Consider the following 288,358-nt stretch of genomic DNA (forward strand, 5'->3'; position numbering starts at 1 on the left):
AAACTTTATTATGATAATTGGGAAAGAAAGATTTCAGTGTATTACAATTATCCAAATTTCTCCTTCTTATGGACTACAAGTTGTCAAGAATAGTGAAGGGTCTGATATTTCACTCTAATTTCAAGCCATCAAGATAGGTTGCCAGTTTCATGGAAGATGGCAGAAGACACAAGACCACTTAGTCAGAGAAAAGAATTGCCTCATGCACAGTACAACAAGCAGCATGAATACATGCAAAAATAATTCTGTCAGCTCTCTTTGCCCCAACTTTCACAGAGTCCATGTGGCTAAACCTGGGTGTAAGTAAGACTACAAAAAGAATGGGGCCCCAGTGGAGTTAGAGAACCTAAATATTTTATAATATTAAGAGTAAGCAAATAGCTCTTTGTTCTGGAGGGAGACACTATCTTTACCTTTCAAGATGTTCTTCTGTACAAATATCTTTGAAAGACAGACCGCAAGAAAGGCAACCAATGCCAATACATGCACATGTATAAGAGACCACAAAGTACATTCTCCCAGTACAGGTGCTTTTTGCTCTGACACCAGATTCAGTCCCCAAACACGGGGCAACTAAAGTGGTTTCCTGAGAAGAGCTCTTTCTTCTCCACCTGTTCTCTCCTTTTTACCTTGGTACCACTTTTGTTTTAAATTTTATTTATTGGGGTGATATTTGTTCACCAAACCATACCGATTTCAAATACAGGTCAGTACAATATTATCTGCATACTGCATTGTACTCCCATCACCCCAAACAGAATCTCTTTCCATTGCTATCTCCCACCATTGCCCACCTGCATTTCCCTCATCTCCTTTTCCTCTGGTTATTGCCACACTGTTGTCTGTGTCTATGTTTTATGTATATGTGTTTTTTGGTTAAACCCTTCACCTTCTTTCACCCAGTCCCCCAACTCCCTCCTCTCTTGACAGCTGTCAGCCTACTCCATATATCCATGAGTTTGTTTCCATTTTGTTCCTCAGCTAAATTCCACATATAAGTGATATCATGTGGTACTTATCTCTCTCTGACTGGCTTATTTCACTTGTCACAATAATCTCCAGGTCCATCTGTGCTGTTCCAAAAGGTAAGATTTACATTTTTTTCTTTTTTCTTAATGGCCAAGTAGTATTCCATTGTGTAAATGTACCACATCTTGTTATCCACTCATCTACTGGTGGGAACTTACCACTTTTTAATTTCACTTAAGTATCCTCACTGCTATTGAGTAACGCTTGTTGCATGTCTTCTGTAACGGTCACATTGGGAATATTACTGGGAGAGAAACACACATTTGGAACAGAACAAGTGCATGCTGGGCAGAACAGAAGCCTCAACAGGCTGTTGAAAGAGCTCAGCCATGCTCAGACACAGACATTATAAGAAGGGCCAAGCGTGGCGCCCGTGTGTGCTGTATGTCTCATAAAAGCCAAACGCTTCTGAATTATACTTGTTCCTGCACAAATTTGGACTTGGATATGAGCTAAAATGTATTTGAATTTGGTGTAATTTAAGTGTATTTAAATGCTCCTTTAAAACAAAATTGAGGCTATTCTAGGTGGGGTTTTTTTTTCCTCTCAACAACCAAAGTGGATTTGATGCCTGAGGGCCGAAACCATCCAAACGCTCATTCATTCACATAACTCTTGGTAGATGCTCTCAGCTGGAAACTCTGCTTAGACTGCTGGTGAGAACACACTTGTAGCCTTTCCGTGTGGCTGCCTGGGCTTCTTCACAATGTGGTTCCTGCCTTTAAACAGCAAGAACATAAATGTTGCTGGAAGCAGCTGAATTGCCTTTAGACTCTCGCCTCAGATGTTGCATAGCATTACTTCTGCTGTAGTCATGAAACCACAGATAATAGGGATCCCCAGTCTTCAAAGGGAAGACTATCAAAGTTGCATTATAAAAATAACATGTGGAAGAGGTGGCATTATCTTGGCAATCTTTGGAGAATGTAATCTACAAAGTTCCATGTACGCTGTTGTGTTGGAGCTGCCTTGCACTGGCTTACAACGGTTGATTTTTTGCATCGCTTGCCAACTCTGCATTCAGTGGATCACACTCAAACCTGAAAACCAAAGTACTGAAGTTGTGTAAATCCAAAAAAAAGTTGCAAATGTCTTTTCTTCTTTTAAATCAGAGCTGATTCTTAAATATTTACCTACAGGTTGTTGCCCATATGTAACTTCACCCATCTTTGAGATATTGTCATTCCTCTTCAACATCACTTTCTGTTTGATTTCCTATAACTTAAACACTAAGATACAAAAAAATAAACTTCTAACACATTTTTATAACTCAGATAGTAACAGAATGAAGTAGGAAAAAAAGACTATTCATAGATGATAGACCTAAAATAATATCAAATTAAGGAAGAACATTATATAACTATTGAATTCTTCATATTTGCATTAGATAACATAGTCTTTACTGGTACTTATAAGTGTCTTCTTCTATCATCCAATTCATATTCACTTTACCCTGGGCAAGAACTTGGTTGGTCATGGTGACTGGCTGGCTTGGATAACCTAAAGCTTCTTTCCAAAAGTGTCAGAGCAATAAGTACTTCTTTTTGTTTTAAGTACTTGATGTGATTTCCCATAAAGGCATATCAAAGTAAATAAGGGTAAAAATAGGTGTCCCACAAAATCTTCCTCTTATCCCATTTAGGGTTAATAATTAATCAGCCTAGCCAGTATTGTAACTGTGTTCTTTTTTCTCTTGTCCTATTCACTTCAAAATGGCCATGTGGCACATCCAACTAAGTTCTCTAAGCCAGCAGATCCCATCTGTGAAGGTAAAGAAAGAAAACATTTTATTGGTAGATTGTAAGAGTTTGTACAGAGAGGAGCTCTTCATGTTTTCTCCCTTTGATTGCCAGATGCATGAATCCTGGTGCTGGGAGAACAGCAGCTTACACTGATTCAAAACAAATGTCACATAAAGAGTGCCACAAACTGTATTGACAACTCAGTGACTGAGTCTCAATGCATGCTGTTCTATCAGGTATAAGTTATGCTATTTTAGAGTGATAAGAAGTAAGACCAGTGAATTCCAAAAGTAGGAGCTGATAGTTGCATTTCACACACTGTAAAGGGATTCACTACTTAGAAGCAATATTCCGTTGCTTCTGGGCTGGTCCTCAGTTTTGGCTCCAATAAACTTTTATAAAACTTTTTTGATAGGTTTGAATTTTCATTGCTAATGGCTTTGAAAAATGGAGTCATGTAACCATGACCACATCAGTGTAGAGAATATTTTCGTGGTTGTGAAAGTTTGTCCTCAGGTCTCCAGTGGGGGACACACGGGAGGCAACCACACATTGATGTTTCTCTCCCTCTCTTTCTCTCTTCCTTCCCCTCTGTCTATAAAAAAATAAAAAATCTTAAAAAATTAGAAGTTTAATTAGTAGCAAAAATACAATTAAATGGTCATTTTTTAATATTTAAATTAGATTAAAAACTGTGCCAATGTAGGCTTGGGAATATATTCTTGATCTGAATATACTGATCTAATTTTAAAACTACAATAATTAAACAAGAAATCATTTAGGTCCAATAAGTCAGACAATTTCATTACATTAGAAATATGCATTTAAAAAATTGGGGCATTTACTTAAGTTTATTAAATGTATTTTCTTATTTCTCATTTTTTATTTATTAAATGTATTTGTTAAATTATTGATGGTCTCAAATTCATAAATCTATATCTCCTCCCATATACATCATTTCCTTTTATTGTCTCTGTTGTGCTGCTCTAGATAAATAAGATTCTTTCTGGCAAATGTGCCTCAATCAATATATACAACTTATTTCCAATCTAAAATCAAGTGTAAAAGTATGTAATGATTTAATATTATTGCTCATTTAAAAATATACAAACATACAAGTCAACAGTCAACCTTTGGCATTTAAATATTTGTTAAAGCATTAAAGAACTATGGAAAACCTTTGCCAAATAGAGGCTCTTAGTGTTAGTCTTCCAATTTTCTTTAGATTTTGATGTTATAATTGAAAATGCTTCATCATCTCAACTTCCAACAATGCTAAGTTTTGCCTTCACTGTCCAAATTTAATGGACACAAAAGAAATATTTTACCCTTGAAAACATATTTTGTACTTTTAACATCGTATACAATTCAATATTTTATAACTTAGTTACCATCTAAAGATCCACCTTCTTCAGAACAAATCACATTTTTATAATGCTTGTGTGTGTGTTGTTATTTAATTTGGCTGTATACATACAGTCTGTAGGAATAATCCTAGAAATAGAGAAATAGTCACTTTAAATTATCCACATTTTCTGCTACTTAAATTATGTGCATACCTTGAAAAAATTATGATAATTTACTCCTGAGATTCCATAGCCTAAAACAGTATGCATACTATTAATTTAATCAAAAATACTTCACTGGAAGAGATACCAATATCATAGACAAAGTCAAGGTTATATCTCACCATATAATTATATCTTTTATTCATGATATTATTTTGAGTTCATGAGGAGGCATACATAACCAAATCTCTTAATTTGTGAACCCAGTATCGATATTGAAATTTATATTGGCTTTGAGATTTATATTGGTTACGAGATTTATTTTTAACTCAGTTTTTGTATGTTAATGCATACAAATATGTACTAAAGAGATGATCTACAATACATACATGTACTATGGATGTCATAAATTAATGAGTTAATATTATTTGCAAATTGACTACTAACTAACATTGGGTGAGGGAAATTATATCATGGGATACTAAGTGAGCGAGGCCTTCCAGCCTCCTGTATGATTAGTTACCACACAGAACATTTTCTCAAGGGAATTCTATATCTTGTCCACTAAAATCTGATTTTTCATAGCAGAGAAATATAAGAGCAACATAGAATATAAATCACCTAAAATCAATCTATTGCATATATACATATACATATACCTATACATATATATATATATATACATATGCAATAGATATATATTTGTCTAGTTTGGCACATCATCTAACTTTTTCTATAAAAGATAACAAAAATGCATACTGTAAAACTAAAATTTTTATAAAGGCGACAATGTCTATGCTTTTCATGATAAGTTTAAATTGTCTTTGAAGATCTCTTTGTTCCGCTGCTGGTAGCGAGTTTTTGTACCAATTGCTACACAATCAAACCGAATCTCAGACAGTGAGGAAAAGCATTCACTTTGACTTTGATCTGTTTCCCAGAAGATTTAGCTGCAGGAAATGTCAGACCGAAATTGTTGCAGGTGTGTAGAATGCTTCCGGGAAGGCCCCTTTTTCCTTCCTCACTGTATAATTCACTCTGTAGTACCGGGGAAACGTAGGTTTCTGGAGACTAATCTGTTTGAGTGAGGGTATGGGGAAACAACATACTCTTTTTGGCCTTTCTTTTACTCTTTCTGACTTTATTTATTTTGTATTTGTTTATTTATTATAACAGTGATTCCAAGAGCAGATCTCGAGTAATATTCAACTTGGCAAAAACAGTCAAATAAACTCCCTAGTTCCATTTCTGATTTAACCTCAGAGAATATTAATGCAGACTTTTAAGTTTCCCTTAGCAATTTTTCTTCTATTTCCTTGACTCTAACAACTGAACTTCCCTTCTATTTCACTAATCAAACCATAGGGTTTAAAATCCTGACAAAATATCTTTTCAATATCTGTCTCTACTCATCACAGTTCAGGCTTTAGCTTTTGTTGGACAAAATCAAATAGGGGTAGGTCCAAGGGTGGGAGGTGGGAATGGCTGGGGTAGGGGCAGAGTCGTGGGGGGAAATGGAGACAACTGTACTTGAACAGCAATCAAAAAAAGTTAAAAAAACACCTTGGGGCCATTCAAATACCATTTTTTTATTTTAGCTACTGAGAATAAAAATACTATTCTGAGCTATTTGAAATATATTAGATTTGTAATTTATTTTATTGAAATTGAAACAAAATTTATCTGATTACCATTTGAACAGAAAGTCACTTACCATCTTCAGTTCAGGGAAATTACACATTAGTTCTTTTTTTCTTTTACTCATTAGTATAATTACTCCAGTGACCCCAAGCGTGGTGAGAAAAATTTTATTTATAAATATCATTAAGCATGACTGAAAAACAGCAGAAGATTATACCACATTTCCTCAAGCAAATGAAAGCATCCTTCTTTATGATTATATAGTGCATTACTTTTCTCTGTTTAAACCAAACACCTAAATGCATGCGAGAGAAAATGTGTCATTTTATGTCAAATACCATTCACATGTCTGTGCAATAAGATTTTAAAAATTATGAAACAGTGGAAATAGGAAAAACAAACTATTATTTTCTTACTTGAATCTGATAGGGGACTCAAAAGTTGGAAAATTTTAGTTTAAGGTAAAAAGTCATAAGCCTAACAAGTAATGTAGATGTTAAAGCTTTTGTTTCAGAAACTACAGATAAGGCCCATCTGGGGCTCCTGGGAAAACAGCCGACCTCCTGGGGCACTGCTAAAGATTACCACCTGGGGACAAGTGGAGGCCATTGTGTCCAGGGAGAGACAGGTGACCACCCACCCCTGGGAACAGCTAACCACCTAGGGCAGGATATTTCAGTTTCTTTTACCTAATCCTCCCTGAATTTCAAAAGTCCTCACAGCACCTTGTTTATTCCCTGTTATAAAAAGCCTGGCCTGGAAAGAAAAGGGAAGAGGTTTCTTTTGCATTCTTTTGGGTTCTTTTTGGGTCTTCTCAGATCACTGGCCATCTGAATAAAGCACCCATAAAGATTCAATCACTGTCATTGCTTATTGGGTTTGGCAGTGACAGGCAGCCTGAACGCTGATGCTTTTTCTGATTTCAAATCCATAGGATATTATTTTTCCTCATGAAAGCTGTAAAATTCTTTTCAATGTGTTTTATTTTGACTGTTACTATTACCATAAGAAATCTCTTATTTTGTAGCTATAATTAATATATGGTGGTCACAGTATATGGCTTTCAGCACCTTCAAAATACTTTTAGCACACTTGTCCATGTCAAACTCTTAATGGCCTATAAATAGTGGCTAATAAATTATGTTTAACCAGAGGAAATTATACTTGACTCTTGAAAATGTGGTTATTATGATTTTGAGTAGTTAAAATTCTAATGGAGGATTATTTATACTAACTAAAATAGAGATACTGTTGTTATATAATATTTTTCTGTTTTTTTATTGAAATGTATATGTACTTGAAAATTTGAAGGACCTAATAAAAATGAGAAACGTCTGTTTCTCTTTTTAGATTAAAAATTGTTCTACCGGTGATTGTATAAATTCTACCTATTTTATTTACTTATTTTTATTGTTGTTCAATTATAACTGTTCCCATTTTCCTCCATTATCTCCCCCACCCTACCCACCCCCTATCTTCCACATTCAATTTCATCCCCACCTTGTCTTTGTCCTTGGGTCCTTTATACATGTTCCTTGATGAACATCCCCCTTCTTTCCCCCAAAACTCCCTTCTCCCCTCCCCTCTGGTTACTGTCAGTTTGTTCTTTATTTCCATGTCTCTGGTTATATTTTGCTTGCTTGTTTATTTTGTTGATTAGGTCCCACTTATAGGCAAGATCATATGGTATTTGTCTTTCACTGCCTGGCTTATTCCACTTATTCCACTAATGCTCTCCAGACCATCCAGTTCCCTCCAGACCATCATGAAGGGTAGGAGTTCCTTTCTGCTTTCTGCTGTGTAGTAGTATTTCATTGTGTAATTGTACCACAATTTTTTGATCCACTCATTTATGGATGGATACTTATGCTGTTCTCAGCACTTGGCTATTGTAAATTGTGCTGCCATGAACATTGGGTGCATAGGTTCTTTCAAATTGGTATTTCAGGATTCTTAGGGTATAATCTCAGCAGTGGGATTTCAAAGTCAAAAGGAAGGGTTTAATTTCCAAAATATATAAAGAACTCACAGGACTCCACACCAGGAAGACAAACAATCCCATTAAAACTTGGGCAAAGGACCTGAACAGACACTTCCCCAAGGAAGACACACAGAAGACCTGGAGACTATGAAAGGATGTTTAGCATCACTAGTCATCAGAGAGATGCAAATTAAAACCACAATGACATACCACTTCACACCCATCAGAATGGCCATCATTAGCAAATCAATAAGTGCTGGAAAGGTTGTGGAGAAAAAGGAGCCCTAGTAAATTGTTGGTGCACAGACTGGTGCAGACACTGAAGAAAACAGCATGAAATATCCTCAAAAATCTAAATAGAAATACTATCTATTTTATAATATATTTCACAGTTTACAAATCCATGAAATCCAACTTTTTGGAACTAGATAATATTATTTGGAAACTGTCATTTATTAAAAGTCACAGAAAAATATATTATCTTTGTAAAGGTGTTATTTCAAAATATTGGGAATGCTGGGAATAGTAAAATTCCAGTGCCAATATTTTATTTTAGAGATTGGGTTATCCTGGGTTGTTCATGTGAGCAAGTACTGCCAAATTTTTACAATGTCCTAAGATTTTAATATTTTTATTCTTTCTTTAACACTCTTGATTACTGTGAGGTAAAACAAAAATAATGGGTAATAATATAAAAAGAGAAATAAAATGGAAAAAATAATCTCTTAACTTTTTACATTTAATGTACAACCTTGAATACTAGCTTAGCAACCAACAATTTTGACTATTCATTGCATGTAGTCAAACTATATATTTGGCAGTGTGCATACTGTAGCTGCTAGTAACTGACTAAACAGATAAATATGTGAATATACTTATAACTCTTGATTTCTAAGTGTTAAGGACAAAAGGGCTGCTTTATAGGAGCATAATAAAATCAATTATTTATCAAAGTCTTCAATAATGAGGGGTTATAAATATACACAAAATTGCTTTCAGCTTTTAAAAGAAAATCATTTAGTTAAGAAAAATAGTTTGGTAATGGCCAATATTTAATGTGTGAAAACTGAAATATTTTTTCAAAAGTGTTTGGATATAAGTAGTTTCAAACATTTTTTTAAGGAAGATTTGCAAAGAATTAATGTCTTTTAAAAATACATGAATTAGTAACATATATTACATTATAATCTACTTCATTTTTCTCACTATGTTAAGAGGAGAAAATGAAAATGACTTTGGCATTAAAAACAAAATAAAACAAAAATTAAGCTGAAAACTTTATTTTTGAACAAGGTTTCCCTAGTTCTGTTGAAACATTGTTGATTCAAGTAGTATATAAAAATAACTTTGGTTAAAAGTAATTTTTTATAACTAGTAAAATATGTTAGCTTTCACTTTTTTTTAAGAAAGCCTTTAAGATTTTATTTATTTATTTTAGAGATGGGGAAGGGAGGGACAAAAAGAGGGAGTGAAACATCAATGTGTGGTTGCCTCTAGCACACCCCATACTGGAAATATGGCCTGCAACCCAGGCATGTGCCCTGACTGGGAATCAAACTGGTGATGCTTGGTTCACAGGCCTGCGCTCAATCCACTCAGCTACACCAGCCAGGGCCAGCTTTCACTTTTTAAAGTATAACTTCATATAATTTTCCTTTCTCTTTTTGATAATTATTTGTTGATTAAATATAGAGAAAATATGAACTATAATTTCTATGATGCAACAATAATATTTATGTACATGAATTTATTTTGTTAACATTTATTGAATTTATAGAGGTGGCATTCATTAACCAAATTACACAGGTTTCAAATGTACAACTATATACTAATACTTCAACTGTCTACATTATGTGTTCACCACCCAAAGTCAAGATCCCTTCCATCATCATTCATTCCCCACTTTACCCCCTTCTACCTCCCCCTACTGCCTTTCCCTATGCAATTTCTCAAAACATTGATAAACAATGCGTATAACTAGAAGAACTTAAGGTTAGATATCCAATGTTAGATTCCTAGTTTAGATAATAATGACTACCAATATTTATAGATTACAGGGAACCTACTATGTATGAGGAAATTTTTTGAAGTTTCTAACCTTTTTACAGATACATGATATTTTTCCCCATTTTACAGATGAGTCAATTCACTTACAGATGGATAAAGTCAATTACCCAAGATTACTCAGTTAAGAAATATGGAAACTTTGATCTCAATATGCTCCTATAATAACCATCCATTATTTAATTGACTTTTATCAAATTAAAAACCATGGTGTTAATTAGTCGTTGGGCAGACTTCCAATTTCTTCTCAAGATGTAAAGTGCTAGAAAGAATGTTTCTCCTCTCCATATTAAAAATGAATAAATACATAAAAGTCTGTACAGTCTGCAAATATATGACCATTCTTGACCTTATTTGTCAAAGCCAGGTTACAGGGCAAAAACAAATTATATATAAAATACATAGTGGAATACGAGTAATTTATAGGGTGAGGTAAGGCACAAGTGTTGGCTTACATGAGGTACACACAGCTATACACAGTTAACATAACTCAGGAAGAACATTTTGATAAATATATGGATAGTGAATGTGCACTGACAAATATACATGTAACCCCCATGGATAACTGATACTTGGGTAATCTATACCTATTCATAGGTTTTTCTCTCTATCTTTTTAAATAAAACCAACCATGTGCTAACAAAAAAAGACTGGTAAGTGCAGCAAGAAAGTTTCACTTGTAGTTCAGATATAGCAAACAGCAGCTTCAGGAAAGGAATGAGAACACAATTGGAGGTTTTTCCTCTACTACTGTGTGAGAGAGAGTGTTTTATCTGTAGAAAAAGGACAATAAAATTCTGTTGAAATAAAAAACCATTGAATTTGCCAAAAGGAAGTCAGGGACACACATATATTCTCTCTATCTCTATCTACCTCTACCTCCACCTCTACCCCTACCTCTACCTCTATCTCTTATCTCTGTTTCTCTATCATCACTTTCTCTTTCTATCTCCCCATGCCCCAGAGTAGGAACCACACCAGCCAGCATGGTGTCTGCCCAACATAGAATTTTAACTAGAGCAACAAAATTCTCTTGGTACTGCTCCCCTCACTGGAAGGCTAACTGGTATCTACAAGTAACAGCAAAATACTTTAGGGACAGGATAAGAGGAGTGTAAGTGAGAAGAAGGTATACTCCGAGGCCCAACCTAAAGCTGAAGGAAGTACAGACAGTGAAATAAACCCCCTAGAAAACCCATAATTGATATGTAAAAGGATCTAGTAGAAAACATAGAACAAATGTAAGATAATATAGGTCGTTTCATCAGAGAGATAGAAAAGAAACTGTCAGAGTAAGTTAAATATAGATGTTGGAAAAGAAAAATGTAACAGAGATGAAGAATGCTCCCGATGGCCTCATTAGGAAACCAATCACAGCTGAGGAAATAAATCGGTGAACTAGAGATAAAACAGCAAAAATTAATCAAACTAAAACACAAAACATAAGAAGAACAAAGAGCACTCAAGTACTGTCAGGCACTATCATATGTTCTAACATGTGTATAAATGGAATTTCATAGATATAAGTGAACAAGGAGAAGTAGCATTTAAAGAAGTGGTGGACAAGTCTCCTTCAGAATGAATGACTCTCAACCACATATCCAGAAAACTCAGGCAACAGTAGATAGGCAGAACATACACACAGGCACTACAGCTAAACAAAACACAACAATGAATGATAAAAACAGCACCTAGGCATATCTTATGCATGCTGGGATTCGGGGGTACCATAAAGAGTAGCTTTAAGTCAAAGGAAAAGATATCCTCCATACTAAAGAATCTAAATAAAATTTACAGATTTCTCATCAAATTTCAAGCAAGTTGGAAGACAGTGGAAACACAACTTTGGAGTGCTGAAAGGTAAAAGAGAATATTATAATTTATTATTTTTTACTACTGTTAGGAAAATCGACTGGGTAAAGCCAAAATGAGAGCAATGCATTATATGTACAGTGGGACAAAAGTAGGTTTGTGGTTGTTTGCATAAAAACAATACAATAATTAATAATAATACAAGAATAAGTTGTCCTTCACATTCTCACAACTGTAAACCTCCTTTTACCTGCATTTACTCACTATGAGTGTATAGTTTATGTAAAAGTAAAATGAGGCAAAAACAGAACAACTAAAGAGAGAAAGCAATTGATAATAGACTGATAATGCCTTTATGCAACATACAATGTGGTATCATGTTATTTGAAGGTAGATTCTAATTAGTTATGTATTATAACTTTAAGATCCCACTAAAATTATTTCACAGAAAGCCTAAATACTCAACAGAGCGTGGAGAAAATTTCATGCATACAACCATTTGAAATTGCATTTTAGAACATTAAAACAGATCATGCATTTAATTTTAAATAGGCACTACTTCATGGAATTTTTCAAGGAAACTCCAATCCCTAAGAGCAAAAGAAAAAAAGATTATCTACCCCTTAAATTATGAAAGGTTGAGGAGAAGGAACGTGGGCTTTGCTCACGTCTTAGTACATCCTAGCTTATAAAGATTGATAGTTTTTAATTCTTATATAAAATGTAGAGAAAATTAAGTTAGCAAAAATTCCTTTGAATTGCATTAGTAAAGATTCCACACTATTAGCCTTGGCTGGGCAGTCCAATTGGTTAGAGCATTGTCCCCATTGTCAAGGTATTAGCTTTAATCCTGAGTCAGGACCATACCTGATTCAACCAATGGGGGCATGGAAGGATTGAGCAATGGGTCACTGTTTCTCTTTCACCCTCTCCCTTCCTCTCTTTCTCTAAAATCATTAAATAAAATGTTTTTTAAAGATTTCACACTATTGTCAATTCTATGTACCTACAGATTATTTTTTAAAGTTAGTGAAGTGAGTAAAGATTACACATTTTGATATCTGTTTGGAAAAGGGTAGAAAAGCTTTTGTTTCATGTTATTCCTTGATAGCATTTAGGCTAGCCAGTTACCAGAAATTTATTTTAAGGATGTGTTGCTGTTTTTCCATTAAATCATATCTATAGTAGCAAATATGGGCAAAGTTACTAGTTAAGAATATAAGTTCTAGTGACACCACAAATTGCACTCCCCAATTTTTTTCAAACCTTCTTTTGTCTCTGTTTTTCTTGTATGCTATTTCCCCTCCACTTAATGTCTTTTCTTTTCTCTCTCATATATACACAAAAACTACACACATTGTATTTTACATACACATACAAATTCACACTGCTTTTCATGAAGTGCATCAGGTCATTAAGCTCATCTTATTAATTAATTTATGCTGTGTTAAACAATGACTATATATGCCATAATATGGAAAGATATGCAAGGTATGTATGAGCTAAAAGAGTCTACACAAACTGACTTTTTTGGAAAGAAAATATTTTCATAGATATACTTTTTGTTATTTCATAAATAAATTAATATTTGGGTGAGAGGCTTGGATGGAAGTAAGCATGTATCCTTCTACAAAAAAAGAAAAGAAAAAGTAACAAAAAAAGAAATTACACATTTGCATTATATTATATCTTGGTTGAATAACAAATGAATAGAAATTATAACATATATCATCCCCTAATCCTATTAGAAACTTAGAAAGCTTCGAGTCTATTTTATATGGAATATGAAATTAATATGGTAAAGACTTTACCCCTAATAGGACTGTCTTTGGAAATACGGACTTGAAAGAATAATTAAGTTTAAGTGAAATCATGAGGGTAGGGTCCTAATGCAATAAAAGTGGAGCCCTTGGAAGAAGAGGAAGAGGTGCCAGGAGCACACATGCAAGGGGAAAGGCCAAATGAGCGCACAAAGAGAAGGTGGCGACCTGTGAGCCACAGAGAGATGCCTCAGGAGAAACCAAGCCGCAGACACTGCGACTTGGACTTCCAGCCTCCAAAACTGAGAAAGACTTTTTTGTTACTGAAGCCACACAGTCTGTGGGACTGTTATGGCAGCCCTAGCAGTCTGATACATAAATGTATGGGCACCTAAATGAAAAAGTTTATATTCATGAAAATAGATAAGAAAAAAACTAGTTTTTTGACCTGGGGTGACTTACAGTGTTTTGAGGATGGGTCTCAAGTGAGTAAGACAGAGAAAGGAGGAGAGCCATACAAGAAGAATGTTAACTTTGCAATAAAAGGTGCACATTAGGAATCATATTTACAGAGAATTATGTGTAAATAATGTGCATTTCTGAAACTATGAGGAATCAAGTATATGTGCATATATGTGTGTGTGGTTTTTATATATGTATGTATTTGTGTGTTCTGACATTTTCTTTATTGAGATATAAATAGCAGTATATATTGCACAATATAAATCATAGAATAACATACTCCAAAGTGCTACTATAATATTATACTTTAATTTTTGCCTGGCTTTCAAAATCTTTCTGCAAATTTTTCTACAGCGGCTAATGTCTATAACTCACATCAGGATCCTTATGTGAAGCAGAATGTCTGGCATGAAAAAGCATTCTGCAGAAGTACTTAACTTGTTAAACAACTGAACGAGTGAACAAGTGGATAAATAAAGGTTAATGATATATTGTATTAATGATCATTAGCCCGCTTGCTAACTATTTATGCACCTATATACTTCTGTATTTATTTACAAAAAGACCTTTGTCATTGATGGCAGATTCCAATTTAAATTTCTGATCTTTTAATGCATGGTTCTTCAAAATCTGACATCAACCTGTTCTCTATTTTTCCTTTTCTAACTTGCGAATGTTAATCAAAAATATGTTTTTAACTTCTATATTGCCATGGTGATGTCCTTTTGATTTCCCGGAGTGTTCAAACAATGGAGCAGTGTGGTTTGGAAAGCGGGCTCAGATGTTAGTCCGTCTTTGAATTCTGGATCTAACACTTAATAGCTCTATGACTTAGAGAAGCCATTTAACCCCAGGCTTCTGCTTACTTACCTTAAAAATACAAGAATAATGGCCCATGCCTGTAATAATGTTGGAAATATTAATGATGAAAGTAAAAGCAAAGTGCTTACAGTAGCAACTGACACAATGAACACACAATATATTTGTTTATTTTATTTTAGTCACCTCTCTGTACATTTTTCTTATTGTAATTTAAATTTGTATTCAAAGGCCACTTCAGATGAAACAATTTCATGTGTCTTTTTTTCCTATTTTTGAATGGCTTATTTACCTCCTTAAAACTATTCCTCTTTCTGTTGTTGTAAAATTACTTATACATTTCATAAACATTCATATTTTATCTTTTAAAAATATGTATATTTCTCATCATGCTTAAGCCTCGAGGAGGCCCTAAATGTCAAGGACAAAAGGCATCTCTGATACATCGTCCTGTCCTTCACAGCACAGAGCCAAGTTTCTTCCATCAAACATTTCTGAATGTTTTTATTCATTTTTAAACCTCAATATATACATTTGTTTCTTTTAAATTTTTAATTAGGTTATGTTTTATATTTGATTTCAGTCTTGACTTCTAATTTTTAGTATTATTATTATCATAACTAATCGAGATTCTCTTGAGATTTACAATGTCATCAGTGAGAAAAACAAAAGGTGGTATCCATGTCCCTTTACCTCAGTAATAATGATGTGTAATATAATAGAGAACCTACAACATAATTAGTTTAGTTGAATTGTTACCAAGTCTTAGGGATGTACCACAGAGCATATTTATTAAAATAGTAACAGAAAAAAATTTTAATGATATTTTAAGAATATGTAAAGAATCAACACATATTTTTCTGGCCAAATCAGAGATAATGACAAGTTATATTTTGAGTTATGGAGCCATGTAATAGTTTATCTGCTTATTGTTAATTTAATACTTTCAAAAGAATTGTTTCTGTATATGTACTTTCAAATTTTGCATTAAAGTTGAAAGAGAAATTTATTAAGTAATATATCAATATCTTTCAATCACTGAATATTTTAAGCATTCAAATAGAATGTAGCCATATCTCTAAGATAAAACACGGCTTGGTTTAAAACATATAAATCATCATATTTGTCACAAAGAAAAGCCAACTTGGTCAACAATTCTATTGCATTTCATGTATATTTGTTCCTGATAAAGAAAGAAATAAATAGTTCCATAACAACTAAATATAGTTTAAAATGAGTTTTCTGATTTCCTTTGGAGTGTGAAGGAGTATAATTTTTCATCAACAAAGAATGTCTTAGCAAGTAGAAGTATTGCTTGCGTAGTAAAACTCTATGAAATATTGCAACCATCTTACCGTGCACATCAATATTTAATTTTTCTCATATATTTTTGTCATGAGTAAGTGTCCAACAAACATAATACATCAAGAGCCACTGTATTAAAAAACAGATACAGAACTTAGAGACTTAAATAGTGAAAGACACGGAGCTTTGTTTTCATTTCCAAATACGTTGATATTGGTTATTGCTTTGCAATTTGTCTCTATCATCAATTGCAAATGTAGACAACTAAAGACATACATTTTTCATCCACATACAGTTAAACAGAAGCAGATTAAACAGTTCTAAACTTGTCACAAATATTAAGTATTTTGTATTATGTATACTTTTGGAACATTGAACAAAAATGAAATTGACGTACAAATAAGTTGATTATTTTTGACAATATAATACCCATTTAAAAGGTTTATTTATACCAATTAATTTATTCTAGCAGATTAAAAATAACAGTACACTTAAAGACAGAAGAAAAAGAAAGTGTATATTTATATAGATGATGATAGGTAGAGAGATATAGTTGGGTAGAGATATAAAGATACAGTCTTAGAAATAGATAGAAATATACACATGGCTCTAGATATGCATACCTAACTGTTGAATTTGAAAGAAAAAACTAACTCAGAACATATACCATATGTATTTCAGAAGAATATATATATGAATATGTGTATATGTGTGTGTGTGTGTGTGTATGAACTAAATTGTCAGAATTAGATAAGCATGTTGGGGTGTGGATTTGTATGATTGTATGTATTGTATGTATTTTTATTTTTTATTGCTACCATAGAAAGTAATCATAAGGAAAATGATCTGTTGGTGACATACATACGAGGAGAGATTGTGAGAAAGCAAGAAAACTAAAAGATAAATAACATGTTTAAAAGCCATATTTATTATACTTGTATATTTAGAAAGGCCATTACAGTTGATGTATAAATTAACTACAAGTGACACTTAAGAGAAGACAAAAACTTCGTAAGATCAAATCAAAATAATTGTCCTAGTGGATTTCTGTTGAACTCAGGATCCACACTCAGGCAGGTGCAGCCTGGCCTCTGAGCTCTCCTCACCCATGGCCTTCAGACTGTGGCCAATATGAACTGGAAGGAGATGTCAGCGGGAGAGTATGGTTGGGGGTCATTATTCTTCTGATTCCTATCCTTATGGTCTCTCAGGGGTGGCTCCCATCCCTTACTAATGCTCAGGTTCTGCACTATCCTTTATGGTTTGTTTGACTGAACACTGCCCATACTTTGTTAACTTCCCTTTTATTCAATTTTATTTGAATTTTCATCTAGGACACGTCCTCTGTTTCAGTCTAGGGCACTAACAAGACTTAGTTTTACAAATGAGGAAAAGCATAACATATAAAGGTTTACTTTAACTAATAATCATATAGTCAAACACAGTAAATTAATTGTATAAATTATTTCACTTTAAAATGGTTTATGTTAGCCAGTGTTGCTGATAAAACAGGGAACCCATCTCCTGGTAGGTGCATAAATTATTATAAGTTCTTTTTTAGTGTACTTTTGGCAGCACTTGTTAAAATATGTAAATATATGCTAAACATATACACAGAAAATCTACATGCAGTACACAATGCTAATTGTATTAGAGAAGTTAGATTACCACAAGGACATTTACTATGTTTATTATTCAATCATAAATGTTTAGAAAGTTTTAACATATTAATCATAATGGTAAATTGGAAATAACCTAAAAAGTTTTCTCTATTGACATGATACTATGTAGTTAAAATATAATTGTAAGAAATATTGACTGGCATGTAAATGTATAAGAAGCAGTGTAACATGAAAAATTAGGTTACAAAGTACCTCACCAACACACATATGATATGACATTGTCTAATGAACATGCAAATAGCATGGGAATGAAGACTACAAATGCGAATGGTCAATTTCCCTTTCATTGAGCTTTTCTGAGTCCATGTGTTTTTATGTTTTCAGAACTGAGCATGTGCTAAATAGTAGTTTTAAAAATGTTTCACAAATGCTGATATATTCTAATATAGAACTCTAAGAATTAATCAGAAAAAATCATGACAGGAAATGTCAGCAGGAGAGTATGGTTGGGGGTAAAAAGTCATACATCACTGTTTACAAAGCAGTTGACATGTGGGAATAAGAATGTTCACTACTAAGATTTATTGCATATCATGTAAATATTCATAAAGTGGAATACATTAAAACTTTTATATTTAAATTAAGTTATTTGAATTGTATAAATTCAAGTTACAATATTTATTTGATCTTTTAGAAGTGAGCCCTGGCTGGTGTGGCTGAGTGGATTGAGTGCAGGCCTGTGGACCAAAGGGTCACCAGTTCTATTCCCAGTCAGGGCACATGCCTGGATTGCAGCCCAGGTCCACAGAAGGGAGTGTGTGAGAAGCAACCATGCATTGATGTTTCTCTCCCTCTCTTACTCCCTTCCTTCCCTTCTCTGCAAAAATAAAATAAAAATTTTAAAAAAAGAAGTAAGATAGATTTACAGATGAGAGCAAGAAGCCAAAAACATGCAAGCATCCAGAACAATACTTAAATCAATGTTACAAAGAGAATAGATCATTTTTATTTTGTCTTAAATGCTAAGCTTTTTATACTTAACAAACATTTGTTTTCAACTAAAAAATGCTATATAAAATTTTACTGGATTCATGAAGCATTCAGTCTATAGGACATCAAAGAAACAAGTACTAGAGGACTTTTCAGGCACACTAGGGCCAGAAGCCTGAGCTTGGCTGGAGACTGAGCTTAAAGCCACTGAAAAATCAGGAACATAGGAGTAACAAATTACAAAAGAAATGGACAGACGTAAGCACAAGTATATATGCATAAACGACTGAGTTATTTGACAGGAGGAAATTCAGCTGTGAATCAGGTGATTGAAAAAGATAAGCCTAAACTCATTTTGTGAACTTACCATATATGTACAACAATAACTAGTTTCTAGATAGCTGAACAGAAATCTTTAATATTCAATTTTACTAGCAACCTAGGGAGAGCTTGTTATCATTGAAACATCTGACTTTTAATATAACATTTTAAAAATATTTATTCAGTCTATGAGGTGATTGCACATGTATGATTTTATACCTAATACTGAATCAGATAATAGAAAGTAGTCATTCAATTAATAGTTAAATAAATTAGTTACTTAATTAATTGCCTAAATACTAACATTTTCAGTTTACTTTGCCTATTTTTAAGTAGTTATTTACTTTTTAAAGTACTTTAAACTTTTATTTACTACTTAAAGTAGTTGTTTACTTTTGCTCCCAAATAGTAAGGGATTAAATCAAAACAATTTTTTATAGTTCAAAGGTTTTTTTTTTTTTTTTTTTAAAGATTTTATTTATTTATTTTTAGAGAGGGAAGGGAGGGAGGGGGGGGAGAGAGAGAGAAAGAGAGAGAGAAACATCAATGTGTGGTTGCTGGGGATTATGGCCTGCAACCCAGGAATGTACCCTGGCTGGGAATTGAACCTGGGACACTTTGGTTCCCAGCCCGCGCTCAATCCACTGAGCTACGCCAGCCAGGGTAGTTCAGAGGTTTTAAAAATATTTTCACAAATTATAGCATATCTCACAAAGATATTTCAAGTTTCTAGGCTTTTGTGAAAATCTTAAGATGAGCATATGAAAAATTAATAATATGTACCATTTTCAACTTTAAGAAAATTATCATTAGTTCGATAAACAATTGATTTTACAGAATCTCAAAAATTTTTTGTAGAAAACTTAATAACCTGATTTAGATATTAAAATGCCTTTTTAATGTGATGTTTTTGCAATTATATCTTCTTAAAATTATTACATATTTTTTATAATCAAAGAAAAATTTGATTCAAAAAATTTGAATCAAAGCAATTGATAAAGGAATTTTTTTTATATCTTGTGGTTAATTAGTCTTACACATCATAAAAAAGCAGCCTTTTCTTTTCATTTAAGTTTGAAGTAGCAATTGCAATTTATTTTTAACATTCTATTTAAAAAATTGTGAGACAAAGAAGAATTAGTATCTCCACCATAAAAAAATTCATGTCTACCAACACAGGTTGGATGTGTTTACTATAGAATTTTCATGCAAAATTATTTCATTAGAAAAATCATAAATTATCTTGGCATAATCTTCTTAAAATGAATACTATACTATCTTCCTAAAACAAACATTTACTTTTATAAAAATTACTACCAAGCTGAAGGATTTTTTGTTTGTTTGTTTGTTTTATATATTACAACAAAATTAATATTGGAAGAAATATTTCATAAATCACACTCTAAACCTATTGCCAACTTATTATAAAGTTCAGATGAATCTCAAAATTTCTCATAGAGTCAACTTATTCAATAATGAATGGTCTATGTAGTATAAGTAATCTATTGACGTCAATTTAAAGATTTTATAAGTTAATGTGTAATGGACAACCATTCTTGAGACAAATGATGAATAGTTTTAAATTATTGGTTAAACACCTGTCATCTAAAAGTAGTTTTAGTATTCAAACTCTGTAGGCCATTGCCAAATAATGTGTGAAAGATAGATTTGAAATCTAAATATCCACTTCAGCTTTGTGTGTGTATGTGTTTTGGGTTCATGTTTAGTTTTGATTGAATATGAGGGAATGATGAAGGACAGTAATGGCCTCTCAACTCTTGGCATGGATTGGCATTCATCTGCTCATACACTTTGGTTTATATGGAAGTTGGTCTGAGGCAGGAACAGAAGGGCTATTGCCCTGTGGCCCCTGCTACTGGGACTTTATTTGTAGTTTTTTTTTTTTAGATGTATTGTGCCTCTAACACCATCGATTGTAAAGCTGCTATAAGAAAGGAAAAATATTCATATCTTCCAAGAAACCAAAGGAATAAACTAATATTGCATTATATCCTATATTTGTTAACCTTTGAGGGTTAGAATAAACAAAGAAGCCAACAAAAATTTTTCTGTCATGTTTGTGAACACTTTATCATCCTATGCAAAAACATTACATCCTATGCAATGTTTTGTATTTTAAACTTTTAAAACAATGTCATTTATTATTTTAGGTCTTTGTTTCTTGACTTAGAAGCAGAACCAAGAGATAGCACATATGTAGCCACAATGGGGACACTTTTGCATCCAAATATCAGATAAATATCTGGTGATAATTTATCTTCCTTCACAACTGAGTATTTCAGCTCATTAATTAGTTCAATGCACTTACTAGAGGAGTATTTTTCTTTCAGGTCCAGATAAACCCATGTTTAAATAACACCATTCAGAAATGATAAACTATAAGACTCTGCTTACATAGAAACCTGACACTAAGTTTATTACCAAGATTGGAATAACAAAGAAAAAGAACTGAATTTAATAGACATGTTTTCACTAAAGGAGTTTTACATCTCTCATCCTCAACCTTGTATTATTATCTTTCTATATGTGAATTTCAAGATCTTTGTGAAAAGAGCAAAGAAGTCAGCTCTTCACAGTCTTAACCCAGATTCTATACCTTCTCTTTGCTCACTCTCCATTGGCCAGAACTAATGACGTGACTCCAAGCTAGTTGCAAGGGTGATTTAAAACAAATCATCCATAGACAATTTATGGGGTGATTCATGAGAATGAAATGCCTCTTCAATGGCCACTGAGAAAGATAACAGTTGCAAGTCAATATTGAGAAAGAATCTCAAAACAATGTCTTAACAGATGTGCTTTTACAAGGTAGCATTGCTTTGAATTATTTGATTAGCATTTTTGTGAGGGGATGAAGAACACTATTATGCATTATTTCAGTAATTGAATGACACATTTTGTCACACTTCAACATTTCTGAAAACAAGTTCATCTTACAATCACAGTGGACTACTGACAGGCATTATGTAGATGTTATGACTTGTTTGTATGCACAAGAACTTGTAAAATGGGTGTGACTATTGATAAGAAACCTCCAGAGCAGTAAGTAAACCCTCTTTTAAGAATGTTTCATCAAGGACACTCTTGAAAGCAGAGGGGATGATGTTATATGAAAGCTACAAATATTAATAACTCTGAGTCAAAAAGTTAGATTCAGCAGAATTTAACTTCTAACGTGAAGAACTTTAGGAATATGTTAGCTAATTAATTTCACTCATCATTTCCTTCTTTAAACTCTCAGGAGTAAAATATGTTGAAATTTTCCTAATTAAGGCTGAGCTGGATATTTTAACAAGTATACAATTATTAGAATGTTATTAAAAATGCTATTTTGGTGATTGGAAGCATCTGTTTTTTTCACTCATAATGTATAAAATAATAGTGTGTCTTAAAATGACTGAAATCATAGATTTGAAGAAATATTACTTCTTAGATGTTTAAAAAAAGAAAAAAAGGCAATCAAACCAAATGCATTAATTTCTGAAATCATAGATTTGAAGATTATTACTCCTTCTTAGAGGTTTAAAAAAAAAAGAAAAAAAAGCAATCAAATCAAATGAATTAATTTCTCCCAGGACAACACTTAATTTGTTTTTTACATTAAAAATCATTTATCATATTGAGTTAAGAACAATCAAGACAGTTCCAAGTTGCTTGTATATAGCATCACTAATATTGTGCACTACGCATTATCAGTAAAACCTTTTATGCTGCCATGAGTTTACAATTGTCACTCTTTTTTACAGTTTAAAATCAAATTTCAAATATTTTATAGTAAGACATGAAAACACTGTTATTGAAAGTTTTGTTACTGAAAGCATGAATCTCTACTAAATTGTGAAATGTAACTCGAAGTGCAAATATTCTTTGTAATATCACAGATGATTCATTTCTAGGCCAATACATTTGGCTCAGATCACAAGGATTCAGTAATATTAATGTCACAAAAATTTCTAGATAAAGAATTTTGCACATATATTTTGATTGATAGCTGTGAACTCATTCAAAGCCCATGGATAAGCTGAGTGATGTCAAGCAGTTGGCAACTATGCAGATCTATCAGAGTAATACCTCATTGCTCCAGAGACAATGACAGGAACTCATGTTGAATCTGACAGGTTCACTGACATTAGCTCTAATAAGACCACATTTCAGTGCCGTTGCATTAGCCTGCAAACTGAACTGCTCCCTGCTCGTAGTCCTTGAGGAGGAATCTGATTCATGCCATCAGATACTGCACAGACAGGCAATGAGTGGTTGCAGATTAACTGTGATGGAGTAGACATGCTTTATTCCCTCCATCATCTCTTTTAAATTACATTTTGTCTAAAACATCCCACTTTTTCAAGGAAATAAAAACAGAGTCCAAAATATGTTTTCTGCACTGGAACGGATTCTACAAGGGAAATAAAAAATATGTGTGTGATTTTCCTACCTTCATGGAGCTTGGGAAAATGTATGTACAATAGGTCTCCCTTACTCCGTAGTCTTGGCCTCTGTACCCACAGTCTAACTTAGAAAGATGCACACAACAAACCATACAGTTGTATACAGTTTATATGCTTAAGTGAGGGAGGCTTCCAAGAGCTACAGTAAGGGTTTTATAATGTAAATATTCCAATGATATTTTTAAGGAGGCTTGACTTTAAGTTCAGACATAATTGATGAGATGGTTGGAAGGAGAATGTTAAGGGGGAATGTCAAGGGGGAATGTCAAGCAGCAGGAAGTGAAAAAGTTGTGAAAATATAGAAAGCCATTGCATATTATGTATTCTAAGAGACAACTCTTATAAAAGTAGTTGTTTGTAACTTAGGACTGGATACATGGCAAAAAATGTAGTGGAATAGTGTACGGTGAACAGACTGATAAGGACCATCAAAGACCTTAAAATGAAGGCAGAAAATTGAGACCTAGCAATGCCTTTTATTAAAATTAATGAATGTTTTAAACTGTGGTGTTGGCACAATAAGAATTTCTGAATTTTAGGGAAGTTTAATCATTTAGCATGAGGGGCAAAAACTCGTAGTTCAAGTGATCATTGGTGAGCCAGCATACCAATCTGACTCTGAATAAATGTGAAGGAATAGGTGAACACAATACCCATTAGATGAGACAGGAAGAGGCAGACATAAAGGCCATTTCAGCAGATGAGTATGATTTATTTTCATTACGAATGGTAACTTCATTATTCCAGCAAAATATTAGATTTCTTAGCATGGAAAATAAATGCTTATAATGCAATAATTATTATAAGAAAATGGTTATTTTTGATAATGGCTATTACCAAGAAAAAAATGAAATTCTTGCTTTTAGAACACAATTTGTGAGTTTTGGTCATAGGTGCCACCTCTTACAAGGATGACCCTATCCGAGTACCATCAGAGCTAAGAAAATTGACTGTCAGACTGATGGAGTTGTGGTTATGGGAGAAACTCCCAGAAACTTGGTTCTTCTCACCAGCACAGTAAAGAATTACAGATCAGCAAGTCTATTAGCATGCAAGCAGGTTTATTGGTGGTCCGTTCTCGAGGAAGAGAACAGCCTAGCTACAGTGAGTCTGGGGTAAAAGGCATAGGTTCAGGGCAAAGCAGGGTGAGGGTGGTGAAAGTAAGGACTGGCAAAGGCCGAGTGGCGAGTGCATGCTTGGCCAGAGGCCAGATGGCCTGAGGCAAGGTGGCCAGAGAGCCAAGAGCAGCAAGCCAAGAGTATTTTGTTCTGAGGACCTATATAGTTGGTGGAATTGCTGTGAAGAAGTTACCTACTGATTGACAGGTAAAGGTCCTGTCAACTTTGCATGGGGGGAGGTTGGTGTGAATTCCCAAAGGTGTTAATGGGCTTATTTCTTTGGGCACTATGGGCCCTTTTCAGCCTTTTTAGGCCTTGGAATGAAAGCACAGTTTCAAAGGCTTGCTTTCCAGATGGGGGAGATGATTCATGGAATCTCAAGAGCTGCCCTCCTCGTGTGTTAGCTTGGTGTTTCCTGTGGTGTTGGAATGAACACCTGGCAATATTATCTGACCAGGCTTAGCACTGCTGAGTTAGTGGGTGAGACATGTCTCCCTCCTCCTCTCTGCCTTGGTTTGCTAGCTACCCTACCTAATACCATTTCATTTAAAGAAAGCTACACAAGTTTTCCCTAAGCCTTTTAGCAAGCTTTCTTCAAATAAAAACAATGCCTGTCTCAACACCTTCAATCTGTAATACCTACATCTTTCAGACAATGAGTATTTGGAAGAAGCTCAGAAGCTTAGTATACATTATGAAAGCCAAATAAACTTTCTTCTAATGTTTGTCTGTTTGTTTTAGAAAATGATCACAAACTCCCATAAGAAAAGTTGACACTGAAGCATTGTTGTGAGTTGAGCTCCAGTCAAAGGATGCAAGGTTACCTAAGCTATTTCAAAGAAGTTTTCAAGAATCACTTCAGTTTCAAATAGAAGGGCGTGCTGGTCTTAATAAGAGCTTATTAAGTGAGAAAGAAGAAAGAAAGAAGAAAGAAAGAAAGAAAGAAAGAAAGAAAGAAAGAAAGAAAGAAAGAAAGAAAGAAAGAAAGAAAGAAAGAAAGAAAGAAAGAAAGAAAGAAAGAAAGAAAGAAAGAAAGAAAGAAAGAAAGAAAGAAAGAAAGAAAGAAAGACACTTTATTCCTCCTTGACTTATTTGATCTTAGTTGTTAGAGGTGACATGTTTTTCTCTTAATTTGTGTGAAGAATCTGGTATGTAGAAGAATACAAGATGCTTAAAATGGGATATAAGTTTAAGTGGATTAGTAGTAAAGCCTAGGTTAATTTTAAACTTTTATCTTCTTTTCTACTCCATCCTGCCATTATGAAGATTATCTTCTGAGAGGCAGAAGAAGTTGGATGTTTGTGAATAAACAAATGTATTGGAACTTAATTAAAATACGTATCAGTGGCACTGGTGATCAGCAAACAATGCCAGAGATGTCTGAGGAATTTCCCCAAACTCATTTCCATACACAAATACTTGTACAATTTTATTTCTTTGTAGGATAACATAATGCCAAAGTGTCTGTACTTTGCATATCATGTTTTATCTTAACCTTCTGTTCATTATCTTTTCCGACAAACTAGTCTTTGATTGATTTTGCCTAGAAAATGACAGTATACTGATAAGGGTTAGATACTTGCGGGACACAAAGTTCTTGTTTAACTTATCTTTATCTGTCCTGGAGATAAACTGTAGAGTTGGGGTTTCCCCCCCTTTTTTCCTTGCTCTGTCCTCTGTATTACATCCTTTCTTTCATCCAATTTTTTAATTTGTTATTTTCAATTATTTGTACCAGCAATTTACAATCAACTTTACCCACATTGCCTGGTTTAAAATCTTAGCTTTTAAATGTCAGGGTTTGTAAACCTTGTAAACCCTGTTTGGAGAAGACCTAGTTCAATAAACCTCTATCAGTGTTTAATAAACCCTACATGTCGATGATAAAAATTCAAAGGGCAATTTTTCCCCACAATAACATCAGCACTTGGCTCGCAGGAGAGCGGAGGGCACACTGCATCTTAATATCAGTGCTGATTTATATGAGGACCTTGGTTGTTCTGGCATGACTTTTTGCAGGTTAAGATAGTTTCTTTTCCATATCAGTGGGAGCAGCAGAATGAATTTACCAATGTTTAATTAATTACTCAGCTATGAAATGGAAGGTTTTTGTGTTGCCTGTAGATTGCAGGATGATTACTAGCTAGATGCACAGCATTTTGGAGAAACTGTTTGCTAACCCTGGCCTCTGCCTGTCTGTGGACGTCGGCAAAGGGAAGGACGGAGAGGAATACACACAGAGATAAGTGTGGTTGTCAAAACGTCGGGCACGCATGAGGCAACTTCCACGAGAAAAGTGTTCTATAGTGACCTCAGTACATTTGCCAACCTAATTTTATTCATGCATTATTTTTGGAATTGTTTTTGAAGAGAAGAAAATAAGTTCCTCAAATAGGTTAGCAAATGATGAGATCGCAACTCATATTTTAAATCACATGGAAAAAAACATCTCTTTCCATTATTTTACTTGAAAAAAGTTTGTTATGTTAAGTAGTAGTAACATAATTTGGAAATAATATCAGCCCAGGAGCATTTTGCAATTGAAATGGAAATAACAACATTAAAGTGCCTGGAATTCTCTTTTCCTGACCAGTTTGCCTCCTATTTCCCCTTCTTTTCTGCCATCAATCCCCGTGACTGTGCTCTTTGGCAGCATTCAATGCCTAGAAATAGTATTGTTCCTTTTAGTATGTAACTGTACCGACTATCCCTCATACTGATGATTTTCTCCTTTATCACGTTTTCCTACTTTTTGTCTGTTCCCTTTGCTATGGATCATTCTTCCTTTTCCCCACTCCAAAATGTTATTTGAAGCCTGTCTTTGAGGCTCTTTTCTTTTCATTTTCCTTTTTTTTTCCCTTTTCATTTCTTCCTCCATTAGTGATTAAACAGCTTCTCAGTTCAGCTATTCTAAACTGGTGACATCCAAATCCGCTTGTTTGATTTTCCACGCCAAGAGAGATATAAAGCCAATGTTTCTGTACGTAAGCTGAAACTGACCTAGTGAGGGTCCCTGCCATTTGGTAGGTTATGGCGTGGAGATATGGATCAGTTTACAAGGTGCAGAGGAGGAGATTCATTTACGCAGCACAAAAGGCGTTGTTGTTTATTCTCTTGCATAAATATATCACAGTGCATAAGAGTTTAGGGGTGATGCTAACCCAGAAATACTTATTATCCAATTTCATGATCTACAGTTTCTTTATAATAATTTCAGACCATCACACCCCCCATGATCCTATCCTCAATACAATGAAAAGACACATATAATAAACAAGTAAATGAAATATTAACCTTTGTTTAAATAACATACTGAACTATCTCTATTTTTTTAAATTATGATCATGGCCCTATTTTGCCTAAAAATGATTGACTTCCTATTTCATAACATATTGCTGGATTCAAAGCATTCTATGTTATGCACACTTGTTCCATTTGTAACTCTTTGTTCCTGGATATTTGAGTCAAACTGAACTACTCACTCATTCTAAACTTACCCTGTAATATCAAACACTGAACCTTGGTTTACGTGGATGGGTATCTTTGGAGCCCAGTTATTTCAATCCCAAGTCTGGTTTTCAGAATGCTGTGTATTCTTCACATCACGGTTCAATGTAAGTTTCCACAGGAAATTATCATTCTCCTTAGATTCCATGTAATATTTTACCCACTCATGTTATATACTCTTACAATTACAGGAGAGATTAGATTCCTTGAAAGAAAAGCTGTGAACAAGAAAAACAATGAATGATAATAACTATGGAACTAAGTTCATGCTCATTAAGTTCACTAAGGCATTATTACATTGTATTCAGAGAATATGTTGAGACTCAATTTTTTTTCATACTTTTTAGAAAAACTATAGTATACCTTCCCAAGGTTTGGCTTTTTATATACTTTACAAGTTGTGTAATCCCACTATTTAAATGTCAATAATCTAGAGAGCCCATATCATGGAGATATTACATGAATTTACATGGAGTTTATCACTGACAATTAAAACCCTGAGAATTACCAGATAAACAATGGAAAACAGTTTATTGGAACCCTAATTTCAGAAAATAAATCAGAATTAACCAATGTTAAGAGAACAGTGAGTTAGATAAGTCAAGCAGGGGGTTGGGCAGGGCAGAGGACAGCAAAAGGGGAAATTGGGACAAGTGTACTAGAACAATAGAAAAAAAACGGAAAAAAATATTTCCTGTATTAAGCACTGACACTGGGGCATACTTTACAACACTGGAGCTTCTTTGTGTCGATTTGGGCTGCTACAATGGAATTACCAAAGACTGGGGAACAGAAATTTACATTTCATACTTCCACAGGCTGGGAAGCCCAAGTTAAAGATGTCAACACTTCTCTGTTTGATGAGAGTGCACTTCCCAGTTTTAATTTTGAATTTTGATTTTTCATGGCCTAGCTATATGCAATATAACACTCCTGTATGTTGCTTAGCAGTGGCAGGGAAACTCAGCTCCTAGGCAACCGCATGAACATGGCGGGCAACAATTGCTAAAGTGTAGTATCAAATATATTTTTAACTTACAGTACTTCCACATGTGATGAACTTATTGGGATCTAATATTAATTTTTTTCTAGATATACAAGCGGATATATTTATGAAATATATATGATGCGGCCACTGGCCTGCAGTGACCTCAGAATGCTGCAGATGGCTCATCGAAACACAAGAAAAACACACAGAGACAACCGAGTCTTGTGGGGAAATAGGGACGAAACAGCCACTCTCTCTAATGGAGAGTGCCATGGCCGCCCTCCCTAGTGGAGAGGGTCCTGAGCCCCCGTCTGACTAGTGCTTTTATTAAGAATACAGACACAGTTTGTGGATTCCAGTCTGGCAGAGAAGATCAAACAAGTAGGTAATTCTCAAAGGTGCTGACAGAACCCTTGCTGGGATTCTGGGCAGAGTTTGGGGTTTTATCACTACAGGACCTAAAAGGCTAGTCCCGTTTTCCTGCCCATGCCTTCATATTCTAATTCAACAGCATCCTCCAGCAACCAGATCTCACAGGATCTTGCATATTCTATGTTCTAGGCCTGATTACCCTGGGGGTCTGCCGACTCTGGTCTGGACTGCACCGCCCCTGTTATTTCCGCAGGCCTGCGTCAGGCAGAGGAGACAAAGGCAGTCAAGAGACTTGGAATTCTCACAACAAAGAACAAGGACTCAGGCTTTGACAAAGCCGAGGGGGTAGGGGTTGATGTCGATCACCCCTTCATTTCCACAGCCCCGAATCTCCTCCCTGAGGCCTCCACATGATCACGCCTATCTTAGGCGATTCCCCCCCCATGGGAAATCTTACCCGTCATTGGCTAACTGATAAAGCATAGGAGGCCAGGCACAGAACAGGCATCGTTCATGCCAGGAAAATAAGTTTTGTCTCCTTAGTGGCTCCTGGTTCAGAGGTCTCTCACTCAGCCTAAGTCACGGGGGGTTACAGCTTTCTGAGACCAGGCAGGGTGGACCCCAACATACATATAATGCATTACATTTCTATTTATATGTAACTTTATAATAGATATCACATGATATGTATTTATATCATATACACATAATATGGTATATAGTACATAATAATGTTATACAAATATAATGCATGTTATATTATATATTCTGTTACTATTCTATGTCACATTATAAATTACATATTATATATTATATTATATATTCTGTTCATCTGTTCTTCTATATATATATATAAGCATGCAGATGTAATGGAATATATTGTTGACCTCTTTTATTATATATGATATTTACTGTTGTCTTTATTTACTGTTTTTAAAATATCTTAAAATTTGTTACATCATACAATTGAAATAAGACCTATTGTATCATGTTATCCATTTGTTAAATATCATATTTTTTTAAAATTTAAGGCATAGATGTTCACAAGTCTTTTTTAAAAATTTTAACAATTTTCTCTTTTTTCTATCTTTTTTTTCTTGTTGTTCAGCTACAGTTTTCCCCATTTTCCCCTACCACTCTCCCCTGCCCAGCCACTGCCACCCTCCCACCCTCAATCCTTCCCCACTGCTGGCTTTGTCCATGGGTCCCTCAGGCATGTTTCCTAACCCTTCCTCTTCTTTCCTCTGTCATCCCCCTCTACCCTTCCCTCTGATCACTGTCAGTTTGTTCTTATTTCCATGTTTCTGGTTCCATTTTGCTCATTTGCTTGTTTTGATGACTCAGTTCCTCTCATAAGTGAGATCATATGGTATTTGTCTTTTACCACCTGGCATATTTCACTTAGCATAATGCTCTCCAGTTCTATCCATGCTGTCATGAAGGGTAGGAGTTCCAGTTGGAAGAGCCATTGGAAGAAGAGACATTAACTAGTTGAAACAGAGGTAGCATTGCTATTCAGAGGGTGTGTAAAATGGTAAAAGACCTGAAAAATCAAACGTCACTGGGGCTAAAATTTAAATAGGGAGAAAAAACAGCAAAAAAAAATGTGTCTGAAAGTTCAACTGGCATTTTCAAAGCCATGTTAGGGAAGTTTGAAAAGAAAGGGAGCACAAAATCTAGCTTTTATAGAATTAGAAAACTGTCAACAGTGGGGATAAAGAATTGGAAGAAGTACAATTAATAGGTGGTGGTAGTGAAGGTTAAGTGGAAAGAAAGCTTAAAAAGTAGATAAATTCGAACAAGTTTAGTAAATGTAATTTGAAAGATGTTATGGATTAAAAGAAGTCAGGAAGGAGGGGTTTTTAACAATGAGTTATTTTTTTTTTTAATTTTGTACAAATAGATGGTGGTGCTCTTGACTAATATTAGCACCACTAAATGGGAACAATTTTGGAAAAAAGAATATAAAACCTATGTTTTACAAATCTTTAGTTAATGGAATTGTCAGAATTTCTAAGTAGATTAAAAAGATTAGGTAACAATTATATATGTCTATGTATTTATATATGGATAAAGATACACAGAAGTTAATACAAATTAGGGAATCACTGACATATAGTCATTGAAGTCAAAGGTGTGGATGATATTGCCTAAGGCAAGACTAGAGTATAAAGTGTACTGGAAAGAGGAGAAGTATGACAGGGCATGCAGAGGAAATGGGCCCCAGTGTTCACTCTTCGGGAAATAATTAGGGGACGCTGACCTGATACGTGTAAAGAATCCAGTAGGAAAAACTTCTCCCTGGATAAAGTATGAAAACCTCTGAATAATATACTAACACAATACAATGGAAACAAGACATAATGGCATTTCCCAAGAAAGAAGTTGGAGAGGGGTCAAAGACCCAGCAAGGATAATACTGTTGACTTCATACTAAGGACCATGGAGAGTCATTGACTGCTGTATATTTGGTCATTCTGGTGTATTCTAATGCAGTATGTAGGTGTTATAAAGTAGGCATAAAGTGATTTGCCAGGCACACCGGTGATATTTTACAGTTCTTCTGATGAGAAGTTGGTAACTTATAATAAAGCCTTAGCAGTAAGAGGGATATTTACTATTTAACATCTAGGTAATTTGAATAGCACAAAAATAATAAAAAGAGAAAGGAATAGATGGAATATAGACAGAGCAGTAGAGGTATAATAAGCACCAAGAACAGCTGTAAGTAATCCATAATATGTACATTTTTGTAAATTTTTTCTTTGCCTTTGAAATGCCAGGAGTTTATCTGCGTATATCTAGCTCTCTGTTTCTTTTGTCATAACCTGGTTTGCAATAACTCCTTGTAATATACAAATTTAGATCTCCTGCGATCTCCTCCACAGCTCATAAATAACTTTTGTTTCTGTCTATTGCTTTTGTTCACTTTATTCTTGGATCTTTTTCAGAAAGAATATTCATTGTATGTTTTCTGTTCTATCTATCATCTTCCTACATTCATTTTCAGTTTTTGTCCTTTATGTCTGCATTCTGGAAGTTTGTACACACTGACCTGATTTAATTTTCTATAGTATTCTTGCCATAACATACCAATCTTCATCAATTTATAATCTCATCACCTCACTTTCAATGCCTTATATTTTTCTCGTTTTTGTTTACTAGAAATAATGGGTTTTGAGTTATTATTGAAATATAATCAATAAATTCTGCTGAGGGTGAATATTTTTTCTAAACTATGTTCTGTTCTATGTTAATGACATTTTCCCCTTACTAAAAAAATTTCAGAAGTTCCTAATTGATTTTGTCATAGTAAGTGTTTTTAATCTATCTTCTGTTAATAAGGGCGGGCTTATCTAGAATACAGAAATCAGAATTGTGGGGTTTCTTACCTGCTGTAGCTATGACTGTAGCTGAGGCCAGTTGAGTATTAGCAATGTGCAAGATATGCCACTAGAGTCATGAAAATGATTATGAATTCAGAGGGCTTTTTTTTTTTAGCAGAAAAGACACAGGAATGTACACATTGCTACCTTCTGTCACTCTTCTGAAATATTTTTTTGTGATTTTTACTTATATATAATTTCATTTAATTATACTATATAATTTTCAGTATCATACATTTCTCCTGAATTTTATTTTTTAGTATAACACAATCAATTATCTTAAAATCATTGGTTAAACTTTTCAAATATCACTGCAATATTTAATACCACCTTTACTAAAACAGAAAGAGAACTTCTAGTATGCCATTCACAGACAGTTTCTGGATAGCCCTGTTTTAAAACTATACATAAATAATAAATGTTTATTCAATTTGGGAAATGTACAGGAGTTGTATAGGTGGTATTTCATGAATAATAGATGCCTCAGGTATAACATAATGAATTAGAAGTGAATATGTATCTGGATTTTTTGTTTGTATTTCTATTCATTAATCTAATTACACAGGTGTTAACATTTAAAATTATTATAGCTTTATAAATAATTTTAATGTCTTAAAGTGCAATGCCTCTCCCTTACAAATATTTTATTATGTGTCACCCACTAACTTTTAGAGTAATATTCAAAATAACTTCCTGATTTTTTGCAAAAATAATTTTGAGGTTTTATTGTGAGTTTATCATTATATTTATATATAAATTTGTAAAAAAATGAACATATTTTAATATTTAGTACTTCCTGCCAGAAACATTCTATTTTTCCCATATATTTTAAATTTAGTGTTGCTTATAAATAAAAGTTTTATTGTCTTTTTAAAGAGCTTGCACAGGTTTTGTGAAATATTTATACATAGTTATTTTAATTTTAATGAGATTAAGTCACATTCTCTAATATTTATTTATTTGCAATGGCATTTAAGACAGTTGTAAAATTCTACCTATATTCAACATAAAATAATATATAACAAACATCATATTTGAATGCAATAATTTTAAATTGATTTTTTATTATATTATTCTTACCACACAAATACAGAAAAACACACACTGTATTCCATTATGATAGGAAAGTGGCATGCCTATTAATATCAAAACAGTTGACTTGAAAATCATATTCACCCTAACAATGAGTAACAATAAAAAAATAATGTAACTTTTAAACTGATTTCCCCTAGTAAAATAGTACAAACTTTTATCATGTTGTAAGCAAGTGTTTTCACTATAGTGTTATTTTTAAGTAAGTGTATTTTATTTCATTCCATATGGGGAAAAGGATGGTACTGATTATACACAGGACTCCATAAATAAATTATTTCTCAACCATAAGAGGGTATTCTAGAGATTAAAATCAATTCATTTTCATTAAAAACCAACTAAGATAATTATTTTCCTCATACAACATTATGAGATCAAGAATATTGGGTCCATTTCAAAGATATGAGCTATACTTCTGAATGTTTCTTTCAGTAATTGTATGACCTGATTAAGGAAAAGTGTTCTATCCACTTCTGTATTTCCAAAGTAGTACATACTAAACACAAATGTGCTCAGCAGTGCTTGAAAACATTGACTTGTTTCTCGTTATTTGCCTCACTTGTATCATGCAATATTTGAACAAGATAATTACACTTTAAGATCTTCTTTTTTTTAAAGATTTTATTTATTTATTTTTTAGAGAGGGAAGGGAGGGAGAAAGAGAGAGAAAGAGAAACATCAATGTGCGGTTGCTGGGGGCCATGGCCTGCAACCCAGGCATGTACCCTGACTAGGAATCGAACCTGCGACACTTTGGTTTGCAGCCCGCACTCCAAACCAGGGCAAGAGCTACCCCAGCCAGGGCAAGATCTTCTTAAGTTATAATAACATATTTGTATTCTACAAAATTAATACCCATATTCATGATAATATTTTGGAATTTGTCAGAGTTTATAAGATGTCACCTAATGGCTATTTTAAAGGAAACTTATAACTGATGATCTTACATCTTCTACTCTAACAGACAATCTTCTGTTCTAATCTCTATTAACTAATAAAATGCTTATATGCAATGTTATACAGCAATAAAACAGTTATAGCTATAATTTCTTCAAAGAATATGTTGTAGAAGAAACTATGTCAGGGCCTCAAAATACATTATTTAATCACATTATGCTCATTTTACTAATGAGAAACATGGGATTCGGCAAAATCAGAAGAGCTGGGTTTTTTTAATGTTAGCTGGCCTTGCTTTATAGTTTGTGACTGGTACAGGCTGTTAGTGACTTCTGCATTTTCTCTGATAGTCCATAGCAAGGAGGCGGGCAGGCTTGGAGAGAGAGTTTCACTGAAGTTGAGTCCTTAAGCACAATCATTAAACCTGATGTGAGCAGGGTGTTCAGGTTCTTACAGTACTCCATTTGAAAGTTGTTTTGTACTTTGGGAAGATAGAAGAACTTCAGCTGAATAGAATTCATCTTATGAATCGTGGCCTTTCAGACCACAAATGTGACCGATCATTGTTTGGAGTCTTACCAACTTCTTTATCGTAACATGAGAACTATGAAGATATTTAGAGGGTGATTGCCTGCAATAGATATTTGCACGGACATAATTGTTATGTGTGCATATATGTTGAGAGAAGCTTTGTTTTTCACAACAAAGGCAAAAGGAGAATTTGAAAAGCCTTGATTTTATGGAACAATTTTTTATAACTAACTCTACAAAACTCAGGTTATCATAAGAAGTCTGTTTGCTACAAGATCATTTAGGACATTCTCCTGTCTTTTCATTCACACATTTCTGTGGAAAGGCCACATTTCTTCCTGTTTGCACTGGGCACTGCAGAGATCATTGCAAAGGGAATGCCTAGAAATCAGCCATAGCATTAGCTTTCCTAATGGAAGACATTTCTTCAGCACCTGAACTTTCTGGTGGGGTTACCCATCTCTCTTAGCACCTTCTTATTCAGGTTCACCTGATAGCGCTGGTCAGGGACAAGTGCTCATACGTTTTACTCTGCCATCTTAGGTAGTTTAGAATTTTCTTTAGAATTTCCTTTCTCAAAATTGAAAATGTCTAAAGCTCTGCTACTTGTCACTGAAAAGAAATTTGTGGGAGGTGCAACTCAGTCATGCAAATGAACAATAACAATAATATTTCACCCTTGTTAAATATTAATTAATTGTATATGCTATTACCTTTAGAGCTGAATGAGTTTTTTTTGTTGTTAAGATTTTATTTATTTATTTTTAGAGAGGGGAAGGGATGGAGAAAGAGGGGAAGAGAAACATCAATGTGTGGTTGCCACTCTCTTGTCCCCTACTGGGAACCTGGCCCACAACCCAGGCATGTGCCCTGACTGGGAATTGAATTGATGACTCTGGTTTGTGGGCTGGCACTCAGTCCACTGAGCCACACCAGCGCGGGCTAGAGCCGAATGAGTTTTCATCTGCAGATTTTGGAGAACTTGCAAGCTTGGCCCAACTTGAATTATACAAACTCAGTACCGTGTCACCACAGTTACAAATATTCAGAGACATCAATACATGTGGTAGGAAATAAATAAAAGGACTTCCTCTAAACTGCCTATTTCACTCATTGTGAGAAATCTGAGACTCCTTTGCCTGAGTGCCCTGAGCACACTGAGGCTAAACATTTCAATGGCACACACCAGGGCCGTACAACAATTATATCAACATTGGATTTTCAAAAAACCCTACCAGTTCAGTGTATAATAAACATTTTTACTAAAAATATTTGCTGAGATAGATTTTTAAATTTCTTTTATTTTGCAACCTTTCCTCCTGCTACCCTCGTCCTACTACACTTTTCTTGCAATAGACTAGATATGGTGGATTAAATTCTGGTAAAAGTAAAAATGAGAGAAAAAATATGGGATTTAGATTCTGATGTGAGTGTCCTGATCCTACTCTTCTCAAAGTCCTGAAGTTTAGACAATAGATTTATCAGAAAAGATATGGAATCTAAGACCCTCTGGATTACTGTAGAATTAAAACTGTTTACTTTTCTATATCCTTTTCCTGCTGGTTGGAATAGTCTTTGATGTCTGAGACTCAGCAGCCATGTTGGACTATGATACAGAAGACATTGCTGAGGATGAGACTATTGCAGCATTGAGAAAAAGGGTTGTGGCTTTCTCACAACTTTTCCAAGCTGCTCTTCCAACTCTGGACTAGATTTCCTTTGTAAATGTAAGATAAAAATACACTGTAATTTTATTTAAGTCATATTATCTACAATTGGTATTGGTGAACCTAATACCAACACTTTATATAGAACACTTTAAAACAGTTAGTTGAGGAAGAAATTAGAGGGCATTTTTTGAGTAGGGCATTTTTCTGCACGTGCATGGATTAGAGCAGCTATGTCTAACACACAGAGTGCCAATGGCCCCGCATCACAACACGAATCGAAGAGCACAGTGCTCATGATTGGACCTGAGCAGAAGGGTGAACACAGTAACACATTCTGACTCAACCAGAATTCTCAGTGATGCTAGGAAGACTTTTTTTTTTAAGTTGGAGGAGAATGGAAGCAGTTTAAAGTCTTGTAATTTTCAAAATGAGAGATAATAAGCTAAAGAAATTCTGGTACTAATATCACATGCCATGAAAGGATAGATCTTTTAGAAAAATGCAACAGACAACAACATTAACAACCAAATCCATATGTCTTAGATTCAGTTCCCAGAAAGCAGAGCCTAAAGGGGGGAAAAGAAAACTTACGTAGAGAAGTAGAAAGACTAGGAAGTAAAAGTGAGGGAGAAGGCACAGTGAGAATTACTGGTTTATATGCACACTTTAAACTCAGTGCGATTTTTAATTTTGTTCATAGGTATCAAAAATGGAGACAGAGATGCAGAAGTCAGAGTGATGCTTCTTTGTGGGAGACAGAGATGAATGCAAGGTAGGGAGCACTGCATGCAATAGAGATTAAATTTCAGTTCATTTGATTCCTATAGGGAACAAAAGGGCAAGATTCTGTTGATTGAATATACACACAAAATAGTAACACTACAGCTTAATCTTATTAGTGTATATCATTTACCTTGTCTTCTAAAGCAGATGACTTCAAATAAAATCTTAAATGTCAAAATGCACAAAGTAAGGAATACTCTCTATATAAAATCTTTCCCATGTGGAATAAACTAAACTAAACTAAACTAAACTAAAGATAAAAGGCTTAGTAATAAATGTTTAGAACTATTACAGGCTTGACATGTTAACATTGTGTAAAATAATTTTACATTGATATGAAAACCCAACTTTTAGGATATAGGACTCAGTTTAGAGAAGTATTTGTATCCATGTATTATTTTGATTTTTTACCAAACTCAGTTTAGGCAGAGGCAGCCACAGGAATGACTTAGTTTGAACTCACCATCACCTTGTAGACATGTTCCCTTTAGAGCCAAAATAAAATCAACTATCAGAAAAAATAAAGTAAAAAAAGCACTCCATCTCACATCCTACAGCTTGTAAACTATGATTTGTACCCGTTTAATGAAGGGACTGCATCTGGGTTTGCTAAGAACTTACGCCAAGGAGGGTCTGCATAATGGGCCAACTAAAACTCTTGGAATTGTAGTCAGTTCATTTTGACAGATGGCTATCATCCTGTTGGAAGTGGTTTGATGCAGAGATGAGTGTAGAATTTTCACTGACTGTTCATTTTCCAAATTGCAATGGATGGTGATGGAGCCACTTTTGAAAGATAACTTCAGAATGTTTTTAAACACTCTATGTCCAGCAAAAGGAAGGAAAGAGTTTATGAATGTCGCCAGTTATGTTCTAGGGGCAATATTATAATCCCTATTAATGCTAAGGTACTTCTTAGAAAGGATAGATGAGAATGATAATTTTTTAAAGGTTTTATTTATTTATTTTTAGGGAGGGAGAAAGAGAGAGAAACATCAATGTGCAGTTGCTGGGGGTCATGGCCTGCGACCCAGGAATGTACCCTGACTGGGAATCGAACCTGCGATGCTTTGACTCGCAGCCCATGCTCAATCCACTGAGCTATGCCAGCCAGGGCTTAAGAATGATCATTTTAAGGGCCTGTATTAGACTCTGAATAGCCTCAAGAAAAACAAAACAAAATTAACTGTCCACAGAAACTGACTTTATTTCAGGAAAGGAGGTTCCACATAGTTCTAAACACAACCATAGCCTTGGACATGCTTGTCAAGGTGTCATCATGTCAGTGACCCGAGGAAGGAAGTTTTACATGAAGTAAGTGCTAACCCACCATGAGCAAAATATGAAAGGTTATTTTTAAAGATGCAGTTCTTCTTTCCCAAGGAAAAAGAAATTTGTATCTCAGCCAGACCAAAATGTGTTATTGTTTTAGAAAATATTGTAGCAACAACAAGTACCTGGTTCCAGGAAACTGGGTAGCCAAGTGAACACTAAAAACGAATAAACAAACAAACAAAAAACAAAAAAAAAAATCTCTGACTCCATTTGGAATCAAAACCCGGAAGGCTTTGGTGACTCTGGCTTAACGTCTGTGTCTTTGAAACATGTTTTTGGCAGCATTAAACATCCCTGAATATTCAGGATGAACTTTTTAAATGTACCCTGGAACATTGATGAAAGTATCCTGGAGTTTGTGTTAAAATTAGAGGTTTTGTTTCTCAGGGCACTGGCCCAAGGACTCTTACATCTAGGAAGCTGGGAAGGAACTCTTTAGAGCTGGCTGTATCAGACAGCGTCCCTCTTAGCTCCAAGCTTCATTCTATTCCAATTATTTGCCATCCACTGAAACTCTATAGTTTAGTGGGTGGGAGTATTAGTTTCTTATTGCTGCTGTGAAAAATCACCACACATTTAGTGGCTTAAACAGCATAAAATGATTATATTATAATTGCAGAGGTCAGAAGTCTGAAGTTGGTTTTCTGAGTTGCATTCTTTTTGAAGGTTCTAGGAGAGGATTTTTCTCCTTGTCTTGACTGAATCTAGAGGCCACTTGCATTCATTGATTTATATGCATACAATACATAATATATATTGCATATTACACATATACTTATATGCATATACAAATATACATCCACAAATATACAAAGATCTATGCCTAGTATCTATCTATCATATACCATTTCATTGTCACCTCTTTCCTCTGACTCTGATCCTGCTACCTACCTTTCATAAGGACCCTTGTGATTATATTGGACCCGCAGAGATAATCCAGGAAAATCTTACCATCTCAAGAACCTCAACTAAATCACATTTCCAAAGTCCTTTTTGTTTCCCATAAGGCAACTGATTCCCAGGTTTCTGTGGATTAGACTGTGGATAACTTTGGGGGGTTGTTATTCTGTCACAATGGTGATGTCAAGTTGGCTTTCATCTCAATGAGATGAGCAGCCAAGTACAGAGAGTGAAATTACTGTGGTTCCAGCACAGGACTTGACAGAAGAAAACACAGAGTATTAGCAGAGTGGTTTAACCCTCCAAGAAATATTTTGAAATCTGTGTAGGAATCTTCCTCAGGCTCATGAAAATCACCAGTTAAGGAAGGACGGAGTAGAATCTGGGTAATTAGCAATGTTCCTTTTGGTGAACAGAAAAATGTCTCCATCTCCCCAAATGCCCACATCATAACCTCCAAAACATCTGAATATTTTAGGTTACAAGGGAAAAGGAGAAGAGAATTAAGATTTCAGATGGAAAATGGAATTAAGGTTGCTAATCTGCAGGCTGGCGATAGGGGCGTTGACCTGGATCATCTGGGTGAGCCTGACGTAATCAGAAGGGGCCTGAAAGTGGTGGAAGGAAGCAAAAGAGGAGCCTTGCAAGGTGGTTTAATGTGAGAAGGAATTAAGTCACCATTACTGTCTTTGAAGATTTAAAAGAGGCGATAAATCACAAAATAGGAGACTGCTACCAATTGGAGAAATCCAGAGAATGGATTATCTTCTAGTCTTCAACAAGGAACATAGCCCTGCTGGAACCCTTATTGTAGCCTATTTAGATGTACTTTGGACTTTGACCTCTAGAACTGAAAATAATAAATTTGTGTTATTTAAGCCACTAGCTTTATAGCAATGTAAGACTGTAGCAGTAGAACACCAATACAGATTTTGATACTTTATCCTTTTTTTTTTACAGGCTTTTGTGTTTCTCAGTAATAAAACACCCAAAGAATTTTAATGTTTTTCTGTCAAGTTCATAGGTTGAATACTGTTTTAATAAGAAACAAACTCCTAAAACTCTGGGAAAATAATTAAAATGCAATTTAAAAACTCAACAAGACCCATTTCATGGGCTTAATGATCACTGCTTATGATTGGTGGGGTCACAATACTACACAAACCTGAATTTTTGCCAAAGGTATCCACTCAAATTGTGGAATCCTATACTCTTGTCATCAAGTCAAACTTTTAGCCAATAAATAAATAAATACGTAAAATTTTGTTATCCAGTGTGATTTGGTAAAATGCACACACAATTCCTAGATCTAAACCCTAACATATTTTTTTAGCCCTGTATTTTCAACTGATTTGGCTTAAATTAAGAATACATTTGTCTTGGTGCACACAGTACTGAGGAGGTGCAGATATGGGTGGGCTTACAACTCTGCATGTGGAAAAGAATTTGAGAAAATGAAATCTTATGTGCTAGATTGAACTCATGATATATATCTAATCCTCACGAGAAAAAAATTCTAAGAGCTGATCCATAAATAAACAACTTCAAAAGCTGATGTTCAATTATATAACTAATTGCATTATTAGAAAAGACAATTTAAATTCTCTGTTTTAAAAAAATTAATTGATCCTTGGGGTTCTGCAGTTTGCTCTAAGAAATTTTGTATTCTGTGTGGAGAGAAGGAACCCTTTAACAAAATTTAATTTATGATGAAAGTTATTTGAAAAAAACATCGTGATTTTTAAAATCCTCTAGCATAGTGCAGGACTTTCTCTTCAATATCCACTTTACTTCTACTCAAGTATACTCACAAATAAAGTTATTGTTAGGTAGCCAAGGTGGCCAAGAAAGGACCGGGAGCCAAAACCCAATTAAGAACTTTGATTCAAGGCCGGACAATGTGATCAGGCTGGCTGAGTCCAAGCAGACTACAGCGGCAAGGGAAGGGGTACAAGCGTTTTTAAAGGTGTGTAGCAAATCCCGCCTGGAGGGTGGGTCATGCTGCTGATCTGCCCCAGGTGTCCTGGGTACAGGTGTTGGCAAGACAATATCTTTTGATTGGGAATGTCTGATTAGGGAAGGAGTTAGAAAGCGTGATTTGTTTCTTGTCTTTAGAATTTTGTGAAAATTTGCTGAATTGTTTATCTATGACTCCTTGAAGTTCCCCAATGCTAAAGTAATACCCAGCTGTCAGCACCTTCATTACATGGAATTGCAAGTGAACTGGCCCCGCCAAGTTCTTACACAGTGTCATCCCTGGGGGTGAGGTCCTGCAGTTTGTGTTTGTAAAACCCCTAACTGGGAGGTTAACGCAGGCTTACACTGAAAATCACTTGCGTAGTAATGACTTCGTGTTCTCCCCAAATCCTTACTTCAGGGTCTGAACATCCATCCCTCAACTCTTGGGACTATCAGATGCTAAAGGTATCAACTGTCAGCCACATGAACATGGGGGACAACAATTGATACTTCAAAGTATAGAATTAAATACATTTTTAACTTACAGTATTTTTAACATGATAAGATTATTGGGATCTAATACTAATTTTTCTAGATATATAAAAAATATATTATATATTATACTTATATATTATATGTAACTATAATATATACTGTATAATATAATGTGTTGTGTAATGCATAAATATATAATATATAATAAATATAGTAAATTATCCATTCTATTATGTATATTATATAATATATATATTATATATTCTGTTAGTTTTATTCTCTCTATATAAGCATACAGGTCTATTGGAATATATGGTAAACCTCTTCATATATATAATATCTACTGTCAAATTTCATTTATTTTTTTAATATATCTTAAAATTTGGAAGTGATGCAATCGAAATAAGAGCTATTGTATCTTGCTATCCCTTTGTTAAATATCATAATATTTTAACATTTAAGACACAGATGTTAATAAGTCTTGTTAATTATGAACGTACATTATTATTTTTTAAATCACAATATTCATCACAATCTCAGTGAGTTAGTTTCACTCACTCCTTGAGCCTTTAATATGTCAACATAGGAGACACTGAAAATATTGTTTGGTCTGCTAGATCTGATAGGCAGCTGCTTTATAAATCTTACATAGAGCAATAAGAAGGAGTTATGAAGAGCTGTTTTCTTTCAAGGAAAGAAAATTAGAAGACATTTCCTTAAAGTAACATTATTATGCTAAATATCTATGAGAGAAAATAAGTAATATTAAATTTTTATTTTTATTATTTAAGGGAGTTTGCTTACAAGCAGTTGGAACTTGGATAACTTTTAGCAATTTGACAGAATAAATAGGCAAAATTCAATTTTTCTTGAAATATTTTAGAAGAAAAATGAGTTGAGAAGCATTAAAGAAAAATAATGAAAACTTGTCAAAGATGAGCAAACGCCATACTCACCAGCTAAATAATTTAACAGTTTTTAAAATATGGAGAATTGATTTATTAAAATACTCATGTATAAGATTGACTTCGTTTAGTGCATTTCTCAAAAATGACAACCTGCTGTAGTCCCCAGGCACTGCTGTGCATAATACAACCAGGTTAGGAAGCACGTTTGCTATTGGGACATTCACATGTGTCGAGTGTGTACAGAGTACTATTAATTTTTCTCTTACCATATATATGCTTACAGATATGATACGATGCATTACAGACCAGTTTTACCTAATGAGCAGAATATGTGTAACAAACAATAATAACTTCAATTATATGCTCTTTATTTCTCCACAATTCAATCACTGCTGTAGTTTGATTTCACCACTGTATATACATAGATTTGAAGTACATCATCCTTGACATAACTTTGTGGCCCTACGCCAGTATTGCTACTGTGAGATGGGTTCCATTTCAAAATGCCAAACCCGAATGTAGTTTCTCAGTACTCTTCCTTTCAGAAGAGACCCTGTTTCACCTATTTCTTTCTGAAAAGGTAGTTTTATAAGAATTGTATATATGCACATTTAATCAGACAGAATCCATTTTCATGTGATTTTAATAATGCATATGTAAAATAAAATTTTTACATGTGTTCTATAGGTTAGTATGCTAAAGAAATATGAATATTAAATCAGATTTTATTTAAAATAAAATCTACCATTAATTTCAAGGCCTCACATTCATATTAAAAGTGTAATACAAGCCCTGGCTGGCATAGCTCAGTGGATTAAGCGTGGGCTGTGAACCAAAGTGTCTCAGGTTCGATTCCCAGTCAGGGTACATGCCTGGGTTGCAGGCCATGACCCCCAGCAACTGCACATTGATGTTTCTCTCTCTCTCTTTCTCCCTCCATTCCCTCTCTAAAAAATAAATAAAGATAAAAATCTCAAAAAAAAAAGAATATCATCAATCTCCTATGGACAAACTCCAAAATATATTTTTTAAAAAAGCATAATACAAAATAAATCAGGCTTTTGTTTTAAAGTATAATTGAAAGTCTGTTGGTTAAAAATAAGTAGCTAAAACCCAGAAACACATAACTTGGGATTATCTTTCAGTTTAAAGTTAACATAAATGATTATGTTCTTTTAAAAGATGTGCCAAAAAAGGACAAATATGGGTTTGGTACATTAAAAAAAAACCTGTAGCAAATGTCATGTATAAAACACATATTTTATGAAATATATTAGCTAACAGTCTATTCTGAAATTTGAAGGTATTTGTCAAAGGGGATAAACAAAATTTTCAGGACTCCAGTAATAGTATTTGTGTTAGAGAAGACATCAATAAAAAATGGAAAAAAATGAAAGCAGTTTGCACCATGATAAGCACTGTAGAGAAAACACGCTAGGCAATATGAGACATGCGCTGTTTCACCTGTGAGGGGGAGATAGATGTACACGTGAGTAGGACAGGGTGCCGATCATGATGCCCTCCCTATGTAAATGGTACTTTAGAGGAGAATAAAAATTAAAAATGAGCCAACTAAAAGAGCATTCAGAAAAAAAATAGTGCTTCGGGGAGAAAAAATAGAAACCAAGGATATGAAATAGAAAGGAGTCCCCAAGTACTGGAAACAAAGACAAAATTATGAAAAGAAAAATCAAAATATGAATTTAGTTTAATGAAGCAGGAGAGGACCAGCTAATGTATGATTTTTTGAATGTCAAAGAGTTACAATTTTAATTAGAAAACAGGAAAATCATTATGTGTGGTGTTCTTTGCTCTGTTTCTTTTTTTTTTAATTTGTGGTTACAATGCATAGCATAAAAGGTCCCTTTCTTACCATTTTAAGTGTGTAGTTTGGTGGTATTAAGCACAGTAAAACTGTTGTGCAGCCATCATTACCATCCATCTCCAGAATTTTTTCATCTTCAGTGGAAACTCTGTACTTTTTATACACTGACTCCCTGTCGTCCCCTCCCTCGGCCCCTGAGAACCACTATGGCAGTTTACGTCTCTATGAATTTGTGTGTTCCGTGTACCTTGTATGAGAGGGACCAACATTTGTCCTTTTTGCACCTGGCTTATTTCACTCAGCATCATGTCTCTGAGGTTCATCGATGTTGTGACATGTATCAGACTTTTGTTCATTTTTAAGGCTGAGTAATGTTCTATAGGAAACATGTACCTTATTGTGTTTATCCATTCATCCATTGATGGACACTTAGGCTGCTTCCACTTAATACTGTTGTGAAGTAGGTTTCTATCAGTATAGAAGTACAAATATCTATTTAAATCCGGGCTTTCAAATATTTGTGATATATAAGGTCTTCTGGGAAAAAGCCTGGCATTGTTAATATAATGAGAATGGTTTGCACAACATTGATGTAACCTGGCAGCCGAGGAGAGTAGACTGGAATCAGCTTGCATGAACAATGACAACTTCACGGTACTAGTCTGTGGGGGTGGCAGGTGTCATTGAGTGAGCATGTGTACTGTGTGGCTGTCACACTCAAAATAACTGAGTGCGTAGAGCAAAAAATCTGCTTCAGATTGTATGGTAAGCTTCAATATTCTTCCATGGAAACTATTCAGATGATTCAGAAGGCTGCAGCTATGGGCAACTGGTGTGGCAGCTTCCTCACAACATGCCTGCTCATTCATCACATCTCATGCAGATATTTTTGGCAAAACATCAGTTCATCCAAGTGCCTCAGCCCCACCACAGCCCAGATTTGGCACCCTGCAACTTCTGGCTTTCCCTAAACTAAAATCACCTTTGAAAGGGATGAGATTTCAGGCCATAGATGAGGTTTAAGAAAATACTGTGGGGCTGGTGATGGTGACTGGGAGAACGGGGTGAGGTCCCAAGGCCTACTTTGAAGGGGACTGAGGTGTCATTATCCTATGTACAATGTTTCTTATATTTTGTATCTTTGCCGATAAATATTTCTTTTTTAAGATTTCATTTACTTATTTTTAGAGAGGGAAGGGAGGGAGAAAGAGAGAGAGAGAGAGAGAAATATCATTGTGCGGTTGCTGGGGGTTATGGCCTGCAACCCAGGCATGTGCCCTGACTGGGAATCGAACCTACGATGCTTTGGTTTCCAGCCCACGCTCAATCCACTGAGCTACACCAGCCAGGCAATAAATGTTTCTATTTTTCATATTACATGGTTGGATATCTTCTGGACAGACCTCGTATACCCAGAAGTGGAATTTCTATATCATATGATAGTTCAATGTTTAATATTTTGAGGAACCAACATATCAATCTTCACTGTGGCTACATCATTTTTTCATTCTAAAAATAGACACCTTAGCGTGTATGAAGTAGTGTTTCATTGTGTGTTTGATTTCCTTCTCCCTTACTGGAGAAGACAGACTATCAACATTTTTGTATTACCAACTATGTAGAGACTTCTAATTATTCACTCACTATCAAATATGCAATATATTTATTCCATTTAATTGTTTTTAATGATCATTGTTGAAAGTGGTACCTGTTTCCTATGATAATTTCCCTCCATCATTGATATAATGTTAAATATTTCATGATTTGATTGGTTATAACTGATGACAAATGTGTTGTTAGTGAGTCCTCTAGTGAGTCCTCATATTAGGTGTTAGGTGTTCTATACTGTCACCATCACCACCATCCTATCCCTACAACATATATTCTTGTACATGGAAAAAGTTCTGCCTCTCTGTGATCCCTCTCATCAATCAGTTCTATTAAAGATTATGTTATGTTTCCTTTTGGCTCTTTGATCTCTAAGAAATATTATGAGAAAACAGTGGGAGATGGATTAATGACTTTCAATTCAAGTGTTTTATCTTATATATAAACTATATTTAATAAATAGAAATAATCAATTTCAATGCAGAGAGTTCAGTGACTATTAAAATATTATCCTTTCTCTGATTGGTGTGGGTCAGTGGATTGAGTCCCAGCCTGTGAACCAAAGGGCCACCAGTTCAATTCCCAGTAAAGGCACATGCCTGGGTTGTGGGCCAGGTCCCCAGTAGGTGGTGCTCGAGAGGCAACCATACATTGATGTTTCTCTCCCTCTATTTCTCCCTCCCTTCCCTGTTGTCTAAAATATAAATAAATAAAATCTTTTAAAATGTAAAAAAATAGAATAAAATGAAGTATCATCCATGATGCATGTGTTGAAAACAATATGTGCTCTATGTGTACATCCAGACACGTTTTTGTTGTTTATCCTACTTTTTATTGAGAGAAACTCATAAAATGCATTCCCTAAGTCATTTCACTATGTAGCTTATTATTATTTAGTTACATTTTCTATTCCAATGGAAAGCATTTACCAGAACAATATTCATAAATATGCTTTTAAAAACATTTCAGAGCCAAACTAATTGAAAAGAATGTTATGGAATTATTATTGGTAAAAAATTTCAACACAACTAAAATTGGCTCACTCATATATTAATTTTAATTCATTTTTCTCAATTATTTCTCTAGCATTAAGCAATATAACATTTTTTGTTTTCTTTTTGAAAAGTCAAATATATACTTTTTATGATAGGGTAATGAGAAGTCCTCTTGGGGTAGAAGCAGAGAAAGCAAACAGAATAAAACATAAATGAAATCTTTTATGCATTAGACCTTATAATTTAGAGAAAATTGTTTGTCCTGGCAATTTGTTTTTATATAATATGATTCTTAAGTTTAACATTCAAACTTAAAGACTAATTAGAAAATATTCTATTATAAACATAATCAAATTTATGTGAGAATTTTTTTTTACCTTCATATAACAGATTATTGATCTGGCTGTACAGTCTGACTGAGAAGTCATGAGATGTGACATATATGGTATATGATATATGTTAGGAAATCTAAGAAATCTAAGGAAAACTGAATTAACTCCATGCATCCTCCTCATAATCTATCGGTTGCCTGATGTTTAGATTTGGAGGTCCCTGAGTTCTATTTCCATACTTGAAACAATGGAAGATTTTAGAGAGGCCTGAACTGTATCAAAGGCATATATGACTGACAGAGCTATCAATTTTTAAGTATCACTAATGTGGGAACTGAGAAGCATTGCTTTTAGATTTAGCATTTTGCTTTAAGACCTTTAAAGGAAACTATAGAAGAACTTTTCACTCACATAAATTGAGAATTTCTGTTTAATTTTACAATGGTTCCTATAAAGGGTTTTATATTTTCATATATATGCATAGGTAATAATTATATTTAATATGTAACTATAGCTTTGTTGTGTGTGGGATTTGACACTATTTAGAACTCTTCTTTTTTGACTGATTAAAAATAAAATGCCCTATATTAAAAAAATGATTTACAATTGGTTATAGAATACTTTGTCTCAAAGTAATAACTGTAGAGTTCTCATTCCTCATTTGAGGTCATTTATTAACATTAAACTTTTACTTTATTTTCATGAAAACATAAGTAAAAGTAGTTTTCAATATTATTATGCACATTTATCAAGGCTGGCAAAACACAAGAGTACTAACATTGGCATTCTAGTGCAGGATAGTATCATCATTACTACGCGTTACCATTTGTTTACCACAGGTAAGTCATTCTAGTCTCTTAATTTGTAAAACAGGAGCAATGCATATTCTGCAGCATCTCTGTGATTAACACATCACAGAAAAAATTACCTAGCATGAGACCTGTATTATTAGAAAGACTCAGTAACAATAGTTCTGCATCGTTGCCATGATTCGCTGATCTAAATATAAAAATTAATATTCTTACAATATTAATTGTATAAATCGATCTGATGTTTTGGGGACACTTTCACTATCTTATATACTTCTTAAATATTTGTTCACTAATCTCAACAATTACTCTCTAAGGTAAGTAATATCATTGTCTACATTACACAGATATTTGGTGTTTATTTGTGATAAACTATGTTTTATAACACAATTTGTAAAGCAAGGCATTTACCACCAAGTTTGTAGTTTTGCTTTTTTACTTAAGGTTTGTGTTAACATCCTCCTCACTCTCAGCAATGAAGCAAAAAGGTCCCATCACAACATGGAGTTAACACTGCCTGTGGGCTCTAACAGTTAGTTACGCTCAAAATAATGGCCCACTATCCTCCATCAAGGTTAAAGGTACATTTGGAATTTTTAAGAGCCCGTCTTCCAGATTCTAATTAGGTCAAGATAGCAGGAGATGTTATTAGACTTTCTGCTTAAAAGATAATCCCATTGTATAAACTGCAAATATAAATGACCACAAAGGCACGATTTAATGAGACATTTTCACGAATTTTATTTTGGTCACAGCATGGTCTCCTCTTTAAAGTTACATCAAAGATGAGATGTTATGCCTTAGAATTATGGCTTTAAAAGGATATCTTTATGTAAAATACCAATTTTATAAGATTAAAATATTCTGCTTTTAAAGAATTCTGATAAGAAAATTCATATTGAAAAATGGTTACACTGAACTTGTTTCCAATATATAAATATAAACAGAATATGTATAAATGTAAATGCATTTTTGGCAATTTATCAATATATTAATTCCATAATGTAAATACAAGCAATGGCATATCAAATTTCTCAATGTTATAGTATACATTGTTATAAAAATAATACACATCCTATACTTATATTAGAAAAATATCATTAAGAACTAAAGTAGAAAAATGCTTCAGAAACTCCACACTCAGCTATAACCGGTGTGGCTCAGTTTGTTGGGTGTCATCTAGCAAAGCAAAAGATTGACAGTTTGATTTCCAGTCAAGGCAAATGCCTGGGTTTGGTCACTGGTCGGGGCATGTATAAGAGGCAACCAATCGATATTTTTCTCACATTGATGTTTTTCTTCCTCCTTTGCTTCTTTCCTTCTTCTCTCTCTAAAAATAAATATTTTTAAAACTCCACATACATCATTATAAACGAATTTCCAAAACGTAGGGAATTGAACAAAATTTAAGTTAAGGACTACTGCTTACTGTCCCACATGCAAAACTATTGCTCCAAATTCAGACCAGATATACCTCTATATTTTATTATATATATATATATATCTTTATATATATTATATATTTATTTTATATATATGGCTACTATTATTTAATTTTCAAACGCAGTATTCGGCACTGCTATAATTTTAATTAATAGGTAATTCATTTAAACATTTGCAAACGCTTATATCATTGCTTATTTAGAGAAGCTAACCAAAGCCTAGAGAGGACAATTTGTTGTTTGGAGTAAAAGATATAGATCAGCAGTGCGCTCAGAACTGACAGATTTCAGTGCCTGTCTTGTCATTATAGTTCTTTTTCTCTGCTATTTCAATGAAGTGTTAACATTAATGAATAAGATATTAAACTAGTTTATGAAGAAAATGATTTTTAAATGCTAATTATTTAGAAATTTTTAAACCATGAATGTGTATATTATAATATTTCCAAAGAGTAGAATACCAAATGAACAGAAGGTCTGTGTGCATTTTGAAGTAGTTACTAAGTTTTGATATCATGTGGAATAGGTGGGATTACATGATTTTGAAAACTTTAGACAAAACCAAAAATTATTTTATATATTACTAATTGCTTTATAAATTATATCTTTTGGCTGATATTAAGTATCACTAGGCTCAATATCCAAATAATCTTCCCATGTAAAAATCCAAATGGCACATGAAATATGAAAATCCTATATGCAACAATACAAAACGGGATTTTGAACATAAAAAGCTTTACTATGAATAAATGATTAAAATTAAAATTAAAGAGGTTATTTTTAGCTTGTTTTAAAATATGTTTCTTTTATTTTTTTAGCCTTCATATACTTGTTATTTTTGCCTCCTGTGATCTGTTTGTTCATACTTTTTGTCTCTTTTTCTTTAATTACCTTTTTTTTTCTTGTTGGTTTTTAGAAGTTTCTTGAATATTTTACTATTAATATCAAGATCATTTGGGTAGTGGATTTTAACCATCTTTATAGAAATAAAATTCATATCTAAAAAATTCAACTTTCAGTGTCCATATGGTAGTACTGTTGGAGGATTTTTTCCATTTAAGAGTGCAGGTCATGTCGTCTCCTTGTTAACGCACAAATGATGTAGTGACTGAGTTTGACGTGATGGTGAATATTGATTAGAATGGTAGCCTGTCCTTTTTCTTCAAAACCTTAGCATTTCCACCTTGAGGCAGCTGGTGTTAGAGAGAAAAATGAAATATGACATGAAAATATTCTAGGCATTATTGTTTAATTTTTAAACAATTTTATTGAGGTATGTGTTACATATCACACATAGCCATTTTTTTGAGCAATTCAAGAAGTTATTGTTATTTGACAGAGTGGTTAATCCATTATCAGGAATCAGTTTCAGAACATTTTTATCTAGCTTGCCTGAGTTCAGACCTAGGCAACCACTAACCTACATTTTGCCTCTTCCTTGCTTTTTGTGGATGTTTCTTATAAATGCATTTTTGTTTTGAATAGTGTTCTATGCTATGGATATCTATATATACATCATCTAAACATAAACCAGATGATAGACATTTATAGTTTTTCTTATTGTGTTTAGTTTTTCTCTTTTATGAATGAAGTTGCTGAAAACATTTCCATGCAGGTTTTTTATAGGCATATATTTTCATCTATCTCTGAGAAATACCTTAGAATGAAATTACAAGATCATGTGGTAGTTTTATTTTTAGGTTTTGGAGAAACTGAGAAAACTTTTTCTAGAGTGCTTACATTATTTTACACACTCATCAACAATGGATAAGCATTCTGGTTCCTTCAAATCCTCAACAACATATGCTATTGTTTGTCTTTTTGATTATAGCTGTACTTGTGGGTATGAAGTATCTTGTGGTTTAATTTGCATTTTCTCAATGACTAGCAATGTTGTTAAGGTTTTATTTTGAAATGTTATGATCAGTTGATGATTTATTGATGCATAAAACATATTGTTCATTTAAAACCTTACCTGATTAATTGACTAGGATAATTATTTTCATCTACAGTATGTCAGTGAATATAGTCAATAATGTGTATAATATTAATATAGATAATTTCAAAGTGCACCTGTGGCATGTTAAAAATGTTTAAAATTGATAAATAGTAACAGTTTTATAATCAAATATTAAATATTATGGACATTTCAGAAAGTACAATTCTAATTAAACAAGGTGAAATAAAGTGTTGGGAACTGCCCTGCCTAGTATCAGAAGCTGAAACCCCCGCCTAGGCTAAGGCTAAGGGAACGCCCTTGAAACCGTAAGCCAGCAAGGAGACAAAAGCTTATCTCCCTGGCAGGAGCGCTACTTTTGCTGCTTCATTCATAACTGAACCCCAAAGCTTGGTCGGTTAGCCAAAGACGGGTAAGATTCCCCAAGGAGGAACGACCTAAGACAGGCACAATCAGGTGGGAGGCCCCCAAAAGGACTTTGGGAGCTACAGCAAAAGGGGGTGATGGACCCTCGCTCCTCAGCTTTGACAAAGCCAGAGTCCACAGCGTCTGGGAAAAAATCTCCTTATCTTTTGGTTGCCTTAGTTCCCTTGCTCCACCTAAGCCTGAAACAATGACAGGGTGGTGCAGCTCTGTACTGAAAAGGTCGGATTTCCCGGGTGATCAGGCTTAAGAAAGAATATGTAAATTACTGTGAAACCTTCTTTGTTTAGAATGCTCTCAGTTGTATGAGAAGGGTCCAAGGAGGAAGTTAGTTTGTTCCTCAAACTCTTACAGTTCTTTTACCCTGACTCAAAATAGACCCGCAGAGTTCCTTGTAATCTATTGTTCCTTACTGCCTCGTAATGAGTAATGTACTTTACCTGAATTGTTATGCAAAACGAGCCCAATAAAAGCAGGTTTGGATGGTAAATCGGCGTGCTCCCCACTAGAGGGGGTGGCCATTCCGTCTCTACTTTTCCACAGAAACTAGTCTGTCTCTGTGCATGTTTTTTCTTGCATGTTTTCAACAAGCCATCTGCAGCATTCCGTGGTCACTGCTGGCCGGTGACCCACGCATCAATAAAGTTAAATTATTTAGTGTTCAGATAATATCAGTTTATATAAGTCAGAAAAAGAGTCTACAAAGTCTTCTTTACTTTTGGGTTCTAGGTTAGAATTGGCCAGAACAGAAATTTTGTAAAATGTTTGGAAGGCAAAGTGAAGTATCAGCTGTCACGTTTTGAAGTTTACATGGTTATGTGAAATTTTGATTTATAAGACATAATTTATAGTACCATAAACAATAACTTTTTGAAATATCTGTTCCAAAAGAAAAAAATTATTTGCATATACTGTGAACAAAAACCTATATGTCAACCTTTTACCCTACAGAGTAGTAAAACAGGGTTAGGGTTAGGGTTAGCATTATTTTAAAACAAAACCAGTGACCTCTTTGCCTATTTTCCTAAAACAAATCTGAATTTAATATCTAAATATCCTTAGCAAATAAGGAAACACACAATTTCTTTAATACACACTCAATTTTTTTGTCTTCCACTCCCAGATATTGGCCAATTGTTAGTATCGTGTGGAATTTCTGATTTTATGAATAAATTCATGCTCTCTCTTTTTGTCTCCCTTCTGCTTTCTCTGATAACCTTATCAAGGTAATCATACATTCCAATAAGAAAATATTTTCTCTTCCTTCCCATATCACATTGATGACTTCTCAGATTCATTTGCTCTTTTACTTAAATAATTTCTCTAAAGTCCACTCAGTAAATAACTCTTACATAAATTTTCTAAGTATTTCTTTTATTTTGAAGTCTTCACTGTCATTTTACGTGATTATTTCACTACAAAAGTAATTCTAAGTTTAACTTATCTTCTGTAACATACTTAGTATAATTCTCTGCTATGTGTTAGCATTGTGCATTGCTGTATTTATTCCTCACACTGCTTTTTAGGTGTTAAGCATTTTTCCCTCTGGAAATGTTTAAGATTTTCTCCACCACTGATGTGTGAAAACTCCCCGTAATGTGCGTGGCTCCCTGCAGGGTTGTGATCATTGCCCACATCAGAAAAAGTAAAATAAATAAATAAATAAAAGTAAGAGAAGGTTGTTTACAGATAATGTTTATGATTTCCTAAATTCAACAGTGATGTAAATGTTGGTTGGGAACATCTCAGGGAATGCCAAACCAAATCACTGAGATAAGTGAACACAGGTACATACCTACACACACACACCGACACACAAGTCCACCTGTTATCAAATATTTCCATTTTAGATATAGAGCCTGCCTTCCATTAAACTAATTAATTCATTAATACCACTAGGCATAAGAAGAAATCACAGGATGGTAAAAGAACATGACTTTGGCATTTCATACATTGTTGTCACAACACCTTCTTTTCTGCATCATATTTTAGGAGCAAATCAGTTTGGTATATTTTTTAAAAAGTATTTAATGATAATATGATAACATACAATGTTAGTGTGAGACATTTCAGAACTGAGGTTCCAAGGAAAAAGTGAAAGGTTTTTTACAGCTTGAGAGAATTCTAATTTTGGTCTTCTCAGTTTAATAGTTGACAAGTTAAATAAGCAGTAAACTGCTTTAGTAAATCCTTTCTCTTCCCAACAATACCTATATTTAGAGCTGTATAAATCATATGCCCTTTGTCCTGTCCCGGGGGGAACATGACATGAGGGTGGCTGGGCTGAGCCTGCCTTAAAGAGAGAAATGAACACAAGTCAGTTTAACAATGGCAGAAACATTCACGTCTCACTCATTTAAAAAGTCTCCAGTTCCTCGGCTGTATTTTTCTGAAATAATGAAAAATGTCATTTCTTCTATTGGGTTAAAGTTCCCCTGTTGTCTCTTCTTACACTCTGCTCACAAATTGTTCAGCTTTCTAGTACTTATCTACTGCCAGTCCTGGAGTGTGGCTTTTACCTTTTTCTTCTCCTCCTTCTTTCTAGACTTTGTTATATGGCTAGATTTGATTTTTTTTTAATTCAACACTTCCTTTAATTTTTTGGATTTCAAGATTCTATTCTTTTCCTTGCTATTTTCATTTTTTTAAATCACTGAAGCTCAAAATGTGCAGTCTGATAGAGCATCGCTTAGAGAATTGTGATGGGAAGACCCTTGTGGCAGTGTAACTGGGTGCAGAGCATGGGTCCCCTGATTAGGGGTACACCCCCACAGGACTGGTTGCAAGATGCAGAGCAGAAGGCACAGTATTTAAGACATGTTGCGCCCTGGCTGGCATAGCTCAGTGGATTGAGCTCGGGCTGGAAACCAAAGCATCGCAGGTTTGATTCCCAGTCAGGGCACATGCCTGGGTTGCAGGCCACGGCCCCCAGCAACAACACATTGATGTTTTTCTCTCTCTCTCTTTCTCCCTCCTTACCCTTTCTAAAAATAAATAAATAAAATCTTTAAAAAAAGATACATTGCATAACAAAGGCAAGTTATCAGGCCTTGCCTTCTTGAAAGGAAGAACTCTGAAACTCCAGACTTCTGTGCATTCACTGTGAGAACCTGCGGTGACCTGTGACATAGTAAGGAATAGCAGGGGTGGATGCCCGTGCATCACTAGGAACTCTTGCTCTGACTAAAGATGGCAGCCAAAAAAGGGTCAAATATACTGAGTAGCTGACAAAAATAGCAGGCAAGAGCACACCATAGGAAGAGCCAGATATTACATCACTCTGGAAGCTCTGAGCCAATCATTTAAATTAGAGTGGGCTTCCAAAAAGTTCCAAGGTCTTTCTGTTGGTCTTCCAGGGAGTCAGCCACAAGGTCCGAAGAGAGGTCTGCAAAGAAGGCAGCCATGAGTTTGGGAGGTCTGCCTGGGTGGTCTGCCTGGAAGTTTGCCAGCAGAAGACATTGGCAAAGCTGGAGGTGCTGCAGGAACCTGCTTGGCCATCAGGACTCCTGAGAGATGCTTGGAGCTGAACTGTGACTAAGAATGTTTGTTAGGCTGTAGAATTCTGCCTTTCTGAAAGAAGCTACTTCTGAGTGGCATAGTCTGAAACTAGCTTGATTTGACAGAGGGAGGCTGGACTATTTGTGGGTGTTTTTAAAGGGAGAGGGAACTTGATGGCAGAAATCTGCCATTATTCTAAATCTGTATAATCTTTAAATAAACAACCCTTTTCCTTTTTCACCAAACTCTTGCCTTGGGAGTCACATTTCTTGGAGACAGGCAATTAAACCCCACGACTCTTCCAGAACACCATTGGCTGGTTCTGTAACCATAGGGCACTTGTGAGCAGATAGTTGATCCATATTATAAACCAAGTATGACTTAACATATATATGTATATATATAAAATATATAAAGTGAATACAGAATTTAAATATATTTACAATAAGCTAAGCTATTTGTACTGTTGTAGCATAAATTACTTATCAGATAAGTAAATTTGATTATTAGCATTTATTAAACTTGTATTATCATCTTTAAAGAGAAAGGCCCATGATAACAGATCAATTCAATATTATATCTGCAATGTTATTTTATAGGATAATTCTACAGTGTACTAGGTAGGTTCTTGCTATAGTGAAATAAAATGACTAAACATCATTGACAGACCAGATACAAAAACAAAAAGACAAACAACTCATGAGATTCTTAACTGGTTGCCCAGGCTTAATCTCATTAATATATATTATAAAAGTATATAGTAAGAATCATATCAAGTTCTAATTAAGTAAACAATTGGGACAAAGTTTTCTTTAATAACTCATACTGTGAAATATACATTAGGAGAGGTCAGATCTTTGTACAGCTAAATGCAAAAGGGTAATACACAGAAAGAGACAAAAGTGAACATGGGGTGCAGAATAGAAACAGTAATGTACAAAGAACCTGCAAAGAAAAGAAAAGCCTAGTTGGTCTGCTTTGGTAAATGTTTAGCTTTTGTCTAAACAGGTTTGACACTTAAGAACCAGAACGGACTCACAGCTGTATTGAAGCTTCCTATATCTTTGATAATAGTATCCCTGCGCTCCTGACCCTAGAGTGTGAGGACAGGTTTGTTCTTCTCAAAGACCTTTGCCTCTTGTAAGGCTAATCAGCATTTCAAAGTTCTTTGGAAGTGTTGCCCTAGGAACATTGAACAGAAATGAATTATTTTGCCCTAACACACTTTATTGAGTGTGTGATTTCTGGATGTCTAAATTTCAATATTCAATGAGGAAAAAATATATATGAAACATTCTTCTAATCAAAAAAAGAAAAGCAGGAGAAGCAATTGTCACCTGTCCTCCTTCAGGGAATTAGTTTACTAGCAGATGGCGGCCATAAGCCTCAATGATGTTTTCAGGGATGTCAATGGTCAGGTAAAATGAGCATCAAAGTTGCAATTTAACACTCCTGGAAATTAGTTCAATGCATATCAAAGGAAAGAAAGCCACGTGGCATCCTACTACCAGTTCCCTAAACTTCCAGATTTACTGTACTTGTGTGCATGGAGAGAGATTATATAATACAGACTTCAAATAAACTAAATGTGCAGGCAGAGAAGGGGTGGAGGGAGAAAGGGGAGCAGAGGAGAGAGACTTAACATTTATACAAAGTCAGTAGATTTCTTCAATAAGCAAACCGACTAAGTTTTAGTGTAAGTAAAATGTGAAGCACATCAAGAAGCAACTGATGAATGCATATCTAAGTGGACAACAAATCGATGTTTCTTTCTCTCTCCAAGAAATCAATAAATACATTTTTTAAATGCCTGCTTTTATGTTGAAGTGGTTCTGCTACAAAAAAAATGTGTCAATGAGGTTTGAGCACCATGTGAAATTCCCATTTTTAATTACAGAGCACTTAGAAGAAATCATTTCACTCATTTATGACATGTGCCTTCTGAGAGAAGTCTAGGATCAATTACACTCAGTTTATTTCTGATAAAACAGAGCTTAATTCATTTTTTTCATACAAGGTCAAAAAGATCAAGCTACAGTTGTGTATCCGTACACATGTCAATGGAGTAATTGTATTACATTTTTAATCTCAGTAAAGACTAATGGGTTTCATTTTTATCATTTATTTTTTTTAATTTTTATTTATTTTTAGAGAGAGAGGAAAGGATAGAGAAAGAGGGAGAGAAACATCAATGTGTGGTTGCCTCTCACGAGCCCCATACTGGGGACCTGACCCACATCCTAGGCATGTGCCCTGACTGGGAATTGAAATGGAAGCCCTACGGTTCACAGAGGGGAGCTCAGTCCACTGAACCACACCAGCCAGGGCTCATTTTTATTCAGTTTTTATAATGAAACATCATTAACTATATGATGTTTAAATTGTCCCTAGTTTGGCCAATCGAAACCTCTTCAAGCTGCCTTATATATTGTTTTGACATTTTATATATGTGTATATTTATACACTATGATATATATAGGTATATATGTGCATACATAGCTATATATACATGCATGTGCATGTATGTATGTGTACATATAGGTAGTCATGTATATGCGTATGTGTATTTCCTTTATTAAATTTTAAATTTACTTTATACATCTAATTTCAATATAAACTTTCACAATTTCATATGTGTTCTCCTGTCACAGTGAAAAACTTGTCTCCAAAAGTATTAATATATTTACCCATTTGCTAAAAATTGATTCAGAAGTGTTACACCAATACTACTACAAATTCATGTTTAAATCAAAATATATATGAGGTTCTTTCCTTTTTTTTTGGTGAGGGAGTGCAACTGAGGTTCCCTATCAATGTTACATGTTTTAGCTAATTCATTTTTGCCTTGTGGTTATGTTACCATTAGATATACATTTGATTCATTTGTTTCTTTTTTCATTACATTTTAATTTTTTTTTATTATTTGTTAATTTGTATTACGTTAAAATCTATACATTAATGACAAGACTTCAATATTAGAAACTTTTTCACTTGTTTTATCTCCCACATTACTGTCCAGCACTCCCTGTAGATCTCCAATGTCATAACTTCTGGTTTATCGTTCCTGTGCTTATTTGTGCCAAAGCAGTTCTTTAAAATAAAGGACAGCATGCTGCTTAGACTGCTTTGCACTTTTCTCTTTGTTAGCTAAACACACACATTTTGTACATTTTATTTTTTGATTCTAGTTTATATTCAGTGTTCATTTGTATTAGTTTCAGGTGTACAGCATAGGGGTTAGGCAATCGTGCCTTACAAAGTGATCCCACCGATATTTCCAGTACCCACCAGGCAGCACACATAGTTATGACAGACTATTGACTACATTCTATATGCTGCACTTTGCCTGCTCATGACTGTTCTGCAACTACTAATTTGTTCTCCTTAATCCCTTCACCTCTTCTATGCAGTCCCTACAACCCCTCCCACCTGACCACCATCTGTCTGTTCTCTGTCTCCATGGGAGTATTTCAATTTTGTTCCTTTATTTTATTCTTTAGATTCCATACATAAGTGAGATCATATCATATTTTTTCTTTTTCTTGCTGACTTATTTCACTTACCATGACACCCTCTAGTCCCATTCATACTGTCACAAATGGTACCACAACAGTGTTATCCCCTGTCTGCTGATTCGCACTGGGTTTGTTTCCACATCTTGGCTACTGTAAATAATGTTGCAAGGAACACAGAGGTGCATATATTCTTTGAAATTAGTGTTTTGGGTTCCTTTGGATATATATCCAGAAGTGGAATTTTTTATTACATTTCTTATCAGTTATGAAAACCTTTCATTCTTTTAATAACTATATTGCACTAAGTTATGTGACTGTACCTTATCTTTTTTCAAGCTAATTTTTGTATGTAATATTATGGCTATTTCCAAGAGTTACACATTATATATGATGTTACAATGAATAACTGTGGTTTTATTTTATTTTGTTGAAGGTGTTATTTCCAGAGAATTCCTAGAAGTGGGCTTGCTGTGTCAATTTGATACTTACTACCATGTTCCCAACCATAGGAACTGCATTATTCCTTATTCCCATCAGCAATATATGAGTGGGTATTTATTTGAACCTAACCAACACAATATCCTACCAAATTTTGAATTTTCATAAATCTAGTGATTCTTTACCTAATTCCACTTCTTATCTGACATAACATATAGTAGTTAAATACTTGAAAAAAAAACAGATTTCTCTTTCTCATCCCTAAATAACACAAAAAACAGGGAATTTACCAAGATGCATTTTTTTTTTTTGCCTTGCTTATTTTGCCGAATAGCCTGAAGGAATTCAACGCTCCAATATCCACCATTTTCCTGCCACCTGTTCAGAATTGGTATCACCAGTGGAAAGAAGTAATCACAGGAGGTCCGGTCACTTCCACCCCATTCAGCCTCTCTTTAATTTCCCTTATTAAGAAAGCAGCCCATGGGTAGAAGTATGGAGGTATGTCCTCTACCAGATATGAGAAAACCAGTGTATCTTCAAAGAACAGCACATCTAAACTAGTTCCTATTAATAATATTTATTTTTTTAAGATGCTATTTATTTGTAAAGAGAGGGGAAGGGAGGGAGAAAGAGAGGGAGAGAAACATCAGTGTGTATTTGCCTCATGAATGCCCCTGCTGGGGACGTGGCCCACAACCCAGGCATGTGCCCAGAATGGGGATTGAACTGGAGACCCTTTGGTTCTCAGGCTGGCACTCAATCCACTGAGTCACACCAGCCAGGGCAATAATATTTCTTTTTACATATTTATCAAAGAGAGTTCTAGTAAACCTAGAGAGTTCATGATTAACATTTTGCTTGTCATCATCTGTCTTTCGATCATGTAATTTAGTTGAAAAGGTTAATTGACTATGATGCATTCATAGTGTATAACTTTAATCACCTGACTTTTCTGGTATACTTAGTTTTCTAAAACACATTACCTTTTATTTGTGTTTGTTTGTGTGATTCTAATTTACTAAGAGTAAGCTGACCAGTTGTAGCCAAGGTAACTCCCCACATAGCTGTTTACATTGATTTAATAATATGTTTATGCATTGATCAATGAAGCGCTCCACAATGTACTGACATACTCAAATGCATGACTTAGTGTAATTCTTACATGTACTGTCCCAGAATAACTTATGAATAATTGAATACTTCAGATATCTAAAGGATAGTTCTTTAAGTACAATAACATTTTACTATTTTAAAAATCTGTGATAAAATAATTCTAAAATGCACTCCATATATTAAAATTTCTCAAAGATAACATAGGCACCACAGCATTTTTCTTATTGAATAAGGTCTCCCTTTTGCTCATGTAATGAACTTCATTCCACATAGAGATTTCTTTTCTTCTCCTAGTAATGGAAAACAAAACTTTCATGTCTAAATTCTTCAGGCGATTCTTTCTTTTATATCTTTGCTGTTCTTTCTTGCAAAAACTAATGCTTATATTTGATACCTAAGACCTTGTAGAAAATCCTGGATGAGCAAAACAAAGCTCCAGAAATAAAGGGATTAAAATAGGTGTTACAGCACAGAGGTCATTCTCTGATACGGGATGAATGTAGGCTGCTTTGTGGTGAAGGCTGGGCTGGGAAATATTTGTGGAAATACACATGCAGAAAGGATGTTTTGAGGACTAAAGAGGACTTAATCATAAAATGAGTGAAATCCTTTTTTTTGTTGTTAATAATCTTTTTAGTCGCATGTGTTTTTTAAACATATAGTTCAAAGGGTTTGGGCAAATGCAGGTATCCATGCAACCATCACCTCAAAAATTCCTACCTACCAATTGAAGTCAGTCACTCCCATCCTATGCTCTAAACAATAACCCATCTACTTTCTGTGCATTTTTCTTCCTTTTTAGTTTTATGCTCTCAGAATTTCATATAAATAAAGTCTGTCTCCTTTCATTCATCATAATGTTTATTAGGTTCACTTATACTTTTGAGCATATCGGTATTTCTTCTTTTATATTGGTGAGTAGATTTTCATCAATATAAATATAATGCATTTTTGAAAGGTTCTAATCCCTTGCCATTTCAACCAGCTTCTTCTGTCTTCTTATTGCGGAGGTTAAAGAGTTCTTTTCACATTCTAAATCAATATAACAAATTACCTTCTTTCACTTTGTGGCTTGCCATTGCATTTTCTTAACAATGTTTGTAAAAAACAATTTTCATTGTCTAATTTCAGCATTAATTAATTGATTGTTTTTATGCCATCTGGGAAATCTTTGCCTACCCCCAGTTTGTGAGGATTTCTCTCCTATGAATTATCTAGGAGCCATAGCTTTTGAGTTATTGTGTGTACAGCACAGTATAAAGATCTAAGGGGTTTTTTGTTTGTTTTTTAGTTTGATTCTGATTTTGTTTATTTGAATATGCAGTTTTTCTAACACCATTTTTTGAAAAGACTATTTTTTTTCTTTCTCTCAACTTTTCTGTTCTAATAACCTATCTGTTTATTCTTCAGCTAAACGGAAGTACATTAATTACTACTTTATAATAGATCATGAAATTAAGCTGTGCAAATCCTGCTATTTTCATCTCTTTTTAAAAATTATTTTGTTATCTGATTTCATTTACATTTCCTTGTAAATATTAGAATCATCCTAACAACTTCTACAAAAAGTTAAAATTTGGGGTTTGATTGCATTGAATCACTAGGTTCATTGGGAAAAATTACATCTTAAAAATATTATCTGTTGTAATCCATCAATATACTGTATCTCTCTACTTATACCTTTAATCTATCTCAAATTTATCTGAGAGCATTAAACTCATAAGTATAATATTTGAATAGACTGTATTAAATTTTTCCTACTTATTTTTTCCTTTGGTAAAATGGATCTGGACAATGCAAATATTTTCCATTTGCCAGTTGTTACATTTTTAAGGTTGATCATTAAAAAGTACTGGCAGACATTGAACAAGAAAATAACTTTTGTACCCTGGTGCTATATTCTCCAGCATTCATCTCCTAATGTGTAGGGTTAGCTTCTCCAGTGCATAGAATGCCTCTTCCAGCACCTGGAGCATGGACAACTTCTCCAACACACATGTTGTGGTGTAGGATCTTGGTGCCAGAAATACAACCCTCACTGCAGGACAAGAGAAGCTTCACATGCACCAGATTTCTGCAATGCATGGCATTCTCAGCACCAATTTCCTAGCAGGTACATTCCCCTAGCATCTGGTTCTGCAGAAGTGATATTTCTAGCAGCAAACTTCTGTAGCACGTGCAGCTTCTATTGCACCAGTGTTTGGGAGCAAAGTTTGATTGTCCAGAATCTAGCTCCTGCAGCATTTGCATTTCCTGTTTCACTGCGGTCCTGTATCACTGACAGTAGTTCCAGCACTAAGTTCCTATAGAGTATGCAGATATTGTGGTACAGACTCCTAAGGTAAGAGATGTATTTCCAGCACCAAGTCCCTAGCATGTACCTTCTCTAGTGCTAACGTCCTATAGCATGGGTGATATATCCAGAACCCATCCTGTGCATTATCTCTTGATTCAGGGTTTTACACCCCGGCAAAGAGCATCCAAAAGTTCCCCTGATATCCCCTAAGGAGTTTTGTAGTGGAGTACTTCTGGAAATCTGACCCCATGTCCAGCTTTTGCTGGCCCCAGAGAGTGTGGATTTCCAGCACGCTCCTCAGGTAGAACACCACACACTTCTCTGTGAGGTGATGCACAGCAGTGCCCTACAAACAAAGTCTGCATGTCAGCACTAGCATGTGACACTAGGACAAAAGTGTCACGGGTGCTTTATTTTATCCCCAGAGCTATGGCTGCTTTATATATAAATGAATTTGGTAATAACATATCATCATGTATATATAGAGCTGGATTTGATTTTTTAATATTTGAAAAGATTCTCTGTGTTTATGTTTTCACAGTAGGTGACTCTGTTGTTTGTCTTCTTGTAGATTCTGTTTTTGGACTCAGTGTCCTCCTGGCTTCATAAAATGAACTGGATTTAATTCCTTATCTTCTCAGTTCTAGGGGTGTCTGTGTAGAATTGATAGTGTTACTTCCCTTAAACATTTGGTGCAATTTACCATTGATGCTTCTTGAGCTTCAGTTCTCATTGTTGTAATATTTTAAGTAAAAATTTGACTTCATCAACATACAGAAGAGTTTATATATCTTTTCTTCTTGAATAACTTTTGATATCTTGTATCTTTTAAGGCATGTGTCCATTTCATCAGAGTTGCTCAGTTTATTGGCATAAAGTTGTTTTTTTAATATTTTATTATTGTCCTTTTAATGTCTTTAGAATCTATAGTGACATTCCCCTTTCCATTACAGATATTGGTAGTTTGTGCCACCCTTCCGTTTTCTTGATCCATCTGTCTAAAGATTTATACCTTTTATTGACCTTTAAACAACTATGATTTGATTTGATAAATTTGTCTTATTATCTTTCTGTTTTTAGTTTCATGGGCTGGAGGTTTTAAAAATTATTTTCTCCTTTCTATTCTTATAACAGAACAAAATATACTTATTTAAATACTAATACTAATTTGTATATCAGTTTTTATTATAATTTTTTTAAAATTAAAAATATAACTAAGGATTTTTTATAAATTATGCTTAGGTAGTCCTATGTATATTATGATACCTCAAAGAGAAAAAGTGCTGATACAGTAGAGTTCCTGATCAAAAAGTCCTATGTAAGGAGATGTTAGGTTCTATTAGATCTTCAGTGATATCACAACTCTAGGTTGACAAATAAATAAATGTATGTTTCTTTAGACTTTCCTTCATTGCCTCAGGATGCCTGAAACAGTGCTAAATATCACATAATCTTGTGCCATTTCCCAAAGGATGGAAAGAAAATTGACTTTTATACTCAAGGACCTCATTTAAAATCAAAGTTGAGAATCATTCCTAGAAATCTCTTAACACATTTCCCTTTAAGTCTCAATGATGGTTTGATATCTTCTTTCCCATTCTGTATACATTTTCTTTTATTTTCTTTTCCATGGCATTAACTCTAACTTTCTGTATTATAACAACACAATGGTGGAAATACTGTGAAACATACTGTAATTGTGGCATATTTGTCCAAACCAATAGAATGCCCATCACCAAGAATAAACCTTAATGTAAACTATGAATTTAGGTGATTAAGATGTATCATTGTAGTTTCATCAATTTTAAGAAATCGGGGGGTTTGATAATGGGGGGGAGACTATGCATGAATATGTGAAAGGAAGTATATGGAAAAATCTCTGTACTTTCATTTAATGTTTTGTTAATCTAAAATTACTAAAAAAAAAAAAAAGTTTGAGGTGGCCAAGGCATGTCACTGCCACCTAGACAATAATTGTGCTCCCTTGATCTTTACCTTTCATTTTCTCTGATATCCTATTGAATCCGAACGTTCAAGTTTTATTTCCTGCAGAGTGTCAACTGAAGAGGTGATGCTATTAAGAAAGCTGGCATCGAAAACAGAACCCAGAGAACAAAACTGCCAAAAATATGTCTGTATGTTGTTAGTGAAAGTATTAAGCATGTTTCTATATAAGTTTGGGCTCTTCTAAATTCAGAAAATTGACACATGGATTTGTGTTTAAGTATTTTACTTGGGAGGTCACTTCAAAAAGTGGGAAAATGAGACAAGAATAAAGGAAAACAAATGAAGAAATCCATAATTGCAAGTTTCCTGTAAAGAAAACTGAGACTCAACCCCACTAACACACATTTTAGAAAAAATAATGACTTAGCCAGTGATGAAGTGAAAAAGCTGGGCTATCTATGTACCTACCAGCTCATGGATCACATTGGTTAAGAAACTTCCTTGGAGACTTAAATTCCTGCATGCACAGAACTGCAAGAACAATCTGCAAGTGCATTGCAATGGTCCAAAATCCCCTTGGGCAGACTATGCAGAAAGTCACATACATGTTTTATAGCATCTGTCCATATTCCACCTCCTAGTGGGAGAAGGGCCCACTCAGATCCACATGGGCTTGATATTAGGTTCTCTGTGTCCTGTCATGGATTCTTGCAAGTAGTAGCTAATTGTAGTCTAAAAAGAAAGGCATGGAACTGGAAAATTAGTAAGAAGATCTGTAACAAAAGGATAGCTTTGGCTAACACCAACCAGTGGACCTGGGTGCACTGCAAGGAAGCTGTCCATGTAGGGAAGCAGCGACTTGGTATTTGTGTATCCTTGCTCCTGAATACAAAACCTTGTTTGGAAACTGTGACAAAGGAAAGGAGACAAAGGAGAGCTCACACGTGACCTTGTGAACACAAGCCGGAAGTGAATTTATTTTTATTTCTGGACAAAGTCAATTTGCAACACAGAGTAACAAAGCTCTGTCTGACTCCGAGGAGCAGGAATGTAATCACAGGCCATCTCCATCTCACGACACTGGAGGGCGATTAGCATGGCGTCCAGAAAGCAGTTGGAATCTCCATCATGCAGATTTCTAGGTGATTTTATTTTCAGCAGGAAAGCTGTTCCAAAGTTCAATTGGAAGAGAAAATAGAGAGCTTCCTAAGAGAGACTTCTAAGGTAACAAAAAAGACATGGTATAGATCTACACAATGCCAAAATAAAACTTTTTGAAAAAATATCAAACTTACTTTTAAAATTTGAATCTGAAACAGACATTGGCAAGTAGGTAAGACACTAACATAAATAAAGATTATTCATGGGGCTTTATAATAGGATACAACTCTTACTTTAGATCAGGGAAGAAATTATATATTTTTAAATATATACAGGTAGATATTCATTGAAATCTGAAGAAAACATTAGATTTAAAGTACAATAGATTTCTCATTATTTAATTAATAAACATAGACACTATTAACACATATGAAACAAATGCATATATATCAATATTTTACTTTTGTAAAATAGAGAACTCACCTGAGACACAATCAAAAGAAGAAATTATAGCATTGACCCATCAATATAGAAATTTAACTAAGGAAAACAAAGGGAATGATTTTAAATGATGATTTAATGATTATATTCTTTTTAATTACTTTCTCATTTTTGTGCCTATTGCATGTATTTATTATACAACATATAAGTACTATTGTTTAAAATATAGAGAACTATAAAGCAATGGCTATTTACTTAGAGCACCTAGAACTTATTAAAGTGGATTTCTTAAAAACTGAGTATGCATGAAAGAGTTTCTAAGTTACTGAGTAATTAAAAATAACAAAGCTTAAAAATTAAGTAATGACATTTAAAATTTTCCTTGTGACACTAAATAGCATGCATATTCTGGCAATTCACTTAAATATTTCTATATCTCATTTTTTTTCTTCTTAAAGAGGACAATTAAATTGCCTTACAAGGTAAATTAAAATGACATTAAAACAAGTTTAATAAAATTATAGCATCTTATAGAAAAAGTAACTAATAACTACTAGCAGAAATAGAATAATCTTACTTAAGAATTATCAAGAGCTTTTCAAGAATCAGTAGAAATGAGCACTTTGCAATTTTTATGAAATTGCAAGTGTATAAAGTATATCCAAGCATTAGAAATATTCAAAACATGTCATGGAGAGAAAAATCATCTTTTTAAAACTAAAATTCTTGCTTTACTCTCTCTTTAACTGCCATAGAAACAATGATAAAAGAGTCATCTGTTATTATGTTCCAGGCTGATTTTCAATTAATTAAAAATGTTAATCTATTTTTTCATATGATCCTTTATTTCATATAAATTTACCTTTATTTTTCCCTAAAATTCAAACCATGAATTGAAAAAGTATTCAGAAAACTTCTTATGTGTATTACCACTTTTCTCTGAAGTGAGGGTAAGAATATGTCACATTTTAATGTTTCATGGACTCAGCAGTTTAGTGTTTATTTGTTTTGTAGTTAGAGACAAAGCAGAATCAACAGTTCTAAAAAATGACAGCAAATAATAGATAAAAATAATAAATATTCAAGGCTATTTAGAATAATTTTATACTGATCTTTTTTAAATGGTTTTTATTGATTGCTTTTTTAAAAGATTTCATTTATTTATTTTTAGAGAGAGGGGAAGGGAGGGAGAAAGAGAGGGAGAGAAACATCAATATGTGCTTGCCTCTTGAGAGCCCCCTACTGGGGAACTGGCCTGCAACCCAGGCATGTGCCCTGACTGGGAATCCATCCAGCAACCCTTTGGTTCACAGGCTGGCACTCAATCCACTGAATCACACCAGCTAGGGCTTATGCTGATCTTTTTTTAATAAGCTGTATAATTGAGTTTTGCCATGAATAGTTATAATCTGATTTTATTGATCTGACATTTATTCTAACATTTTCTGTTATCATTAGAAAAAATATTAAAATTTTTCACATTTTCTATAACTGAGAATATCTTTCCCTTAAAATAATAACTGCTGTTTTGAAGAAAGGTAATTTGGAAAAACAAAAGCAAAAGTGAATATGTCATTTATTGCTACATAACAAATTATTGTAACAAACTGTAGCTTAAAACAGCAAATCTTTACTATTTCCCAGTTTCTGATGGTCAGGAATCTAGCAGAAAATGAGCTGGATTATTTTTGCTGAGCTTGTAATAAGGTTGAGTTAAAGTCTTAGTTGGGCAGCAACCATCTCAAGGCTTAACTGGACCTTTGGAATCTGCCTCCAGGCTCACTCACCTCTGACTGTTGGCAGATTTGAGCTCCTCATTGGCTCTGCCTGCATATTTCAGTTCCTTAACACATGGGCTCTTCATTCATTTGCACAATTATGACAGCTTATTTTTGCCTGAGAGAGACAGGGATGGATGAAAGGAGTAAGGCAGGAGACAGGAGACAGATGAGAGCAACAGAGACGGACCGAGAAATATTCTGCCTTATGCTATGTGGCGTATTGACAAACCCTGGTATAATACGGGAGGGGACTATATAAGGATGTGAGACCAAAGGCCAGATGTTATTGGAGGCCAGGTTGGAAGCTGGCTACCACAGTTCTGTCTGGCCCTCAGTGATTATGTTCTTCCAACAAACAAACCACCTCACCTCCTCATAATCCCCCACTAAATTCTTATCCCAATAATTCAGATGAATTAAAATCCATATCTAAATCAAGTCCACTTATGGCTGTTTCTTCTTAGGTAAGTCTCCTTAAGTACAACCACTCACATGCAGTTCTCCACTTTTGAATCTAAAATGACAAGTTATCTGCGACCAACGCATCCTGTTTGTAATGGTGGAATTAGCATAGAAAACTTCTTTAAATAAAAGGAGAAAATAGAAAGAGACAAAGTAGACATTGTTCCAAAACAATTCCAAAACCAAGTTAGCAAATGCTGTAGATTCTCCCATCATGTCTCCAGGCTGACAAATATGTAATTGTTCTTGCCTTTTGGTTCCGGTCTGAGTCCTCCTACCTTTTTCATAAAAGATAGCATGTACTGCTTCTCAGTCTGCTTCCTGTCAGTAGAATTTTGAGTGAAAAGACCTCCTTTTACTTTATACTTTCTCTGGCCTTTTCGGTGAAAATTGGGAATGTATCTGAATACAGAATTCTTTTTTAAAGTGGTGAATTTCATTCAAATCCATACCATTACATGATACCCACATTTACAGTCTCTTGGAAATAAACCCTTCCTAACCTTCATTTCATCTGGGAAGACTGAGAGACATGGATTTAAGCTTTTTAAAGACTTTAATGTTTGACTGAAAAAATATGAGACAAGTGTTTCATCATTTTAGAGCATGTTTTGTCTGACATTGCCTTTGGTCTTTCTGAGGTCTCAACAAAAGATTTTCAACCACAATCTTCAGCTTTACCTTTGGCCTATGTTGTCTTAGCAGCATGGATTTGATCCTTCCTAAGGATCTTAGCATGCTTTGCCATCTAAAATGGCTGGGAACTTTCAAAGTAATCAAATGTTAATATTTTAACAATTTTTTTCTATTTTATATCCCTCCTCTAACACATTACTGTAAGCATTAAGAAGAAACCAGTTGGCCCTTCCAACATTATGGCTGGAAATCTGCTCCTTGGAAGGCAATTTTCCAGGGTGCTTGAGTGTTTCTGTCCCTCTGCCATTTTTTAAAGTCTGCATGGCATACAGAGTTAGAGGGCAAAGGGAGTATCTCCCTTCAGGATTTGTAGCTTAGACTAGTAAAGATAGCGTCTCTCCGTGGCTCAGAATTTGTAGATTTATGTTTTAGTTTTTAATGCTGTTGTAATCAGCTTGAATCATGGAACCGCCTATCCTTATTTTTCCTATTTAATTTTCTTTTTTTATTTATTTTAATTTTTTTATTATTGTTCAAGTACAGTTGTCTCCATTCCCCCCAATTCCCTCCCATCCCAGCCATTCCAACTTTCCACCCTTCATTCTACCCACTTCAGTTTTGTCCATGTGTCCTTTATAGATGTTCCTGAAGACCCTTCACACTTTTCTCCCCATTATCCACTCCTGCCTACCCTCTAGTTACTGTTTGTTTGTTCTTTTTTTACCTATATTATTTTATTTTTTTAAATATATTTTATTCATTATGCTATTACAGTTGTCCCATTTCCCCCCTTCATTCCCCTCCACCCTGCACACCCTCTCCCACCCACATTCTCCCCCTTTAGTTCATGTCCATGTGTCATAAGTTCTTTAGTTTCTACATTTCCCATACTATTCTTGCTCTCCCCCTATTTTCTACCTACCATCTATGCTGCTTATTCTCTGTACCTTTTCCCCCTCTCTCTTCCTCCCATTCCCCTGTTACTAACCCTCCATGTGATCTCCATTTCTGTGGTTCTGTTCCTGTTCTAGTTGTTTGCTTAGTTTCTTTTTGTTTTTGTTTTAGGTGTGGTTGTTAATAATTGTGAGTTTGCTGTCGTTTTACTATACATGTTTTTTTTTTATCTTCTTTTTGTTAGATAAGTCCCTTTAATATTTCATAAAATAAGGGTTTGGTGATGATGAACTTCTTTAACTTGACCTTATCTGAAAAGCACTTTATCTGCCCTTCCACTCTAGATGAAAGCTTTGCTGGATAAAGTAATCTTGGATGTTGGTCCTTGCCTTTCATGACTTGGAATACTTCTTTCCAGCCCCTTCTTGCCTGTAAGATCTCTTTTGAGAAATCAGCTGACAGTCTCATGGGAACTCCTTTGTAGGTTACTGTCTCCTTATCTCTTGCTGCTTCTAGGATTCTCTCCTTCATTTTTACCTTGGGTAATGTAATTATGATGTGCCTTGGTGTGTTCCTTCTTGGGTCCAACTTCTTTGGGACTCTCTGAGCTTCCTGGACTTCCTGGAAGTTGATTTCCTTTGCCAGAATGGGGAAGTTCTCCTTTATTATTTGTTCAAATAACTTTTCCACTTGTTGCTCTTCCTCTTCTCCTTCTGGTACCCCTATAATTAGGATGTTTGATCCTTTAATGATGTCCTGGAGGTTCCTAAGCCTATCCTCATTTTTTTAAAATTCTTATTTCTTCATTCTTTTCTGGTTGTTTGTTTTTTTCTTCCTTCTGGTCCACTCCATTGATGTGAGACCCAGCTTTCATTCCATCACTATTGGTTCCCTGTGCATTTTTCTTCATTTCACTTATTGTAGCCTTCATTTGTTCATCTAATTTGTGACCAATATCGACCAATTCTGTGAGCATCCTGATCACCAGTGCTTTGAACTGTGCATCTGATAGGTTGGCTATCTCTTGGTCACTTAAAAATACTGCTTGCAGAGCTTTCACTTCTGTTTGAGCTACCTTCCCCCCCGCCCCCTTTGGTCTGGTAGTGCCTGTTACGTATGAGGGGCAGAGCCTTAGGTATTCACCAGGGCGGGACACCCCAGTTGCTCGGTTGTGACATTGTATGTGGGGTGGGATCTGGGAGGGAACAACGGTGCTTGCTCTGCTCTCTGTGGGACCTCAGTCTCTTCCACTGCTTCCCCCGAGCAAACTGGGCCCCTCTGGTGCCAGTTACCATGTTGGTGGGCTTCTGCATGCTATGGGACCCTTCAAGAACCTCTCCTGAGAGGCTGGGAGTCCCTCCCTGCACCTCAACCCCCACAAGTGTTTTCAATCAGTGCCCTGAGGCTCTATTTGCCAGCGCTGTAATCCTGGGTTGCTCGCAGTGCCTTGCTTCACAATCACCGCCTGGCTGGGTCTGCCATTTGCCACCCCTTGTCTGGGGTCTTCCAGCTGCCTCCTGTACATTCAGGGTCCACCCGCTGTAGTCTTGCTCACCCCCATATGCCTCACATACCCAGTCCCAAGCTCTCTGCTCTCTGGGCCATGACCTGCACCCAGCTGCCCGACTCCTTCCCTCCTACTGGTCTGGATGAACACGTCTATTTTCTTGGGTGTCCGACTTTCATTCAGATCAATTTTCTGCCAGTTTTGGTTGTTATTCTATTTCTAAATTGTTGTTGTCTCTGTCTTGGTTGTGCGAGGAGGCACAGTATGTCCACCTATGCGTCCATCTTGGCTGGAAGTCCCATTTGTTCTTAATTTCAAAGTCTCTGGTTATGTTTTGCTTGCTTGTTTGTTTTGTTGATTAGGTTCCACTTACAGATGAGATCATATGGTATTTGTCTTTTACTGCCTGGCTTGTTTCACTTAGCAAAATGCTCTGCAGTTCCATCCATGCTGTCTCAAAGAGTAGGAGCTCCTTCTTTCTTTCTGTTGTGTGGTACTCCATTGTGTAAATGTACCATGGTTTTTTAATCCATTCATTTATGGACACTTCAGTTGCTTCTAGCACTTGGTGATTGTAAATTGTGCTGCTATGAATATTGGGGTGCATAGATTATATTGAACTAGTGTTTCAGGGTTCTTAGGGCATGATCCCAGCAGTGGAATTGCCGGGTTAAAAGGCAGTTCCATTTTTAGTTTTCTGAGGAAATTCCATACTTTTTTCTAAAGTAGCTGCACCAGTCTGCATTCCCACCAATAGTGCACTAAGGTTCCCTTTTCTCCACAACCTTCTCAACACTTGTTTGTTCATTTGTTTACGATGACCATTCTCACCAGTGTGATGTCTCATTGTGGTTAATTTTCTATACTATCATATTGTTTGTGGAATTATCTGAAAATAAATACATATAACTTAGATAGGAAAAAAAAAGCTGTTATTCAAAGGGAGAACCATAGAACATTCAGAATTTGTCATTAGCCGGAGACCTATGAGCACATAGCTGCATCTCCAGGACCTGGCCCCTTGTCATCCGTCTGACCTCTTCTGTTAGCATCTCCCCCCCACCACTGAAATCCTGCATTCTGGCCATTCAGGGCTCCTACTCTGATTAGTACCTCTGCCTGTAATGTCTTCCTCAGACATCTCCAGAGCTCATTCCTATACCTCTTTCAGGTGTTTACTCAAATGACATCTTCTTGGGGAGACCTTCCTGTATTGGAATTTGAATGAACTCATTAGGTGTGGCCAATTTCCAATTCCAGAATAATTTCTTTAAATGTCATGCCTCTATACTCTATGTAATTTTGTCATTTTTATTGTCTGACCCTAATATAAAAATATAGTTTCCATAAGGTAGAGATTTTTGTCTGTTTCCTTTTAGGTATCTCTGAGAGAAGTATTGAAAAATGTTGCAAGGAATCTAATAAAAACTCAAAGAATATGTGCTAAATGAATGAAAATATGAATATTTTGAAATAGCAGGGTAAAACTCATCTGAAGTTTGATTAGAGTATACTAAGATATGTTGTTAGTGCTAAAAATAAACTGTTATTTTGAAATACAAAAAAGCAGAATTAGAGACTAACATCATTACTGCCTATTTTGGAAATATGCTAATCTTCTCAGCTATTGTCACACTGGGAGCTACTAAGGGGTTTGAGCATTTTTGATTAACTATCATTGTTGTTCCAATACTGTTATTATCAATTAATGTCAAATGACTGTTGCTAAACTACACAAAATATTGTCGATTATTTTAATTTTTAAAAATTTTCATGGATCTTTTAGCACAACTTTAAAGCAATGGGTAAAGAGAAGTTACAGTCTTCAGTGACTTGAAAGACTATAATCCAGTCAGGTTTTAGCTTCCTTATAGAGGTTGTATTGTTATTAAGGTTATATGATAATAAATTCTTTTTTTTTTGCTATTGAGCATCATGCCAATATATAAATTTTTTTCATTTAATGGGATTGCTATTGTGTTTTATAGTAACATTTCCAATTCGATATCTCCTTTACTCAGGGAAAGATCAAAGGGCTGTTTGCTCTCTGATCTCTAGTTCTTCAAACACCCTTGAATGACAGTTCTCATTACTTTCTGAAAATACCTAAGGTGAGGTGGAATGCCTTCAATATAATACAGAATCATTTCATGACATAAAAGACAGAGAAGCTAAAATTATTAATTTTATGTTTTCAGGAACTGTTGTCAGCAATTCTGTTACTAGTTTAAAAGAAAATCTCAGTTTCTGCAATATTTTAGAATTATTTTCTCTTCCTTCTCAGATATATTTACTATTAATCCAATTAACCTATGGCATTCAAGCAAAGTTTTGTGTTTTTTTTTTTTTATTTTCTGCAACCTAAGTTACAAACTAAGTATCATTCTGTTTGTATAACTTTTAGAATAGACCACACTAATTTACAGTGATGGAAACTGTATCAGTCCTTTTCTGAACTTATGTGAACACTCACAGATGATTGCAAGTAATTCACATGAAAGCTAAAGGGACATAATATCTGGACCCCATGGTTTCTTATCAGCCAAAGCCTTCTTCAGAACAGAGGCTCTCAGTGATGAATAACTCTAAGAAAAAAAAAATGAGCAGAAAACAGTTAATGGAGCCAAAATATAAAGGTGGCCCAGATACAATTGTGAACAAACCAGTTCAGGAGAGTTAAAAAAAATTAAACTAATACTTTGAGCTCTTCACAAAGCTAGAAGTGGAAGAACTCCTGGAGCTCTGTAGTTAGAATGGCTACCTTAGCTTGCATGTCTTCTAGAATTCTTTTAGAATTTAAGAAAGCTAATTTCAGGTAATTTTTTTTAAAAAAAAAAACAGGCCCTGGCCAGGATGGCTTAGTTAGTCGGAACATCATCTTGTAAACTGAAAGGTCATGGGTTCAATTCCTGGTGAGCGCACATACAGGTTTGGCCCCCGGTGGGAGTGCATATGAGAGGCAGCCTATCAAGGTTTCTTTCTAACATACTAATTCTCACCTTCCCTCTCTTCCCTTCTCTCTAAAGTCAGTGGACCTGCCTTTGGGTGAGGATAAAAAAATTGGAGGGAGCTGTTAAAAATATCAAGGTGACTCTCTTGTAAACAGCATATGTGTGGGTCATGTGTTCTTATCCATTCAGCTACCATATATCTTATGATTGGAGCTTTTAATTCACTTACATATAAGGCTATTGTTAATAGGCACTCATCCATTGCCTTTTGTTTCTTTATACCTATGCTACTCTCTGTATTTCTTCTTCTTACTAACGCAATCCCTTTTATATCTCCTGCAACACTGGTTTGGTGGTAACAAACTCCTTTAGCATTTGTTTGTTTATTTGTTTGTTTTCCTGAGAAGGTGTTTATTTCACCTGTAATTTTAGATGATAGCCTTATTGCATAGAACAGTCTTGGTTGCAGGTCCTTGTTTTCTATTACTTTGAATATTTCATGTCAATATATTCTGACCTGAAGTGTTTTTGTTGTGAATTCAGCTGACAGACTTATGGGGACTCACTTGTACTTTGTATGTAAATGATTATTTCTCTCCTCCTGACAGTAAGAGTCTCTCTGTCTTTAAGCTTTGTTGTTTTAATTATGATGTGTCTTAGTGTGGGTCTCTTTGGGTTCATCTTGACTGGGAGTCTCTGTGCTTCCTGTACTTGGGTGACTTTTTCCTTCATATGATCTTACTTATATGTGGAATGTCATGAACACAATAAACTAAGGAGCAAAATAGAATCAGAGGCATAGAAACATGGAACAGACTGACAGCTATAAGAGGGAAGTGAAGAGATGGAGGCTGGCTGAAAGAAGGTGAAGGGATTAGTCAAAGAACAAGTATGCATGGACAAGGGCATGGGGATTGCCTGAAGGCGTGGAGGCAAAGAGGAAAAAACTTGAGACAACTGTAACAGCATAAAGAATAAAATAGAAAGGTGAAGTCTGAGCAAAGTTGATATTTAAAAAAGAAATAAACATAAAGATAACGTTCTATAAAACGTAAAAGTATACCTTAAAGTTATGACTATAAAACAGGTATTAAAAAAGGAAATGAGCATAAAATGGCATTCTATAACAAATAAAAACATACTTTAAATGTATGGTTGTAAAACAGATTGAAACTATAACATAGTATTGCAAAATATCTTTAAAAAGATTTTAAAAATTGATGACAGCTTTTAAAAAGCAACAAATTAGAAAAAGAACTCTAGAAAACAGTAGAAAATCATTTCCGGGGTGAAGATTTTACTACAAGTAACATATAAACAAATCAACATAATGTACATTTTAATAAAAAAAACAAAGAAAAAGCTTATGATTTGATAAAATCTTTAAACGTGAATGTAGAAAATGAAATGCTGGAAATATTTTCAATAAAATTCTTCAAAAATCACTGCATGTAAAGTATGATTTTCATCTTGTAAAGTATCATGTGTATACTGAAAATCAAATAAGAGAATTCAAAAATACATACAGTGAATAAAATATAATGGGGGATTTTTAAAGCTATTTTCCTAACCATTTCTGTTATGTTCTGAAGTCCTCACTGTGGAACTCCATACTTACCTAACAACCCCCTCTCTAGTTCTTACCCAGCCTGTGCTCTTTCTTCCTTTATTTGTTCTTGTTAGCAGTTACTATGTCCTTACTGATGTTTAATATGTTTATTTCTCTTAATTAAAAGTGTCTTTACAAATTACAAGAGAAGTTTTTTTCTACTTTGCCCACTGATGTACCTTCATGGTCTACAGCTGTGCCTGTCCTGTAGCAGAGCCTAGAAAATGTTTAAGTGATAAATAGTGATTGAACCGTTTTATTTTGGTAATGTGAAAATAGTAAATAATATGTTTAAATGTTTGTATAAAACCTCATGATGTAATCTTCACAGACATTACAAATACACTTAAACTTACATTAAACATTACTAAACTGATTACAGAAATGAAAGGCTTTTGCTCTCCTCTCAATTTTTTTTTTTTAACTTTCTAGTTGGCTTCTTATTTTAATATGAAAACCACTACACTAAAAAGGTTAGAGTGAGTGCTTTGATAATGTATTGTCCTTTCCTAACTCTGCTTTAATTCTCAAAGGAACTTTCTGGCCACCTGGTTTTTAAATGTTATCCACATGTAGAAAATTTATCATTGACATAAATACTTTTCATTGATTTTAAACTAAAATGGAATTGTATACAAAAAAAGCTCATGTTTCTAGCTTATGGCAGCAAGGTAATAGAATAAAAACCACTTGTCTAAAATGCTCTCTGGTTGTATTGTCCCACTAAATATATCAAAGTTGAAATCACAACAGTTTTTAACAGGAAAAATAAAAAATATGTTTTGTATTATTTGACAAGGACATAACATTATGTGTTCAGAGAAAGTTTGTGAATTGCATATTCTAAAATGAGTATATTTTATAATGATTACAATTCCCTTTCAAATATGTCTTTGCTTCTTGAATAATGTAACTACTGATATAGGAAATCACAGTTATTTTAGTAAAGAAAATTCAGCTATTATACAAGAATGGAGAAACACACTCCATTAACCTTCCTGTCTTTGGAAATCAGACTGACTTATTGTGCAATTTCAATTAGCTTGTCAAATAAATGCACTGCCACTACATTTCTTTTCTTTAGACGAATTTTAGGAAACAAGGTGTGGCAAGAACTGAATAAGCATTACAGTTTTCCTCTTGCGGAGAAACATCACACAAAGCATATTGAAATAATATGTAAAACTGAGTATATTTATTAACTAAAGCAACGTGAATGCTAACAGATGTGGCTTCCATCTTGATGTTCCATTCTCTTTTTTCTCTATATGATAGAGATCATTCAGCCCACTTAGAGTGGAATGGAGATGACATTGCATCGTGTTAGCTCTATATGAAGGAAAAAATTGAGTGATTTTTGTAGTTACATCACATGTATTTTTGGCCATGAGCATATAGGATAACAAAAACAACAAAAAAGAAATTTGAAAATAAAATTATTAATATTTATTTCAGATTGAGAGAGGATCAATGAGACTCCTAATTCTTCAAATGGCCACAGGCATTTAACTGACTAACCATCTTTCAAAGGTATCTAATTCTATGGAGGGAAGTCATCTTATTCTTTTTTCCTAGTATTTGTTGAATTTATTCGGATAACATCTGTCAATGAATTCCATAGGTTTCTGGTATACAGTTCTATAAAACATTGCCTGCACAATATATTTTGTGTTCACCACCCCAAGTGTCCTTTCATTACTTATCCCTCCTTATGCTCTTCTACCTCCCTCTTCCCCCAACTTCCCCTCCCGTAATCACCTTACTGTGAGCTGTGTCCCTGAGTTGCTTTTTTTTTCTTTGCTTACTCCCTTTGCCTTTTTCACCCAGGCCCCAATTCTCCTCCCCTCTGACATCTGTCAGTCTCTTCTCTACATCTATGAGTCTCTGTTGTTAGTTTATTTTGTTCATTAGATTCCACCTATAAGTGAAATCATATGGCACTTGTCTTTCCATGACTGGCTTACTTCATTTAGCATAATATTCTCCAGTTCTACCCATGCTGTGACAAAAATATTTCTTTTTTTACATCCAAGTAGTATTCTATTGTGTAAATGTACCACAGCTTTTTTATCTACTGATCTACTGATGAACGTTTGGGTTGTTTTGAACTCTGACTATTGCACATAATGATAGGGGTGCATACATTCTTTCAAGTGAGGGTTTTGGTTTTTTTGTTAATTCCCAGAATTGGAATTGCTGGATCATAATGCCATTCCATTTTTAATTTTTTTGAGGAAATTCCATACTGCTTTACACAGTGATTGTTGCACTAATCTGCATTCTCACCAACAGTGTACTAGGGTTCCCTTTTCTCACCAGCACTTGTTTGTTGATTTATCAATGCTAGTCATTCTAACAGGTGTGAGGCAATATTTCACTGTGATTTTAATTTTCATTTCTCTGATAATTAGCAATGTTGAGCATCTTTACATATATGTATTGGTCATCTTATGTCCTCATCAGCCAGGAGTCTATTCAGGCCCTTTGCCCATTTTTTAAATGGAATGTTTGGTTTTTTGGTGTTCAGGTGCATAAGTTCTTTATAAATTTTGGTTATTAACCCCTTATCAGATGTATTGGCAAATATGTTCCCCTATTCAGTAGGCTGTCTCTTCATTTTGTTGATGGCTCTCTTTGTTGTCAAAAACCTTTTTAGTTTGATGTAGTTTTATATGTTAATGTTTTCTTTTATTTTCCTCTCAAGATACCATGTATCAGAAAATATATTGCTATGAGAAATGTTTCAAATTTTATTGTCTATGCATTCTTCTGGGATTTTTACGATTTTGAGTTTAACATTTGTCTTTAATCCATTTTGAGTTTATTCTTGTGTGTAGTGTGAGAAAATTGTCTGGTTTATTTTTTTCCTTGCATCTATCTGTTCAATTTCCCCAACACCACTTATTGAATAAGACTATCCTTAACCCATTATATGTTTTTTGCCTCCTTTGTCAAATACAATTGACCATAAAGGTGCAGGTTGCTTTCTGGGCTGTACTCTGTCCCATTGATCTGTGTCTGTTTTTATGCTGGTACATTGCTCTTTTGATTACTATGGCCTTGTGATATAGTTTGCTATCCAGTCACATGGGTCCTTCAACTTTGTTCTTCTTTCTCAAGATTGCTGTGGCTATGTGAGGTCTTTTGTAGTTCCATAGAATTTTTTTATATATTCATTCTAGTTCTGTGAAATATTCCATTGGTATTTTGATAAAATTATCTTTGAATCTATAAATTGCTTTGGGTAGTATGGATATTTTAATGCTATTAGTTCCTGTCCATGAACATGTATATGCCGTGTTCATGGAAATAATTCTGTTCTTATTGTGACTTTACATAGAATACAAATAATGATAAATGCCTTCTTCTGCCTTTGTAATAAGATTGAAGCTTTTATAACTATCACTTACTTTCAAGAATGTATATGACAGAGGTAGAAATAAAATTTTTCTAATTTCTCAGGAAGAAAAAACAAATTATTTTAATAAATATTTCTCAGAATGTATTTATTTCTTTAAGCTATACCACCAAACAGTTATTAATTACATTGTAATAACCAATTATAATTGTGAAAAATATTTTTCAATTGAAAATATTTATAAATGAACAATACCATTTAAAATATGGACGAATATGCATATTTCAATAAATAAAAAGTATACAAGTTCAGGTTTTAAGACACAAGTACCATTTTGACATTTTTTTTTGTGATAAATGCACACTTCTTTTCAAAACCAAAGAATAGTCCTCTTCGTTGGCTAGAGTTCAGCAGAGTTTATTTTCTTACTTTATTTAATATGTCAATTACCTAAGTTAGTTTTCCACCTTTATTATTTACATTATACTCTACCCATTTCTTTTGATATTATATAATACATTTGTACAGTTCTCAATTTTTAGGTTAACTTGGTTCAATATAAAACCTTTCTTGTACAGTTCCTATTCTATAGAACAAAGAAATATTCAGATTGACCTGGCTGGCATAGTTCAGTGGATTGAGCGCAGGCTGGGAACCAAAGTGTCACAGGTTCAATTTCCAGTCAGGACACATGCCTGGGTTGCAGGCCACGGCCCCCAGCAACCGCACACTGATGTCTCTCTCTCTCTCTGCCTCTCTCTCTTTCTCCCTCCCTTCCTTTTCTAAAAATAAATAAATAAAATCTTAAAAAAAAATGGAATCTTTCGATTCCCTCACCAAAGCTTAAAAAAAAAGAAATATTCAGATTGAAATTGAAATCAAGGGGAATTGAGCAAAAAGGAGAAAGGACTCATGGACATGAACAACAGTGTGGTGATCGCTTGGAGGAGAGGGGTATGAGGGGACTAAATGGTAATGGAAAAATACAATAAAGATCGAACAAAAATCAGTCTGTAACACATGTTAGGAAAAAATGACAGGATGTAGATTTGTGATAGGCATACAGGCATACTGACATTTAAAAATATTTTTCTAACAACTCTTATGTTTACAGTTATAAAGTAAATAAAATTTCATGTTACTAGAAACATCCTTTCAAAATATTATAAATCTATTATAGAGGTGTATTTAATATATATTTCTAAATTTTCTCAAGAAAATCAGGACACTGGGGAAAAATGGGAAAAAAAAGAATAACTTCTGACAAAACTGTCAGAAAAATAAGTGCATTTTCTTGGTAATCAAGGAACATATTTGATACTTGACAATGAGAATACCTTTCTTACTTCAGTAAAGTATATCTACTTATCTATTTTTTCAACTGTCTTCTACATCATATTTTATTGGCGAGACAATCTACACATGATACTAAAAAAGAAAAAAATATCCTTGACTATCTCCATAAAATTCATCCATCATATTCCATAAAGTCAAAGCTTAAGGCGTTTGCGATAATTTAGACACTTAAAGATGCATTAATATGTAAAACAAAATAGGAAGTTGTTTTCTGTTTTATTACAAAGACACAGTAAAATTTCCAGAAGACTTACTTAGAATTACTTGTTTAAAAGGGAATTCTCATTCATGGAAAGAAAAATGTTAGTGTAGTAATTATTATACAGGTATCTTAAATAATATTATTAGGTAAAAACTTTACTTAGATATTCATAATTCTTATCATGCATATAGCTGAAAATGTTTTTGTGAAACTATGGCTGCAAAAATAAGAGTTAATCAAAGAAGTAGTTTTTCAATGTTGAGAGAAATGTTTCTTTAGTTCTATCAAAACTGTGTTATTTTCTTTCACATTAAGCAGAAATCACAACATACTGAAAACTCTATTATGTTATTTAATTAAATGCTTAGGTGAAGTGAGCATTACACTTAAAATATAACTTTATAATACATTTTTCTTGTTCTTATAGACATTAATAATAAAGTATAGAATGTTGAAGATAATCATATTTACTTAAGGGCCAAGAAAACAACTAATACAAATTCAAAATCACAAGGTTTGCAATAGCCAGGTGGTACTTAACAATTTTTTTCATGTGTTAAAACTACCTTACACTTTTGTTACTTAGGGTTCCCACAATTTTTAATTTACTTTTTAACCTGAAAAAGTCTTTATTTTGCCTCTATTTTTTAATAGACTTTCTTGAGCAATTTTAGATTGAAAGCAAATACCACTGAGGATAGAGAGATGTCCCATATACCCCTTGCCCACACACATGTAGTGCCTCCCCCATCCTGACAGTAGTACATTTGTAACAATTCACAAAGGTACGCTAACACATCACAATCACGGAAAAGTCCATAGTTTACATTAGGGGTCACCAAGGGTACATTCCATAGGTTTTGGACAATAGTATAATTAAACTAATATAATATATGTTAAGTGTTAGTGTTATCTCAATAAAGAAATCCCCTTGAAATAAATTAATGTGGCTAGTTGGACTCATTTCACTTCTTCCTGTGTTTTCTGCAAGTTCTGATGTATAATGGGGTAAAAGCACATATTACATTTTTATATTTGAACATAAGAAATCCTAAATGCAAATGCCATGAAATGCATTTAATGAACAACTTGTTTGTATGAGTTTGCATCAACTTCATTCTGGCCAGTATTATTATATTTTCAAAAGGATGAGTATGTAAGTGTAATGCTAATGAGCATGCAAGTTGTCTCTGTGTAGCGATTTGGAAAGACAGAAGCTCAGCAGCTGTGGCTAGGGAAGAACATGTACAAAGGATTGACAGCAGAAGTCAAGTAAATGAGGACTTTCTCAGAGTTAGAAGATTATGTTTTTATGTTTTTCTGAACAAGAAAAGCGAAATATGTCTATGCAGTACAGTGTCTGTTTGGCTGTGGCCTCAGCTGCTGCAGGAACACTGGCAGTGACAGTGGGTTTAAGGCTAGGAGAGAATCCTCCCATGGCTTGTAAAGCTCCCTGAATTCTCCATGTGACCGTCAGTTATAATATCCATAATTTTGTATTGAATTGTACCTTTTGCTATTTTTAAAACTAGTTAAAACTGGAAATTCACCAGATTTTATTAACTGTTAAATATGACAAATCAATATGTAACTCTATCTATCATCTATTTATCTTTTCTCCATTTCTATATCTCACCCTCTGAAATCTTCATTGGTGCCCAATATTTCTTTAGTCATAAGCAATATTTGAAAATAACATCTTTCAACTTATAAATAAAATACCATGAGTCACTTTTTATGATAAGATTGGTAACACTTACATTTTAAAATATTGTTAAAATATGTTCTGAATCACTTAAAATGAATGCATAACTCTGTATTTTAATATTTAGCATGATTATTACATTATATAAATCTATAAGTAAATCAGGTCCAAAATAGAATTAGTTTCAAAAATATAAAAATATTAGCAAATACTAATTATTCTATAATCAAAAACAACTCAAAGATATTTGTGTTCTAAAATAAACAGTAACATAAATTTTACACTAAACATGGTACTAATTCTTTTAAATTTCTTCTTTAGCTTTGTTATTTTTCAGAGGCAGTATCTATTGCATAGAACATTGCGATTTTTATTTATTTTTAAGTGTTTTATTCATTTATTTTTAGAGAGAAGAGAAGGGAGAGAGAAAGAGGGAGAGAAACATCAATGTGTGGCTGCCTCTCACGTGCTCCCCACTGGGACCTGGCTGGCAACCCAGGAGTGTGCCCTGACTGGGAATTGAACAGGCAACCCTTTGCTTCAGTCTGGTGCTCAATCCACTGTGTCACACCAGCCAGGGCAGAACATTACGATTTTTAACTGAATAGATTAATATTACACTAAATATATACATCATTATAATGGTTTTATAATGTCTTATAATTTAAAAACTATTCTGAACAATGTGTACCCTTTCATGCATGAGAATGGCATTTCTACTTCAGGGCCTTCCATTTCCACTAGTTGGATATAGAAGGTATTTTCTCAGATTCTTTAGGACTTATTTCTGGAATTCAATCAAATCTTTTGAAATACTGCCTTCTTATTTCTCATTGAAGTATGGGAAACATGATAAAAAAAATTTCTAGGTCTAACCTGCCCTTGACACCCTATTTGAAACTGTAGTCCCCACCACTTTTTTTTTCCTGATATATTTTTCATAACACATGTGAACACCTGACAATACATTACATATTTCCCTGTTCATTGTTTATTTCTTCCACATTCCTCAGAATTTTAATGCTTTAATTGTAGCCAAAGGCAGTGGCTCTGCTAATTAAGCAGAAAAATTGTTCATTAAAAAAAAAGCAACTCCCAAAATTGTTTATTGGGCCAGAGAACAAGTCTCAAAGCGGATCAACGTGATGGAAGAAAAAAACAATTGCCTGAGAAGGAAGGGCTGTGAGTGCCTTCATCTCACTGAGCGCTAGAGGCAGCGCTGGCATGGCCTGCGCTGCTGGCCTGCCTCACGGGTGCCCCTTCTGTGCCAGAACTGAAACCACAGCTGCTCCTGAAATTTAGATGCAGCTTGACTTAGCCAAAAATTAATTCCCTTCTTCTTAGAGCTTTCTTTCTAATTTGCTCACTTCCTATCAGGGCCTCATATAAATAAGTCTGAATGAAGGTGCTTAGCTCATTATGAATATTTGGCTTAATAAAAGTTAAATGCGTTTTATAGATTGTAAATTTTTTTGAGAACCTCACTTAGGAAACAAGTTAGTGTAATGGTTTCATACTTCTAAATGCCTTCAACTGAATTTTACAGCATGAGCCTTATCTTGGCATGCAAACAAATCACTGCTGAAATATGTTCAATTCCAATTTTTTTTCAAAAGGATGTCTCCTAAAATTGATTCAAATCTCTAAATAATTTTTTTATGTAGATCCAGAATTTTATGTATATCAATTATATACAGAGAAGGGCAAACATGGGTTTACATTTGTTGATATGAAAAATAACACAATATTAACAAGTAATAAGAATAAACTCTGTGTTTCATGTACTCACAAAAATAAACCTACTTTTGCCCTACCTGCATATTTTACTACCAAAAGAAATGTATTGTGTCTCTCTCTAATTATGTATATAATGAGAGAAAAATATTTATTTTATAGCATTGTATTAATACTTTCCTAAAAACATGTAATATTATGAAGTTTACTTGAAAAGTTGAATCAATCTGTGATTTAAGAAGTATGTACATTTTGTTACAGGATAACTGAGACAGATGTTGGTAGATAACAAAACAGATTCTAAATGATTCTCTTTTTACAAGGCATTTATAAAAGAGAAACAAAATTAAATGTCAAAATGATAGAACTACTCCCAGTTCAGAGATATAAACGTTCCCCAAACTCATTAAACTGGAAACAACAGCCAGAACAGGTGTTACATAAGTGAGAACTTAAAACTTTTATGTGGAAAAATATATATTCTTACTAAAATAATGTATATTTAGGTATGCTCATTTTTCTTTTTATATTTAAAATATTTTACAGGGATATTTTTATAGAGTCTACTTCATGGTTTTTATATGTAAGTGAGTTAAATGAATACAATTTTGACATCACACAATGCAAAACTCAAGAAAAGATGTCTATGCATAAAGCATACATATAAATAGAGCTATCAAAAGAGAAAACAACTACATTATCATTTAAAAAGTAACACTGTTTTCCTCAAAATAGCCAAACACATACACTTAATTATGACATTTAGAAACCAGCTTAAAGAAAACAATTTCTCGTGGAGCAGAGCAAGGTGTCGTATTTTATTATGAGATAAGGTGACTATTAGGGCACTTAAACACTAAAAAGAAAGATCATTTCATTTTTACGTATGTTTCTCGCTGCAATAATTAAGCAAGTTGATAAAAAAATTACTTGAGTTTAAAGTTATCTTCTTGTAAGATCAATTGCTTAGGTCACATTACACTGACTCCCTGTGTGGCAGAAAACTCCAGTGGCCTGAATATCACGATTCCTTCATCAAATACTCACAGAATTAAGATATATTAAAAGAAACCCTAGTGTATTTAGGTTCTAGGTATAGTCTGTGAAGGAAAATACTTGCTCAGCATCAATTCTCCTAACTATCAAGTATCCTTTGTCTAGTGATGGCTGTTACTAACCTTGAGACTCAGAGAAGTCAACCTGTCTCAGTTGACTCTATATGACCTTCAGAAGGAGCACAGAGGGGCCCCGAAGCTTCACTGGGCTACAGGGTGTATTCCTTTGCAAATGACCTCCTGACTCACAAAACCTGATTCTCAAAGACCTTATAAAATAATCATGAAGACTAACTGACTTGCTGAGTTTATAGAAACACTAAAATATGGAGCTTTATACATCTTCCATGATGTTCTCATGTTTTTCACATTACATCTCACTTTAATTCTTTTGATCCCAAGCACATTTATGTTTAAGGATAGGTAATACCTAATTTGTAAGACACAGTGAGGCCAATGGTTTCCAAACTCAAGCAATAAAAGATAGATTAATTTTTGTTTCTAAAATCTAACTTTTAAAATTCACTCACTTTCCTGACATGACATTCACTGAACTATGTTCTTAATCTAACAAGACATTTAAGGTAGTTTTGTGGCCTAATACTTATAGATGATGAAAAATTTCCTGGCATAACTGTTGAAATCATACTGGAATAAACATGATACTCTAGGTAGAAAAATAAATTAAAAATGCAGTAACTGAAGTTCAATATCCATAGTAAACTTATAAACCAAAATCCTTTGTGTAAATAAATCAATAGCAGCATTTTAAAGAATGAGTGTTAGGAGGAAATAAACTTTCTGTTTCACTTCATTATAATAAAAACACTGCTTCTCTGCACACACATTTACTGGAGTGTAGGTGTAAGGTCAATCTCACTTTAAAATATAATTTGTAGCACAAAAATACCCATATACATGATGAATGACATGGAATTAAAGTATAAGAGTGTGAAGCATTTGACTTGTTGGATAGTAACAAAGTAGTACACATTTTAGACAGGTTTGGAGAGAAAATAGTTTTCATTAAACCAAATGATAGAAAGATATTATCTAAAATGACTTTACTACTAAGATTAAATGAGCAAAGATAATACTTATGTTTTAGATAAAACAGACAATCATAAATAAGCCTCCCAATGAATTATTGCAAAAAAAAATCTCCTTTTAGGTTCATTTGTTGTTAGTTATGAGTTTGTTGTCATTTTATTGTTCATATTTTTTATCTTTTTTTCTTAGATAAGTTCCTTTAATATTTCATATAGTAAGGGCTTGGTGATGATGAATTCCTTTAACTTGACCTTATCTGGGAAGCACTTTATCTGCCCTTCCATTCTAAATGAAAGCTTTGCTGGATAGAGTAATCTTGGATGTAGGTCCTTGCCTTTCATGACTTGGAATATTTCTTTCCAGCCCCTTCTTGCCTGTAAGGTTTCCTTTGAGAAATCAGTTGATAGCCTTATGGGAGCTCCCTTGTAGGTAACTGTCTTCTTTTCTCTTGTTGCTCTTAGGATTTTCTCTTTGTCTTTAATCTTGGGTAACTAACAAACTCATAACTATCAACAAATGAACCTAAAAGAAAAGAAAAACAATGAAACCAAAAACTAAACACCAGCCCGAACAGGAACAGAATCAAAGAAATGGACATCACATAGAGGGAATTCGGTGGGGAGCGGGGAGGGAGGAACGGGGGGAAAAGGTACAGGGAAGAAGAAGCATAATTATCAGTCATAAAATAGATGGGGAAAGATAAAAAATGGTATAGGAAACTGAGGACTCAAAAAACTTATATGTACAACCCATGGACATGAACTAAGCGGGGGCATACAGGAGGGTTGGAAGGCAGGGTGGAGAGGGGGATAAAGGGGGACAATCGGGAAAACTGTAATAGCATAATCAATAAAAATACTTAAAAAATATTTCCTAAAACATGTACAAAACAAAAAGGAATTTTTCTATTTTTCTGAAATAAAATGAGCCTTTCTCATGTTTAAGTTTTTTGCTCATTCAGCTGGAGCTTTGGAACTGCCCAAGCTGGACATGGAAGGTCCTCCTTAAGGTGGCCTTCTTCTATCTGTAGACTAACTCCTGAGAGCCATCTCTAGCCTCACACTCTGGAGGCATGGTGACTTAAGGATAAGCTGCTCTCAGCATACTCTGATGGAACAGAATCTATCAGCATTGTACTCTGCTATCTCACCATGGTGTGGTGATATCTTTCTTAAATAGTCTAGCTCCTGGCCTAGAAACATATGTATACATTGTTCCCTGCTCACATGTAAATAGGGGTGAAGGCCAGCAAACAAGATGCAAAACCCACACGCACTATGTCCTACCTTTTTTTTGGAGTTTCTTTGAAACTCCCCATCCACCACAGACAGGTGTGCATGTGTGTATGTGTGTGTGTGTGTTGAAAATAAAGTTGTTGCAGAAAAATTGTAAAATTCCATATTTTTTCCCAAATCACCAGTATATGTCAAATCCTGGACCTCTTGAAACCTAAACAATATAAACTTTATTTTCTGGACTTGTCTTCCTTTCTGGTTGGCAGTGGTAATGGCAGTGTAATGTTAGTGGTAATGTTTCTGGTTGGTTGGTGGAAATTTTGGAGAAGAAAGGCTATGAATGAAGAGATTTTTAAGAGGAAATAGTAACATGCATATGCATATTAAGTGACCTTTAATATCACACACCATATATAAAGCATAGAATGAGGAATTATCTCCTAATATTTAGATGGTGTGCTCAACTATATGAATAAATTAACATTAAAATTAAAATAGGTCATTCTAAACATATTTTAATACATTACGAATTACATTTTATTGAAGAATGAGCTACATTTTATTTTAATAACTATTTTTTTCTCTTTTACTTTCTCTTAACTTTTTTTGATTTTGAGCATAACAGATTATTTTTGAGTTACTATTATTACAATTTTAATTTTTTTACACAGGGAAAATAGATTTTAAGCTGAGACTTATCTTTGGATCAATAAATGTAGGGAAAACAAAAAGAAATGTACATACAAAAACACCACTAAAATAGCCTACTTAACAATAAAAAATTTAACTTAATTATGTCCAGATCTGTTCAGCATTCAGTTATAATTATGTTTTCATTTTAATGGTTATTTGGCACATATGTGATGTATGACCATAAGTGAAAATATGCCTATATTTAGTTATGTGGTAGATTTACAAAAATGTGTATATGTATATCATACTTTCCCATACACAAATATATTCAATATATGGAAAACTATATTTTTCACAGAGAAATCATTGACTTCTCAAACTGTTAATCCTTATGTGCTTTGTTGATATTGTATCAAATTGACATAATATATCACAACAAACCCTGGGTTTATGTCAGGATACAGCAACCTAGGAGAAAATGTTTACTCAACTAATTTGGGGGCATGGGCAGGGATTTTACTCAACACTGGAAAAAGCAATGTGCACAACCTATTCCTTTCCCTGCTCCCTTAGCAACCTTTTATCTGGAACTTTCCTCTAGGCATGGATCAGATTAACATCCTACAGATCTCTTCCTACCTGTAGAACTGGGAGGCTGGCTGGAAACCAAGTTAAGAAGTTGTAAGTACAGAAGAGTAGGGGAGGCAGGGCAGGAGGAAGGGAAATGTCTGTGCTTGTCTCCTAATATCTGAATACCTAACATCTGAATATGCATATAACAGTATTCCTTTTTGTTTGATGTGCTTCCTTAATTCTGGACTGTCATATTCTGACTCTCCACATTCTGAGAATCAGGTATTTGCACTACACAGGATCCACTTTTCAACCCATCCCCAGGTCCATTGTAGTTAGGCTACAATTTTCAGTCTTTTGTACAAAAGTTGTCTCATTTTTTTCATATTTACCCATGAATTTGTGTATTTTCATCACGTCTGTGTTGATGATCTCAGGAAAGGAAATGACATTAGATTATTAGCTAATTTCAGAAACGTATTCATGTCTCTGGAATTTTTGATCATCAACCTCTTGTTTCTCTCTCACAACTCTCTGGTATAATTAAAATTATGATATTAGTAATTTATGTGTCTTCTTCAGTATGAAGTTGATGAGGGTGTATTAGAGTTAGGTATGAGATTAACTACCTTTCTGTAGAAAGCTGTTTAGGACTGATGAATTCTTAAGTGCCGAAGTGTAGCGTTAGGGAAGATGGAGAATCTCTCTAGATAACCCTTAATATTTCATGACTGTGGGGAACATAAGGAGTGTGTAATTAAAGCAGCATAGTGTCACTTCAAAGGTAATTTTCTCCAATTGTGTATTTGTAAAACTTTTTTTGCCTAAGAAAATTTGTCTCTGTGCTCCAATCCCAGTTCTATACAAACTAATTCTATATTAGAATGATTTAACATGTCAGACCCTAGCTTAGTTATCTGAAAAAAATTGAAATGGCCAACTTTTTTTCAACCTGCATTCATTTTCTATAACTGTGTAATAAATAACCTAAACATTTGGTGCAGGAGTGTCAAACGCATTTTCCCTGGGGACCACATCAGCCTTGAGGTTGCCTTCAAAGGGTCAAATGTAACTTTAGGGCTGTATAAATGTAATTACTCCCTAACAGTTAAGCAAGAGCTTGCCATTGCTCCTGGGGAGATACAAGGTGATGGGCCTTGTGTTTGCCACCTGTTATTTAGTGGCTTAAAACAAAAAGCTATGGGTAGTAATTAAGGTGCAGCCTAACTGTAAATCCAGTTTTCTCCTGGGGCTTCCTTCATGATATTGACTGAGGCTTCTCCCATCTAAAGGACTGTCTAGGACTGGAAAGTCCATTTCAGGATAGTTTGCTTGCATGTTTGGCAAGTTGATGGTGGCTATTTGTCAGGTTCCTCAATTACTGACTACAGATATGGGTTTCTTAACAGGCTGCTGAAGTGTCCGCATGATAACTGATTTCCCCAGAGTGAGTGGCCCAAGTTAATTCAAAGCAGAGGTATCTTTCATACCTTGGCCTTGGAAGTTTCATGTCATTATTTTCAACATCTCCTATTATTTATATGGGCAGATTCTAACTCTTAGGGGACCACCTCAGGCTTAGAATACCAGGAAGCAGGGCTCATTTGGGACCACACTGTTGAAACTCACATAACTTAGTGTTGTTAGACCTAAACGTAACAATGCACAGGGATCACTGTGAAAAGAATGAATTAGCCATGCCCATGAGGGCTGAGCTATAATAGGACTGTTCTATCCCATTCCGGTCCAGCTCTTTTCTCAGAAGCTGAATTCCTTTGGTGACAGTAGGAGTGACTGGATGAGAGCTATAGTCTCTGTCTTTGTGTGTTGTTGATCATAACTTATCTCACCTCAGATCTTTCCCGATTTCACTATAAACCTCTAGGACACAATCAAATAAATGAGGTAATGCCTAGCACTTGGCACAAACCAAACAACAACAACAACAAAACAAAACCCCTCAGATTTTTCCTCTCTGGGCAATCAGGATTATCAGATTTAGGGAAGATTTGTTCAGCAAAGCTGGTTTCACTGTCAGCATCAGAATAATGACTCATTAAGAAGTTAATTCTGCACTCAAGTCACAAGAAGTTAGACAATGAATTATTATTTTTTTCACAAATTCTCTGCTGACTTGAGAGATACTAGTTAGTGAACACTTTTAGATGGAAGTTAAAATAAATATTGAGACTCTAGTTCTCAAAAAAGATAGAAAGTTATATTAAATTTACTACTTAAACCTGATCACATTGTTGAGTTTCAAAGCTCACCCTCAAAACAGAAGATGTACTGGAAAATGTTCATACTGTTGTAAAATGTACATTTTGCTTCTGTGTTTGTTTTCTTTTTATTTTGTGAAAATAAGTCAATGTTATGATGTTGTACTTCCCTTCTTATATATATTATGAATAAGCTAATATTGGTAGTAATCAGTGCAGAAACATGTAGAGTACTGGAGTTTTACCTTTTAGATCAGTCTCAACAGTACTCAGGACTAAGTTAGATTTTAGGTGCCCTCTTCAGCTCAGTGTGTATTGGTCATTACACTAAGAGACATTAGAAGGACTGATCCAAGTGTAGCATATAAAGGGAAATAACTTTAAAAAAAATTCTTATAAGATCTTCACTATACAACAAATTTGTATCATGGGCCACACACATAAAAATCATTACAACATTCTAAATTCATTAAGAATAAATTTAATCTTGGCTGGTGTGGCTCAGTGGATTAAGTTCCAGCCTATGAACCAAAGGGTTGACAGTTTGATTCCCAGTCAGGGCACATGCTTGGGTTGCAGCTGGGTACCCGGTTAGGGAGTGCATGGATGGCAACCACACATTGATCTTTATTTGTCTTCCTCTCTTTCTTCCTCTATTCCCCTCTCTCTAAAAATAAACAAATAAATTTTTTGAAAAGAATAAATTTGAAGATATAATCTCACATCTGGCAGAATGACGATCATCAATAAAACAAGTATTGACTATCATCAATATAACAAAAAACAAGTGTGGCAAGATCGTGAAGAATGAGAAATAACTTCTCACTGTTGGTGGGAATACAGACTGGAAAAAATGCAATTATTTTTCCAAAAGCACATATGTAAAACATATGCATATTATATAAATATATATATATATATATATATATATATATATAAAAACTCTCATGAAAGTGCTGTTACTTATGAAATATCACAGTGCAGTGTGGTTGTGCAACACAGCAACCTCTTGTTAAATGACTACATAAACAAACAAGACTTAAAAACGTTCACATATTATTTGATGAAAGGTACACCAGATATAATAAAACTACAATTACAACAACAATAATAATTACTTAAAGTCATTGAGTGTTGCCTAAAAGATAAGTTGCTCTGTTTTACTTTAAAAATACATAATTTTATTAATACTTATAAATCTGAGAGTTAAGCTTTTACCCTCCATTCTTACAGGATGGAGTTTTCTTTAGGAAATTGAAATAATTTGTTATGGGCTAATCGCCATTTAGTTAAAAACAGGTACTAACACACTAGTATCATAACACAAAACCACACTCTTGTATTTTCTGTTTTAATTTTTGACATGTAACTATAAGACATTGTTCTAGGTTGTTAAAGAAAACCTAGTTAGTTTTGTAAATATACTAATTAAAGCTTTAATCACTTGTTTGTGTTAAAGCAAAGCACTTGGATTTTAATTTAGAAAATATTAAATTGTGAGCTGTTTCAGTAACAAACCATTTCAATACTGGAAGCATAGTGGTCCCCAAAGAAATCACTACAGCACCTTCAGTAAAACATGATAAGGGCATAGCCAGGAATAGTGACTTAGAGAATAATAATATCAATTGTGCATTATTCACCAAATTCTGTGTTCTAAATGCTTTGTGCATATTATTTTATCCATTCCTCATACTAATACAATAACATTGGTATTATCCTAATTCTGATCTTTGTTCTTATAAGGAAATAAAAGCACAAAGGATTTGAGTGATTGACCAAGTTTCATAGGCAGGAGTTCAAGCTATTTCGGTTGTAGACTATGAAATCTGGACAAAACACAAAAGTCACTTTCTAGATGCAAGAACAGTGGCATAGATCAAGATATAAAAACAGCTTGGTAATCACATGAGACGTGTTGTCAACATTTTCTAAAAGAATGTGTTGCTCCCAGATAAGAACAGTGCAGCATGTAGGAATAGATGGTAATTTTCACATAGGAAAAGAACCACATTACTTGTAACATACATCTATCATGCAAATGCTCCAACTGTAGGTTTCTACAAATCATAATTATATTTTCTGATTCATTTAAAAATTAAAACTCTGGCCCTGGCTGGCATAGCTCTGTGGATTGAGTGCAGACTGTGAAACAAAATGTTGCAGGTTTGATTCCCAGTCAGGGAACATGCTTAGGTTGTGGGCCAGGTCCCCAGTGGATGCCATGTGAGAGGCAACCACACATTGATGTTTCTCTCTCCTTTACCCTCCCTAAAAGTAAATAAATAAAATCTTTAAATAAATAAATAAATAAATAAATAAATAAATAAATAAATATTAAAACTCTGGCTCTGGCTAGTGTGTAGCTCAGTGGATTGAGTATGGGCCTGCAAACCAAAGGGTCACCAGTTCAATTCTCAGTCTGGGCCTGGGTTGTGGGTCAGATCCCCAGTAGGCAGTATACGAGAGGCAACCATACATTGATGTTTCTTTCCCTCTCTTTCTCCCTCCCTCCTCTCTCTCTAAAAACAAACAAACAAATAAGTAAATAAAACTCTGGAGTATTACGATATTAATTATAATGTTCATGTTTTGAATATTTGTTAGTGTGATATTAATTACCCACAAAATGAGTAGACTATGAAAATTCAGCAATAATTTTAAACATATTCTATTGACGTATTACAGGTGCTTATTATTACAAAGTCAACAAAAACAATACAAACATATTTTGGTGGCATAATTTTGCAAAACATTTTTTACAAAATATTTTATTAAATGTATTAAAGTACCAAAGCCATTTATATAGGTCACTCTTTAAACAAATTTAAGATTAACTATATATATATATTTTTATTTCAAAGTTTGAAAAAATCAGATACAAGAAAACAAATCAATTTTCAGAAAATTAAAAAAAGGCTTTCCATAAAGTTGTTTTCTAGCTGGCACATAAAACATCCAAACCATTATCATAAATACAGGTTCAACCCAATCCAAGAAAATTTGATTTGCTTTAACACACTTATTCTGCCAATACAATTTATGCTTCACTATAATCTGACTGTCTTTCCATGAAGTTAGTACGAATAGAATAAAACACTGAAGCTTTAATTATAGGGATATAAAAGAATATAGTCTAAGAGCTCCAAAATATCAGTTAAAAAGGAGGGGAAAAAATGCAATGCCAATGTTGGAGAAAATCATTTTTATATGTTGATTTTTCTTTCTGCCATTAACTTTTGATTACGATTATTACTCATTCATTTATTTATTCATTCGTTCATGCATAAACCTATTTATTTACAACTCTTCTTTAGTGCCAGTTGCTTTTGAAATGTGCTTGATGCCGCCTGTATAGTATAGTGAGACTTTGTTGGGACTTCCATAATGTTTAATGCCCTGGAATTATTCAATTATATATACTGCCAGTTCAGAAATGATTAATTTTTCAGAAGTTTTAAAATTGCCTTTAAATCAACGTGTGATATGTATTCATATTCTCTGTCTATATTTAATACATTACATATTATGTAAAAAGGGTAGACAGATGCCTGTATTCATGTGGATAAGTTGATTTATTCCCTAACAGTGAGTAAGCTAGGGGTTTGGATCAATGGGGTAAGACTCCTAAGGGTCCTAGACATAGAGCCAATCTTTTCCTTGGTAAATGAGATGAAGCAAACTCTTTGGAATTGGAGGAGTAAAAATTAACAGCCAAAAGCAAACCTCCTGTTTTTCTTATCTCTTTCCCCTTGCTAAATCCTTAGGTATAACAATAGGTTTCTTAATAACGTAGGTACTGTCACATGGTCAGGATGAAACTCAATGTGATTTCCCATAAGAGATGGAGAGAGGCACAGAACTAAGGCCTTTGGTCTTTGGACCCCAGAGAATAAAATATCCTGAGACACCATGAAGGAAGAGACTGTCCACACCATGGAAGCTGACGTGCTGAGGGAAAAGCAGACACAGTTGAATTTTTAAGGAGGGAAAATTGTTAGTTTCATCTGCTATATATTTATAACTGTGCTTTTAATACATTTATAAGGCAAAATACTTTTATTGAAAGAAGTAGCAAAAATAGTAAAATGGTTTTTTCTTCCATATTTAGATACCCTCAGGAGTGCTGAGAGAGAAGGGTATTCCAATAGAGACACTTGTCTACAAAATCTATCATCTGTGATTCAGGGTTTGGCCTGCAGGGTTGTGATGAAATAAAATTATACAAAATACAGTTTTTAAAAGTTATTTTTTACTGGGAAAAGTTTAAAAGGTAAGTAAAATGGGATTTTAGAAACAGAAATGAGTGTTGTACAGTTCCCCTCTGTTGGAAGTCCAAATTCCAAACAATCAAATAAAAACAACTGTTTATTTTTTCAAAACATTGTAATAAAAGATCCACAAACATATGTAAAAGGAAGGCTACAGTGAAAACCCAACAACTGTGCTTTTAGTTCTAAAATATGCAATTCTGACATCTTTTATGTTTTCCATTTTCTAATGATACCTGTAATTACAATACATCATCAAAACAATAGGTTTTGAAAATTCCACTGAGCTGGTACTTCTGTATACTGCCAGGGTCCAGCCTCGGCAGGGTCTCAGGGTCCCTGAAGGATGCACGGCTAAGGTGAAGTGACTGCAGCGAGACACCTGGTGGGGTGCCGGAGGACAGCCAGGATTTTGGGGCCCGACTGACTCACTGAGAAAAATCAATCTTTATTTTTATAGGGGAGGTTATGCATTCAATGCATAGTGTGATTATTAAAACAAAAACGGTTACCACAGAAATAATTTCTAAAAACACAGAAGGTTTTACAGATCAATCATGTTAAACAAAGACGTAATCGAAAAGTACAAGAGGTCCCACAGATCAACCATATTAAACAAAGGTTATTTTGACCAAGAGGGTCATTAATCAGATAGCCAACAAAGCTATACAGGCACAAACTTTCAGGTGCCAATTAGTAACTAGGTGTGTATTAAATTCTAGGGATTGGTCTAAATTAAAAGGGTGCAAGAGGTGATTTATAGGTATTTAGAAATCAACTATTATCCATTAAGGTTAAATTTATCTCAGTTAGGTAACTGGTCTTTTGCCTAGGTTTTTTGATTTACACATCTTGGGCAGGGGGCCATGTTTTGTGTTTGTTTCCATGTATTGAGATTATTATTTTCAACTAGAACTCCTTGCTTCTATACACTCCTGTCCAGGGTATGGGAGGGGTAGTGGCTCTAATAAATCTTAAGCTTTCAGGTGGTGACTCCCTAAGAAACGTCCCTAGCAACAGCTTCCTTCAGCGTTCTGGTAGTTGGTCTGCCCATAGTATAATTTTGTCTGTAACTTCCCAGGTGGGGGAAGCAGGCAGCATTAGGGTTGTTGGGGTCTCTATTCTGTGGTCAGCAAGTCATTTCGAGCAGAATCAGAGGCATCGTGCAGATTTTTTGTTATAACACACAGGTGTCTAAAAACCCCATCCCCTGTTGCCAGCAGGGACAGGCACACAGGAGGAGATAGACAGGAGATCCAGCCACAGTCGCCTCTGCTGTGCATGCATCTCACCCAACCCGACTGTGTCAAAGGTCAGCTGTTGGTCGGCTCCCGACAGTATACCATTAAAACATTATCTCTTGTAAATAATACTCTTATATTGAGTTTATTTTAAATTCTTTATTATAATTACTTAATTAGTGTTAATAAATTCTCCATATTAATTCCATTTAAACCATATAAATCACTTTACATTTGCATGCTTCATTTTGAACTTGGGAAAATGACGTGTTTGCTATTTTTTTGAATAGCAATATATTTTATTCTAGTTACAAATTGAACAATGTTGAAATTTTGGAAAATACAGAAAAGGGAAAGAACTAAAATCTCTTCTAGTACTATTACTATTCATATAATACTGTTCCCCAATGTTGAAATAAACTACCATGAGATTCAAGTGAAACTGGCTCAAGCTACAATTTTGTTATTTCTTCTTTTGAACCTCAAAACCGAGAGCCTTGACCACGTACTGCATGCCAGTACACAGCAAGGTTTTTCCAAAGCTACTGGGGCAATAAGAACTTACAGTAGCTGATCATCGCATGCAGAAAATAACCAGAACTGAATGTTAGACTCAAGTACTTCAGTTATTTTATAGGTCCAAAAGAGCATTCATTCTGTTAAAAACTGGTCATTTTTTTTCATACTTTGTGCTTTTGCAAGACTAAATAATTGGCAGAGTTATTGGAATTCTAGTCTTGCCTCTGGTTTTCATGCTGTATAGCATTGAGAGAGCAAGGGGCCAGGTAAGCTATTTGTATTGTCATCAATTTGTTATATCTCTATATAATTTACTCATTATTAATAAGAAGTATTTGACCTAAAATGGTAAAAATGACCATAGTTAGTTACATCATAAATACTTTTCCTGTGAGTCCTGTATCTCTTAGTATTTATAGTGATACATTTAGAGATGCAGAGTTATTTTAATGCATCTTATTGTAGAGCATGCAGTTTTATTTAAAAATGAAACTGCTTTTTCTTTGATTTTGTGCTTATAAAATAATTACAGTTTTGTATCATTAAAATATAATTTGTCCTCCTTTGCTTAATAGCTCTTACACTATTTAAAATAACTTTGTTACACATTCTAAAATAATTGATATCAAGCAAGGGTGAGGCTGAACTCCACAAATGACATGTTGCAGGTTCCCAAAAAAGGAAAAAAATAAAATGAAAAGAAAAAAATTGACAAGCATAGGCCCATCAGGATTCTAATATCCTGGTGTTTCCCAAGACTCTGGGCATCTCAAGGAGACCAGACTTGAACCAGCGAGATAGACGGGCTTGGTTTCAGGAGAGGGACAGCAAATCTCTGGTATAGGAAGGGAGCATGACTCCACTAAGTCAGAAGATGCTGAGCTTTATAGTCTAGATGGTGTGAAAATCATGCTGCTTTTAGATACTGAATACCTGGCAAATGCGCACACCAGCAAGGGGCCAGGCGGCCAGAGGTCAGGAAGCCCTAGCTGGTGAGGCACTTCATGGCTTCACTATATGAGGGGAGACATCCAGGGACCATGGAAGAAGATGTTGCTTTATCTCATGACACTGAATTAACGTGGGATTTCTTCCAGCACTTAACCAGTTTCCCCAGATCACTTACGTTTTTCTTTAAAGCAGTCATGTTTCTTGAAATGTGATTTAAAGTCACAACAAGTGCATGTATGTGCATTACTATGTGTATTAATATATTTGGGGAGGTGACAAAACTTCTATCTGACCCATACCTCTGTCACAGAGTCTTAAGTAATGCATGTTTATATTAAATGTCACTGCCCCATTGGGCATGCTCTCCCTTTATCCCTTTTGTTGTTCAGAAATTTTTGAAGTTATTGGTGCTCTTTAACAGATGGAATTACTTCCTTACAGAATATGTTAATCCACTTGAATATATTCTAGCAATAAAAGATGTATACTGGAGACTAATTTGAGTAGCATAATGGTGATTGAGGACAATGTGCTGAAGTTCAAATATTACAAGTAATTCACCTTTCACACTATATATATATATATGGTTTATATCCAGAAACATTGTGATAGTTTAACAAGTTAGAGTTGAAAACAAAAAGAAAATATAATTCCACTTAGTGAGAAAAAAACACAGGAAAGAACAGTTTAAAAGACTAATGAGTAGAGAAAGAAGAGCTAATAGTCCCAAATCATAGAGAATCCAGTTCAGGATTATAGGCTGGGTAAGTATGCTTACATTAACTTCCTTAAAGTACTTCACTGACATTCAGAAACAGAGAATGGTATTAACAATGGACCAAAAAGGAAGCCTATGTTTTATTATGAATGGAACAAAAGATTGAAAGGAAAAGCTGATGTCAATGTAATGTAGAAGGAGTGGCCGCTATAGAAATGATGATGTTGATGGTAATGATAGTGATGATAGTGATGGTAATAATGAAGATAATGATGAGAGTAATAACAATATTTTAAATAGAATCCTGAAAAAACTCATAAGCTCATTGAGCAGACTGATTTTACAAAAAGATCATGACACATTCAGGCAGTCTGTAACATTCCAATAACACAGAATACACCGTTGGTTTAGGATGGCTTGTTCCAAGCTTGCCTTGGAATGAGGCATCTTGTGGTACCACAAAAATTACCCCCTTATCACACACTAACAACTTATACTATATTGTGTACTGGCTATACACTTTTTCCAGTTACTTTTAAACAGTTATTTTTCCAGTTAAAAGAAAAAAACTGCAGCATAATGCAATGATAGTGACAAAGACAGGCAACCTTAGGTGATGAGGTCAAACATAGCCAAAGTCAGTGACAAATGAAGAGTTCAAGTTGAGACCTGACTGACAAGAAGTAGTCATTCCAGGGACCCCTGACCTTGAGGGAAGGGCTCTGAGCAAACAGCAACAGCAGATATCAACTGCAGATGTCAATACCCAGGTGCAGGGATAAGCTTGGGAACTTGAGTTTTCCTGAAGAAAACTCATATAACTGGCTCAGAATCAGGTGGATTAAATGTTGGTGGAGAGAAAAAGGGTTGCTCCAAGAGTTGCTCCAGCATCGTTGGCTCTGATCTGCCTGCTGCTTACTTCTCCAACCTTATGTCACACCACTCACCTTGCCATTGTTGTTTCTGTGCCTAACAGTCAGTCAGAATCTGTGGGAGCACCTTGAAATTCTCATGTTCTCTTCTCCCAGTCCTGTCAAGTAGTGAGTCATTTTCTCCACCAGGTCCTCCTACTCTCCTCTGTATGAACACTTCTAAAATCAACATCTTGGTTCTGGAACTGGAGCACTGTTGGGGACCGCCCTGCCTGGTATCTGAAGCTGTAACCCCCGCCAAGGCTAAGGCTGAGGGAGTGGCCTTGGACTGTAAACCAGCAAAGAGACAAAAGTTTATCTCCCTGGCAGGAGCACTGCTTCTGCTGCTTCACTCATAGCTGAATCCCAAAGCTTGGTCGGTTAGCCAATGACGGGTAAGATTCCCCAAGGGGGAAACGACCTAAGACAGGCACGATCTCGTGGGAGGCCCCCAAGGAAGGACTTTGGGTGCTACAGCAAAAGGGGGTGATGGACCCTTGCTCTTCGGCTTTGACAAAGCCTGAGTCCTCTTCGTCTGGGAGAAAATCTCCTTATCTCTTGGTTGCCTTAGTCCCCTTGCTCCACCTAAGACTGAAACAATGACGGGGTAGTGCCACCCTGTGCTGAAAAGGGCGGGTTCCCTGGGTGATCAGGCCTAAGAAAGAATATGTAAAATCCTGTGAAACCTGCTTTGTTTAGAATGCTCTCAGTTGAATGATAAGGGTCCAAGGAAGTAAGTTTGTTCCTCAAAGTTTTACAGCTCTTTGACCCTGACTCAAAATAGGCCCTCAGACTTCCTTGTTATCTATTGTTTGATCCTTACTGCCCAGCAATGAGTAATGAGCTTTACCTGAATTCTTATGCAAACGAAACCAATAAAAAGCCTCTCCGGAGGGGAAATGGGGTATTCTCCCCAGCAGAGAGGGTGGCCATTCCATTCCTACTTCCCCACAGGACCTGGTTGTTTCTGTGTATGTTTTTCTCATGTGTCCACAAGCCATCCACAGCGTTCCGTGGTCACTGCCAGTCGGTGATGATGACAGAACACGATTGTCCATAGGATCTATTATACTTCCTTGAAGAGGTCTGCTTAATTGAGGAGGGATCTTTTTTACCCCTCAGGCATCTTACACTTGGAACATCAACTTGAGGAGAGCTTATGGATTATTTGAAACTAAAAGCAATTTACTCTTACTAATATCTTTAATCTTTCTGATACGTCAATGTGTTAAGTGTAATTATTATACATATATCACAGGTGGGAATATGTATTACCAGGATGCTAACTTATTTTTTTTTTTTAATTCACACAAGGTAGGGATGCAATCAGGATTTAGAACAAGATGCCTTTCTCCAGGTTTTATGCTTTTAAACACTACAACTTTGTTTCCATTGATGCATGGTTCTACCTTATTGACAGGCAAAGTTTAGTCATAAAGCAAAGGAATTAAAATGTAAATAAATAATTAATCATAGTTTAGTATGTAACACGTTTATGGAGTTAGAGTTATTTTAATGACTGCTTCTCCTCGTTAAGCTCAGCAGCCAAGCTGTTCTTACATCTCCATGTGAAAAATACTTATCCATTCAGAACGGGGCTACACAATTTTCTTTACCAATACCAGAGGTGTGAGAGCCATTACATAGCAATTTGTCATAGGAAGTGAGCTCAACATATTCTAGTCACTTCAAAAAGAAGCTCCCACATCGGAATGATAGCTATATAATTTTTTTTGAGTACTTTAGCACAGGAGTCTCTAATTCAAAAGTAGCAAGTTGGGGAGAGGCAGAGAGGTTTTGTACATCCTGGAAGTTTCTTGATTTTCTCTGTTTTTAAAAACTTAGCTATGGTAAAGTTTAAATTTTTTTTAAGTGTTCTGATTTTGTAGTTAATTAAACTATATCCTAGAGTCTATGCATAGATTGAATGTAAACTTTAGTGTGTGTGTGTTGTGTTGCAAGTTTTTATCTAACAAAGTATTTGTAAATTTTAGTAGTCATTGGAATAATATTTTCTAGCTACTAGTAGTAATTACAATTCATAACCTGAAACTCATATTAAAAATTTCTAACCATACATTTGGTCAGTATTTAATATGAAACTGGATTATTATAGCTTTATAAGAATCTTTATCATTTGTCTTCATTATCCAGCCATTATTCATTCATTCTCAAGGAATGAATTATTATTCACTTTGGAAGAACATGAGAATATAATTAATTTATGGTAAAAACTCAGATGAAAAATCTTTTAACTAGACATATCTATTTCCTTTATTCATTATCTATCAATCTATCTGTCTATTCATCCTTCTATTTCTTCACCTGTCTCTCCATTCATCCATCTGTCAACCAAATTGTCTTGTAATAAACTTCTCAGTATTATGAACTTATAACATATACTTCCTACCCCCATGTTATAAACACGGTCATTGATGATAAAGGCACCACAACAGACAGTAATAGACTTTAGTTGTTGTTTCTTACAAAATAACTTTCTCATAGTAAAAATTTAAAAAATTTGTTCAATTAATTAATGTTAGGATGGTATTTTCTAACAAAATTACAAAGACAATCAAGTATTAATATATCTGACAAATTAGTTCATCTAAATGAACTCATGGAAAGGATGAGCTTCTGCATGGGAAATAGAAAATCTCATCTCATATTTCCATTTACACTGTATTTATTAGATTTTGGACTAGTTTTTTTTTTATTTAAAGATTTTTTTTCAAAGATTTTATTTTTTTATTTTTAGAGAGGGAAGGGAGGGAGAGAGAGAGAGAGAGAGAGAGAGAGAGAGAGAGAGAGAGAGAGACATCAATATGCAGTTGCTGGGGGTTATAGCCTGCAAACCAGGCATGTACCCTGGCTGGGAATCAAACCTGCGACACTTTGGTTCACAGCCCGCGCTCAATCCATTGAGCGATACCAGCCAGGGCTTTGGGCTAGTTTTTTATGGTATTTTAAAAAAAATTTAGTGTGTATTCAGTGCATAATAAATTTCTGCTAACCACTGTTGCAGTGACTGGACAAAAATGTGCCCTCCTAGAGTTTATTCTCTAGAATGATGAGAAGACAGTTTGGAAAATAGCATACATGTATGAGTGTGTATGTAAAGAAATAAAATATGGTACAGGGAAAGTTACAGCTGGGTGGTCAAAATCTTTAATAGAATCAGCTTAATGAATAAGTAAAGTCAGGAAAGACATGAGAAAATGGAGGAGCAGTTCAAGCAGGGCAGCGGAAAGAGGACTCGCACAGTCCACGAGGCAGCAGTGTGTTTGGCATATTTGCAAAAGGGCACAGAGGATGACAAGTGTCGGAGTGGCTTGAAAGACCTGGCGAACGATGACAGAGGATACCAGGGCCTGAGGCAGGTCCAGATTTTGTAAACTATTAAAAGCCACTGTAAATCCTATGGCTTTAAATCTGAAGAAAAAAAATTCTTAGATAGTTCTGAGCAACAACGTGACATATTCAAATAAGGGGAGCACTGTGAGGTGCAGACCATACTATATTTGATGAAGAAGATATTGGTGCGCCGGCTACTGGGGTACTGGTGACACACAGACAGCCTTTGCCTTTCAGGTACTTCAGAGTTTTCCACAGCTGCAGAGAGCGTCCTCGCCCACATCCGTGTTCTCTCAGGGTACAGCCCACAGGGATGGGCCACTGGGCTCAACTCAGGGCAATTCGGGACAGATCTTAAAAAGACCTTCCAGGAACAAAGCTGTTAGTGGAGTTGGCTGTCTGTCATTGTATCTCTTGACATCTTGCTTTCTCCCTCTGCCCATTCTGTTTCTTTCCTCTCCCACCAAGAGGTGTTAATGCAAAAAGTACTCCATAATAATCATACTACATAATGAATCATTTTAGAATCTGCTTACTAAGAATTCTGATACAATATATGTCTTAACGGGTTTATATGTTCACATTTTTAAATTATTATTTTGATTTGAAAGAGAGAGAGAATGAGAGAGAGGGAACATTGGTCTTTGTGTTCCACTCACTTATGTATTCATTAGTTGATTCTTAATGTGCCCTGACTGCGAATCAAACCCACAATCTGTGCATATTTGGAAAGCCATGCTAATTAATTGAGCTACCTGGCTAGGGCAGACTATCATCACTTTTTTTGAGAAGAAAAAATGAAGGTAGATAGAGGTAAGAAGACTAATTAGGAAACTATTGAGTTAATATAGACATTTTGAAATCTTGGACCTGACCAATAGCAGATGAAGTAGGAAAATATGGAAAACTTCAGGTGAATCATCACACTCATATAAAATATGGGATGTGAGAGGAAGATGAGCCTATCATGTCTCTAAAATTTTGAGGAGTAAGAATAAAAGTAAGAGTTATTATTAAATAAAATGGGGAAGACTGCAGAATAAGAAGGTTTTGGAGAAAGTTCATAGTGAAGTTTTGTCATTTGAGGTTGATATGTCTACGAGACACTCAAGTACAAAAGCACGAAAAGGAACTGGTCATGCTCATTGGAGCTGTGGGAAGGTTCCATACAAGGGGTAACTTTTGGGCATCATCTAAGTACAAATTATTTTTAAGAACTGTGAAACCAGTTGATATCACAAAAAGAGTGTATATAGAACAATAAAGGTTGCAAGGACTCAGCCTTGGAGACTTGCAAACATGAAGACATTGAAGTGGTGAGATGAAGCTGAAAATAAGGGACTAAAAGGAGCTGTTCATGAAAGAGGAGGGTGGTCCTCCTGAGATGGGGGAACAAAATGTATAGATGAGGAGAGACGGATGACGTGTGTTAAGTTCTGCTGATAGGATAAAGTGAAGAGGATGGAGCACTGACTAGTAAGTGTCAGAAACAGGCAGTCATTGGTGACATTGACATGAATGAACAGTTTTGGTGGAGTGTCGTGGCCAAAAGTCCAAGCAGAATTGGTTCAGGAGAGAACTGAAGTAAAGCAATAGTGAATAGCAAGTAAAGCAACCTATTTTCTGTAAAGGAATATAAATGCATAAATTAGTAATTAAAGGGGCACATGAAGTCAAATGAATGTCGTTGTTGTTCTTTTAAGATGGGAAAATAATGGCACGCTTACTGTTGGAAAGAGAAATAGAGAGAGGGAAGTTGTTGCTGCAACTATAGTAAAAAAAAATTGCCATGGCAATGGTCTTAATGACATGAAATGTTCTGAGCTCTAACATGAACAAAAGAGTGTAGATAGTCATGCCAAAGCAGCAGAGGGAAATCTAGTATACATAGGGACAGATATGTGTAGGTGGGTAAATGGACTAATGGGAGCTTGTAATAATGACCTTCTGTTTTATTTTCACAGTAAAATTAAAAAAAAAACAAGGTTGCTTGTTAGGAATGAAGAAAGGTGAGGAAATGTTGAAGGCTGGAGGAGAGAGCGGAAAGTATTAGGTACAAATGTAATCTGGTATTTATTTTTACCATCCAAGAGCTCACAGATTGTATTTGTAGCTGTGGCTTATTGTTGTATTCTATGAGATAATTTATGTCAGTAAAATAATAGATTTATAGAAATGATCTTGTATGGTAATGTGACAAGAAAATTGATTGTTTATCATCATAATTTTAAGGATAAAAAGATCTTTCACTTCCCCACCTGCTTTCCTTTTAACTTGATTTTATGCCTGAGGCAAAACACTACATTGACTTCCCCAAGCAAACTGCTTATACAGAACTGTGATGACAACTCTTTTAACAGTACTTAAATCAATGAAAACTAATAATCATTGTCTATGTTTTTTAAATTATTTGTTTACAAGCTACATAAACATATCAGGCCATCTTTATCTTTAGCAAAATAATTTATTGGAAAGTTTTGGGATAGCCATTAGAAAATCAAAGCAAAGGCTACATGAAGCAATTCTTGGACAGGACTGAAACAGGAGAACACTTGTAGTTTCTATAAATCAGTAGACACTCTCTAGAAAACAAAACAGAATGGGGTAACCTAAATGAATGACTCAACCCATGAATTATCTTTTATAGAAACTGTAAAACCAGTGGATAACTTGTTTACTCTCTCCTTCCAGTCAGGGCCACAACACTGTAACACCTACCTCATTAGCTTAAAGTTTGTGTAAATGCTAAACAATGAAAGATGGTTTTGCTGGAAAAGCTGAAATTAAGCTGCACATTTTGACTTCATAGATATTACATATTATGATGAAACAAATGGTGGTAGATTACGATGATGATAATCAGTGAGATTTAATAATTTAAATGGTTTATCTGTCTTTATGTCTGACTCCTATTAGGCTCATTATCAAATGGTAATATGTTACCCTAAGTAGCTCACTCATTCTTTTAAATTACACTATTAGATAACTGTAATCAAAACGATCTGAAATGAGCATAAGAATAGACACATAGGTCAATGGAATAGAACAGAGAGAGCCCAGAAATAAATACACATCTTCATGGTCAATTAATGTATGACAAAGTAGGCAAGAGCACACAATGGAGTAAAGACAGCCTCATCAGTAAATGGTGCTGGGGGAACTGGACAGGTACATGTAAAAAAAGTGAACTTAGACTACCAATTTACGCCATACATCAGAATAAACTCAGAATGGATGAAAGGCTCAAATATAAGTATGTAACACCATAAAAATCCTACTGGAAAGCATAGACAGTAAAATTGCAGATATCTCACACAGCAATAGTTTTGCCAATATACCTCCTAGGGCATGGAAAACAAAGAAAAAAATAAGAAAATGGGACTATATCAATTTAAAAGCTTCTGTACAGCTAAAGAAACTGTTATCTAAATGAAAAGGGAACCCACTGTATAGGACAATATATTTGCTAATGACACATCAGACAAGAGTTTAATCTCCAAAATATATAAAGAACACATATGACTCAACACCCAGGAAGACAAACAATCCAATCAAAAAATGGGCAAAAAGACCTGAATAGACACTTCTCCAAGGAGGACATACATACACGGGGTCCATAGGCATATGAAAGATGTTCAACATCATTAGCCACCAGAGAGATGCAAATCAAAATTATAAGGAGATATCCATTTCAAACCTGCCAAAATGGCTATCCTTAATAAATTAACAATATGGGGCAAGGATGTGGAGAAAAGGGAACCCTAGTGCCCTGTTGGTGGGAATGCAAACTAGTACAGTTGGTGGGAAACAGTATGGGATTTCCTCAAAAAATTAAAAGTGGACCTGCCTTTTGACACAGTGATTCCACAGTTGGTAATATATTATAAGAATCCTGAAACACCAATGCAAAAGAATATATACCCCGCTATGGTCATAGCAGTGCTGTTTGCAGCAGCCAAAATTTAGAAATAGCCTAAGTACTCATCAGTCAATGAGTGAATTAAAATAAAAAATACTGTGGTACATTTACACAATAGAATACTACACAGCAGAAAAAGAGAAGGAACTCCTACCTTTTGTGACAACATGGATGGAACTGGAGAGTATTATGCTAAGTGAAATAAGTTAGTCAGTGAAAGACAAATACCATGTAACCTCACTTATAAGAGCAAACTAATGAACAATATAAACTAAAAAGCAATACAGAACCAGAGTCATGTAAACATGAAGCCAACTGAGAGCTGTAAGTGGGTGGGGATGATGGGGACTGGATAAAAGGAGGTGAAGGGATTAGTCAAAGGACTTACATGAATGAATGGCCCACAGATTTGAACAATGGTGTGGGGGTTGACTGTGGGAGTGGAGAGAGGTCTAGGTGGGGGGGGAGGGAAAAATTGGGACAACTGTAATAGCATAAACAATAAAAAAATTAAAAAATTAAATTTGAATAAAATAACTAAAAATAAAAAACTGTTCAAAAATAGATATTACTTTCCTATCATCTCTTTCTACATTCTATGCATTACAGTTATCATACCAAGCTTATTATATTATTTTAGATCCTAAGGGTCACATTCAATTTCTTAAACACAATGTCAAGAATTGGGTCTATGCCAACAGAATTTGAATAATTACTTATTTGTAAATATTTATGGCATATAGTTGAATATGCTGAAGTGCATTTGTGTGTATTTGATGTGTATAAAATTTTTATATGAGTATCAATAACTTAACATTTCCTCTTTACTGGTATATTTAATCATACCATTCATAATTTTTAGTATAATACTGTAACTAAATGAAAATTTTTCTAACTTTTGCTTTTGATTTGATCATCCTAATCTCCTAATCTCTTAATAATGAGCCATATCAATATTCACCAGGAAAGCGTTATCTAGTCTGCACATTTGACATGATTATTATCACAACCTTAATATACCATCATGTCCTAGGTTCCTCATTGTCCAAATTTGATCCTGGTTCTTATGATTATTGGGAAAGAATTTGACATGAAGCAGAAAAAAGACAGAAAGAGAACTAGAACACAAGAATCAGACAATGAATAAGAAAAAGGCAGGAGAGAGAGAATAGAAGTAATAAAATGTCTCACTTGTTTAAAGTACACATAGAATGAGAATGATCAGTGGTATTTCAGTTAGGGATCAAGACCTTTTCCTTGTGCAAGTCAGAAACTTCTGGAAAATTAACTCTGAATTCAAGAACTCATAAAACTGAGAAGTCTATCAAACTCTTTCATTATTGTAGTTTTATATGACAATATGTTTTCTATCATATTTGTTTATTTTTAACTTGCATATTTTGACCCACATTCAATACTTTATTATATACTATTTAATTATATTTAAACATATGATCCCTGCATATAAAATTAAGAACTTTTTTCAAATAACACTTATCAATAGATATCTTAGTTCTAAGTTTTCTTTTACTCTTTAGCTTTCATTTCTTTTTTTTTATTTTCTCCTTTTACCTTTCCATTTTCCTTCTTAGCTCCTCTTTTTTTTTTCTTTGTCTCTATCTTTTTCACTTATTTGTTTTTTAAGAGGCTCTGATGTGGGCAAGAGAGAGAAAACTTTCCCATTCATTCTTCACCCATGAGATGAAATATGCCGTCGTATGACACTGGGTTGTCTCAGCAAAATAATCTGGAGAGAAGATGAAGAATCACATTTCCTACTGTCACTGTTTATGACGATGGCCTTGCCAAAGTAGTTTGTCGGATCCCGTATCTAAGGCAGACTACACACAGGCAAGGCTGTTTTTATTTTTATATCAGAGAGCTGGGAGAACTTCAATCTTCAGGTTTGCTTTGGAAATGCGTTTCTTTAAAAGTTCTTCCCACTTCTTTTTGATTAATGGTTAGGAAAGTAAATTCACTCTTCTACTTAAAAACAAGTGCTCAGGGACAATAATTTAATTTCTTTCACTAGACTTTTTGTAGGTAGAAAATGTTCAAATGCTGCCAGCTGAAAATAAATTGTGTCACATGTAGCCTTGATTTTTTCAATATATATAGAACTGTACTTTTTACGGTGTTTGTTTTTGTGAAGCGAAGTTGCTGCATTGGGGGGTGGATATGTGGGCTGTCACACGTGACCAAAATGTTTGACTCATCACTCACTGGCTAATAATATAATTTTGTTAATGTACCAAAATTTCTACAAATATAAAATACTGTGGTCTCTGTGTCATAGACATGAAGTAGTGCAACTAACAGAGCCATCAGGGAACAAAAATTTCCAGGCAATAAGGATCCAGGTATTTTTTTTTAAGAGAAAAAAATCAATTTGCCAACATACCTTGGTCATTACTTCCATTTTTTAAAGTTCTTTTTAAAAAACTAACATAACAGATTTAAAACATTTAATCACATTCTAACTTCAGGATAGCAATCAAATCCACTGTATTCTGTTTGTTTTCTGAAGTTTATTGTATTGATAAGATTGTCTGTATCATGTTTCTGTGACTTAGGTTTCTAGAGCCAGGTTCCTTGTTCTTGGAGCCTAGGGCAGCGGGATTTCAAAGAGTTGAAGGGTGGAATTGTATCCCAGGAAGGAGTTTACCCCTCCTCAGCATGTGCCTTGGAAACCATATGTTGGTGAAGCAGATGTCCTTCTTCGGAAAAGGTGGGAAAGGAAGTCCTGTACTTGGTGTCAGCAGGTACATTAACATTCTTCATTCAAGATTCAGTGACTTCACATCAGGATTGCTGTAGTCTAAAGTTCTATTCTGACATAAAAGCATAAAGATAAACACGATTTTAGGTGAGTGCAAGTATAGGGAACACTCAAATAGAAATGAGTAGTAGGAACTAGTTACTGTATTCACCCAGGAGATAATATGTGGGCCAATGTAGAGGAAGAGAAGTCTCATGGGACAGCTTCAAAATCTATTATAACTTCATATGCCACTCAAAATGAAATACAAAGTCTTTACTCCGGTCAAAAGACCTCGTACTTTCTGAATCACAGAAGATTGAATGATTGGTCTAATTCTGTTGTATAACAGGATAATATAGATATCTGCATGCCTTCTTTCTCATGTTAATTAGAAACATTTTCACAAATAATACCTCTAATTCTCCCCGATATTTTTAATCATTTTTATTTTTCTTCGTAGCACTTAAACATTGAATTGCATATTTAATTTGTATTTATTTTAATAGATTGGTTCCCTCTCTCAACCATTTAGATCTATAAAAACAGGAAATATACTTTTGGTTTTTGTCTGCTCACAGAATCCAGGATATTGTCTCTTTCTTATTGAAATTTAAATATATTGAATAGGTAAATGAAATATACGGTACTTAATGGTATGTTAACTAGATGTGAGCCTCCATCTGTATTTCTGTTCAGAGTGACAAGTGTACATCTAAAAACTGTTGAGCTATGTAAAGTAAAAAATAATAGGGACCTAAAATTGATGCTTTATTCTTCTTTGATGTGATTTCTGTTGGTTATAAAACATCAATAGCAGTAACAAGCAGTGCAATATAGAGACTATTTCTGTATAAGGTCAATTTATCCCGTGACTCTCCGGAGGGGATTAGCTCCAGAAATTATCAGAGGACCTCATTACAGTTTATCTTCACCTACATGGTAAACCCATGAAATGAACTTTAAAAGACAGGATTTTTATAAAGGTCCAGTTTATAAAATATTGTTTTCATTCCATTCCATTATAAATATTAAAACCAAGTAAAAACAGTTTTGAACATTTTAAAAGGATTATTGATTCAATAAAAAATTTTTCTATAACCATGAAAGGGAAATATGATTACATTAAAATCCTTTGTAATATCATGTATAGCAAAGTTTTATTACTTTTATTAAGTAAATCTCTCTGCTATCTGAGATTCCTACTTTTCTAGTCAACAAAATTTCAAAGGCAAAATACAAAATATACCTTTTAAAGATTTCCCTAGACTGAAACACCACATTATATATATATATATACACCACATTATATATATAAAAAATGGATAGATTTTTTGTGTAAAGTTGGATATCTTTTGAGGTATATATAAAACCTTATCATCAAGATGCATAATGTTTCACCCTAAAAATTTCTTTTTTCCCCCAAACATCACCATAGGAAAAGTTACCTTGATTTGGTGATAACTTTCATATAACTACTTAGAACTTAGCATGGGTTTTGCAGGTGTCTTCGCTGGGCTATGGTGAAGAATTAGACTGTGCACATCTGCATATTTATTTCATATATCCTCTAGTCAGGAGATGAAATCATAACTTCAGTATAAAGCTGACTAATTACTACACGCATCATATAAAATCTACTTTTAGATTTTATTTTGATGTTTTTACTACATTTATATTAAAACATAATTCTAGCTCCAGCCAAGATGGAGGCATAAGCAGATATGCTTTGCTTCCTTGGACAACCAAAAGAAGGATAACAACCAATTTAAAAACAAAAAGCAACCAGAACCACAAAAAAATTGAACTCCATGGGAGTCCAACAACCAAGGAGTTAAAGAGGAAACACTCACCCAGAGTGACAGGAGGGGCAGAGACAGGCAGTGGGTGTGGAGAGGATGAGCCGCAGGGCAGTGGCTGGCGGACCTGTTGGGTGAGGCGGAGGCTGACTGAGTGGGCAGTCCCACATTCACAGAATCTCAGAAATGGAGATCACATGGAGGGTTATCAGCAAGGAAGCGGGAGGAGGATGGGAAAAAAGTTACAGGCAATAAGAAGCATAATTTGTAGGTACAAAATACACAAGGGGAGGTTAAGAATAGTATAGGAAATAGAGAAGCCAAAAGCTTATATGTACAACCCATGGGCATGAATTAAGGGGTGGGGAACGCTGGAGGGAATGGGGGTGCCAGACAGAAGGGGATAGAGGGGAGAAAAAAATGAGACAACTGTAATAGCATAATCAATAAAATATACTTAAGAAATAAAAAAATAACTATATTTTGTAATGCTTCATATGATAATCAGTTGTACACTATTTTAGTCATTTTATAGTATCAGTTTAGAAAAATTGTCATGATTTTGAGACTCATACTGACTCATTTTGTCACCTTGAACAACCATATGAGCAAACATTTTTCAAGTTTATTACTTCTAAAATCTTATCCCTCTAACATCTTCTAATCCTCTGTGACATATATGTATTATTATAACATATTTCACAATATTTGTAATTTCTAAAGTAAGAGGCACATTAGGATTACTTTTAGTATTTTTGATTGAAAGGAAAATACATAATGATGGCTTAGTAGTATAATCCAGTACTTGATATTAAACTAATTCTGTTGAATTTTCATATGCATTACATGCAACTTGCTTTAGAATTTTCTCTGCTGGTTTTGATGTCTCAAAGATTGCTCATGTTCCCTTACTTTTACTTTCCCTCTTTGTGTTTCTTATATCAAGGCTTACATTTTATTTGCTTATTTTTTATTATGCATTCTTCTGTATTGTTATTTAGATTTGGAATTGGGAGGTACTAGTCACACTACTGTTTGGAAAAGTGAGATTATGCTCCACACCGTCTCTTGTGTTAGTTGTTAGATGTGACGCTGTGACCAGGACCTGGCCAGTGGTATCAAGAGATTGTACTATGGTTCACTTGCTGGCATTTCCCTTAGGAAGATTCAGTGCTTCCCTCACCTTTCTATACCTTACTACATGAGACTACAGCTGAGGTAACCTTGACTAGGCAGATGTAGGAAACTTTCTAGGGGTGACAGCAAACCCAGAGCAGGAGTGCAGGTCCCTGGCCAACCTTGTGTACTGTCACCTCCATAAAAGTCCTGGAATCTCCATGCTTAGATTAATGAGATAACTCAAGTATCAAGTTCAAGCACTCTTATTTTGGGTTCCTATATCAATCTACAAAAATAAGTCACAATTAATAAGCTGACCTTATCAACTATGAACTATTTCACTCAGTCATTTGTTTTCCAAAATAAGAATGTATAATTAAAATATTTTATTTTTTTACCAGGTGTCATTATTTATGATCCCCTTGGCAAATTAATTGACTTAGTCATTACTGGTTATTAGGTTTACAGCCTATATGATCCATTTATTATTTTATCAGAACTGATTTGTTGCAAGATTTTTTACTTACCATATTGTAAATGTTCATGAAATCAAATTTAGAAATACATTCCTGTCATGTTTAGTTTCATCAAATAACAACTAACATTGATCTGTTTGAGAGCATTAGTGACCTACAAAATATAGACATCAATAACAAGAATGTCTTAGGTGATAAGTACATTTAGTAAATAAAACTTAAAAAAGATTTTTTATACATATGTATTTTACTATTTCAACAATAAATGCAACATTCCTAAAAGGCTGTGAAGAGAAATGCCCATTAAAATCCCTGTCCTTGAACCTTGAATACTTCCTTGATTTACTTGTTTAAAGATAAAGAGAGAGACTTGGAAGGAGAGAACTGTGATTGAACATCTTTCTAGTTCAAACACAGTTATTTACGATGAAAATAGTAAAATAAATTATATTAATTTTAACATTCTAGCTATTTAATAAAGTAAAATGTGTGTTTCCTTTACAACATATATTCCACTCACACATGGAAAATAATATTGATTATTTGTATATATTATTGATTTTACGTCTAAAACTCAGTAACATGATCTCTATAATTGGGAAGTATTTTTTAAATCCATGAAGTTCTAATTATGCAATTACCAAATTCTTAAGTCTATGATCATAGCAAAATGTGTTTAGATTTCACAATTAGTTATTATCCGAAGTCTTGTAGTTGGCTTTTTTTTTTTGTTTTAAAAACTTTATATTTTTTATTGTCACCATGGTTCCTTGCCTTTTGTCTGCGAACATTAATTTCAAACCTCCATAATATTATCTCAACATAATAATAAAAGTGACAAATAATTACAATGGAAAGTCATGTCTCAAGTGATTTTACTTTGTCTTTTAGGAGGACATCACATCTGATGCCTTGGTTAACTGTGCACACTATTGTTAACAATGATACAGAAAACAAATATAAATTAGAAAAGTCACTATTACCCAGCTATTAAGAGAAAACGATATTTTCCTAGAGGTCTTGTTGTAACCCTGCAGCATAGAGTCCAGCTACTTGTTTTCTTATGCACACATGACCCAAAGATTTGTGAGGATGGAAACAGGTTTTATTAATAAGGTTCCAAATCTGAGGGGAGCTGAAAGTAACAGGGCACAGCCAGTGGGGGCCCCAAACAGGGATTTGTAATGGGGTCCAGAACTCAGGGTGTCCAGGAAATATTAAAATATAGGATATCCTCATCCCCACAAGTCTGGACTGGGGGACAGGACACTTGGAGCAGGGCCATTGCTAGTTGTTTTGCATAGCAACAGTTTTGTAGCTACCCACCCCCCATGGTCATTTAACATATCTATAACCTTTAACTGGTTTCCTAGATATGTTAAATAGCTATGGGCAGGCTTTGAGCCTGGGGGATGGGAGTGACTTCATCCTGGAACAGGGAGGCAACTCCCTCTGGTTATAGTGCCTGCATGAGAGAGAAAAGAAAGAAGGTTGGGGCCCATATGACTTTGGAGTAAGTGGGGAGCACAAGACTTTGGTGAGAGTCAGGACCATGCAGCTTTAGGGTGATCTCTTTTGCCACATGGCTTAGGAAGCAGGAGAGACGTTGCTGGGAAGAAAAGGGGTGAAAGAACTCTTGCTAGTGGGCCATGAGGAGGTGCCACATGGTTTTGGATTAACTGGAGATGCAGTGGCAATGCAGCTGATGGTGCCGGGAACCAAGGGGCTACCTGAGTCATGGACTTCTGCCTCTTTTCCTGAGATACTGTACCTTGGACTGGGCAGAGGGAGAAGGAAGGACTATTTGCGTTTGTGTGTATTCTAAAGGACTTTAGTATTTTAATGAGGATATTAAGTCATTACTCTAAGTATGTATAACTCTTTGAATAAATAATTTCTTTCCTTTTCACCAATGTCTGGCATTGAGAGATATCTTCCCCTGGCAGTGGGCAAGGTGAACCTAGTATGGGGGGTACCCCCAGAACAGAAAGGGTATCCATTCGGTAATAGTATATCATTCACCCCCCACCCTTGCCAGGTTCTATTCTGTAACAAAAGCACTCCTGTTTTGAGCTCTTCTCTCCCATGAGACCCAGAACTTCTCTCGCTACCCCAAAGATTACAGGCTAAAACTGTCAGACCCAGAAGTTCTCCATTTCCCTGTCTGTTCTTCAGCCAGCCGCACAAACAGATCCCCACCCTCTTTGGAGTGTGCGCTCCTGGGTTTCAGCTGCCATCTTCTCGCAGCAGCTCTCTCTTTCAGGATCTGGGGTGCACTGCTCTCAGCCTCCATGTTGCAGTTCGGGACCCACGTACCATGCTGCACTGGATTTTAGTGCCCCAGAGGCTGGAGCCTGGCAAGGCAGGAGCCTGGCAAGGCAGGCCGCTCAGTGCGGGACCCAATCTCGAGGAGTGGGCTTCCAGCGACATGGAGCCTAAGCCCCTGGTGGGCCCCACATCTGCCTAGTCCCACAAGTGCTCCTGTCTGTGCCTGAGACATGGGCCAGGGACTCAGAGCATCCAAGCACAGCTATGACCAAAAGTTCCAAGCCAAAGCACCACTAACCAAGTGCCAAAGCAAGATCCTAGAGCTCTGAGAGAGCCAAGATATAGAACTTCTTCCCGTCTCCTGATTAGAAAGTTTTTTTCTCCACAAATTCCTTGCACTCTAGAAGCCAGAGGGAGTGTCTAACCTTCCAACCAATGAGAACCAGTGTCAGCCATATTTGCGTTTGCTCCACTTCCAGCTGAGTAAGGAGCAAAGTCTCCACCCAAGGCCTCTCCGGGTGGGAAAGACACAGGTTGCAGGGCTGTCAGCAAGCTGGCTCCTTTACAGTTGACAGCTGCCTTTGTTATGCTGTGACCCTTAAGCACTGTGCTCTGGGTGGCACCTCCCTGCTTCAGAGAAGTGCTCTTAATCTGCAGCCTCTGCAGTTTTCCCTGCCCCCACCTTTTCTTGGTAGGAGAGGGAGAAAACTTCTGCTGGATTTGGAGTTCCCAGAATTAGTGGTCTACCCTACTTTCCAGCAAGCTCTGCCCTGACTTACCCCATCACACTGTGAATTATTACATTGTTACTATTAAGATATTTTATGTTTTTCCTCCAGGACATTGTCTTGATTCCATGAAACAATGTACTAAATAGAAAGTCATAGGCACCTTACTTAGGCTGATGCATATACAAATTCTAATAGTTCGACATTTGAAAGTCATGTTTTGGAAATATTTGAGACTCTGGAAATTCCCATAAGGAACAAATCCAGGAAATAAAAAAAAAAAGAAACTAACTCACCATTATTATGTCATAATGTCAATAACTTAAAGTAATCAGTAATTGTAAGTGTTGCAAAAAATATAATTAAAAACAAAATCTCCTAATCAACCACAATGCCTCTCTACAAAGGGAGAATAAAAATAAACATTTTATTTTTGAATAAGTAGTAAACTAGAATGTGATTTGCATCTCAGGTAGCCCTCTAAGGGACTACAAGGAAAGAGAAAAAACCCTTTGATGAGCCAAGCAGATCAACCCATTATATACATGCTGTCAAGATAAACAACTAGCTCTCTAGTAAAGGACCCTACAGTGTCATATGTGACAAAGAGTTAATTCTAAACTCACCTGAGTGACCACTTGTGCTAGCCAATGGTTTTCTTCTAAGGGGAACAAAATAGCATCTTGTTTATTTTATGACAGGATGTACTTTTCAAGTTGGAATAAGGCACCTGAGGAGGTTTAGGAGTCTTTGTTTATTTTGGGTAACTGTTCTTTATCTCATGTGTCTTTGGCACATATTTTCTCCCAGTCTGCGATTTGTCTTCTCATGCTGTTTTATCACAGTAGACGTTTTTAATTTTAATGATATCCACTTCTTGATTCTTGCATCTGTCCTGCCTTTGGTGTTGTAGTTAAAAAGTCATCACCGCATTCAATTTTATGTAGGTTTTCTCCTGTGTTTTCTTCTAGGAGTGTTATAGTTTTATGATTACATATAGTTTCTGTGACTTAAAAAACATGTACAGTGATTCTCATTTCTACCATATCTTTCCTTTGAGTGCAAGTGAGGTTTCACTCTTTGTAGATTCAATGCTAGAGCTTAGTCTTTAATTTTCCATGGCACTTAAAGGGGCATGTGACAGTGAGACACAGGGAATCTGGCCCAAATGACCAGGCTTTAAATCTTAGCCGCTCTGATCATCACAAGCACGATCTCCAGCAAGTCACTCTCTTCCTCTAAGCTGCTAATGACAGTATCACCTAACTTGTGAGGTTGTGAGGGATGGATGTGAAACCAGAAAAGCCGGAGTTAGGGCTGCCTGTCACCTGCCAGACCCAATAGGCAGACAGGGATTACATTTTTTACTGACACTTTATTCAGATGGCCAGCCATCTGAGAAGACAAAGTTTGTACCCTAACAGACCATCTTACCTTTCCTTTCAAAACACCCTTTTTATAAGGGGAGAAAAGTGTAGGTAAGGGATTTTGAACTCAGGAAAGAGACTAATCAGATAAAAACTGCAGACTAGCAATTTCCTTAACATCCTTCCACCTGCTGATTGGTGATTTCCTTTATCCGGGTCCTCTGTCCTGTGTCCTTGGCAGTTTTTTTTTTTTAATCTGTGTCCTGGGCAGCCTTCTGTCTCTCCCTGGAACACAGTGGCTCAGATACCACCTTGGTTGCTTATGGTCTCTTCTGGAACACAACGTTCACTCATTTGTGCTCTCCTGGAGTTAGACGGGCCGTATCTGCAGTTCCTGAAACAATAGCTTTTCACTTGTGTTAACTATGAGGCTTATTAACTATTATCAGAAACTAAAATTTTCCCAGTCTTGAATTCTCCCATCAGAAGGTTTCACATACTTATAGTACTTAGCACAATTATTCTTAGCAACAATACAAATGAAAGATGATGAGGAAAAGAATAAAGGAGAATGTCATGCCTCAAGTTTATATGAATAATAAACTTCCAGTCTAGTATTTCAGATTATTTAGGAAGAACACGCACATCTCAAATGTGTGTATTTTTCACTAAAATGGTCTCACTTTCATTAAAGTTTATTTTAATATTTTAATGCAAAATTATATTCTGAGTTATCATTAGATTACCTTACACATTATTTTATTTAAAAAAAACACTTTTTAAAATAACTTTATAATCACAAGTGAAAATAGAAAATTGATTAACTCACCTAGTATAAAGAAATGCATGCTAACTTTAAATAAGACTAATATAAATTTTATATTTGATCTTGTAGAAATTACACTAAAATGTTAGAGACAGAATTTCCTAAAAACTATTTTATATCCCACTAAAGCATTGGTGTTCTATTTTCTAAAATTGTGCTGAAGTACTGTATGTTAATACATAAAAGGTAAAATAACCATTAATATGATGATTCATAATCCCACCTAATAATTGTAGTCAAATATTAACATTAATTCTGGAAGTGTTGAATATTATTTTATCCTCCCCTGAAGACATGCTTATTGGTTTTATTTTATTTTCAAAGATTTTGTTTATTTTTTTAGAGAGGAGAAGGGAAGGAGAAAGAGAGGGAGAGAAACATCAGTGTGTGGTTGCCTCTCACGTGTCCTCCATTTGGGATCTGGCCCGCAATCCAGGCACGTGACCCGACTGGGAATCAAACCAGCAATCCTTTAGTTCATAGCCCACACTCAATCCACTGAGCTACACCAGCCAGGCATAATTCTTGAAGTGTTGAATATTAGAAAAGCTTAGAACTAAGTTAAAAAAAAAGTAATGAGGTTTAGATTTAGCAAAAATCATTTAATATTTAAACCTGATTGGGCAGTTATCAAAATATTCACATCATTCTGTATTTGTTCACATTTTGTTGTATTATTTTCAACAAATCTGTGTGACAATGTTATTACTCATTTATTAATCAGCTCTTATATTCATGTTGAGAATTTCCTTTGGCAAAAATAATATCTTAACTTGGTCATGTACTATGCTTCCACTGTCTCTTAATTGCCATAGCATCAGTGAATTTAGAGCTTATATACCTATTAAGTTATTTCCCATTTATGTAGCCACTGTTGCCCAGTTGCTACCTACCATTCCTTAAGAAATAAGTAGCTCCAAGAGGAGTAGTTGTGTGAAGTCCATTCTGAATGAAGCATGCGTAAGGGATCTCACAGGACCCAGCAAAGAGTGTCCTGTGGATCTAAAGCAAGTGGGAAAACACCGTTCCACATGGAAAGCAGCCAGGGACTGATGGTGTGTGAGTGCCGAGGGAGGAGGGCCTGGTTGCTGCAGGGATGTCCACATCCTCTGTGAGGAAACACATTGTCAAAAATGAAGAATACTGATATGTACAGCTATTTATTGGAAATATACCTGAGGACATTTCAAATTCAGTGAAACAGACTTTCAAATTCCATTAAACAGCAGTTTAAAGCTTATCTCCTGTGTACATATTCAAATGCATATAGCGGATATCATTGCTAATAACTGTAAAGTGTATACGTGCACTAAAGTTTAGGGTTATAATCTGGCACTGTATAGTTCTCCTAAAGCAGGCCTTTCATATCAGTACCTTATAAATGTTAGTTCTGTGTTTGTTATGTATCTCAACTAACCTACAATCATGTGATGGAATACTTTACATTTGAACTCTTTAACGGATGGTAAATGAGAAGGAAAAATGTCTATGATACCAATAAAAATGGCCAATTTTTATGTGTCAGATCCAAAGCTAATCTAGTAATAAATGAAAAAAATCATGTATTTCTTACAATGATCCCCTAATGTATGTACTATTATAATTATACATTTTTATTGATAAGTAAATTAATGCATAGAAAGAAAATAAGGCATTTAAAAAAAAACTTAAAAACATTTTCTTTCATTTGTAGGAATAAATTAGGGGATACATTTACTTTTTTCCATGAGCTTTTAAAAAAAGCTCAATTTTTAAGAACAAAAATATCAGTTTTTGATATCAGACTATGTATTGTTTCAAAAATATTTTGTTTCTTTGTGCTTACTGTTTTTGTTATGCCTCCATTTTTGGCTAGGCTGTTAGAACCAGATTCACACCACTTCTTCAGTAGCAGAAGCATATGGTACACAAATCTTTCTTCAGCCTTAGGATTTTTCTGTGCATTTCTGCATATCTCTCCTACATGCTGCCGTTATTATTATCATTCTTATTTACTGAATGCTAATTTTATAATCGATGTGGCATCTCTTGCAAATAAGGCAGTACCTTGACAAATGGCAAACCAGGTGAACCGATATATTCAATGTGGCAGAGTGTTGCCCCAACAAGGCTATACTGAGTAATGGCTAAATAGAGCCAGTGTCCATTCCCACCTGCAAGATATTTGTATCTTGGTGACATCCTGCACCGTACTAACTCAGGAAAAATAATGCCCAGCTCCATGCCATAACTTCTGGGCAGTCTCATCCAGGTTTCTGCTGTATTTCATTAGATGTAAATGTTCTGTCTGTTGTACAAGAAAATATCAAGACTAAATCAATTATACTACTTACCACTGTTGTTTTTGGTCAATGCACAATATGTATGTTTCTTACAAGTATGTTTGTAGTTTATTCTTATCTCTTTAGCACACTTCTAAATTTCCTTTTACTAATGAGCTTTCTTCTCCATTCCCCCATCCTCGAACACTGCTGCTATGAACAATGGATCTTTGGTTCCAATGTCAAAATCTTAAATTGTAGTCTTAAATTTTCTTGTCTGAAAGTTCCTTCTAACTTTATTTCTTAAATGAGTACATTACTTCTTTTTCAATGCCCTCAAATGGAGGCTTTTTATTCTTTCGTATTCCATTATAACTCATGTTGAAATATAAGATTACTCTGATCCTTATTTCAAAACTATTTCTCTCCTAGCCTCTTGCAAAATTCACTATTGATTGTGCCATCTTGATATACTTCTCTCTACAGTTCTTTATTCTGTAATGGTCCTCTTTTATGGATATTATCTTCATTTATCTATCATCTTATCTGATCTACAGGATTACTTCTCAATCTATTAGGCTGTCTTCATGTTCTGGATAAAAATTATCATCTTCTATAAATAACTTTATTATAATTTTGATATCCATCCTATGATCACATGCTGGATCATTGGGAAGCAAAACATCCTTGAAGTTTCAGTGTTAAGTATCCTAATTTCTAAGCATAGCTTTTTATTCATAGGCTATGTCTTTATATACAACTGAAATTTGTGGACCATTCCTTTTTAGTTATTTTAACTTCCTTGCCTTTCTATCATTTTGTAACTTATCAAGCAGTACCTATTCATGTATAAAATATCTCTATGTAACTTCCCTAAACCTGTCCCATACAATTAAGTGCTAATGAATAAAATCAAATAGATATTACTTTACTATACATTTATAGTCAATAATGAAAACAAGTTGGTATTCTCAGATTATTTTTTTCCAATCAAGAACTTGGTTCTTTGTTCACTACTCATAATTATTTTAAGTCATTTTAGACTAGATCTTTTTTTTCCCTTTCCTTTCTTCCCTTTAACCTGATGTACTTACTTCATATAGGAGAGCAAATAAAATCCATGAGATAGTAACTTCCCAAACATTCAATTTGATAATTTCAACTCTCTTCTCTTCCACAACAAGGAGGCAAGCGTTCCTCTGAATAAGGTACAACATTTCCATCTGCACTGTGATCCATCCAACCCCTTCTGTTTAGGGACCACTTATAGTCATTTCTCCTTGCTTAGACCATAAGATCCTTTATTTTTACTGAACTTAAAAAATTGTTAAAATTTACCTTCTAATTATCAAATTAAATAACAAGCTAGAATACAAACCTGCAGTGTAAACTTTAATTCAAAATCTAAGAAAGTTTTGTATGTAATAATTTCTAACTCAATGATCTCAAAATGAACCTCACATACTCTTCTATAATTATTGCCTTTTAATGTGGAAATAGGTTTTGAACAGTTTATTGAACATTTCTTAATTTAGAGATGAAAGTATGTTTTTTAAACTTCATAATTTTATAGTGATGCGGCTATGATTATAACACAGGCGTACGTTCCTTATTCTTAATTTTATTTCATTGCTAATTTAAAACTATATACCCAGCTTTGCCTTTCATTATTTGTCTAGCCTATTGTAGGAGTAGGAACACAGTCTTTGAAATCAGGAAACCCTGAGATTAAAATTCAGCTCGTCATTTTACAAGAGTTAGAGACATGGCACCATTAGTTAACATATCTAAGCTTTACCATGTTAATATGTATATTGAAATCAAACAATGGCTAACTGTGAAACTTGTGAGTATCAAGTATAATGATGCTTATTAAATACTGCATTTTTGGACTATAAGATGTGGGGAACCAAGCCCCCAGGAAGGGGTCAAGAGTTAGGGTCCTGCATTGTGAGAATGATGCTTGGGCCTGTTCCTTGGCCTCGGGGGAGGTGACCTGACATTACCCCGGCCTTGTTGGTTATCGGATTGTTCCCAAGAGAAGGACAGGGAGGTGCCGGAGCCTTGAGGCGATGCGTCGTGTCCTTGGAGTTAATCTAAACCAGAATGTTCGTCATGTCTCGGGATGTTCTGTACGTGACCTGGAGGGGTGTGTAAACTTTCTTGAACAAAGACTCTCTTCGCGTAGCAAGCATTCTATTTTTAGAACATCTCACTATATAATGACAAGAGTTTTCAATAAACTTGCCTTTTGCCACCAGAGCAACTGGTCGCTCTCTCTTTTCAGTCCGTCACTGCGCGTCTCGAACCCACTGCCTCGCTGGCCGCGGCAAGTGGCGCCCGAACAAGGGACCGGAACCAGAGGTCTTCGGGGGACCACCAGAGTCCTGAGATTGACGACAGCAGAGCCTGACAGGACCGCTGCTACAGGGGCCCAGTAAGTATACGAAACAAAAAAGAAAAACGAAAGTAGCAGGGAGCAGACGAAGAGAGCTAATAAAAATGGGGGTTTCACTTTCTACTGAGAGAGAACTTTTTGAGCAGGTATTATGTTCACTATTGAGGGGACGGGGAATTTCCACGTCGAAAGGGCAAATCCATCACTTTGTAGATTTCATTCAGCAGATCTGCCCGTGGTTTCCGGAAGAAGGGACTATAAATATAGATACGTGGAAGAAAGTGGGGGGAGCGCATCAAAGAGCATTATCAAACTAATGGTCCTGAGAAGACACCTGTAGATGCGTTCTCTCTTTGGTCTCTTGTTCGAGACTGCTTAAGGGGGGATTCTGAGCTTGCCAAGTGGGAGCGCAGCACGCGGGGCAGTCTCCGTGCTGCTCGCTCGGCGGAGAATCTATATTCCCCACCACCTCCGCCCGACCGCCCCTCCCCTAAAATGGGAACCGCCGAAGTATGATCAGTCAGAAGTGAACTTATCGGAGAAATCGCGGGTTCCCGGTCCAGCAGAAGTTGATTGGGGGGACCTTGCTGAGCAGACAGCATCGTATCACCCCCCTCAGGAGGTGTTCCTCGCCTCGGCTGAGGATAAGAAGCCGGCCGGCGAGGCGGATCCAACCCTGAAAGAATTATTGTCTGTGCTTAAAGAATTAAGGGATGAGCGAGTTCAAGAGGGCGTGAAACCGTTAAGAAGTAAAGCGGGTGCGGGTCCGCGCAGTCCGCACGGAGGATTCAACCCGGCGGCGGGTCCGGCCGTGCCGGGCGGCCCGGCGGATCTTTCCCGCTTCCCCGTGCCTCCCGGTCCCTCCCCCCGCCCTTCCCCCTCCCCCGCCACCCGGCGGGTGCGTGGGGCCGGGCAGGGCGGGGCCGGGGGTGGGGGTCGCCGGGGACCGCCCCCGGCCGGCGACCGGCCGCCGCAGGGCGCATTTCCGCCGCGGCGGTGCGCCGCGACCGGCTCCGGGACGGCTGGGAAGGCCGGGCGGGGAAGGTGGCTCGGGGGGGCCCCTGTCTCGTTCCCCCCTCGCGGGGGGGTCGGGCGGGGGCCCGCCCTCCCGAGTGTTACAGCCCCCCGGCAGCAGCGCTCGCCGCATCCCGGGGCCGAGGAAGCCGAGACCGTCGCCGCGCTCGGCCCTGGCAGTTAATTATCATTCCCACCTCGCTGACACCAACAGGCGTTCTCTACCAACAGGGTGTTTTGCAATGGCTCCATGGCTCTGCCACCCCGCGGAAAGCCCTTCTTTCCTACCCTACCCTGGTGGCGGAGCGCGTTCAGCAAGGCCGTAAATTATCTGTACAAGTCCTAGGCAGGGATCCTCCCACAATTATTATCCCCTATACTGCAGAGCAATATTCTTGGTTGATGAATTTTAATGACTCCTTTGCTCTTGCCTTTGAAGGGTTTGCAGGTGAAATAGCTCATCACCTCCCGCATGACAAGATTCTACAGTTCGCGCACGTTGCCTCTTTCACTTTTTCCTAAGGTTGTCGTCAGTGACCCCATCGCAGGAGCCATTTCTCTCTTCACTGACGGCTCCTCTAATGGCAGAGCATCTTTAGTTACTCCTGATAAAACTTTTGTATGGTCCACCTCCTTTTCATCTGCACAGGAAGTTGAGCTCTATGCAGTGTCCCGCGCGTTGGAGCTTTTTTCAGCAGGCAATCAATCTTTACACTGACAGTCAATATATCGTTCGTGCCTTATCTGTCCTTGAAACAGTCCCTCTGATCCATACTCACAACCCTACTATTTTCCAATTATTCCTTACAATTCAATCCCTCCTTCAATCTCGTTCTTCCCCTTGTTTTGTCGGACATATTCGAGGTCACTCCCGGCTCCCTGGTCCTCTTGCGCAAGGTAATCATTTTGCTGATCTTCATACACAAGTCTATCTGTCACAGGTACAGCAAGCTACGGATTCTCATGCCCTTCACCATCAGTCAGCCCGCTCATTACGATATCAATTCCGCTTGACCAGAGATGCCGCACGACAGATTGTCAAGTCATGCTCTTCCTGTGCTCCCTTATCCCCTGTTCCTCATTTTGGCGTCAACCCTAGGGGCCTTCGCCCTAACGATCTCTGGCAGATGGATGTAACCCACCTTCCCTCCTTCGGGAAACTTCAATATTTGCATGTTACGATTGACACCTGTTCTCATTTTTTTATGCGCTACACCCCTTCCCGCGAAAAATACCCGTAACGTTATTCTTCACCTCCTTTCCTGTTTTGCCATTTTAGGAACCCCTCGTGTACTGAAAACTGATAATGCTCCCGCCTATACCAGCCGTACTTTTCACAATTTTTGTCTCTCTTTTCGAATTATTCACAAAACCGGTATCCCTTATAATCCACAGGGCCAAGGACTTGTTGAACGCGCCCATCTTACTTTGAAACACCAGCTTACTAAATTAAAAAGGGGGGAGATGGTATGATCCTCGGTCCCCCGAAATTACTGTTAGCCCATTCTCTTTTCGTTTTAAATTTCCTCACTCTAGATACCGAGGGGCGCTCTGCAGCTGACCGCCATTGGAGCCCACGTATGAGTCAATACCCACAAGTTTATTGGAGAGATCCCATTGACGGGTCACGCCATGGCCCAGACCCAGTATTAATATGGGGGAAGAGGGTATGTGTGTGTTTTTCCCTACAGACGCTGAGACTCCTCGTTGGCTGCCTGAACGCTGTGTTCGTCATGCACCCAGTCACTTGGGAAGACAACGAGTTCATTCCAGTTTATGTCAACAACACCCAGGTACTGGGCACCCCTTCCGTCGGACACGTGATACCAGTGAGTGCGATGGTCAATTATTCAGGCATATCTACGACGCAGCCGCTTTGCTTCTCCACCTCTCTGGCAAACTGTACTCTTATTCAGAGGTATGAGGACTGGGACAGTGACTTTAGTAATGGGACTCACTGGGGTGTTGATATGCTGTATTTGAAACGCAACAATACCTCCGCCACGATTGGCGTAGGAACTCCCCCTGCTGACATTCCAACTTGCAGAAGTCGGACCCCATCGCCCAGCCAATGGGGACCGGCCTGGAGGATTTGCCATCTCAATCAAACAGTTTGCGACCAAGGGGTTTGTGACTGGAGTGACTTTCGCAACGGCTCGTTGCGGCCTCAAAATCTTCTCTACGGAATTTGGACCAAAAACAATAGAACCTATCAGACTATGTTGTGGAAAGCTGTGGCCTCTCTTCAGTATATTACCGTAGCAAAGAGAGCGGTCCAGTGGATGCACATAGGAGCCCAGGACGCCATCTCTTGGTCTGGAAATCAGAAGAATGTTTCTGTGATAGCTTGTGTACCCGACCCTTTTCAGCGTTCATTGCTGGAGACTTGCAGGTCTCTCATAATACTGTATATAACCTAACCTGTGATCAGTGCTATCTAACTAACTGCCTTAATTTATCTATGAATGTTAGTTCATTTGCTGTATTGAAACAACCTTCTTTTGCCTTTGTACCTGTTAACCTTTCCACCCCCTTGGTATGAGGACCCTGGTTTTGCTATCATCCAAAAAGGTTAATGACTTAATGTTGGCCCGCACAAAACGGTTCGTAGGAATGCTCATTGCAGGAATATCTGCCTTACTTGTCCTAAACAAGAAAGGGGGAGATGTGGGGAACCAAGCCCCCAGGAAGGGGTCAAGAGTTAGGGTCCTGCATTGTGAGAATGATGCTTGGGCCTGTTCCTTGGCCTCGGGGGAGGTGACCTGACATTACCCCGGCCTTGTTTGTTATCGGATTGTTCCCAAGAGAAGGACAGGGAGGTGCCGGAGCCTTGAGGCGATGCGTCGTGTCCTTGGAGTTAATCTAAACCAGAATGTTTCGTCATGTCTCGGGATGTTCTGTACGTGACCTGGAGGGGTGTGTAAACTTTCTTGAACAAAGACTCTCTTCGTGTAGCAAGCATTCTATTTTTAGAACATCTCACTATATAATGACAAGAGTTTTCAATAAACTTGCCTTTTGCCACCAGAGCAACTGGTCGCTCTCTCTTTTCAGTCCGTCACTGCGCGTCTCGAACCCACTGCCTCGCTGGCCGCGGCAATAAGACACACCATTTCCCCCCAAATTTGGGAGGAAAAGGGGGGGTGCATCTTGTAGTCCAAATGTAGCTTACCTGGCTCACTGTGGGGGGAGGAGGGCAGCAGCTTATGCTATTTATGTTATTAAATATTTTACCGCATTTTTGGCTTCAAAATTATTTTTCCTATTTTCCTCCTCTAAAACCTAGGTGCGTCTTATGGTCTAGTGTGTCTTACGGTCCAAAAAATTTTAACACTTGCTTATTACACACCCATAAGCAATACAAAGTAAATGTCAGCTCCTCTTGCACTAATTATTACCCCAAAGTAGTCACTCTTATAATCAATTATTCACCAAGTAATCTGTTATCCAGCAGTTCAGTATTATTGTTTTCTCTCATATATTCACTTATACTACCAATTTTTCATCATTTAGAAGTTATTTATAACATTTAGTGAAAATCTACTACATGCCATTCACTTTACACATTTCTGTGAATTCAAAGATTAAAAAATATATAAAATGTGGGGTCCTTTGGGGAAGAGATCTTTATTTTACCCTGATATCAGCATTCTCTCTAGCATTCATATTTTCTTTATTAATCACAGTCCCTTCTGTCTTCTAGATTACAAAAAATACTAATTCTGTCATTTGGAAGACTATCTTTTTTTATGCAACTCTTTGCATTGCTAGCCCATTGTTCATTACTTTATTAATGAACATATTATATTCATTATTAATGAACGTCTGTGTAACAGATTATCACAAACTTAGTGGCTTCGCTCAACACATTTGTTACTGCGGTCTCTGAAGTTTGGAATCCGAGTTTGAATCAGCTCGGCACTTTGCTTTAGCATCTCTGACGAGTCTGCGGTCAGGGAAGCAGGAAGAGCAGGAGTCTGCCAAAGATTAGACTGGAGAGGGATCCACTTCCAACTTCCCATCCTTGGAAGGATTCAGTTCCTCACCATCTTCTGGAGTAGGAGATTCATTATTTTGCTAGCTATTAGCCAGAGTTCTCCCTCACATCCTAGCTGGCAGTTGGACAGACATGACTCTTGATTCTTTACCACATGGACTTCTGCACTATGGCCATTTGCTTTCTCAAAACAGGCAAAACCAAAAAGCAATAAAGCTGAGTCCACTAACAATACAGAAGTTATAGTGTTATATAGAGCAATAATGGAAATTAAATGGCATCCACTTTGCCATGTTCTATTGGTTAGAATAAGTTACAGGTGCTTCCAGTACTCAAAGAGATGAAATCCCACAAGGCCATAGATACCAGGAGATGATGATACTTGGAGTGAAGGCAATTCAGAATCTGTCTCCCACACATACTAGCATGCATTCATTTATTCCTTTATGAAAATATTGGTGTACAAAACTTGAATATATGTTATTAGAGAGCATATTTTTAGTACAACTTGTGATATTTTTGATGATTAATTTTAAATTGAATGATTAATATGCCACAGTAGATTGGTAGTACATGAATTTAGCTTATTTAAGGAAAAATTATAGAAATGATGCTTTATAGGCTTTTCTTTTTAATTTATTTTTTTAAAGATTTTATTTATTTATTTTTAGAGAAAAGGGAAGGGAGGGAGATAGACAGGGAGAGAAACATCAATGTGTGGTTGCTTCTCGCACAGCCCCTACTGAGGACCTGGCCTTCAACCCAGGCATGTGCCCTGACTGGGAACCGAACTGGCGACCCTTTGGCAATCCACTGAGCCACACCAGCCAAAGCAATATAGACTTTTTATAGGGTTGCAATCATTTGCTTATTTAAAAAAATTACTAAACAGTAAGCCAGAGTAGTTTAGCGGAATCTTGAGAGCTGTTTGTGAATTAATTTACTAGAGCAAGAAACCTACTTAAAAAGAATAGACTACATGCAATTTACCTACAATTCCCACTCATTTTGTGTGACATATAATCCTTTTCAGGTTTTGTGCCTACAAAATAAATCATTTTACTTATTCCAGATGTAGGGCATATGCTATGAGTTCTATCGATTGCAATAAAATTCTCAGCCTGAGTTATCTAAATAATCGTATGAAAGCATAAGAACATAATCAATACAATAGAAGAAACAGACAGCTATCCCAATTAATATTATTTTGGAAGCTCTGGGCAGCCTGCTATTTGACCTTCTTAAATGAGCATCTTGCTTTCAACACCCACAACCGATGTACATACATGATCACTTGGCTGTCAATATCCATAGCCATCTGTTATGGTGGCAACATGCCTGTTCTCAAAACAGTGCTCCAGTATACACCGCAAGTGCCAGTGAAGTAGATTGGCAGCCCAGAATTCTGAAATGCTCTCTCTTGGTCCACATAAAGTGATGCCACATTAACATCCACATGACTTCTTACCTCCACACCACCTGTTCATTCTTTTTAGGTCAGAAATACCCATGAATCAGGCCAATGAACAGCTGATGAAACAACACAGAACACCAATGGGATATTACAAGGTCCTGCACGCTGTCTTGTTTTGAAAGGGACAGTTTGGATTCAAAAAGCACAAATACATGGGTGTAAAAACTGTAAGTCATTTTAAGAATAAGGATTCAAGGGTATTAGGTAGTCAATATAAAATTACCTTTATTATTTTTATAGTGGGTGAGGAATAACTAGCTGCCCAGTTCTGCATAACATCATTGGTCTTATGGAAATTCTCTGGCTCTGTGCAATGGTCCTCCTACTTTGTGTGTGTACCTGCATTTACATCTCTGCTGCAGAATTCCAAAGGAACTAGAGGAAAAGATGGCATGAGACTCAAATGCCTAGATTGACATTGGATGATTCTGTCATTATTTGGCTTTGGGAAGGAGAATATGTATCTGAAGTTAGCTCCTACATTCATTTTAATGTCTTCATCATACACCATATTGAAGGCCAAATAATAATGGGCTGTTATTAATTCATGAAACGTGAAAGTCCCAGGTTGTAGCATGGTTGAAGAAAAAAGAAACTGCTCTCTACTGCTGTAGATTTTATACCTTCTCACCAAAAATCGCCAAATTTACTTTTGTCCTCAGTGAATAACTTTTTCTCATGTTTCACACTGTACATACCCTTCATCCAGCAATAACCACTGCTTATCCCACCAGAAGAGCTACGGCTTTGCTTTAATTCTCCATTGCTTCCTTCCTCCTCTTGTACAAGATCAAAACCTCCACTTACGCTCTTTCTCTATTTTGCAGAAATGATTTTCATCGATTATTCTCTCCTGCGTATATGCATGCAACCCTCCTTTCCTTGGAATCGATCTATCAGAGTTTAGACATGCCAGAGGACCTCCCTTCCTAAAGCAAATTGAAATTGTCCTGGCACTATGCCAATTTTTTCCATGCGTGTATTTCCCCAACATATAGACTGCCTGGCGGAGCCATGTCCCCCCCACCCCCCAGTGTGTGTCTCCTTTGTCACCGTGTCTCTATCTCTCTCTCCATCTACTCTAATCTTGATTTGGTGTATATCACTTACACAGAACTGTTCTTATTAACATTTTTTAGCATTTCAAGTTTCTAAGAATAATATGTATTTTGCTTTTTTTGTTTCATTTTTCCTCCCACAGCATTGCACAGAGTTGCTCACTTTTACTTTTTAAACATACACGTCTGTTCTTTTTTTATTTCCCATTCACACTACTGCTATTGGCTCTTCTCCCACATCGCTGCCACCCCCTCTCAGATGCCTTAACTGGCCTCTGCTACTCTGTCTCTCCTTTAACTAGTAAAGTTCCTTAGGGCTGAGGACTGAGTGTTGTTTGTTTCACATGCTAAAATCTCACATTTTAAGCATTCCTATCATTTCTATGACCTCTGACACAAATTAGAGGTTAATTTTCAAATTTGTTTCTGTTTTACCATGAATCTCCTCTAAGCACCAGGTAAGCATGTTTACTTCGGATTGTCATTTCCGTGTGTGGGCCCATTTTTCTGGGAGCGGAGTGGAACCCTTGACCACGTAGTTAATACTTCTGCAGATGTAGGTCTGGAGAAAGCCACTACCTGGAACATACTTAGGATAAGTAAGAGCAAAGTAAAAAAACATATCTCATTATTTATCTACTCTTTTTAAGTGAAGAGTCAATTTAGCGAAGAAGTCATTATTTGATCCATTTTAAAATCATGTAAACAAAAGGCAGGTATCCTTTGACTGGTTAAAAAATAAGTGACTATTTTCATGAAAATGGGTTAGTGGTTATTCTTGTAACATCACTAAAAAAAGTTTCATGTTAATCATAAGTAACTCCAAATACAATTCAAATTGATAGAATTAAAATGTTTCAAAGTAATATTTGAAATCTCAGCCCCCATGGAAATGTAAACTCAGTATATTCAAATTTTTCTTAAAATATAAATGAAAGAAAATATAGCTTTATTCTATTTCCTGAATAAGCAGTACAGTAAAGGAAGAAATCATTATTTGAAAATTTTTTTGTTTGTTGTATTTTTCACTTTTTTGTAGTGCATCCAGAGTTATGAAGATGAGAAGTCCCTGGTCAAAGAATTGGAAGAATTATATGTTAACATTGACTTTGATTCTAACCAGTAATAGAATCGCAGCCAAACTACTGAAACATTGGATGTGTTCACATCCTCATCTATAAAATGAAACTGAAGTACTGACAATTGGCAACTAAAATTCCTCACTAGGTTAAAATCACAAACTTGCAGATACAACAAGCTAATGAAATGCTAACATTTTCCTAAAATGCTAAGGAAAAACTAACTGAGACTAGTGATTTTTCAACTGCTGTGCTGCAAGAATTTCTAAAACATGCAGATCTGACTAAATAGTCAGGGGCTCTGACCTCTTTTCTCTTAGATTGTCAAATAAAAAATGACAACAGCCAAAACACCAACAGACATCTGGTGTGAATGAATCAAAATGCTACTTACATATTTTTGACAGATTAGAAAAATGTATATTTAAATGTTCCACAAAGTTTAGTGATTAGTTCATGAGTACCATGAGATAAAAAGCCTTGAATATCTCTAGTCTAGACTGATAGAAAATAAATCAGTGATTGCCCAGAGCAGAGATGGGTGAGGTATTGTCTATAAACAGAGCAAGAGAGAATTGTCTATTAAATATTCTGAAACTTTATTGGACTATTCCTTAAAATGAATGCATTTGTCCAAATTTAATGAACTAATCACCTAAAATAGATACATCTTATTACATATTTGTTATACTTTGGTGAAGTTGATTCTAGCAGGTTGTATTAGTGAACCTGTAAGTAGTATATAAGGTCTCCAAAATGACATAATACCAAGAATTTCATGAATGTGACTTCTTTGTAGCTAAGGCTTGGTAACTTAGCATATTTCTCTAAATTCTTATATTCAAAATATATATTTTCACAAATAAATTAGTGCAGCTTTAAAACCAAGATTATTATGAATGTTACCATTCTTTTATAAATACAAAATGCTGTAATGTTCAATTTTCAAATGCCAAACAAATTTAGCAGGAATTAAGTGAGTTTATTGCCCATAACAATTTTTTCCCCCATTGGCTTAGTACTTCTCTCAAAGTTAATTAATCCTGCTGTATTACATTAGTTCTTATAATTAAATGGATGTTTAAAATATTTAAGATAAAGCTACGTGTTATAAAATTATAAAGAAAATATATGTGCAGAAGTTGATAAATAACACTCGATTGATCAAAGCCACCCTTTTAAGAATACTGTATACTGGAAGGGGCTATATGAATCTAAGCCAAATAAGACTGTGCTAAGATTTAATTTCTTCAAAGTCCACATATCTGAGAGCAAAATGTAAGTTTTCCTGAACTCAGCAAGTTTGCTGTAGTCCTATATAATTCAGTACTTTTGTGGTTGGGGTTCTAGTGTGAAAGGAAACAAGTTTTAGATGTTATTAGGAAAAAATACAAAAATGGAAGGTATGAAACCAAATGTTGGAAGAAAAAATTGAAGAACTATGAATATAACAATCCATCTTCAAGTATCTAAAAAGATATTTATTGAATGCATATAAAATGATCTTTAAAAATACCAAATAGTATAATTTCAATAAACTTAATAAATAATGATCAAAATGTGCAGGAAATAATTTTTATTAATTTTTAAAATTTAAATTTCAAAATAGATGCCTCTTGCCTGGGATTCCAGCCACAGTCGGCATTAAATTTGACATCTTGTGACTAGTGGTGTATGCACTAGTGGTGTATGCAGTTGCACTGGTGGAGGTTAAAAGTATCATCAGGATACCCCGTCCTGTTCTCTATCAGACCATGCATTCAGCGATTCTGCAGGTTTCCTTGTGCGCTACTACCCTGTGCTGAGTTGACATGTTTATCAAAGTGTCTGGGCACAGCAGTGACCTGTTCTGTAAAAACACACAGGCATAGATTAACTTGCCAAAGTCACGCAGCAGGTTTGTGACAAAACCAGGATTAAAACTCTCAGAGTTTCTGACCTGTCATGGGAATCTCGTAACATTCTTGTAAGTCTGTAGCCTGGATTTGTTAGATTGTTTATATTTGAACTCACACTCTTAGAATCAATGTGACTCAAGGCCATTTTAACCCTGAAAAGAAAAGAGTATTTTTAATTGAAAAATATTAGATAAGATGTTTTGAGTAAAGTGTACTAAAGCACTGATTTATAAACTAACTTTAGAAATTCTAATATAAATTTTATAATGTGCCAATATAAAAACTTTAAGGTTTGCCAAATTATAAGAAAGTAACATATATTTTTCTTAGTTTGGCTGGGCTGTTACAACATAACTTTATAGGCTGATTGCTTATAAATAACAGAAACTTATTTTTCACAGTCATGGAGAGTGGGAAGTCTAAGACTAAGGCACCCACAGATTCAGTGTCAGGTAAGGGACTGCTTCCTGGTTCATAAACAAATGTCTTTGTTCTGTGTCCTCACATGGCAGAACAGATGAGAGAGCTCTCTGGAGTGTTTTTTTTTTAAAGGATGTTAATTCTATTCACCAAGGCTTTAATCTCATTACCTCATCACTTCCCAAAGACTCCGCCCCCAAATATCATCACACTGGGGATTAAGTTTCATTACATGCACTTGGGGGAACATAGGTATTCAGAATATGTAAAAAGCAATTCTTATTTTATTTTTATTTTTTTAATATTTTATTTTTAGAGAGAGGAAAATGGAGGGAGAAAGAGAGGGAGAGAAACATCAAGTGTGGTTGCCTCTCACGTGGCACCTACTGGAGACCTGGCTCTCAATCTAGGCATGTGCTCTGACTGGGAATCCAACCAGCAACCCTTTGTTTCTCAACCTATGCTCAATCCACTGAGCTACACCAGCCAGGGCAGCAATACTTATTTTAAATAAATAAATAATTCCATATGCTTTAGACTCAATGATTATGAAAAGTTAAAAGAACATATATTTGTAAGCTGTTGAGAGATATACTTCATACATAGATATTATTTATTTAGCTCAACAGAAAAATGACTTGCATCAAAAATCCAGTCTATAGTTCATAAGCAATAGAAATTCTAAATATGCATGTGGGCTAATTGGATTTGCCAGCAGTATTAAGAGTAAAGTAGCAAGGCTAATTTTCAAGTATATAGGGAAAACAGTTAAGAAATTATTGTAATTATCCTGGTGAGGAATGCTAAAGACATACACAGAATTTGCAATATTAGCAGTAGGAGCTATAAGGGGTTTAGAATTCAGTGTGACATTTTAGAGACTAAGATATCTTTATGACTGAGAAAATAATAATTTTAAAGGAAAAAATGACTAGAAAATTATATTAAATGTTTTGGCTTGAATGCTTTGGAAAATCGTTACATAATGAGCCAAGTTAATGTCACATTAAAAAATGAAAAGACAAATTTATTTTGAGAAGAAGGCAATATGCTCAGTATTTAACAAGTTGAATTATAGTTTAGCATCATATTTATGTTAAATTTTGGCAGCATTTTGAGACATGGATTTATAGATTCAGAATAAATTTGGAGCTAAAGTAAGAATCATCCATATATTCTAAGCAAATGTGTAGTGATATAAATGAGGTATATATTATAAAATGATAGAGAACAAAAGGTAGAAAAAGAGAAGAAGAGGATGAAAAAGAGAAGAAAGAGAAAGGAAGAAGAGAAGTAATAAAGAAGAGGAAGAGAAGGAAGAAGAGGAGGAAGAGGAAGAAAAGAGGAAGTAGAAAAAGAACAAGGAGGAGATGAAAAAGAAAGAATAAGGAAGAAATAAGGAGAAAGAAGAGAAGGGGAAGAGGAAGAAGGGAGGGAAGGGGGAGGAGGAGGAGGTGAAGGAGAAGGAGGAGAAGGAGGAAGAAGAAGAAGGAAGAAGAAGAAAGAAGAAGAAGGAAGAAGAAGAAGAAGGAAGAAGAAGAAAGGAAGAAAAAAACAGAATGGAAACTGGACTCAAAGTATACACCCCAAATATTTAATAGAGTTTTGCTTAGTTAAAGTAAGACAGAAACTGCAGTGGAGCTGATCATGCAATTGAAAATCGTCAGAAGCATCATTACCTAAAACTGAAAAGCCAATAGGAATCACACTGGGTTTCCTCCTCTCTGTTGTAATAATCCTATTGGAAAACTTGAGAAGTCCTCAGTCCTAATCAATATTTCCTCTCTCTCTCTCCCTCCCCCCGCCCCTCTCTCTCTCATTCATGTGTTAGGAGCTGCACTAGGGAGGAGGAAAAATGTGAATTGGTATGGAGGTACCAGCATACAAATACTAAGTGACATCTATAAAGAATAAGAAAGAAAAGATTATATATATATAACAATACGATAGTACAATAACATTGCTCTCTTTGTTCTCTTATCCTTCAAACCACTCCTTTTCATTATTTGAACATTCATTATCACAACACACATTAGAACTGTAGTAGTTTTCAAAAAACCCCCCAAAAAACCATACATGCCATACTATTGGAAAAGGGACAAATGCATTGAGTTTTTGTCAAGCCAAACCCTCCTTAAATATAGCTATTAAGATATCCAAGGCAGAACCCACATTAACAGATTATTAAATGTATGGCTATGAAACAAGTATGAATAATGCATTTCAATAAAAATGTAAATCGGGTTATTTTAGATTATTTTACATTAAATGTTATCTTTCAACCAACCACACTTCTATTACTGAACTATTTTGCTGACATCTCTCAAACAAAAGCAGTTTAAGTACCCATCCATTCATTTAATAATCCACCAACTCACCATCCTTTTGCATATTCTTTCATCAATTATATCTTTAAATATTTGTTGAATCTTAATACTTAATTGCAAAGACCTATCATGGAGACAGGATTGCTGAGATAAAAAAAAAGTTTGATTTTGAGTGATCTCAGAAGTTTAACAATGAATTTTAAATGTGAGACTCTTACTTCAACTGCTTTGCAACCTAATTCTTGACAAATTCAAAATTTTAATTTCCATTAAGCAGTCCTGAAATACACCAAAACTGTTCTATATTTCACTAGTAAAATATTAACATTTCCAGGTGTATTCTGAGATTAATAAAAAATATAGCTTCTTCAGTTCATGACATATTTTTTGTTAATTAGAAGATACAGGTGTGATTAGACTAGATGTAAAATAAATCCCACTAACAGTTTTAAAATGTAGGTTTTATTATTTCACATAATAAAATTCTAGAGAGGAAGCTGCTGACATCTGTTTCAAGGTTCTGTTATATTAAGGCAAATAATTCTGTAATGTCTTTTTTCTCTTCATTCTTCTTGTCTTATAATAACATACATATGGCCCCTGGATGTGTACAAATGTTATGTTCAAGTCCCAGGACTGACAGATTTTATTCTGGGTTGAATTCTCTGTCTAGGACACATGCCTGGGTTGCAGACCAGGTCCCCAGTAAGGAGCATAAGAGGAGCAACCACACATTGACAATCCCTTCCCTTTCTTTCTCTCTCCCTCCCCTTTTCTCTATAAGTAAATAAATAAATAAAATCTTTTAAAACATTAAAAAGGGATGATAGAAACCTTTGGGCTAGCCAAGACTCTAGATGACATCAAACTAAACACTCTCATTTTAAAGATGAATACTAATGTTTAGAGTAGGGACTGAGAAATCACATTTCCAGACTCATAGCTTAATAGTTTATTAACCATAATAGTTATGTCACCTCTTGGCCTAGGCTTTGCATAGTTTCTGAGCCAATGAATAGTGTTAATTTGATTTCAGAAAAACAGCTAAAGAGCTAGAGCTGCTGGGAGGGAAATTCAAATTTAAGGATTTCATTAATGAGTCCTCAGTTTTCCAGTTATATTTTCAATGCTTCAGGAGTCTTGTACATGCTTATCAATTATGATTGTGTTTGTTTTCACTTTGATTTGATTTTGAGCTTTTCTTTTTGACATTTTAGAAGATGACTTCAGCCTCATGACTCAGCCACTTAGCTGATATTATTAATTAGCCCCATTGTGAAAAAGTAGACCACCTTCTGTCCTCCATGTCCTTGGGTGGCTATTTCATTGTTCTGCAGTCAACTTTACATAGAACAAAAGTCACAAAGCTAGCCTTGGTCATTAATTTTCTTGAATTACAGTTTCCCTGGCAAATGAAAATTACACATGCTCTGCACAACTCATATATTTGCTTTATTTTTACAAATATATATTAAAGTGTATTAAAATTTGAAAAAATCTGTTAATATTCTGAGGAATTGTATGCTGAGCTAACAGGCTGATTTATAGAAAACTTCTTGCAACTTTCTTCTTGATTAAAATTCAAAGACTTTGTTTGTTTGTTTGTTTGTTTGTTTTAAATAAGAATCTCTGTCTCTGATATGGGTCACTTTGTCTTTCCTATGAACTGACTTATCATGGGGCTGGATGGTTTCCATAGAAACATCCTTGATCAGAAATATGGTGTTCATCTCTGATATTTTTCTTCTTGAAATAATTTTTTCTAAGATAATTTGCTAGCTAAAAGGATATTGACATTTCTGATCTTTATTTTTGAAGCATATGTTTACTGGTTATAAATTCAATGCATAATAATTTTAGAAAATTTGGAAAATTCAGATAAATATTACCCATAAACTCAGCACACTTGAATCTTGTAGCTAGTTTTTGCTGATTACTTTTATGATTTGGGTTGATTAGGCAATATCCCACAATGTAAAATTCAATAAAAATATAAAATTCCACTGATTTTTGACTAAATAAGAGGACAAAACAGCAGATTTTGCAAGGGAAACATTACACTTAAGGTCAATGGTATGTCCTTTTTGGCACAGTAGATGAAAATGTATCCAATGTGCCTCAAGAAGGTAGAAATTTCAGGAGAGGAAAGAGACAAGACAGAAAAACAAAACAAAACAAAAAAACAAAAACCATAATATGTAAACAAAGGAGAAGGTTTTGGAGGAAGTACAGCAATATGAGTCTTCAAGGAGCTGTGGCATGTGGACAGGAGCAGCAGAAATTTTAAATAATGCAGTGCAATTTTTTTAGTTGGGAATCCTTTATAACATTGACTTTCTGCATGCCTGGTTTCGCATTGAATGAGACACTTCCTTATTTCTGAACTATGTGGGTCCCAAGTGTTATCACTAGTGGGAAGAATTAGTAATTTTTTTTTATTTTAAACATTTATAATTCTAAAAATTTCAAGTTTTTATCAGTAGAGATTTTTAATAAAAAATATAAATATATAAATTTAGAAAGTCACAGATTGTGTGAAATTTTATACCATAAAGACAGATTTGCAATAACCAAGGCTGCACTGAGGAGGCTTTTGATTTAGCAAAGATATATGCATACCTAAGTTCTGACAACCAAGCAGTAGCAGGGACAGCACTCCCATCCGATTTGACAGAACTCCAAAATCGTTGGTTTTATATACTATTCTGCACACCTAAATATAAAGAAACATGTGTCCATGAGTACTGAAATTTCACTGGGGCATTCAACCTTAATTTCACAGAGCAACATAAATGTGCAACCCATAAACTATGTAGGGTTTTGATGAATTATCAATAGGTAAACATATGATTTTGTTATAACTGAAAATCACTAGCCACATCCTTGGATTATATAGACTTCTGGATGAACACCTAAGTGATATTCAATTCAATGACAGCAATAGAGAGAATCAGAATGGTAACAACACAGCCAACAAACATTTATGGGTGTTTGTTAGATAATCAATGCTTTTTTTTTCCAACAGCTTTAAGTGATTTATTTCAATTACTCCCTACTGGAAACTGTTGTATTTCTATTATTTAGAAGAAAGAAAGTGAGGTTTATGGAAGTCCTACAGCTTGTCGGAGGACATAGAACTGTTTGGTGGCACAGTCAAGGCTCAAAGTCTTTTGCGATGCCAGACCCTGCTCCAGCAATGTGGTCATACTCTTTTGGCTTTGCTGACAGACAAAATTGTAACAGCAGAATACTTTCAGGATGCAAGAATTCAGAAAACTTACAATTTCTTTCGTATCTTCTCTATCATCTATTTTTATGTATCTATGCCTATATTCATATCTATATTTATATTTAGATAGTGATAAAGTAGTACATAATTTTTAACCTGACAGGATCTCAATTATTGTTTACTACGTTACTACTTAAAAAACATTTCACTTTAGAGTAAATAAGGTGGGTTTCTTATTTTGCTATGCTGAAAGCTTTTAGAGAAAAAAAATCATGAAAATTATTAATACATTCTTTCTAATGCAGTAATTCTTAATTTATTTTTTAAACTGCACATGAAATTTAACATCTATTTTTGGGCAAAGTCACTATTAATCTGGCTTTTAGACAAGCTGTTTGATGAATTTTACTTTAATTGACATTGACAGTGGAGTTTGATTGGAAAGTACTGGCAAGCTCATATCCAAACAACCTTCAGTATAAAGGAGAGTTTCTGGAAATATAATGGGGATTTATTATAGTCTTCAGCATGTACTCAAAGAGATATACTGAACAATAAAGCAAAAAGAAATAAGACCATCCATCACTTCCTCACAAAGGACCTAAATTCGTATGTCCATTAAGAATGCTACATTCTGTTACCAGTCAGTGGGAGGACATCACTGAAAAATTCTTGCAAAAGTGCTATGTTATAAATACGGCCATAACAAAGGCGTTTCCTGGGTTCTGATTGAACTTAGTCCAATACCATCTTACTTTGTACTGAAGAAATTTAAGTTAAGTATTCATAATTACTGCTACCTAGTCATTGAACTGTATTCTCTCTGTGAGATAAAGATACATTTTTATATACTTAAATAAATGAACTTTGCATTTTACCACTTAAAGAAGTTAATTCTGTAATGTTATACTTCAGAAAGTATATATTCTGTGAATGTTCATTTTCTAGGCACTGAAATAATAACTACATTAGAGTCTTCTGTGTCATGTTGAAAGGAGGGAATGTTGAGACAAGTGGAGTCTGTGGCGTGGTGACAAGCATGCTTCCCACTCGGTGTGTGTGACAATAATGGCACTTATTATTGTCTGTTGTAAATGTGTGCATGACCACATGCTGCTTTGTACAATCAGACTTGTCCTTTTCATCTTATACAGAAAGTCACAAAAAATAGACAAAATACGCAAACATGTGGACAGTTTTGCATCCTGTTCCTTGAAGTCCTAGTTGAGAGAGTCTGAATCACAAAGGACAGCAATGGAATGATTCATGAAATTGATTTGGGGATAGGCAATGTCCAGTCTACATCCCTGATCCTGCTTCAACAGAGCTAATTATATATTTTAAGGTTTCTCACTTGCAAAAATCCTTTGCCATGTATCAATATCTATATTAATTTGATCTCTTTGGGTTATAAGCAACTGAAACTAGAAATTTGAAATAGATCAATAAATCTTGACTAAATTTACTTGTCTTAGAAAATTAAAGGGAAAGAGAAAGAAATCCACAGGCCTCTGGTTTGTGTGTACATGTGTGCATGTCCTCAGGTGTGGCTAGATCTAGCGCCATGACAATGTAATCAGTTCTCCTTGTCATTATTGGTTTCTCATGCTAACTCTGCCTCCTTTTGTCACAATTTTCCTCATCTACTGTCCGATGCTATAGTGATATGTCTGGACGAGGTTAGCATTGGAATTTGTGCATACATATTATATTTTTATCTAGCACATTTAAAAATAATGAAATTTAATATTTTGATAGATTCAATAAAGAATTCATTAAGATTCCAATGTTCTAAAAATTGCTATAAGGGTCATTTGTTTAAAACTTGGACAGGAGAACCTAGCTGTAACCAAACCATGTGGCATAAGGTACAAATAGAGAGCATCTCTTTTATGGAACTATTAAGAAAAAGTGTGATGTTTCATTTTATAGTATTTCATATTGTATTTTTCTTTATTGATGTGCATCACTGAGGTTGTGGTATGATTTTAAAGTCATGACAGTCTACATACTGAGAAAACTATGGTGTGATCTGTGATTGGACCAATGTTATTTCACGGGCAGCCCCCTCCATCTTGACCACTGAAGACAGAGTGTGAGAGGGACCACAGGCTTCCCAAGTTAAATGCTCATTTAAATATGAGTTGTAAGTATTTGATAAAGTAGTTTAGATTTATTTAGAACTGAAATTTTGCTTTATCTTCTTTTCTAAATACTTAGAAAAGGCAAATCGTTGCTAAAAGAAACAGTTAGTTTAGAAGCTTTAGTTACCTACACTGTACTGAACTATTTCTATTGATCATATAGGTAAAAAGGAAACCATAGTCACTGTTGCAGTTTCCATATACATAATGATAGGGACAACTGCTGCTGCTATTTTCAAAATGTGGTCAATAGCCATATGTGACTGGAGACGACAAGCCTGTGAAACTGATTCAGCATTCATTCTAGGAACAGTCCGTTGTACTTATCTGTGTGTCTGTGTTCTCTTACATTTTTTAGCATAGTTTTCAATTTATTTCATCATTTCAGTAGACAAGGTGGTCAAAAGTAGGTTTACAGTTGTTCATATGGAAACTAATATAATAATTAGTAAATATTAATACAAGAATGAACTCTGTGTTTTGCCTACTCACAACTATAAAATTGCTTTGCCCACCCTTGTATTATCAGTGCTTTGCATTTGTTTTTACTTTCTTAAAAATATTAATAGTCAAAGTAATGAAATAAATGAAACTACAAACCAATGTTTCCCAATATGTTTGAAGTATCTCCCATATTTCAAAATATTAAATTACACTCAGCTCAGTAAGCAGTATGTTAGAATGCGTATGTTTCCAAAGAAACACTAAGCAGCAATATTGATGTGTATATTTCAAATAAACTTAATGGTTATAAAACTGGTGGTGATCTATTCATTTAACTTGGCTATAATCCTACTAACAAACTTTTGAATGATAAATTGATGAAATATGTACATATATATTTTCATATATTAACATGGATAAGATTACACCATACCCATTAATGCCTTCTAACGTCATATAATAATGTATCTTAATTATACACATCTAATTTTTATGAACCATATGTTGATAACCTAAAGTTCACCCTGATAGAATTCTCTTTCTTTCAGTTTATTTCTCTCTCCTCTCTCTCTCTCTCTCTACATACCCAGTAACATGCAAACACTTAGAATACTAGTAAGATAGCAGATCTAAAGCAGATCTAAGTGTTTAAAATAAAACAATAAAGACTTTTGTGAAAACTAAAGAAAAACTTAATGTCCTCAGAGTAGACAAATATATTTTAACAAAATTTAAAAAAAAGGAAGGCATTTTTTCATACCTTCCTTGTATGAAATTTATTAGTCATACAAGGAAGGGGCAATAATTAAATTATACTAAAATTAATAGCATATACAGTACAAGACACCAATGAAAATGACAAAAAAACATAAAGGTACCAACTGAATTGGAAATGATATCTGTAAACAACAGCTCTGACAAGCAATTAATATCCAAAATATATCATACAAGTCAACACCAAAGAAACACAATCTAATTAAAAAAATGGGCAAAGGACATGAGCAGATACCTCTCCCCAGAATACATGCAGTTGGCCAACAGATATATGAAAAGATGTTTAACCTCTCTAGCTGTTAGGGAAATGCAAGACAAAACTACAATCAGATACCATCTCACACTTATTAGAATGGCTATTATCAACAAGACATGTAAAACAAGTGTTGAGAGGTTGTATAGAAAAAAGAACACCTTTTCACTGCTGGTGAAAAAGTAAACTGGTACAGCCACAATGGAAAATGGTATGGCAATTTCTCAAAAAAATTAAGAATAGAATTACCCTATGACCCAGCAATCTTTCTTCTGGGTATCTATCCCCCCAAAACAAAACAAAACAAACAAAAAAAAACTTGAAAACATTTATTCACAAATATATATGCACTCCTATGTCCATTGCAACATTGTTTGTAGTGGCCAACACACAGAGACAACCAAAGTGTGTTTTGATAGAGGAGTGGACAAAGAAGATGTGGTGCATATATACTATGGAATATTAATAAGACCTAAAAAGAATGGAATATTGCTATTTGCAACAACATGGACGGACCTTGAGAATATGCCAAGCAAAATAAATCAGTCACAAAAAACTAAACATCATATGATTTCACTCACATGTGGAACATAACACTGCAGCTCACAGGCATGGAGAACAGTATAGGGGTTACCAGAGAGAAGGGGGTGCAGGTAGTAAAGGATGAAAGGGGACCAATTATATGGTGATGGAAGATGATTAGACTTTGGGTGCTGAGCACACATTGCAATAAAATACACAGATCATGTATCATGGAAATGTGCACTTGAAACCTATATAATCTGATAACCAATGTCATCCCAATTAATTTAATTACAAAAAGAGAGATTTGATCAGCTGAAGTGGGCTCTGAAAGAAGAATGTGCCCCTCCAAGTTTTGTAGGTCACGAGATCCTTACTTTAGTAAACTTACAATAAAATAAATTTAGAAGATGTCAGTGATGCAAATGTGGTCCAAAGTTGGTGTGGGGTAAATTTTAGGGAAAATGTACACAGATGTTTTGGAGCAAAAAACATATCATGCTAGAGACAAAGAAGTTGTTAATCTTTTAGATGGGGGCTAAATAGGCCTGTGTGCTTGAAAGTTTCCATGTTTCAGTAGATTCTTCTACTTAAAATGTTCAGAGTACAGGAGATGGCAGTGCATGTAAGTGAATGTCTATGTCCTATTGTTTTTATGCATTTTATTGGTTTTATGCATCTCTCACCCTAGAGGAAATCCTGAATAGGGATTGGGTGAAATAGGTGTAAATTCATTATCATGGTGACTTATTTGAACTATCAGGGAATTGTAGAAACGTTGTTATTCAGTTATAAAAAATACTACCTTTGTGGCTTTTCCTTGTCCTTTCTATTGCTTAGACACTTGATGACAATAAAGAAGGAGCCATAGGAGAAAGCAAAGCATTAATACAGAGTGTTCATATTTATTATCCCCCTTATGCACAAAGTCACTCCTAATTGCTATAATTTACATATAAAGTACTATTAATATTGGTTTATATCATGAGCATACACATGTTATATTCATTTCAGGAGTTTGCTTTCAATATTTGGAATCTTAACTGATATTAAGTCTTCAATCATTAAGTTACTGAAATCAACTAAATATAATTTTACTAAAATTTTTAATATTTTTTGAAAAATAGGAAAGTATCCTCTCTTCCTGAAATAAAAATAACAACATAAATATTGAAATGGAGATTGGCAAAATCCTGACATAACTATTCATATACACATTTCAAATTAAAATAAAGTATATTTGAAAATACTTATTAGCTTTATTACTTTTATAATAAGTGTCAACACACAAATGTGTTATGAATAGGATAAGCAAAAGTATTTCATGTTATTCCCATTTTATCAAATTCAACTTATCAGATAAGTTGCTTTAATTTTCAGCATTTGATTCGTGGTGTTCTGCATCAGCTGTGAAGCATCCTATAAGAGAGAGACGACAGACACAACATCTTTCCTGGAAAAGTGCCCAAGATCATGAGTCTCGATCAGTTCTGCATCTGATATGTGTTGGTGTTATTTGTATTTGCCAGAATTGTCTTCGAGTAAGAAAATTTTTGGTTTTCCTCAGCATGAATATCTTTAAAACTCTATTTCAATTAAATATTTAACCCCCAATTTTTTTGCTTAAAACTAAATAACAAAAATTAAAAAATCAAGCTAAGTATTTCTAATTATGTATTTAAAAGGAAATGTAATTTCTATTTTCAGTTAGTAAGAAAAGTAGTTTTTAAAAAATAACCATATAAAATATTTGGGTCTATTAAATACTATTGAGATAAATTATATTTTATAACATGTTTTGTCTAGTTAATATATTTTTAAATATTAATTTATTTTTGTCCATTGGATTTATTTTTAAATAGAAAAAGAATAAATTATAATTTATTCTCTTGGTGCATTATATGAACTTAAAATTATGATTGTTTACACTCAAATTTTCAGTGTTTTAGTCCTATTCTTAGGTATAGTTTTGAAAGATTTGAACTGAATTTATTAACCTTTCAAGTCTATAAAAAAAGTAACTTAAAATTACATTAGCCTAAAGCAGAAATATTGAAAGTATAATTGTGCTCTCATTCTTGATATTTTCTAAAATATTGTGGTATATAATTTTTTTCCTGGCATATGTTTTTAGGGATTTTATTGGTATCAGCTGTCTTCTCTGTAGTTCATTTATCGTTCACATATTCTCTCAATCGTCAGTCTTCTACTACATAAATTTTGTAAATAATAGATTTCTTAAATTTATTTAGAAACATTCTCATTTACTAACATCTAGTTCACAAAGGAAAAAAAAGAGTGAGTAAAAACAGAAAAGAAAATATTTGTCAGAATGTAGGATTCTTTTTCAAACTCATAGCAAAGGCTCTAAGAATTTATACAAAATATAAAATGCTTTGCATGTAACAGATTATGTCAAGGTCATGGTTCACTTTTTCTTGAATTAGAAGTAGGTGGTGACACATTAATGGCCATACCAATATTCTTCTAGTCCAAGGAATACTATCTGAAATACCTTCAAAATTAAGGACTCCTCGGTTTCAGTAACAGCCTTTTACTCCTAATTATATGAAGAACACTTTTAAGGGGCTCCCTGCATTTCTGTCCTGAAACTCATAAAGAGAATCTTTAAAGGAGAGGTTAACTCAGTGCCCTCCTTAGAGATTCATAAAGCAGTGGTTAAACAGGCAGGTACAGAGGATTCCTTAGATAAAAGATAAGATGACCACATTCACAAATCAGATTTGTTCTCATGAGACTGGATGTCCTGTGCTTTGGACAGGGCGAGGAAGTGGTAAATGGAGAGTTGGAAGCCTCACATTGGGAGGAAGAAAGTGTTGGCAAATGATGACAATATTTTCTTTATGAGTCAGTGTAAGAACATGGAAACAAGGATACACACACAGTTTTCAAAAGTTTGTGTTTTTTTTGGGGGGGTGTATTAGACAAACTCTGAAAAAAACAGGTATATTCATGGCTTCTTCTAGAGAAAACTAGAAGAATCATATAAAGGAAATACCATATCCTCCTTCCCCTAATATATGCTGCTTTTCCTTAAGCGTCATAGTTAAACCATCTGGAAGAAATCCCATTTTTGCCTTCCAAGAAGTTAGAACATGGTACTAATTGACTTAGGTCCAGGGTCCTGCTATGCTCACATTTTCAAAAAGAAATTAGATAAGAGAGTTGCCAAAGGTCACACAAGGTTTTATAGCTCCAAGTCCACAGAACTTGAAATTCCAGGTAGATTTGTTATTTCATAACCAACATGTAAGAACCGGTAGCAGTCTATCCAAAGAGACTTATGAGTGGTCTATCAAATTTACCAATAGTTTTTAATCAAATTAAAAAGACAACATACATTTTATGATTTGTAATCTATGTTTAAGGAGATGGAAAATGTTTTTTTCTAATTCAAATTAAACAGATTAATTCAAATTAATCTTCAAAAACAGAGAAGCTGAGATTTAAAATAAAGCTGATTATATTTTTTTAGTTTCAAATAACAGAAAACCTGGCTGAAAATTGTTTTAAAAACAAAGGCAACAACGCTACTGATGCATGTCTATACATGCACTAGAAATCAGAAAAGGCAATTATCTTAGAGTGTCTTAGTGGAACTGGCCTTCGATAAAATAAGTGTAAATTTATTTCTGTTCAAAATGACAGATTATTTAATATTTAGTAAAACCCATTACTGTAATGATACTGACAGGAGTATATTAACATATATTTATGTATAGCAAAATACAATACATTAAATACACATATGTTGTACAATTAGACATATTTAATGTACATTAAATGGACATATTTTGATTTGAATAAGTAATTTTAAATTTTCATAATAAAACTATCAATAAAGATTATGGTGTTATCTTATAAAATAAATAAGAACACATTTATAATATGTTTTTAATTAAGATGAAGCTGTTTTTGTAGGTCAGATGGATTTGAAAAACCCATATAGATATTTTTGTTAATTTCTTAATGCATTAATACAAAAGCCTCAATATTAGCTAAAAAACATAGTTTTGTTACCTATGTAAATTTCTTGGAGTTAGAAAAAGTAATATTTAACTTTTTGTTTTATTTGCGTGTTATATTTGCACATTATATTTATTTATTAAATATATATTTATTGATTTATTTAATAATAAATAAATATTTATTTTTTTTGGTGGATGGTACTTTGCATGTTTACTGCTTCCTGTATTGAGAACCTACTACACTATATTTTATGCTTTTCTGTTTGAGAGCTTTCTCTCAAGTCACAGCAACATTCTCACAAGGCACACAGATGCTACCTAGGATTTTGGGGTATATAATATCTCAGGATCAGTCCTCAGCCAATGTGTGACAGAAGTCACTAAGTAAACATTATAGTATCCTGGCCTCCAAGGGAAGTATTCTCAGGATGCATTTCACACAGTTCCTTAGTGGGTGCCCAATGGGACTGACAGCCACTGACACATAATCAGCTGAATCAACACACCATGCGCTGACTTTTTATCCTTTTTCATCTCACTCCTCTGGTCCCTCATTTCTACAGCTTGCACCATTTTCCAAATTAAAAAAAAAATTTATTCAAATCCTTGTCATTGTTTCTGCTTTTAGTAAACTCAATCTAATACTCTTAGCATTGAAAGAACTAGATACCAAACCCTTAGTAAGATATTCCATGACTGATCATTCATTAGACTGATGTCAATGAGAACTCCATTTCTGATACATGGATCAGTGACAACACAATGTATTGCACGATCATCACTACTAAGAATTTCACTTTCTATCAAGGTGATTACGTTCAAGTGAAGGGAAACCTTTGGGTTAAGCAGTAACCCTAGCACATGGTCAGTAAGCTGTGGTAGTCATATAAAAATTGTGACATTGGTCTGAAAGAAACGTGAGGTGACAGGTTCATCTTGGGCAATTATCAACTGAGAGGACAGTGCAATCTTCCATATTGCAATTTAAAAAGTCCTTATCTTCTAAGGCAGCCAGACAAATAATGTCAGAAATTAGACCCTGGAATTAATCATAACAACAGAAAAGTAAAACAGGTAACTGAATATATAATGTGGAGGCATCACTTACTCTAGAGCCGACCTACTGATGTGGAAAGAGAGGAAACCTAATATTGGGGGTGGAAAATCTGTGAGGATGCATTAGACAATCTTACAACCCCAGATTCTAACACTTCTGATCCAGAGAACACAGCTATCTCCTTGCTTGGAGACAATACAGACCGCACTGGGGTGGGTGTTCCCAGATGATGGCTGCATTTCTCAAGATCTTCCCCAGCTTACTTTATTACATCTAGACCAATAACTGTGGTCAGGTATCAGTAAACACTGATAGAATTCTGTTTTGCTCCAGGTGAAAATCACTTATTCCCTGAAACAGTTGCTAGACCAAGTATAATACATACTGATAAGAATGATACAAAATATATGAAAGCATATATTAAGTATGCCGAATCAGAAGGAGCAGATTATAAAGCTACATAAGAGATAATTAATTTACAGTCTTGGGAGCCCCTGTGAATGTCTCAGGATTTAAAATTCTACCAGTGATACACACATGACACGTGGAGCCAGTTCTGTGAGGCTCATCTGGTGTGGTCCCTTGACAGTTGCACTCCACCACACCCTGATGTCCTGAACTGGAAGTGACAGAACTCCTTTGTAAAAGTACTTACAAGTCTCAGAGAATTGAGTATGCTATATTTGCCAGAAAAGCCCAGAGAACACGCACTTCATGTATGACAAAATTCTTCTTGAAATATGACATTTGTTTACATATTTCTTCTAAGAGGCTATACCTCTAAATTCTCCAAGATATTTTAAGATATAGTATGGGCTTCATATTATTATTTTTATGTTGCCTTAGAAAATATGCCATATAGTCAAAGTCTCTAGTATCTTTTATTAATTACAATCATTCAAGAATTCTTATTGTAAGACATTATGAGGGAAAGCAAATGACAGAGCAAGATTATAGGTGAGGACAGATTTCTTCCATCAGCCAATACAAAGGAATTCTTAATACCCCTTTCAATTCCAAAGCAACACTATTTTTCTTAAAGGCAAGAGTCTTCAGAGGGGTAGAAAGTGGCTTAGGGAAGATGGAGATCTAATACATGGGCACTCAGCTCTAGCAAACCTTCTGTGTTAAAAGTATGGAACTGACACGGGCAGAATCATCAAACTTCAAACCAGAGGCCATTAAGAAAATGAATAATAACTACAAGTCCAGATGGCAGGGCACCAGTGGGCTGTTGCCCCTTAGACACCATGGGGGCATATTCAAATTCCAGGTGAGAAATTGGATGTTTAGAGTTAGAGCTGACTGAGAGTCTAGGTTCAACAAATAAAATAGTTCAGAAAAATTAGTTTGAATGCTCATTTTGACCACATTTATTTAATATTATTCATAGTATGAATGCTTATTTATTCACCTAAAGTTTCGCTATACATTGGTTGATATTAATGTTCTAACTCTATGTCTGCATGCACACTGACAATTAATGCGTCTAGGACTCAAAAAATGCTAGCTATAATTAATAAATTATTATTATATTAAATGTTTCTGTGAACAGTTCTCAAAAGAGATCACACACAAAAACAAACAAAAACTTAGATGTGAATGCCTGTGCTTTTCATATGATCTTGTAATTGCATAAACTTGGGGAAATCTCATTAAAAACAAACCAATAAACCAGAATTATAGACCCATATTTTATTGGCATTGTAGAAAATAGAACAAGGTTCTAATGACATAACAACTTGAAAAATGCTATGTGACAATGATAATGTACCATAAATCCTTGGTCGCTATTTTATATTTTATTGGAAATTGTGATCATCATGATGTTATATTTTATTCTTGAGGAAACAATTTGGTTTTAGTGTTCAATTTTTTTGTCATGGTTTCCTCTTTTTGTTATTATACTTTTTATGATCTGCTGTTTTCAATCTATTTTCCTTCCTGCCTGAAATCCGGAAGCCAACTCACTGACCTACAAACCTTATTAAGCTGCACATATCTTTTAATCATAAACCTAACAATTTTGTTGGAACACTATTTTCTCAGGAGCATAAATTACTCTCAGATGGTTTAAGAAACAGCTTTCACTAACACTGTTTGCTTTTGCATTTTTTCAAATGCAAAGTTGAGATGGCTGAGAAGTGTCACAACAGAAATCTATGCATCAGCACAGATTTAATGCTTTATTTACTACAGAAGAGCCAGAGGAATGAGCAAGAAAAATCCCCTACTTCCACTTCTCTTTTGTTGTTAAATAACTCATGTTCAAATAAACAACATATGTTGTTTTAGATATTTGTCATCTGCTAATGCAAAAGTAATATAGGGCATCATCCAAATTCTCACATCTAACTTCACTCTAGGAACTTAGAGAACCTAAAAGTGGTTTCTTGAGGATTTACAGTAAGGCAGGTTCACCCAATGGTGAAAATGGACTACTGATTTTTGAACCCTGCAGTGAGATGAAGGGACAATGACATTTCTAAGTTTGACACCAAGACACAGTCCTCTGCTGATGTTTGACCTTCTGATTTAATTAAACAATGTTCAGTGGCTGACAATCTAATTTCCTATTATGACATTGTATCTATCTCTGTAGTATATGTATGGAGTCTAAAACTACATGCAGTTGATACTTTGTTCAATGAGTAATTAAGTGTTTTAAGAATTATTCCTACCTGTTCTTGATTTTACTGTTCACTTTGTTGTTTATACACACACACACACACACACACACACACAGAGTCATATATATTTATGTATATATATCTACATCTATTAGTTGAGTAGGAAAAATTTTAATGGGGAAAGTAAGTAGGTAGATTTCCCCCATAAAATAGATCTCATAAGAGTTTTGGAAGCTCAGACCACTGGCTATGAAATATACTGAGTAGTTTTTACTTTTCTACATGCTAGTGCTATTGAACACCACTACTATATATGTTAACTCTGAAAGTTTACGGAAATAGGAGAAACATTTATGTGCTGACTATATTACATTAGGGACATTAATTCTAAACTTAAATATTTAACAATGTGAAGTGCTTAGCATGAGGACTTCTCATTATGTTTTTATTGTATTTTAATGATAACAGACATTCTTTAAACAAGTGAGAAAAATTGAGAAAACTCTATGTGAGTGTATAAAGCAGAGAATTTTGCACAAATAAATATAGTGTTTACCTGTTCTTTATACATGTTATAATATTTGAGTTTTAATTTTTTTAATTTACAGCATATATAACTTTTCTTACTTGGTTTAAAACTACTCATGTGCGCTAAAAAATGCATAATATGTGTTTCTATTCCACTGCTCCCCTATGTGTTTTTATTGTGCAGTCAAGGTTGAAAAGCACTGCTTTAAGCAGAGAATAGACCAAGGTAGAGAATCTAGCCTACAACTTTACTAAGTTATTTTATTAGTTCTAACAGTTTTTTGTTCAACTCTTTAGGATTTTCTATACATAATACCATGTTTTCTGCAAGTAATAAGAGTTTTACTTTCCTCTTTCCAATTTGGATATCATATATGTGCATTTACCCAATTGCTCTGGTTAGGACCTCCAATATAATATTGAATAGAAGTGGCAAAAGTGGGCACCCTTATTATTACTCTTAGATAAAAAGCTATCATCTTTTCACCATTGAGTATGATGTCAGCTGTAGGTTTGTTAGATATGACCTTTATGTTCAAATAAGTCCCTCTATACTCATTGTTAAGGGTTTTATCATAAATGGATATTAAGCCTTGTCCTTTTCTGTATGTATCAATATGATAATATGAGATTTTTATACTTAATTTTGTTAATGTGGTGTGTCACATTGATTGATTTGTAGTTGTTGAGCCATCCTTGCATTCATGGAATAAATTCTATGTAGTAACGGCATGTGACCCTTTAATGTATTGTCAACTTCAGTTCGCTAAAATTTTGTTGATGACTTTTGCATTTGTGTTCAACAGGGATATTGGAGTGTCATTTTTTTTCTTATTTCTCATGGTACCCTTGTCTGGGTTTGGAATCAACATAATGCTGGCCTCATATAATGAGTTTACAGTGTTCCTTCTTCTCAGAAGAGTTTATGAAAGATCGGATTCATTCTTCTTTGAGTGTTCTGTAGACCTCAATAGTGAAGTCATCTGGTCCTGACTTCTGTGCTGGGGGTGAGTGGTTGATCACTAATTCAATCTTCTTACTAGTAATCTGTCCGTTCAAATTTTCTACTCCATCATTATTCAGTCTTGGTAGTCTGTATGTCTCTAGGAACTTATCCATTTATTTTTCAACTTTTTTTACTGTTGTTCAAGTATAGTTGTCTCCATTTCCCCCACCACACCCTCCCCACCACAACCATCCATCCCCACTTTTCACCCTTGATCCTACCTCCTTTTGGTTTTGTTCATGTGTCCTTTTGAGATGTTCCTGAAAACCCTTACCCCTTTTATCCATTTCTTTTAGTCAAACTTTTAATGTCATTCAGAGTTACAATGCAGGACTTCTGGTGTTCTAGTTGATACATCTTTACAATATGGATCACATGATGTTATAATGTATTAAAATAGTTATTTCCATGCAACAAAACATTTGCTTGGACTTTTGCAGATAGGATGAAAAAAATAAGCAAAGTTGAGCTGATATCCTAAAAAAAAAATGATATATTTAAAGAGAAATAGCATTGGTCATGACTAAGGCAGAAAAATACAATTATTTCCATCTCCATTTATTTATTTTTATTTCTAAGTTTATTTGCCCTGAATATTAACAGGTGGTAACAAAGATAAGCCAGAAAATTGTTAAGGGGAATGGAAGTTTTAGGTACATAAGATTGTCAGAATATAACACATAACTCAAAGGCAATTGATGAATACATTCTTCTAATTGTTTCCACTTTTTAGATCAGGAGGGATGGAACATTTTTAATTGCTTTTTGGAGCACAATTTCACTTAGATAATAGACTTTAATTATAATATTCTTGAACATAAAAGAGAATGACAGTCACAACATCCTAATATAGCAGTCAAGACACAGCAGGTGGATAAGAAACACAACAGCCAGCATGCCAGCAAGAAACAACACTTCTGTGACCATGAAAGCATATGGAAAGTAAGATGAACACAATAATAGTGGAGTGTAGTAGTTTCAATGTGGTTGATTAGCTGCATTCATGCTTAAGTGATACAGCCATTACATCACAGCCTTCTTTTTTAACCAGTTGTGAACACGCTGCCATGATGTCCCTGGTAGAAGTAAAATTGTATATGACGTGTGCCACCAACTCAGAAATCGTTCCAGTACTGTCCATTTGGTATGGGAACTATAAAAACATACATTTATTTGACTTCATTAAAAACATTGGTCAAATTATTAGTCTTTTAAAGGTTAACCTAGTAATTTTCATATGATTTCATTGAAATAATGAAACAATATTTATATTGCTATTGAAGCTTGCATGCCTGAAATCATCTAATAACAATATTTTAATTTTTCCAAATTAAAGACACCTGATTTCTTTTTATGATTTTTTTCAGTTTCATTTTTTAATATATTAGTTTCAGAGAGAGAGAAGATGGATGGAGGGGAGAGAGAAAGATCACTTTGCTATTTCATTTATTTATGTATTCATTAGTTGTTTCTTGTATGAGGAGGTGTCCTGACCAGGGATTGGACCCTGATTCCATCCCAATCCCAGGGCTCTAACTACCTGAGCTAACTGGCTAGAGCCCATATACTATCTATTTTAACTTTGATCTTGATGGTTTCTTCTGTGGGGTCCAACAGAAGTAATGCCCACCTGAGTGTGGTTGGCAGGGTAATAATATGGGTATAATAATTTGTGGTTTTAATTTGAACATTTCACCTAAAACATTATATAGTATTCTTCAGTGTGATAGTGTTATGTTACAGAGTTGCATGCTTAGGATTTTATAATAAGAGATTTTGTAATAGAAAAGGGGTGTTATTTATGTTGGACCCTGTTCATTAATGATGATTCCAATGCACTTATCCCCAAGGAATTATAATATTTTATACCATACAAAAATAAAGATAATGCAATCAATGAATAAAAGTTACTGATTATGTTTATATTGTACAGTGCATGCACACAAACAATTCATTATTATATAGAATCAACAATTTGGTAATGAGCTTTTACCTTCAATGTACACACACAAACAACATAGATCTATTTATCTATATGAAATAGATTTTATAGCAATGGCATTACATTGTTTTGAGCGTCTAAAATTACTCTGTATTGTTATTAAGCTATTCTAACAAGGATTCAACTAAAACCATAATTGAAATCATGCCATTCTAATTTTGAATCAAAGTAATTTTAAAATAAAGTCAGCCTTTGGCTTGATGTTTGTTCTTTCTTACTATTGTCATCAATAATAATTCATCCCCAGTGAAAAGGATGCTATTAGTCACCTCTGCAAATGGGCCTCTCATTCAGTCTGATGGACTTTTTACAGAATTTTCAAGACCCATTTGTTTCTCCCTAGATTGAGCTGACTACTTTCTCAAACTTGAGTACCTACCACTTAGCGAAAACAATGGTAGCTAACAGCACAGCTTTTATTTGTTTCTCTGCCTTCTGGGATTAATGATTTTAAATTAGTTCTTAATTTTTTATTTCTTCCATTTTCTTTCCTGCACTCTGTAAGTGCCAAATCAATGTACCCTCTAGTTTAGCAGAAGAAAAGAGGGTCTTTCCTTCTTATTCCTTCGTTCTCAGAAAACTCTCCTGGGCTGACCACACAGTGACTGTGTATGACTCTACATGTTCTAGCCAGGGGGTGTGTTGTTTGAACACACTTCTCAAACCTTTACTACAATTTATTTTTTTTTTCTCCTCTCATAGTGCAGGACTCAAGGACAGGCTGAGAAGATGGTTAGGCGATAAGGGACTAGACATTTATAGTATTTCTGTGTCATAATGTGATTAGCACAGATCCAAGGGTTGGGAGTCATCTGGTATTATAACAGAATTTAGCTGTTACATTGAAATAAAAATTGTGGTCATTGATTTACCTAAAAATGCTCAGTCTACACACTTCCAGTTTTCTGGAATAAAGTGGCATAAATTGTTCAGATAAAATAAGATGAACAGGAAATAGTTCATTGGTTTTTCTTTTCTGATCCTGGACACGGACATTTTGGCCTGAAGGAGCAGCTGTCAGCCTGAGAACTTCTGTGATAATGAAATTCATTAAAAATGTGGGACTAAAATATTATTAAAATGAGAGTCTGTTTAGTTTTCTTTGAGTTATAGCCATTTGGGAAGACCAAAGGTTTTTGAAGTGTTCCAATGAAATAAAAAACAAAATAACAGAAACCCTGATAATAATCAGTTACAAAACCAATTCATTTTTTTTTTTTTGCTTTCTTACTATAGAAGGGCTGAATTTTCTATTTGGAAGTTGAGGGCAGTTTTAATATTTTATTACTTTTTTGATGTACATTAAGGGAAATAAAAATAAAGAATATAGCAGCAGCAAGAGATATTTAATGTGATATTAAAATCACAGCCTTTCTTCCACCTCAAAGCCTGTTCCAACTTCTGAAAATCATGTCTGCCTCCAGTCCACCTCCATGGGTCATAGGTTTCACTTCAAGCATTTATTTGGCAGTGCATGACAAAGGATCATTAAAAATATGTGTGTCCAGGAATGCCAAAATTGTTTAGTATGGGTTTGTGTGGATTTGTGAATATTATCTTAGTCATACATTGAAAAAGCTAAAACTCAGTTGTGAGAGCAATACTACTTTTCTCTTTGCACATTACAGTATCAATGTGGCAAGATGTGATGGAACAGTTGAACGTAAAATAGAGACAATAGTTTCATTACTTGTGTAGTGACACCATTAATATACAGTATTTAAAGGAAGAACCTGGGGAGTAGACTTAGAAATAGAATCTATGTAGCAGAAAAAAAATTGTAAATAAAGGACTAGGCTCAATGCCTGGAAAATAAAGAATGCTTAAAAATTTGTTTTTACCATCATGGCAGAAAATAATGTAAGAGAAGATTTGATTTGAATGTTTAGTAAGAATTTTAAACAAAGACGGTATGTCCACAGATTGAAATAAAAACATGAGAGATTATAGGACAACTTAAAAGGTACATGATAAGCAATCATTCAAAATGTACCAAGTGAGTCCCTGTATCTCGATATATGTGCAGAATAGTTACTTTGTTTGCTTTGGGTATGTCCAAACCTGAAACATGCACTGAAGACAAACAGTGACCCACTGGAAGGAAGACTTGAGCTATTATATTTGTTCCTGTAAACCCTTCCCTTCTGAAGGGAAATTCCCCTGAAATGGACAAAAACTAGGGGAGGGGATGGAAATGGGAGGGAGGTGGCAAGGGAGGGTCGATGGGCTGGGATGCGAGTAAAGGACAAAAAACTGTACTTGAACAATGATTAAAATAAAATTAAGTAAAAAAAAAGACTGGAGCTATTGGTATTTTATAGAGTTGATTATAAAGGATTAAATAACAAGAACCATTGTTTATTTTTGTGACATTATGGAAGGAAATCACAATTGGACTTCTTTTTATGGAGACCTGAGCATTTAGAAAGACTTATGAGAGGTAAGAGGATGTTGAGTAGAAGTGTTGCTTGAAAGAAAATCACTTACGTTGAAGCAGATGAAATTGCCAATGGGCTTAATTTGTAGCATAGGGAAAACAGGGATCATAGGGAACTGCAGATGCTAATCTTAAGGTAAAAGAGTTCTAGAAGAAAGACAATGAATCACACTATGGCACTGCTTCATTATTTCAATCAAAAGAATGATTATCAGTTTATTGTAAATTTAATGAAATAAAGATTATCCAATATCCAATGGTGTAAACAGTAGTGAAAGGAGGGAAATGTTCTAAGGCATGTTAGAAAAATACACACAGACACATATACCTATAAAAGAAAAAATGAAGATTAATAAGTATAAACTGATTCAATTGTTTATTATGAATGCAAGCCAGCCATTGCTTTTCTTTATAAGTATTATATTTTTGCTAGACATTGGCAATAACCAATATGTAGAAGATACTCAGGATTGCATATTCTGCTGCAACTTGTTACCAGGTTAAAATAACCCCATACCTGCCAAGTTTGTGGTCATTTATTAACAAGTGGGCACAAAACTGCCTTGTAATTTCTTGTCTATAATTGGTGAATATCCATCTTGCTGTGCTTTAGGGTATTCTGATGAACACACACACAACTCTGAGACATTTTATTGGAGGTGAATGTTACCACGTTGACTGTAGGCACAGGGATTGGTTCATTATCTTTTAGAGATAAGACCATTGAAGGACCAGGCTGAAAGCACAACTCTTCAAAGGTAATGCAGAAGCCCTCAGTGTCTTCATCCTTCTGTACGGAAGGGGAAAGAACATACCTACAACATCTCAGCCAGTCCACTATCCACCCAGCCAATATCTTTGTGGTCACCAATTCCATGAAAGATAACCCACATCTAAGTTTAATTTTACAAATTAGAAAATCGATGGAGATGATCATAAAAAAGATATACGACAGTTGCCGATAGCCACCTCCCAGAAAGTGACTTTTTAATTCAATACGAGCTGCTCACCCTTGGAGTATGAATTACTGAATAAGGAAAATAACTCATCTAGGTTGTAGATCAAATTAATACACAATGACACATTATCTGTGCTGAAGAATTCTAAATTACTGACATGAGACCATTGAGCCACAGGCTTTGGGTACTAGTGCTTACTACTGACTTGTTTTTTTTTGTTTTCTATTGAACATTTCAATTAATAAGTGCAACCAAGTATACATATTTTATTTGTACTATTTTTTTCAAGTCTACCTGTATGAATTACTGCTTGAAAGGAAATCCCAGTACTTAAAACACTGTGTTAGAAAAATGTGAATATTTGATTACCCAGTGTCCTACCTAATGCCCCATGCAATCCAGGTAACCTGAATTTTGGGGTACTCTCCTTTCCTTTACCTAACTCCAGATGGTTAGGTCTCTAAATAATGCAATGTAACAGTGAACTCTACAGTATTATGTAACCTATGAAGACTGCTACATTTACAACAACCTTCTTTACAAAGATACTTATTTCTGTGAGTCAGTATTAGTCATAAAGTTCCTTGTTTATGATTAGTTTCAAATTTTATACTCTGGATTTAAAAGTTCCTGTTATTCAGTTCTAAAATCAGATTTCTGTTTGCTTTTATTATAGAATGGTATTTAGCAACCACATTATAAGATTTCAGTGTGTTCATTGTTATAGGTTTGTCACTGTTACTAGACCTACTCACATAAGGAATCCATGTTTTTGAAATAAAAAATATATACTAATAGATATATTATTAGTTCTTCATCTATCTATATGTTAATATATGTAAACATAATGTTTGTGTGTATAGGGGGGAATTTTCCTCTATACTTCTAGGTTTGTCTTCCTGATTAAATAATTGCATTAACATAAGACAGATTAATAGGAGAAAAATGAAGATAATTTCACATATGCAGGTACCCCACTGGTAAAAGGCTCCCCAGCATTCAGGCAGGTTAGGCTTATCTGTCAACCTGAGCTAAGGACAATAGTGGAGGTGGGTGACTGCCAAAGGAAAGAAAATAGTTCACAGGAAAATGGGAAGAGCAAAGGTTTAGTAAACACATGTTTACTGTGTCATACAAACAAAAAGGTACACAGAAAAGAAAATGAACAAACAGGCCTCGCTGAGTCTCCCCAGTCTATCACACCTAGATCACACTCCTAATAGGTATCTCTGGTGATAGCTCCGTCCCTGCAATAGGCCCTCTATCTAAATGTTTTAGGCACTTAGGAGACAGGCACAAAAAAAGAGAGACAACAACAACAACAACAACAACAACAACAACAAAAAACCTTTCTGAGTCTTCTGTTTCTTAAAATGATCTGCCTGAAATAATCCTTATGCCCCGTGGAGACTGAAAAGCCGTCCTTTCCGTCCTACAAGGAGGAGGGAGTGGTGCTAATCCCCTTGCTGGAGCAACACTGCCATCCCCATGGGTGCCTGTGAACAAGGAGACTTCCTGGTGAGACAAGCCCGCCATGGGATTCAGCTCCCTAATTTATTATGCTTGATGTCTCGTTCTTTTTGCACAGTTACTATCTAGCTACTTGTGCTAACAGTACTACCTGTGAATTCTGACATTTTTCAGCATAGCTGGTGAGAAAATTGTTTCGGCATTGTTTATTTCACATCTTTGGATGGCCATTTGCAAAAAATATTCAAGTAAACAGTGAGGAAAACATGTGTGTTAGTGATTACAACAAAATGGCATAAATAAATTATTTCCAGAAGGCAGAGGCAGCTGCTTGTTCCCAGTCAACGACCTTCTCCTTTGTTTTCAATATAGTCAACTGTCGCCCCTGACACCCCGATTCCCTGCTGAGATGCACGGGTGTTGGCAATCCTACCCCCTGCATCCAAACTCAAGGGGAACAACACAAGCGTTCAATACTCTAATCAAAGCCACTTCCAGGCTCTCTAGGAGGGCAAATTGAGTTGATTGTTTTCATTGCTCAAATGCAAATGCTATTGCACTAAAAATTAAAGATATGCAATGCATAGATTGTATTCGGTGTTAGCATTTTAATGTACTCTAGTAGAAAACCCCACACAGTGCTTTTAAATTTACACATAATTATAGAAAATTACATCATTAAATTTAGTGTAAAATATTATGCAAAAGAAGTGTGTTAGGTAAACATAGACAACTCTTTTTATATTTTTAAATGGTTTTGGACTTTTTAAAAACTGTTTATATTATTCCTCATAGAAGTTTAAACACATAAGTGAAAGTCAACAGAAAAACACATAATTTTAAATACAAATATTATAATTTCATTTGCAGTAAATATTTGCTCAGTATGTAAGTAAATCAGCCACATTAATGTGGCATTAAGCTAACCTGACAAACAGTACAGATCAACATTACCATACGTTACAACTGCACTTCACAGAACCTTTTACTAAAAGTTGACACCTTTCTAATAAAGCAGATTTAAACAAATACATGGACAAAGTGTAAAAGTCATAGAAAGAAAGGAAACATCACACTTAAAAGTTTTATTTAAAATACAACATAAGAAAAATAATATTTCATTGTTTACATTTCAATGAAGTGCATAGGGATCTTTTACAAAGCGATCGATAAATATAGTGGAAATATGAACAGAATTACTAATTGCTTGCTTGGTATGTTCAAAATTCTATTTCAGGTTTATACTTGCATTTTAAAAGAAAAAGATCGACAAGTAAATGATATAAATAAATTCAATGGTTTCCTGTAAAGAGGAATTATCTGCTATATTGTTTCTTGAAGCATAATTAACTATATGTGTGTGTGTGTGTGTGTGTGTGTACACATATATCCATATGCACGCACGTATAGACACGCACATGCACTGGGCCCAAAGTCCAAGGTAAATAGATAATACTAGAATGTGAAAAAATATTAATAATATATTTTAAAGAAGACTGGGGTAGTTCAAGACATGGCCCCTGCCACCACCCATGACGAGGGCTGGCAGGGGGCCCCCGGCCAGAGGGAATGTGTACTGTTTTGGGAATGGACTGTAACTCCCTCCCTATCTCCTTTTGGGAGTGGCGTCTTGTCTTGTGACTACTTCTTGCTGCAGGTACACACTGAGGGAACGCAGCTCCGGTCACAGGCATGTTTCTCCCACCTGTACCCCTGTTGCCTTTGTCTGGGACCTGTTGTAATCAGCCTCAGACTGAAAGAGGCGTGGTCTCTCTTGCACCATGTACTGTAATAAACAGCATGTCCACGCTGGCTAATCCACCGGGTGATTTTTTTTTTTCAGCATCATGAGCACTTAAGAAGCTCCCTGGTTTAAGGCTCCTGTGCTACAAACACTGTAAATTAAAAAGCACTATTTTGTTATTTAATAATTGTAAGTGAAGAAATATAATTTTACTTCTACCTTTCTGAGTTCATGGCTGAAACCCCTGTAATCAATATAGATTAACAAGAGAAAAAAGAAGTTTGTTAACATATATACCCCATATGTGTTTCATGTACACCTCATACATGTTGCACACATACATTGCGGCTGACCAGGAAAAACTGAGTAACTTCCTGAGATAGCCTGAGCACCAGCTTAAATACCGTCTTCAGCTCAAGACAAAAGAGAGAGGGTGCAGAGGAGGCCAGTTACAGGGAGAGCAGCACCCGGAAGGGAAAGGCGAACAAGGGCAACGTTTTTCCGCAGACTTAAGTCCGTGCCTTTTTTATTGGTAAGATTCTGCTGTGATTTAGAATCATCTTCCTTCTTCTGTTTCAGAGAGGGGAATGCACTTACGAGTGGACATTTCCTCTATAATGTAAGTTTTCCTTACAAAAGTGTAACTCCTGCTCTGTTTCCACATCTCCTCTGTCTCTCAACACAAGTCAGCACAAAATGCCCCTCATGCCTACGAAGTACATGCGGGCGTGGCACATTCTACTTCCCTTCATGACATTGACACTTCAGGAAATCCCTCGTTATCTTCATTATTTACACTGGCTAATGTCCTAAACTGCTTGAAAAGTGATGGGGGTTGTTTGAGAAGTCTGTTAAAGTAAGAATTGTGTGTGTGTGTGTGTGTGTACACAATATTACACAATAAATATATTACAATTACACAATATATTACACAATAAATATTACACAATAAGTATATATATTTCAATATGCAACAGTGTCGTGATTGTGGGGGGGTGGAGGTGGAAAAGGATATGGGGAGGTAAGTGACAATGAAAAAACAAAAGAATTTTTTAACTTTTCAAAAAAATATGTTCATATGTGCTTATAAATGACTAATTATAAAGTTAGTTTTGAGAACTTACCAGTATGTTTCCCAAAAAAGTGTAACATGAAGAAATAACTAAAATCATTCACTTGTATTTCATGATCAGTTACTGATGGAAAGATTAATCCATGTATTATGAGTGGCAGTTTCTAGTCACAGAGTTCTGGCCACACAGGATGCCCCTGCATGTGCACCTACCAGCCGACCTTGACCCCTCTCCTCCTCATTCTGTTGTCATCAGTATGAATGCATGTAAAAATGTAAAATTTAGTATATCAAATATGTCAAAAGTCTCTTACCCAAACATCTTTAATCTGTGACTTGGCTGTCTCTTCTATTTCTCTGTGTAATACAGTGTGTCAAAGTAAATTCATATAGCCCAGGCTGGCATAGCTCAGTGGACTGAGCGCGGGTTGAGAACCAAAGTGTCGCAGGTTCGATTCCCAGTCAGGGTACATGCCTGGGTTGCAGGCCATGACCCCCAGCAACTGCACATTGATGTTTCTCTCTCTCTCTGTCTCCTTCCCTTCCCTCTCTAAAAATAAATAAATAAAATCTTAAAAAAAAGTAAATCCATATAATTGCACTATATATTATATATCATAAGAAATATCTTTAATAGCGTGAAGAATAAGATTGTATTTATACCTGTCCTTGTTTGTCATTCTCTCTCTCTCTTTGTAAAATCTTTGTCTGAATAAAATTTTCACAAGTTTTAATGGGTGTTTTATTCTTAATGTTTGAAACCGTCATTTAAATTCTTCACAGTGCCTGAAAATGTGCCTTGACTTACCAACTAATTAAAATAATTTCATTTATTTTTGATGAATGAGTAGACAGACAAGTAGATACCAAATTGTGAAGTGTAAATCAGAACCTGTTTTCTTACTATTTTAATCAACAGTTATTTGAAATATTCTCACAAATATTTAAAGTTGTATTTTCTAGACAAGAGTCTCTAAGTTTAAGTTTGTGGTGTTGCATAGGACATATTTGTAAAGAGAAAGAAACATAGTTACTATTGGAAAGAATAAATAATGAATGTATATTCACACAGCCAGGAGACAGTCACCACTGTGCATAACCCATGAGAAAAGCTATGTGACATTAAAAGTCACTATATAATTTTGCAAAACTGCAAGTGACCATAATACTATAAATTAAGAAAAATTAAAGGTTATGTTTATTTAATAATTTTTGGCTCAATTGAATGTGAACTCGGGTCTGCAAAATTATGAAAATATACATGCTATTAAATTTCCAAGGTCATGTAAAAATTTATTTGCTCATTCAAGCTCTAACTATAGAAGCAACCTATAACAAGCAGCTTGTTGTAAATTTTCCGGGTTAACCCAATGGAACAACTTGCATCAAATTTTACATTTTGGCTTTCCATGAATTTCTGAATTGTTTCAGGTTAGCAAGCCAGTTTTAGGAAGATAATATCCTTCCCCAAGGATATTAAATCTATATCAAAAAAATCAGTGGGGAGCAGTCATTTTGTAGTATTCTGTTTCTCACTGAAATAGTGGCATGTGTCTCAATGGCCACACTTGGGTTCCCCGCTGCCATTATAAATGGATAGAAAGCCATTCCCATGGTGGAAATAGCTCTAGGACTGACATTTCATTAAAATGCAGGGAGCTGGTATTCTTCCAAATACAACAAAACTAAATGCTTTCACCCCATTCCCCATGTCTTCTAGTAAGACTCTCAAAGGGGGATAGGAAGTGAAATGCAGATTAGGTTAATTTAGGATAATTTTATTGTAATTGTAATTTTTTAGCTATCATATAAAATTGCATCAGGCACCTGATGGCCTTCAGACCTAAAGTTTTCAAACATTATGATATTTGTCAAAGGTCCAAAATATTTCTGAACTATAAGTAAAATATCTAATTCACACTAATATTTTCTTCTTAGATACAATTTACTTATCTCTCATTTATATTAGACACAGTACATATGTGGGCATTGAAGATTAATTTGTTGATAAGAAAATAATATTTCTCCTCAATCAAAAGTCAGTTTCCCTAGTTATTTGACTTTACAAGTTGTCTTTATAAAACAGCTAATTACCCTATATTTCTCTAAGTATGAATGAACCTATCTTCGTGTCTTTTATCCCTGTGTATGTTGCTTTAGTGGACGTACTATTTCACATGCAATGCTGCAATGAGCAGGAAGATCCTGCATTTTTTTTCTGACTGCCAGGAACTGAAAGTTTCATAGTATGCAAAGCATAAATTATTTTTTTGGTCTCTTTTTGCAGCCAGCTCATGAAACAGAGTATATCTTATCTTTTTCAGCAGATCTTATCTTTTTATTTTTCATGTTCATCAGTGATTTTTTCAATGTATTAAAATCATTTATTTATTACTTAATGTAATTAAAAGTTATTCTAAACCCATATTTTTATTCACACATAAAATAATCCACACAAAATTGTGAACCTCAGAAAGCCTGACCATTAGTTACTCTTACTTTTTGTCATTTTATCCTAATGAAGAATAATAAGAAGTATATTTGAATTGGATAACCAAGTGAGTTTCTTTTTTTAAAAGAATTTTATTTATTTATTTTTAGAGAGGGATGGGAGGGAGAAAGAGAGAGAGAGAGAGAGAGAAACATCAATGTGTGGTTGCTGGGGGTCATGGCCTGCAACCCAGGCATGTACCCTGACTGGGAATCGAACCTGTGACACTTTGGTTTGCAGCCCACACTCAATCCACTGAGCTACGCCAGCCAGGGCCCAAGTGAGTCTCAATGGTAAATATCTAATCATTTGGTAAAGTTTATCTGTAAAAACATTTCATCAGATTCACCAGATATCTTCTCCTTTAAAACTCTGTAACTTGTTTATTACAGAAAGGGGAATGACAGGGGTGGCAGGGAGGAATTCCATGTAATGAAAATAACTTAGGTTTAAGTTGTCTTCTATTTTAAGTCCGTACACCCTAAAATAAAAGTTGCCATGTTCACAGCATTTTGAAATCAAATCAAGTAAATTAACTAAAAATATGATAGACTTTCCTCATTAAACAGAATTTCTCTATACAAGCTTAAAAAAGTTATAAAATTTAAAATTGGTTACTTAATACTGTTTGGAGATTACTTTGGAAAAACTCATAGTTCATTGCATGGCCATATTCTGTTCATTTATGCTACTGTATTCAATGTGACTGAGGGTCTGGTTCTTACCGCTTTCACCTGATTCTCGGTTTGTCATCCTGTATGTGCATTAAGGGGGAGGCACAAGATCCAATTGTTTTTTTTTTTATTTTTTAGTGTTTAATGAAAAATTCCCACTATTCATTTACTGTGTTAGATTACATTCTGTATAAGCATTGATCATGGCAACATTTATTTGTTAAATATATACAAATACATTTATCAGCAAATATACAAGAGTAGTTTAAGCGGCCTTGCTCTCTTCTTCTCATTGTATAATTTATACTGTAAAGTGAGCATCTTTTCTGTGATTTTGCAAATGGCCACAGTCCTTTCTAAAACTTCCAATGTTCTATCTTCTGAGAGTTCACAGTTGTCAAAAATCTTTGGGAATCCCTCTAATGAAATTTTAACTGGCCTCGCTCCCTCTGGAACATCTGCCTTTTCCCCCACAGTCACACCCCTCATTATGGTTGGTAAGTTTGCCTTCTCCAAGGTTCTCTGATGGCTTACCTTGAGTGGCTGGAAGAGTGGCTAGGTCAGTGTTCCCATTGTTAGCTATTTATTTCTTTTAAACGCTATTTTTATTGCATTTGAATTTCACTTCAGGGTTATGGCTTTCATTTCCATGGCTGAATATTTATCTCTGTTGGCCAATTTGTTTTTTTAATTATTTATTTTTGTACAATGTGACTTGAGTTTATTATTGGGAGACAAGGAAGCAACACAACTGATACTTGCTGCTTGCATGGACTGAACAACAACAACAAAGGCCAGTGACCTACCACTATCAGACCTTGAAGTACAAGGTTGTTGCTGCCCCTGATGAACAGGATATTTACGTAGTGATCTGTGCACAGAAGAGATAGTTGTGAAGTTTGCACTGTACGCAATTCATCACAATTAATACACATAGGTAATAAACTTGAACCATATACTATTTCGGGGGACAGCTTTTAATGAGCTAACAATGGTAACTGAAATTTGTAAACATTAGCACCATGCAAATTGAGGACTGTCTCTATGTAATTTCAGATAGAAACAATATTAAAAACCTGAATCTGCCCTGGCTGGTGTAGCTCAGTGGATTGAGCGCGGGCTGCGAACCAAAGCATCGCAGGTTCGATTCCCAGCCAGGGCACATGCCTGAGTTGCAGGCCATGGCCCCCAGCAACTACAGATTGATGTTTCTCTCTCTCTCTCTCCCTCCCTTCCCTCGCTAAAAATAAATAAAAATAAAATCTAAAAAAAAAGAATTAAAAAAAAACCAAACCTGAATCTACATTATTTTGTGTTCTGTGTACTCCAGCATGACCTCTAAACAATAACAAAATATATATTTTCTCTATTTAAAGAAAAAGAGTTTTTATGGACAGTTAATATTTTCTTCATGTCTCTAATCCTGTCTATCTGAAATGTGTTACTGTGTGCTAAACACTTTTTTCAATGTCTATTTAATCTTAATTCTTTACATTAGTTAAAATCGATGTGTGTATATACCAGAGCTGTATGACTGTGTATATCATAGGTACCCTTGTCAGGGTCAAAATGGGAACAGGAACAGAAAATTATTCTTTCACTCTCATACTACTGTGCTTTGTTCTTAAATCATTGTAACCAGTCACTGGGGAGTGTAACTTATGAAGAAAATGTTTCCTCTTGTGGAAACCGACTTTTTGGTACATAGAGTGGCTTTAGTCATGAATTAAAAGTACTCTCCTGAGGTTTGGTTTATTCATTTTCTTTGTAGGGTCCACTCACACAAAGTGTCAGAGGGCAACGGGGCATCAGGTGATGTTTGGTTTGGAGACGTTTGGCAGTCATCTAGTGGCATGCTCATATCAAAATCAGAAATAAACAAGACCGGGATTAAGGAGACTGAGAAGCCAGGAAACTGATTGTCAGGTCGCAAGCACAGGCAAGACAGTGAACAAGCAAATACGGTGACAGTTCTCAGTTGCCTAGGTCCCCGCTTCTGCTCTGCAGCTTGCATTTCACTTAGTGCTAACTCCTCTTCCTTAAAATCTCTATGGCTAATGTTACTACATCTAGTACTTCAGAAATAATAGAAATAAGATCAGTAAATAATGGGTTGTTAAATTTCTGTGACCCTGTATTTAAGAAATTATTAATTAGGAGCCAAAGTTGCTGGCACCTACTGCTCATTATAAGTGAGCTGAAAATGACTGGGACACATATAAACTAAGGATTTACCAAAATTAGGGAAAAAAAAAAGAAATTCCATTGCTACTGCATCAACACTTGACATCTTCCCAAAATGTATGAAGTGACCTGAGAGGAGGAAGTGAGCAAAGATCTTGGAACAGGGTTCTGTCATTGCCCTTAAGAAAACAGCTATGGTTCTTCAGAGCTTGAAAACAAGGGAAGTGCTTTCCCTCCTTTCCTGGTTCAGCCGAGGAGAAGCTGGCTCTAAGAGAGCCGCTTGTAAAATTAGATATTTTTAAGAAGATAAGACCAATATCTTCGTTCTTGTTTAGTTCCCAACAGGGTCTGCAATATAAGACACTATCGTTTTTGGAACATCTAGATATGTGACTCCTGCATTTGAGAAAGGCTTGAAACAAGACTGATTGATGTATGCTTCTTCCCAAGAAGCAATGTTTGAAGAAATAACTGAGCTTCCCTTCTCCTTACTTGGGCTCTGGAACTTTGGTGCTGTCAGCAACCCCAGCTCTCATGCCGGGGCTCTGCCCTGAGCGTGGGCTGCTCTTCATTTGGCTTCAACATCCAAGGTCAGCACTGGGATGTCTTCCTCTCTCCGGGTGACCAGGGCTCCTCAAAACAATTTGTATGACCTTCCAAACTGTAAAAGGTGTTTCTTTCTACCTACTTTGTCTATATTGGGTATGATATGTATTATGTGACAAAAGGATACATAAGCATCAGTGTCTTTTCATGTTTTTGTTTGCACCTCTTCATTAAGAAATACTTTTCACTAGCAAACAAAACTCCTGCACTGGATAGCTTCGGATGTAAACTTTACCAAACACTCCAAGAACTAACACCTACCCTTCTCAAAGTACTCCAAAAACATTCAAGAGGAAAGGAAGACTTCCAAACTCATTTTATGGGATTATCTTAATCCCAAAACAAGACCAAGACCCTATAAAGAAAAAAAATATATATAGGCCAATTTCTTTGATGAACATAGATGAAAAAATCCTCAACAAAATACTAGCAAACCAAATTCAGCAATACATTATAAAGATTATACAACATGATCAAGTGGTTCTTAATCTGGGGATGCGAAACAATAATAAATCAATAAATGTCATACAACACATAAACAAAATTAAAGAAGATACAGATAAATAGATGAGAAAAACTAATATTGTTACCATGTCTATACCACTCAAATTTGAAAAATATATTCGAAGAACAAGTAAATTTACCAATAAGATTGCATTAAAAGTTTACCTCACTTGTAATTCAAGAAGTGAAAATTAAATTAAAATTGAAAATATATATTTTATAGAATTAAAAAAATTAATATTTTGTGATAGCAAAATATTTAGGAATATTCAAAATACTTTTATTTTTAAATAAAAGTATTGTATGACTATACTTATATAAGGTTTGAGTTAAATAAATTATACTTTAGGTCTATGATCAAATACAGAACCACCTGAAATAGTCATGGCTTCAACTCTGCAGGCTCAGGACTCAAATGGCCTAGCCTTAAATCCTCATTTTCACATTTACTGTGAGTCCAAGATCAAGTTATTTTTTGCATGAAATTTATTGGGGCAACACTGGTTAATGACTTTATGTAAATTTCAGGTACACAATTCCATAATAAATTTCTGTACATTTTTTTGTGTGTATACTACGCAAAGTCTAGTCTCCTTCTGTCATCATATTTCATAAGGGGATGAGGATGAGAGGGGAGTATAAAGAGGGTAGAAGGGGTCAAATATATGGTGATGGGAAGCCAATTTCTTAATGTGTCTGCAACTCTGTGTCTTCCTGAGTAAAAGGCAATGACTGATGAAAATATCCATGTCCAACTATCCCGTAAGGTGGCTATAACTATTAAGTGTAATAACACCAGTCATGGCTGAGAACAGTTTCTGACTCATCCTTAACACTCAATATATCATATTTATTGTAAGCATGCCACAGAAATTTTGGCAAAAAGAAAATACATTATGCATTTTTAATTTTTCAGTAAAAAACAGAATAAAGAGTATAGGAACTCTTTATTAATGCCAGAAGGAACAAAATATTATAGGTGTTTATATCTAAGGTATGAAGTTTGATGTTATTTTAATTACCTTTCATAAAGTAAATCTGCAGTAAAATTATGAATATGGTCCACACAAACCCCCAAAACTCTAGTTATTTTAAAAATAACAATCTCACTGATTATTGGTTTGATAAATGTGAAAAATAAAGTACAAATATAAATTTAAAATTGAAGTTATAAGACCTTTTAAAACTAAAGTAATTAACTTGATCTATAATATTCCAATTACACATTTTTTGATATCAGAATTATTTAGTACAGCTATCAGTAATTATAGGGAACCCTTCTGCATGGTATGGGGAATGTAGCCCAGCTCAACCACTTTTCCCCTTGATCTGCAACATCCTTCTCTTTGAAGCAATTAGCAACATTCTTTCCTGTGTTATCTATGCAAGGTAATCACCTACAGCGAACCTGTGCATAGTAAATGAGGGCCATCCTCAATGTAATGTGCCCAGAAAAGCAATAAAAGCCTGTCCAGACAAGGGTCAGGACCCCCTCTCTCAGAGAACAGCCATGCCGTCCTTTTTTCTCCACAGGACTTCTATAGTCCATGTGAATTTGTTCATTGCAGCCACAACACACAGACCCTGTGGGCCAGGGTCTGAATCAAGTAATAAACATAATTTGTTCTATTAATCTCTACAACTTAAAAGGAAAATATTTTTTAAAGGATCTGAATAAAAGAACAAAAATAACTTGTTAGGTACTCAGATCTTGGGCCTGGGTTCCCACAGATTGCAGAAAACACTTTTTTGCAATCTGCTTCACATGTCAATTTTTTAATGTATAATTCTTTTCAATAAATAAAGACCAGAATTAGTCACATTATAAGACCAAAAATGCAAATTACCACCATGCTTTTTAATTCTCAGTACCACAGCGTGAGAGGAAAATGTGCACTTTCTTAGGTTCACACCATTTTCTGTAGAATAACTCTACTTAACTCGCAAATAGAACACAGAAGGAGGAAAAAATAATGCAACGCGAAATGAATTTCTTGAGAGGCGGTAATCAGAGCTCAGCTCAATATACTGGAGCTCAGGCAGGATGAAGAAAGTGAAAAACCATTCAACACACTTCTGCCCACTTCATTGGTCAGCATGGAGAAAATCTTAATAGGCATGCGATGTGCCATAATTTGGTTTCCAAAATTTGTTCCACTATTAAATATAATTTTGAATTATTTCTCAAAAAGACTTTTAAATATATACTATATTTAAATTGCATGGCTTTACAGTGTTTCTCATTTTCTCTGCTGTGGCTCTTTTCCATGTAGCTTTTTCATGTACATTGCTGGCTGCCTGGTATTTGTTGTTACAGCTACTGCCCATATTCCTCATGTGTGTGCATTGTGTGTGCATTATTTTATTGGGTGTCCTGGGAGGAAGACATTTTAATAGCTTCTATTTTAGCTATGTTCTTTATTTTCATTTTGTGCTAGGAATTTATATGTTTTTAATATATTATCATAGTTTATGCTAGACTATTTCAATTTTGATAATTACGTTTCTATTGCACAACATATTTTTATGGAATTTGGGGGATAAGATATTTGAAGGTGTCATTTTTTTAAAAAAAATTGATTTATTTTAATCATGTCACTCTACTGTACAGCAGAGTTCAAAATCAAGGTCAGGTAGAAAATTTTTTAATCATTTTGTTGTTTTTTATGGAAAAAAAGACAATAAACATTTTTAGATGTGGGTTTTTCTCTCAGGATAAAAGTTAATTAAAAAATCCATGAAAGTATATATACATGTATATTTATAAACATTTACACAATTGCATTGCTAATAGACAATGACAATAGATTATTTTCATTGAAAATATTTTAATGGTGATTAAATGTATACTCTAAACTGCTGACTAAATGCAATTCTAAAAAGAAAAGCAACAATAAACCTATTGAAGACCTGATACATGTTAGATGAATACTTGAAAAAAAATTTATAAATTGGTGTTGCCAAGAAAAAAAATATCTATATAACAATTCCAGTTTTTGTGAACAAATGCAAACTCACAAAAATATAACATTTTATAAATGAACTTCTATGCACCTAGTAATGATATTATCCACAAGTGGGGATCATTTTTATGACTAGAAAATCCAAATAAAATGGTGATTTAACTGTTGATGTACAAATATATTTGCCAACACTGTCTCTTGCTCTTAACTGCCTTAAGCTTTTCTTTCAACACAATTTAGTATCTTAATCTTTACTTTTGGAGTGTATGACATTGTAATGCTCAGGAGTTAGGGATAAGTCTATGAATGTAAAGCATATTTAATTTAAACAATGTGTTGGATTCTTCCTAAGAAAATATGATTAAACACCACTACTTTTGAATGTTTCTTCTGGTTTTCTTTAGCATCAATAATTAGAAATAACCTTAATCCTATTAAAATAAGAAAAATTACCTGCACAATGATTTAATTTGAAACCTTAAAGTATAATTAAATTTTGATTCTCCATCATTCTTACATGACTGTGCATGTCTATGGTTTCTACTCATTCTGCATTTAAAAGTTATTTTTATATTATAAAGTTTGTTGTTTAAATTTTCTAAAGTTAAAATATCTTTTATGTAGGTTCATTTTAATCATATTAGACATTTTATAAAGGGTTGAAAAAAGTATAGAGACTTTTCTTAATATGAACACCAGGTTATTAAAATAGTCGGTTTATTTTCACATAAGCATAAAATATTAGTCATTACACAAACTCACTGACCAGAACAAAATTATAAAATCATTAAAATACTTATTTTGTACTTCATAATTTTTTCTTCCTAGAGGAATTAATCATTCTGTGTGAACGTCTTTAAGTTTGTATGTGAAGACAGTCATAAATCTGAATTGTTTTACAATAAATGTGGTTGAAATAATTGTTGGTGATTTAGTTTATTATAATATTTCATTTGTATTCTTTTAGCCATCAAATATCTGTTGTGTCTCCTGCAGTAGACCGATCAATTACAGGTATTTTGGAGAGTAGGAAATTTTTAGGAACGCTGATTTCTCTCAAAGAAATTATAGAACACTTTTTTACAATTTTTCACCTAAAGTATTTCTAGCTGGTGGGAATGCAGACTGGTGGAGCGACTGTGGGAAGCACAAATTTTTTATGTATCTACCCTTCAACCCAGCTATTCCACTTCTGGAAATAGATCCAAAGGAACCCAAAACACTAATTCAAAAGAACATTAGCATCCCTATGTTCATTGCAGAGTTATTTACAATTGCCAAGATATAGAAGCTGCCCAAGCGCCCATCAAAAAATGAGTGGATAAAACAACTACGGGACATTTACATAATGGAATCTTGCTCTGCTGTAAAAAACAAAGACAATTTTACCCTTCGTGACAGAATAGATCAAGCATGTCAAACTCATTTTCACTGGGGGCCACATCAGCCTCATGGTTGCCTTCAAAGGGCCGAATGTAATTTTAGGACTGTATAAATGTAACAACTCCTTATCTAGGGGCAAGGAGCTCTACATTTGGCCTTTTGAAGGCAACTGTGAGGCTGATGTGGCCCCTGGTGAAAGTGAGTTTGACACACTGGCATAGATGGATCTGGAGAACATCATGCTAAGTGAGATGAGCTCATCAGAGAAAGACAAATACCATATGATTTCACTCATATGTGAAATCTGATGAACAAACTGAACTAACAAGGAAAATGGAGACAGACTCATAGATGGAAAGCAGGTGACAGCTAGTTGGTGGAAGGTGAAGGGGTGGAGGGATTGAACAGAAAAAAAGGGCTCATGGACATGAACAACAGCGTAGAGATTGCAGGAGGGAGGGGGCTATAAGGGGACTGAGTCATAATGGAAAAAATACAATAAAGAGTAATCTAAAAAATAAACATCTCTTCCCTGGCTTGCGTAGCTCAGTAGATTGAGCGTGGGCTGCGAACCAAAGTGTCGCAGGTTTGATTCCCAGTCAGGGCACATGCCTGGGTTGCAGGCCACGGCCCCCAGCAACCGCACATTGATGTTTCTCTCTCTCTCTTTCTCCCTCCTGTCCCTCTCTAAAAAATAAATAAATAAAATCTTTAAAAAAAATTAAAAAAATAAACATCTCATTCTAGTAAAAAAAGAAAAAATCACACTTGAAAAATAACCTTCTGTGAAAATGTGTGATTGTAATAATAGCTCATGTAAATGTCTTTTAAACAAAATTCATTTATTCAGAAAACAATGTGAGATTCAATTTTGAATAAATTTAAAAATATACATTCTGCTAGATCTCTACTTAGAGCATTTCATGTTTTTAAAACCCCAATTTATTTCCTAAATTTAAAAAAAATATATAATAATTATATTGTGTAGGATAATTTTTATATGCCCACCTATTTTCAAAGATATTTTTGGGAAGTACAAATTCTAGATATTAATATATGTTACACAATATTTTTGCTAGATTAAGATATATTTTTGAAAAGCAAATTTATATATTGTTACAATAAAAATTATTATCAAGATCATCTAACTCATGTTTTGGCCTTTCATTTTTTAAGATTATGTGCATTTTCCTTATTATAGCAAAACTATAAAATTAAGCCACCCCAAAATGTTCTATCCCCATAAATTTGTTGCAGTCCAAAATATGACAAAGAATCTCATTAGTATTTTGTCCTGTGAAAGGCCAAATATTATACATTTACATAATTATTCTGTATTGCTGCCCTAAGCAAATCTCTATTATAAATTCTCATATTTGTGAGGTTTGCAGGAAAGCATTTTAAATTCCATTTCAACATTGTAAACTTGTTGACCTTGAAAATGTAACAGGAAAAAAAATTATTTATCAAGTGAGAACTTTAAGGGTGCTTCTCTTTCACTTAGACTAAAACTCAGGAAGCTACAATATTACTTTAATCAGCTTTTCCTTATCTATGTTTAAGAACCAAATTTCAAGTTGAACATGAGGACTGTTTTTCTTTTAACTTCCAAATACATATAGAAAGAGCATATTAATAAATCTTCTATCCTGCTTACCACTTTGCATCACCTGATGCTGTGATCTGTTTCATATTTGTGTGTATTGCATTTATTTATATAAATCAGAATAATTTCAGAAATTGGAAAATGTATTATTAGATTGAGTGAGAGATATTAAAATATTGAGAGCCTTCTTCTCCCAGAATTATAGATTGAAATAGAAATATAACATTTCACTTATCCATATGTGTGCTCAAATGGACCAATGAATGTGTTTATATTAAAAACCAAGTTGATAAATATGTTTATTCTATGTTTTATAAATAATAAAAATAAGGGGGACTGGGTGGACAGTGGAAGAATAGAGCAAAAAGTAAAGAAAAAAAGAAAGAGCCAGAAAAAAAAAAAAACCCTCACAGTGATGGATGACAGTGTGGTGATTGCTGGGGAGGGGGGGTTGGGAAGAGGTGGAGGAGGGCACAGAGGGGATCAGTGGCGATGGAAGGAGACTTCCCTTTGGGTGGTGAACACACAATGCAGTGTACACATGGTTATTGTGGAATTGTGCACCTGAAACCTTTACAATTTTGTTAATCAGTGTCTCCCCAATAAATTCAATAAAAATGAAAACAAAGAAAAGGAGAAAATGAAATAATTAGAAGGCAATGAAGGCTTCAAGTAAGTAGAGAAAAGTGAGAGCACACATGTATTGGAACACATACAAAATAAACACATACCTAACGCAGGAAAGCACCAAGGGTGAGGTAAAGTGATAATGATCAGTGCTGCTGACTTAATGATGCTCTAATGATAGTTGTTAACTTCTGTTATAAATGAGTCCTTCCTCTTGTTTAGAAATGTAGATTCTCCAAATAACAGTGTTTGCACCTGGTGAAAATGAAGGAGGCACTGAAAGGGAAGCTGAGCATTAATCTAATTATTTTAGGTAAACAGGCATTACATGAGAGAGGTAAAAGAAAGTTAAAGCTACAAGATAGTGTCAGACATGAGTCCTGACCATAGTCTGGGGTTGCACTGATAAACCTTCTTTCCTAACATGCCAGCATCGTAGTTACGGAAGATGGTTGAAAATGGTACTGGAGCAAGCAACAAAGGTCCTTGAAATCAAACCTGGGTCTTCCTTGTTACTAAGAAAATGTCCCACAAAATCATCTGATACGCTGGGTAAAACCACAGGAAATGTGGAGTGGGTTATCAGAGTGGAGTTCATGAAAAACAGTCTCAGGTGGTATGTAAATATATAAAAACCGTAGCCTGTACTCACATTCTCTTCCTTATAGTAAGAGATGTACTTGAAGTACATCTATACTAAGAGAAGTATAGTAATGTACTTGTATGTCTGAGCATGTGCATAAATTTTCCATTTTTTAAAAATTTTCATACCCCACTAGCTTATATACAGATTCCTATAAATAAATTTTCTTTTCTTCTTAATAAGACAGTATTTATTTGTCTTCCTTCTATCAAACCCTGAGCCAACAACTTTCCCCAGGCTGCCTAGCGAGGTGCGGAAAAGGAACATACAGGGCAGACAAGAACTGTGGGAGGTGGTGACAGCTCCTTGACATGGCAAAGAGGATGAGACAGGCCACCATCAGGCAAAAAGGCCCCACGGCCTCTGAGAAGGCAAAGCCCAGAACGGCACAGGGGATGACCTGTTGCTTCAGAGAAAGGTTCCTGGCATAATCAATGATGAGGCTCCCAAACACAGTCTCAGGTCCAGCTCCAAAACCCATCACCTTACCATGGTAGCCCCAGTCCCAATGAACTTGGCTTCTGTGTACATGTCCTTTGAAATGGTGCTGGTTTGGAACCTGTGACTAGAAATAAGTGAAGTCATGTGATGTGAGGCTGCCAAGTGGAATTTTGGAATACATAAATGTGAAGAACAGTGTGTAGATGTTGGACAATGAAAAAATGGAATACGGTGGACATTATTTGTTTCCTGCCCTTCATCTCTTTTTTTTTCTAACAAGAAAAGCCTAATGCCTAATGTTTCTGCTGTGAGAACAATCACTTTGCACAATAGAGAATGTTGGTGGAAATGTGATTCAAGGTTGTTTTCTAATTTTTTATTTATTTTTATTTTTTATTGATATATGACCCACTTCAGGCCTTATAAATGTCCTCTTGTTGCCTCTGTTTGCACATCACAAGAAGTGAAAATTGTATACTTGTCCCACTGCAAAATAGCTTTCTTACCTTTATTATTCAGGAAAAAGTTGTGCTTTGTCTAACCAAAAAATAAGGACATATTTGTGGTTTTCTTTTCCATCAGTGTTTATTGTGTTTACACTTGTTTGAAAACAACAGATCCATAAAAAATAATAACTTCCTAGGGAATAAAGTCTCCAATTTCTCTTAACACAAGCAAGAACAGGTGCTCTTATATCCTCCTTTAAAGTTGTTCACCATATATTATTGCTTTCAGGTTTTTCAAACTGCATTTTTATTTGCATATAGGGAGTATAATTACTCTTCTCCAGACAGCTTAATTTAATAAATGCATAAAAATATACTCTGGTAAATTTGAAGCTCCTTTTTTTAGCTTTTCTTTAAAATTAAATTTCTTATAAATGAATGCAACATTTTAAAAAATTGAATTAAATCAGTAGAGCATCTGGGATGGTATTATTTGATAAAAAATGGAGATGCATGTGGCAGATCCTTTTAGAACCCCACCAGACAGTCACTTCTCTTTACTTATTTTTCAGAAGTCCAATTTTGTTTCTACAGCCAAGTGTCTACCCCAGGCATATCATTATAATTGTATTCCTTTATGTTTAATCATTGGTCTAGAGACTGTGTATGCACACCTCTGGCCAACGAGAGGCAAGTGAAACTTTGTAACAGTGCTTCAGCAATTTTTTTTCTTTCATTTAAAGAGCAAAGCAAATGAGGGGACCAGCCCCTTCCATTTCTGCTCTTGGCTAGTGTGGGGAATAGTGAGGTGCTTTGATCTGCTGCAGCTATCCAGAGAGAATACACAAGGATGATGTTAAGTAGACCAGAAGGATGAGAGGGCTTGAACTTGCCCTCTTGTTATTGAGCAGTAGAAATTTGCAGCTGCCTAGTTCCAAATTGCTAATAAGATTTGCATATTATTTGCATAGCTTGCCACTGCACAAACCTATAAAGTACGTGGTTTGCAAGATCTGATGTCAATACTGTCAGCCACCATGGGAATATGTTCCTGGTACTGTGCAAAATGCAACATGTGCTCTTAGCCTGTGTATGCTCTGGCCCAAATACGAGAGAGAACTATCCTCATCGTGTAAGTCACTCTTATTGGATAAATACATATTTTCTGAAAAATCATACTGACATAAAAATCTGAAAAGTAAATATATAGTGAGTGGTCATTTCTCTTGTAATAAACCATTGTGAATAAATGACATAAATTAGTAATACATAAGACATTGTTAGGAACAATTAATATCATACATGATTAAAGGACAATATTAAATATGAAGTAACCAAACCCTAAGTTTTAATTACAATATTACACATTTACTGGTAATATTCATTTGGTCTCCTGATAATACTTAAGTTTATAGCTATTTTGTTTGAATTTTTCATTATTATTTTAAAACAGTATTCAATCATATGTCAGTATTTTATGTATTAGGAAAGAACTAGTCTGTAATGTCAAAATAATGTAAGAGTGTCTGTAGAATGCTATTCTGGTCATAATCTTTATATAAAAGATTGTGCACAGAATAAAGGAATGCAACCTATTAAAATAAAAATTAAAATGAATCTACAAACTATAAATTACTGCATAAAATGTAATAAAGTATGATGAACTGAAATGTGTGTGTATAAAATTTTGATGACTAAGTTGTAATCATATAACTTATCAGAGTGTTTTGAATACCAGCATATTTTTCAATTTCATTTCATAAAGAAATCTTTAGTATTTCTTTAAAAACTGGTAGTTCTTAATTAAACTAAATGATAAACCCGCTTTGTTCTTTGGTGTAATGGAGCTTATGGATAAGAGAACACATCTACTATTTTTAAAAAGAGGAAAAAGTTCATTACCTTTACTACTGTGACCACTTCCAGTAAGTAAATGGATGTTTTGAATAAACCATATGCCCTATAAAAAAAAGAAATTTTTGTTTGGAGTATTTTTTTAAAGAAGTTAACCTAATTATTGGTAGAGACATGGCCTTGACTTTATCACCAATGAAATATTTTATGTTAAAGTACTTGAAAGCTTCAAAACACATTGGTGTTAATTATAACAGCTTTTATTAAAAACAATGTGGAGAAGATTAGTGTTTTTTAAAAAGCCATCATGTGAAAGAGAAAATGTTTCTGCCCAGTCTGTCTTAATTAAACATGAACAATTTTGCAAGGTTTACTAATCAAGGATACACTATATTGTATTAAAGACATTTATAGATACATATTACACATCTTTTTGGGGTCCTACTTTTTACTATCAGTTAAATTAAATACTGACATGATTGCCTTCATTAGGACCCTTTTCATTTTTTTCCAATGTTTCATCTCTCCTAAAGATGTTATAAACAGGGTAGTGCAAAAGTAATTAATCTATTGTGCAACAAAAGAGAAATGCAGTGTGCTTATTTTGACTTATTCCATTGTAAAGTAGTTCACAATCAAAGCTATGGAAACCACAATAATTTTTATATGTTACTCTCATTGAATACATGTCTATATACTGAGATTCTTGGGTGTATAACAAATATATATATATTTAAAAATATACAATCAAAGAAAGAGATATATTGCTGAAGGCATTTTGTTAGATGAGCTTATTTAGGCTACATCTGCATTGTAACTTAAGACTTCATGCCACTTACACATATAATGTAATCATACAGTTGATCATCATAAATGTATTTCATCTAAGACTAAGATGACTACTTAATAAAATACTTATTTGCAGTATAACTTCATATGTGAAATAAATCAGATTTTTTCAAATAATATATTTGGTAACAAAACTAAGCAGGTGTTCTTTGTCTTTAAATAGTTGTGCATTAGAACATTTACCTCATAAAACTATCTTGTTAACGTTTAAATTTTTCCTGATCTTCTCCAAATATTTAAAAAATGTGTTTCCCATTTTGGATCATTAGCACATCTGAAAATTTTCAACCCAATATTTATGAAGAAAGCCACCTTTTTGTAATGGGGTGAAAGCATACTTTGTCTTTCTATAACTTGTCAAAAGTTTATTAACATGATGGTTTAACCATTGCTTTTGTAATTTGAAAGAATGTAATTATGTCCTAAATGAAAATGAACTTATGTTGACAAGTGAGAATGCAGAGCACTAGGTGATGCTTCCTGAGGGCCAGAGAGCTATGGAGAAAATTTTACAGGGAGATTCCATTAGAAGCATTAGAGATATTGAGTGTATTTTGTTATATTTATACTTTCTGCCTTGAATGCAGAGGAGAGTCCTGGTAGACTGTGGTAAAATCCTTGCCTATCTCTCTTTTTTTTCTTTTATTTTTACAAGACCTTATGGATCTACAGATTTATACAATTTTTAAAAAATATCCTCCTCACACTGTTAAATCAGCAACCCCTTATCTGTTGGAGAATATTGAGGGTTGTTATCATAACTGGTAAATCCTAGATGCTGTATCTCAGGCCTTGGAACCAAACTGACTTACAAGAAGAGTCAATGACACCTTTTTGAAAGTTCCTGTTATTGCTAGTAGGAAGGGAAGCCAATGAAGTATTTTGGAAATATCTAACCTATACTTTCAGTTATTCCTTTGATGGCTGTGTAAATAAGTAATTGACCATTAGGTACAGGAGCAAAGGTTGAGGGAATTAGTGAGGAAATTAGTTCAATATTACAAATACAAGATGATCAGGACCAAACCAGCATAAGAATAGTAGCCCTGGTGAGAAATGATTAAATTGTTGATATATTTTGAAAGTAGAGTAGACAGAATTTACTAAAAGACTCAAGGAAATAAGAAAAAAAATGGTGACTCCTATAATTTTGGTTTAAGTAACTTTAAAAATGAATGTTTTATGTATACAGATAGGGGAGCATATGGAAGAAGTTTTTTTGGAAAAAAAGAAAAATTAGGAGTTCAATTTGTGATGTTCATTTTCCAGGACTGAGGAACATTCATGTATCAGATGGGTTGAATAGGCAGTTGAATATATGGGGCGTTGTTCATATTAGAAGTCGATGGTTGGGGTCTTCTGACTATAGAATATACTTAATATGTTTAAACTATGAGATTGAATGAGATGCCCTGGGAAATGGGTGGATATGGAGAGAGGAGGAGTTTGATGACTGAGCATAGGGGCATGGCAACAGTTCAATGTCCAGGAAGTGAAGAAGAATCAGTCAAAGGAGGCAGACCAGGATTTCTCAACATCAGTACTATTAACAGTTCTGGCGAGACAACTCAGTGTTGCGGGAAATGGCCCTGTACATTGTAGGATGTTTAACTGCATCATTAGCCCTTATCTAGTAATTGCCAGTAACACATTTCTTTCCCAGGTGTGACAACCGAAGGATTCTCTAGAAATTGCCAATGTCCTGAGTTGGGCAGCCCCCCGGTGAGAACCACTAGCCTAGACTTTGAGGAAAGAAACCAGGTAAAGGTGGCATAGAGGCTATGCATTATTACTTTAAAACATTCTATGGAGCAGTGAGTTATCAATTATGTTAAATAGTAAAGTAAAATGAAGACTAAAATCAAAGTAGCAACATGGTGGTCATTGATATCCCTATACCTCCCTTCCTAAACTGTTGCAACAGCCTTATAGCTGGTCTGCTTTTTTTTCTGCTCTTGTTCTTCCATATTCTGTTCTCAAACCAGCATCCAGTGTGAACTTGTTAATATATAAGCTTGGTCGTGTTGAAAACTCTTCATTGTCTTAATCATTGCTAATGTCTTTGTTAGGCCAACAGCGCCCTGTGCTATTTAGACCCATACTGCCATTCTAATCATGTATCTCAGGCCTCTCCTTCTTGCTCTTCCTTGGAAGCCCTCTCTGCAAAATTTGGGGCCGATTCCATCCCAGGCTCTGTGTATGCTCCCCCTCTCAGCCTGGGCCTCTCTTCTACTGAGTGACCATGTGGCTCACTCCTTCATTCACTTCCCATTTTTGAACAAGAATAAGCTTCTCGGATAGTGTTCCCTTATGACTGTATTTAAAATTGCAAATACTCTTCTACATGCCTATGTAATAATTGCCTCTTATTACAACTAACCTTAGCACCTTCTAATGTACCACGTATTTTTAAATATATGTCTATACCCACTAAAACTGTTATTAACAAGGAAATATATGGAAATTGAAAAAAATTAACAATTGAAACTAATACTCTTTGTTAGACTTTATTTGTATGTTTCAAATAGAGCTAGTTTAGCTTGAATTATCTAGATTTTCACCACTCTAGTTTGCATAGTCATGGATTAGAAAAAGTTAACTAGGTATATTGAAGAGGTTTTAAAAATATTATTAATATAACATTGCTTAGTCTTAATTTGATGGTCTTATGCTAAAATGTAACAGTTTAATAAGTTCATGGGAAAAACAAACTTAATAATGTTTAAATTCATAAGCACAGTGGATTAATAAAAAATGAAAAGCTCACTCGTCACACCTCTGCAGGGCAGCATCCTCAGTGATGTTTTCTATCAAACTATTCTGACTCAGCTGACAGTATATCCTATACGACTAAATTATATATTTGCATAAAATTGTACGTGTGATGCACTGAGTAATCTTGCAAGTTTGTCACCTTCCAAAAGAGAAATAAATCAGTGGATATATGTGATTTTGCTCCATTATTCAAACATAATGGGAGCACTGGAATATGTTAAATACATTTAGGTGAAACATGATTTATAGCTTTTGGATAAAAACCTACTGATAATGCCACCTCAATATTATACTTCTTTATCTGTGTTATTTATTTTAAGTGAATTTCATATTTCAAGGAGAAGTAGTGTAGTGTAACTTCAATGATGAAACATTAATTATACATCCAAGTATGAAATATGGCCTCAAAAATGTTACCAGCAGAAATTTTTGAGTAAATTTGTTTTCTCTATATGAATAGTGATCCATGTTAAGATAGTGTACAGGTTTATTGATGATAAAATTAAAGAGTATAAATACGTATTACAAAACTCTATTTTATGCTTTATAGACAGAACAATACTGTAAAATTTCAACATACTTAGAAAAAGTGATTTTAGCAAAAGTCCAGCAAGTAATATGCTGCTAGGAAATTTTCCCAAGTATACGAAGTGGTGGAGGAGGGTTACTTTGTTTTCTGATTTGCCTCTGTCCTCACACAGTCTCAGTGTCTTTTAAATGCCCACATCATTCACTTCTATTTTTTCAAAGTCATTCAGCTTAAAGAATATAAGCATCAAAATAGCTTATGAACATTATTTCTTCATTGCACATTTACTGGCCAATGTGTACTGAAAAGTTTTAAATCCTGAAAATGGATTTTTAAAAGATTTTATTTATTTATTTAGAGAGGGGAAGGGAGGAAGAGATGGGGGAATCATCATTGTGGTTACCTCTTGCATGCCCCCTACCAGGGACATGGCCCGAAACCCAGACATGTGCCCTAGCCTGGGAATTGAACTGGTGACCCTTTGGTTCACAGACCAGCACTCAGCCACTGAGCCACACCAGCCAGGGCTGATAATGAATTGTTAAATAATCCTGTTAAAAGACGAACACTTGTTAATCTAGGACAAAAGGAGTATTATTTGTGGATTGGAATTATTTTCATATTTGTTCTCTATTTAAGCTTCTACATGTCATTATCCCAGTAACTAAAGAAAAAAATGACCAGTTTCTGGCATTAATATGAAAAACTAAAAATAACAAGCGAAATGCTAGTGAATAACACAGCTGAGAGCCAGGAAAAAGGAAAGACAACTGGCATGCCAATTACTCTGTGCTGATCAATGAAATGCATGGGACCGCATATTGTGCATCTGGACAGAGAGAGGTATTACCCATTAAGTTAGACCTGCCAGGATGGGGGGGAATAAGGCCTTTCAAATGTGGAAATGATTAAGGCATACTTCCAATTCATCTTCAACTGCAGTAGAAAGAGAGGTTGCTACAATTCCAAACTGCAATGGTAATCAGCAAGAAAATTGCCATCTTTGCATAACCTATACATCATTTAATTAAGCCTAATTTTCTTCTTAAATTCCCAACTGGAGATTTTCCTTGATGTCATAAAATTTGCCCTTGGGAATCTCTCTTTTCCACCCAAAGTATTCCCTTGATGGTGGGAATTACCTTGACTGTACAAATCTTGTTTATTTTCCAAACATCATTTAAAAATTCTCAATCAAAAATGTTTCTACCAGTTACTCCTTGAGTTTGTTATTCTACCAAAATTAAAATAAACTCAAAATGTAGTTTTCAATGTATTTTAATCTAAAATAATAAAACAGATTAAAAAACCTGTGTGTGCTCACACACACACACTCATATACTCATACACATACACAAATGAGACAAAAATAAAAAAGAATTTTGTCACCAGCCTCCTTAACAGAAAGCATGAGAAAAATATTCAACTTTTACTTTCTTAGTTTCCTTATATTATAAAAAATTATATAAATATGTTGGAGTTAAAGATCCATGTATGTATATATCAATTGTGGATTTTTGATGATAGAGATAAATGAGAATAAAAAAACTATCATCAATTATTTATATGTCTATTTTATAGAAATGTATTTGTATGCAAAATAAATAATAATATTCTTTGTTTCTCAAAAGCTGCATCTTTAAGAGTGATTTTAAAGTAATTGTTTGGAGAATTCAAATAACTGGCAATCACAGAACAGGTGACAGAAAAGCCACCCTGCCTGTAGTACTGACAAGTTTATTGACCAGGAAACTTGCTTTCTCCCATCTTTTCCCCCTAAATTTTACTGCAATACATGCTCAGTGTATAAAATTTGAAAAACACAGTACAAGATAAAGAAGTAGCTCACAACCACTCATTATTTTAAAGCCTGCTCAATGACAGGCTATTTGTTGTCAATATATGATTCTATTTTTCAATGTTTTAAAAATGAACTGCAATTCTAGAACAAACATGACTGAAAACTTGAGCATATGTGTAGCAGGGGACTACCTGCCAGAACTTCTACTCTATGGGGAAATGCTTGCTAGAGAACACTGAGCCTTTTCTTCAACTTTTCCTCCTCCCACCCAAAGGAAAGCGATTTAACAGATGGAGAGGGTGGTGAAACTCTTATGTTCATTGGCTGCATTTTCTTATTGAGACCAATGAAGGTGACAAAATAAGCCACAATAAACACTGGCCATTGGGCACAGTATATGTCAAGACACAGTGGATACTTTATGGGTTATTTCCATATAGAAAATAAATACGATTTCCAAGTCCATCATCTTCCAGTCTCTCTGCTTGTGACTCAATGATGGCCAGTTACTGGGAATCCAAGCAGTATCCGTTGTGAGTGGTGAATGATAAAGAGATCTGAATTTATTAGTTAGAGTCGGGCGACTGCCTTTTCACATTTAAAAAAATTATTTATTATTTATTGACTGGTATTCCTTGTGAAAATTCTCAAGGAAAACATCCTGGTGTGATGTGAATATCAATTCCAACTCCCAAAACATTATTTAAAATGAACCTCAGGTAAAATTGCTTCTGATGGTGTATTACATAATAGTGTACTATTAGCAAATATCCATGATATTAAAATATATTTGTGTACTTAATTTTATTGACTGTGTAATACAACATCTTGGACTAACCATTTTCCCTCTTTTTCCTCTATGATCACATACTCTGTGATAAACTGGTTATATTCTAATTGCCCCAGTGACCAAGTCACATCTGTGGTGTAATTGCGTTGAACAATTTGATAAAAACATGTAGTCTAGTCAACGCATTGTTTCCCAAAACGTTTATTAATGTGCCCAATTTTGGCAAAGTTAGTAATTCTTCAAAAAATGTGGAATCTAATGAACAAACTGAACTTTTGGGGAAAATGAGGACAGACTCATAGAGAACAGGATGACAACTAGGAAGGGGGATTAGGGAGTGGAGGGATTGAGCAAAGAGGAAAAAGGACTCACGGACACGGACAACAGTGTGGTGATTTCTGGGGTGAGGGGAGTATAAGGGGACTAAATGCTAATGAAAAAAATGCAATAAAGATTAAATATAATAAATAAATAAATAAATAAATAAATAATATTTTAGCTCCTCCACAAAAAAAATTAAAAATGTTCCTGCAGGTCTATGTATGCTACTTACTTTGAGTTGATTAATTCGAGAGTCATGCCCCTGTTGATCAATTTGTATGTCTGGGTGGGCACAAGCATTGTCCCTCTAAGCCTGCCTGCAAGACATGTTTCTAGGAATATAACAGATACTTGCTTTTCTAAACATACTACCTATGCAGATTTTCTTTTAATAAATGAAGTATGTTCCTTTCAATATGAATAGCATACTTTTTATTACTGATTCTGGATGTCTGAACTTTCTTAGTTTTTACAGTGTGAGTATAATTTTCTAGACTGTATTTTATAAATGTCTAATGACACTATTAGAAAGCATTATTAATTTTTCCTTTTGTATTTTGCTTCTACTCACTTAACTGACTAGTAGATAATTTTAAAGGATTTTAAAAATTTGATCGTAATGAATGTTTAAATGTCATCCTCATTGACATAAACAGTATAAGTCTTCATATATGAAGGCATTATTTCTTATAAGCAATATTGTTTCTATCATTCATTTGATAAGGGCACAAGAATTAGATAGGACAGGGTGTAATAAAAGCATTCAGGCAAACCATAATGCAGCTTGAAATGCCATGCGTTTTGTAAACCAAAGGAAATTTTTCAGCTTTTGGATTGCAATCAACATTTATCTAATAAGAAGATGTAATTACATGTGCTGAAATTTGTAACTAGAAAACAACATGCTTATCAAATATTTATTGAATGCTATGTGTTTGGAAATGTTCTAGTTTTTTAATAGTGAATGGAATATTTTAATAGTATATAGTCTTTAATATAGGAGGGATGGCTAATTTAATTTAAAGTTAATATAAATTAATTGTTCCAAATCTATACCCAGAGTAGAAAGAGGTTCTACATAATAAATATAAGTATAAACCCTCAAATATTCATAAATCAACTTTCTTGTGAGAAAAGAACCAGTGTCTAATTGCAAGTTTGGCCAGCAAGGAGACAAGAAGCAAAGTCCGAATCTGTCTCCTGGATCTAAGGTTTGGGGTGAGATTTTAAGGGGTTTTGGCATTGAATTTTCCTGGATAAGGGGCCTTTGTTTCTGAAAGGGTTCTGGTGTTGGGATTCTGTTCATGTTTGGGACTTTTGTCCCACAGTGGAGAGCAGTTAAGGATTCACAAATGTATCTCATGAATGGTGTAAACTTAGGTTCTGGGTTAGCAACAGGATAGGGCCAGTTTGAACCGGTTCTGTGGTTAACCATTTCTATTCTGTTCTATCTACTAGCTGTCAGATGACAAAAAAATAATGCAATTTAGTACCAAGTTTGATATCCTTTAGTCATGGGAAAGCAATCATGGGTTGGGGGAGTACAGTGCCTCACAAGCAGTGGAGCACATTTCCCCCAAGGGATTTTGGACAAGAAACAGTTTTATAGAGCATTGTGAGATCTGTCAGAGATAGAGCATGATTGGCTAGAAGGTTGGAGATTTCCCTATGGGACTAGCAGGAACTATTTCTAGGGTAAGGTGAGCTAGCTAACCTTGAGTTGGAGGCTTGTGATTGGTGTATGTTAGAATTCATCAACAGGTGCAGGCTGAGTTAAGTTTAGATTTGTGATAGTTGCCTCCATTTTGTGGGTCTTGAGATGCAAATTACCTTTATCAAAGCCAATCACACTGTCTATAGCTCCAATCTCACAGGAAAATGTCCATGACCTAGTGTTTGATTGTTATCCCAATTGGGACAGTGTCTTCATAAAAAAAAACTATATATATATATAGATATATTTTATAACTACATTATATTAATATATTATTATTATTAATTATATATATTAATATATTATTATTAATATATTATTATATATTAATACATATATTTTTAAAACTATATATATATATATATTGTCCATAGACTATATATATAGTCTATGGACATATGTATATCCATAGAAAAGAATGAACACATCATTTGGAGCAGCATGGATAGACTTAGAGGTTATAAGCTAAGTAAAATAAGTTTGACAAAGAAAGGCAAGCAAATATCACATGATTTCACTTATAGAGAGAGCAAAATAAGTGAAGAGAATAGAAACAAACTCCTAAATACAGATATCAGATTAATGGTTGTCAGAGGAGGAGCCATTTGAAAGGCTGGGTGATAAAGGTGAAGAGATTGAGAACTGCAAACTGGATACACCCTTCAATAGCTCAGTCGGTGGCATCAAAGAACTACAAATTGATATTCACAAAATAGGCACAGGAATATGAAGTACAGCATATGTGAATATAGTCGGTAATAAGGAAATATCATGCACAGTGCCAGACAATTGAAATATGATAAGAACAATTTGGGAAGTGTGTGGTTGTCCATCTGCTATGCTGTACACCTGAAATTCATACAAAATAATGTTGAATGTAAACCACAATTGAAAAGTAAATAAAAATTTAAAAAGTCACCACAAAGTGAGTGGCTTACCTTGTTCCAGTTGTATACCATTTATTAGTTTTGGAGAAGCATGGGCACTCTATGGGCAACAACAAGAAAGAATTTATCTAGGTTGATACTTGTCTGCAAACAGTAAGGAAAGAACCCCTATAATCGGCAGCCACAGGACAGCAGCTCTAGAATAACAACAACCACAACATTTCAAATCCAGTTCCACAGTGTCTGGGGAAATGGTAATACTTGTGGGAAGAATGAATGAATGAACATATGTGAATTTGGTTCTTATACCAATTTACTCTCTCAAAATGAGAGGTTATTTAATATTACTACATTAGTCAGTCTCTATGAACTTGCAAATACTGTAATGATGATTTATTAGGAAAATATTGGTTATAAAACAATATTAAATTTCAGATACTATCAGCTTCTGGACATATATATATTTTAACATTTCCAATATTATTTCTCAAGCAAGACTAACTTACTTTCAGAGGAATAGCAATTTAGTCATACCTAGGAAATAATTAACTGCTTTATGGAAGAAGGACAAATGATGATTTAAGAAAACAAAACAGAAGTGATACTTTGTTTATACAGACTGAATAAAAAAGGATTTGCTCTCATATGATGATTTTTGGAGAAAATATATATATATACATATAGATCTTCTCTAAAGAGGATTTTAGAATTAAAAACTTACTGGGCTTTCGGATATGTTTCTCTGTCGTTCAATGACACAATATTTGATAATTAAGTCTGTGTTTTCATGTATTATTGTCCAAGAATTTGACTGAAACCATAAATGACATTGGATAATTTTAAGGTAATAAAGTTAGTGGGTTCTCTACCTTAGTTTTCAGTGTATTGCTTTCTCATACAAGTACCTTTGAAGTAACAACAAAGTGATTCATCTCACCTCAAATTCTTCTCAAGTTACATAATTATGTCATCAGAAAAAATTTATCTCATATTGAACACATTCAATAACTCCATCACATTTCCTAACTTAATATTCTGGGAAGGAAAGGTCTGAAATATTATGTGAATTGTTGACTGATTGCATTAATCTGAAATTGCCTGCTCATTCCCATCCAAATCCCTGGCAGCTTGTCAAGTTGGCTCCGGTAATGAAAATGAAGCACATGTCATCACACTGTACATGTAGATGCTCTTTGACAAACATGACCTTTGTACACATAAGACATTAAGGGGATATTTTTAAATTGTAGTTTAGAAAATTAAGTTCAAAGTTAATGTTTTATCATCCACTAAAATCGGTTGTATTTTTTCATTAGTCCCTGATTTGAGTGTTACTTTAGGGCACATATGCATTTCTGCTTTTCCAACACTTTTAATTTAATACATATTTGATTACAATTTAGTTGTTTTCTACAATATTATGACAGAGTAGTAGCAGAAGCACATAAAATATAATGAACAATCGAAATAGAATAGTCAGTGTAAAGGAGTAAAATTGATCAAACATGATTTACATTAAACTATAGTATGTAACAATAACATAACAGATAAAAATAAAGTTAACACATCTTGTACTAAGGATAAAACAACAAAGTACACCAAGAGAAAATTTGACCTGACATCATTTTGGCATGCGATACTGCATGATAATGTAATGCCTTATGTTCCCACAGTAATCAAGGTTTTTTAGAGAGCTTTGTAATTTGTTGTTTGGCATATAAGAACTTCTGTGGCTTATTCGGGAATCACTGGGGAAGTAATCAATGAATAACGAAAACAAATCAATAAATAATTGTTTTCTCTAAAGGATGGTGCTAAATGTGATAAAATGACACAATTCCAAGAGAAGCATTTGGTTTCCAGAGGTTCGTATTGTTAGAATTATTTTTTTTTTAAAAGGAGTGCCCCTTCTCTAGACTTATTTGACTCTGATTATGGTGTAAAAAAATAAAATAAAATAATAAAATAAAATAAAATATAAAATAAAATAAAGAAAGTAATGGGCAAGTGTATAAGACTCTCATTTTGCAGAATGCAGAAGAAGTGTAAACATTTTGTGTGGTCCTGCTGGTGTCAAAGATGTTCTGCTACAAACGGTTATTGCAACGTGCTGCACTGTTCTGTTATTGGCGGGTGTTTGTTTTCACAGAAGAGCCGGAGTGTGACCTTAGGAGTGTGTTCCATCAGAAGTGCATTCTTTACTTGGTGAACATAGTCAAGTGGACTGCCCTAGCAAAACTGAAAATACATCACAGAAAATACTTTTTGTGAAGATTCTATGCAGGATCAAGGACTCAGTGAGATGATTTAGGCTTCCTGGTATTGCTACCTCTCAAGCGTAGACAAATTAATGATCTATATAACTAGATTTTACCATTTACAGATATGAACCTGAGGATTTTCAGAAGGCAGTAAGTCAAAAACCTTTATACCCAAGAGTCCTTTGGATTGAATAACCATAAATCTATATACTTTATATAGAAGAATCTTAAGAGAAAGAAAACTGCCAGGCAATTACTTTCATGACCATGAAGTGGCACAGATGCAAGCTGTCTTAGGTGCTGTATATTTTACATAGATTGAAAAGAGTATTGCTCTTCAATTCTAGAATAATGAAAGACATTGCACTTACTTAAACAACTAGAAAATTATCAAGTGGATGATTAGGAGAATGTCTAAAGGCTTTGCATTTTAATGAGATTAAAATTATTCACCTCAGTTTTTCCAAACAAGAGTTTTTGCTTATGTTGTTCAGAGCTCATTAAAGGATCATGGTATTTTGAAAAAATGTAATGATGTTTTAAATTAAAGGTTAAGTATTGCAGTAAAAATAAAGCAAACTTTGAAAATCTTAAGTAACTGACAAGAGTGGTAATAGTCTTTGATCTGTGATTAGGAAAATAGTATTCTATAATATATATAAAATGATTATAAAGTAGTGGTTCCAAGAAAAATTATTTTCTATCATATACACAATGTAGTAAATATAAACATTATATCACATAAACCCAATTTTAACATACCTATTATCCCTTAAAATCATTATTTAGAATATCATTGCATAGGCATCACTCTCTGATATCAACCTTCTTGTCACAAGAATGGTAATAAATTATTACTTTTTATAGAAAGGTTTATGATAAAAATGCAGTTTATTTTAAAGTATTGATTCATTTTAATAAGATTTTTATTATCATTTGTGAAAAATACGAGTAAAATTTTATATCAGCAGTGAAAATTAGCATATACACCATCCCAAGGATCAAAATGAACCTAGGCCTAAAGCAGAAAACCTAGAAATTTCTCACACTTCATTTTCTTTTGGTTTAATAGGAAAAAATATATCTGTGAGGAAATGACAGAAATACTGGAAATTCAGTAAAAAAGCCATTAAGTTCATATGCCACCTGATTATAACCCTTGTTTGCTGTCTTTCTGTATTTTTAAAATCTGTCATAATGTCTGCATGTGGAGTAGAGACAGATGGCTGGGATTAATTGGAAGTGTCAATGGGCTATTCCTCAGGCACCCTGTGTCTTAAGTTCTATAGACACCTCAGAAGAAGAATTTGGAGAAGCTGAGACCCTTTCTTCTAAAAAAAGGTAATCATTGAAACCAACCCATTAAGTAGCCTATGCATGCTTTAAATAAAGCTCCTGAACTATGATCCCACTCCGATATGAAGGAAAATGAATGTCAATGTCATTAACACACATTAAATGTTAAAAGATGGCAATTGTTTTGTCAAATTTCCAGTCACCATTCCCTTGTACGCTCGGGTCTATAATTGCAATTTTACATAACACTTGTGATACGTAGTTTGTTCTGATGTAGATGATAACTATTCCACAAAGATATATATCAAGATATATATATATCATCAAGATGGAGTGCAGTGTCTTTCTTCTATTAATAATTTTTGTTGTTGAACTTTATTTCTCAGGTCTGGGCATATATCAGAAAATATTAGATTGGCAATGTAAGATGGAAAAAACTCGATCTTCCACACTAATGAGTGTATTAAGTCCTCAGTTGACACAGGAACTAACAAGGTAAGTTTCATGAACTAAACTTTATTAATACTTACTATTTCTTAAGTTTAACTACAACATGAATGTACTTCTCTGATCTCTGCTTCCTTTCTTTTTTTTTCTTGTAACCAATTGCCCATCAAATTTGTCCTAAGCATTATATTCCATTAAGTAAAGATTGGTATCATAGGCTGCATGTTCTTACACCAAATTTCCCTCTGGGGAAAAAAAAAAACATGATTTAGCTGGAAAATAATCAGGGAATGGAATGCTTATGCATGATATACTCCTTTAATTATCAATTAATCTATGGCAACACGGCTAAGAATCAAAAGTTTGTCAGCCCACTATTTTGTCACCATCACTTGTAAGACTATAGCAAGTAATTTATTTCTAATGACAAGTAGAGTAATGCAATTTATATGAAGCTTATTAATAAAACAGGACATTCAAAAATTTTCCAAATAATGTTCTTCTTAATTACTTTCTGATGTGTTTTATTAAATTGAAAAAAAACCGTGGTACTCACTGGGACTTTGATGACAGCCAACATTTATCTTCATGATATTGTAGCTGTGAAGAGTGACTTCAAAATATAGTAAATAGTTTCTTGATGTATGAAATTCTATGGTGATTTGTTTTGATGATATAATCTCAGTTTGTGCATCTGAGTGCATTTTATGTCTGAAACTCAGGATCCTATTAAAGGAAAATAAGTGAAACTCACTGGGCTTACGGTGTTAGTCTTATTTTCAATTTTATTTGTGTTCATAAGGATGGTTTCCTGAATATTTATTAAAGAAATTTAACAGCTCACAGTTGTACCTGTGAAATATGTGTATCCAAATAGCTATAAATCGCCTGCAATTGTGATTGTATCTGTCATTTAAATAATTATTTACTACCAATTTATTTATCAAATCTGTGTAGGCAATGAATCAACATTTTTGAAACATTATCATAAATGAAGAGTGAGAAAGAAAATTTTTACATTAATTCATAATAAAAACATTACAGTTTAGTTCTTAAAATTCTTAAATCTTCTGATAGTTATAATAAATTTAACTTCATAACTTTAGTAAGTGAAGAAACATACTCTGAAGAAGATATTGCAGACAAAGGCATCCCGTTTAACACAAACATTTTGGCACCTCCTTTGTGCAGCTAATTATCCAGGTGCCAGTGAGCAAGCAAACTCCCATTCCTCACTGAGCTATGGAACTGAATACCTTATTTCAAGTGCTACTGGTATGACAACAAAGTCTCTTCACATGTATTTTAGAGGATCTCAAGTGGAAAGCGGTTTAAATTAATGTGATGGATGGAAAGCAGGAGACAAGTGGTCTAGGCAGATGGGACTGCATGTCTATAGTGCTGGTTCGAGAGAAGTATGGTGTACAGGATGAGTGTGCAAGGCAGAGAAGGTGAATAATGAGATTGAATGACAGGAGCAAAGCTGAAGGTCCAAGTCTAGTTGTTCTAAGAGTTTGAAGGTTATTCAGAGGAAATTGCAATTCATAGGAGGATCATTCATGGAAGATGCTGAATATACCTGTGCATCTCACAGATGGGCAAGAGCAAAATAAGCATATGAATTTGGAATGAAGAGATGATTTTGATTCAGATTAGAAAGATGGTAGATTGATGATAGAAGTAGCCATATTACATGGATATCTGGAGCTACAACTGAGAGATTGGGGTTTAGATTTTAGGGATTAATGAATTAGGAATTGTATGGTGTTAATTGCTCTACATTAATGTAGCAAATAGTTCTGAAAAGTCAATTTAGTAATGGTCAGGAAATTTCATTGATTTTTGGAAACAGGAATATCTTTGTAACCTGTATGTATGTGTTTGTGTGTGTGTGTGTATTCATTAACAGGTTTCACTATTCTGATGTAGCATTTTTATAATAAAATTTAGATACAGGATTTTTTTCAAAAGAGCCACATATAATGATTATGATAACTTTGGGAAGACCAAAGAAGGCCATTTGCAGATTATGGCTTATTAGCTTGGCAAAAATCGAGTATGTTAACTACAATTATGCCAATACAGGTTTAGGTGGTTATATATTTCCAATAGATTTACCGTAATAGAATACTCTCATCACCATGGAATCCAGGGAGGTTTTGTTTTTTCTTTGAATTGTATCTTTTCCAAAGCATACTGCTTGTGATGATATCCACCAAAACCTGATTTCAAGGATACTGTACAGAAAAACGCATGACTCTTTCACATGTGGGATATCAGGTGAGTGTGTGTATGTGTGTGTGTTGGTGCTGGTAGTGTCAGTATCATTACCAAAGATTAGAAAGATAGGATGGTAGTACCTCTGGGATTCGATTGTAGTTTTCTTTCAGGTGAATTTTATTAATGGTATCAATTCAATTCACTGGCCACGGTATCAGATATCTAGCAATTGATTTTGGATGCCTCTTTTTTCTTGTTCTGATAAATGAGAATACCAAAAGTTTGCTTTTGTATGACAGGAACAAAAACACACTGTCTTGAGTATATGAACATTCTCTAGAGTTGCGCCATATTTTAGTCCACAAAGACTTCCACTTTCTGAATATAAGAGACTATTATTTGCACTGCATCCATGTCGTGCTGAGCAGATCTGTGGAACAGCAAATCGTGGGTAGCCATGAAGCAGTTCAGCTGAGACGTGTGTGTTGAACTGGGGCCTGAGTGCATAGTGCTCACCTCCATGTTCTTCTCTGCCGTTTTTCTCCTTTGACTCATCAAGGTAACCTAAGCCTCTGTGGCATATCTAGATCTTCTATGGACACTGAGGATATGTAATAGGAGATTTTGGAGCAATGCCAAGGTAACCTCAGGCAATCACTTGGAAAAAGTTATTTTTAATGCCTTAGGGCTCTAGTTGAGGCTCAATATCAGTCTTGGAGGCTTCAGTGACTTTGGCATTCACGGTGATCCTAACAAGGCTGATGCCATCTAATCGTCTTAGTCACACAATGAGGCTTCTTCTTCTGCATTCTCTTATGAATTGCGTGCGTGCAGTTTGGATGTAGCAAACACTGAGAACACACTAAAGTTCTATGAAACATGTGTCCTACATGCCTAGTGTCCCTTCTGTATCATGGTGAGTTCTCTTAGTTCAAAAGTCATTCTCTCAAGGTTTCCTGTGTTGACTAGAAATGAAATTATAAAACAAAACTGACCTGAACCATGGATGGTCTGAATGACATACTGGCAACAGGTGAAAGTGGATGATTCTGGCATTGTGCTGAAAAGAGAAATTTTACTTAGGTCAATTTTTGTCCACTCTTTTTGGCGCTGTTCCACATTTTTCAATCAAATTAATTTTTTTGGAACTTCCTCTCAACTATTACAGAAATGTGTCTTTCTAAATCACATATAGTAGTTCAGTCTATAGTAATGACATACTCTAAATATTATCTCCAACTAGGACATAAAAATGAACTATAAACACACAATGCAATATCTAGGTGATGTATCATAAAATTGTACACTTGAAACCTATATAATTTTATTAACCAATGTCAGCCCAATAAATTAAAAAAAAGAACTTTAAAAACTCGAAACTTGTGACCAAAGCACTAACAAAAACAATAACAATTCTAATAAAAGTACTGACAAAAAATAAACCAAGAAAAATAGGTTCAGATGTGAAGCAATGGTCTCAGACGGTTCTTGTCTGTGCTTTTAAAAACTGAATGTTTATGTGTAGGAAGGAAGTAAAGATGAAAGTAGGAAGGACACACCAGATGACTGGTAGTGTCTAAAGTTTTTTCTCCAGTTAGTAAAAATATGTCTATTTTTTTTCCTTTTCATTGCTTATTGTTAAGAGCTCTTGCTATAGTTAACAGCGTAGTTGAATTAGGTAACTGAGGTGAACCACTTGTAAGTTATTCAATATAATGTAGAAGCCATCGATATATAAAAATTTATTTGAGATGTTGTTTCCATCTCTGCATGCCTTTGAGTTGCTGATTACTAACTTCCACACAGTTTTTTCTCCAAAAAGGCATAAATATGATTTGCAGAAATTGGTTGCAGAACAGTCAAAGTGTTTTATATACTGACAGTCAGAGACTAGATGGTATCATGGCTGCTTGACAGCAAATGATTGCTAGCAAAGTCTTGTAATGCAGCAGGGTTCATGTTCTGATTTCTAGTGTTATTCTTTGTTGATGTTCCAACTCGCTGTAAAATCATTTGAGGTGCCTTATAAGCAACAGCACAGCACTTATAAAAATGCAAACTTCCTCACAGTTAAAAACACAAATAATTAAATAACAAAGGAAAAATGTGTATCCTTAAAAAAGAAAAAATACAGTTTAAAAAATAAATATTGGTTTGCACACTTGTACTCATATATCTCAGAATAAAAATCATGATTTTATTTTGAAAAATATAAAAGTATAGAGCTTGCCTGTAATTTTCTTGCCTTAATAGATAGTCTTCTGTATATGTAAGGAGACATAAGCTAAAGCATTATCTATGGGTAGGGCCAGAATGTTTCTGGCAAAAGCTCCTCCAAAACTCTTTCCCAAATTGAATTACCTTATATATATGATAATGCCAGTTATTATACAAGTTTAATTCTGTTTTCAGCTTTAGCATTGTATTGGATTGTGTTCAGAAGTCATGTATAAAGTGTAATAGAGAGGTGGTGAATCCAGGGATAATCTAGGACAAAGACAGAAGAATGAAGAAGTGAGACAGAGGCAGAAAAAAAAAAACAATAAAGAAGGTATTGATGACCAGTTTATTGCTATAGCTAACTGGGCCTTTATCCCACTGAGAACATCTGGGAGACAGGATAGAGCTTGCCTTAGCCAGAATCCAGGAAGGAGAGGTGTTTATCTTGCAACTAGATCCATCCCTGGTTGAGTGCTATACATAGCAGTGTTCATTACTGACTCTGCTTACACACCCCAACTCGGCTCTTACTAACTGTGCAGAAATGTGTTTGAGTTGATTCTAGCATTTCAAATTCTGGTTTTCTTAGTACCTTCAAATGTATAGATCTTTGTTGCATGGGTCACCGGCCAGCAGTGACCACGGAACACTGAGGATGGCTCGCCGAAAAACATGCGAGAAAAAACACATGCACAGAGACAGACTAGTTTCTGTGGGGAAGTAGGGACGAAATGGCCACCCCCCCTAGTGGGGACCGTGCCAATTTACGGTCCATACCTGCTTTTATTGGGCTCACTTTGCATAATAATTCAGGTAAAGTACAGTACTCATTAAGCTGTAAGACTTTGAGGAGCAAACTAACTTCCTCCTTGGACCCCTCTCATTCAACTGAGAGCATTCTAAACAAAGAAGGTTTCACAGGAATTTACATATTCTTTCTTAGGCCTGATCACCCGGGGAATCGCCCTTTTCAGCACAGAGCTGTACCACCCTGTCATTGTTTCAGGCTTAGGTGGAGCAAGGGAACTAAGGCAACCAAGAGATAAGGAGATTTTCTCCCAGGTGATGAGAACTCAGGCTATGTCAAAGCCGAGGAGCGAGGGTCCATCACCCCCCTTTTGCTGCAGCCCCCCCCCCAAGTCCTTCTTTTGGGGGGCCTCCCAAAGTGATCGTGCCTGTCTTAGGTCGTTCCCCCGGTGGGGAATCTTACCCGTCTTTGGCTAACCGACCAAGCCTTTTGGGGTTCAGTTATGAATAAAGCAGCAGAAGCAGCATTCCTGCCAGGGAGATAAGCTTTTGTCTCCTTGCTGGCTTATGGTTCCAAGGGCGTTCCCTTAGCCTTAGCCTAGGCGGGGGTTTCAGCTTCTGATACCAGTCAGGGAGGTTCCCAACAGATCTTATTTGTAAAGGCAGTGGGGTTTTTTTTGTTGTTTTCACTTGGAATCTGATTTCCAAGAAATTTCATTTGATTCTTGATTTCTTGGGTAGAAATATATGTTATTTATTACTCCAAATTTTGTATCGCAAAATGAAGCTGGGATATATTAGCCAGAAAATGATTTTCAAAAATCTTTTGACATGCTCAGGCCAATTTCATTGCAGATCAGTGTACATTATGAATTTTCTGCTTAATGACATGCAGAATAAATATTTTGGGGTGTTGAACCGAGAGTAGGTTGTAAGAATGCCACTTACGTAATTGATGTGTGTTTATATTTGTGCCATATTAGGAAACACATAAAGCGAGAGTATCCCTTTGTTGTGATGATCAATTTTATCCCTTGATTAAGATGGTGACAGTCAGATCTGTGCACTGTTGGGGTATAGCTATCCATTACTTATACTAACAGGCAGTCTGCAGTGTCATGCTTTCAAGTTATTACAGATGATGTTTTCATTTCGTATGTAACTTCCCAACGCTCATGAGAGGGACACTGTAATAGACAAAAGGTCTTTTGATTTGTCCACTGCAGTTGCTGAAGTGTTGTCACTTGTTACTCTTCTCAGCCATTCTCCCTTCCCTTAGTGTGATGTACAGAGACATCCTTACCCTTAACTTACATACACTGGCATGTGCTCTCTCCTTCCACCCCATAGGATCCTATTTCTGTATTTCTTTTTTATATACAATTTATTTTACCATCCTTTATGAAAGCAGATACTTTAAAGACAATCTACTAAATGAAAGTGAAACTTCATACCAGGCCTGTACAGCCTTGTACAACCCTGACTCTGCATCTTTCTTCTCATAAAGGTCCCACCTCTTGGCATTTGTCCCCTCACCTGGGCTGCGCTTCTCTTCACAGCACCCGGAACATGGCAAACCCTTCTCTCTGGACTCACCTGCTTTCTCCGTGGCTAGGATCCATATTGCTGGCTATTTCATCATTATCTCTCTTTTCAGTTCCAAGTCTTTCTATTTTTATCTTACTTTTTTTTAAGTGTGAGTATAGGTTCCAGGAAGACATAATTCCATAAGATAGACACTGTGCCAGTTAAATTCTGTTTTTCATCACAGTGTCACCAGCTCCTAGCACACTGGATGGCCCTTAGAATATAGTCATTATTCATGTGTTTGGTGAATTAATGAATAAATGAGTGAGTGTGTTTTTGACATCTCTTATTCTTATACTGATTTCCTGGTACTGATTAAAACCTATAGTTTCCTAAGGAACGAAGACTTCTGATTTCCAAGATTTTTTTTAACACAATACTTATTTGGGGTAAGTTTTTTATGACACTTTTTTATATAAAAAATCAATCATCTTGCCTGCAGTACTATAGGGTTTAAATGTAATATACCTGGCTATTTGAATAGAACTCAAGGATAAATAGTATAACTGTAATTCTATTATTTAGTCAAATTAATAATTTAATTTGATAACTTGATTATAATTTGAGTTTAGAAAGGATGATCATCCTATATATAGTACTTATATATACAGGGTGCAACAGAAGGAACGTCAGCTTCAGTGTGGTTGGAAAGGCACGTGAATGTCTCACATGAGGTGGAAAGCAATTCGAACATTTCACCTAAAATGTCATATGGTGTGCTTGAGTGTGATATTGTGATGTTACAGAATTACATGCTTATAATTTTGTAATAAAAGATTTTGCAATAAAGAAGGGCATTATTTGTGCCATACCCCATATCTAGCTTTGTAAATGTGAATTGAAAATTTTCTATAGTAAAATAATTGTGTAAAATTATATTTATTGTTATATAACACAAACAAAATGAACATGTACACACACACACCCATGCACACACATTCACACATTTGGCAGAAGAGAAGAGGTGGAAAAGATCAATAATTTAACAAAGAAGTCAATATAGATGTAAATTGTTGAAAATATTTTCCTATTTGTTTCTTTTTCGCTGAGTATTTTCTCAATTATGTTTAAAATATTTTAGTAAAAGATTAATTATATCTATAATGTTTGATTTGATTATATGTTATTATACTATGTTATTTTTTATTTATACCAACTGATATGCAGCATTTTTTGTTTATTTTTTTTTTACTCAAAGTATAGGTTATCTACATGTAGCATTTGTAAGGTTAGTGGCATTTAAAATTAGTCACCACATTTTCCATTTTCCATTTACTTTAATCTTCCCTGGCATCTTAAGAGAGAAAAATATTGAGATGTTAGTTTATTATTTTTATAACAATATTTATGCCCTTCGCCATCCATGTTCTTTTTTACTTAAAGACTCAACTAATAGAGTAATAGAGTAAGAGCAGTAAGGTGTAAAATGGTCAATAATATCTATTACTAATCAAGTAATTTTGGACAACTATTTTAGGGACAACTATTTTAGGGAAGCTGTGTACGAGGTTCAGCCACCAGCCCCCACTGATCTGGTTTCTAAGGATACTCGCAGGTGACGTACCACCCTGAGCAGCCCTGTCAACCACTAGGTGGTAGTATATCCTTTCTTATTTTATTTTAAAAAATCAATTTCAATTTATTCTTTTAACTTTTTAGTTGTAAGTAGTAAAATTGTTTTAGTTTCAAAAACAAATGTAGTACTGATATATAATAGTATTGTTATTCTATTTTTGACTTTTCATTTTTCTATGCGATTTTTAAAATTTTCTATTTTATGTGTCCTGATTGTGGAAGAGTATAAAAGACTATATTTATAGTACAATAATGTTATTGTCCATGGTTTTGTTGTTCAAATGGTATAGATATGCAGAGATACATGTAGGCATATAAATATATAATGTATTTCTTAATCTATAAAGAGATATGTAAGCACATTTAACATCACATATATAAATTATCTTTGTTCCCATCTCTATGTTAGATATTTAAGTTTCATAGGAAAATTATCTCTTCATCCAAAAATTATAAATACAATTGCTTTACTGTAGATACTGTTCTTAAGAAGAAGAACAGTATTCAATATTTCTGTACTCAGAGGAGAGTAAAAAAAGTCAGTGAAAAATAACTCATTGTTTCAAAGGTGATATCACTAATTAATTACTTCTCCTTGACCCTTTTCCACAAGTAAGTTTTTATAATCCAATGAAAGAATGTGAAATTAATTTCATGGTGTTTATGATGTTTTTAATATTATGGAAATTGATTTTATATATTCTTTTGCTTGAAAGTATTACTTTTTGCAATTGCTGGATTTATTAATCAAATAAAATAATCTTATCATAAAGCATTGTAAACAAATAATGTCTCAGAACTTCTCAGGTGATACTGCTGGGCACTGAGGTTGGGATAACGTTTCTGGAGGGCTATTTTAAAATGACTTGTGATACAGATGCTCATCGGCATGGAGTCAGATTTCTAGACATCTACTCCAATAAATGTTTATAAAAGCAACCATTTAACATGAAAGATGTTTGTCACAATACTATTCATAGTAGTGAAGAATTTCATACTGCACTATAGTGTAGAGTTTTAAGAATTCTTAACAATAAGCTGTATAATAGAAAACTAAATAACCATTAAACATGTTTACATATTAACTCTCATGGAAATATTTGGTATATTTATTTATATAAATAAAATACTGTTTTTGAATCAAAAAACAAAATGTCATTAGATAGATCTCATTAATAAGAAAATATAATGTATTTATGTTATGTTATATAGATTTCTATATTTATATTTGTATGTATATTTTATTATCCTTTTAAACTATATTTATCTTAAAAATAAAAATATTGTACCAAAACAAACCCATGCATATTTCTTCATAGTTGGAATGGGAACTACATCCATGTTTATTATATAGTAAATATAATTCAATATTTCCTGGATTTTTGCATTAAACCTATAAACTTATATAAGAGAGATTAATAATACACTCAAATGGTACTTTGCTGAACATGTCTGCAAATATATATCAACTGTTATGGAAGTATATTGAATGAAAATGTAAGTTTTAAGTGTATCTTGTTATTTCTTTAATATAGAATAAATTAACTATATAAATAAATATTCATCAAATTCTAGTTGTGCAATAGTTTACAAAGTCTTTCCCGTGAATTTGGTTGTATAAACACTCTGAGGCACTACGTACTTTGATAATTGTAATACCTTGTTTGGTATTTGAGGACCTCATTGGCTAGTGGTAGGAATTGGCTGCCTTATTGGCTTCCTTATGAAGGAAGTTGTCCCTGTATTATTTCATATGACCAAGTATTGAATAAAAACCTTATTTGAATAAATCTAATAATTCTGAAGCTTCTATAGTAAATCAAATGTATATACATATTAATTTAATTAATATAGGAATGCATTTCTTCAGACCTTTATCAATGCCATTGTCTTTATACTTTAAATACTCAAAAATGTGAAAATAAATGTAATACGTAGCAAATTGAAAATTCAAATGCATTCAATTAATTTGAATCTGTTAAAATTATTGTATTCAGAAATAGTGATTTAGAGATGTGCATCATTGTGTTTCACTTGTCTTCTTTATAATCATATCATTAAGGAGTTATAATTAAGCTCCTTTTTGATATAAAGCATGGAAAAATTCTAATTTATTATTCATTTATTATATTGTAATACAAGGTTCTTAAATTTTACAGTTTTCTGTAGCTTCCTTAGAAGTCATGGGAGCAAGGCCATAGCTCAGGGAAGACACACAAAATACTTTGAATCTCCGTGGGCATGAGAGGAGATGACAACAGAAGGGAATAGAGAAAATAGCGATTTTCAATAACATTTACACTAGAGAAAGTTCACTATTTATTTAATCTGGCTTTTTGGTGGAAATACATTATGTACACATAACAATTGGTTCCTTAGTAACACAATATTTCATAAGATAAACGCACATAAATAAATATATGTACATATATTTAATCAAGAGATAAATTGAAGAATCAATAATATCTTTCAATCCACGAACATTGCAGATCTCTCCATTATTTGTGTGTGTTTAAATTGTATTTAACAAAATATTCAAAATATGATATTTTAAGATGAAAAATTCTTAAGATAATTTGTAATTTTGTTTTTATAATGTTTAAAAAATTGGATGTTAGTTATAGTTATAGCACCTCTCAATTTGGATGCTAAACTTTCATCATAAATAACAGATTAGTGCTTAAATTCTGTAAAATTTTCAGCTGAGGAAAGATTCGCTACACCAAGTTGATCCAAGAACAAAAATGTGTGAAATTGATTTTTTAAAATACGTATAACATTGACTTCACTATAAATTAGTATTAAAATCATTCACTGACCAAAGAGTTCCTTCTCTTCTCTCTTTCCTTTTTATTCCCTTGCATTCCCTTTCCTTCCCAGAATTTTCAATGTACAATGCAGTACTATTAACTGTTAAGCACAATGTTGTACAGCAGATCTTTAGAACTTATTTGCTATAGAATGAATGTGTCCATCCAAAATTCATAAGGTGAACTTTTAACTCCTTATGTGATGGTATTTGGATGCAGGTCTTTTGGGAGGTAGTTAGAGCAGGAAGGGGAAGCCTTTACGTATGGAATTAGTGTCCTTGTATTAAAAGACAAGAGAGATCGATCTCTCTCTGCCATAGGAGGACATGGCAAGAGACATTCCACAACCCAGGAGGAGAGCTCCCACCAAGCACTAACTCAGCTGGTAGACACCTAGACTTTCCAGGCTTCCTAACTGTGAGAAATAAATTTCTGTTGTTTAAGCCCCCAAATGTATGGTTACTGTATTTCGTTATGGCAACCGGAGCTAAGACACTCCTCTTGTGTAACTGAAACTATACCTATGGAGCAGCAACTCCACATGTTTCCCTCCTCCAGCCCCTGTCAACCACTGCAGTTCTACTCTGTGTTTAATTCATTTCATTAGGGCTGTATTAAATATTTACATTTCAGTTGAAATATCTATTTACATTTATTTGTATTTCATGTTATTGATTGCTATCCTAAATTATATGCACTGAAATATAGAAATACAATTGATATCGATTATTTACCTTGTATTTGCAAGTTACTAAACTTGTTAGTTCTAATAGTGTTTTCATAGCTTTCTTGAAATGTTTATCTAAATAATGATGCTATATGCAAATTAAAACACTCCTGTTTCTTTCGTTTCATTCTCTGTCTTTTACTTCTCTTTATTGCTTCACTGTAAGTTTCCACTACAAAGTTGAGTAGGATGTATAGCTTGTCATCGCACTGAGTATAAGGGGAAAAGATCTGTCACTCATGATTAATTATTATTTGTGCTAAAGCAGGTCTGCCAGCAATATTTCCCATCAGTTTTATCTGATTGAAAAAAAACTCACCGCTTATATTTTTGAAAAATATTTTGTATGTATACAAACTAAGTTCACGGCGGTTTTCTTTTGTCATTCTAAAAGTAGCATTGCACTCTCTTTGACCCATATCACTTCAGACAAGAAACATGGTTTCTTTCTTATACTTATTTCCCTGGGCACAATGTATCCTTTCCCTCTGGTTGTTTTCAGATTTTATTTATTTTTATTATTGGCTTTCAGTAATTTGGTTTTGTATACGTTGTTGTATTGTTCTATATGTTTATCTTGTTCTGGGTTTGTTGAGATTCTTGGTTCTGTGCATTTAGAATTTTCATTAAATTTGGAATTTTTCCAGTATTTTTGCTCTACTATTTTGTGCACCTCCTTCTGTTTCTTGTACTCACCTGATTTGTTTCATCTCTTTACCTGCTGCCTGTTCTGTTGTACAGGGTCAAAAACTGATTTTTTTCCCATATTTTGTCTCTTTTTCTATTTGTCTATTTTGGGTGGGTAACTTAGGACAGTGTTTCTTTCTCACATAAAAAGGCAGTGTCAGGAAACAATGCCATACAAATATTTTTATGTTTCTTCAATTGTCTAGACTTTCTGAGCAGCAATCACTGGCAATCACATGATGAGTAAGTCACTTGGAAGTTGTAGATCAGGTCGCTCTCTGTAGTGGTTTACAATTTTATCTCCCCTGGAGCCACAGGCTTACACTCCATATGGTAATGAATTTAAAGATCTCCCCCTCTTATCCACAGAAAGGATTTGTTTATCTCAGTAAGATAAGGTACTGCTTTCTTTCCTAGGGGAGAGAGAGAGGTGGTGCAAGCTGCTCTATATAAGCTTTGAGGTTCATTGTTTCAGAGCTCCTCTGCTATGAGGCAAACCCACATTTGGCACGTACTGGTGACATCTAAATGTCACTGTGGCCTCCCATGGAGAAGCTGGGACCTGGGGACCTGTCACCAAGATCTTCTGTAAAGAGATATTTGGTCTGCCTTTGATCCAGAAACCTCATGGCTACTGTCCAGATAAATAATTAAATATTGAAAACATAAAGCAATGATGTTTTCTTAAATGATGTCATTATCTGCAAACCACAGTTTTAATAAAGATAACAGTGTCACCATAAGATAGTTAAGAGAATGTATGTACAAAAGAAATTACACAGTTCAAGGTCAGATATAAAATATTTCATAATTTATTTCAAGATGGTATTTGCTACAATTGAGTACATGGTTTTATCTTATAACATAGCTTACTAATTTACTTCCATACTTTAAGATCAATGTGCATTTATAAATAAAATTTTATAGAACTTTACAGCCCTATGTTAATCAGTAAGTAATTTCTGTGGTCATGGACTGTATGTAAATAGTGCTGTCAGTAGCAAGTGTAGTAATTCCATTTTTAAACATACTTTTAAACAAACTTTATTATTGTGTGATTGTCTCTCTGTTTTGTGGCATATGTGAAAGACTGTTTAAGCTTTTAATAAATGATGTGTTATTTTTGAATGGGTACTAGTGTCCCAGGAAGGATGCCCCCCTCCCAGCTGTACTGAGGTAAAACTGGTACACAAAAGACTGCACATTATCAACACACACGGTACGGCAGTTTGGGAAATATGTATACGTATGTAATTATCACCACAATCTGGAGAAAAAACGTATCTGTTATCTTCAAAAGTTGAATGTTGCCCCTTTTTTGTCTACTTTCTCCTCCCTCCTCCCACAAAAGATCTGTTGACTACTACATATCCCATAGTTTCAGAATGCTAACAGTTTTAAGAATATTTCTCAAAATAAGTGCTCAGGAGGTGACATTGCATCTTAGCAGGACTGTGATGAATCAAGTTGCTAAAAGCTGTTTCTTATGAGGTATTTACCCAATGGTGATAGTTTTAATCCAGATTTTCACATATTTTAAGGGTCTTTTTAATTAAAGGTCTTTTCTTTGATAAATGAGAGTTTTATTTTCTAATATTTTAACAACCACAAAGAGTTTAAAGAAGAATTCGATACAATAGCCCTCAACAGAAGCATTTCATCTTAAAGCACAAGGAAGCAGAAGTCCTGTTTAAAACCCAGTTGTTTGGGAAGGTAAGACAATCTGTTTATGTTTGCCTCATTAAGATGTCTGCATTCTGAAATTTATTTTAAAGCTCAAATAATCCATTGTGTCTGTACCAAAGTAAAAGCACACCTGCATGTATCTTGCCTCACTGTCAAATTAAAAACTGTGGGAGGGGGAAAACACTTTGAAATATGATCATCTTGTGTCAAACAGAAATTTTGCACATAATATATACCCCCAAATGATTGCAATGAACATTTATTAAATGAGGAAAAAATCCTGCGATTTTCCAGGTATCCAGCACTAGAACAGGCCACAGCTTTGAAACTGTGCTTGAATTCCCCACACTGATGCTCTCCTGGGGTTGGTGCCTTTGCAATAATGATGAATTACCAGAACGGCCTCGGCCACGAGCCCTGATCTTCATGGTGAAATAGTCACAATGTGTCTTCAAGGACATCGCTGACTTTCAGGATCAAATGTCACCCACAGCCTCACCAATTCTCTCTCTTGAACAACCTAACCTTTCATTACCTAATAGTCGGCCTTCTGTCACTGACAGTTTTCTTACAGCCTTCATTCATTTAAAGCTTCCTCAAGCTCCTAAGTGTATTTTTCAAAGACATCTGATCACCCTTTGCAGGACTTCATTCTTTTTCTGTCACGTTTTATCTTATTGCTAAAAGTGCTGAAGTTGTTAGCAATTTATGGTCAAATATATAGGAAAACAAGATGATTATATAGGGCATATATCATTTGATGATACTGAGAACTTATCCTTATTATAAAATTTATTAGCCAGTATATCCACTAAAATTTAAAGAAAAAAACCTTAATTTTAATAGATTTTAATAATAAAGTAAGATTTTCTCTAAAATATTTATTTAATTACTTTTAATTTATTTTATGAGTTTAGCAACATGTAACTTTTATAGCCTCAAACTTTCTATCATAAAGTACGAATATCTGTAATAAATTTCTACTGAAGAATAGGTTCTTCAGTAGAACCTATTCATTTAATAAATGTTAATAGGTTCTTCAGTGGCTATAACTTTTCTATTTTCCATGACAGCTCTGATAATTTGAATAAAAGTGGTTCATTATTTTTTGGCTTCTCAGTCTTCTTTTTTTCAAAATAACTTCTAAAAGCTCAGAAATAGATCAGGTTATCTAGTAGTTCAGTCAGCACTAAAATAGCCTTATTTATTACTTTATGAGCCATTTATTTTAGTTTCATTCTCTTACATTTCTCCCCATGTCCCAAATTTCCTATGCAAAATAAAATGACAAAGGAATTATTTTGAATATGTAGATATAGATCTTATGACTGTTTTCTGTAATTTCTCAGGATAAAACATAGCTTGGACATTGGGAATGATCTCATCACCCATGAAATATATAAATGCAATTTATTTTTCTTGCAATCATTCACCTAATATTAGATAAAATATTGGCTCTGTCCAACTACCTATCCTGGGAGAACAGCATTAAAAAGGGTGTATACATGACTTTTATTTGCAAAAGTTTGAGAAGAAGCATAACCATCATAATGTGATGCAATTACCCTGCAGAGAAGTTAAAATAATGAACATAGTATAGTGTAAAATATATATGTGTATGTGTGTGTGTGCGTGTAAAATATTCCCAGGCTATTCACTACTCTGTGACAGAGACTAGAATCTAGAACTTAGAACCATAGCCCCCAAATTTTCAAAGTGACCTAAAACCCCATATATACAGAGAAGGTTATTCTGTTTTCATGAAAAAAGTCAGGATACATGTATCACCCAAGTATAAAGACAAGTTTGTAAGTAGATTATGTTGGAGAAGCTCATTAAGAAGATGTGACCACTGGTTTGACATGATGGGACATGAGTAATTGCAGGATTCCCACCTTCCCCTGGCTTTAGAAGGTGCACTCCACTTGCCTTCCCCATTCCCAGAAATTGCCCCAATGATGCAGCCTTGAGATAATGATGTAGTGATGAGACTAATTGGACTGGGTACGTGACTAAACCAGTTAAAGTTCTCTGTGAGTTTAACTCAACCAGTTTAATGTACCTCCCCGTATGAACTTTTAAGATTTTGTGCATGGGTGTGCAAAAGCCTGCACAATTACATCTGTTTTTAGTCTATATGTGTTAAAGGGTTAGAGAGCTGTGTTACTTTCCTTTTTATATGAGGTGGAGCCACCCACTGAGAACCCCAGAGATCTTTAGATTGTCCCCCTCAAACACTTCTCAGTGCAGCCATGCAGCCATGTGAAGAAAGTGCCGGGCTTATACCACCATGCATTTTAATCTTCTGTGTGTTTTAATTTACAAGTTAATTTTAGTCAAAGTAAGCCTAACCTCTGGCAGTTCATTATTCCTTAGGTGAGTAAAATGAGAGAAAGATTAAATGATTAGTATTAACATAAACTGTTCTCTAGTAAGGATGCAAAATAAACTAGACATTATCAGCAAGGTAGAATACATCATTGTGTCAGATTTCCAAAGATGATGGTTCAAACACAGATGCTCTAATTCACATTAAAGAGGATGACCCCCACCAAAGGATGTGCTGTTTTATGTGGCGAGAGTTCAAAAGATTATTCTTATTTATTAATCATGTTGCAAAATGTCATGGATAATTCAGTACTTTGATCAGGTACACTTATCTAGAAAGGGAAGAAAATAAGGAAATGAAAATGGAATAATTGGATCAATAATTCATTATTATTTCCAACAACATTCATGAGGTTCAGTCACATGCATTTGAACTGTGGTTTGCTGACATCTTCCTGGAGTGAACTTCTTTATTATGACTCATTCTCTAATGTGGCATAAAGGAATAACTCTAGGGTGAAACAATTAAGCACACAGACAATCATCCTGGCTTGTTTTCCCTGCATCTTGTGGAATGCTAAACCCATCCTAATGGTTCCAGAATCATTGATCGATAAGATTTACTCATTACAGAAATATTTGCAAAATCATAGACACTTTTAAAGCATCAAATAAACCTGTACTTATCTAATTAGGTGAATTTCTTACAGAACTTCAACATGCCACATGATCTAACCCATTTCCAAGCTCCCATCTTGTTCTGTGACAGCAAGGCTCTTCTGGGAATCTCTGCATTGGCCCATGGAGTGGTTTCTACAGTTAACGCCTTTTTTTCCCTATTATTTCCTTATGAAAAGTCCTGCTCATCCTACAAAACGACTTAAATGGAATTTCACAGTTGACATATTGAGATATTAGCACCTTGTTATTTCTTTCTGTGACCTCTGGCAGAAGTGTCCATTTATTACAGAACTCTTAACTGTAATATAACAGATTAGACGAGTGATTTTCTGGTAGCTAGAAGTGTTTTGTCTCTGAGGATTATAATTTTGAGGTAGGAATAGAATATATACCCATAAACAGATTTTTAGGTAAATATTTTAATAAGTAGCTTATGGTATGGCATATTATACCAGTACTACATACACCGCTCGTGATCTGTGTGATTATCTGAATGATGATAGAAGAAAAATATTTATTTTTTGTCTCAAAAAAACAAAAAGAGCTGCAAGCTCAAATCCTTTTATCCTTACTCCAAGCACTAATTAAAATATCTCTCATACATTCATAAAATGCCTGCCTGGCTTCCTTTTCCTCTGCCACTTTAACTTTTCATAATAATACTGGACTGTGTGTTATTATGAAATTCCAGCATTCTTATGCTTTTACCATCATTTTCCTGTGATTGTTTCCTGTAGCTAAGAGTAACTATAGGACTGCCTGTCAAGGTTTTGACCCAATTGCTGAAGGAAAAAATATCCTTCATCCCATCATGCTGGTCTAGTCCTTCTGGCCTGCTGTGACACATGCCACAGACTGAGTAGCTTATGAATGACAAACTTACCCCTCAAGCTCTGGAAGCTGGAAGTGACACTTGAGGGTGTGGGCACAGTAAGATGAGAGCTCTGTTCAGAGTTACAGAGCTCTCCTTGTGTCCTCACATGGCAGAAGGGACTAGGGGCTTCTCTGGAGTCTTTTTAATAAGTCACAAATCCTATTCATGAGGGTTCGGCACTCGTGACATATAAACACCTCCCAAAGTTCCCACTTACTAATACCCTTATCTTGGGGGATTAAAATGTCAGTATATGAATTGGGGGGAGGTGTAAACATTCGAACCACAGCAATGCCAGTGGCTGGAATGGATTTGTTTACTACAAGCCTGGGCATTTATTTATAAGAATTTATGAAAGTATTGTGGTTAAAGTTACAGACTTTGCAGGCAGACTATACAAAACCTCGGCTCTGACACTTGACTCTAATACAGCTTCTAGCACATCTAAACAGTCGTAATGATACACTGCTTATGGGGCATGAAGGTTGTGCAGATTATGTAAATGAATGTAGACAAAGTGCTTATCTTAGTGCTGGGTAAACAGCAAGCATTCAATAAACTGTGGCTAATGGGATTACATCATGACAAATATTAAATAATAATACACATTATTTCTGCATGTATTGACTAGCCTTTCGAAATTACATAATAGTTGAACACTTAGATACAAAGAAGGGGGAAAAAAAAAGACCTACAATTACCATAATTAAGAAGGACTGAGAGTCTATTGAGCTCCCCTTTATAAAAAAACATCAGAAAGCACCATCAAACATTCCCTTTTTTCTCTCCACGGGGCTAAATACAATACAATTTCATAAGGTTAACAAGCAAAATCAAAACTGTATCAGAAGACAAAAGGAGTCGAAAAATACTATTTCAGTTTCTTCAAGAGATCTTAAAAAGAGCACGAGTGAGTGCGCTTGTGTGAATGTGTGTGCGTAATATATTATATTCGCTTTTAAAGACTACTTACGGTGAGTTTGCTGTTCTTTTAACCCCAAAATTTTGGCACCGATGAAAATCACTGAAGTAACTAGATACTAGAAAATACAAGCTAGACAAATGGTGGGAGACTAAGGAGAGATGATTGAATGAAGATGTGCAGAAGAGGTGAATGTTTTTTTAATTCTAATTAAATAATTATGCTTAATGATGTAATTACATTCATGAAAATTCTGCTCTACATCTCAAATGCGCATAATAAAGATACCACACCATAAAGGAGCATAATTTAAAATGAGAAATAATGATGTTTCCTTCAAATACTTTTTTCAGTGGAACATTCCCTTTCTCTGTCCCTGCAGGAAGAGAATACTTGAAAAATTTAACTGTGCAAATTCCAGTATTTATCCACAGAAGAAAAAAAATGCATGTGTAATATACGTCATCTGAGAAACACAATTACAAACAAAATCTCCCCCAACCCAGAAAACCTCTCCACAAAGATAGAAGAGAAGGAAAACAATGTTATTATTGAATAAGCATTAAACCAGAATGTGAGATTTATCACAGGCAAACTGCTAAAAGATTGCAGTTGGAAAGAAATATCACCCTCTTATACAGATAGCTAAGTAGATCCAACCCATTCCATATATGTTCTTAAGACAAACAATAGCTAGGCCTCAAGTAAGAAGTATTGACAGCACCGTTTTTAATTAAATTTACTGGGATTGCAATGGCTAATAAGATTATTTAGATTTCAAGCATACAATTCTATAAAGCATCATCTGTACGTTCCACTGTGTACCCACCACCCAAAGTCAAATCACCTTCTATCACCATTTTTTGACCACTTTTATCCTTCTCTATCCCCCAACATCTTTTTGCCTCTGGTAATCACCATACTGCTCTCTATGTCTATGCATTTTTTGTTCATTTTCCTTCTTTGTGCATTTGTTGCTTTCAGTTTTAGATCCCACATGTGAGTGACATCATATGGTTCTTGACTTTTTTTTACCTATTTTGCTTAGCATGATATTCTCAAGATCCATCTATATTTTCAGTCATAAGAAAAAATAAAAGACAGCATCATTTTTTCACATCAAGTGCATCCAAACTTCATTAGGCAATGGAGTGACCATCTGTGTTAGGTTTTTTTTTTTTCATTCAAAGGAAACATTAACTTCTCATTTCTTTATGGCAAGAAGTAGTTTTGCACTTGGAATGAAATGCCTGCCTAAGTTAGGGGCCTCCCCTTCCACAAAACTGAGAGACAACCCAAATAAATTATAAATAAATAAGACATTAATTCAACATTTTGTGTTCCTAATTTGTTTTATTTGAAATCATTTCTTCAGAAATCGTGTGACAAGTTTTCATGATGACAGATGATTACTGGGATTATTGGGGTGATCACATTGTAAGGTAGAAATATGTCACATCACTATATTGTACACTGAAAACAAGTGTGTTTAATAGTATACTACATGCCAACTATATTTAACTAATAAATGAATTAATGGATAAATAAATAAAATTTACTTAGAAAAAATAAAAGAAACATGATTTGGACTCTGAGCATTAAACATTTCAAACCTTACACCCCTTTTATATTATTTGCAGAAATTATTCAGTTAAGACAGAGTAGACAGCAGGTTAAAAGGCAGCAGATTTGTATAAGGGACTGATTGACTTAATGGCCACAAACTGACATAACAGTAAAACAGTCAATGACAGGCGCTATATAACTAAAAAACATGAGAAGATAAAGGCAAAAGAAAAAAAGCACCAGTGCACAGATTTATTTCTTGCTGAATTCTGCCATGCTCTTAAACAAAAATGTTGCTATATTCTGTTACAGGAGTGCCATTTTAATCTCTCACAACCTTGGCATATTTCTGCTTATTTTGAATTAAAATGTACTATTTCTTACCATAAGACAATAATGTAAAACACTTGTATAATGCTGTTAATGATCTTGATGAATCACTTCCTTGCACCTGAATTTCTGCCCAGGGTGTAAAAACCTCTCTTTAGAAATGCATTCACATCTTTTTTGAACCAGGACCCCTCTCTTTTGTGCTTCTTTTCCAATGGCTTTTTGCCCCGCCCAATCTCAATCTTCTGCCTGTTACCGTTTTCGGACAGGCTTTCATTGTAAAAGCATTTTGAGCTATTTTGAAATGCACATGCAGGTATTTCCTAACCCTCTCTGTACCACTGTCACATTTTCAACTATTACTGGGATCGTCTAACAAATGACACAAAGTGGCGTGACTCAAACTGGCATCACTTCTTCATAATAGAATTTGCTTCATGTGGCTCCGTAATCCACTGGCTCTGTCATTTTCCAGTCTCCACAGCGGAAAATGTCATGCTTAATTCCATTGCTCTCCATGGCCTCTAGAGTTAATCAATTACCAAATGCTCTGTTTCCCTTTTTAAAAAGTTTAATGCATAGATATTCATCTTATCAGAAACTCTTATCCCCTTATATTATTAAACTCTTCACATCTGAAAATTGTACTGATATATAAACTATATTTCTTAAATTCTACTTCTTTCTCCCACTTCTACCTGCCAGATTTCTACCACTGTTACCACCAGATTAACTGTCTGTAACCATTGCTTTTGATGAAATGCTGAAACCTCAAAATCCTCTTCAGGGAATGAAGCTTCATCTCTGTAGTCTGACTGTGGTGGGCTTCTGCAACCTGGTCCCCCCTAATTTTCCAATCCCATCTCTTTTACATGGCCTGTGTGTAGACATTTTTGGATAAGTGTGAAGTAAATGTTTTGTTTCATATGGAATATGTTTTCCTCTCACTATTTTTAACAATTCAATATAATTTATATTTCAGTTTTTCAAAATTTAATTTATATGCCATCTGAGAGTGAAAACAATCTGAATCAGTTTGGGATTTCCCAATCCTAGCACCTCCTCCAGATCTGGGGTTATTTCGGGGAAAATAACATATTGCCAATGTAAGAGTGCATGAACGGGAATGGATGCAGTCCTCCATGACAGCTGTCAACACGGGCAGGTCTCTGGTCCTGACTGGTTCTCAGCTTTTTAGCCCATCTAGGTTGCTGCTGAAATCTCCCTGGTTTCCATGCACATGACTCATGACTCTTTTTGTCCTATTGTGATTCTATGTCCTACATTTAAAAAAAATTATTTGTTTACTTTTAGAGAGAGGGAAAGGGAAGGAGGAAGAGAGGGAGAGAAATATCAGTGCATAGTTGTCTCTCTCTTACCCTCTGCTGGGGACCTGGCCCCCAACCCAGGCTTATGCCCTGACTGGGAATCACACCTGCAACACTTTGGTTTGCAGGCCGGCATTTAATCCACTGAGCCACACCAGCCAGGGCCTATATCCCACATTTTGATACTAGTGAATCATAGCTTGATTCAGATTTCCTATAATATCACAGGAGACAGCTGAAATAGTCTCACATATTCGCCTTGATATTCTTTGCCTTCTGATACCACTTGCATGCGTACCTTTGCACAACTAAGCCTGAAGCTATGGATGCCAGAAGACCACGATTTAGCCACAAAGAAGGCAGATATGAAGCCTGTATTAAAATGCATGCCTTCATCAGAGGGAATATACATCTCTCTCAGGTATATTTACATGGACTTTATCTCTAAATGGTGTTTAGAAAATTAATCATATCTTGTGGCTGGAAAATGCCCTCCACAGTGATACAGATCCAGCTATACTTCTCTGATCACCTTATTTTCTACTATATATTTCATTTGTACCAAGAAAACAATTAAAACAATAAAGGTGGAGCTTATTTCCAAGAAGATAAATGGCCATGGAGAAGGATTTTCCACTACAATGGCTACAGACTTAGATCTTAGGTTAGAAAATGAGTTCCCAGAGTATAAAACAACTTAAAATTATGGAGCGTTTGATTTATACATATCATCATGTTAAAATTGTTTTCTCAAGTAGATGCTTATTTTCTTTCTTTACTGTGTTCAAACTGTGTAGACCAGGGAGTCAGGTACAATGTCCACTGCAGGAAATACAGATTTTAAATCTTTCAAAAGGCATTTCATTTATTTGCCTGTAATTAGACAATCAATTCTACTGGGATTTATAGACTACACACGGTGAGAAAAAGGGAAAAGAAAAGTTGTAAATCAGGCCCTGGCTGGCGTAGCTCAGTGGATTGAGCGCGGGCTGGGAACCAAAGTGTCGCAGGTTCGATTCCCAGTCAGGGCACATGCCTGGGTTGCAGGCCATAACCCCCAGCAACCTCACATTGATGTTTCTCTCTCTCTCTCTCTCTCTCTCTCTCTCCCTTCCCTCCCTAAAAAATAAATAAAAATAAAAATCCTAAAAAAAAATACAAACACTAAAAAAATAAATAAATAAAATAAAATAAATGTCAAGATCGGGAAACCTCAAAAAAGAAAAGTTGTAAATCAAATATTTGAAATTTACTTTAAAGGTCACTGACTCATATGGCTGACTTCAGAAGTATTTAACTGGAAATAAAGAAGTTAGGAAACAAACAAGCTAAGTACCTCAAATTATAAAGTTAGTTACTTTAATTATTATGTAGAAGGCTTTTCTCCTTAAAAGCTCACTAATGTGTTCGGAAAAATAATTTTGAAAAATTTTGTAGACACTTTGCAACATATTTTATTTATCCTTCATTGTTTTCAGATAATATGTGATATATACAAGATTTGAAGTTGCTTTCATCATAAAAAATGAAAACACAGAATAATGGAAGATTATTTGTCTTTTATGTTATGACACTGAAATATATTTTGAAAGTTTAAACAGAAACATTAATTTTTGGAGTCAGGGTATTGGTAGCAAAATTGATTTAACTGCTAAAATGTTAACAATATCTGTTGCAAATATGCTTGTTAAATTTACATGAAAACTAGTATTTTATGAAATAAAATATGATTCTTAATTGTTCTAGGTTTATGATGATAACGGTAAAAATAAATTTTTATGTTATTTCTCTCATACCTTGTTAATGTAATTATTTCACATTAATAATAGTAGCTTATAGTACCATTTTTTTTTACCTCAAATGTGGGAGACAACTTTATAGAGGTTTATTTTAATATATAGTATAGTATGTAAAATGTTATACTAAAATATAATCTATTAAATATTTTTATTTATATAATCATCTACAAATATAGAAAGAGTAGATATTCTGTTAGACTTCAAAATACATCTGCATTTCACCACTTCTTAGCAAGATTATTGCTATCACCTTGATCTATCTTACCATTATTTTTCACCTGTATTATTACAATAACTTTCTTATTTGCTACTTTTGAATTGATTTATTTTATTCCCATTGATTGGTCTTGACCAATCCTATTCCCATCACTGCAATATTTTTTTCTGAACATTTCTTGTGTCTGAAATTCTTTTGCTGATATCTAAGTCATTTGTTGTGTGCTCTTATTTTAAGTCTATGTTTGTATTTTACATTTTTAGTTAGCTTTCCCTTGACCATCCATTACAGAAGAAAAATATCTGTTTGCTCCTCAATGCTTATAAATTTTTACTATACTTTATTTTTACCCATAGTATTTATCAAAATATGATATTTACTCATGTATTTTTAAATATCTGTCTTCCCCACACTGAAGCTGGAAGAACATTCTGTTTTCATCATTCCTGTATTTTTCTGCACTTAGCATAGGTAGTGAAAATACTCACTCAATGTTTAATGAATAAATGAATGAAGAAGGAGACAAAAAGGGAGAAAGGACAGAAATGAGAATAAAAAGAAAATGAACAAAATAAAATGGAAAATAAGAGAAATAAGTATATTAGGCCTGAGATTCAACAAGATAAACTACTTGAAATGCCATCTAATTGAGTATAGGGAAAAAAGGGACTAAAATATGGTATACAAACAACACCAAGTAATGCAGATGGACACAGACAGGGTGAAGCATTTCTGAAGCAACTTCATCTATGTCTTCACAGGGTGAAGGCATAGATAACAGAGGTGTGTTGGGTTAGGGGCATAACTTGGGCAGAAAATACATTTATGTTATCTTTTCAGTTGACTGGTTGGTTTTATGTTATTGTTGCTGGTGGTCAGTGCTTACAGTTATGAAATTAAATATAATAATGTTAATTTGGCAATACTATATGTTGAAGATTGAAGAATAATATAATCACCAAGGCAGAAACACAGTGAGCAAAGTCAAAATAAAATATAGTTCGATAAATGAATACAATTACAATCATGAAAAAAAGTGTATTAGTAAACAAACAAAGTTAGGAATTCATTAGGGCATGAAAAATAAAACAGCGATTATGATGGAAAATAAGAAAAATTAATGGGTGCAAAATCTTCATTAAGTTTTTCCACTGGCAATTTGTCAAAACTTAGTAAAGAGCTAGAAATAAAAAGAAAGTTAAGTTTAAATCAATGAACACAGTTGAATCAGTAAAATCTTTGTTAAAGTCTTTAAATACATGGATTAAGCCAGTAGTATATATTTTATGTCTCATGGCAATTTAAACAGAAAATTGTGTAAACAAAATCATAGCAATAGATGAAGATATAGTTTCAAGAAGATAAGGTCATAGAAAAGAAACCTGAAGAATAATGAACAAATCATGTAGTGGGTTTAAAAGTTGTAATTATACATCTATAAGTCGACACACTATCAGAAGTGGCAATATGGAAAACTAGAGGCTCCTTGTATGGCTAAAGACCAGATTAGAGTTAATCAATTTTATTACTGCATTGTTAATTCATGAGAAAACTCATGAATTATTTGTTTTATAGTTGCATATGAAGAAATTTTAAAGAGTTTTAAAGTGAAGCCCTAATGGTTCTATAGGAACAATTTTTTTAAACATCTTCATTGCCACAGTGTTAAGGGAGTGGGATTTTCACAGCTGTGCAGACATTCCCTAGGACACGTGAAATATGCTTCATATGGGAAACTGACCTGTCTTGTAGATTCCCATCAATGAAGACACATTGAAGTTTAATAAAATGGTGTTATATTCAAGCGAGGTGGGAAGACCTTTTTGTATATTAAAGTCTTCCAAGAGTAGCTGCTTCTCCTTTAGAATTAGATACATCCAGGTCTTCAAGCCTCAGCTGCTTTTTCCAGTTGAGTTTTTAGGAAAAATGGACTTGAGTTACAACAACCTTTAGCCACTTCCCATGTCTTATCACTAAGACAGCAACTAAATTAAGTTTTTAAAAACTTTTTTAAAAGTAAATTCTGGCTAATTAAATATCGACTTTTTAAATAACTTGTATTAAAAATAATCTACAGCACTCTGTTGACTTCAAAGTTATTATCTTTTTCATTAGAGTAAATATATCCTTAATGTGTTGGGAACAACCCTGTCTGGTTTCAGAAGCTGTAACTCTCCCATGGCTAAGGCTGAGTGAGTGACCTTCAGACTAGACAAAGCTTATCTCCCTGGCAGGGGTGCTTCCTCTGTCTCTTTTACTTCACCCTAGCTGGCCCCCAATGCTTGATTGGTTAGCCAATGACGGGTAAGACTCCTCAAGGGAGGGACAATCTAAGACAGGCACGATCACAGGGGCCACCAAAGAAGGACTTGGGGGATACCGAAAAGGGGTGAGGGACCCTTGCCCCTTGGCTTTGACATAGACAGAATCTTCATTCTGTCTGCAAGAAGTCTCCTAATCTCTTGGCTGCCTTTCTTCCTCTACCTGACTTAAGCCTGGAACAATGACTTAAGCCTGAAACAATGCCAGTGGAGGGTGCTGCCCTGTGCTGGAAAGGGTGGGTTCCCTAGGGCAATCAGATCTAAGAAAAAATAAGTAAAATCCTGTGAAACCTGCTTTGTTTAGAATGCTCTCAATTAAATGATAAAGGTCTAAGCAGGAAGTGAGTTTGTTCCCCAAAGTTTTAGCGCCCTTTAGCTATCGGACCCTGACTCAAAATAGGTCCTGAGAGTTCTTTGTATGTTATTTATTGTTTGATCCTTACTGCTTGATAATGATTAATGAGCTTTACCTGTATTCCTGTGCAAAATGAACCTAATAAAAGCCCATTGAAGAAAAGGCTCTTGGCCCTTCTCCTCTGAGAGATCGGCCACCTTTCCTCCCCAAGCAGATCATGTCTTGGTAGACTTATCCTCACCTGTGGTTGCCAGGGGGAACCTGTGGGTGGAGCCCCCCCACACTTAATGTTCAACAAAAATGAACAACAGAAAATACAGACTAGAGGAGAAATTTAAGGCAGTCAATAAGTTAGGGAGATAGCCTTGATATTTTTCAATTAAATATGTGTACAGTAATATCAAAACCTGGGAATGAGAAGAAAAATGTAGGTAGGCTAACAGAGTGGATAATATAATGGAGTTCTGAAGAAAAGGTATGCCAAATATTGCCATTTGGTTGGGTTTGGCAGTGAAACCTCTATTGACTGATACAAACCCAGTGACGTTCTAGAGGATACAAGCTACACAGTCTTATAGAGTATGACTAGAAAGAATTTCAAACAATAGTGACAGAAAGTCAAGTGATCACATTTGAATGATGTTACATGTGTCACTGAGATTAAGTGCTTCCAGGTAAGTGCTTCCATATACAGGTAAGGCACAAAAGTAAAAAGACACAATATTTTTGACAAAAAGATGTACATCTTTACATTTCCTATCAGAAAAATAAAGATCTGCTACCATATTACTCTTATTAAAAACATCATGGTCACATAACTGATTCTTTTGTATTGTTTTAAAGTGAAACCTGCTTCTTAGAAACAAGGTACCAATTTGCATGAATTTCACATTTCAGGTTCTGAACAATCAAAAGCTCCAAAGAAGTTAATATGATCACTGATCTGGAGTTGTCAGGCTAAATTCTGAATCTCTTCTTCTGTGTGTGTACATGTACTTGTATGTGCGTGTGTGCCTGATTCCCCTTTATTTAGTAAACAGGAGATGGCAGTATCTGACCATTATTTAAGGCATGAGGTAATTGAACTGCTATAGCTCAGAAGTCTCAAAATGTGCCATATACACACATGCACAATGCCCTCTATCATTTTGCAATTAGGGTAGATCATTGCATATTTAATTTGATGAAGGCATTAGAAAGAAAAACAAATATCTAGTTTGCTTTTGTTCTTTGACATGAGATATCATGTGACCCAAAAAATGGTCTTTTGATAATGAATGACTGTAAATTTAGAAAGCAAATAAAATAAAAAGGTAGACTTACAAAAACCTAACCTTTTAGGGAGGTTGGGCTCTTTATGCACTGCATGTATTTGTAAATTTGATGGATGAAGTTCTAACTTATTTTTCTATGGAAGCCATTTGACAATGATTTTTAAATTCACAAATAGCTAAAATGTAGGAATACTGGTTAACAGTTGGCAAAGAAGGGAAGTAAACTGAAAGTGTGAACAGCTTTGCCAACCAACTTGCTATTTTAGTCTGTGTAAGTTAATGGGTATTCATAGCTGTGGCACACAGTGTTGATAGCCTCTCAAAATAATTTGTCCTTGCTCTTGGAATCTCCTTCTTTAGAAACGAACAATGCCAGGTCCTCAAGCTATTGTTCCCCTTTTAACTAGAACATGAATTACCTTTTTGGAGCAGGGGGGTGAGTAGCCTGGAGACATCTGAGATTGTGTTTTCTTCCTATTACAGAGAAAGTCATAGGCAAGAAGCTAGACTTCTTTGCCTGTGTTTTGTCAACACTATAGGAGAACAAATCTGGGGGGCTTCCACGACCAAGTATGAACATGGGAAAGAAGCATGTCCCTCACAATTCACAAGAAAGTTGATTCTGACAGTGTGCATGTTTGTAACTGCAGAGATAAAAATGTTGGAGGGCTGGTGCAAAATTAAACAATAAATTTGGGATCTCTTCTTCTTAAAGGAGGGAAAAGTGTTGTTTAAGGGTAATAAATATACAGCTTTCTCTTTTTTCCATGGTCTGTCTCTTAACCTGTCACAATGTTTTCTGTTGCTATTTAATGTAATTTTAAATGTAAAAATCTATTTTACATTGTAGATGAATTTTTCCATTTATATTTATGTTGTACAGTTCCAGTTTTAATAACAATGAGAAGAACAGTTAGCATGCATGTGGAATCCCTGACATTACACAATTTATGATCTGTAACTGGTGTGTGCATATGTATTTTGTTTTTAAAACAGTGAAAACATTGCCCACAACTAACTCAACTGTTTTTGTTCCATTTCTTGATCTGGGCCCATTTTACCAACACTTGCTCCCTTTGTCTTACTCCTGAGTAAGACAGAACTAAAAAAAACAAAAACAAACAGAAACAAAAACAAACTATGGGTCACCCTGACCTTCCCTTTCCTTCTGTGGCATTTTCAGTGTATGTATTGGTAAATACATGGCAGTAACATGAGTAAGAAGGTATGATTGGTTTCCTTAGACATATGCTTCTTATAACCCCATTGCTTTCTTCTTGCTTTTGAAGCAAGTTATTGCTTAATCAGAAAATGTGGCCTCTTGGGGCTGTCAGCACTCACACTTTTCTGTAGGTGTAACATGCCTGCCTACCTACCTGTGCTCACTTCAAGTCTCACTGATATGTCACACTGTAGAGCCACTGAAATTCTGTGTTTATATCATATGTGTCTTCACTATCACTTGCATCCTCCCTTTCCCCACAAGTCTTCATCTTTAAAAGTCAAAGAAAAACTTATTCAGAATTGCAAGATGGTGATAGCTTTGCATTAAATCTGGTGCTCTTCTCAGTGTGGTGCTTTATGTGACTGCGCAGGTGACTAACCCATAAAATCAGACCTGCTGCTCAACTGTGTCCTGAATTATAGATAGGTAAAAAAATAATTAACCATTTTTTGTTTAAACCTCTTATAATTGGTCTATCGGACAGTCTCCATTACCCTCCAGATCCACTCTGCACAATCTTTACCTTACTCACACTTTTGTATGCTCCAGAGAGTTCGTGATTTATATACTCAATCACCCAGTCCCTTGCCTTTGTCTTCAGGTTGGGTTTGGTCGAAGAAAGGTACTGTTAGTAGATTATGGGGTACAAGGAGAACAGAATTTTTTATCACCAGCAATGTTTTGGCAAAGACTATATTTCTCTACTGAGGACCACAGCTTGGGCTGGGCAGTTCCTACATCCTTGGCACTAGGAAACTCCATCCTTTTTGCTGCTGCTGTTACTGGGTACCTCATGACCCCTTATCTGTTCTCTTGGACTTCTGCACATGTTAGTAAATGACCATTTTACTAACTCTTTCTAATGTTCAACTGTCTAATCCTTTTTTACTTCGGGGTCCTTAGTAATGCACTTAGTGATACTATGCTCTTCTCAAGCCAAAAATCATCCTTTTACAGTGTAATTACCCAGACACTGCCACTGCCTTCCAACCCAAAGAACATTGGAAATGCAGTTGTAATGAAACAAAGTTGAGTGCAGTAGCTGGCTCACTGTGAGAGAGAAGAGAGACATACACTACAGATAATTTTGGGAGGGGGAGAGGGTATCTCACTAAAATGTTGTTAGAAAAACTTATAGAATTTGAGCTGTCATTAGGTAGTTTGGGGACTGGTTCCTGGAAGCCAGATTTGCTCTGGATATGTGAGACAGGAAGTGGGGGCCAGAATAAGATCGTGTATCTTATGCAATCTAATTTAAAGAAGAAAAATAAAATGATGTTGAAGATTTAAATGGACATGTGCAGCAGCAGTCAGCTGGGAGAGGGGAATATTTGCTAATGTTGGTGTTTAAATAAACAGTAATTTGTTTTTGTCTGTGGTCTTAACTTTGGTCTCACTTTATATGGTACAAACTGAGAACTTGTCTTACAGTGTTTTGTGTGATGGTCTACATTCAAGGAGAAAACACCGAAGTCCAGTTTTTAGTGCTAAGTACCTCCTAACGACACCAAGTTCCAGGGCCTAGGGTGAGGTCAGTTGTCAGATATCAGGAGCTGCTTTTTCTTTCTCATCACTAACTTCTTTAACCACATCCTATTCATGCATTTTTGTTCAACCTAAGCTCTGCAGACTCTATTAATACATTTACAGTCGATTGTTATTCTCTTTCCCAGGAACAATATGTCTTCTCTTACCCTCGTAACTACTTATACCCCAAGTTTATTTTATTTTATTTACTATTCTTTATTTTACTAACTCCAACTCCTTATAATATCTAACTGGTTCTCCTTAGTCAGATGGGTAATTTATACAAATTAGTAAATGATTATTTTTTAATTTTCCAAAACATATGAAACAGTGGATGGAGATGGCTTTAAAAAGAAGGAACACTGAGTATAGTGATTTACATCTTTTACAAACTTTATCTTAGTAATCAGAAAATATATATATACATATATACACATATAGGCACATATATACATATATACATGCATATATGAGTATGCATGTTTCTCACATTAAATTTTTTAGTAAATTCAATAATAAAGAACATAATATTTGACTACTACATGATTTTTAATTCATCTTTCAAATTAAAACTTGTTATGTGGATGTCTAACTGGTGTGGCTCAGTTGGTTGGGTACCATCCTGCAAAGCAAAAGGTTACTGGTTTGATTCCTGGTCAAGGCACATACCTAGGTTGTGAGTTTGGTACTTGGTTGGGCACTTACAAGAGGCAATTGATTGATATTTCTCTACCTCTTTTTCTCCCACTCTTCTCCTCTCTCTAAAAAATAATAAACAAAAAAGTGAAAATAAACTTAGCAGGAGCACAGGATGCAGAATGGTGGTAAATTGCCTTAATTCATTACTCACAGGTTTTGGAAGAGCCACATGGGGAGGTCAGGGCCATGTGCAGAGGGAGCAGAACCTCAGGTACATACCTGTCTTTATTAGTGTCCATGCACAGGTGGATTGTTTTGGGGTTCCTGAGCTAGGACCAGGTTGGTCAATTATATAGGGGTGTCATCATGAGACACAAACAAGGGAAAGACGCTGGGAGGCAATGGGTGCTTTTGATCACTAGGTCCTTTGGGAATTCCATATCAGGAAGTTGCATTTGCTTGTGACTGTAGCCCATTATCTAGCGCCTGAAGGCCTAGCGTCAAACAAAATTGATGCTGAGGCAGCAACATCGTGGAGTCACTCAGCTAACCTCTCAACAATGCTCCACTATGTATGGGATTTCTAAGGGTATGATTCTCAATGGGCAATATAAACAGAAGTATCTGGAGTGGTATTGCTTACTTAATATGTTAATATTTTGATTTTAACAGGACGTAGGCCTAGAGCTTCTCATGGAGAATATTGTTGTTCTCTATGAAATTGTTAAGATAATGAGCCTGAACTAATAAAAATTATACTTAACATTATGGTGATATTTTCTGCAAGCGAGTGAGCTAATGTTTGCTATTTATAAACGTGTGCATATGGTTCACAGCATCCGCTCCATGTTAAAACCCAAAGGGGAGACACGAATGCATTGATCCTCATGTCTAAATAAGTGCTTAATTATATTTACATGGGTTCCTGATAATGAAAACTATATCATTTATTTCTTCCCATTTTCATGCATGTTCTGTAGTTATCCACTTTCACTAAGGTTCTCCTTGCTGCAAATGTTTCTAATCTGTACTATACTGTTTGGCTTCAAAGATTTCATTCCTTTATTAGTTCCCATATTGCCATATGGTAAAATAATATGTATTTATTTAGAAATTGAAGATTTGTGACTTAGTTTTTTCCTTTTCTGGACTCAACTAAATTTTTATCTAAAGTCAGTAAAAGTAAAAAAGAAACCTTCATAATTTATAAAAATGTAAGTTAATATTTTACCTCATAGTGCATGCACTGCATTGAGCTGTTAAAACAACTGAAAATGCAGGATATTAAGATAACTTTTCTTGTCAATCACTCTGGTGTAGGAGGTTTAATGGGGCATTTGAAAGAGAAAATAGAGCCCTATCTGCAAACAAGACATATAGGTGCCTTCCGAAGATTTCTTCCCAATCTCATTCCGACTTCCAGGCAACAGGAAAATTAAAAGCAATGCCGTTCCCCAAAGTGTGTATCACTGAAGGTGGACAAATAGAGTGTGTTAAGCATGGGAAATGTTAATACATTTATACTACATCAAAGTAAATAGACTAGTCATGTTCTATTAAAATTTCTGGATTACACTTGAATAACATAAAGAAATGCTATGGAAACAGTAAAAACTTACTACAGAAGAAAAGTACATAAATTTGCAAAAAAAGAGAGACTAAGAATGTATATTTTTAGAAGAGACAAGTGACAGAAAAAAAAATCCCTTGAAGTGCATTCTATGTTAAATTAAAACCATATCCTAACGTGGACTTAAGATCTGAAGGATGTAATGAGAAAGCAGCTGAATGTGATGGGAATAGAGATTTTGCTGCAATTAAGAACCATAAGAAACATAAAAAATCTGATCAAAGGCATGGAGTGGTATCTTTATATTATTACAGTTAGCATGGAGGGAAATTAAGAAAAAAATAAATGATATAAGAGTGACGATATTGTATATTAAGATACAGAAAATAAATTTATACGTGTTAGAAGAAAACCATCTAAAATTAAAAAAAAAACAAGCACATCACATAGCATATCTGAACTTAAATATAACTCTCAAATGAAGTACACATCCTGGTTAAATTAGAGAAAGTAATTGATAAACAGATTTAGGAAATATCATGTAAAAAATGCCCACCATTCACAGGATAGAAAACAGCACTGCATCTAACTCTCCACAGCTATATTTGATGACCTAAGAGAGTGAAACACGACCTAAACCACAGGTGGTCCAAGTGTATTATAATCAGTAAACTTGTCATCGGGAGACAGAAATCCTCACATGCGACAGAATTGAAAGTATCTCTGTAGCTGTTGGGAATAGGCTTTTTCCTGGCCCCATGTCTCAGGCATTATGCCTTCAAACCTTTCAAGGTGGTTCTTTTCTGGATTTAGGTAGTTCCCTGTACACCATTAACTGGTTTTTGGTCAACTAAATACTCTGGGTGGAGCCTTTGAAGATCTCTGGAATTTTCCATCTTTGCAGGTTTGTTTATGTTCTCTCTCTCTCTCTCTCCTCTCCCTCTCCTGTTCTCTCTCTCTCTTTCTCTCTCTCTCTGTCTTTGTAAAACTCCTGCTGCACTGGATTACTTGGTCTTCCAACTCTGTCTCCTCACCTCATGTAGAATCTCAGAAGCTTCTTGGATTTTACCTTCTTGTACCGTGGCCTATGAACTTTCTCTAGGCAATAAAGTGGGACATTTACTAGGTTCACCTTGTCTGCTTCCTTTCTCCCATGATTCAATATCCTTGGTGGCATAAAATCCAGTGACAAGAGAGCTATGCATTCATAGTTTTGTCATTTTTGAAAATTTAGGTGGATGAGTAAATCTGGTCTTTGTTGCTACATTTTGGCCACAAGAAATTATATATTCTTAGTCTTTGAGTCAGGATACCTTACATGTTGTATCATCACCAACTCTATTTTAATTCTTTTCAAAGTAAAAATGAAAGGAAGGGAAATTGGTAGAACAGAAGAATTCCACCTCAAGTCCATCTAATTCCTGATATCCAATGGCTGTACCAAGGGTGTCTAACCCATGGCCCATGGGCTACATATGTCCAAGGATGGCTATGAATAAAAAATCATAAATTTACTCAAAACATTATGACATTTTTGGTTTTCATTAGTGTTTGGCCCAGAGATGCCAAAATGTTAGGCACCCCTGGTAGACAGCCCAGCTGTAGCAATTGTGGAATGTAAACAGGAATATATTATAATTATATTGTATGCATTTTCTATAAAACCCATTGTTAACAAGTCTTTCCTAGTAAAAAATAAAAAAACACACACATTGTTTGTACTTCTCTAGATAAGTTCAGAAAAGATAATTCATTCTACCCACTTTAGAATTATTAAAGTGACTTTATGATTATTTTGAGAATTTTAAAAATAGTCAACTTCAAGAAGGTCAAAATATTGTAAAAATTCTACATTTATATTTTTATCATGGTTGTCATTTATCATATTTGGGTGGTGTCCTTGGAAACCAAACAGCATATGACAACTACAGGCTATCTATATGGATTTGTGCATTCATGTAAAATTTTCCTATAATATTTGATGGCTACCTATCATATAGGGACACCCACAACCTTTAAAAGAGGACATTTTTCCTGTTGCTACTTCTTCTTTTTCTGCAGCCATTGTTATCTCTTTTCTTTCTGTTTCAGTGTCTACAATACTGCCCCTTGTTTCACCAACTTTACTATCCCATAATTGCATTTTTCCTTAAAATGTATACAGTGTTGTAATTATTGATATGGATGACCTTAACCTTAGTTGGTTAATTAAAACCTAGATGCAATGGTTGCTTAGACTCAATGAAATACCATCGCTAAACCTCCTTTTAATAATAGAAAGGAGGAATCAATTGCTGAAATTGGTAGTAATGCTGGAGTGGATGTTTCACATGCAAATGACTCATTCACTAGGAAGTGTGGCCCAGAAAACATCTGGGCATTAGATATATATTGGTGAGAGAAGCATTTGTGAAAAATACTGAAGCAAATCAGTAGAGGTTCTGACACGTGAAATGCACTCATTAAATTATTGAACATTTTTTCACAATTTCTCTTAACAAGTCTTTCAGAAGCCTTTTGCTGTCACTTGAACAGAATAGCCTCAGTACAGTCCCAGTAATATGTAGGCTCTCTATATGTTTGCTATGACCTGGTTTACAGACACCTTTTCCATTTTATCATTCTGTCCATTATGTGAATCATGGTGTGCAATGAGTTTTCTGTCAGAAGTAATGTTATGTAGGATAGACATTGGTGACATCATGCTGATCCACTACAAGGATGCTATCAGGCTGATGAGACTTAGAGAAAAAAGGAAGCAGCAAATACACAGACATCTTTAACTCCACCTTAAAAATCCAGGTCCATGCCAATTCCTTCTCTGTTGTTAAAGTAATAACATCATACCTGGTCTCCCAGAGTCTTCCCTTGCTTCCTTCAATGTCTTCTCCACAAAGAAGTCGGCATGTTTTCTGTGGAAACATATGTGTGAGTATCACACACATCATCAAAAAACTCCTGTCTCATCTCGTTTTAAAAACAGCGAAGTCTTTTTCCTTTGGCATTATTATCTACTGCTCTGCCTCTCATGAAGATGAACTTGGCCTCTTCACTTATTTGACCAGACCATGCTGACACAGGACATGTGCATTTACTTTCCCTCCAGAAAGGAGGAAGGGGGGTGCTCTCATTCCCGTCAGGTCTTTACTAAAATCCACCTTTTGGATTAACCCTTCTCCGAACCATATGTAAAAATTTAAATATTTACATGCCAAAATCTCAGGTAAATAATCAATAGTCTATAATATATATTTCTATCTATCTATCTATCTAATTAACCTTATTTATTTTCTCACACCCCCACTAAAATGTAATTCCCCCAAAGATTTTGGCTTCTTTTGTTCATTGAGAATTTAATAACACTGTTATTTATAAATAAATAAATAAATATATATATAAATGAATAAATGAATAAAATACCTGAATTAGGTAACCTTTAAAAAATGAATTATAGATGTGTCTGAAATCAAAAAGAAAAAATATTTTGTTTTTGAACTATGAATGGATGATCAAATTAAAAGCATAAAGAGATCTTTCCTTAAATGTTTTACATAAGCTCGACTTTTTAAAAAAAAATCTGTCTTCTTGCCTTTGGCCTTTAAATAAATATATTTAACTTAATGTAGGCCAAGTGGTGTTTACCAGTAGTTTAAGAGTTTTTATGAAAAAGAGCTGAGTAAGATGAAGGTTCTGCTTCACCTGAAATGAGTTGTGTTACAGCACTACCTGCCATCTCCTAGAAAAGTAACTTAATGGTAATTAGACCTTAAAAATACTTCAGATGGAGTATTGTGAAGTATTTCTTACAGGGGCTGTGAAATTACTAACATTAAATTACTCTGAATGTTTTCAACAAAGAGTGGCACAAAATTAATGTGTCTACTGTTATTAGTCACCTCATGTGTCTGTAACTATGAATTTACACTTTGTTATTTTTAATACTAAGATCACATGTTTATAATATTTTACAGCTCGCTTGTGATAATTTTCTAAATTTTGTGTGTGTGTTTTCTTTAATTTGTGTTATCTAATACAAGCAAGTCTGGATCTAACAAAAATTTTTGATACACAGAAGAACAATTTTAAATCTTTCATATGGGAATACACAGTCTCTACTGGCAATTTGTTTGTAAAATTAAAAGCCCTCCAGGTTTCCTTAGAAAGTAAAATATGATATGTCTCCAAGTTACTGCAATTTGCACATTTATTCACTACAGATCAATAAGGATTTATGAAGTAAAAAGTCAATATTATTTGCGATTTAAAATTTTGTGGATTTTAAGTTTAAATGAAATCAACTTTTTCATAAAATGTTTAGAAAATACGGACCAGCTATTGTCATATAAATACTTTTTTTAACCAAAAGGTGTAAACTATGTCAAGTAGCTACCAAAAGAAAATGATGCCTAGTAAATTAAGCACTTGAAATTATATTTATTTTATAATTAATTAATCATATAATAGCAGTTTTAATAATTAAAGGCAATTGAAGCATCACACTGTAGTTTTACTAAAAATAGGAGTATATATGTGGTAAGTAACATCAGGAACTAGTCAATTTTTTAAAAAGATTTTATTTATTTATTGTCAGATGTGGGGGAAGAGAGGGAGAGAAACATCAATGTGTGGTTGCCTCTTGAGCACCCCCTATCGGGGACCTGGCGCACAAACCCAGCATGTGCCCTGACTGGTAATCAAACCAGTGACCCTTTGGTTTGCAGGTCGGTGCTCAATCCACTGAGCCACAATAGCCAGGACTGAACTAGTTGAATTTTGAACATGAGAGTTAATTTGAATAATAATTATATCTGAGAGATTTAATTTCATTGAAGAAAATCTTATGTTAAAAGTAAACTGAGAATAAAATATCTAAAATATTATTATTATTTGCTTTTTGATCTTTGACTTTTCCTGTGTGTTTTAATAGTTGTACTTAAATGTCAGCAGCCACATCAACTAATACTAGAGTGGCAGTTCCTCCTTTTACCTTTGAATTCTCAGTGTAACCCATAAAACTATTAACTATTAATATCCAACTGCCTTTGCATCATTGTGTTGGTTTCTCAATGATCAGCTATCGCATGGTACATTCATTGTTCAAGCCTCAGTCACATGCCTATAGTTTAAGTTATTAAAGAAGGAAAAGAGAAGATACCCATTTTTATTTAATTTACATGGTTGGAAGAACACCACCCCCACACCCCTGCCCACCCAGAAAGGTGTTCAGAAATCATTCACCAGATAATTCTAATTAATACTAAAGTCCACTACCTTGGCTGCTCAAAAAGTGTGTTATATTCCCCACCACAAATACTCCTAGAGAAACTAATCCCAGTGCCAATGTTCTAGAAGATGTTGTACAGGAAATAATTTTATTCCTTTGAATATAGCAACACATTTCAAGACAAAATACATTACCCTGAGTTAGATGTAACAGTTTATTTAACTTTCATTATAGGAATAATCTTTCAAGTTAAATGAGTCAGCATTCTTTATTTTATTTAGTACAAGATTATCAAGTTTACTACATTAGTATCTAAATTTGTACCAAAATACCATTAGAAAAAAGTATAGAGATTAGATGAATTATAATAAAATTTTATGGAGTGTTTTATTCTTTTTCACAGAATGTTTTATTCTTATAAAATATTATATTTCAATAACATATTTTTCTCAGTCAATATGTGGTATTCCTTTTTTCATAATCAGAAACTATTTTAACCTGATAGATATATTTCATCTGTGTACTGAGAGTACATGTAGGTTCTTATTTTAAATTTTACCTGATTGGCAGTTATCCTTGACAGAATAAATCCCAGGAATATCATGTAAAGAAAAAAATTAATTATCTTCAAAATGTACTTAAATTTAAGAAATAGGTTAAATAGCCCTGGCTGGTGTGACTCAGAGGGTCGAGCACCAGCCTGCAAAGTAAGAGGACGCTGGTTTGATTCCCAGTCAGGGCACATGCCTGGGTTGCCACCAGGTCCCCAGTAGGAGGCGTGCGAGAGGCACCCACACATTGATGTTTCTCTCCCTCTCTCCTTCCCTTACCCTCTAAAAATAAATAAATAAAATATTTAAAATAGGTTAAACCTGTATTATATAATTTACATTATAGTTAGTATATAATCTTGTTGCAAAAATTATAATTCAATGGAAAAAAATGGATGTTTTAACTTTCTTATGATAAAAGGGGTATGTATAAATAAAATGTGTAGAACACAAATGCACACTTTATGTAGTCACTATAAAGCAAATGGTCATGTAACTAAGGCAATGAAAATATTGCCAGAATCCTGGAGGACTGTTACATGTTTCTTCCTAATCATAATTCTCCCTAAAGGTAACTACTATCCAAATTTTTATGGTGAATGCTTCTTTCCTTTTAACATTTGTGTCATAGATTATGCATAGTTTGGACTCAGAATTAAGTATGGGATGACTTTAAAGTAAAGGCTTAGGAAAATGTAACTAAATCTAATACAATGAAAAGAAACAGGCTAAAGAAAACATAGCAAGGTTCTGCAACTCACTGCCAAAAGATTTAAAGTTCAGAGTTCTAGTTGGGGTTTTAAAAAAAAATTCCTCATTAGCAAGTTGACAAGCAGAAGATTGCAGTTTTTATTCTTCCTACTCTTAGGTGTCAGGGATTGAGCAGAAGCAATTATTTGGTTTGTTTCTTTTATTTTGAATGCTAACTTTGTGCTAAATTTTGAACAAAGTGCTAAGGATAGAGTTAGTTTAATGTTGTAAGCTATCTTCAATTCAAAGCAACAAATATTCATGAGTCTAAAAATGGGAATAACTGGTTATTTGAGAAAATCAGATAAAAACAGACTACAACTTTAAACTTAAATATCACTTACATTAAGCTTATAGTAGTAAAAAATGCACTTTGTCTTTCTCTTTCATATCTTAACCTACTGATTTTAGCCTTTTTTCAGGCTGTGGAATCCAATGGATTTCAGGGTGTAGTCAAGGAACCTGGCTAGCAAGCATCCGTCTTTGACTTGACCTATCAGGTTGGAGAGTATTTAAGTAGGCGCTCTATTTCTTCTTCCCACACTATTGCATAAATTCACATACTGAACATTTGCTCTCTGGAATTTCTATTTGGACTCTGACCTGCTTTACTTTCCCATTTCTTGTCCTTGTATTGAAAGGGGACTTCTTATTCTCTTGTTTAATTCCAAGGTGGTGTGATAAACTCAGATTTATGACTTTAATCTGCTTACACAGGGATTGTGAAATCACATTTCAACCATATTGAAAAATTGAATTAATAAAAGCATTTGTTTGTGTATAGCCCTTTGGCCTCATGATCTGATAGACCTTTAAAAGTGTTACTTGAAGGGACATGCAAGCTTTAGATAATCTTGCCAGGGAGAATTATACAATGATTAAAATTCAGCAATATATGCTTGGAAGAAAGCTGGTTCTCATCTTTCTCCTTTTTGAAGGGCAAAAAGAAAAGCTGTGAAGCCAAACTAAAGGAAATAAACACCATAGGAGATAATGTTTTCTCATATTTTTAAGAAACTTTGGCCCAGAAAATAGAAACTCTAATGCCTCTTTAAAACTTAGGATCTGGCTTTGTGAAACTGTGGTATGCTCCCCTATCAGCTTAACTGTCTTCTCAAGGAGCATTGTATTAGCATCGCATCTATTGAGACTGAACTAGCATATACACTTTGACTATGTACTGTATATTTATTCACCTAAATTAAGGTTAAGTTTTCTTTCTATCTTGAAAAAATATTAGCTTCTCTAACCACTTCAGGTTAGAGTTAAATATTTTTTTGATCAAATACTTATTTACAAGTGTTCAATGATTTATAGATTAGTGTGGAACAAGAGTTTATTGGAGAACTGTGTTTCATATATTTAAATATGTCAGTTATAAACGTAGGTGCAAAACTCATATTTTGTCCAGCTATCTTAACACATATATTTTCATAATGACAGTAGCACTACTATATTAAGATTTTGACTTTTCAGTGTTGAAGAGTCTCTGGCCCACAGTGTGCTGTCTGTCCTTTTTCTTCCCCAACCTGGTGAGGCCCAGCCTGCCCATCCAACTCTGTCTATACCATTTATAAAACATTGTCTGTCAGCCACTTCCCAGGCCTTGTGGGTTCACATTAATAGTACAATTTGCTTTCAGGAGAATTGATACAAGTAGAGAATTATTAATGCCCTGCATGTAGCTTCAGGGCTGTTAGACAAAGAAAGATCTGGAATCATTGCTACTCAGAGAGTGCTTTAGAAGGAAGGATATTGGTAGGTCACATATCATTGGCCCAGCAGGTACCTGGCTGTAGTGGAGAGGTATTGATTGGTAGAGCCAGAACAAGGAGGCTCAAGCTCATCTTGCCCAGGTCTAAAGATAGTACACCATTCTATTTTCTCTCAAGGTGGAGTCTATGTTTTATTCATTTTTACATTCCCAATGTTACTTGATGCTCAACAAGTTTTTTCTTTAGTTATTATTGTTGAATGAAGACATTCAAACCCAGAGACATAAGGTAATTGTGACTAAGGCCTTGTAGCTAGTGAATTCAAAAACAGAGTTTAAATTCAGACTTTAAAATCAGAGCCTTCTGCTAGTGAAACTCTTAGTTATTGTTTCACACTAGTTCCTTTATAATAAAGCATATAAAACTAGAACCATAAAAATTGTTGAGCAATCACAAGGCAGATGTGTTAAAGGATCTCAACTGAAAAGATTAAAGTAACCTATTTAAAGAGTTATATTTTTATGGAGAAAATCTGCTGGAGATAGAATCATTCAAGTCTGAATATGATTCAGTTGAGGTTGTAAAATAATTTTTAAAGGGGAAAAGAACAACTAGTTCCTTATGTTTCTACTTCAGTTACCTATAAAATTTAAAAAAGGACATTTTTACATTTCAACTCAAAAGGAGAGAAGTTAGTATTTAATTGAGATAATAAAGGTCATGAAATTTTATTTAATTACATTGCATCTTCAAACTTGCTCAGCAATAGGGCCAATACTTAAATTGAAATGTTGACAGCTTATTTCGTAGACAAATTCTCAGGTTAGCTTATTCAAACCAATACATTCAAAGTATACCCCCCTTCCTGAAAGTCAAGATTTAATCTAGCAAAATAAATATATTTAGATATTATCCTCATGTTAAGGAAAACACTTGCAATGGATATCTATATTATGCATTAGGGTTAAAAACTCTCTCTTGCTCTTGTTTATTTGGATAAAGGCCACACGCAAATTATGGTGCCAACCACAGAACTTTTTCTTATAAGATATTGGGGAAAAAAGAAAATTCTGTGTAGACAAGGAGTCTGCTTAATGTTTAACGGAGCGAGATTTAATGGGAGGAAAAAAGGATGCCTCTTCTCTCTTGTGATAACACCTATTTGTCCCAAATGACAGCTGCAGGGGAGGGAAAGATGTCCCTAATGCACACATAAACTGTCCTGGTGCTGAGCCTGCATACAAAAAGATAAGCGGGGGTAGTGGCTGAGTAATTACAGTAATTCAAGATATGTAAATATATCCTGCGGACCAAAGAAACATAAATAGGTGCAATGGAATTGGTGCGGTTAAGAAAATATGCCTTTGGGTTAAATGGCGCTATGCATCCCCAACAAAGGACTTTGCTCACGGGCCAGAATGGAGGATAATGTGCTCATTTACATGACAGCTTTTTAACCATATTTCAAAATCAAGTGTAAGCTAAATCCTACTTAGGTACAGCTGATTGTTTAAGGTGGAAAAATTATATAATACTCCATTCCAAGAACACCTTTTTTTTTATGAACAAATAACAATTTAAGCAATTGGTGCCTATTTCCTAAATTCCTCTGGGAGAGAACAATGAACTCAAGCAGACTTGATGAGAATAAATATCAGAAGCAGTGGAGTAAAGTGGGAGAATATCTCATTATCAGGAGTACTGCACTGTAATGTCTGGCAATTTGGGGGCTACTCCTACAAAGTTAATGTTAAGGTGGCAGTGTAAATAGACAATAAGACCTCTTGCTTTTCCAAAAATCTTTAGTTGCATGCCTAAATTTAAAGGTTATAGGCAATTATTAGAATGCATTTGATTTTCTAAAAACTTGCAATTTAAACCAGATGCATCCTTTCACATGGATTCTCTATAAATATTCCTGTTAAGTGTTTTTTATAAAATTTTACAAGTTTAAAATATATATTGTCCAAATTAAAGCCTTGAGATTACACACATTCAGATTTCTCCCACATACAAAGAAATAGATTATACTTGCCTCAGAACACTCTAAAATAGGCTCTTGCAAATGCCCAGACAGTGCACACTACGAACTTTCTGGAGCAGCACACATGGGGGATATCTGTGGAAAGAACTGCTAGTGCATGTTCAGGATCCTTTTTGTGCCACCATCTAGGAAGTGGTGATATGGCAAGGCAGGACCTCTGAGTCAGGGAGAAAGTCCACAGTCATAAGTCTGAGGGACACTTAACCTGAATTATTAACAAAGAAGTGGCTTCTCGCCTGCTGGAATCAGTGCCTAGGTTATAATATTAACATGATATGGTAGAAGCTACACGCTAGCCTCTTTTTTCCAGTTTTAACGTCTGTCATTGGTAAAGCATTAGCTCTTCTTCAGGAATAATCAGTGTATTCATGCCTAACCCTGACTGTGGACTAGAACTGATTGTCGCAAACACTGGGGCTGTGGTCAATTTCTATGAAAAGTAGCAGGGCAACTCATCTGATGGAAGTTCAGCCTATAGATGTTTAATCTTGAACATGGGCACCCTTACTCTCATATGGTCCTTATCACCAACTGCATTTGGGATGTTGAAACTCTCTACATGCATAGCAGTAGCAATAGTGAAAACACGCTCCCACAAAATGTCAAACACAGTCATTTCCTTTAAGGAACACTCAATAATGTATAGAAATAAACTACATAGGAAACAGTTTAGCATTGGAAATCAGAACATTTCAGGGGGATGAGCAATGGATAAGAAAATGCAACCATCCTTTAGGTTATGTGTAGAGGTTAGAGGAATATGCAAATGAGTTCACGTAATCTCTTCTCTTTATAAGAAGAATATAAGCAGTAGTGTGCTAGATTCAGCTCATGTGGGCTCATGGGAACTGATTGCTAAATTTTCATGTAGCTTATAATCAACTATGATGGAATTATTTATACCATGCGAATGAACAAATCATGAAAGTCAGGGGTCCCACTCCACCTCCCAAAGGAGTAATTGTTAAACGTGTAGCACATTCATGAGTACCAGTCAGAGAAGGGACTGCCTGAAACTGATACTGTAATCTATCAGTTCCTCCTCAGTTCTCTTTATTTCAGAAATTAGGGAACTTTATTCAAATGTTCTATGTAAATTTCATACAATGATGAGTAACTAGGGTTTTCTTTAAGATGTCTAAGATATTATTTGATTAAAATTTATGTATACCCCAAACTCTAAGATGAGGTATGACATTTGCATGTAAAGGAAACATACTTTATAACACACATAATAAGAAGGTCATTTTTTACACATACAAATATCATCATTAGTCAGTGTTTGATGCCTTATATAGTAATGGTATGTGATACACTTTCTAACCAAGATTCAGTATTGACAAATTTATATCAAATATTGAATCCAATTGCACTGAATTGATTTTTTTTTATTTTCCTTATAATTCTCTGACATTGTTAGTCCACACATAAGGGGTAGAGATGAACCCTGAGATTGTTTTCCCATATATTAACACTAATAGAGCTGGAAATTAAAAACACCATGTAATTTACATTAGCACAAAAAATAAAATATTGTTCTGTATAAATTACCAAAATATGCACAACTTATATGAAGAAAATTATAAGTCTGATGAAAGCAATTAAGTATTCTAAATAAATGAAGAAATATTTTATGTTCTTACACTGAAAAACCCCATATTGTAAGATGGTAGCTTTCTCAGCTTACATAGATTCAACACAACCCCCATCTAAATCTCAGCAAGTTGTTTTGTGGATTTGAATGAACCAAATCTAGTAGGTGAAAAAATTTTAAAAAATCACAATAGCTGACAAAATACTGAAGAGCTATCAGAGAAGTGGCACCATCCGACCTCAAGACATGCTGTAAAGCCACAAGGGCCATTAAAACAGTGTTATTAAGGGAATAATATATTTTGCATATAATTGTTTTACATAATATTTTCTAACATGTAGTTAATATTACCTTAAATAATTAAAATGGTTATTATTCTTCAAATACTTTTATTTTACAGTTTTGTGATATTAAATTATATATGTTTGTGTTTATTTGATGTAACTAAAATAAAATAAACATTTAAATACAAGTTAACTTATTATAGATAAACTATAATTCACTTTTAAAAAGATCTTCCCACTATATTTATCGACTGCGAGAGTGGTTTATTTGTCTAAGCTTTTCCTAAAATCTCAATCTAACATTTTTAATTTATATTATGTGAACTAATACTTTTCTTTATGGATAGACTTATAATTATTCTGATTTTTAATATTTATTTCCCCTTTTTTCTCTATAACTTTTGAAGGAAATTGATTTTCTTCTCAATGTAATTCCTTTTCTTATGAGCAGGCATGAAATAGGTTAGATGAGATCACATGAAAATTTGTAAAAGCACTTGAAAATTCAAATATTATAAATACTCTCTATATTTTAAATTTATTTTATCAAAATTGCTAATATTTTAATAATATTAAAATGTTAATCATCTGTATCAAATGATTCTCACATGGCAGAGAAGTTAAATGAGAGAGGACAAAGCCAGACAGCCTCATATAAGCCCTTCACACCTGAGTGATCACGCAGGCCATGGTGGTGGAGCCTGCTCAACCTGAACTTGGAGATGTGTTTACACAAATTCTGTGCTTGAACAAAATAGGCTCTCAATGACAATCTGACCCTTGACCATGTTTGCTATCTGCCTAATGGAGTATTGATCAGAGCTCTCCAAGTTTTTATGGATGTGGGAATGATTCTTAGCCCTCTGGGATTCACATCCAATATTACAATACCTGAAATTCCTTGTGCTATTATTTTTGTTTTTAGTACATTTAATATCAGTTCAGAATTACTAGGTGATATAAACAGACGTTTAAAAATCACTTTCACTAAGAGAAAAGAAACAACGGTCCAAAGAACAGGTTAGAGTGTAAAGGAAGGAAGGCAGGCATTGTTTACCTCTTTTGTTTTATTTTAGTCAGCGAGAGAGTTGGTCGGGCCGCTCCTGAGGACCATCCCACTGCTTTCCGCTTTCCTGCTTACCTGTTCTGGGAGGGCACATGGATTCCTGAACTATTACACGCTCTGTAAAATCTAGGGATCTGTACTTGGATAGAGCTTCCATAACAAGAATAGCAAAACACACAGGTTGAGTGGCTGACACAACAGAAATTACTTTTCTTCATATTTCTGAAAGCTTGATGGCTGAGATCAAGATGTCAGCAGGTTTGCCACCTTCCGAGGTCTCTCTCCGTGGCTTGCCGATGGCCTCCTCCTCACTGTATACACATGGTCATCTCTCTGAGCATGCATGTGTCCGGCGCTTTCCCTGTGCCCTAATGCCTTATAAAAACATAAGACTCTGGATTAACCCTCACCCTAATGACTCCATTTTCAGTTAATTACTTCTCCAAAGACCCTATGTCTAAATAAGGCCAAATTCTGCAGTGCTGGATGTTTGGGTTTTAATATGAATTTTGAGTCAACACAATTCAGCCCATAACGAGGGGTATTTCTGAAATTTCCCAGCAATCTTATTTCCCACCTTTGTTTCCCACCATCTGTCCCTCTCTTTTGTTGCTGCCTCGGAATCTGTTACAGTATCAGACAATCAGGCAGGGTGCATTTTTGGAAGCTCATTTTCCTGCATTGCCACACTCCTGGCACCCGCCTTCATTCCTGCAGCGTATCAGTCTCTGCGGAGAGTCATTTCTTCCCCACTAAGCCTAATTAGCAAGGCTTTTAGAAATCATCAGATAGAGTAAATCAGACTGCATCTGAGCCTCTTTATGAGGCAAAACATTTCTTCATTTGAAGTTTAGATGAGATAATTTAGGAAACACATTAATCTATTAATTTTTTTTTGATCCTGATTTTGTTGTAAGCAACTTAACAGTCCTTGCTCTGTAGGATACGCACATTATCATTACATATGAATGAGAGAGGCACGGTGCTGTGGGATAGAAGGGACCCAAGGAAGTACAACAAATTTATTAAAAATATTCAAAATGAATGTTTCGAAAGAAAGTGCTTTGTATCCAGGCTGGCACCTGAAGTTTACGAATGGATAAGCAGTGCTCTTCATGGGTAATACATAATTAATTAAACTGAAGGCAGTAATGGGAGATCTCTAGCCTTTCAAGGAAGTAAAAGCGAAGGAGAGAGTAATTAGAAAACTCAGTAAGCTGTGGTTCAAGCTAGCTGTATCTCTGAAACGGAGGCAGCATTTTAAATTGCACCTTAAACCAATGTTTTAAATAAATGATCCACTATGGTTGATGGCATTTTTTTTTCATTCTTAAGTTTCTTTTATTTCTTCTCTTTTCTCTGTTCTCCTATTTTTAATTTCCAAAATCCTTTATAAAGGACTTTTTAAATTTTATCTTTGAGGAATCTGTATTCTGTTTCTTAGAGCTCACCTGTGGCAAGAACTGGCGACTCACCTTAATAATAAGATTAGACAATAACACTACCAGGAGGGTAGTTTCAGAAGTGCTAGTTTCAGAAGTGCTGATAAGACATCTGGCAAAGCCCTGTCCTGACCTTGCGGGGGATGATGTGCCGGTCTCATGACCAGTATGTGTACTAATCCAAATAGTTCTAACAAAAGTTGTTTTATTCTCCCAGGGGAGAAAGCAATCAAAATACGTAAACTAACTTGCTTGTATTCTATTTGTTAGCCTCCACCTATACTTAATGCTGTTTCTATAAATATTATTTTATTTATATGTGCTTCTTATAATGTAAAACAGTCCTTATCATCTCTGTGAATATGTATCATCCACCCATCCAGCAGAAGAAACCAAATCTGCTTATACTTTGATCTCAGACTTCTGGCTTGCAAAACTATAAGCAATTTTCTGTTGCTTAAGTCACCCAGTTGATGGTATTTTATGTGCACCTCCCTACCTGAAGTCAGTGTGTTGATTTTTAACCTGTAAAACCCCAAAAGTCAACATATCATTGAAAGGCAAACTGGTTGTTATCAAAGTTTAGCCGATTCTCTTTTTTCTATCTTCAAATACAGTGATTGCTTTGCCTTGAGGTTTCCCAGGTGATGTTACACTCACTGAGCATAACCATTTGGAAAATATTCTCTCAGAAAGAGCAGGCTGACTCTGTATGCTGCTGGGTGCCTGTCCTCCTCACTGTGCATTTCCTCCTATTTTAACATTTTTATGGGGAGTTTACCTTAAGTTGCTTTTTGTTTGTTTGTTTTCCTATGGTGATCATTTTTGTCCTATTCTGGGTGTCCCTATGGCTTTCTGTATAAAAAAGCAATTGTGTTTTTTAAGCATGCAGGTGTGGCTGCGGTACCAAACAATCAAAGCATAAAGACAGATTAAATAATTCAGAAATGTATTTATCTATTTCATAGCAATCTAATATTCAACAGTCCCAAAAAAGATATGGTGGCGCCATTGTGTTTAGAATAAAGTTTCCTCTTATCTTGTCATTTTGCTATTCTTAAAAGGCACTTATGTGGTTGGCAAAACAGAGCATAATGAAAGGTCAGAGAGAAGACTAATGGGTGTGCTCTCCGTCCCAGGAGCACACCTGCACCTTGCCCTCCTCCCTCTTCTTCCCCCACAGGTGTGCATCTTTTAAGAGGCCCAGTGAAACTTGCAACAAGGGGAGCAGTGGGCCAAGGCAGCTTGTCCTGGGCGAACTCCCTGAACCTTTCCCGAAAGCCCCCTTTTCTCTGACTCTCCATTGAGCTGACAGCAGCCCCTCGGGGGCTCAGTCTTTCCTATAACATTTCTAGAGAGCCCAAATAGCCATGCCTAGACTCTCTCCTGTTTCTTCTTCTGTCCCAAGCCCTTTCTTGTTTCACTGTTTCTGGTTTTAATAAACATACTCTCAAAATTAGAAAAAAAGCAGAGAGAGAGAGAGAGAGAATGAATACGACTCTGTGTCCTCACAACTCTGTTCCTGGACATGGAACAGCATCCACACCAAAGAAGGGGCACCTTTCCTCCTTTTATCTTGGTCCAACAAGAAGAAGATATTTACCTTGTTTCTTGGTGCTCAGACCACTGGTGAACTTATGCTTCACCCATATTTAATTTCTAATTCTAAAGCATGAATTTGCTGGACGACAGGCTTTTATGAGAGAGTACAAATTGAAGAACTGTGATTGCAGCAACTGCTTTAGAAATGTGCTAAGTTCCAGGTTTGAGACTTTGTACATGGGGGGCAGGGTGTGGAGGTATGTACTTTAAACTTACACAATGTTATATGTCAGTTATATATCAATAAAGCTAGAAAAAAATAAATAAAATAACTGTCAATTGCTGTGGTGAATAGTAGTCACATCAACTCTTTTCCTTTTTCTCCTTTAATTTTATATAGTTAAGAAAACTATTTAGAAACATTTATATATTTATATGTTAAGGAAAATAATAAGGCTTTCAGTATTTTTGGTGAATTGGGAGATTGGCAGAATATATGCATATAAATAAGCTTATAAATGAATAAAATTAATACAATTATAAATATTGTGAATGCTGAACATGCAGTTTTTGCATGTGAAAATTTTTGAATATCAACATCGTTTTTTCACAAATCCCATGGATATAAGAATATGGCTAATATGCTAGAAATTATAAATAGCCTGTAGATAAAAAAATGATCTCTAATGGAAAATAAATAAATAAAATCTACCAAAGCTGTAGAACCAGGGAAAGCATTGAGTAATTAAATTTATTCAAACTCTTAAACAAAACAAAAGCATAAAAGTTGATGGCCTGGGACACGATATTCAAAGCTAATGGGGATTATAAAATAGAGAAAAACTAGCAAAGAAGAGATTAATTAAAAACTACTACATTTTGAAGCCAATTCAAGAGAACTCAAGTGAAATTCATTGCTTGGTATCACTGAAGTGCGTGAGGAATAATTGCGAGACTCTCAGAGACACTCTCTTCAGTGTAGTCAAATAGAATGCAGCCTTACAAATGGCACTCGTTTCCAGATTTTTCTTTACAAAATGCAAAAAGAATAGGACAAAAATGTAAATATATGTAAAAATGCTCATAGATATATTAAGAAGCAAGGTGGTGGGAATGATAAAAATCACAGTTCTTGGTTCTCAAGAGACCTGGTTTTAATCACCAGGTACTCTGCATAAAAACTAGGTGAACCTGGTTTCTCAGGTACTTCATCTGCAAAAGTGCATACTAGTATTTGCCCACTGGTCAAGGTAGTTAATATAAATAAGGTATTATTTATAAAACATTTGGCAACTGGTATGTTATGCTTATTAATAGTAGGAAACATAATTGGATAAAATGTAAAGGATAAAATCCAAAGGTTAAAAGTGATGGTGGATGACTCCTTGTTAGATAGCAAGTTCAAAACACATAGACTCTCTTTGTTCTTATTTGGATGGTCTTCATTTCCACACTTGCTAAAATTTCCAACCAGAACATGCCTGATATATTCCTTTTCTGTTTGTATCAGGCATCCATCCCCAACACCTGCCTGTCTTGGAGTCTCTGGCCACCCAGGTGACGTTGGCTGATTCCCTTGCAATGCTACCTCTGAACAAATAGCTTGCATTTGTTCTTGTTTTAGTCTTCTTTGTTTATTTCATTTTTTTTTCTGTAGGCTCCAACAACACAGGGTCTGCCCTGCTCTTAAAGATCACAATATACTGAGTTCTCTTTCCACCTAATGAAATAATTCCTGCTTAGGGCTGGTGGTCATGGGGTAGAGCAGAGCAGAAAAGAACAGGATAAAGTGAAAGAAAGTTAGGTTTCTCTTTGTTAACATTTCATGACAGGCTTTCAAACATTGTCCCAACATGGCACTTCCTAGTATTATTGTATTATAAATCTAGCCATTATAAGCTATTGGTCCTGATGCCTTTGCTTCAAAAGTGGAAAGTCTGAAGCCTTGATCTCTACCACCCTGCTCTATATTGAGATCAATTCATAGAAGAGATACCTTAAAAGTTGAAATGTCATATTGAAAAAAGTAAGAGAGAATTTAGAATTAAAATCCGCTTAAAATAGGTAAAAACACTTTTTAAGAAATTACATGCAATTATGTTAAGAATCACAGGTTTCAATATGTTAAGGTTCTTAAAACCTTAAGAACCATTCTAAGGTTTTATGTTCCCTAAAACCTTAAAAATAATTGAAAACAATTGAAATAAATTAAAATAATTGAAATGATATTCCTATAGAAGTCATATTTGTATAGATCACAAAGAAATTTTGTTAACTTAAATTCCTATTCCCTTCTTTATTTCTGAGACTTTTTAAAATTCATATGGAGAAATAAGCTGTGAACTTAGTTTCACAAATAATTATACTTAGTCTACCATAATACAATTGTCAGAATATATGGTAAATCCAATCATCCCCCACACCCATTCACATCCGGTGCAAGCCACCATTATCCCACCGGTTACAGCAATGTCTTCGCCCTTCTCTATATGCAGTTACATACTACATAGAATAATACTGATCTTTTTGTTTTTCCATCATTTTGTTCAGTTGGTAGAAAACAGAAAAATTAATAAATCATATAAATCATGTATACATAGTGATATATTTTCTCAAAATGTGTATACCCATATAGCCACCATCTATATATATAAGTAGTTGATATCCCATGACTAGAAAATTTCCCATATCTATAAGCATTCTTTAATTTTTCCTGAATTTGAACTTTACATAAATAGAAACAACAGTGTAATTTTGGGTTTGTCTACTTTTATTCAACCTCATATTTATGAGAGTCATCTACATGTGCTGAATATACTTACAGTTTGTTCATTTTCATTGCATTGAAATGTCATAATTTAGGTAGGCATTATCTTCTGTTTATGGGCATTGTGGTATTTTCTAGGTAAAAGCCATTGTGAACAGCGCTGTTTTGAGCATGTAATTTCAATATGTCCACTGGTGTATGTATATGCTTGTTCCCCTTGAGTGTGATCTAGGTGTAGTATTTTGCAAAGGTATGGTTATGCAAATGCACAGTTGTAATCAATACTGGTAGCTTTACAAACTGATTTTACCCACTTACAATACTATATGCCATGTGTCTGAATACAGGTCATACCATGTTCACCAAAATTGGCATCTTCTTAATGACTAATGCAACTGTTCAGCTTTTCATAATTTCTCCACCATTTACATCATAGTATTTAACTTGTTTCAGAATTGTTTCCTCTTCTTTTACTGTCTGAAAGATTTTTTCTTCCTTTTGAAACTAGAGCAAGAGAGCTATCTTTTTAACTTCCAAATCATATACTTCAACTCTGGTATAAAAAAAGTAATAAAATAAATATTTCAGTAATTATGTCTCTGCTCAATTGTCATGTAAAAAGCTGCTTTACCTGATGAAACTAACATTCCTTGACTTTGTTTTGCAGAGGCTCATTAACATTTTAATTTCTTCAGTTCACTTATCACTATCTGAAATCATCTTATTTTTAAATCTCCCTCTTCAACATTATGCCAAAAGCAACTAAATCTGTATCATGCATATAATAACGACTTGACATATTTTTAATAAGTAAATGACAAATATACAAGTAAAAATTATAATCAGTTATTTTTGTTGTCCCATTTATTTTAGTGGTTACATTCTTAAAACAATGATTGGTTCAACTTCTCAAATATTCATTATATTAATACCTTAATCTATAATTAGTTTAGGATTGAGGCCTGGCAAATTTGCTGTTACAGTCGTAGTGTTGGGAAGAGAAGGTAGCTGTGCTGTTGAAACGAAGACCATCTCGTGCAAGTGTCTACACGCAAAGTTGATTAAGGAATGTGCAAGGTGACCTATGCAAAATGTGGGGAGGCTATATCAAAACGCTGACGATTACATCTTCTTTTATAATTGCCACTGAGATTTAAAAAATATATTTAATCTTTTACGTATCTGACATAATTGTTTATGTTCTTTGTAGTCCTGAAATGTCATAACTTAATAATCTACATCATGTCTTAATTTGTTATGAAAAGAATGGTGAAAAACTAAAGGTAAGCTTTATATTAATTATTTAGATCCATTCATTGTATTGTCTTACTCCATCCTTTGGTGCATATATATAGTAATAAAATAATCCAGCCCTTACTAGCTCTCAGTAGGTCTTTTATTTCAGGTATGAAAATATGGTTTTATTAGACAATGAGAAACCATACAGCTTTTCAGTGATTCGTGTTCTAGTTACCTATCTCATGTGTGGGCTGACTTGAATTCTTCTCATCCAATTAAGGTCAAGTTCCCTGTCAAATTCTCCCCTTTTAAGCCTTGTGCTCAATAGACTGCAAGATTAATCTTTTTTTTAATGCAGTGTGCTTCTCTTTAATTTTTAGTTCTCAGAGATATTTGCTTTGTCTTTTTCTCCAGTCTATGATTATTTGTTTGTTTTTCATTTGTTGTTTTCTAATGTGTTTATTGTTTTATGTATCTCACTTTAGAACAGGTTATGTAGTTTATGTCATGATCTCACCATTGTGTACAGAATGGGAGTCTCAATGTTAGTTTTATTTGCTACGTGTGTACCAGGAAATCCAGGTGAGAGGAGCTGTATGTGTATTGACCTCTTTGTTGGGTCTGCAAAGGCCTGGAAATTTCATAAAACATTGGATAAAAAGTATAGATATTAAGAAGAAAAAGATAGGTTGGGAAGGGAAAGGAATATTCGTTAATAGGTTTTGAGCCAAACAAACTAGGATTTTTAGAAACAACAGAGAATGTTTTAAATAAAAAGAATTTAAGCTATAACGTACTATACTCATGTATAGTATGTCCTACTATAACAAGTGAATTGAGTAGTTGTCATGACAGTCCATATGTGTCAGAAAGCCTAAAGTATTAACTACTGGGCCATTAGAAAATGTTTGGCAAAACTGTCCTAGAGCAAGGGATTCCATCGCTTCAGAATTCCTGCAATCGTGAACTCTGTTTACAATGCCAAGAAGTTTCTAAAGTGTCTCTTGGCATTAAATGTTTTAAACGGAATGACACTGACCAGAAAAATGTTTTTCATGGAGTGTGCTTGAATGTGTGTTTTAGAGAGGAATAATCCCCCTTTCTAATCAACCAAGAATTTAATGACTTTGGTCTTGGGAATCAGAGCCTAAGACTAGCATAAAAATAAATGGAAAATCTGAAATACATGTACTTGTGTAGTCTAGGTAATATTTAACAAATATGTTTTCAACTTTACATAAGTTGGCAGTTGAAAATCTTATGTTGAATTTATAAACTTAATGTATACTTGTATGCAGACAACCGTATGTAATTCATATTTATTTTTTTAAGATTTTATTTATTTTTTTTAGAGAGGGAAGGGAGGGAGATAGAGAGAGAGAGAGAGAAGCATCAATGTGTGGTTGCTGGGGGTCATGGCCTACAACCCAGGCATGTACCCTGACTGGGAATCAAACCTGCAACACTCTGGCTTGCAGCCCACACTCAATCCACTGAGCAATGCCAGCCAGGGTAATTCATATTTATTAAGTTCATGCTATCTTATAAGTACAATTAATAAATAATTATTTTCTGACTTCAAACGTGTGATCGTTTCTGCCTCTGAGTGCAGTGACATTTTGTCATTATCATGCCCCGATTCATCGCCGTGGAGTCATGTTCACAATCTGGCATGTGTAGGCCGTATCTTAATGTGTTCTACTTTAATGGTAGGAGTTAAATTGTCCCAGTGTGCCTTGAGTTCTTATAATCAATAAACGTGATTAATATGTCTCAAAATGAGAGGATGTTTTAAAACTAGAGCTATAGGTCACTGTTTAGGTTACATTTATCTTATGAAGTTAATAGGTGAGAATCTCTTGTAGGTGATGGTTAAGGTTAACGTTGTGAGAAAATCACAATATATACTATATTTCAGAGAAGAGGGCATAAGTAGTTTTTTCCAATTAATGTAAACATATCATTACTCTTCTACTTAACCAAGATGACCAACAGCTAACCAACACATGTCTCATTTGTGAGGATGAACTATTTTAACAGAGGGTGTGACTGCAGAAAGCTGATCAAAGACCTGTGTTGGTGGTTGTCCTTTCATTTGTTCAAAGTGCACAGACATGTCTTATGCTAAAAAAGTACCCCCCCCCAAAAAAAGTAATATTGCAACCTTACTGTTGTTTTTGTTCACTCAAAATAAATCCCACCTAACTTCATAGCCTCAACTATTTATTTCTTTTTTAACAATAAAAAAGTGCTCTACAAAGCAGTGTCTGCTAATTTGTATATGTGACAAAGTTTAATAACACAGGTATCATATTTTATAACAATGTAAACAATAGACCTAAAAAAAACGTTTAAGCACAACACAATTGTCCTGCCAGTTTACCTAAGATTCTGTTTGTATGTGATATAGAGGACATTTTAATTACTCATCAAAAATACCAGTTTCAGCCTTAATTATAAGCAGTGTATTCAATTATCTGTTGAATGCTATCAAAAGTTCACAAAGTCCAAATTATGCATACATCATTCCTATTACTACCCATTTTCAAATGCTAAATTAAAAGGCCTAAGTTAATAATATGCTATGTGAAAATAAAAAAAAATCAGGAAATAATTCTTAATCATTTCATATAGGAAAAGCATCAAGGAAATAACAATGGAGAATGAGAATTTTTTTGTTGTTGTTTTTGTTGTTGGTTTGCTTCCATTTATCTTCATACTGCACACAATACATTGTTTGACCAGTTTTCAATAAAAAATTCCATTAAGCTTAATATTGGAGTACACTGAGTTGGTTATCAGGGTGGTAACAAATAACCTCCTAAGAAAATTTCAAAAATAAAAATTGAAAGGGCACATGACAAATTTATTAATTCAGAGATTGCTTAATATTGGTTCTACAAAAAATGAAAGAAAAATAGTGTTTAAACTAATGATTACTTATTTTATTTGTTTTCCTCTAAAGAGCTTTTTTCTGAGTATAAACAGAGTTTTCCAAAAGGCAGTGTTTAATAAGCTTATTTTTTAAAGAAGTGAAATAAAACATTTATGTATGCTAATAATATTCTACAAAAACTGTAACAATGATTTTGAAAGAGTTTTGATGGCACAGATAATGGCGCTAAGTTAAAATGGGGTATCCATCAGGGTTAGGTCCCACACTGCAGTCAGAAACAAATGACCTGTACAAGACTAACTACCGAGGGCTTTAGTTCACCGAAGTCTCCGTCATCACACAAATATTGCGGTGGTCATAAAGTCAATCCAGTCTAGGCTGGAAAATAAAAGTCAAGGATTCATAACAATTGAACTTCTGTTTCTGGGATCTTATCTTGACTATGCATTTATTTATGATCTTTATTTGCCAAATTGGATCTTGTCAAATAAATGTATCCAGGAATTGTAAATCTAAACTTGTATTAGGTGTAGTGGAATGAAACCACCTACAACATTAGCGGAAAAAATACCTGAAAATTTCTAACATTAAATGAGATGATTGGTTAACAACCTGGAGAGTTCCAGGGGTGAGATATGAAACTTCACACATGAAGGAGGGCAAGGAGAAATCAAAGAAAGAGGAAGGCTATTCCAGGCTTACTACTATGGTAGGCAGCTGTTTTAACAACAAAGGAACTCACCCATGAGACTTGTCCTGGGTAGTCTCAAGGTGAGTACATCTCCGCACCCGCTCACCAGGTTTTAAACATTTATATAGAAAACCTAATGTAGTCCAATTATGTCTACAGTTTCGTGGTCTCCACCACTCCATAATCTCTCATACTGCATACTTGAAAATCTGCTAGTGTGGAAACAGTATGTAGACCATAAATTCCAAGAACAGAGGAAGAATGAGGGGCCTCCAGTTGCCGGGCCCAGCTGGAGGGTCAACTGGTGGGCCATTCAGTCTTCTCCATGATGTCCTCCAGCAGACAGCTTCATGTATTTACAGGGTTGTCCCATGAGCACAAAGGACAACTGCTGTTCTGGGAGCATACTAGGACCAAAGGAAGAAAAGTATTGCTGAAGGTAGGAACAGTTTTGCAATAATGTAAAAAAAACTGCCAATTGAGTTGGACCATCTTGTAAGAAAATCCTTTCAATTGTGTACCATAGGCAATTCTTAACACACTACGTGTTGTACTGAATGCCCTCTGACATCCCATTAAATCCACAAATCTATGATAAATTTTGTCTGAATACTGGATTGTTTGGTTAATGTAAGTGTATTGTAAACAATTCTTTTGTGTTTGTTCTTTACTAGAATGAAATCAAAATCCTTCCTTTTTTCCTATTTTTTTTCCAAAGCAGCCATGGATAGAAGTACTTTCAATTTATAAGTTGAAATGATGAATAATTAAAGCAAACCACTTCATAAGTATTTTAAATTAAGAAAGTGTTACATTTCACAATAATCTTCCAGGCTCTAGGTGTTTGTTACCTAACAGTTTTTCACATTTAATCAGTTTAAACAGTTTTTCACATAGCATCGTATTATGATTTGAAAAGTGCTTTTCACAGTCTCATGTTTCAAGTTGAGCAACAAGATGCCTTTGCCTAGTACTGTGACATGCAACCTGTACACTTATATTGTTATTATGTATTGAATTGTCAGGACTCCTGCTGAACACAGCTGCATACACTGATGAAAACCTTGACAGTGATTTTTGCCTGACAAAATTATGATTTGTACAACCACTATTTTCATGATATTTCATTGTATCACTGATAAGTACTTATGGTCACACAGCTACAAAATAAATAGGACAACATATTCCTGTAGGAGTTTCTGTCTTAGATAGCTGCTTAATGCCTTATTAATATAAATTTGTAATATTTAAATTGCCAAAAATGATGACTGGAGTTGGTAATTTTATTTATTAGTCAATTAAAATTTCCCTGAGAAAAATGCTTTAGGAAAGATAATACGGCTTTCTAACCAATGTGCATGGCCTAGTTAAGCCGTAGGAGTGGCTGAGCAATATCCTTCTTGGTTAGGGTGATACATTTCTGCAATCAAAATGTAGAAATCCCTGTACATGATTAGCAAGGTTTGGGGATTATTCAGAAATATATGGCTACCAGGATTTTACTAATCCCAAGGGAAATCCTGTATCAGAAAATGGAAAAAGTAGAGATGCCGAGGGGAGATTATTCTTACTCAAGAGAGTTTGTATTTGCTTCCAGCTGTGTTGTTTTATTTGGGCTGGATCCTGAAATGAATAGAAAGAATCTCTTAGGTTCTGTATTTGGCAAAATGATCTGCAGATTCATGTGAGTCAAATTTACTTCTAAAGTGATCTTTGTACCTTATAATCATTGTCACGATTCTGATGTTTGAGATGACAGTTATATATCCCCAAGTCCCTGAGGAAATAAAAAATGATAAAAATTAGTAATAAAACTACTTATTTTATTTGTTATTTAAAAGGTTTTTAAAAAAGTTTTCCCACTGTTATAAAGTGTATGGGTTGTTCTATAACAATTTATTATGTATAACATTATATAGCCCAAATATGAGGGAGGTGGAAAGGGAGACAATATAGCAAGAAAAATATATGTAATCTCTAACTTATTGTTTTTGCATTGGGGGAATCTTCAAGTATATAAGTATCTGAAAGTGTATAAGAATACTATTTTTGTGCTAGATAAATGGGAATTAAAATAAATATTTCAGACATTATTAAATCTGTCTTACAAATAGGAAATCTATTATATAGCCTATATAACTAACATTTATATTATATATTATATAATTTGGGGATAATATTCTGAAAAAGAAAATGAATCTATAATTAACCATTAATGCAAAGTAAAAATATTTCAATTTTTCAAAACTAAATAATTATTGGGTACTTGCTTAAAATCAGCTATTGTTCTATACATTATTTATACATAATTAATAAAATAATATTTCCACTTCCCTCAGGAAGAGTTCAATCATAGGTAAAATTAGCAAATATAAAAGAAATACTAAAATGTTTGGTTTGTGCTATGATTGAAAGCATTAGCTCTCAATCAGATGACGACATCTGACTAAAATGAAAGAGATAAGATAGTCACTGAACACATTTTCAAAATACTACAGCTAAACTGTGACATAAAAATCATGACAGGTTGAACATGAAGACTATGAGGTTAGTGATACTTTTATGGAATGACTGAGGCTGTGTAAATACGATAGGGAAACAAGAATAGAAGTGGACATGAGAGCCCTTTGGAAGAATGGGATTATTCCTTATGGCTGAACAATGAATGGATTTGTGGAGGTGGGCCTGAGATTATAAAGAATGGTTTAAGGTAAGCCTTTGTGAGATGAACAGGATCCAAGTCCTATAGAATGTGATCTATTGAAACTTGATCTGCAGAAGTTTCTCTTCTCTTGAAGTAACTAAAGGCACTTCTTTCCTAAGAGGAGAAATTATGTATATCTTCCCTACACACTGTGATTATGTATAAATATGGACTCCTACTAACTTAGCTCTGATGACTTCGGTCTCAGTGCTTGCTTTTCAGTTCAAATCGATTTCTAACCCTCTCCTCAGGCAAAAATTTCAAGTCTCTGTTTTCAAAAAGAAATGGCATCTGCAAACAAAATTAGTATGCTTTTATATCATTCACTGTATTGACGAAAATAGCAAACAACGGTATGCTTCTCATAAGATCTACAGAACACTGTCATTCCTTATGGACCATCTAAAGAAATATTAATGGTGATGGGCTGACAAAGCAATAGAAATAAATGCCATAATATGGTTTTCTAAAAACATGTGTGATATGTGTTATCGGCCTAGAGAGTCATTATTTCAAAAATCTTACAAAGCATTTTTATCTTAACAGTGCCATGTAAATGCAAATCTTGTTATTTTGCTTTCATCATAGTTATAAGACTTTTGGTTATGTTAAAATTTGGCAGTGATATTTTAGAAAAAATATACATTCTTTACATGCAGAATTAAAAGGGGAACCTATGACTTATTTTCCAGTCTTTGATAAACTATGACTTCACTTGCTTCTGGGACTTCAGCCAGGAGGATGGTGATATTCAAAAAATGTTGTTTCCCTGTTGTGATATTTATTATTCAATTAATTTTGTGATGCTTTCATCTCCTATGGGCAAGAGTAGTAAGACATCCCTTAATTACTTTCTATTTTACACAGAGCTGCTTTGGGTAATCTTAGAAAACAAATTTTAATTAAGAAACTTAAGAAAAGAAGACTGGATTCTACCTATCCTCTTTACACACTGCTGAAACTGTGGATCAGCAAAATGCTACTAATAATAACATTATTTAAGACTTTGTATCAAATTCCTTTCAGTTTAATAATTTTTAAAGATTTTTGTTTTTGTGGATGTATTTTAAGATTATGATATTGAAATTTTGATTTGCTTACAATGTATTTGGTTGTTATGACATTTCATTGTTATGCTGGTCCATTTCTGACATCAATGGATACAGACACAGGTTAATCAGAATTTTTAAATATAAAACACTTTGATAACAGAATTGATTAGATCTTTGAAAAGTATATTGGGTGAGGTTATCAATATGATCAATATTAGGTCACAAATGTTTAGAGCTATTGTTTAAAATGTTTTAATGTTGGATTTAATTGTCTATGTGTAATATAGGGATACAAGTTACTGAGGTTTATATATTCGAAAGAATTCACACTAATACTCAGAACATAATCACATAAGGATTTAACAAAGGCAAATAACACAGTAGAGCGATAGGAGAGTTCAGGAAAATTTGAGGAAGTCAGAAGACTTATAGACAAAACTCCCCAGGAGTCTTTTAATTCTCACAAGGACTTTAATCTTGAAATTAAACCAAAATTTGGGGGATGAATTTTGCTTGGAGACAACTCAGGGAGCCAGGTGTTCTCTGTGGGGGTTTTTATGCCCCTCTGGTAATGCAGCCCAGAAAAGCTAGAAACTTAAAGCATAAATGGCACAGTTTGTAGGATGAATGTTCTCCATTCATCCCTCCCAAGCAATAACCCTCCAAATGATCTTTATATCTATGAATCAGTTTCTGTTCTGCTTGTTTAGTTCATTTTTTAGATTTAATTATTGACCGTTGTGAATTTATTGCCATTTTAATGTTCATAGTTTTGATCTTTTTTTCTTAAATAAGTTCCTTTAACATTTCATATAATAGTGGATTGGTGATGACAAACTTTTTTAGCTTTACCCTTGTCTGGGAAGCACTTTATCTTCCCTTGGATTCTAAATGATAGCTTCACTGGATAGAGTAATCTAGGCTGTGGGTCTTTGTTTTCATCACTGCAAGTAGTTCATGCCAGCCCCTTCTTGCCTACAAAGTTTCTTTTGAGAAATCAGCTGACAGTCTTACAGGAACCCCTTTATAGATAACCATCTGCTTTTCCCTTGCTGTCTTTAAGATTCTCTCTTTATCTTTAACCTTTGGCACTTTAGTTTTGATATGTCTTGGCAAGGTCCTCTTTGTGTCCATCATGTTAAGGATTGATTCTCTGTGGTTACTGGACTTGTACGTCTATTTCTTTTACCAAATTAGGGAATTTTTCTTCCATTATTTTTTTAAGTAAGTTTTAATTTTCTTGCTCTCCACCTTCTTTCAACACCACTATTATTTGATTGATGCTATGTTTGAAGTTGTCCCAGAGGCTCCTTAGCCCATCCACATTTTTTTGAATTTTTAAAATATATATTTTTTTAATTTAATTGTTGTTCAAGTACAGTTTTCTGCCTTATCCTCCCATCCTAGCCCTCTTCACCTCCCTCCCGTTTCCACCCCACTCCTTGTTTTGGCCATGTGTCCTTTACACTTGTTCCTGTAAACCCTTCCCCTTTCCCCCTGAAATTCCCTCTCCTCTCCCCTCTCGTCACTGTCAGCCAGCTCTCTATTTCAGTGTCTTTGTTATATTTTGCTTGTTTGTTTGTTATATTGTTTAGGTTCCTGTTAAAGGTGAAATCATATGGTATTTGTCTTTCACTGCCTGGCTTATTTCACTTAGCATAATGCTTTCCACTTCCATCCATGCTGTCACAAAGGGTAGGAGCTCCTTTTTTACTTCTGTTATTTTTGATGTTCTGATTGAATTTTTTTTTTCTTCCTTGTGTGTCAAATCATTGATTTGATTCTCATTCATTCCATTGTTGATCCCCTATAATAGTTTTCTTTATTTCACTTAGTGCAACGTTCATTTCTGCCTGGGTCTATTTGATGTTGTTGACCTTGACCAGAAATATCCACATTTCTGGTCAAGGTAGAGGCATATATAAATGTGGCTTTCCTCCTCACACAACAATAACAAAAATTACAACAAAAAATCACCCAGAAAATCATCAAAACATCATGACACTAAGATTGGGAGATATAGAAGTTTGACAATAAAGAAATTAAAGTAGTCAAATCTATCCAGATGGGTAGGAGCCGAGGCAAAACTGAGACATGGAGATGTGGAATAGGCAGTCCAACATTTACGTGTGGTGGATAAAAATAGGGAGAGAGACATCAGGAGTGAGGGATCCCAGATCCACATCAGGCCACCCAGCCCAGTGCCAGGAAGATAAATCCCCATAAATTCTGGCTGTAAAAACCAGAAGGGATTGGGGCAGCAGAAGATACTGAAGAATTCTCAGGCATCTCCTCTTAAAGAGCCTGAAATTGACTTAGGACTTACCTAGACTCACTCCCTCTGGACCACAGCACTGGAGCAGCAGCTGGAAGGGCACCAGTGGCACACAGGGAAAAACTGAAGTGACAGGCATCAGGGCGAGTGCCAGGGGACAGCTTCCTCCTGTATAAAATTCCAGAGGCCAGGCAGCAGCTATTATTCCTTTTCAGATCCCTTCCCCACACAGAGCCACAGAGTGGAGACACTATATCTGAGACTCCAACAACCTGGTTTACAGGAGTTGCCCCACCCCGGTGATACCAAAGGCTCTGCCCCATCTAACTTACTGGTAAGCTTTTCTACAATAGGCCATGCTACTAAGACAGAGAATCAAAGCAGTTCTACAGAATATACAGAAACAAACACAGGGAGGCTGCCAAAATGAGGAGGCAAACAAATATAGCCCAAATGAGAAAACAGAACAAAACTCCAGAAAAAGAATTAAACAAAATAGAGATGAGTAATCTATCAGATGCAGAGTTCAAAACACTGATTATTAGGATGCTCAAGAGATTTTCTTTAAATATTTTGTAGAGAATGTGAGAGTACAAATGAAACACATTTTGCCATGAGATGATAAATGTTACAGTTGAGGAACATATGAAAGTTTATTATACTCTGCCATAATAATGTATTTAAAAATTAACATATGAAGATGCATTTAAATAATTAAGAAGAGAAAGGATAATTAAAAATAATTCTAATAATTTGAAAGTGTACTGAGTAGAATGGTAGATTCTTGCTAATCTTGTTAGACATACTATAGTTCATATGGTTTTGTAATAAAATGTACTTTGAAGACTCATTCCAATGTTTAGACTTCACATTATATTTTTAAAATATTTTAAAAAATAAAAAGAAAAGAAAATTAGATGAAACAAACTTTGTAAAATGTTGGTAGGTACTAGGTATTGGCTTGTAACTAAAATTCTACTCACAATTCAATTGTGTATATTTTAAATAATTAAAATCAAACAAATTTGACACTAAGAATAGAATGAGAATCAATTTTTTAGACATGCAATATAAAAATTATGCATAGTCATTTTTCAGATTTTCTTTTAGTCTCTAACATTTCAAGAGAATGATTAATGGTTTGTATTATGGCACGTTTCACAAGGGTTAGTATTTCTTAAAAGCAGTTGGTGTTAATTTCAAAATGAGTGTTTTAACCTAACAATAAATATAACTTTCCCCTGTGCTACTTCTAGCATACAATGTGATTATTATCTTTAATTCACGTTTGGGGTCTATGATTCTTTATTCTCTTCCATTCATGTCAGGAGCGTTTGGAACAATGGAACATTTTCTTCCAGAAATCCTCTCCTCTTCTATTTGCAAGTTTATTTAATATATGCACACTGGTATTTTTCTATATTTGTTTATTAATTTCTTGTACTTTCATTGCTTTTCTGTATTCTACATGGCTTGTTCTCACAAGCAGATATTTTCTCCCAAATTATAATCATTTATATTCTGGATATCTTCCTTCAGAATTTCCCTTTTTATCACAGACCTCCTTTCTGCGGTCTTTCTCCAGTACTTCAACTTTCTTTAGGCTGTTTTTATGCTTATTACTCACTATTAGCTTGAATTTAATGTTATAAAACTGACCTCATTATATTATATTTTAAAATAGAGCCTCATATAATATCTTTAATTTTCATGACAATATGTTTTCTCTATGTTCCCTAGGTTCTAAAATACATAGTTATAATTTGCCTCACTTTTCTTTCTCATGTGCCATGTTTAATTAGTGATTAACATTGCTTCTTAACTTGCATTTTGCTCCTCTTTGTCTCTTACTTTTCTTCATTCCATTTACCTGTCTCACCCACAATGTTTCTAATGTTTCAGCCCATTAGATCATTTTAGTTATTTATTAATTAATAGCTTTATTAATTGGCTTTTTGTCATATATATGAATCTTTTTAAACAGCACTTTCACCCCTGAATCGAAACCTGATCTACTACAGGTGCTACTGTTTAGTAAAAAATGCCAATTACATGTAATGTGTCTATGACACATCCTTGCATGTCATGTATATGTTCAACAATTTGTGCCTGATCTGCTTTTTACCATGCCGCTCTGATGACTCCCAATCCTGCCAAGTGTTATTTAATACTGTTTATTCCACGTGTGCCTTCACCACTTTCTTTTTCTAGGCTCTAAATTTGAATATGTGTAAAAGTGAAAGAAGTGAAAGCAGAGTCATCACATACCAGCAGCTTTGTATTCATGCCCAAGAAACATTACACTTCCATGTCTTTGCTGTTCCATTCTGCTCTTGTGAGAGCAGTGAGTGTTAATTACACAGTGTCATTAAAATAGGATTTGGGACCTACACGCCACTGCCTTCTCCCAGATAAATAGTTGATTGTCTTACCTTTGTCTTCCTCCTCTTGAGGGAAATTAGTCCCCATCTTCCAATCAACCTCCCAAGAATTCTGGCTTATATTCCTTTCATAATCTTGCTATTTACACACCTTTGGTCACTTCTTGCTTATTCTATTTTTGAAAAAAAGAAAAGAAGGTAACAAACTGAACAAATAAATAAATAAATAAAAGCAAGAACAACCTCTAAAATATATTTACATTATTTTCCTGATGCCATCATAATTGGCACTTGTGTGCCAATTATTTTTACTGCTTTGGTTTGTTTTCTCCTTATTTTTCACCTTTAATAGTCAAAATTAAACACTCACATGCAGAAAATATTGGGTATTTTCCTTCAACTCCAATCTCCTTATATAAACAGGATAGAAGGCCATTCAGTAATGCAAACTTTAAACAACTTAAATGAGCATAAATGCACGTAGATTTTTCTTTAAAATTTTATTTACATAGCACACTAATTTTTATTATACAATGAATGAATCCTGTTTTCTCAGTATGATATTAACTTGATTCTAATTTCTGTCTTTTTATAGAAACTTTATGAGATAACACACACAAAATTTTCTGATGATAAAGCCAGCAGCATCAGATAAATTCTTCCAATATATAAATGACAGTCTAATTCTTTATGTTTTATCTTATTTATTTGAGGTTACAGAACTGTAGACCAAAATAAAATACAAGGTATTTTACAAACTTAGTATTTTCCCTTTCGGTTAGCAAACTTAGTTAGTATATTTGGATGCCATGAGTCCTATAGTTCTTATCTTATAGTTCTTATCAGTCTGAGGAAGTGTGGCTCAAGAAGAAATTCTAATTGTAACTCTCAGAGAACATGGATCTAAGCAATAATGAGAAATGTAATCACCTTAAATATTTTCCAAAATAAATTGCCTTATTTCAAAAATTTACTTGCTACAATAATTTTTAAAGTTCTTGTACTCTATATTAACTATCAGTCTGATTTTAACACATACAATTATTGAACACTGGTATTTAAAAATATCTAATTTAAAGAGCTCTCTGGGGGAAAGGAACTACTTAGATAATGGATAATAACCATTTGAGATAAGCATGCGATATGCTTTTCTTTATCTTCTTTGCTTATTCATTTTAAAAATGAGTTTAAGTATTTAAGTGATTGCACAATATATACGAGAGAAAGGAAGTGATGGACAGACAAAATAAACTACAGTCAATTTTTTACTCCTTATGAGGTTTTTTCATCCTGAGTTAAAAGTGATTAATAATGTGGATACAATATAATATAATTTTTAATCACTGATATAATATATTGATTTTATTTTTATATTTACACAAATGCAAGTTAAAATATAAAAACATGTTATTGACAATGCCTGCATTTATAATTTTCAATTTAGAAACAGATTGTCAAGTTGTACATAATACATAAAAGTATTATTACTGCAAATATGTTAATTAGATATCTAGATTGCATAACAAGTTAATTAGATATATCATTAACTCTATAATATTACACAAATTTTGCTAATATTATTTCCAATTAAAAAATAAAATGTAAGCCAAATGATATACTCATGGATATTTTAATGGATATTGTAAATATATACCCAAACTGCAATTGATTAAAAATAATAGTGCTTTGAACAAAACAAACTGCTGACCAAAAGAGAACCAGAGGCATAGAAACTTGAAACAGACTGACAAGTGTAAGGGAGGAGCAGGGAGGTGAGGGCTGGTTGAAAGAGGTCTGAAGAGAAAAATCAAAGAAAATATATGCACGACCCATGAACATCGACAATGGTGAAATGATTCACTGTGGGCGTGGGGATGGTATGGGTGGAGGGAGGCAGAGGGGGAAAAATTGGGACAACTGTAATAACAAATAATAAACTATTTAAAAATATTGCAGTTATGAATATACCATAAAAACAGTACTTTCAAGCATTTGTAAGAAATACATGAGAAGGCCCTGGGTGGTGTGGCTCAGAGGATTGAGTGACAGCCTGTGATCCAAAGGGTCACTGGTTCGATTCCCAGTTAGATCACACGCCAGGGTCCCCAGTTGAGGGCATTTGTGAGAGGCAACCACACACTGATGTCTCCCTCCCTCTCTTTGTCCCTCCCTTCCCCTCTAAAAATAAATAATAAAGTCTTTTAAAAATGCAGAAGTATCTTTAATCTTAAGTAGAATTTCTTCTTCTGATTATGCCTTTAAACTCTTTACACTCTTCTGATTGCACTCATTTCAAACTCTTTTTTTAAAAAACGTGATACCTTGCAGAGAATTTTTATAAAACTTAGATTTGTACTCCAAGGAACTCATGTATGTAAGAGGTTTAGAAGGAAAAATAAGAGATAAAACAGACTACACTTACATAAAGGTGCATAATATATACTACACTCCAGAATTTAAAAAAAGGTTATTGGAAGAGTTATTCTGCTTATTTGTATCTATTTAATGAATACACAATTGTCTTTAGTATGAATTTCTCATCAAAGTCAAAGATTAAAGCTATCTCTTGTTACTAAAGCTAGTGGGCAAGTAGTAGAATATCAAGTAACAATTACAAAAAAATATTTATCTTTATAGATATATAGTACCTGTCCAGAAAATTCCAGCCATTATTAATATAATGAGAATAATTGTGTGACATTGATGTAACCTGGCATCCATGGAGCATGGACTAGAATGTATATCCATGAGCCATGAACAATGATGACTTCACTGAACTTGTCAGCTGGAGCAGCAGACACTGTTGAGTGAACGTGTGTACTGTGTGGCTGTTGTATTCAGTAGAGCAACAAACCTGCATCAAATTTTGTATCAAGCCTAAATGTTCCTCCATGGAAACTATTCAGATGATTCAGAAGGCTTTCAGGGACCATGCAATGTATTCCAAGTAAATAAAAGTGTGGCACAAATGAAGCAAAGGAAGTGATCCACATTCTTCAAGGCCTGCAACAAGCACAGCATGTGAGAATGTTTAATGTGAATGGGCTGCAATCAATAAAGATTGATGACTGACAGTGTGAGAACAAGCAGCTGATCTGGAGATTCCAAAAAAACCACTGTGTCCAAGATTTTGATGCAGGCTATTGGCATGAAACATGTCATGGAGAAAATTCATTCTGCAGCTTCTGCTACCAGAGCAAAAGAAACATCATGCCCTGGCTGGCGTAGCTCAGTGGATTGAGCGCGGGCTGGGAACCAAAGTGTCCCAGGTTCGATTCCCAGCTAGGGTACATTCCTGGGTTGCAGGCCACGGCCCCCAGCAACCGCACATTGATGTTTCTCTCTCTCTCTCTATCTCCCTCCCTTCCCTCTCTAAAAATAAATAAATAAAATATTAAAAAAAAAAAAGAAACATCATATTGCAGTTGCTAATGACTTGATTCAAACTGCTACCAATGAACCAGATTTCCTCAATAAGGTCATAACCAGAGATGAATCATGGCCCTATGGCTATGATCCAGAAATGAAGGCCCAGTTATCCCAATGGAATTTTCCTGGTTTTCTAAACCTGAAGAAGGTACGGCAGTGCCTCAGTATGATCAGGACCAAGTTAACTATATTTTTGATTGGGATGGTGTTGTCTATCACCAGTACACCCCTCCAGGCCAAACAATTAGTAAGGAGCACTACCTCAAAGTTCTCTGTTGGTTGAGAGGTGCAATATGATGAGAATGGCCACTGCTCTGAGCAACTGGTGATTGGCAGCTTCATCATGACAACAGGCCCACTCATGCATCACGCCTTCTACAGAGGTTTTTGGTGAAACATCAAATCACCCAGGTGACTCAGCCCCCCTACAGCCCAGATTTGGCACCCTGTGACTTTTGGCTTTTCCCAAAACTACAATCACCTTTGAAGGGCAAGAGATTTCAGATCTTTGTTGAGATTCAGGAAAAAATGATGGGACAGCTGATGGTGATTCCATCAAAACATTTTGCAAAATATTTTGAACAGTGGAAGAGACATTGGGAGAATCATGTGAAGGCCCAAGGTGCCTACTTTGAAGGGCACTGAGGCGTCATTGTCCTATGTACAATGGTGTTCATATATTCTTCAGTAAATATATTTTTCATATTGCATGCATGGATACTTTCTGGATAGGCCTTGTATATTGGTATTTATGCATTGTGCATTGGCATTTATAACTTGTGTATATATTATTTCTATACAGATATACAGCTCCCAACTAATTCTAAATCATATTTCATATGCCTTTGACCAAAGTATTTAGTAATAAAAAAGGAACGTGTTCAGTACAATGCGTAAAACAAAAAAAAATAGATTTTGATTTGGTGTGCTTTTCTGGTATTCATCTTAAATTTGACATTGCACACATAAAAATTGAGGTACTAAACTAGATCATTAGATATTTTTAAAGATCAGATGACTAAAGTGTGCTTATGAGCATACCTAGAATTATAACAAGTCTGATTTTTATAGTTTTTGTCATGACATTTAAAGAAGAATTCCTTTTGTCAAAAGGAACATGTACTGAAATAGATGGAATAAAATATGCCCGTATGGAATTAGGACTCCTCTCCTCTTCTATTAATCTAATTCATTTTATTGTACACAGTTTCTGTTATAAGTGCATTCGTGCACTGTGGAAATGCCATCAAATGAAATAGAGAAAATTCCTGGGGGATTTATCATGGATGTGATTTTTGAATTACCCATATTGTTGTGCTGGGCAGGATCACAAATGAAACTTATTTGAAATCACTGTTTCTTAGATGATCTTGAAAAGCTTAAAAGGTCATCAGGTTTCCCAGTGTGGCTGAATTTTAAAACATAAGTTAAAATGTAACAAAAAAAATTATAACCATATAACCATCCTCACTCCAGTAAGGGGGGTAGCTGTCTTTAAGTGAGCTAATTTATAATTTGTACTATTATCTGTAGTTATCAGTTTAGACAACCTCTGCTACAATCAGCCTCAAATAGCCAGGACTTGATTAATAGTGACTGGCAACTCTAACTTTTGTTCCTATTTCCAACTTAGGATCAAGCAAGGAAAACCAAATAGGTACCCCTATCCAATCAGACAGGATGCCACTCTTCTAATTAGCCCGCCTACCACTTTTCAAAGACAATAGGCTTTCATCAGGGTGTACCTGAAGCCTTCTTTTTTCCCAATAAAAAACTTTCCCACCCCACTGCCTGTCTTTTAGTCTGTACCCAAACACAAGCGATGGTGTGGCCACCACTCACCACTTTTGAAGCTCTGGATAAAGAGCCTAGCTTGTTCTCATTGATTTGGTACTTGTTTGCTTCTCCTATCCAATAATATGTTGAACCAGGCTTGATCTTACTTGCTTTGGATAACGTTGGTCTAAATCATACTGCAGTTTAATCACTCTATGTGACAACTCATGCCAGACTGCACTTGATAAGACAGTCTTTGAAGTGCGCTGTTGTTTTGTTTGATAGGGCTGGGTAAACAGGATTAGTGTGTATGGCTGGGTGGGGGGATATTAGTGTATATATGTCACTAAACTTATGTTTAGATCATTAAAAATGTCATTAAACAGTAAAAAGTCACAATAAATTGTCCACTGTTATCATCTGTGATCCCTATTTCCTTGTGTATTTTAAAAATTCCATCTTCATAGCCATTTCCCCCTTCACAACAGAATTACCAGCACAACATGAGACTAGAAATGTATGCACCACAAGATTCAGTAATTAGAGAAGTTATTCTCCTATGTCTGAATTTGATTTTAAAAAAGTAATTGATCAATTACTTCTCTTGTATATGGATAGACTATTTGGGGTACAATTTTTGTTATCTCTTCTGTTTTCTCCAGTGATCCTCAAATGATAAGAATACAGTCAAGATTTTGTATTTCTTTGATTCTTGGAATGTTTATGGAATAGAAAGCAAAATTGGCTTAAAGTCAATGTCTGTAAATGATTTAAATTTATATACATATATCTCTCTATATAAATTTGGAAATATTTTAATTGTTCTGAACAGAAGATGAAAAAGAAGAATGGCTTTATGAGTAGCAATAGTCATAGAATAGTTTCTTATGGTCCTTGGAGCTGATACGTTTCGAGGTTCTCATGAGCTGGGGAAACCAGTCATCCACTCCAGAGCTGTGCCCTCTGTGCAGAGGTGAATGGAGCATGAAAGAGAAGATAGACTTGTCTTCTGTAAATCTGTGGTGGACAATATGGCTTTATAGGGGGTTTGCTCTACACAGGCAGAATCAAAGAAAAAATGAGATATGCAGTCTAATGCACTAGTTTTGTTACTCAGTGATCAGTAACCAATTCAATACATAATTAATGCAGCAGAAAATAAGATGCTCTAGGGTACGTAAAATATCTCCTTTCTTCTTTTTAAAGATTTTACTTATTTATTTTTAGACAGAGGGGGAAGGTGGGAGAAAGAGGGAGAGCAACAACAATGTGTGTTGCCTCCTGTGCACCCCCTAGTGGGGACCTGGCCTGTAAACCAGGCAAGTGCCTTAAATTGAGAACTGAACTGGCAACCCTTTGATTTGCAGGCCTGCAATCAACCACCGAGCCACACCCGGCAGGGCAAAATATCTCCTTACTTCCTTGGTTAGCTTTCTTTCCATTCCCTGGTCCTCAAATTGTTTTAATACCAAACTCCAGTCAGCCTAAAATGCCCATACAGTGAAAATTTGTTTTCTAGTTGAAGAGTTAACTCTCCTTCCTTCCTCTCTCCTTCCTTCCTTCCTTTTCTTTTCTCTTTTCTTTTCTTTTCTTTTCTTCCTTTTTCTCTTTCTTTCTTTCTTTTCTTTTTCTTCTTTTTTCTCAGAAATAATCACAACTCTTTAGTGCTGCTTCTGAGCTTTCCTTCCATTCCTGTGGTTACTGAGAGATAGATTATCAGGCTCATGTTAGATGAGCTGTCAAGAGCATTGATCCTTCATTGTGTAAATACATCTTTGTACAAAACTGGCAAAGATTGCTCCAGTAAAACCTCAGAGATTCAGGAATTTTAGAAAAAAACTGTATTACAAAATGAAAACCATTTTTACCTAAGAAATACACAATTTAGTGCATCTGATTTTTGAACATGGCAGTTCTTAATTTGAAGCAGGAAACAATGATGGATAATTGTAATAATATTAACAATTTTTTGAGTAAAATGTGATAAAGTTGACATTCTTTAACTTAATCTTAGTTTTCTCTTGACTATATTTGTAAAAATAAAGTCCAATGAGTTCTTGATGCTCCTAGACATAGTGTAAATATCAGAGTTTCTACTGGATTTGTCAAAGGTGATTCCACTTGTTTTGTTGAAGATGTTTACACATAAAATTAATGATAGTAATAAATCTAATTTTAGCATTAACATAAATAGCAATGTGTGCCTTTCCCTATTGCAGCTGAAACAAACCTACAGTCAATGTACAAAAAGATAAGTTACCAGGCTATAATTTGCCACTGCTGTCTCTAAGTCTAGCAGTCGAACACAATGGAAATAGTCCCTGTAACCAGCCACACCATACACATATTACATTTATGAAATTCCAGCTGGGGTCTGCATTTAAAACAGGCAAACTAAACATGTTCTCGGTGGATAAGAATAAGCCCTGAAGAGCAACCCTTTAAACTTCATATTTTTTCCCACAGAAACTAGACTTCAAAGATATTCTGAAAAACCATCAAGTTTCAAACTACAGTGCCCACAAACTTCACACTTGGTTCCCATTGACATCAATCAGAATCCTATTGCATGGACTGAGGGTAAAGGATAACCCTTTATATGGTCGACAGTGTGTTTGAAATGACTACAGAACTGTGTGAAACTTCAAACTCTGTGCTGACTTCACACTTTGACAAGAGATTAAATTTTAAATACTCAACAAATGAATATGCCGCATTTTACCAGCTGAATTTTAAATGTTTAAAACTTGAGACATTTCTTTACAATTTGAAGGTTAAAATTCAGTTAAATGAACACATCCAAAATGTTGAAGTCCATGGTGGCTTTTAAATATCTCTATATGGAGCTATTTCTTCTTGTGCAAAGTATTGGTCTGTTAAGTATCTAATAATAACAAAAGGAAATTTCCATCCAGTCGTTTGGGAAAACCAAACCCACCACATAAAACTTCAATGGTAATTAAAAATTGTGAAAACAGAAAAAACACATTAATATTGTTGGGGAAAGTCTTAAAAAAGACTTGACCACTGGTGTGACCCACAGGTTGACATGTGATTGCACTGTGTGCTCTGCTCGTGATCCCTACACTAGGAGCTGACCAAAAACATAGCCTTGGTAGAGTAATGTGAGGGCCCAACATGACTAAACTGACCAACATGACCAACATGACTGGGTACATGACTAAACCCAGTTAAGGCCCCGAGTGCTTAACCGGACCCAGTTAAGCCTTCTCTGTAAACTATTAAAACCCTGGTGGAGGCTATGGAACACTACTCATGTTGAGGCCACCCAAGAAACACCTCCAATGACAGTTTCCTTGTTGATTAAATCTGCCACCTAGCAATCTAGAGTGGTCTGCCTCTTTCTTCAGTCTCCCCCTCTTTTTCAAGCTCAGGGGGCTGATTTTAGTAAACACCTGGGAAGCTCTGAGAAAATTGTGAAGCACTTAAGTACTATTAGCTAATCATATTTCATCTAAGCTTTCAAGAAGTTGTACTGCCTTCGGCTCCCTGTCGAATAGGTTGGTGCATACTCATAAGAGGCTATAAACCTCACAGGCAGAGCTCTGTCTTCTATAAAACTTCTTTAGTGCTCTTCTGATGTATGGTAATATATGGGATTTCTTTTCTGCATCTAAGTGTAAGGATTTAAGAATTAGTTTTTAAGCATTTTTCCACTGTTTCTCCCAAACCAGGAAATTATATAGTCAATCATTTCTCTGCTCAAAGGACATTTTCATCTCCAAAATCTACTATTAACATGCAAGTAATACTTGAAAATGTATGCAGTAGTCTCTAACCCTGCTGTTAACCATGGTCCAAAAATATGAAATGAAAATAAAACCATATTGACACTTCATGTTAGGCTGGATTCTATTAACAACTCCACATAGGATTCAGGAACAGGTTAAATAGTCAAATGTGGATGAAAGTTAAATTTGTGGAAAGGCTTATCATGATAGCTTTTGTAGAAGAGGAAGAATTTAAATAAAGATGCCAATGGACAGTTAGTCTGGGAATTAAGGAATAAAAAAGCAAAGAAATCTCCATTTCAGCGTCAGCAGAAAACTACACAATAGTAAGTAGAGCAGTCAGTCTGCTCTGAAAAGATCCGTGATCCCAGGTATTAGCTAAAGCAGCCTTGAGAATTCCTGCTATGAAAGGTTTTTAACCCTTTTAGTGACTGAAATTCAGGAGCTCCAGGGAGAGAGGCTTAGCAACTGGGTCAGGAGGGATTTGGAGGGTGATTGATAAACCAGTTATTTGTCCACAACACTGAAGTGTTTCAATTTTTACAAGCTCTCTCCATCTCCATTGCACACTATAGTGAATAACAGCAAGGATCCACCACACATTTAACAATTGTACCTGGTATCAAACTTCTACCTACAAATCAAAACCGCACAAGCAAAGAGATCTCCTGTCTTTATGCATGTGCTCTCATACCACAGCCCAGGTCAGTACTGTGCTATCACACACGGTGTGGACTGGATGTTTGTGTCTCCCTAAAATTCGAATGTTGAAGCCCTTTTGGGATAGTATTTGAATGTGAGGCTTTTGAGAGGTGATTAGGTCATGAGGGTGGAGACTGACACTGAAAGTCTAGTTTTTATAAAACCTAGGCCGAGGCTGACGTGGATGCCCAAAATATCTTCACTAGGTTTTGGTCACAGAGAGCCTTTGTCAACATGCACCACTCTCAATGCTAAACTTGGTTTTACTTATCTACAATGGTTTTAAATATTAATTTTCACAACTCTTATCAACACATATTGCTCCAAAAATTCTAAGGTTACCTACTCTAGCTTCATAACAAGTAAGACAGGATGTGTTATAGAGCTTTTATTTTCAAAAATATTGTCATTATGTGAGATGTATGATTTATTCTTCATCATTGTTTAGTTTGTTTTTATAAGTGGGCTTTTCAATATGCTCCTTTGGGTTTTATACTGTAGACAGATTTCTGTGAATAAATGAGTACTCGAATGGTCACAAAATGCTTCAAAACAGGGTAACTTGTATTTCAAAATGATCAGTCAAATTCAAATATAATTGCATCAAAAATATATAATAATCATGTCATTCTGGAACTTTCATTGTTTTACATAGTACAGCCTAGTTTAGCTTTTTCCAAAGACAGAACCTGCTACAAGTAGTGTATTTATAAGATATTCTCAATAAACATGGGGCGGATACACAGCCGAGATAAGAAAAAGGAAGCCAACAAGAATGTACGTGTGAGTGTATCTCCTTAGAAGATACCAGGGGTCAATCTGCTAAGATTTTCTGAATGCTGACAGAATACACCTTAAAATTATTGCTCCTCCGTGGAGGATGCTGAAATACTTGTTTAGTGACTATTTGTCTCATTAATGTGGATCACCCTGGGGTCACTGCCTCTGTGGCATTTCCAACTCACCCAGTATAAGGACCAGAGAACTCCCTTTTGGCCAAAGATGCTCTTAAGTCGAAAGATAGATATAAGTCCATTTGTGTAATATATAAAATATTTGTAGGAGACCTTCAGGGCTGGGTTAAGTATATTTGGATTGGTTATTGACAAAATCTTCTCTAAGATCATAAAATCAGAATTATTCTGAAGAGTCCCTATTTTATTCATATTATATATAAGACAATATTTTCACTATGCAAAATTTTAATGAGAAAAGGAGAGAATTGACCAGGGAGTCATCATATATATAGACTAATTTTAAGGCAGATGAAGAATGGTTTACTAACTGGCTTTGCATTTTATTTTTCCTACTGGCCTTGACAAAGAGGCATTATACAAAATAAGTTCTCTGAAGTCAAAAAATGAGAGTTAAAATATTTTGATATATTCTCCTTAAAGAAAAATCTTAGGTGCTCAGAGATAATGCATCTGAAAAGGAAATGAAATATTGAAATCGTTAAATGCAATTAGGTGACAATTATTGGAATAAAAGCTAGCGTTGTTGTGATTGAATGTTACCAGGCAGCAAGAACTAGATAATGCCATTATGAAAATGAATCCATTAACCTTCAGAATCTATTTAAGTAGAGTCTGTACCTCTAAATGAGCTGAAATTTGAACAAACATAAAGATATTATCTTTCAATATATGTATTAATGCCAAATATCATTGCTCATATTGTCCCTGTATGTTTTTATTAGTTATTTTATGTGCATTCCTGGCCATCATTCTAAATATTCTTATAATAAGGCAATCATTGTCAAAAACATAATTTTGTTCTTAAGCCAAATTTTTAAAAATGTCTTTTATGCTATTCAGTCATACAATAATAATATTCCCAGGTTAATTCCATGCAATGGCTTACTACTGGGTCCATTTAGTACTGTAAACACCTGGCTTAATATCTTGATTCAGTTTGAAGAAAGTCATTTGTCCACATAATGGATGCTTACTTGCTTCACAATTTCTTTTATTTTTCCTTGAAGAATGATGCTTATATTACACACTATGGTCATAAAATTTGAAAATATATGTAAAGATTATGTATTAATACCAACATTACATCTTATATTAAGTATTGTCTCTTGATTGGCTGTGGAACTAACTCTCTTAATAGAGCCTATATAAAAACAACTTATATGTCCAACCCATGGACATGAGCTAAGCGGGGTGAATTTGGGTGGGAGAGGGTGTGGTGGGCAGAGGGGAATAAAGGGGAGAAAATGGGACAACTGTAATGACATAATCAATTAAATATATTAAAACAGCAAAATTTAAAAAAGGATATTACTGTAAGAAAGTACAGGTCATTAAATAGTTGAAACTATTCTGTGTAACATATTACATATTAATATTTGTAAGCACATATAAGCTTAACAATATAAATATTTAGTAATGAAAAGATGAATAAGTATCCTGTCTAATTTACAATGCTGAATTCATGCTTGGTAGGTATTTAAGAATATTTTTTAAATAAGACAGTTATAATCACTTCAGATTAAGAGACAGTATTTTTTAAAGATTTTGTTTGTCTACTTTTAGAGAGAGGAAAAGGGAGGGAGAGGGGTATCCAGTGTGAATGGATACCACACTGTATCTGTCCTGGTAACATGCATCAGTGGCCTCTCACTCACCCCCAGCTAGGGACCTGGCCCACAACCCAGGCATGTGCCCTGACTGGGAATCAAAGCAGTGACCCTTTGGTTCACAGGCCAGTGTTCAACCCCCTGAGCCACACCAGCTGGGGCAAGAGACAGTATTTATTTATAAATACTTTTGTGTAAGTTTCATTTAGAGCCATCAGATGATAATAGATACCATGCGAGTGGCTTTTATATTTGAATAATGATGCCCCATTAAATAATTTTTTAATGTTTAAAATTATAATTCATACCATTTAAAAATATGTATAGTGTGTTTAAAGAAAGGTGTACATCTTTTTTTGCAGTTTGCAGTTTGTTATTCTGTTGCGTTTTTATTTTTATTTTTCTGGCTAGAATCTTCATTACGATATTGAAGTGATAAAAGTAACCATTCTTGTCTTAATCCTGATTTTACCAGTAACCTTGTTGGTTTGAAATCTTGGGAGTTTTCCCAGTGAAATCTCAGACTGGCTTAGGACACAGAGAGCTAGCAGAACCTTTAAAAAGAGGCAGACAATTTTAGGCTTGTAGGTGGCAGGTTTAATAAGTAAGGAAACTTATGAGACTTACCTTGGTCAAACAAAAGGAGAATAGTTATATTTACCTGCCCTACCAGAAACTGAAATGCTTATTTCTAGATCTTAACTGGTTTCAGTCATATACCATCTAGATGACTTCAGCAACACATTGCTCTCTCAAGGCTGTGTCCTTGAAATGGCTCCTACTTTGGGAACAGTGGGCAGAACATACATTCCAAGGACAAGGGACTTGGTGAGGTGTCTCAGATTGCCTGGATTCAGTTGGGGGTCAACCTGTTGTGAAGTATTCTCATTACCCTCCTCCAGAAGACCCTCAATTCTTTCACCATTAACTGTTTTGTTAGCCATTGGCCTGTGTCAGATTCTCTACCATGTTAAGGAAGTTTCTTCTATTCTTAATTGCTAGAACATTTTATAAGAAATAGAGGATGCATTTTGCCAAATGCTTTGTCTGAATTTTTAAGTAATTACTTTTTCCCTCTCCAGTTAATTTGATAAATTACATGGATTGATTTTATAATCAACCTTGAATCTCTTGGATAAGCTCCACTTGATCATGTTGCATTATCATTTTTATGTTGTTGAACTCAATTTGTTAAAATGTTCAGAATTTCTGCATCTCCTTTCATAAGGGGTGTTGTATAGCTTTGTTTTTGCCTTTGATAATCTTTCAATTTAGTTTAGTGTCATGATAATAATAGCCTCATAGAATGAGCTGGGAAATATTTTATCTTTTTAATGTCTGGAGGACTTTGTATAAAACTGGTATCATCTCTACCTTAAATGTTTTATAAGATTCACTACTGCACTAGTGCAAACATCTGGGCCTGGAAGTTTCCTTATGAGAGGAATTTTAATGACAAAATTAATAAATATTATACATATAAGGCTATTCATGTTATATATTTCTTTTTGAGGTAGCTTCTGTAGTTTGTGTTTTTCAAGAAACAAATTAATTTCATATGAGCTGTACAGTTCATTGAAGTAAAGTTGCTTACAACATTCTTTTTGTTATCTTTTTGATACCTGTATAATCTATAATGAAAACACCTCTCTTATTTCTGATATGGGTCATTTTTGCCCTCTCTTCTCTTTATCTTTTTTTTTTTATCCCCTGAGCAGGCCAGTTAGAGATTGATCAACTTTTGTGATCTTTTCAAAGAATTAACTTTTGGTTTCATTAATGTTGTCTATTAATTTTCTGGTTTCTATTATCCTGATTTTCACTTTGACTGTTATTACCTCCTTTCTTTTACTTTGTGTTTAATATGTTGTTTTTGCCAGGAGATCTGCCAAATATGAAAGTGCTGAGCTGCAAGGTGTCAGAGCAGTCAATTAAAACCAGACAAAGTGCAAGTAACAGTCAAGGATGTACCTGCATTCTCTTATTCCTGCAGTACAAGTACAAAGGCATAAAGCTGTACTTCAACCTTTCCTTCCTTGTTCTGAGGTAGCCTCTGGAGGAGGGTAAGTTGGATGCGCACACAGCAGGAGGTCATCTCACTGCTAAGTAGACCCAACCCTAAGCTTACTATAGTTCTATGAATTTAAGGAGTATGGAGAGGAGAAAGGAAAGTGGTAGGAATGGAAAAGTTCGAAGTACTGAGTCAGAGCAGAGCAAAGTGTTGATAGAGAAGAAAATAACATGGATTATCATTGCTATGAAAGTCACTTTAAACAGTCAGAAGGCTACATAACAAGTGGGGCCTATGTAAGACTCATGCCTCAGTTCTCAGAAGTGCTATTAAGTTCCAACCTGCGGCTAAACTCGGCTCAAGACTGAGCCATAAATGTCCTAGAACAATAACTGTGGCCACCAATATGGATGAACTTAACGTCTTCCTTATAGTTTTCACCTCCCTAGGTTGCACGTTGAAACCAACCAACTCCTGCTAACCTAGCTGACAATCTATTATTTGCATGGAATGCCTTATAAAAACTGTCCCTGTGGTTATTGCCTCATTTTGTTCTCTTTAGAGCACAATTTGTCTTGTAGTCCTTTCTGCTCAAATAAATGCTTTTATTATTTATTATAGCCTAAGCCTCTTCTTTGGTTAACATTACAAGTTTCTCCTTCCCTCATAAAGAGTGTTTTTCACAGGGCTTCCTGTGGAAGGCCTCAGAACACTCCAGGTGAAGAGGCTGCTAATTGAACACATCTAGGCTGGGAATTTGCTATAATCACACATAACAGCACAGCCTCCAGGAAGGCCTGAGCCCTTTGCAACTCTCTTCAGAGATTGGGATGTGCTGACTGTACTCCAAGACAGCTCTGGGGTGAGTAGCTTTTCCCTGTGAGTCCTGTCAAGTAAAGCACTTGTAATTGTCTATGATTGGACCTGAAAAATCACTTTGGTTTTTAATGAAAAGAAGTTTCAACGAAACTTCTTAGGTTCCTCTCCCACTATGAGTTTTTAGGTAGAAGCTAAAATCATTTATTTGCAACCTTTCTTCTTTCTAATATGGCTACTTATTGCTTTGAGTTTCTCTCCCACTACCTCATTAGTGGCATTTCACCATTTTCAATATATTGTTCAATATATTGTTATATTTTGTTCAGTACCCAATTCTCTCTTGTTTTCCCTTTAAATTCTTCTTCGCACAGAGATATTCTTGTTCCGATTTGTAGTTCCTGTTTCACAGATAGAGAGGACAGACTCTGGTTATGACTCTTGTTTCATGGCCCAGAATGTCGTCTATCCCGGTGAGTGTTCTATATGCACATTTGAAACAAATTTGTCTTAACTGTTGTTAGTTTCATGTGCAATAACCATCTTAATTAGGTATAGGTGGTTGATAATTGTGGTCACAGTTTCCATGTCCTTGCTGATTTTTAATCTATTTGTACTATCAATTGTTGAAGGCATGTATTGAAATCTTCCACTATTTTTGTGGGGTTTATCTATTTCTCTTTGCAATTCTATCAGGTTTTGTAAAAACTGTTATTCAGAATATAAACATTTAGAGTTGTTAATTGCTTATGATGAATTGGCAGCTTTTATGTGATGCTATTTTAAATTTAAAATGTATTTAATTACCTTATTTGAAGATAATACTTTTAAATAATATTTCAACATGTCTGAAGAACACAAAGCTGAATAGTATTGAAAACTTAAATAAGTTTTTGTTGTTCAGAAGAAGCATGTTGTCCTTGATTTGAACAATTCAGTCCTTAATTTTAAGAAAATTATATTAGATAATAAAAGCTTGTGTTTTGATTACTTTGATGGTCTATTTTGTTAGATTAATTTGACATTTTTTGTTTTTGCTTAGATGTAGTTTTTTTCAAACTCCTTGAAAAATTTTTCACTGTAATTATCACCCTCCTTTTATGTTGATCTATGTTTTGATACTCAGTAGTGGTTATTCTCTTCATTGTGCTTTTGAATGATTTAATTACTTCATTAATTTTGTTGTTTGTTTTTAAACATTTATTTCTGTCTATAGTCGTACTTTAACCTCATTATTTTGTGATTTACTTTCACCTGCATGGTTTTGTTTTATCATATTCATTCTTTTACCTCATTGTTTTCTTGTAAAATGAAGACAACTTGAACAACAATGTTTTCTTGAATTATATTTTCTTCTATATTAGATTTTTCAAAGCTTTGAATGCTCTTTTTTCATTTTCTTTTGCTTTTATGTGGTGGTTATTTTTTTTCACATTCTATCTCATATTGGTTTGCTTCCTTGTGTAGTTAGGTTTTGAGAACTGGGCATTTTTGCTATGTGTTTTTTTGTTGTTGTTGTTGATGAGTTGAGACATTGATAAGTGAGGGGAGAAGACTATAATAAGGCAATACACTAGATTTATTAGAAAATTTAGTTTTTGATCCTTTTTTGAAATTTGGTCAAGTGTTCTTCAAACAAACCAATGAGATGACAGCGAGAAGTGTAGATATTTTTCTTGAATTCATTGAATATTCAGGGGCTTTTGCATATACAACTAGCAGTCAGACCTACTGTTCATTTATTTTACTGTTTTCTACCTAGAAGAAAAGGATTTCTCAACCTGAAAGAGAAAACGATAGATACCTGGTTTGTTTGTTGATTTCTTTTTGCTACAAAATCTGGGGACAAGACCAAGAACTCTCAGGACCCAGACCACCTATCTTTCCAGCTCCCGTGAGTTATCGGTGGTTGGAGGTTAGGTCTCTCCATTTTGTGCTCCTCTGTTTGGAGTCACCCACTAATTGTTCTTTTGTTTGAATTTTCAAAGGATATTGTGTAGGAGTATGTCCCTTATTTGTTTAGTTGGTGATGACGTTTTACCACTGCTTCGTTTTATTTCACTCATAATTGTAAGTATCAGAAGAAAACAATTTTTGTGGCAGTTTGAATCTGATATCTAAACTGAATTCTTCTGATGCAATTGCATTTAGCTATCATTTGTTTGGTTTTATTTTTAGAGAAAATTCAACTATAAATGAGCTGCAATTTTTTAAAACCAGAGTTGATATATTAATCATCTACACATAAACTCAGCGTATGCACATACCATTAGAAAATGAATGAAAACACACAAGACCTATTTAGCTAATATTGGAAAAGTGGTCAGTGGAAGTGACCTTTACTAATGGAGGATTTCAATTTATAAAGGTTATTAGTTAGCCCTGGCTGGCGTAGCTCAGTGAATTGATCACGGGCTGCGAACCAAAGTGTCGCAGGTTCAATTCCCAGTCAGGGCACATGCCTGGGTTGCAGGCCACGGCCCCAAGCAAACACACATTGATGTTTCTCTCTCTCTCTCTCTTTCTCCTTCCCTTCCCTCTCTAAAACATAAATAAATACAATCTTTAAAAAAATAAAAAAGGTTATTAGCTGAAAAAATATATTTCATTTGCAGTGTGAATCAACATAGAAAAAGTAATTAATATTTTAAATTTAGTTTTCCCTATTATTAGAATAATAAATATTTGAATGTTGTCTAATTAGAATCCATTTTATCAAAAATAGTATGGGACAAATATATCAGTTTCAAACTCTGAATTTCAAACATTGAATTTCAAGCTAAGATGTAACTTTTAAATATTTCAAATAATCGAATATTACCAAGCATCATTCACAATTAGTTTAATACATGTAGGAATTTTAGTCAAGCTTTAATATCTGTGTATTAGCATAGTAAATGAAAAAATTCAATTCTTCCGTAGGCACATATTTTCATAAATCCAGGGGTAAAGTCTATAAATTGTGATTCTGTTATTTTCTCCCCCTAATACGTAATTAAGTCAATGCTTCACTTACTGATATAGTAAACAACTGTTTCTAATCATCAGAGACAAACACACTGTCACTTAATGTACCTACTATATGGAAAGAGAACTTTGCACACACAGATCTTCAGTGTTTGCTTTTAATATCACATCATTCATCTTTATACACAAAATACTTTAAAATCGGGCTAGGTGTGTGAAGTTTTTATCAACAGGATTTGTTTGTTGTTGTAATCCCTAAAGGTTTAAAGCAAATGTTGCATTTTGGCAAAATACACATATATTTTTTATGTTCTCAGATGTGCAGTTCACCAAGTAAGATTTTTGTATTCATACATAATCTCATTAGATGGAAAAAACATGGATGGTTGGAAAACTAACCTGGGAGGAGACAGTGTTGATCTAGCCATATGCTTGGTGTCTATTGTGCTCTCCAGTGGACATTCATATATGTCCACACAGGAGTGTGAGTTTGCTGATGGCTGGCTGTCAATTTTCCTTGGTAGCCATAAATCCTTCTGCTTCTAAAGTTGTGGCTCTAGAGGCATCAGCCTGATCCCAGGGAAGATCTCAATGGTAGAAGTGAGCATTTTCCTGTACTTTTGCACCCAAGAAGGTGGAGTACTAATGTATTTCTGGCTCCAAAAGAGAGATACACACTGATCAAAATTCATTATTGCCATTTCCTCATAGAAGAGCTCATTATGTTGTAGAAAAGACAATGTGTTATGTAAAAACAAAAGAAATTTAAGCTCAAGTTTTGGAAGCTCAAGTAAAAATACAGGCACTCTACTCACATAAACTAAAAGAAGAAAATATTCTGTAAGTGGGAAAAATTAGCAAAAGGGATACAACCCAGATACAGGGGTCTCATCAATTGAGTCATACATAATTATTTGATTGTGAAACAGGATATGCAATAACTAATTTAATTCTGATTACATTCTAGTCTGTAATTATCTTAGATTTAATTTTTGTGTATGGTGTGAGGGAGGGATGCATGCAGTTTTGGAAATATAAATATATTAGAGCCTTATTTTCCTCTGACTTCAATGTCAGGTCAAATGCATATACACATTTCCATGTATATGTGGATCTGCTTCTGTGTTCTCTCTTATGGCCAATAGATTTGTTCCACTTTCTCTAAACTTTCACTAATATAATTATTGTTAGCTATTAGGAGAAGATTCACAAACTACTCTTTTTTCATGAACAATTATAATGTTTATTATTGTTCTCTTTATCTTAAGAACAATTGACTTTTATAAGGATTTTAATTGGCACCTATTGAATAATTTTGTAGTGTTTGATATATTTGTAATGTTGATTTGTTTTTCAAGAATATAGTGTATCTTTATTTTCTCCAGTGAAAGATTACATATATTTTGTAGACTTATTCCCATATTTTTTAAATTACATTTTATTGATTATACTATGATAAATATCTTGATTTTTTCCCCCTTTGTCCCTCTCTACCCAGAGCCTCTTACTACCTCAGGCAATTGCCCCACCATTGTTCATGTCCATGGGTCATGCATATAAGTTCTTTGGCTACACCATTTCTTGTACTGTACTTTACATCCTCATGATTATTTTGTAACTGTCTATTTGTAATTCTTAATCCTTCACCTCTTCACCCATTCTCCCCCACCTGTCTCCCATTTGGTAGCCACCTGGTAACTAACATCTTTTGTCTTCTTCCTTTTAAGAGTTTCTGTTTATCTTTGACCTTTTGCCTTTTAGTTATGATGTATCTTGAAGTGGGCGTCTGCATCCATCATAATTGGAACTCTCTGTACTTCCTGAGCTTATATGTCTATTTTCTTCACCAAATTAGAGAATTTTTCTTTCATTATATTTTCAAAGAGATTTCCAGTCTTCTTTCTCTTCTTCTGTCACCCCTCTAATGCAAATGTTGGACCTCTTGAAATTGTCCCAGAGGCTACTTATAGTGTCCTCATTTTGGGGGGATGTTTTTTTCTTCTTATTGCTCTGATCAGTTGTTTTTTGCTTCCTTATGTTCCAAACAATTGATTTGATTCTTGGCCTTATCCACTCTATTATCATTTCCTTGTAAATTTTTCTTTATTCCAATTAGTGTATTTTTCATTTCTGACTGAGTCTTTTTTATGCTGTTGATGTCCTCACTAAGTTTCTTGAGCATCCTCATAACCAATGTTTTGAACTTTGCATCTGATAGATTGCTTATCTCTATTTTGTTTAGCTCTTTTTCTGGAGCTTTGTTCTGTTCTTTCATTTGGGCCATGTTTCTGTTTCCTCCTTTTGGAAGCCTCCTGTGATTATTTCTAGGTAGGGCTGCTTTGATTCCATGTCTTGGTAGTGTGGCCTAATATGTAGGTGTCCTGTAGGTTCCAGTGGCACAGTCTCCCCTATCACCCAAACTGGGCACTTGAGGTGCGCCCTTCCTGTGGGCTGAGTACACTTTATTTTTGTAGTTGAGCCTCGGTTGCTGCTGGCAAGTCAGTCAGAGGAATTTACCCGGGACAGTCATCTGCAAGGACTGACTGTGATCAGTGACCACCAACCTCCATTGCCCATGGAAGATCAGCTGTGCAGGTACAGGGCGGTGGTGCTCCAATGTGGTCTGTAGCTCTCCAATGGATGGGTTGGCCCTGGCATTTCCTGGGTAGTGCAGGCCAAGGTCAGCCCCCACCTGTTTTTTGCCTGGAGTTCCTGCCTGAGCTGTAAAGCAATCTGAGATGGCTACTACTTGTGCAGGATTTGGAGATTCCCAGGCAAATCCATGCTGTGAATTTAATCTGGCTGCCAAAGCCAGGTTTTGATTGTTTGATTGGGTTTAAGAGCCCAAGACTTGCCATTTTTGTGGAAAAGCAGCTTAGGTGGACCTATAATTTGGGTGGGACAGAGCCTCTGGGGATCTCCAAGGTGGGTCAAACTGTGATAGCCAGGTTGATGGAGTCTCAGATATGACACCAGCTTACCAGCTCTGTAGGGGGAGGGTTTAGCAAAGGGACAATGGCATCTGCTGTGTTTGATACCAGACACGTCAGTTTCTCCCTGTATGCCACTGGTGTCTTTCAAACTGCTACCCCAGTGCTGAAGCTCAGAGGGAGTGAGTCTGAGGAGGTGAGTCCATGTGTTGGTTCTTTAGGAGGAACTGCTTGGGCCTTAGAGGTTTCTTTCACCAACTCAATTCCTATTGGCTTTTGCAGCCAGAAGTTGTGAGGACTTATCATCCTGGCACTGGAATCCTGAGCTGGGAGGACTGGTGTAGGTCTGGGACCTCTTGATCCTGATATATAAATATAATTTTTAAAGATAAAATATATTTTTATATTTTTTAATTAGTAGCTTCAATTTCATTTGCTAGCATTACATTTTAAAGATTTTATTTATTTTTAGTAAGAGGGGAAGGGAGGGAGAGAGGAAGAGAAATATCTATGTGGGAGAGATACATTAATTGGTTGCCTTTCACATGACCCCACTGGGGATTTGGACCACAACCCAGGCATGTGCCTTGACTGGGAATCAAGACGCTGGCCTTTCGGTTTGTAGGCCAGCATTGAATCCTTCCAGCCACACCAGCCAGGGCCTAGCTTTAATTTTTATTGAATGTAGCTATTTTAATAAATTATATATTCCAACATACTGTTAATGGTTTAAAGAAAATTTGCATTAAATATTCAGTGTATGTGGTTTATGTGTGTTTTATGTCATTGTATGTGTATATGTATGAATGCATATGTTTTATTCATATCACTGATAAATTATCTTATACATTCTGTTTCTTTATTAGTAGATGGGATGGGGGGCATATGACTGCATATGTAGAACACTATTATTTTAAATTCTCTACATATACACTTTTTTAGTATAAAGTAAAATAATTAAGCACCTTATTTTTTGATATGCAAAAATAGTTATTTCAATATTTTCCAATGAAGTAAGATATATAAGAGATATATGAGATATAAAGCCTGCAATAGTTAAAAACTCTAAAAATATTTGAATTTTCAAAAAAGCTTCATAATATTCAGGGAAACTTAATTTAACTTTAAATATTTAATTTAATGTGTATATTTGATGGCAACTTTAGTGAAGTGATTTGGCATAGTGTACCAGAATGTGGAATAACAAATTGTGAAAAGTTAAATATATGAAAGTATTTGAATTTAAAATTAAACTCCAAAATCTAAGTGACTTTTATTTTCTTTAGTGGAAAAAAGTATCCTTTAAGTCAATAATTTTTTTTGGGAGGGGGCTAAGGAAATGTAATGCAAATAAAAGGAAAATAATATAATAAAATGTAGATTTTAGGAAATCATACAAACCATCTGATCTTTTGGGACTTAGGCCAAACCAAATCGTTTGAATTTTCTTTGCCACTATCCTGCAATTAATATGCTAATGTACATCAATAACTGTGTACTTTAGGATTTAGTGGGCACTACCTGCTCATTTTGTGTCCAGCCAGATGTACAAACAGCTGAATGTTATACTGTTTGAGAAGCAACTGGAAATGGGTGTTATGTTTGGAAGCAAACCTAACTAAAGAAGCTTTTTTCTTAATATAAAAGGTATTCAAATAATAGAAAAACACATTCTTTTGTTGCAAAAATTTTTCTAAACAGTTCCTTTATAACATAGTTTAGTTGTATATATGATCTTATATTTGTTATAAGCAATATTATATATATCATATGTATATTAGCAAGAAATGCTTCTGATAAAATGCAAACAGGTTGTTAACATGGTATTTTGTTTTTTCGCTGTGTACGTGTTTGTGTAAATATGAGTATTGGAGCATTTGTCTGAGTGTCAGATAAGATTGAGTTAGGAGAGGGACAAAAATGAACCACACAAAACCCCAGTATAACCAACTAACTGTTACAACTAATATATGTTACATTATTCTACTTGTATGCAGGTATATAAAGTGTATATGTTTATGATTTTTTGCATATGATATGTATAGGTATATATGTGTGTGATGTAGATATATAGATAAATTGATATGAATTTTCATGAAGGAATAACAAGTAACAAGTAATAAAATATAGAAAAACTTAAAGCAAGATGATATAATGTGAAGGGTAGACAAAGAAAGGTCATAGTGCCCCATTCAGGAACTAAGACACATGCAGCAGATGGACAATCTAAAATTATGCAAATCAATCACGGGTGAGTAATGTGGAGGGAGATGTCATGGTGTAGGGGGATGAGTGATGAGTACACAATACGACGGAAAATTTTCAAGCCATGCCCATGCAAGCTTGGCTCATGGAGCAGTCACCCAATCAATGTACAATGCTAACTGAATTTAGACAAAAATAACTTCTTAAAAATATAATTTAATGAGCTAATCATTCCAATTACCCATTTTCCCAGCGGTAATTTAGCTTCATGAGCTTTCCTAGGTAGAGGAAGAATAAAGATATCATGAGCCATTTTTTAATGTGATTATCTCAGACCATATTAAGAGTCTATACTCCTCATACAAGGAAGTAAAATGACATTTAAATAATTAATCTTCTTAATCATACCAATGAAAGATACAAATAAACCAAAAGTGTATATATGAAGTCTGTCCAGAAGGTATCTAGCCATGAAAAATATAAATATATGAAAAATAGACATTTATTAAAGAAGATGCAAGATACAAGTATCAGTGTATATAGGACAATGACACCTCAGTCCCCTTCAAAGTAAACACTTGGAACCTCACACAGTTCTTCCAATTGCCATCAGGTGCCTGTTATATTCTTCTGAATCTCATCAAACATCTGAAAATTTCTTCCCATTCAAAGGTGATTTTAGTTTTGGGAAAAGCCAGAAATTGCAGGGTACCAAATCTGAGCTATAATGGGGCTGAGTCACCTGGCTGATTTGATATTTCACCAAAACTTTTTGCACAGTACATGACACATGAGTGGGCATGTTGTCACGATGAAGCTGCCAATCACCGGTTGCCCATAGCTGCAGACTTCTGATTCATCAGAATGGTTTCCACAGAGGATTGTTCAAGCTTTACTCAAAATTTAATGCAGATTCATTGCTCTACTTGCTCAGTCATTTTAAATGTGTCAGCTGCACCATACATATGCTCACTCAATGGTGTCTATCACCCCCACTGACGAGGACAGTGAAGTTGTCACTGTTCATGCATGCACATTCCAGTCCACTCTCCTTGGCTGCCAGATTACATTGATGTCATGCAAACCATTCGCATTATATTAACAATGGCTAGACTTTTTCTGTATAGACCTGATATGTGAAAACTTAAATATTTGAAATGGATCTCAGTTGAATGCATTTATAATATAATCTATTTGCTTATTTCACTGAATTATTCACCTGAGTGTTAAAAGCAAAACTTTCACAGGAAAAACTAAAATGTATACATCTTTTTTACAAAACAAATTATATTCCCCATGTCCTAATCAGTTCTCCCAGACTCATCTTTGGCTTTATAGTACGTGCTTTTGATTGGAGACATCTGTTGAAAATTTATAAATTCTCAGCTGTCTGCCAAACAACATAACTGAGGAGGAACGCACCTGCTTCAGGAAACTGGAAACAATGCAAATATGTAAACTCTGCCCAGACTACTAGAAATCTCAAACCCCAGGCCGATGGCATGCATACAAAAATTGGCTGAAACTACAGCATTATAACCTGAAGTTTGTCAATTAGTGACACATCACATGTTTTAATATTCAGGACTGATGCCAATAAGAAACTTATTTTTAGCTTGCTTTTATATGAGACTTAAGGACAAAAGTGTATCATTTTAATATCTTCTAAATACATATAGAAATGGTGATTCCACTGAGAAACAAGATTTAGATCAGTTATGATGCCCTGGACAGCCACCTAGAACTCATCTGCCCAAATTAGTAAGAAGAAGGGGTACCATGCTCCCCAAAACATGTGCACAGATATGTGATGCGTTTACTTAGATGGGTGAGGTGAGATTCTGTAGCACAATGAGCACTTGGCTTAATATATATCATACAGTGAGCTGAATATTAATGGGCAACTATAATTTATCAAGATTTTGGGGAGATATATTAACATCAGTTTTCTTATTTTATATTTAACAATTGAGAAAGGTATAATATACTCATTGGACATGAAAAACAAACAAAATGGCAAATCAAATTTTTCTCTCATTGAAACAGATATAAGAATAGTCCTGAGTCACTTTTTTTCTCACTGTTGCTTGACTTAGCATATTGAATCAATACTTTGTGGAATTATCATGTCACATTACTACCCACATGGGAAGTACTACTTTTTACCAGTATAGAAGTAGTTGTCTTGCTTTGTGATGGTGGTTGTATACTTAATTCATTGAAAGAGGCAGAAGGAAAGTCTCTGAATATGAAATGTTCCTATTCACAATTAGAGAAACCTTTGGTGACTTTATGTATACAATAGTTAAGATATAAAAAAATTGGTCCATTGCTTCCTAGAAAAGTATTAAATGGAGAAATAGTACTCATCATTTAGGAGGAAAGGAGAAACTACCAGCAGAAGAGAGCTTTAGCCATGAAATCACTCTTTACACCAAGAATTGCTTTTGCAGTTTTAAAGTAAATTTGAGAAGCTATTTATGAGGGAGAATAAAAAAATTGGGTAAGAAGAAAAACCAGTAATAGTAAAAACCAGTCTTTGGGAAATTATAATAAAATAACTCATCTCAAAACTCAGCTTTTTTCATAAATGTCATTATAATTGCATCACAATTACATATAATTTCTCAACCTTGGCTTATACTTAAGTAAATATGTCATGAAACTATCAATATTTATGCAGATCATAAGAAAACAATTAGCTTTGTGAAAATGTTTTATAATTTAAAGAAATATCCTTATTTTTATATGCTTTTTAACCCAAGCTTCAAATGCAATGCCATTAATAATTAATATTAACTGTTGTCAAATATTCTATTTCTCATGTGAGACATGGAGTTTGAATTAGAAAACTATATTCTCTTCCTTCAACTGCTCCTGCAACTTAATCCTTATCAATTGGATGAAAGCTATAGTAGGCCCTGTGAGATTTATCATCCATTCAAGTTAGTAAAATTTTCTTCAGCCACTTAATTCCAAGGAACAGTCAATTTAGTCTAAAACCTTGAACACTGGGACTGATTGGACACTGGGTTTTTGGGGAGTCCACAGATATTTAAAGCTGACTCTCATGGGAACACTGATAACTGTTAAAAACCCCATTTCCTAATACTTTGTAGTTATTTTCATTAAAATATTTTTGAATGTGCACTATGCACCAGCACTATTCTAGGGTCTAGAAACACTGCAGTTTAAAAAAAAAGGAACAAAGTATAGAATACCAGAGTCTAAAGTGTGCATAAGAGTTCCAGGCATAACGACGAAACTGTGAGGATGGAGCAGGGTGAGCCTGAGTGGGAATGTATAGATAGGTAACTAGGCTCAGATTGCATACGAGTTGCATAGCAAAAATGTTGTGACTGGCCAAATCCCCCTCACCCTAAACAATTCTGACTTTATTAGGGATGGAGCCTTGTAATTTATAATGTTTAAACCTGCCAGGTTTTTTTTTTTTTATTTTAAAGTTCTATATGAAAGTATATTGGGATCCAATATTGCATTAGTTTCAGATACGTAAGATAGTGATTTGGCATTTAATTACCTCCCTATGTGGTCACCACTGTAAGTGTGCTAACCACCTGGAACAATGCAGAGTTATTTCACTCACTATAAAACCCTCTGTTTACTGTGCAGCAGAATCCAGATACCACTGCTGAAGGATGCTGCCGGATATGTTTTGCTCTCAGAAAACTGGAAATCAATAATCTAACCTAAATTGTATTTGGAAGTGTTTTCCTATTTTTCTTGGAATGAAAGGAATTTGATCAAGAACAGAACAGTGAGGCCAGTTAAGTGGCTATGGCAAAATTCTGCATAGCGGTGATGGTGTTGGATCGTGATCAAGGTGGAGAAGCAGGGAGAAGTTATTGAGTATGTTCTAACAATAGACCTCACTGGATATTTTGGAAAATCTGATATATGGTATCAATAAAAGAAATGAGTTTGGGTGACTTGAAGGGTTTTGGGCTGAGTAAACTTGCTGTTAACAAAAATGTATACAAATTGTGAAGGGACAGGCACACAGAGTGGTCCTGATATTTTCATGTCAGACAAGGATGGCATGTATTTAGGTTTGGGAAGTATTCTGAGCAGGAACAGAGAATCATAGGAATTATTCCTAACCTCTAGAACATACCAGGTATGTTAGGTATTTTACTAGGAACACAGAAGAGATTTATGGTTCCTTATTGAATATGGCTGAAGAAGCTGGGAAGTTTGAGGAGCAGTTGAAGTGAAGTACTTTCTTTTTGTTGTTGTTGTTGTTGTTGTTCAATTACATTTGTGCCCATCTGTCCCCTATTATTCTCCCCTGCCTTACCCACAAGCCTTCCACATTCAGGCTTGCCCCCACTGACTTTGTCCGTGGGTCCTTTACACACGTTCTTTGACTTGATCCTTCCCCTTCTTACCCCAGTGAACCCTCTCCCCCCTCCCCTCTGGTCATGGTCAGTTTGCTCTTTATTTCCATATCTCTGGTTCTATTTTGATTATTGCTGATGGAATGATTTTGGACAACATAGCTAAGGTCCAATAAACCTTGTGGAGACTTTTTTATTTTACTAAATTTATTAGGGTAACATTGATTGATAAGATGATGTAAGTTTCTAATGTGCAATTCTGTAATACATCATCTGTATATTTCATGCTGTGTTCAGTACCAAAGTCACTTTATTTCAAAAAATTCTCAAACTTGGGCATGCAATTGTGAAAAAGGAATGTTAGGTGATTCCTTCAAGGAAAATTTACTTCTTTTCTGAGCAGAGCTATCAATTTATATTCTGCTACAGGCAAGATTTTTCTATCCATCAGGTTTAGGTTTAGTCTTTTGAAGAATGAGCTAGAACATTTTTGTTTTATTCCCACAATTTTTAGGAGATACAAGTAAAACTCCACATTGTCTCCTTTAACTCTGATTCAGTTTTGTGAAATAATAATAAAAATATCATCAATACCCACCTGTATCAAAGAGTGTGGAGTACACGTAGTTGATGTATAAAAACATTTATAAAACATTTATGTATCTACCATCCATGAGGACCTTTTACCTTCACCCTTTTGCAAATCAGGTGTGGTGATGTCATGGCTGAATTTTCCAGCTGGGAGGAGTTGACACATTGATTTGGGAGTTTTTCCCAACTTAATCTTGCACTAGATTTACTTTAATATGCTGCTACATGCATATAGTTTTTATTTTCCTTAACTTATTTGACCATAATAACTTATGAGTCAAATGTGTCAGATATTTATTATCTTCATTTGCAGAGATGAAAATTGAACTTAGAAGTTCAATAACTTGCTTCAGGTAATGTAACCGGAAAATGAAGAAATCATATTTGAACTCACATTTTCATGATTTTTGAAAAGACTCATTTATAAAAATACAAGAATGATACTTCCCCTTTTTTCTCTCAAAAGTGAATCATAAAACCAAATATTTTAAAAGAGAAATATCCCATTTTCTGCATCACTATGTATCTTTTTAGTGCAATACTCTTCAAGCATATACCTAAATGACATACATTTCTAATGATGATTTCTTATATTTGTACAATAAAATTATGAAAACTCAAACAATGATACTTTGCATCTTGTAATGGAAAAGCACCTTTCGACTAATTTTCTGGAAAACAGTAATTGGATAAAATAGTAAAATAAAGAGAATTTTAAGGCACATGCTGATAATAAAATATATGTTCATAATGTATAAAGAAGTCAATCTTGAAAAAGAAAACTATGCTGTATAAAATTCATATACATGACTTTTAGTCACAGGACACTACACAGAATGGGGTAGGTAGAACTCAAAACAAAAATCAACGTTATTTGCTTCCGATGTCAAATGATATGTTTTGAGTGAAAGGGTCAGTGAGAAAATGAAAAGTGAGATTCTGTAAATAGGGAAGTCCTCAAGGGAGAGCTCCAAAACTAGCTAATGAGCTCTCTCTAAATTGCTCTGAACCCTATAGTATGTACTTTCATAGAAGACTCCCAAGTTCCCCCAATTGAAAATAACTGAGAGAATAAAAAATGGAATAGTTTCTGCTATTGACAACTTCATGGCATTGAGTTTGGATTTTGAATG

Source organism: Phyllostomus hastatus, unplaced genomic scaffold, assembly GCF_019186645.2.
Source record: "Phyllostomus hastatus isolate PE091 unplaced genomic scaffold, TTU_PhHast_1.1 phas_contig_86, whole genome shotgun sequence".
Taxonomy (NCBI): domain Eukaryota; kingdom Metazoa; phylum Chordata; class Mammalia; order Chiroptera; family Phyllostomidae; genus Phyllostomus; species Phyllostomus hastatus.